General features: G+C 38.6%; 13 protein-coding genes and 3 long non-coding RNA genes across 20 annotated transcripts in view; 9 read left to right on the forward strand and 7 right to left on the reverse strand.

Moving 5' to 3' along the window:
• The first annotated feature begins 55,268 nt into the window (after positions 1–55,268).
• slc16a1a (solute carrier family 16 member 1a) lies at positions 55,269–68,683 on the forward strand. The gene is made up of 6 exons (XM_056270356.1): positions 55,269–55,532; positions 58,135–58,383; positions 63,247–63,390; positions 63,858–64,652; positions 66,718–66,936; positions 68,581–68,683. Exons 2-6 carry the CDS (start codon positions 58,167–58,169, stop codon positions 68,631–68,633), a joined length of 1,428 nt encoding a protein of 475 aa, XP_056126331.1. The 5' UTR covers positions 55,269–55,532; positions 58,135–58,166; the 3' UTR covers positions 68,634–68,683.
• Positions 68,684–68,865: 182 nt separating this feature from the next.
• sycp1 (synaptonemal complex protein 1) lies at positions 68,866–80,814 on the forward strand. 2 transcript variants are annotated; one of them, XM_056270348.1, is made up of 29 exons: positions 68,866–68,933; positions 69,069–69,112; positions 69,278–69,442; positions 69,532–69,599; positions 69,696–69,769; positions 69,877–69,935; positions 70,053–70,119; positions 70,238–70,311; positions 70,425–70,533; positions 70,613–70,707; positions 70,856–71,031; positions 71,650–71,717; positions 71,808–71,869; positions 71,948–72,064; positions 72,164–72,268; positions 72,423–72,526; positions 72,886–73,003; positions 73,100–73,170; positions 73,264–73,345; positions 73,442–73,504; positions 73,873–73,989; positions 74,105–74,215; positions 75,752–75,844; positions 79,278–79,403; positions 79,486–79,614; positions 79,709–79,780; positions 79,895–80,002; positions 80,161–80,244; positions 80,340–80,814. In XM_056270348.1, exons 1-29 carry the CDS (start codon positions 68,873–68,875, stop codon positions 80,478–80,480), a joined length of 2,763 nt encoding a protein of 920 aa, XP_056126323.1. In that variant the 5' UTR covers positions 68,866–68,872; the 3' UTR covers positions 80,481–80,814. The 2 variants fall into 2 exon arrangements, with proteins under 2 accessions (XP_056126323.1, XP_056126324.1); XM_056270349.1 differs by lacking the exon at positions 73,873–73,989 and having other exon boundaries at positions 70,847–71,031.
• On the reverse strand, positions 80,472–83,063 carry si:ch211-105j21.9 (sialomucin core protein 24-like). Of its 2 annotated transcripts, none has more exons than XM_056270361.1 (4): positions 82,955–83,063; positions 81,733–82,255; positions 81,478–81,639; positions 80,472–81,194 (listed from the first exon to the last, which is right to left on the reverse strand). In XM_056270361.1, exons 2-4 carry the CDS (start codon positions 82,232–82,234, stop codon positions 80,953–80,955), a joined length of 906 nt encoding a protein of 301 aa, XP_056126336.1. In that variant the 5' UTR covers positions 82,235–82,255; positions 82,955–83,063; the 3' UTR covers positions 80,472–80,952. The 2 variants fall into 2 exon arrangements, with proteins under 2 accessions (XP_056126336.1, XP_056126335.1); XM_056270360.1 differs by having other exon boundaries at positions 81,478–81,642.
• Positions 83,064–83,556: 493 nt separating this feature from the next.
• Positions 83,557–100,091, reverse strand: slc5a8l (solute carrier family 5 member 8, like). The gene is made up of 15 exons (XM_056270350.1): positions 99,393–100,091; positions 98,803–98,868; positions 98,539–98,590; positions 95,693–95,760; positions 91,506–91,660; positions 90,988–91,128; positions 90,746–90,875; positions 90,575–90,663; positions 89,781–89,893; positions 86,923–86,990; positions 86,685–86,771; positions 86,259–86,449; positions 84,523–84,632; positions 84,346–84,434; positions 83,557–83,769 (listed from the first exon to the last, which is right to left on the reverse strand). The coding sequence occupies exons 1-15, from the start codon at positions 99,741–99,743 to the stop codon at positions 83,650–83,652; spliced, it is 1,830 nt and encodes a 609-aa protein (XP_056126325.1). The 5' UTR covers positions 99,744–100,091; the 3' UTR covers positions 83,557–83,649.
• A 2,198-nt stretch (positions 100,092–102,289) lies between these two features.
• Positions 102,290–108,275, forward strand: tshba (thyroid stimulating hormone subunit beta a). Its single transcript, XM_056270366.1, has 3 exons — positions 102,290–102,473; positions 104,302–104,485; positions 107,815–108,275. The coding sequence occupies exons 1-3, from the start codon at positions 102,379–102,381 to the stop codon at positions 108,106–108,108; spliced, it is 573 nt and encodes a 190-aa protein (XP_056126341.1). The 5' UTR covers positions 102,290–102,378; the 3' UTR covers positions 108,109–108,275.
• Positions 108,276–111,323: 3,048 nt separating this feature from the next.
• slc25a55a (solute carrier family 25 member 55a) lies at positions 111,324–118,609 on the forward strand. The gene is made up of 10 exons (XM_056270358.1): positions 111,324–111,410; positions 112,581–112,690; positions 113,130–113,255; positions 113,661–113,716; positions 115,882–115,972; positions 116,078–116,196; positions 117,436–117,628; positions 117,731–117,885; positions 117,984–118,059; positions 118,177–118,609. The coding sequence occupies exons 2-10, from the start codon at positions 112,674–112,676 to the stop codon at positions 118,334–118,336; spliced, it is 993 nt and encodes a 330-aa protein (XP_056126333.1). The 5' UTR covers positions 111,324–111,410; positions 112,581–112,673; the 3' UTR covers positions 118,337–118,609.
• A 1,917-nt stretch (positions 118,610–120,526) lies between these two features.
• On the reverse strand, positions 120,527–143,451 carry tspan2a (tetraspanin 2a). Its single transcript, XM_056270365.1, has 8 exons — positions 143,252–143,451; positions 131,942–132,044; positions 125,434–125,531; positions 123,911–123,985; positions 123,733–123,816; positions 123,588–123,653; positions 120,986–121,069; positions 120,527–120,716 (listed from the first exon to the last, which is right to left on the reverse strand). Exons 1-8 carry the CDS (start codon positions 143,318–143,320, stop codon positions 120,651–120,653), a joined length of 645 nt encoding a protein of 214 aa, XP_056126340.1. The 5' UTR covers positions 143,321–143,451; the 3' UTR covers positions 120,527–120,650.
• A 4,941-nt stretch (positions 143,452–148,392) lies between these two features.
• ngfb (nerve growth factor b (beta polypeptide)) lies at positions 148,393–172,267 on the reverse strand. 2 transcript variants are annotated; one of them, XM_056270363.1, is made up of 3 exons: positions 172,191–172,267; positions 149,982–150,094; positions 148,393–149,081 (listed from the first exon to the last, which is right to left on the reverse strand). In XM_056270363.1, the coding sequence occupies exons 2-3, from the start codon at positions 150,055–150,057 to the stop codon at positions 148,471–148,473; spliced, it is 687 nt and encodes a 228-aa protein (XP_056126338.1). In that variant the 5' UTR covers positions 150,058–150,094; positions 172,191–172,267; the 3' UTR covers positions 148,393–148,470. The 2 variants fall into 2 exon arrangements, with proteins under 2 accessions (XP_056126338.1, XP_056126337.1); XM_056270362.1 differs by lacking the exon at positions 172,191–172,267 and adding an exon at positions 170,398–170,701.
• Positions 172,268–196,251: 23,984 nt separating this feature from the next.
• On the reverse strand, positions 196,252–204,961 carry LOC130104004 (uncharacterized). The gene is made up of 3 exons (XR_008809425.1): positions 204,901–204,961; positions 201,797–201,875; positions 196,252–196,488 (listed from the first exon to the last, which is right to left on the reverse strand). It is a non-coding gene; the product is annotated as an uncharacterized LOC130104004 (long non-coding RNA).
• A 3,624-nt stretch (positions 204,962–208,585) lies between these two features.
• Positions 208,586–210,644, forward strand: kcna3a (potassium voltage-gated channel, shaker-related subfamily, member 3a). Its single transcript, XM_056270354.1, has one exon. The coding sequence runs from the start codon at positions 208,768–208,770 to the stop codon at positions 210,313–210,315; it is 1,548 nt and encodes a 515-aa protein (XP_056126329.1). The 5' UTR covers positions 208,586–208,767; the 3' UTR covers positions 210,316–210,644.
• Positions 210,645–216,216: 5,572 nt separating this feature from the next.
• On the forward strand, positions 216,217–219,926 carry LOC130104003 (uncharacterized). Its single transcript, XR_008809424.1, has 2 exons — positions 216,217–216,333; positions 219,495–219,926. It is a non-coding gene; the product is annotated as an uncharacterized LOC130104003 (long non-coding RNA).
• Positions 219,927–235,252: 15,326 nt separating this feature from the next.
• On the reverse strand, positions 235,253–236,693 carry LOC130104005 (uncharacterized). The gene is made up of 3 exons (XR_008809426.1): positions 236,618–236,693; positions 236,357–236,396; positions 235,253–235,341 (listed from the first exon to the last, which is right to left on the reverse strand). It is a non-coding gene; the product is annotated as an uncharacterized LOC130104005 (long non-coding RNA).
• On the forward strand, positions 235,292–238,326 carry LOC130103992 (potassium voltage-gated channel subfamily A member 2). Its single transcript, XM_056270355.1, has 2 exons — positions 235,292–235,382; positions 236,645–238,326. The coding sequence occupies exon 2, from the start codon at positions 236,783–236,785 to the stop codon at positions 238,265–238,267; it is 1,485 nt and encodes a 494-aa protein (XP_056126330.1). The 5' UTR covers positions 235,292–235,382; positions 236,645–236,782; the 3' UTR covers positions 238,268–238,326.
• Positions 238,327–253,968: 15,642 nt separating this feature from the next.
• Positions 253,969–264,445, forward strand: LOC130103990 (potassium voltage-gated channel subfamily A member 10). Of its 2 annotated transcripts, none has more exons than XM_056270353.1 (2): positions 253,969–254,282; positions 261,654–264,445. In XM_056270353.1, the coding sequence occupies exon 2, from the start codon at positions 261,832–261,834 to the stop codon at positions 263,515–263,517; it is 1,686 nt and encodes a 561-aa protein (XP_056126328.1). In that variant the 5' UTR covers positions 253,969–254,282; positions 261,654–261,831; the 3' UTR covers positions 263,518–264,445. The 2 variants fall into 2 exon arrangements, with proteins under 2 accessions (XP_056126328.1, XP_056126326.1); XM_056270351.1 differs by lacking the exon at positions 253,969–254,282 and adding an exon at positions 254,293–254,533.
• An 18,040-nt stretch (positions 264,446–282,485) lies between these two features.
• LOC130103994 (uncharacterized) lies at positions 282,486–285,967 on the forward strand. Its single transcript, XM_056270357.1, has 5 exons — positions 282,486–282,545; positions 283,017–283,809; positions 283,924–284,061; positions 284,928–284,998; positions 285,188–285,967. The coding sequence occupies exons 2-5, from the start codon at positions 283,026–283,028 to the stop codon at positions 285,521–285,523; spliced, it is 1,329 nt and encodes a 442-aa protein (XP_056126332.1). The 5' UTR covers positions 282,486–282,545; positions 283,017–283,025; the 3' UTR covers positions 285,524–285,967.
• A 1,171-nt stretch (positions 285,968–287,138) lies between these two features.
• LOC130103996 (uncharacterized) overlaps positions 287,139–288,358 on the reverse strand; it is a 3,326-nt gene continuing 2,106 nt past the window's right edge. The window contains exons 3-5 of the mRNA XM_056270359.1: positions 287,982–288,114; positions 287,755–287,877; positions 287,139–287,662 (exon numbers count right to left, since the gene is read on the reverse strand). Coding sequence (XP_056126334.1) covers positions 287,173–287,662; positions 287,755–287,877; positions 287,982–288,114 — 746 coding nt within the window. The 3' untranslated portion in view covers positions 287,139–287,172. The remainder of the gene's footprint in view (positions 287,663–287,754; positions 287,878–287,981; positions 288,115–288,358) is intronic.

A 288,358-nucleotide genomic window follows, 5' to 3' on the forward strand; every position in this document is an offset into this window, starting at 1 on the left:
ATGTGAAGTCTCCGGGTCGGATTTACCGCGAAATCCAACGGATGTGACATGCATGCGCGCTCCCGAGCCTCTCTCCTTATATACAGTCTATTGTAGACGGTCAGGGAGTTACGTCCGGTTAAAGGCGCACGTTTCTCGGCTTATATCTCAGTCAATCTTTGATCAATATTCCCAAGACTCTAATCGTTCGTAGTGCTGGACGGGGCCTTTCGAACGAGCCCACCCCCGAGGTCCAACTCGCCCGGCTGCCCGAGTTATAGCCGTTCGAAATCGGGGGTCCCAGCGAACGGCGATCCGGTAGGGGGCATCCCCGAGGCCCGCCACTCTAGCGTTCGGGCAAGGGTTCCCCTGGGACCTCCTCCCCCGAATTTGAGCTCTCTGGGTCTTTGCGTTCCAGAGATACGAGCGATTTTCTTCTGAGATCGTGACGTCACCGGCGTCCGCAATTTTGCAGCGCGCCCGATGGTGTTCTGCTAATATCTCCGCGAAAACACCACCAAAAACTATGGGACTTATATGGTTCTTTTCAGCTCGACTAGATGGTCCTCGGTGCTCGCCGAATCCGTCAAGTATTCGCCGAGATATTCGCGTAATAGACGGTATTGTCTATGAGTTCGAGCACGAGCGCTCTTGTAAAATTTGGTTGCAATCTGAAACATCACCACTAGAGGCCGCTAAAAGTTACGTAGAGCACCTTTAAATAATATATCAAAACATGCAGGCCTTACGTTATTAAGACATGCTCAATTAGACACACTACATATTACATTACTTATTATCCAAATTACATCCAAACACAGCAAGATGATATTACTCAATATGTAAAATAGAACCCTTATTCACATTGTCACACTTATTATAGGCTCTGAGCTGTTAATGCCATTTAAAGATCAGTATAATTGCTAAACCACTGCCTGCCAAATCGGCTGCCTGTCAAAGATGTACGCGTTTCAAACTTATGACAATTCATATCCCCATACTGCTTTTTAAATTCTTTTGACCACTGTATCTAAAATTGTGCACTTAAAGTTGTTTTGCACCTCTTCTTCCTTGACCACTTCCTTCTCGTTCTCCTTTCTTCCGCAAGTGTTAATTGGCCAAGGAGGTGTGACAGTGATAGATTTTTGCTAGAGCAATTGCTCAGACAAATTGCCCTTTAGAGAAGATGTAGATCACCTAACACTCACATGGCTTCTTAGGTTTGAGCTCTAACACCATGGTCATTAGTAAAAGAGAAGGTAAGAGGCAATTTCACATGCCATTTAGACCTATGATTATTATAGCGTGGCGGCCATCAGGTGTGCGTGGATCAAACGTCACTGACACATGTATGTTTTAAGGATCTGTTGTGGAAAATATCAGGAAAACATGTCATGATCTTTAAGATTTTCATGATAATCATCGCAATGCATCCACTTTTTTTTTCTAATCATTCATAATAATGATCCTCGTTAGATTCTCAATTTTTAAGTCAGTCCAGCCAAAAAATTATAAATATATTTTTTATACAATTATATATATATATATATATATTTTTTTTTACACACACATACATAAATATATATATACACACACACCAACCACTTTGTACACCTTGCTAGTACCAGGTTGGTCCCCCTTTTGCCTTCAGAACTGCCTTAATTCTTCATGGCATAGATTCATGCTGGAAACATTCGATTTTGGTCCAAATTGACATGATCGCACCACTCAGTTGCTGCAGATTTGTCAGCTACCTGTCCATGATGTGAATCTCCTGTTCCACCACATCTCAAAGGTGCTCTATTTGGATTGAGATCTGGTGACTGTGCAGGCCATTTGAGTATAGTGAACTCATTGTCGTGTTCAAGAAACCAGTTTGAGATGATTTGAGCTTTGTGACATGTTATCCTGCTGGAAGTAGCCATCAGAAGATGGGGACACTGTGGTCATAAAGCGATGATCATGTTCAACAACAATACTCAGGTGGGCTGAGCATTAAATGATGCTCTGGTACTGAGTGGCTCAAAGTGTGCCAAGAAAAATCCATCATTACTGTACACCACCACCACCAGCCTGAAGTGTTGATAGCAGGCAGGATAGCTGACAGGAGTGGCACCGGTGTGTCTTCAGCTGCTGTAGCTCTTCTGCTTCGTGTTATACTTTCAGAGATGCTCTTCTGCAGACCTCTGTTGTAATGAGTGGATTTTTGAGTTACTGTTGCCTTTATATCTGCACAAACCAGTCTTGCCATTCTCCTCTGACCTCTGGCATCAACCAGGCCTTTTCACCCACAGAGCTGCCACTCACTTTATATTTTCTCTTTTCGGACCATTTTCTGTAAACCCTAGAGATGGTTGTGCATGAAAATCCCAGACCAGCCCGTCTGGCACCAACAACCACGCCACTTTCAAACTCACTTAAATTTCCTTTCTTCCCCATTCTGATGATCAGTTTGAACTTCAGCAGATCGTCTTGACCATTGCTGCGTCCCAATTCGCATACTATCCATCCTAAATAGTGTTCGAAAATAGAATTAGTACGTCCCAAATCGTAGTATGTTGAAATGAGTGTTCCAAAGAGACCCGGATGGTCTTCTATATCCGGTCAGAATCCGAAGTGCAGATCGATGCACACTCTAACGGCTGATATTGCCCACACAACCCATAGCGCGTTGGACGAGGATTCGGTTAGAACTACAAACACGAGTGAAAAGTGTTAAACAACTACAGACATGGAGGACGCGCGAGTCCACCGGTTGTGTAGAGAGGTTTAGATAAAGGGGTTTAAGCGATTAATTCAGTATCTGACCTGACGAAAATGTATTTATTCAATGTTGTCTACATTATTATATTGCATCTGCAGCAGCATTGTGAACTTTTGTAAAGATGCGTTTATAGCCATTAACTTTTAAATGCATCATTACATTCAAATTGCAAACACATGAGGAGAGTCTCCGCATGAAAGACCCACGACTGGCAGATGAACGTGTTACAACATTTCTCTCCGAAATGGTAAGAAATTATATTAGATTGAATGGAGGATTTTAACTGTGACGAGATGATTGACAGGACAGTTTATGGTGATAGGATGCACGCGACAGAGCTGTCCGTTAAAGATGACGAAGTAGTATGTCCCAAAGCTTGCCTACTCTTTTGCTACACACTCAAAAGTATGTACTTTTTCTTCACAAAAAGAGTACATAGGGCGTAGTATAAGTAGGCGAATTGGGACGCAGCACATGACTACATACCTTAAAGACCCACTCCGATGAAAATAATGTTTTTCTAGGTGTTAACATGTTCTTGTGGCATTTTTCTGATGTTAGAGGACATATCTAGAGAAAAATCAGCTCAAAGTTGTATTTCTGAGTATTTCTACATTCAAATGGCTGTGAATCAGTAGCAGACGCTAAAATGCCGGCTAAAATCGACTGGAGTTGTGACGTAGTAACTCCACTGGGCGTCTCCACACGCGACGTCTTGGAGTGAAATAATGATCGGTGATCGGTGATAACTTTGATTAACTTCGGATAATAATAATTAACGTGTATATAATACTGTTGCCCCACCGGCATTGGGGATATAAGCTAGCGGGAGAGACAGAGCTCTCAGCAACGGGCAGGGGGAGGGTCGTCTCCGTGCCAACGGCTCCGCCCACAACGCAGAGGCGAATTGCTAATGAGCTACTGCCGCTCTGCTGAAGCGAAGTCCCAGAAAACGGCACAGGTTTTGTGATTTTGGCTAAAAATGGCATAATCATAATTTAAAGACCACTGGGAATGTTTAAAAATAGCTCAAAATATGATCGGAGTGGGACTTTAAATGCATTGAGTTGCTGCCATGTGATTGGCTGATTAGATATTTGCTTTAATGAGCAGTCGAACAGGTGTACCTAATAAAGTCGCCTGTGAGTTCATATCTAAATAACTAAATTGATACTGGTAGGCTATATAATAAAACATGATTTTTCTTTCATTTGATTTCGGAATGAAATATATGACCCAGACATGTTCCTGACTTAATAATGGAATAACAAGTGATATATTATTGATCAATGGCTTTGCAGCATTCGGTCGAAACAAGGCTGTAAAATCTGATTGTGAAGAATAAAATGCAATGCCATTAGATACAACGGCAAAAACACTCAAGGGATGCTTTCATACACTCTGACTGTCAAAGCCTTGAATGGAGGCGATTATAAATGAGACTGTGCACCTCTCAGCATTATGCACACCTCTGGTGTCCAGCATGCTTCTCAGTCCATTCCTCATTTGCCCTTGGCACAATGTACGACTGGAACCCGTTCAGTGTAAAAGGACTGGAGCTGGAACAGTCAAATTGCACTGAAAGACAGTAGGGAATTGCGTCAGAGTGACGAGGAACAAATATCTCCTTGAATATGTCCTCATCGTGCAAAGAGGATGAAAAGGCCTGTTTTTATTGTGTCCGTTAATCCCCTCTCCTAAATGTATTATCTCCAGGATTGAATGCACTGATGACTTATTGACTCTTTTTGGCATCCTAAAGAACCAGAACCCATCTGCCAAGAACTGTTTGGCATCGAATCAGCCTTAATCCCCTTTTGCTTGCAGAAATCTTAAACCCCCGTCCCCCATCCCTTTCTTTCTTTTTCTTTTTTAAAAGCCTTTTTGTATATTGCTAAACCAAAGCACACAGATTTTGCACAGAAGTCAAATAATAACTTTGAAAAAGACTGTTAATATTCTTGGAAGTATTTTTAAAAACGGATTTATAGAGAAGATAAAACTCTCTCAAACAACCCTTGCAACCTTTCTATCTCATATGCAAAAAGATTTGGGCTGTTTCTATAACAATCACAAGGTATAATCCATCTGTTGTTGTCCTCTCCCTGGCTCCCTGTGCGATCATCTCAGCTTGAGTTTTTCCTTTCCTTCTTAAAGCCCCAACAAAGTAACAACCAACCCCGAATTATCCCTCGTAGCACATCACATCTGCAGATTAGTAACCACACACTCAGCAATCAGCCGCATGCTGTGTTTACCCACAGTTCTGTGCAGACACTCGGAGAAGCTCAAAGGTCGTTATTACGAGAAAAAGAGAGGGAAAAAAACGCATCCAGGTGTTACTGACCTCTCATTCTAAGGATCGAAGATCTGTCACAGATCTCAGTGATAAGGATCAAACTTAGCTTAGGCTACAAATCCTTGACTTTTAAGATGCCTTTGGAGACAATTCCTGTCAAAGATCGCACAGGATTAAATATTTCCCTGTTCATATAGACACTGGATAGAGAATAACTGACAACTTCAATATCTGTCAAATAGTCATTTATAACCCAGTAGCACTCCAAAACTACCATGCAGTGTAATAGGCCTACTATACCTTTCATTCTTGAGTCATTAGATAGATAGTGCATTTCTCCTGCCATTGTAAATTAAATGTACAAAAATGGTAAAATCACAAATTTGACTACTTGCTGAGGAAGAATTTTACTACAATTGTATTTTATTTTATTTTTCCACACAAAGCGTAGTACCCCAGAGTGCAGTCTGGACGATGGGGCGGGGTGACACTTTTAGGCGGGGCGACACGTGTCGCTCCGCCCACCCCCAATTTAATTGGTTTATAATACCGCAATCTTATTGGTGTAAACGATTCAGGTCTGAGCATGCGCATTCCTTTATGTACGATTTTGTGAATGATTTGGCCGTATCAAAGAAATATTAAATGCTAACTTTAATTGTATCTTATTATCAGTTTACCATGGTAATTTTTGTTAATCTATTGGCTAATACTTTATATACTTAAGAAGACACAGTATATAGATTAAGTTATTGTTTAAAAACGAACGCTTGGTGACGTTACTTGTACTTCAGGGAGATGTTTTACATTAGATTAGTGCGTCATTCACTTGGCTTCTTCATATTTCTATCAGGATCGGTGGATCAGCACAAACTCGGGATTTTACGCAAATGATGATAATTGACTGTAAGAATGTAAGCAGCTGATTTTAAATTCTAAAGCATGACCGTTTTTTGTTGTCATTTTTTTTAAAGAGATTGTCCAATGCTTGCATTATTTGGTACAAAGTGCAAATAAAATGTTTAATGGCAAACACGTTTCCTGGTTGATTACCTGTTCATACAATTTGAGGGCCTATTGGTTCTGTAAAGCCCTATATTTTTTTAAAGATTCATGTTTTCTAATATAAGTGTCAACCGGTTATGTAGCCTACGACTGTCTATCTGTGACTGTGACATCAGGTAGCTATATTAAAAATCCAATTGTTTATTCATCCACCATCGCATTGCGTGTTCATGTAGGCTACTGGATAAAAATGGTTACAAATATTAACACATATAGGCTAGCTGCATAACCATAAAAAAACACACTGCTATAAATCTGTGCAATTATAATAGGCTGTAATAAAATAAATAAAACACCCAGCAGAGAAGTGACATGTAGGCCAATTGCTTAAATACGCTCTTGAGCACATAGCCTACATTATAATATTTGCTATAGATCAACATAACATCTGTTTTAGTAATAAAAAAAATATTTTTTTTATTTTTATTTTTCACATTGCAGCGCTGCACGGATTTTATTCCCATTGTACGCACATAACCCAATGGCCAGGGCTTGCTATTTGGTAGCCTGTCTTATTTGTCACCGTGGTTTTGCTTAAAAAAAAATAAAACACACTTTCGGATTTATCCTTGTTTTACTGAAATACAGGGAATTATCATAATTTGTGTAAAATCCCGAGTTTATGTTTATTCACTGATCCCACTGGAAAAACGAAGAAGCATAAACGAATGATGTAAAATTAAGGAGCTCTGCATGACATGCGGAAAAATATTGTCTAAATCAGCCCACATAGAAATGATCTCTCCTTTGATCTGCCAGTAATTTCATGCAGTCATGCTCATTGCCCACCAAAAGTGGCACTGCCTTATCTGCAGGGTAAATTAATATAGTATAGCTAGGCTAAATCTCAAACAGTGTATTATTTATCAGCAACATATTTTGTGATATCGCCAAGCCATAAAACTGCTCAATATTAAAGCTTACAATATGACTTTTTGTAAAGCTGCTTTGAAACGATGTGAATTGTGAATACATTTTGACAGTAACTTCATCTAACTTCATTCGTAAGTTCATCAAAACATTATCCAATTGATCGTTACTGAAATCGCAATGGTTATCACTTAATATCTTAATATAGTACGGCCAAACAGCGTCATAGATAATTCATAAACTCGTACGGAAAGGAATGCGCATGTTCGTGCCTCAAGCGTCTATGCCAATAAGATTGCGGTATTATAAACCAATAAAATCGGGTGTGGGCGGAGCGTGTCGCCCCACCTTAAAGTGTCGCCCCGCCCCATCGTCCAGACTGCACTCTGGGGCTAACGTTACGACCGTTTCACACATACTCCGTTTGCAGTGCGTATGCGGTGTGTATTTTTTTCCGTACCCATGTTAACAGGTTAGAGCTTTCACACTGCACGCGGATGCAGTCCGTCGATCCGTTCCAGTTGCAGTGCGTATACAGCAGTGCAGAGATCGTTTCCGCACCGAGTCTATTTTTGCTGTGCTGCAAACGCTAAATTAAAGTGACAGCACACGGTTCGTGGTCAAAATGAACACAGACTGACCTGAATGTAGTAGGTTAATTTCACCATAAATGCATTTAATTCAATAAAATGTAGTAATCTCACCATAAATCTATTTAATTAAATAAAATGTAACCATAAATGCATTAAATTAAATACTACTATTTTTCATAGTCATCTTTTTACTTTAAGACCGGGGTAAAGCAAGAATTTACTTCAATGCCACATGATGAACGACACTCGTCTCATTCGTTGAGGTGGAAAAACAAGTTATTTGTGACATGCAAGATTTATTGTATAAAGATTTAAATTATGCAAAAGAAAAGGAATGAGTCTGCTGTTTTTGTCAATTTTAAGTTTTAATTTAAAATGTTTGCGATTTTAATATAAGTACATGGTTAAATATGTTACCACTTGCTTGAGCAACTTAATATATAATCTATATAAAAGTAATGCATTGTATAATACGTTGTTTAAAATGTGTTTAAACGTGAATACGTCTATTAAAGAGTGTATACGTGTAGTAGCTTATCAACGAGAATCGCACTGGAGGCAAAAACTTTTTTTAAATAAAAGTTGCTGATGACTTGATTTGATTGATGATTTTTTTAAATACAAATAGTGAGTAAATGTGTTTCGCACTGCAAACGCACGCAGCATATGTGAAAGCACTATATAGCGCGTGCTGCTCCTGTACCGCATACGCACCGCAACACGCACCGCATACGCACTGCACACGGAGTATGTGTGAAACGGGCGTTACTCCACAAAGTAGGCTATCGTTGGTTGATCTATGGTGGGGATGTTTGTAGTGACCTTTTTTACAGACACCAGTAGATGGCGACAAGGGACTGTGATTATAAGTTCAGATTCAGGAACAAAACATGCGAGCGAGGAAACGTTATTGAATTAAAGCACCACTGATTCAGTTGAAACTCAGGAACGATGCCTTTCTTTATTCTTTCAACTGATTCGATCAAACTATGATTCATTCAGGAACCAAACACCCGAGTGTTGATCGGAGACAGTCAACATTTGTTCCGTCTTTGACTTCATCTGGGGCTCTTTTCGTTTGAAGGAGTAAAAGCAACTGGCCAATTGTGTCTAAAATGTAAGTTTCTGATTTAATATTATTTGTGTTAGTTAAACTGTTATATAAAAAGCGATATCTGCTGGTGTCAACCATGCTGTGATCATCGCCTGCTGACTCGGCCGCACTCAGACTATTCGTGAATCATGGAAGAATGTAGGCCGATCTTTTTCTTGGAAATATATAAATATGCAGGCTGCTGTAAAACTGGCATATAATATAAAATTGTGCTTCATATGGTAACATCTAAATTGGAGTTGTTGAAGACTTGAAGTCGTATAGGAGTCATAATGTGCAATTTTCACTTTTCCATGAGAATCAATGTATGTTATGATTGACTAACGATTATACATTGGCCGGGATGCCGATATTCAAAAGTGAAGCGTTTGTTTACCCCAGGGTTCTTAAACTAGCCAACGTGCACGCGCACTCAAATACGAGATTTCAATTTCTCCCCCGACTTGACGTCAAGACGGGGCCGGATATACCATATATGGACACCGCAGAGGAGGCCCGCCCTGCCCCTCTCCCCATCATATTCAGTCAAGAAAGATGCAGAAACGTAGTGCACACGTGAGTTGCTCTGTGGTTGACTGTCATAATCCACATTCTAATGTTTTTTCTTTACCCAAAACTGACCAAACTACAAGGGACAAGTGGATGAAACTTATTTTTAATGACGCTGTTCCAACAACCATCTCAACTTGCTCAACGTTAGGTGTCTGCGCTAAACATTTCACAAAAGAATCTTTTACAAATTTGGGGCAATATCAGGCGAAGTTGACATCGAAGCTACGTTTGGAAAAAGGTGCCATTCCAACAATCATGGACCTGAATTTGAAACGGTAAGACTGTGTTTCCATTACTATAATTTGTGTAACAAACAGCAGCTAACTACTAATGCGGTTAATGTATGTGATAAGGATAGATACATTTAAAAAACAGTCAAGAATTAATAAACATAAAGAAAAACATAACGTTACATGTCTGCAGATGAAAATGATAAAATATCTAAAAAACCACAACGTCAAAAAAGGCAAAAACAACACATTATAGCAAACGTTAATCTCTACAACCACTGTAAGCTGAAAATAAAGTAGACTACATCTCCGTTAATGTAATCTACATTAAATTAAAAGTAAACTTATGTGGGAGAAAATAGCAAAAAAAGTTTTAGCTCGTTACTGATGTTAATGTATGTCTCAGTCAAAAAAATTGTCTTTACCATTCAGAGACATGTTGATGTAGACGTCCTTCAATTGACTGTTGTTCCTCTTCCGTTTCCAGCTCTGGTTCAGAGTCTGGCTCAAACATATACGGTTGAATCCCGTAGGTCGCGGCCAGGTCGGGTTCATTAACAACTTCCCAGATAGCAATGAGTCGGCGGACCACCGTCGGTTCTCCGGCGGCAGTAGAAGCGTCAGAATGGCGACATCGCAAACACGTTGGACGGCGCACCGCCGGCGGCAGCCGCTTTTTAAAAGCGGCAGCCGCCTTCCTACCGCCTTCGTTAAGCGGCCGGCCCGCGGGCCAACCGCCGTTCCGCCGCGCTTTATATTGAAGGCCGTCCTTCCGCGGCCCGCCGGAGGCAAACGCTATTTTCGAGCGCTCTGCCGCCGCTTATTCTGGCTATATATATATATTTTTTTTTTATAGCATGCAGTTTATCAAGAATAATGATTGCTCAAACCAGACAAATTTACAATTGGCATTTTTATTCCACATTTCAAAGTACAGTAACTGTCATTTAAACAAGATGTTTCAGATCACTGAAACATAACAGAAAAATAAATAAATCAATATACTAACATGCAGGTTTCCAATTCAATTTTGGTTAAACAGCCTTACAAGCAAATTACAACACTTACAATAAGTGTTCATATAAAAAGGACAGCTCTAGGGTAACAAATTACCAGTAAACATTATGACAAGTAAAGAGGATATTTGATACCAAATAATGTGCAAGATACCAAATAAATAAAAGTATAACTACATTTACAAGCCATTTCTAACAATATGATAAGTGGTAGTAATTTATAGTAAAGCTCTGGAGTAGAATAGGCCATTATAACGGCAATGCTGACCTGTGGCACAAGGATTTACAAGCTTTATTTGAAAAAGAAAAAAAGAAAGTAATTTCCACAGTGAGTGAGTGTAGTCTGACACTTCTGACTTCTTTAGGGGTCTTGATTCTACTGACTGCAAGATAAAGAAAGGATTCCAGTTGTCAGTGATGCTGGGGTGTCAGTAGTCAGTATAGTTTTAAGTGGTCGGCTGTGGGTCCCTCTCAGCTGTGCGGCGCCTTTTTCTGCCTTCACGGTCAGATGCTCCTTTCAGGTAACGCGTAACGTTAACCTGGACCGCCTCATCAGTGCATCCTGGGTTTCCGGGTCCTTCCGGATGGCTAATATAGAAAATACAGATCTGTCATTTAATTTGAATTGCATGAGGACAATAGGACATACACATCTACTTAAATCTAAAAAAAATATCCAACTTACTTTGAACAATGGTCTTCAGGAACATGTCTCTAAAACATGCTTTATCCCCTACACCAAGCTGAAAATCCCAAAAAAGTGTTACAAATTACATTTCTCTGAAGCTTCTCATAAATAAATAAAAAATGTGAAAGGCTAAGGATTCAGACTGTAATATATGCAGTATACAATCTTAAATTTTACTTTATATCTAGGTCTACTACATGTACAGGTAGCCCCAGTGGGAATTAAACCGACAACCACAGGTGCTGTTTGCAAGTTGTACCTAATTGCTCAGTGCAAGCAAACGTCTTCAACATTGTTTGTTGAACTTGCTTCACCTGCTCTTGAAGTAAGATTTTACAATTCGTATTTTTATATGTAATATTGTAGTGTTTATGTAAGCAATAAGGTACGAGAGGCTGTGCTGTATCGTGAATAAGTAACGGCTGGAGGGCGTTGTTAGGCACGACGCGAAGCGGAGTGCCTGCAACCCCTTCAGCCGTTACTTATTCACGATACAGCACTTGCCTCGAGTACCTTATTGCTTTTATAAAACGGTTGCCACACAATAAAAATATTAAAGCCGAAAAATATGTATCTATGCAACTTTCATGAAGTAAAATCACTAAAAGCCTGCCTTCCGCTGGAAAAAATAGTCCCGGAACGTGAACAGCAACAGAAGTTACATATATTATTTCGCCAATAGATGGCGGCAAAGACTGTCTTTATGAGTGAGTGAGTGAGTGAGTCTGTAGAGAAGGCTTTTGAAAGGACTCGAACTTGTGATCACGGAGAAGACAGACGCAACTGACAGATGACTAACGTTATGCACGGAAAACCCCATGACTGTTAAAAGGACAAAATATGCAGCGGACATTCAAACGCATTTTTTTATTATGAATATAGGACTGACCTGAAGGAAAATGCTACGTCTACTGTAAATGCAGGTACACTCGCTTACTCGATCTCTCACAATGCTCTGCTCTAGCTTTAAATGAACAATATCAATGAGATGAAACATCTGTTTAAGTTGCTAAGAGTGGTTGCTAGGGGTGTTGTGTAGTGATACATAGAACCGTTGGGTGAAGCGGTCATAGCCGTGTTTTATCGTGAATAAAGCACAGCTATTGACCAATCAGAATCAAGGATTGGAACTAACCGTTTTATAATATAAATGATTTATCTGTGCACTTCATTATTCTTTTAAAATTCATGTAGCCTTATAATCTTTAATCAAATACGTTACCCTTCCCTTCCCCCTCGAAACGACTTCTCTTCTCTTCCGGTCATGTGCTATGGCGCGAGGGCGTGGCAACTCCCCTCAAACCGTGCTATGAGCAGAGATGGAGAAGAGGAGCGCTAGAGTAAAACCCTGCCCTCCGTTCAATATACCGCTTCACTTTTAAATACGTCACAACACTGGAGAAAAGTCGTTTGTAACTTCCGGTTCATGCCGACTTCAAATAGAAGCAATAGTTTCCAAGACAAAAAAACTTCACAAATAACATCACTTACTTGTACTCAAACTCTTGGCTCTGTGAAGTGGAGTCTGAATTACTGGGGAGAAACCTGGTTCTGAGAAAGAGGAAACAGAAATTTTAAAATCTAACAAATGGTATAGTTTTGTGGCAGGATCACAAATCCAGCATAACAGCAATAGATTTTACATACCAGTTCAGTATTTTCCTGGTTTTTTTGGAATCGATGCATCTTTCTAGAGGTTTTTTTCTTGGGACTTCCAAGATTCTAGAGTAGGGAATAATGAATGAAAGAGTCAGTTATCCACAATAAACAGAAAATAAATTACACAGATGAAATACAGGAAAATCAAATACACAAGTCAGACCCATTTACCTGCTCCCTTCATGAACTTAAAATGATGTTTCTCCCAGGTGCTGTGTGGAGGTGTGCAGAGGATGGCTAAATTGTTGCCTTCGTCTTTTTGCTGAGGTTAAATGGGGGCCAATGGCACATGCTCTCGCTGAGCCACTCTTGCGGAACCACTGCAAATGGCAGATCCTCCTCGCTGATAAACTGAACAATGTGAACCATCTAAAATAGAAGAACATTTTGCATAAAGTATACTTTTTGATTAATTTCCAGGGAAAATCAATAACATTAAAATGCTCACCCCTTCAAAAAACGAGTCATTTTCACAAGTGGATCAACAGAAAACCATGTTCAGACAAACACAATCATATACACATATACATATATATATATATATATATACACATACATCGTTATTTTTGTAAGAAAACACCAAAAGTTAAACTTTCTAGATGTAAAGCTTTCTTTCTAGATGTAAAGCTTTGGCGATCTACTGTAGCTAGATACATTTCAACATGTCGAACATGCTTGAATTCAGTGAGTAAAAAAGGCGAAGCAGCATGTGTTAGCTAACACTGTAAGTTAAACTAGACTAGCAGCATGGTTGTCGAATCAAACAAAACATCATTATGTTTAGTTAGAAAACAACACAAGTTATACTGATCAGTCTTTCTTGTTGTAAAGATTTTGCTAACGTTACCATTCCCACGTGGGCGGGAGAATTGTCCTTCAGGATTTGGTTACGTAAGTTAGTTAATTATTCGACTGACCAATACTATCTTAAACCACATACTGTAGTACTCACACTTGCATAAACATACGTAAATATAGTTAAAAGAAGAAAAGAAAAAACTAACGCCAGGAAGAAACTAAGTAACGTTAGCCTAACTAACGTTAGCTATGTCAGAAACATGACGAAAACTTTGTAAACAAGGCTAACTTACTAGCTTGACTAGTAAGGCAAGAACATATTTGAAAAAGATGAACTAAAAATGAACATAATATTGCGTTACACAAAAAGGAAAAATGTACTTACTTCAAAGATCGTAGTCAATGACTATAGGATATCGTCTCCAAATACTGAAATCGTGTGACGAGTGGCCACTGTTGTGTTGGTAAATCTGCTTCCGTTTTTTAGGGACTGCCTCTCTCGGCCGGTGGAGGTACTTCTCTGTTTGTGCTTTAATACTTTCTTAAACATTTGTACAGATTGCAAAACTCGCAATTGCAAATTAATCCCTTACCTGTAAAAGGTAAAAAAAAAAAAAAAAATCGAGCTTGTAAAAAAAATGAAAGACATAAACGAAATTTCCTGGGGTGACAGAGAGACAAAATATTTCTAAATATTTCACTTTATCTTTCAGGTCAAAACAGGGATTTTCATGTTTATTATAAATATTACCATGGTTGCAAATTAATAAAAAAAATCTAAAGCATACCCAAGCTTTTGGCCAAGTTGCAGATGTCTTTCACTGTTCACTGATTTCAGGCATTGGTGAAAAGTCTAACTTCATCCATTTATTCTGCTAAATTGTTCATACCATGAATGAAATATTTATTTTAAAACCTAATCAGAATCAGAAAGATATTTATTGCCAAGTAAGTTTTACAAAAGGAATTCTTTTTGGACTATTTGTGCATCTCAATATTGTGCATAAATCAAAGAAATGTAAAGAATTGTCACCTTAAGTGAATAAAATAATTCTATATATTTTACATAGGCCTATCACTGAATCGCTTCAGAGTTTCAACGTAATTTAAATGTATTTTCCTAAACCTTATCATGGAATCAGACTGAGTCAAATCTGTTATAAACCCTAATGACTTTGGAGCAACAACAATAACAAAATTTGATATAATTCACATAATAATTATAATCGCTTTAAATGTGAAAGTTAAAATGCTGTCAGTTCCACTCATGCCAATGACATGGCTGGTCGATTTCAATTCGGCTTGCCGCCAGCCGGCCGCGGTTCATTTAGACGGCGGCAACCGCCAGAGAGAATGAAGTCGGCGGCCCGGCGGCTGTTCGCCGGCGGCATCTCGCAAGAAATGGGAGTGACGTATTCGGCGGCAAACGTTTCATCTCCGCCAGCGGGGCGCACCTATAGCCGACAGTTTGGGGCCGGCGGCAAAAAGAAGCCGTGCCGATATTTTTTGCTATCTGGGTTGCGCCATGATTTCTTTTTGGAATGATATACTGAAGTTACCTCAAGGGGGTAATCCATCGACCGGAAGTTGAAGCCGGCCGGGTGCCGCCATCTTGTAGCAGAACTTCACTTGCGTTAGCATTTCCATTGACTACCATTCATTTTGGCGTCACTTTGACAGCGAATAACTTTACATCTGAGGCGTTTAAAGACTCCATTTGTCCATTATTTATTTCTAAAGAAACACGACAATGTATAAATGGCTCCATTACCTTCTATGTTACATTATGGCCCCGTAGAAACAGTTTTAGTAAAAATAGGCTAACGATTGCGTCATAACCACTCGACTCTCTGTCGCGCTGTACAGAAATTACCGTACAGACAGGAGGAGAAGCTCGCAGCCAATCGGGGGGACGTCCCGTCAAGAGAGAAGCCCATAGATAATGAGTCCATAAAAGCAACGGAATACTTACTCCTGCTCACTCACGATAAAGGACTCTTTGCTCAAGTTCCCCGTCTCTGCAAGATTAACGTTGGCAATTTTCACGCACAGCTACTAGAAGATTCACGTCTGTCAGACAGGTTGCTCACGTCATCAAGCTTAGTTTGAGTCGGTCTGAGTCTGCGCGTCAGGAACGGAAGTTCTCAAAAATCGCTAAAAGTGGGCTTCAACTGTCTCAACTGAGTACCAATGAGATCGCTCTGTCCATTTCTTTTACTGTCTATGAGTTACCTGCGGTGTCAAGCCCCCTCCTTCCTGCCACCAATCAACGCGCCCCTCATTTGCATTATTAAAATGACCGTCCACGACAGCCAAAACCTCGCATCAGATCTCTCGAGACAATAATGCATTTAGAAATAAGGGTCAAACGAGCTCTGTGTTTATTTTTTTTCCAATTTTTCTTTTTTAGAAGGGCATGAAATGACTATAATAGAGCGTGGGTATCAAAGTTAATACTACATTATGACTCCTTTAATATTACGAATTAATCTAGACGCATTAGGCCATTCTTAGATGAGGTAACGTTAACGTTATTCGGCCTCTGTAGTGTTACATATAAATGAGTTGGCCAGACTAGTTCTTCATACACTATTCATAATGGTTATGTTAATGCAGCTGGCTTAAGATCTTAAGATAGTATTGGTTTAGCCAGTTAAGCATTTAGTTGAACACTTTAGAGTCTTATACCGATCACTTGTTATGATTTGACACATACTGCACCAGGAATGTCTAGACAACCACTAAGCTTACCACCACAAAAACGGGTGTCCTGTCCACTATTACTGAAAAGATTACATAATTGCAGCAATGCCTAGTTGAAGCGATCAATTGTTTTCGAAAAATGTCTTTCGGCTCTCTCCTACAATAGATGAAATAGTCCTCTTTCAAAACCACTCACTGTGGCTGTAATTCAGTAATAGGTCTGCAGTTATTGTAGTTAAACTTTGCTGCAGTTTGTCTGTTATCTCTTGTTGCTTTCACACACACAATAACTCTGCTTTTTTTTAACTGCTTTTTTTCCCTTCAGCAAATCCTTAGATTTTTCCAAGAATTTTCTGGCCTAAAATAAGGATGCAGTCCTTGTAAGTCACAAAACATATGGTCTCCAGATATAAATTATTCCTCCCAAATTGTCTTGCCATGTCTAAAAAGTCCATATCTGGCTAAACAACTTTGTCATTGAATTTTTTTTACCGCAATCCTATCGCACCACAATCAGTCTCCATGTAACCCGACCTTGCTTCTACTTTATCTACATTATGCTCGTAGCAGACAGAGGCTTTCTCTTGGTTCTCCCGGTGTGACAGGAGCAATATCCACTGCAGTAAAACCCTATTTTCCCAGCTTTATTCTCAAATGCATAGGAATGGGTTAGCCGAGCCCTGGAGGCAAACTGAAGTGCTCTGATTGCGATCTAATGAAGCCATCAATTAATGTGACAAAGTTTCTGGACACCCTTCACCCAAAGGCAAGTGCAAGCCTTTATTCCACCTTTATTTGAGTTACGCTGAAATCACAGGAAGGGATTACAGCAATGATGGTGATAACCATAGTGACTCAGGTGTCTTGTGGCTTATTGTTGACTCCAAGGAGTAAATCAGTGTTCTCAATGGATGAATCCAATGCTGAGTGTATATCATTAATTGATGAATCTTACTGGAGCTTGGAAACAGTGCTTAAAATGGGCCAGGACGATTTCTTTTGAATTAAGTGACTTTAAGGGGCAGGCAATAGATCTTGCATAAGAAGTGATCGTTTGGGAAACATCTTGTTTACTTGCAACTATCTCTCACAAACAAAATTCCTGAATTCTTGTTTTTGGAGTCATTACTCCAGTCTTCAGTGTCACATGATCCTTCAGAAATCATTCTAAAATGCTCATTTGCTTTTAAGAATTCTTTGATGGATAGAAAGTTCAAATGAACGGTATTAGTTTCAAATAGAAATCTTTTGTAATATTAGTAATGCCTCCACTGTCACTTTTGATCCATTTAAAGCATAGACAGTAAACGAAATGGACACAGCGACCCCGTTGATTTCAACGGAGAGAGTTGAAGCCCAACATGGGCACTCACTTCCTGATAGCCAAGCGTTCTGCGCAGGCTCAAACGTGAGCAACCGTTCTGACCTTCTAGTAGCTGTGCCGGGACAAATCTGAATTGAAATCTGAAACAAATCTGTTGTTGAAATATTTTGTCCCGTTGCTTTTATGAACTCTCTATCTATGGACTTATCCCTTGACTTTATGCCTCCATGTCCACCCGATTGCCTCATAGACAGTAAACGATTGCCTACGAGCTTCTACTTCTGTCTATACGGTAATTTCTCTACTGTGCGACAGAGCGTCCCGTGGTTATGACGCAATCGTTAGCCTATTTTACAAGAATGGCTTCTACGGGGCCATAACGGAAGATACAAAGTAATGGAGCCTTTTATACATTGTCGTGTTTCTTTAGAAATAAATAATGGACAAATGGAGTCTTTGGACGCCTCAGATGTAAAGTTATTCGCTGTCAAAGTGACGCCAAAATGAATGGGAGTCAATGGGATGCTAACAGCAGGTGATAGCCAGCTACAATGGCGGCCCCCGGAGGCAGCTTCAACTTCCGGCTGATGGATTACCCCCTTGATTTAAAGCGGCGCAATGCAGTTTTGGCAATTTCTTTGCTGTATTCTCGCTTTTTGCCCGCAGGTTTCTCTATAGAGCTCCCCCTACAGCTTCGGTATAGATATTTGACAACCCTGTCGTAAAAACTCATTGGCGACTCTCCCCCCTCCCATCTTCTCCCTCTGGTCATGTGCATTTGTTTTCAAAGAAGCCGGCGAACGTACGGAGCCATGTCCACTGAGAAAAACTCCATCCCTACGACCCTACCTTGTTCGGATCCTGGATGGGGGCGTCTATGGGTGCTTCTCAATTCTTATTTGTGCATCCTCGTTTCCTTTCCTCGCGTCTCAGCTCCGCCCCCTGTAGGATGCGAGGGAAGGCTGCAAGGAAAGAAAATGAGGATGGAGGAATTGAATGAAAGTTTTTTATATACATTGATTGAATACTTGATCACTCGAGATTCACTTCACAGCGTCATCAGCTGCGCTCAAAGGATCTGCTCTTATGTTGTATTTGTTTGGTTATTTAAGAAATTCATAATAAATAATAATAAAGCAAGATACTCTGTTGAAATATGTGAGATGTGTGGTTTATATAAACTGCAAGGGTAAAGTATAAATTAAAATGATTGTGATCGAAATGAAGAGGGAGGAGAATGTATACGTGCGTCACGTTTAGTCAATAAAGCTTTTCCGCAAAGGATACACCCGTGTATCCTCGCTCATAACTCCTCAGGAAGCCTCCTCACTCCTCGATCCTCGCCTCGCAATTAGAGAATTAAGATGGCTCGATCGGTTTCCGGGTCATAGGATGGAGGAGAGAGGAGACGAGGAGGGATATTGAGAAGCACCCTATGTGTACAGTGCCGTAAAGCAATTCATTACATCGCGAGACCTGATATCAGGCCCGCCGCCCCAAAGTTTCAAGGGTGGTTTTTCCGCTCACAGGCGCTAGGGGGAAGCGAGACACCCACCATTCATAATTCCCCTTCTAATGCATACTTGCTCAAAAGTATTAATAATAAAAAAATGAAAAAAAATTTACTGGCCCCAAACTTTTGAACGGTGGTCAACCTGGTAAACTTAGTTAAATCCAGTAGTTGACTTGAATATGGTAATAATTCAGTACCATGGTTTAAATCAAAGTACATTGTACCTGCACAGTACTTTTTGTTAGTCTCTTGTGGATATATTAAATACTGTGGTTTTCGAATGAGTTTCCCCCCGTGACCTTTCTAGCTGCAGGTACAGATTGAGTCTCAGTCCCTTGTCTCCCCGCACATCCACTACTGACCTCAGAACAGCTTTGAACATCTGTGGTAGACCGTACACCACCAGAGAGCCTCGGAGGACCCTGACATTTAAATAAAAGATGCTGTAATCTGGGAGAAATGTCGTGCCTTACACGGGTGGCCAAAATCTGATAACATGGAATAGCTTTTAAAGCAGAATGAAGAAAAGAAGGTGGCTTTACTTAAAGACTAACCTCTCTCTTCCTGTTCAGGCTGCAAGTAGGCACTGCACTAATCAAAGATGGACGCATTGCCGTACCCTGCAATTTACATGTTGTTTACCACCAGGAAAGCTTTCCTTTCTAGTCCTCTGAATGCATTCATTCACAGCGGGCCCATCCGCGCTGGCCCCCTTTTTAATTGTTAAGACCTGTTATGAAATATTACGTTGCCATGGCATAGATGTGTCGAACAGAAATAAGCAGAAATTATGTCAGGTAATGTCAGGTCTCTCTTGGCTCGGAGCACCTTAGCCCAGTTCGAAATTGAGACAATTCTCATGTCAGGTCATTGTTAGAATGGATTGTTTTAAAAATATTTTATATATTTTGCTTCTTTGCCAATTTCACCAGTATTCTGCCTGCATACTGATTATTTTGTAGGTGACCGGATTGGTTGATTAAGTAGAGCTACTGGAATACTTTTCTGTAGTAGTACTGGTATTGCCATCCATGTGCTTTGCCAACCCTTACAAAAAATAAGTATACTTAAAGTTAATTTTATAAAGTATACTTAAGTATGAGTATATTTATACTTTATACTTTGAGTATAAGTATAATTTTAGTATACTAATAATATCAATGTACTAGTAGTATACTTGTAAGTGTACTATTTCAATACTGCTTGGGACTAAATTGGCCCACTTTTTAGTGTATAAAAGTATACACTAAAGTAAAGTACACTAAAGTAGATCGAGTCCATCAGCACAGTTAAAGCTTCACAATTCTGCATCATTTCATTTCGTAATATTTGGCAGTTTAATGATTGCGATATTTTACATGTGCATAAGCAATGCTTCTATTGCTTGTTTCTACTTCTTCGCCTGTGTTTTGATCAGGAGATTCTGTAGTATTTCAGAAGATGTGTCATAGCGCCCCCTACTGTATAACAGTGAAAACATGGATTGCCGGAAAATGGGCTCTATGCACGGCGGTATTTCCGGTGAAGGTCTAAGGATGCTGGATTACTTCCGCCGATCGTAGAGTCCAATGCTATACCGAGAATTTATATTGGTTTTTATACTCTATTGCTATACTAAAGAAACGTTAGTCACAAAAACAGACACTCCTCATTTTGTTTATGCTTCTGTGTTTATTATATTAAATAAACATAACTATATATAAAATTACATCTAAACGTATTAAAGTTTCGTTTCAAAGACGAGACGACAGTAAATTTTAAAGACTCTGCCATAATACAGTTTTCCTCGGTTTTCCTCCGTTTTAAATCTCCCCAACCGGAAACGCACGAGCATCCTTGCGTCAAACGCGGAAGTTATGCGTGCATATAGCCCATTCCATCAATGGCGGGGAAAGAGTAAAGTAGAATTGTAGTAAATACCTATGTACCTACCTGTACACTACCAGTGAACTACACAAAAATCCAGATACTCAGAATTATGAACATATGTTTTCTTTATAAACCAATATTTTCAAACAATGTAAGTTTAAAAGACAGCATGTGAAAAAAGTGTTTTAATAGGCTACTCAATCAAAAGAGTAAACACATACAATCCAAGTATACTTGTATAATAGAATACTTAATCATACTTTTAAGTATCTCGATCAAAAGATTGAGTACAAGTATAGGCCAAATATACTTAGACTTTTCTGTCAGTTATAAGACTGAAAGTATACTTTCTTATTTTTTGCTTAAAGTATAGCACACTTAAATAAACTTCTTTTTAGTGAGGGAACCTGAAGATGTGCCAAATGTATATTTTTGTATATATTGTCACATTACAGTGACAGTGAAGAAAAATGACAAACTATTCTAAATTCTAATTTATAATGGAAATGTGCAAAATCCATCAATGTTCCACTATAATTTTTATAACTTTTAAACGGGAGAGTTTTGCCATATCAACTTCACACTGCAAAACAGCTGTTAGAAACTTAATTTAATGAGGAATATGCTCACAACAAAAGAAATAATCTAACAATAGCTCCAAAAATGATAAAAACCACCATAATGAACTACATTTATTATGTTTTGTTTTTTACTTTTAGGGCTTACCAGCCCATTTGGAGCTATTGTGTATATTCCAGGTCTTCTGAAGTCATACAATAACTTTGTGTAAGGAAAAGACTTTTAAGTCATTATTTAAAGCAAATCTTCTCTGCTTCAAGTCTAAAAATCTCCTTCACATACACTTTTATTCAAACGTGGCGCTTGAATATATGCCATGCTATGTTTGACATCAATAATGACAAATGTCATTGTTTTTGTGTCTCGTAACTAATTGATGGCTCCAAATTTGTATATATTCAGAAGACTTTGAATATAGTAGAATGGGCTTTTATGGTGCTTTTTGGTCGTTTTTTGAGCTTGACAGCATCAACATGTTGTTAACATCTCCTTTTGTGGTCTACAGAAAACAAGAAAACCATACAGGAACATGTTTGGAACAACATGAAGGTAAATGATATTGACATATTTGAAATATTGTGTGAAAATAAGTCTTAATGCAGTTTTGCTTCTCAGGAAAAAAATTATGTTTAAAGAATGTTTAAAGAAAAAAATATGCAAAATATTCATTAAGAATATGATTTGTTTGCAGTGCCGATGACACTGAGGAAAAAGAACAGATGATCTGCTGTTGATGCATCAAAATCTTGGTCATAGATCAGACTGTTCAGAGCTTTACGATCAACATGCCCTGCTGTAAGTAAAGCCTCTTCTTACCATTCAACACCTGCCTCCTTATGTCTGATACAGGCCTAGTCAAAAAATATTCAAAGTAAAGACTCTAGGACAAACCATTTTCCTTGACTGAATGGTGCACACTTCCATTATGTCCATTATGCACTATACCATGTCTATATTATGAAGTGGCTGGTCATACAGTCATGGAAGAATGGGAGAAGAGAAGATATGGAAGACAGTTGCAATGTACAGATCACCAAAATAGGTGTTTTGTGATTTGGGCAGTATTAGCCTATCTTTTTATGCATCCATGACATTTGCGTGTTTAACAAAGACTGTTACTCAGAATGTTTTGCTTCAGGATCCAGATTTTACATTGGGCATCAAGAGGTGACCCAATACACCTGAATTGTTTATTGTATAAAAGTACACATATATAGGAATCTAATATAATATTAATACATATACAAATAATATGTATTTATATTACTGTGAACTGCATAAGCCCAACAATATGCAAAATTATTAACACGGCATAGACTGAATTAAAAAAAAATCAACAATTTTATGCAATTATGCAAAATTCATTTTTTACATGGTGTTTGAACATAAATGTTTGTCGGCAGTGTGCGTACATCCACCTTATAATGGTACAATGCAACATTGCATTGCACAGGCCCCGCCCACGACTGCTGATAGACTCTCCCATATTAGCATAGACCCGTCCTGGGGTGCGTTTCCCGTACAACAACGTCATAGGCTCGTTCTTACATAGTAGAGCACGTTCGCACATGCGCAGTCTTCAAAAAAGGTGCTTTAAATATCTTGACAAACTAAAAAATGTAAATGACGTTTGTATTTATTCTAAATAAAAGACACAGGATTTACTGAATGTCAGCTTGCTTATTTTGCTCAAGATACGGATTTATTAAGTCCACATGTCATGCAATCTAGAAACTCTGCTTCTAACCACAGCTCGAGAGCTGTCGGTCCAACCACACAACTTTGCGATGCCGTTTGCGAATGTTTGTTGGAACGATGGTTTCAGGAAATGCTTTCGGGAAACGCACCCCTGAGTGATCTGTACACAGTCCGCCATGTTTATCTCCTCGCCAGAGCATTTAACAGCAGCATTCAACTAAGAAATGTATTCTTATTAAAGCTACTAAAGTTATTCAATCAAGAGCAGTGAGTGAATTTCTGTTTTTCTTTTGTTGTTTGATTCACATTAACAGCATATATAGCAGTAGGTACTGTATATTACGCTGCTTTCATTTTAATACTCAGATACACATGCGATTTCTTTACTTGCTGTTTACGTTCACAGACATAACCGACTGTTAATGAGAACTTTGTGTGTTTTTGACATAACCTTGTGTTTATTTGACAGCTTAAGTGCAATAAGAGTAAAAGAGATTACTCTTAAATTAGTTTAATACTCACAGGACGTGCCGTCTGATGCTCAGAAAAACATATATCAGAAGTTTAGACTGATATGGCTTTAAAGGGAGTGTGACCACGATAGAGATCATGATAATCAAAACCAAACAGATGTTTTAGTTTTTGGCAGAGTATCGGAGGCACGAGCTGTAAAGGCTCCGCCCTCATCTGGAAACCAGGATGGGCGGCAGCAGCTCATTTGCATTTAAAGATACATGCACGAAAACAGCATGTTTTTCCTTCCACTAAAAATGGGCATTTACAACATGGTATAATCAATTGTCTGTGGAGTATTTTGAGCTGAAACTTCACTTCTGGGGACACCTGAGACTTATGTTACACCTTAAAGGCCATGGTGCAGGTTAAACACCACTGTCGATTAATGGGTACATAAAGCAGTTAAGATATGTATATAAAGTTAGAAATGTCTCCAAAATTGTGTTAAAGTCCAGTTTTTGACGTTTTTGGTTAGTAACGGTTATTTTTTTACGCGACTCGGCGATGACGTCACATGAGGTAGACGCAGGCAGCGGCGCACTTGGTTTAGTTACAGTTCTGATGGTTCACAGCCGAGGAGATCGATGTTCTCGTCAGGGCCGTAAAATAAAGAGAAGTGACATTGGGCCGGGGATGGGACAAACCCACCCAAATTAGCTTCGGTTAAACATGCACATAATAATTTGGGTAAATGTGTACGCTTTATGCCTATTTTTCCTATCGTCATGAACACAACAATGATTTCACTCGTGTTTAAATAGTTTTCCTTATAATAATGTATCATTTGCAAAAAGTAAAATGCATCTGTGTAGATGAGAGAATCATCTACAGTGTATGCGCGTTGTTCATTCTGTATTATGGCCAAGCATGCGCGCTTAAAATAGCATCTGAATGTACGCGCTAGACCTAGACTTTAGACTAGGTTAGGGTGACCAACAGTCCTGTTTTCACGTCCTGTCCTGGCTGGGTTTTTTTTTTTTTATTATGAAAATGTCCTGGTTTTCAAAACTTCTGGGAAAGATCAGCTCTAAAGCAAAACATAGATGGGCAAACAAGGAGAATGAGGAAGAAAAACAGGATAAAGAGGAAGACTAAAGATACATTTTGTTAGTTTGTTTTTGTAAGCTTGTGAGAGCTATTTTTGTTAAATTTGGAGGTATTTCTTTTAGTTATTTCTTATTTATATATTTATTTTTCTAATACAGAAGAGACATTATTTCATTCATTCAAACCTGTAATAATTATATATTTCTTTTTCTAATACAAGAGACATTTCATTCATTCAAACCTTTAATAAAACAGGCTCTGAGAAGGCTATCTGAATTTGTGTCTTGTAATATAACCATTTTCTACAGAGGAGGCATAGGCTACTTTAAATATACTGAAATTAATAAGGCATCGAGTAAATTTCGAGTATAATTTGAGTATCTGTTTGCCAGGCCGAGTGTCCTGCTTTCACCTCTATCTCCAGTGAAAATGTTGTTTGCAAACGTAGCTGACGACGAGTAGGCTGGTCATGTCTTCAGTCAGTGTGATTATTGTTGATAGTGCTAACTAGTTTTCCTCATGACTGTCATTGACACCGTCAGGCTTACCAGGAGAGGGAGTGAGTTGTGGGCGGTGTCGTCCCATGGAAACTGTGGTGGAGAGCTTGTGTTGTAGGGAGGTGAGCGCGTTTTGGTTGCTGGTCGAGGACCTCACCCCGCGGCCAGCAGTTGTAACGTGCCTAACGCAGCATCCTGGATATGAGGCATAATGCCTGAATCCATTTGTGCTACACATAGCATACTCACACTTCATGCAGGATAATGGTCCCCTTCAAGCCAGCACGCACGAGTATGTTCATGGTTTATGTTTACTTTACCTTTTTATTTTTTACACTGAGTCCTTTGAACAACAGCTATAGGTGACAGGAGATGTGTTGCATACACAATAAACATGCATCAGAGACGTTTCCAACCTACTTACAGAGTTTAAAACTTAAGAATCTTTCCTACTTATCCCTAGGCAATACCGGTACACTGCGTACAGGCAGGCTATACGCTGGCCTGGGCTTGGAGTTTTAGGCAGGAGTATAAGAAGCCTCTCGTGTGGTTTCAACCATCAGACAACAATTCCAAAGTCGTGACCAGACCTATCAGGGCTTTCAATCGCCTCGTTTGGATGAAAATGTATAAAAATAATAATTACTTATTCTGTTGTGATCGCCCAATTTGCCCTCAAAATGTTATAAAGTACACAGAACACATGAATTTCTATAAGAAAAAAAAAAACAGTTTATTGGCATTGCTTGTAATAGTTACTAAACATTTACTGAACAAGGACAAAGATTACTGAACAAAGACACAGGTTGCAAGTAAACAAATCTATATAAAAAAAAGCCAACTGATGTAGGGCTAGACCTGAAACGTTTGCACATTGTTTCTTTTGCCTGCAATAGTGTGGTCCAGAGCCATAGAGAGAGAGAGTTGCGACACTCCCATAGACCGCCATAGGAACTTAAAAATGCGCAAGTAACGCGTGTCGTGGAGCAGCCAATAGTTCCAAACACTGATAGTTCCAGCATTGAACCCCATTCATTTTCAGTGCTTCCGAAGTACGCTCGCTGGTAAAATAATGAAATTACTGTATTTTTTTTACTTTTACACACATTAGCCGACCTCTCGTGAATCTAGTCAGTATATTTTATGTAGCCAGTTTTAGTTAATGCTTATTGGAAGATAATGGGTTACTTGCAGCTAGCTATAGCTCACATGACCAACTGCATATTCTCGAGTAGGCGGCGACAGAGCTAACTTAGCTGAAAAATCTGCTCGCCTAATCTTGACAAATTGCACCCAGCTTCGGAAGCTCCCTTTGTCCTTGGGGAAACAATGGACCCCATGTCCAGTTTTGATAAAGTTTTTGCACCCGCCACAAACACAGTAATAAACCATTTTGTCTACTTATTATCTAGCTTACTCTTCTCTATCTCTAAGCTGTTATGCTATGCTATCTCTCACTATCTATCTATGTTATGCTTATGATATCTATCTATCTATCTATCTATCTCGATATATTTACTTATCTGACACTGTCACTCTTTCACTAGCTACCGTTAGCTAAGTTACTACTCGCGGGCTTTCGTCTGTTGTCCAACAGCGAGTACCTCATGTGACGTCATGCAATGCATTGTGGGAGAAATTAGAATCCTCGCTAGGCTAGTGCAGAGCCATATTCCGTTGTCGCAACTCTCTCTCTATATGGCTCTGGGCTAGTGGTAAATGCTAACACATCACCGACTTTTCCGTATTATATTTCTTTTTTGTAATCCCCTACAACATAAAATACAAAGGATAACTGTTTAAATGTTTATTACCAACTAGAAAACTGGCAAAAAAAAAAAAAAAAAAAAAAAAACCTGCACCATGGCCTTTAAGGACCAAGCGGCAACCTCCCCGTCTCTCTCTTGAAACCAACACGGAAGTGAATTAAACTGCAATTCATCGAGTGGCCGCTTGAGGCTGACTGCAAAAGCGAGTCAAATCTGTATCTCCCCTATGTTAAAATGCCTCACTTCACAGCAGAAAAAAAACATGTTTACAGCCTGGTGGCAAATAGTTGTTTTGGTCTATATCGCTAATTTTGCCCTTCATAACGACTGTGAGGGGGGTGAATTTTTTTTACAACTCATCCGTTGAAATTATATTAAGCCTTAAAGTTCTGCATAATTAAGGGCGTGGCCACTTGAGTGACAGGTGGATTGCCGCTGCTTTCACTGCTAGTCGTTTGTCTGCTGTGTGTTAGCGTCACCCTCAGCTGTGTTTGTGCTTTTTTCAGGATTATTTCATACAATTTAATACACGTATTATACCTTCGCCCATGCACGCCGTTGGATTCCGTCATTGTCGAGGATGGAGAGAGAACAACCAGCGCTGTATTTCCAGTTGTTTCCCTCGCATGCACTAATCTGGATGTCTGACAATTTCATTGCTTTTTTGAGTTTAGATTTAAAAACGTCTGTAGATATAGAGACCACACTCGTTATGCGGTACTGTTGCTCTCACGGAACAGATATGCTTATTTAACTTTGTAGTGTAAAATAAAAAGTACCGTCAGATGAAATCCTGCAGGTGTCTTTCTCTTCGTCCATGCACACTTAAATGAGCGCGGATTTCTAGTGCATTTACTGAACTTCTGAGGTAAAATCTTTAATTGCTGGTTTAACCCATCTGAGAAATTGAGAGGCGGCCCAAATCAGATGATATCAGATGAAAATCAGACTGAATAAAGCTCTTTTACGAACTTGAACTTGACGTGCGATGCCATGCTGACTGACATGTATGTGCATGAATCACTGTCACACGCACAAGCTCAGAGCAATATTGTAAGTAACTGTCTGCATGATAATACATTTTTAACTAGCAGAATAATAATGCATCACGATACACATAGTTGACTGCTTGTATGTTGTGAGAAATGTGTGTGATCTGTGTTATGTACTGTTGTATAGCCTACATGCTCTTAACTAATTGCCCCTTTTGGGATTAATAAAGTTATGAAAAAAAGTAAAGTAAATAGTCTCACTTTTAGTTACGTCTTTTAACTATTATAATATTTCGAAAGGCAAAAAAATGAACTTTAACTATTGGCTTTAATCTTCAATCAGCTGTCACTTTAGCGCGAGGCCAGTAGCATATAGCATTAGCACCTCTGCTCCACCCACGTCCCGCCTCTTTGCCCATTTTATTTTATCCGGTAGTGACGAGAGGTGACGCGCTGCCAAGATGGCGACGGTTAGCCCCGCCCACTTTAGGCTTCAAAAACGCTCTTCAGAAACCTACGGGTGACGTCACGGATACTACGTCCATATTTTTTTACAGTCTATGTTAAGGACCAGCAAAATAGGACCCCTTTCAATTTCTCTTTAAAGCATACCTGTCAACATTTGGTTTTCAAAATCCGGGAGATTTCTCCGGGGGGGTATGTACAACTTGTAACGACTGGAAATAAGGTGTGGCCCCTTTAAGAGCTATGCGCTCCCTGTTGAACTGTCGGCAGTATTGTATTGTATGTGCCTTGGGCCTCGAACACCCCTTTTACTGTCAATGCGAACACCCCATGTATGGGGGTAATTTCTGTTTGATGCTAATTTTTATCTTATTTTGTTTACTAAGTAACGATGTGGACAGTAGAACGTGTGACAGACAGTTAGGCTACACGAGTTAGATTTGGGAATAAAGTGCGAGTTGTGAGATGCCAATCGCCTCCGTGTGTCTGTCTGGCCTCTGCATGCAATAACTTCAGTTGTGAGCTATCCCTAATCTTCCTGAAGCAACGCGTTACAAACTGTACTTCAGTTTCATTGCGGGGACACCACCTTCACCTGCCATCATGTCTATCGGCTCGCTTTCGGGTTAAACTTTCCGCGACTGCGCAACTGGGTTATAGGTTGCCAGGTTGAGGTGACAAACGGGTTGAAATTGTAAATGGTCTGTGGATTGTGTGAATATAATGCATTTAATACAATCTGGCAACTGGTCAACATTAGACAAACATATTGGTCCGATTATTCATAAAGGAGTTTGGGCCATGCAAATTACGGGAGTTTCCCGGGAGAAATAACAAACCGGGAGGGGTCCGGGAGATAGGGCTAAAAAACGGGAGAAACCCGGGAAAAACGGGAGTGTTGACAGGTATGCTTTAAAGGGGTCATATAATGGTACATGCACTTTTACAAGTTGATTGTACTGAAATGTGTGTTGGCAGTGCCTGTACACAACCATCATAAAATGATAAAAATCCATCCAGTGTTTTTGTTTTAATCTCCTTATATGTTTTCCCCTGCCTCAAATCAAGCCGTTCGACCGTGTGACGTCACACGGTCAGAAGCCCCTCCCACGATTGTTGATTGACAGGAGCGTTTCAACACAGACCCGCCCTCGCTCATGAGGGAGCTGTCAATCATAGTCTGCGCGGACCGGCGCGGTCATTGTTGATATGCTGGAGCTGTCTATGAGCAAAATGGCGTCTAAGCGATTGTGGTGTTCTGTTCTTGGGTGTAATAACGAACACAGCAGTCATTTTAATGTTCCTAAATCCGAACCGCTGAAGACGCAGTGGCTGAGTTTGTTTTCGAAGGGAATATTCCCCACGAGCAACGTCAATGCTCTCATGTTTGCGCGAATCATTTCTCACACCAGACTGCTTTATAAACGAGGGTCAGTATAAAGCTGGATTTGCTAAGAAGCTGCTCATGAAAAAAGGATCGGTACCAGCTATTCGTGTTCCTGCTGAATCTCCAGAAGAACGGAAGTGAGTGTAACGTTTTATTAAACTTTATATTAATATATTAATCTTTGCAAATCGCTAGCTGCACGCTTCACAATGAATGCGTCTAAGGTTTACACTTAGGGTACATTACGGCATGTTTTCTATGTATGACGTTCTCAATATAATTCCTAATCCCACGTTTATACTGAACAACGCGTTATGGTTATTGTGTTACAAACGGTGTATGCACAGAACAGAGAGGCGGGGTGAGCAAAGCTTATTATCATTTAAAGGCATATGCACTGAAACGGCGTGCTGAAAACAGAGCTGTTTTTGACCAGGTAAAATAAGTGTTTTCTTACAATACTAATGAGAATTTTTAATTAAAGTATATTACAAACTTTTAATTTAGACCCAAAAGAATCATATTAGCTTGTACAAAAATGGCATTATATGACCCCTTTAATTTTGATCTCAACCCATGTTTATTCTTGCTGTGCCTGCCTTGTAGTCTGGTTCATATATATTTTTTACACCAAAATATGCTAGAGTTTGATTTAATGTTCTGCCATTGATGAACAAACTAAATAGTTTTCTTCTCTCTCTCAAAAAAAATGTATTAGCCCATTTATTTTGCTTATTGTATTTGTTATATAAATACATATAATATATATTAATTAACATTGTTTTTTGCTGCTGCAATCAGATCAGACCTGAGATCAATTTTTGGGTCGCAACCCAACAGTTGAGAACCACTTCTCTAACATAACATCTTGTCTTTCTAAAAAACGGCACAGTATATTAGATCATTGCTTTCTTCCCAGGGGTTTAAACCACCTCCCTCCCTACGGGGAGATATATGGCAGCATTAGTAAAATGGAAAATGAAGTGAAGGAGCATGAAAGTGAGAACTTGCTCACTCTTCCTTCCACCAACCTGCAGTAGGCTTGTGCCCCTGCGACCCCACTCAAAGTGGCATTACTATTAGAGCTCTCGGGGCATTTGACCTTCCTGGAAAAAAAAGCCCTGTTACAAATCCGCCCCAGGGACTTAGTCCTGATGGCTCTTTACAACTAGGAAGGATCTGTTGTTGTTGTTGTTGCTGTAGCTAGAGCTTTTTTTTTTTTGTACTTTACAAATCCTGAGGCTAGAAAATCGCCCCATGTATCATGCACATTGAATTTTACATGGCTTTCAGTTTGACCGGCCAGCTAGAGCAGTGTCTAATGTAATCTGAAATGTGTAGGGTAAATTACCCAGCCAGCCCCTAACCACTAATAAAATAAATAAATAAATGTTCAAAGAAAGAAAGTAGATTAAATAAATCACCCAACAGGAGTTTTTTTCCGGTGTCATAAAAATGCACTCTTGTGACAAAACACCTCGATAGGGGACCTGAATATGAAGACGGTGCTCCAGGCAGCAAAATAACAAATTATTGGTCTCAGTCAAGAAAGCAGATGTTGGAAATGCAAATGATTATTGCTCTGCGCTCTTCATTTTGTTTGGTTGCAAGTGTAGCCCTTTGTCCCCAGGGTGAACTGCTTTATTTTCTTTTATGAGAAGGTGAAAAGAGACACAGGTAAATTGGGAATGGTGGAGATTAGGAGTCTTGAGAAGATTAATTCATTTCTTTAGGCGTTATCTGTTCAAATAATATCTATACTTCTGATTTATTATATGGTATACTGTCAAAAGATACCAGACACAAATAAATCATCTGTGGTTTTGAAACAAGCAAATGCAAAATATCTGCACTTAGAAATGTTGACAGTAAATTTATGAGAAAGTATATTGAGTGCAATATACGTCCACTTTTCAGCTGTGTTGGTCCTGGAAGTATTTTTTTTCCATTCATTTTTCCCATAGGGATTTCCAAAAAGTGTTATAAGCCATGAACCAAGCCAACCAGCTATGAAGTAAATCATAACATTACAAATTTACAAAGGTTCAAGACCTTTGTAAGACCTTAACGGCTTTAGTGTTGATTATACACTCACCTAAAGGATTATTAGGAACACCTGTTCAATTTCTCATTAATGCAATTATCTAATCAACCAATCATATGGCAGTTGCTTCAATGCATTTAGGGGTGTGGTCCTGGTCAAGACAATCTCCTGAACTCCAAACTGAATGTCAGAATGGGAAAGAAAGGTGATTTAAGCAATCTTGAGCGTAGCATGGTTGTTGGTGCCAGACGGGCCGGTCTGAGTATTTCACAATCTGCTCAGTTACTGGGATTTTCACGCACAACCATTTCTAGGGTTTACAAAGAATGGTGTGAAAAGGGAAAAAACATCCAGTATGCGGCAGTCCTGTGGGCGAAAATGCCTTGTTGATGCTAGAGGTCAGAGGAGAATGGGCCGACTGATTCAAGCTGATAGAAGAGCAACTTTGACTGAAATAACCACTCGTTACAACCGAGGTATGCAGCAAAGCATTTGTGAAGCCACAACACGCACAACCTTGAGGCGGATGGGCTACAACAGCAGAAGACCCCACCGGGTACCACTCATCTCCACTACAAATAGGAAAAAGAGGCTACAATTTGCAAGAGCTCACCAAAATTGGACAGTTGAAGACTGGAAAAATGTTGCCTGGTCTGATGAGTCTCGATTTCTGTTGAGACATTCAGATGGTAGAGTCAGAATTTGGCGTAAACAGAATGAGAACATGGATCCATCATGCCTTGTTACCACTGTGCAGGCTGGTGGTGGTGGTTTAATGGTGTGGGGGCACACTTTAGGCCCCTTAGTGCCAATTGGGCATCGTTTAAATGCCACGGCCTACCTGAGCATTGTTTCTGACCATGTCCATCCCTTTATGGCCACCATGTACCCATCCTCTGATGGCTACTTCCAGCAGGATAATGCACCATGTCACAAAGCTCGAATCATTTCAAATTGGTTTCTTGAACATGACAATGAGTTCACTGTACTAAAATGGCCCCCACAGTCACCAGATCTCAACCCAATAGAGCATCTTTGGGATGTGGTGGAACAGGAGTTTCGTGCCCTGGATGTGCATCCCACAAATCTCCATCAACTGCAAGATGCTATCCTATCAATATGGGCCAACATTTCTAAAGAATGCTTTCAGCACCTTGTTGAATCAATGCCACGTAGAATTAAGGCAGTTCTGAAGGCGAAAGGGGGTCAAACACAGTATTAGTATGGTGTTCCTAATAATCCTTTAGGTGAGTGTATATAAAAACAATATTTTTTAAGTTTATTGCAGATTCAAATATTTAAGTATGTTGAGAGCGAAAGGAGACCGACTCGATTACATAATTTGCGGTGCTTCGTGGTAGTGGCCGGAGCTAAAGAGATCTTTTGGTGTGTTTTGCTTATTTTTATGCTCTGATTGGTGGAATTCTCTGTACAGCATCATGGGTAATGTACTTTTTTTACCATGAATTCCGATGTTAAACATGTTAAACTTGTCCGATGTTTTAAAACTTAGTTGAAACTATGCAGGCTACCGGCTTCAACGGACGCAAATACAATCGATTAACAACCTCATAGCTCACAGTGAGGCTGTTTATAAATTATCGTTAAAAATCAATTTCCCGATGGAGAAAATGAATGGAGTTTTTATTTCCGGAACCCGAAAGTTGCACTCTATTGAGGTTTAAAAATATGTATCAGGTTCAGGTCTAAATAAATGGATTAGATTAATTTATGATGCATTCATTACTTATTATGCAAGTGCACATTATTTCCACCAAAATACTATAGTTACTAAATTTGCTAAAAGTGATTTTGCAATAATGATCAACTGACTATGTTATTTTACTCCAGGAATAATTGCAAAATAAATGCTTGGACATTGAATAATGATTTGAGTTTAAAAATATATTTATATATATATATTATCTATATTATTATTTATATATAAATATATATATATATATATATATATATATATATAGCTTGTAAGAAAATCACAACATACAAAACAATCGGTCAAGCAACAAGACTAATAGGCTACTGCAACAACGTCATGAGACTAGTGTGTGTGACACAATCAATCAATCAATTTTTATTTATAAAGCGCTTTACAACAACCAGAGTTGATCAAAGCGCTGGACAGAGACAAAAAGTACAGGACAAAAAATAAAAGAGTGAAATATAAAAAAATAAAAAATAAAAAAAATACAAACACATCAATAAAATCATTATGCTAATCAGTGGTCCATCAAGTATCGAAAGCTGATCTAAAGAGATGGTGCTTCAGCCCGGTTTTGAACAGGGGCAGGTCCATGATGGAGCGTAATTCCAGAGGCAGAGCGTTAACTTATTAACCTTTCCATTCAACTCAAGGCTTGTCATCTATTTCCAGGTATACACTGTAACTTACTTTACTAACTACTGTATTTTGGTGGAAACTCTTGCTTCCGTGATCATTTTGAGTGCCTCAGGGTCACGTTACATGTTTTGACAGTGGTTCCCAACAGTTTTGACACCATGATACATCACATGCTCAACAAACGCAGGCCGACTGCTGCACAATAAGCTCATATTAGCATAAACGTCGTCGCAAATCACACGGTGTGTTTGCATGCGTGTGACAGGGAAGCAAGCGGTGAGGTGAATGGCAGCGTGCCGTTCATTTGCATCTGAGATGCTTCTGTGTCTTTGCTGAGGGTTGACAATCGCTGCAATGTTAACAATGAGGCTACACCTGCGTCCCGCTTTGATGACCCGAGACATTCCTATTTATGTTAATGTAAAAGTAAACCCACTTTGCATGGAAACATCGCTGAGTCAATTTTCCAGGCCTCGTCATGCGGAAAATAGAAGGAATACATATTATGAGACACGTGAGCCTCGGATATTGCTTGGTGCACATATTCTGAGATAATGTGTGTAGGATGTGATTTAAGGGTTTTAGCTGTAAATCAAATCATGTAGCATTTGCCTCCTTACTAGTCATATGTATCAGGTCTAAATGGATGGATTCCATTAATTTAACCCTCTGATGCATGAATTATTACATTACGAAAGGGAAAAAACAAGTTTTTTTTTTCACTTGAAAACAAGAATATAATCATTCCCTATAGGGAAAGGGCATAAGGAACATTTTTTTGCATCAGTCTTTAAAAATGCAAAACACTGCCTTTTTGGGATTCAGGTGAACAGAAATGAGACTCCTAATGTTAAAAGCTTCAGCAGGGACCCTTGAGACAGACATGGCAATCAATCAGTAATCATATGGGAGGTTTGATTTGAGTACCTGCAAAAACCTGCACTTGTGTGGTACTTAATGAAAATCCACAGATGTATCCATTTCTTTTCTCTCTGAAACCTACAGAACATTTGCACACCTTAAAAGTCACATGACTCAAATGCCAGGGCAGTCTCATAAGGGAAACGTTGCTGTAGAAACTTTTATACACTACTGCACCATCTATGCGCCACTTTTGTGACATTCTCATCTCTTTGGAATATTCTGTCAAAGCCTCAACTAACTTCATATATAGTACCGATAACTGTTTTCTGTTTTAATGTAATTTAAAATTTAAGTTATTCCTGTCATGGCAAAGCTGAATTGTCAGCATCATTACTCCAGTCTTCAATGTTACATTATCTTTTAGAAATTATTCTAATATGCTGATTTAGTGTTTAAGATTTTTTTTCTTTTTTTTTTTCTTTTTTGTGGAAACCATGATACACTAACCCCGGTTTCACAGACAAGGCTTGAGCCTAGTCCCAGATTAAAATGCATGTTTGAGCTGAATCTTTAACTGAAAGTAACTTGCACTGACATATCTTAAAATATCTCAGTGCCATTGTTTTGTCTTAAGATGCACACTAGTAAGTCTTTTTCTAGGGCACGTTTATAAAAGCTACTTAAATATTCTAATTGAACTAAGGTCTAATCCTGGCTTAATCTTTTATGTATATATTTATATATATACATATATATATATATATATAGAGAGAGAGAGAGAGAGAGAGAGAGAGAGAGAGAGAGAATTTTATTCAGCAAGGATGCATTAAATTGATCAAAAGTGACAGTATGGACATTTATAATGTCACAAAAGATTTTGGTTTCAAATAAATGCTATTCTTTTGAAAATGTATCTAGGTTTCCACAAAATTATCAAGCCGCAAAAATGGTTTTCAACATTGCTAAAAATACGAATCATTATTAATAATTGAGCACAAAATCAGCATTTTATAATGATTTCTGAAGGATCATGTGACACTGAAGACTGGAGTAAATGATGCTGAAAATTCAGCTTTGCAATCATAGAAATAAATGACATAGAAATAGACATGCCCATTACGTGTACATCATACAATAAGATATGAAGAACATATTGAATAATTGTAAACCATGTAAATTAAGAGAACAATTTGAGATATGTAATCTTATTGGGTAATTGTTACAATGATGGCAGATTGTAAGTCATGGCATTCTGACATTTTAAAATCACTCAATACATTTACTTTCATTAATTCAGCTCATAAAAGCCATGCATATTATCGACTTAATTTTTTTAAATTCTACGAACACCATTTTTTTCAATGTGATGTTTTGTTTAAATGCTGATCGAGAGATGTTGCTTAATGAGAGTGCATTAAAAAAAGCTCTTTCCTTGTGATTAACATCAATACGCCGCTAAAATACCACCTAATAGAGTTCTCAATATGCTTGTCTTGGGTCACAGCAGCTCAGAATCGTGTCAAAACTGTGTGCGTCACCCTATTGAAACCTGATCCTTTAGACATTGGCTTAAACTTAAATGCCGGTCATGAAGAAATTCATTCAGGAATGACAAATTTCCAATATTTAGGAATTAGTCAGGGTTTGTGGCCACTGTACAGAATCGGTCCCAATAGAGAGGAGCAGTACAGTGGTTAAAAGAGTTCTCCGGAGTATTTTTAAATGCCCAGACCCTGGGGTGAATACTTATCCCCTAACTGAGGGACGATTTGAGGCTGGCAGTGGAGAGCGGGGTGGAAAAGATGGACTGGTAATTGCCGTGCCAAGGCAGGGGTATATTAGAATGCCTGAATACATGAATAAGTATGTTGCAGATGCAGAGGAAACTTGAGGTTAGGAATCAAGTTTGGTTATGCAGCCTGAATAGCATCTTTCCTCAACAGCAGCATCTATTAACTATATTTTTACATTTTTTAAGAAAATTTGCCTGTTGCTTGCCCATGCAAAATGTAATGCTACAATAGAGTGTTGTGGAAGGTTGCCAGGGTATTGCTAAGTGGTTTCTAATGTGTTTTGAGGGGGGTTTAATATGGTTGCAATGTCTCTATATTCTCTAGGTCAATCTTTCTATGGGAAATTTCACCTGTTTTATTTTCTACCAGGTATAAATTGTAATACTGTTGCACACTTCTTAATTAGCTGGACAATTGGTATCATGCATGTGTGAGTTTTTTTCTTAGACTTAAGTGGTGGTCACACTGCACTTTTCGTTCCATTGACTTCCATTCAAATGCTTGCGAATGCGTCAGACCGGAAACGCAAGCTCATGTGAAAGGTTTCTCATTTCGCTGCGTTCCAAAGTTAAGTTTGGTGAACTCTGAGCTGCGAATCCGCATCACGAATAGATCAATACGTCATGCCGCGACCTCTTGGCTGAATCAAAAGAACTATATATTTTTGCAGTAAAGTCGAGTAGATTGTATATTTTTTTACATTTTAAGTGTATTACTATTAGTTATATGTTGAATTCATATTTATTTAAAAAAGAAAAAGACGCTCCAGACCGTGACGTCATACCACGTCATACTCAAAGTCTAGTGTGACCGTGGCTTTACTTATGCCAGGGTCCCTCCCTGCAGGTCAAGAATTCAGATCAAATTTAAGATCCTAAAATCTGATATGGTATAACAAAAGTTATATTTATTATTTAACCCCTTAGCTGTCACCCCCCTTTTTGAGAATGGGGGTTAAAATGCACTATTCAAACTTAAATGGTTGTAATGTAATTCAAGAATGCTTTGGAATATATACCTAAATTTGGTCTTGTTTTAAAGGAAACACTCAGCAGATTATTGCTGAAGTGAAAACACTTCAAAAAATGAAAGTATGAAAAAGTTATGGAAGTTTAAATTTACAGTAAATCAAATATACTGTACTATATATTTTTTATTTTATATAAAATATATATTTTACAAAATATTTTGTACTATAAAATTACTATAAAATCAAAGCCATATATCTAACCAAGTTATGTTCCAAATTTGAAGTTGATATCACAAAAATTGAAGTTCTGTGAAAAATTGAAATAGCCACCGGGTGACATACATCCCATTGAATTTAGTTGTATACATTCTGCCTTAACAAATTAATAAATTTCTGTCCAAATATCAATTCTGTCACAAAATTTGGAACCTTGCGACTCAGACCTTTCTGACAATATGTGTTTTGTCAAGATTAGAAAAGGTTTTGATCATAAATTATGAAATATAATGATGCCCAAAAGGGGAGGAGCCTGATAAAATATTTTAGAGTACCGTTTCTATGGTAACGCAACGTTCAATTTCAAAACGGTTTTCACAGGATGAATTCTGAGTTTGTAAGCTTTCAAATGATACCTAATTTATGATAACTACTAAAATCTGTGATATAATAAGAAAAGGCGATAAAAAAGATAATATTATATTTTAGAGGATAATATACATATTATATTTTTTAGAGGATAATATTATATTATAATTTTTTATTGAAAAATACTAGATTATATGTTTTATTATGAACTTTTAGCATGAAAACCAAAGTTTCAATTATTAAAGGTGTGTGCGTCAAGTTTTTGTGACAAAGGTCAGAACTCTCAAATATCTATTTAGCAGTCTTAGACCTTTCCAACGATATATAGTTTGTCATAATTAGATTAGGATTTAATAGTAATATAGCGAAGTAAAGTTAGATCTCCCGTATACGGGATGTGGTCTTAATTTGATGCGTTTCATTTTTATTTTTTTTGTTTTTTTTATTCAAGAAAACTCCAGGGTACTTTCCATGGCAGTGCAGCCATTCAGCTGTCCATTGTTTAGGAAGTTTTATGGTTAAACGGTTTTCTCGTCACTCGTTTCTTGTTGGCTTTGTTAAAAATTTATGTCTGCTTGTTTACACCAGTTTTGATGTCTACATGGAAAGCCAACATCAGTTAAATTGTGGCATTCAGCATTAATCTTTAAATGACCTGCAAGGTTTGTAATGCAGTCCTGCTCTTTCAAGCAGACCCACAGGGTGTGATACAGTTTCATGTGGTTTAATAGACAAACACTGTGCAAGAGTGGGTTTAATCCATAGTCTCTCCAAGGCATATTTGATTAAATACAAACTGTGAAATCTATTGTCATCTCCCTATGTTTGGGGGAAGGATTTGATTACTCTATGTTAGGTTAATTGAAATGATATTTGATGAAATCAATAGCAGGCATCTATATCAAATTATGGAACCAGTACAGCCATTTCCATGAGGTGGCGCTCTAATGTCATTCTAAATAGTTTAGAACAATTATCAACAAACAACAAGAGAGTGTGATGGTGCCATGTAGGATGTGCTTTTAGATCAACATTCTTGTCAAAATAACCCTTAATCAACCCTAAACCCAACCTTACAAACAAATTGGATAATAAGAGTGTGGATCTAGGAACACATCCTACTTAGAAAAATCCCAGTCACCATTCTGGTATATTTGAATGGAATATACACTATCATTCAAAACTTTTTTGGAAAAAAGATTAAATAGTATTTTTTCAGCACATTGCTCATTGATTAAAAGTGGCATTAAAGACATTCATAATGTTACAAAAGACAAAAAATGTATAATATTACAGATTTTACTGTATTTTGATCAAATAAATGCAGCCTTGGTAAATGCAGCATAAGACTTCTTTTTTTAAACACATTAAAAATCTTACAACCTCAAACTTTTGAATAGTAATGCATATGAATCATTTTTCATATCATTGTGCATCTGTGATAATATTATCACTTTTCGGTGTTTGATTTTAAGCGCTCTTGTTTCATTTTGGAACAGTTTTGGATTGCCACTTGAAGCCTAGTGTTGCGTAGCCAGACCTTCAGACTGACGGCAGAAGGTCTGGAGTCCATAGCAGCTTTCATTAGCCAAGGACCGTCCAGAGGCTGTCTGACTGACATGTAAAGCAACCGATTACAGTTTGTTTTGTTCCGCGTCAAAATGTAACGTCGATGTCCCGGTGCGTAAAACTCTTGGATGTATTATAAAGAGTGAACTTTACATACTTAACATACTTTTGAAAATCCAGCATTTAGTTGATCCTGATAAGCGCTCACTGTCACAGTTGTAAACACGACTACGTTCTTTTTCCATCAGGGGTTTGCCGTCACGGCATCTTTGTTTCCAGACGGACAGTTAAAGAACACGATACACACGTCTCCCGGACATCCTGTAGAATTCAACCACTCAGATGACTAAAAACCGAAAAACCTGAAGTGTTTCCAGTTAAGTGTGCCATATGCATCAGACGTTCAGCCACCGGTTCATGGGCGTGATGTCTGAGGCTGATGTAAAATCTAAAGCAAGACCAGTTGAGAAGAATCTCTATTCTAGATGTATATCAGAAAAAATGTATGTATATATTGACAAAGCTGGTTTATAAAAATGTAAAGTTCGTCTACAGGACCACCACCAGAGGCCTCACTGTGGTGACGCATTACTTGTCTCACAGATTGTACCCACTCAGCAGGCTGGCCATCTGGCTTGTCTTTACAACAAGGACAGAAATACAAATCATACCTAGTCACAGATATTGCAGAGGTTACACATTACCAAAAAGAAGAGGAAAAAAACAGTTCTGACGTAAACTCACTGGAGCGCTGCAGCTCCCAGCCATATGGGGACTTAAATGGATCCTAGAATTGTTCAGACTATCTGCTGAGCGCAGGTTTTAGAACTACACAGAGACAAGCCTCATCCAGCATAACGCAGGGGAATGTACTCGCTGCTGTGTTGACACAATGAGGGCACTATATAGAAGTTTTAGAGCATCAATTTCAGTGTCTGTTCAAGGGGCCATGGTCCTTTTGTGTGTTAAATAATATTTAACATCAGACAATGCTGCTGCCAGTGACTGTGTTTCGTCAATATGAGTTATAAGTGTTGTCACGCGTGGATTTCCGCAAATGTGCAGAGCAAAATAAACAACAGTATTAAGCAGTGAATGTGGGGTTTTTGTCTTGATTTAAATAATCTCAAATTAATTTCTTTGATGGTGGACATGTCTACATCTTGAGAAATGAGGCTCAAAAAATGGAAACAATTAAGGTAACCACCCTGCTTCGTAAAGTTTATGCTATGTTGTTTTAAAGGTTCCTAATTTTGTTTTGAGGTCTCTCCAAAAACAATTTCATTTCTCATAATATACATTGCAGCTAAGGGTGGGTGATAAACCGGTAGACACTAGACACGATTAACCGGTAGAGATTTTGGACAATCGTCTCTATCGCGGTTACGTTCACGTGACGTTGCTGTGCTATGCAGTCACGAAACCCTATCGTTTGCATGCGTTTTTAAGTATTGCGATTTAAAAGCAAGTGATTTTAAAATGTTGAAGCGCATTAGGCAGTGAAAGACAACTCATTTTGCTATATGCGCATGTTGTCAGAGAGACTGTTTCTCAGCACTGTCTGAGAGACGCGCTCACATGTAGCCGCTGCTCATAAAGTGCGTGAGAACTGAACTGAGTGCTTTTTGCTGACTAATTGGGCTTGAGCGGTTAAATGCATACTTACTTTGCAAGTAAACACCATCATTTATGTCTTGTGAACGTAGACTGTTGAGAAAGAAAACGCACGAGTATATTGGATCTGTGCAGTCGGTCTTAAAGTGACAGCAGCCTAATTTACCTGCTGTCGTTATTAATGTTAATCAGACAACAACAGAGTTAATTCTGAATACATTTTGCAACTTTAAGAATAAATATTTAATTTATACAGTGAAGACTAGTGTTTTTTTATTTTATACATTTGATTACTTTATACAATTTATGTAGTATTTCTTATTCGTAGTGCTTGCAGTTTTTCAGGTAGGTCTATTTTTTTTTTTTTAGCTAGTATTAGTTTTTTTGTGAAATTGAAAATGGGGACAATAATTATGAAATTTCAATGGTATCAAAAATGTATATCATAGCTTTATTTAAAGCAAAAATAACTATATCGTTATTGTGAAATAAAATCACGCAAGTCTTGATATACACTCACCTAAAGGATTATTAGGAACACCATACTAATACTGTGTTTGACCCCCTTTCGCCTTCAGAACTGCCTTAATTCTACGTGGCATTGATTCAACAAGGTGCTGAAAGCATTCTTTAGAAATGTTGGCCCATATTGATAGGATAGCATCTTGCAGTTGATGGAGATTTGTGGGATGCACATCCAGGGCACGAAGCTCCCGTTCCACCACATCCCAAAGATGCTCTATTGGGTTGAGATCTGGTAACTGTGGGGGCCATTTTAGTACAGTGAACTCATTGTCATGTTCAAGAAACCAATTTGAAATGATTCGAGCTTTGTGACATGGTGCATTATCCTGCTGGAAGTAGCCATCAGAGGATGGGTACATGGTGGCCATAAAGGGATGGACATGGTCAGAAACAATGCTCAGGTACGCCGTGGCATTTAAACGATGCCCAATTGGCACTAAGGGGCCTAAAGTGTTCCAAGAAAACATCCCCCACACCATTACACCACCACCACCAGCCTGCACAGTGGTAACAAGGCATGATGGATCCATGTTCTCATTCTGTTTACGCCAAATTCTGACTCTACCATCTGAATGTCTCAACAGAAATCAAGACTCATCAGACCAGGCAACATTTTTCCAGTCTTCAACTGTCCAATTTTGGTGAGCTCTTGCAAATTGTAGCCTCTTTTTCCTATTTGTAGTGGAGATGAGTGGTACCCGGTGGGGTCTTCTGCTGTTGTAGCCCATCCGCCTCAAGGTTGTGCGTGTTGTGGCTTCACAAATGCTTTGCTGCATACCTCGGTTGTAACGAGTGGTTATTTCAGTCAAAGTTGCTCTTCTATCAGCTTGAATCAGTCGGCCCATTCTCCTCTGACCTCTAGCATCAACAAGGCATTTTCGCCCACAGGACTGCCGCATGCTGGATGTTTTTCCCTTTTCACACCATTCTTTGTAAACCCTAGAAATGGTTGTGCGTGAAAATCCAAGTAATTGAGCAGATTGTGAAATGCTCAGACCGGCCCGTCTGGCACCAACAATCATGCCACGCTCAAAATTGCTTAAATCACCTTTCTTTCCCATTCTGACATTCAGTTTGGAGTTCAGGAGATTGTCTTGACCAGGACCACACCCCTAAATGCATTGAAGCAACTGCCATGTGATTGGTTGATTAGATAATTGCATTAATGAGAAATTGAACAGGTGTTCCAAATAATCCTTTGGGTGAGTGTAAGATTTTAGTCATATCGCCCACTAATTGCAGCATCACCTCTTTTCTCACAGTGTCTGAAGTGGTTCGATCAAGGACTCGGTCTCTCTAAACCCTGCCTTTCTGAGAGTCTACTCTACTCTGAATGGTCATATGGCCCAGTCTGTTGTGATTGGATAAACGTTGATTACCATATCTGATTATCACCTCCGGATCTTCCTCAGCAGTCAATGCACAGTGATTCCAACATTAACAATGGTGCGGTTTTATCGGATCAATTCTAGCATGAGTCCTGATCCTTTGGAAGTTAATGCAAAGTGGATTTGCTTTCGCATCGCAGAAGCAGCATATTCTCGACGTGTCGACAACACAAACCAAACTCATTCCAGTATTTGAGGTTGGGAACTTGCATTATGCAAATTTGTTACAAACATAGGTTCTCGCAGGAAGTAAGACTGGATTTACTGATGACTCGTTTCAGGCAGTTCAGAGTCAGTTCTTTCTTTTGGGACACAATAACTCCATTTGTCATGCACTTTGATCTTTGAAACTTTTTAGACTTAAAACAACTATATTACACACTTCATGAAATGTAATAGCCGAAAAAGCATAATGGTGCACTTTAATATCTGAATTGTTTCTCTAAAGATTAAATGGAGAATAAATGGAAACTTTTGCTTAGTCATCATGAAACTGCTTTCACAGCCGATTTTACTACTGTAATGTTATGTATTTTTGAGTAAAACAATATATTTAATTAAATTTAAATAATGCCTTTATAAATAACACATTTCTATCCAACAGGAATTTATTGGATTGTAAAAAGTGGCCATTCCATACTAGGAATGCAGCCAGAGCTGAATGAGTTTGCTGTGGATTGTGGAGGACTTTAAAGAGGATTTTAACCGGTGTGTGGAGGTAAAGTTCACCTTTGAGAGAATCTTGATCCATCTCAACGCTGACTGTTTTTGCCATCCCATTTTGTTATTAAAGTCAACTGCCATGAAATTGCTGCTTTAACTATTGGCAATATTTTAGAAAGGCTGCATTACTTTAATGCCTCAATTGCTGTTTGGCTATTGGTTAACATTTTCTGATAGCCTGTATGGCCTAGGTCAAGACAGCCAAAAAGGAAAGTTGTTTCAGAGGCAGAACTAGTTAGTTTGATGAAATATAATAAAGAGATTTTTTGGTTACACTTTATTTTAATGTGTCCGTGTTACAGTGTAACTATACATTAAGTTCTGAGTAATAGTAATTAACGTCTCGGTTATGTATGTAACCCTCGTTCCCTGAAGGAGGGAACGGAGACGTAGTCGACGTGTCGACTGATTGGGATCACGCTTAGAGAGGCCGTCATCTTCGAGTACTATTAAAACGAGCCAAAGAAATTGGCGTCCGTGAAATGCATCACACACTCCGCCCCCGCGCCGCGGGTATAAATACGGAAGTGGATGCACGCACTAGTTGTTTTTTGCTGAGGAGCCGAGCGTAACTCGGAGTCAGCGGTGGTCCAGCAATAGTGGCTACGGGACTACGTATCCGTTCCCTCCTTCAGGGAACGAGGGTTACATACGTAACCGAGACGTTCCCTTTCAGTCGCTCATGTTCGACGTAGTCGACGTGTCGACTGATTGGGATCCCAATAAAAACGCAATCTAGTGCTGCCACCTTCCAGCGCCTAGACAAAAGCCTCCAGATCCCCCCGCAATTAGGCGGAGAAGGGACAGGGCTTAGGCCAGGGAAGTCACTGCTGTTCCTACAGGACCACTGGGAAAGCGTTCCCTGAACATGGAAGGAAAGGAACGCTGCGGAAGCCACATCCTGCCCGAAGGGAGGTAACATGTGGAGAATACACATATGAACTGGGCGGATGACCGGTCTGTACAACATATGGAATGTCACTGGGGTGGCTCCAGCCTATGACAGGGGGGAGACTCAACCAGACAGTGACGGCAGAGCAGGCTCTGCCAAGGGAAGACACGGGCTCGCCGCAGGGAGCCGTACCGTGAAAGAATACACATATGGGATCGCTGTAGGGATCACAGCATATGGACCCAGCCTAACACAGGTTCCACCAGTGCATGCGAGTGATAGGCCTGGCTTCGGACATTCAGCCATGTCCGTTGCCGAAGGGTATGGAGGAACTCGACAGGGTTCGGCTAAAAAAGGGGAACTCAACTGGAGCAAGAATTGCGCACGTATCCAGTCCATAGGAGGGGAATGGTGCAGCAAGCCAACACAACGAACCGGGCTTACAGTGAAACTGGCTTCATGTGAAGGGAGCCCACAGGAAGCAGCGGTTCGGCTAAGGTGTCGCCCAGCCCTCAACTCTAGAATATCTGTCAGCGAAGCACTCTGTGTCAACGCCTAAGCAGGAGCACACTCCCATTTAAGAGGAGCTCACCACCTAAGTGGACATGTGCATCTCGGGAATTCACCAAGATGAAGGCAACATCCTTGGGCCAACCTCGCTTGGAAACAGCCTTCCCTCTCTGCTGATTTCCTTAACAGATAAGAGCTGATCTGAGGTCCTATGGCTTGCGTTCTGTGCACGTAACCCCGCAATGAAGCGGACGGACAGAGAAAGCCAGGGCTGGGTCTGCCTCCTCCAGGCAGCGCTTGCAGGCTCACCACCTGGTCCTTTTAAGGGAGAGGTAGGAACCTTGGGCACATATCCAGGCCGGGGTCTCAGCTAGTGAGAGTTAGCCGGCCTAAATTTCCAGGCACAAGTCGTTGACCGAAAGCGAGCAAGTCCCTACCCTCTAGAAGAGACCATGCGAGCAGGAGAACTGTAAAAAACAGAATTTTTAACTCACTGCCTGCAGTGGCTCAGGGGCGGTCTCTGATTGCAATAGCACCAGAGACAGGCCCAAGAGGATAAAGTGGGGCGCAGGGATGACCCTTGCTCCCTCAGGAACCTGACGATCAGGACGTGCTTCCCATACTTCTGCATATGATGTTTGTATCATATTGAGGGTGAAGGAACAGCCTACTCCAACCCAACTTGCAGGAAAGAGAGCACTGAAATGACCGAACGCTCTCAGGATCTCCTCACGGAGAGAAGACTCATTCAACGAATAGGTTCCACTTCTAACTAGCGAAGCACAACTGCCTTATCTTAAGGGGGTGCTTGCAGAAGTGATGGTCACTACCACACATCCTTGTGATAGCGACCTGAACCTCCCCGTCCAGTTCTTTGAACGCGGGTGCCATTATGCCCCGTCCCTGAATGTATTCAGGGGAAGTCAGGAAGGCTGTCGAGGGAACTAGATCTGGTTGGGCCAAAAAAGGGGCAACTATCAAGACCTGTTCCACTCCTGACTTAGCACACTAGGTGCAAGCGACATGCACGCACAAGACAGGAGCACTGCTCAACACTAGATGTGATGATTCACTGAGCTTCAGGAGCATTTCTGCTCAACACCTGAGTGTGATGAACATCACTGAACTTGAGCAGAGCCAAGCGATAATGAATCGCATAGCCGCTTTCTTTGAAGGCTCACTGGGGAATGCATTTCTGCTGGGCCCCGGGGTCAGCTGAAAGTCAGTGTCTATCCAAGGGATGTCCGCTCAGACAGAAACACAACTGGCAGAGGGACGAGTCCGGAGGGGCAACAGATACAACTGTGCGGCCCCGAAGTGGTCCGTGCCCAGCTGGACCGCCAGGGGATTGGAGTCTCCACTCTCCCTAGCCATAGCTGTCGTGAGGCTCGTTGGCGGCACGATTGAGCAGGCTGGAAGAATTATATAGTGGAATGAAGCGACCTCAGAAGCTCCTGACTCCGAGGAGGTGACGGGCGAGTTGTGACATGCAAGGGAAGCTTAGCGCAACGGTCGCGATGTTGTCCTTTCAGACCAGTACCAGCTCGCTGAGCAGCGATGGCTCAAAGCGAGGTGAACTGCCAACTCGAGGTAACGAATACCAATGAAGTCGGAGGTCGCCCAGGCCTCCGTTAAAGCATGCCCTTTGTACATGGCCCCTCAGTCGGTGTTAGTGGACCTGAAGGTCTGAACGAGGGTTGAGAGTTTGGCGGCAGGCCGGGGTGATCTTTTATCACACAGGGCGTGCCGCTCTGCCACGGTCACCTCGGGACTTGATCATAAAACTAGTGCTGAAACGGTCTTCATATGGAGGAAGCCAAGCGGCTGTGTCTGCCATATGCCCCAGGAGCCTCTGAAATTTTCAGTGGGACCCTTTCTCACTTCTAGCACTAGCCTAACACACTCTTCTTGAAGAGACGTGTTGGACTGAGTCCTTCTCCTGAACTGAAACAGAGATACTCAGCCCGAGGGCGAGATTACTCTCTTCCAGTTGACTTGAAGACCCAACTGGTTATGGAGACACTCGAAGGGTAGGACTTGTACTGATACTTCGTACCCTCGACGCCAGAACACAGAATGGTCTGTGGAGCGGAAGGATAGAGATCTGAAGTACTGTCCTTCAGGTCGAATGCTGCAGGCCAACCTTGGGGACGGAGCATTTGAAAATGCATCTCTGTGTAGTAATTGAATGGAGGCTTTCGAAAAAGGGCCCGTTTCAATTGACACTGGTCCAAGATGGCCATAACCCACCACCTATCTAGGGTACAATGAAGTACGGGTCTATAGAAACCGGCCTTCATATCGGCTGGAGGAGAGGCAACATCGCGTCCTTCGCCAGTAGGACTGGAACATGCGCACACAGGACAGGAGCAGCGCTCAACACGTAGGTGTGATAAATATCACTAATCTTAGGAGCATCTCAGCTCAACACCTAGGTATGATGAATATCACTGAGCCAGGGCGAAGCCAAGCGAAATGAATCGCAAGCCGAGTCTGCTGGTAGTTTCGGGGCCAGCTGGAGCGGTAGGAAGCATCTTCAGGCTTACACACACCGTGCCAGGGGCCAGGGAACCACAGACGTACCCGAGGTGGGGCAGCGAGGTGGAGGACAGGGACCCGGCTCGGAAGGCCCGGATGCGGCCCGAAGCAGGGTCTGAGTGTGGTGTATAACACTTACCTGTCTCCACGAGACGGCCAGGGATGCGTGAGAAGGCGGATGACCGGGTCCTCGAACCGCACCCAGCTGCCGTGCTGGCGAACAAGAGGGGGCTGAGGGGTGCAAGGCTTACAGGGTCTTGGAACCCAGGAACAGAGGAATTCGCTCGTTCTTTGGAGTGTGGGTACCGCTTGCTCCGCTTCTTTTGGGAGCAGCGGAGGAACAGACACACACACAAAGAAAGACTCCACCTGGCCCTCACCCGGGGGGAGGGAGTGGATTGTTGACGAACTCCCAGAGCATCCTCCTCCATCCCTGAGCGGCCTGCTCCGAATGCTTTCACTGTGGCTTGCCACCTGGCTTGGCAGCGCCTGGAGCGGGCTGGGCGTCCCTGCTACGGCCGGCTCCATGCTGAGGCCTGGCTGGAGGCTGCTGCGGAGGCCCATTGAGAGCGGCGGCAGGGGAACGCCCTCGGCGATGAGCAGGCGGAGGAACTGCCACCGACGGCAGGGTGGAGGCAGCAGCGGGCCACCGGGGCAGGATGTGCCGGATTTCCCCCGTCTGCACTTGGGCAGCAGAGAACTGTTGGACATAGTTCTCTGCCGTGTCGCTGACCAGCCCAACCTGGGAAATTGGGGAGACCAGGAACCGAACCTTGTCCACATCCGCCATATCAACCAGGCTGAGCCAACGATGGCGCTCCTGGACCACTAAGGTGGATACCGCCAGACCGATCGCGCATTCCACAACACTCGTGCCCGGAGGGCGAGGTCAGATGCAGTGCGATGCTCACCTATGAGCACACGGTCTTGGCTACCCTCGTGCATGTCCATGGGTGCCCTGGCCTGACAGACCTGTAGCAGCGCCATGGCACGCAAGAGGAGGCGGCTTGCCCACAGGCTCTGTAAGTTCTGCCCGTCGGAACGAACGAGAACCCACAGGCCTTAGGGGGGAGACGAGGATCCCCCCAAAAGGTAGCGGCCGCCGGACACAGGTGCACCTATGTCGCGACAGACTGCTCCACTGGAGGGATAACCTCGCAACCCTTTACCGCTCCTCCATCAAGGGTAGTGAGGGGGAAAAGCTATTCAGGCAGTTTCTGGCAGAGAAAGGTGCCATCCACAACCTGGTAAGCTCTCCATGCACTTCGGGAAAGAAAGGCACTGGGGCGGCGAGCTGAGAACCAGCGCAGCCCGCCCCAAGATACCAATCCTCCAACCAAGACTGGACGGGACACGGTGGAGGGTTCCACTCGAGCCCGGCAGCCTCGGTGGCCCGTTTCAGCATAGCTGACCTTTCTGGATCTGGCTCGGGCAATGTTAAACTCCCAGAGGGAGAAAACACAGCCGAGTCGTCATCTCCAGAGGTCAGCTCACCCTCCGGTGCTGCTATCGACATCTTATCCTCTGGGGGAACCCCAATTGAAACGGCTGATCAGTCCATTACAGAGGGACCAGCACGTTCAACAGGAATTCCATCGGCTACAGTGTGATGGAGGAGTGAGGAGCCCACAGGGAATGGTTACCGGGCGAGATCTCCATCACTATCCTCCGTTCACCCATCCCACGTGGCACCCGGGGGGTGGGGCATGGTAATGGGGACTCGCGCTTCGCGGACGAAGGCGAGTCTCGATCTCAACACCGCGACAGTCATATTCCCGCAATGGGAACATGTACCGCCCACAAAAGCTGCTTCAGCGTGCTGTAAGCCCAAACACGTGAAGCAACAATTGTGACCGTCAGAGAGGAAAAGGGAACGACCGCATCCAGAAACGCACAGGTGGAATGACATCTTTTCCAAAAAAATATTATTATTTTTTTGTGAAAAAGACGCAAACGCACCCGTGTTGCTCTTTCAGGAAATAGGACCCGTCACCAGTGCCGGAGCACACAGGGGAATGACCGCGGCAACACTGAACAGTAAACTGAAACAGTGAAGCACTCACTTTTCTGCCCTCTAACCAGCCGTCAACACACACAAACCTTTAGAAATTTGTAGCTGTAAACAGCAGATGAGAGATCAAAGCTCGCGATCACCGCTGCACTCGCGCTGTAGAACCACCAGCACTGGGAGAGTTTTCCAGAAGAACACCGACACACTCGCTCGTTGTAAACAACAGCACTCTTCAGAGACATCAAAGACGATCGGCTCCGAAGTGAAAGACAACTAGTGCGTGCATCCACTTCCGTATTTATACCCGCGGCGCGGGGGCGGAGTGTGTGATGCATTTCACGCACGCCAATTTCTTTGGCTCGTTTTAATAGTACTCGAAGATGACGGTCTCTCTAAGCGTGATCCCAATCAGTCGACTACGTCGAACGTGAGCGACTGAATGGGAACTACATGTACTATATTTACTATAGGGTTAGGATTAGGTTTGGTTTAGGGTTAGTTGCATGTAATTCTAAATAATTTATAGTTGTTGCTATAGTAACTACATGTAATGTTACCGTTAAAGTTTTGAACAGAAGCAAATTACTGTCAAATTTAATTTGTGTTGGCTTCACATATATTTCTGGTTGGCTTCTCAGGTTTCACATGTCTCTCGAGTTTCAGAACTGCCAAAGTCTGTGATCAAAAGTTAGAAATCACAGTATGCACTCAATATTCACAAATTCTTCCAAACCAAAATAATCTGGACTGTATGGTCTACACTTTACAGCTCTATAATCCTACTGTCTATAATCCTGCCTCTAAAAATCCTATATGTCTGTCTATGTTTCCTAAGAAATTTGAGATATTTGTCAAGATTGATTGACAAGAAAAACATAAAAGGGAAAAAATACTTTCTTCTTGGTTAAACTAAGGTTTTACATGATTTTACCAGATTGTTAGCTGGACATTTCCAAGAAAGCACAAGTGACTTTATAAGGCATAAGATCAAGTGTGCAATGAGTAAACAGAGCTAATGCCACCTCTCCACTGTGAAAGCCATTAGCAATGACATTACTGCCTGCTAGAGCACTGGTGCAATTTAAGAGTATTGCAAAAATAAATTTCAGAAGATCTGTCCGGCCATTAATGTAACTGCCCTACTCCAAATAATAAAGTGTGATCTGAAATACAAATAAGACTTCATACATCAGAATCTACTAATGTAACATGTATTTCCTCAGCTCATTGGTGTTTAATTATTGCATATGTAGCTCATGTGTGGAAATACAGATTGGATCAGCGTGTATGCAATCTGTTTGTGGATGTATTTGCAATTATCCCAATGCATTGCATTCAGTTGTACAATAAGCAATGTTGACTCCCTAATCAAGCATTGATGTGCATGGTTCAGTGTGCTGTGTGGCTCATTTGCTTCTTATTTCTTATTCTGTGTACATACAATGCTCGGCTGGATGGAGACTTGAACAGACAAACATTAGCTGTGTAACATATGTCCTGAACCCCTGTGATCTATGTCCACCTGGCCAGAATTGACCCACAGTGGATTAAGAGATCCAAATTGGCTGTTTGATATATGGCCAGTCCTTGTTAACAGTGTTCCCTCCTGTCAATTCTCTCCATTGCTTTCAAGGTCAACCGCCCTCTTCTGCTGGACAAATCAGAGAGCTTATAATCAGTGATGCTCGCACATACACACACTTTCAAACTCGCTCATGAGTGTGAGCGTCAATGTTGAAAAATATGTGACACTATGTGTTTTAACATGACTGTCTCTAATTTATTTTACATGATATGCATGAAGAAAATATGAAATTCATCCCTGTTTTGTCCTAATCATGGCCTTATATCTGTGATTCTATTTTCTTCTTTTCTAGCTTGTAGAAAATACATTTTATTGCCAGCAATTACTGATTCATGATTGTTTGTTGTGGTTTTGACTGCAAGACCCTGAAACAGATCAATATCAGACTTCACATCCCAGACCAAGACTTGTTGATTTATGAACTACAGTAAGTAAAGACAATTATTGTATCCATTTCTAACAGTTTCATGTTGCACACTGAAAAACATGATCAAATCAGTAATCTGTTTACCAGTTATGCCTTTAAATATGATATCAACGTGGAGTGACGTGCATTTAGTTTAATACCAGTCAACTTAAATAACACTAAGCTTTCTGATTGAATTGTCATGTTTGTGATGAAATTGCAATAAGTAGGTACAGTATAAATGGATGCCTTATAATGATACTTTATCGAAATGCAATGACATATTAATTTATTAACACTTTCCCTGCCATTGAAGGAAATTTCCGTCATGTATGATGGAATCTGGCCCCAGGTGTAAATGCTAATCTGTCTCTCACATCTTTTAATTGAATTTCTCTAGATGTTACAGCAGGTGTAAATGAAGCGAAAGATATCAGGAGTTGTAGTAGACGGAGAACTATAAGCCAAGACTTAGATCAAGATGCCAAGACCACAAGATCAAGACACCAACTCTGAGATGGCACTGATCCAGGTGACTAGTGTTAAATCCTTACTGCTTCTTAACCAATTCTGTCACTTTTTTTGTCTAACATGTTTCACAAGAGTGATGACAATTAACCTCACTGCACACCAAAGCTAATTAGAATTTGTGAAGGTCAAAGTCTCCCCTACTACTTCTTAGCCTTTAGCTATGAAGTGACACACTTGACGGTCACAGCAGCAGAAATCTGTGACGTAAAAAAAATAGATTGAAAGAGACAACCAGACTGGCGGTCTTTTGAACCTCCTCTTTCCTATAAACTCCATATATGACCCCATTAGGAGTGTCACACAGCACTTCCTTTCACATTAAACCATGATGTGTTGAACAATAGAGACCTCGACGGGAGAGCACAGTCTAGTTTATTCTTTCCTGCCTTTTTCGTGGCATGTTTATTATCACAGCTGTTTACACACGTGCATGTGTGACCATCAGATCTTGTCGTTTGGGCGTAGGAGCACACGTCACAAACTGCTCCTCCCGTGCCTGGGCTAAGCACAAAGCTTCCTGAGATGAAGAAGAAATCTTTTTATGTCACTTTTGTGGAGATTTTACTACGCAAAACAGAGAAAGTAAATACAGTATTTTGGCTTGGTGTCACGTCCAGGACACAGTCACTCTGAAATGAAAGAGTAACTACGCCTTTGAAAGTCACAGAGAGGAATTGGGGGGAATGGTTTGTTTTACGGTTTGAGTCTGCTAATACGTGGAGCGGAACATTTTCTAGTTTTATGAGGGAAAAAACTGTAGTGAAATGATTGCTTCAGTTTATTCTCACTTGGAAAATATGGCTCAAAAGATTGTCACCTTTGCTCTTCGGTCCCTGGTCTTCTTGTTTAGAATGAGAGACAATGAAGGCTCTTAAACTTAATGTCAATTTATTCATTCTGTAGAATATTGGGTACAATTGAGATGCTTCTCTCTGAGATGCTAAGTATGAAAACGAAAAAAGAATGGGTTTTAGGGTTGTGCAACATTCTAAAATTAATTTAGCCTGGTTAAAACCAGACCATTCTCAGTTGTAACTGAGTTATGGTCTGGCAAAGCGTCATAGACAAATCATTTCCAGAGGAGCGTCACCAACGGACGTCGCGGATAGACCTAAAACCAATCAGAGCGATGAAGGAGATGACGTATGCAGAGCGGCGGAGGAACATCTCCGAGTGTTGTTCTTTGGTCGGTTTTTAACTAAAAGGAAACGTTCAAAACGCTTAAAACAGACGCGATAGCTGATTCGAACGAGTGATGTTCGACGGCGGCATCCATCTTTGTAATGTAGGCTACAAAATCTGCTTCAAAATCCCAGCGCTGTCGTCATCGTGTAAAGCCCGCCCCAACGTTTCTGATTGGTGCCTCGATTTCGACGGATTGGAAATGGGCTTGAATGAGCTCTTTGCCAGACTAACTTTCAGAGCAAATCTAAATTTGCCGGAAGTTGTCTGGGTTTTCCCAGGCTAAAATGAATTTATAATTCCCTTAAAATTCCAATTAGTTCTTGATTTAAACATTTGAATTGGGTGTAGAAATATAATTAGAATTAAGGAAGTAGAATTACAAAGAAATCGTGACTGCTGTAAGATAAGTTTTTTAAATATATATATATATATATATATATATGTATCATTTTTTTTTAATATGAATTACTCACAGTATTATCAAATTGTATCTGAAAACGGTGTGTTGAATAATTGAATTAAAAACTTTTTGATCTTTGTTTATAGAAATATTTAGTGACATATCAGGGAATAAGTTCTTCTAGATAGACACAGACAGACATGAGTATATAGACATACATTTATAGATGGATATCTTTTTGCTTCCATTTTTCATCTCATGTAGCTTATAGTATTGCAAATGATTCTAAGAAATTTCACTACCTTGAACCACATGACAACATGACTTAGCATTTTATGCAATCTTTCTCACAGATGTCAAGTGATTAACATTGTAAACAACTGTTGTGCTCAAAGGAAAGGATTTGACCCTTAGGAAACTGTGAGTGTGTGATGGTTTTTGTGCGTGTCACGTCTCATGTGCAGCTACAAACGCTCATCCTTATCCTTCAATCGGGTCATGGAACAAAACACAATGACTGACAATAAGTTACATGAATCAGACCTAATTATACATTAGCATGTAGAAAGTATAATAGCGTGGCCTATTATGGGTGTTTGTTGACATTGGGTACATTGACACGATCAACAAACAACATGCTATCTCAATGACTCCATATTGAAACCTGCATCCTCCAAAGGAGACCTCAACAGAGTTCTAAATGGGTGGCTTAAACAAAGAACAAGGAGGAGGAGAGCAGGGACACAAGTGGGCATGGTGGCAGACATCAAGGAGCCAATAGAAACCTATTTTGAGTTTTCTGTAGACATTGGGGGCCAATAAGAGCTGGTTTCAACTCAGTTAGACACAGTTTCACAAGGCTGACCATATCACAGGCCTATAGCACTTTCAGCAGTTCATTTTCAACCACTGTGTTTTTCCTCTGGATTATTCACATAACTAGAGACTTGCCTTGACCCAGTGTGGTCCCTTAAAATGCTGCTTGCCGTCACAGTGGAATAGAAGAGTACTTTGGACTATTTTATGCAGAGAATTTATAGACTGTGCCAGAAAGGTAGGAGCACTTTTGTGTGGAATGTGTGATTCTAAGCTTGAATGCGCTAAAATGTCTAGCCTGACGGCGTGTCAAGGACCCGTTTTACCTGTAAAGTGATTCATTTCATTCTCACTTCTTTTTAAACCATACAGCACTTCAGCTGAAAGGAGCGATATGCTCTGCCAACATGATCAAACTGTCAGATGGTCCAAATTCAAAGTGAACAGCCTAGTGATGTAATAATGGCTAAATCCAAATACATTTTGTAACAATTTAATAAAAAATTGTATCAATGACGAGATGTTAAGAGTGCTTGTATGAATTCAGATAATTCTGCCACATTTGAAACGGTTTACCTTAAAAATTACTATACGCCACTCTGGAATACTAGATTCTGATTGGTCTGTCATTCTGGAGGCAAATATATTTGTATATGTAATAAACTATATTTTGAAATGTATCACAATTCAAAACTTTAATTCGTAACAATATTTCACAGTATTACTGTTTTTACTGCATTTTTTTGTCAAATAAAACATGTTTACACCTGGTACTAAGATGCATTTTGGTCGATCTGATCACAAGTGGACGACACTAAATACAAGTGTAAACGGGGTCTAAAACATTTTGAGGTAGTCAAAAAGGCATTCGACCGGATTGCTTTCGTATAGTGTAAATGCTCATGTGGTCGAATGCGTTCGAACAGCAGCAAAAGATGCATAGTCTTTGCCTACTGACCTAATGTTAAACATTATGGGAAGCACGCTAGCCAGACAGGATTTAAACTTTGTCGGCTGTTGACTCAAGTTTGGTTTGAAGATGAGAAACGTACCAAGCAATGCCCTCTCACCATTCCTGAATAAAAATAAAAAAAAATAAAAAAAACATACATTTACCCAACCTCCCCTCAAAGAAATCAGGACAGAAGTGGTTAAAAGAGGACAAAAGTGACAGATTGACCAAACCACATCTTAATACCAGGTGTAAACAGGGCCTAGGAGACTTTAAAAAACATTACAAAAATCGTACCGATCCCATACTTGAAAGGTAGTATAATTTCATGTTCATTTGTTTGGTAAGTAGCCATGTAATATGGAGGAGAACGTACAGCCAGCCAGTCATTATCACAAAATAAACCTCTTCAGGGTGATGCAAGACCCTCTTTGCATTGGGGTCCCGATTGTCTTGTCTGGGTTTGTTTTGTGATAATGACTGCACATTGTTGTTTTAATGAGAAAGTTGTTATTAAAAAACTATCTAGCAGCTAATGGCAGGGTGCCCTGATGCCTCAAGATCATGTTGTCTGGGCTAGCAAAACAAATCCAAGAGCACATGTAGAGGCTTAAATGCCAATGGGGGAAACAACCTGATATTGGTATACGATGCCTCTCTCTGACATAAACCTCTGATCCTCCTTAAATAATGTAAGTCACATTTCCATTTTGGAGGGAATGTTCGCTTTAAAAGCATCCTGCTGTGGCTTTACAAATACTGGTTGCACTCAGGTCGGCTTTGAGGCTTTAATATGTAAAGTCACCACGAGTATGTACCATCTACGTTTCCTTTGAACGGTTTTCTCCCACATGTATGCACAATGATTTCTTGGAGCTTTTGGGTGTGATTCATGTTTATTGATGTGTGATGCTTTGAAGTTTTAGGTTTACCTTTAGAGGACTAGTTGTGCAGAAAATGTTGTATTTCCTGCCCATGAATTGAAGTATTAGAGGTGCTATAGCATGACTATTACTCATGCTCTGTGTTAGGGATTTGAAGAAACCCCCAACATAAGGTGTTTAACTTCAGCACGTAACTCATCCCACAGCGCTTGTGCCTCAAACACGAATGATACCTCAAATGATGCGGTTGAGGAGCTTTTCTGACTTTAGACTCACGTTTCTCACCTTTTAGATAAATGGATGAGAAAATCCTATAGAATTACATTGAATGAGCGACCTAAGCCATATAGAGACCAGAAAACCCATAGCAATACACTAAAAACACTATAAATATAAAAAAAAAAAAAATTATGTATGTAGTTGAATGTATATTGTTCAAAAGTTTGGAGTCAGTAGTTTATTTTCCCTCAGCATTTGTATTCAACATATATTCAGCAAATGTATCATTGTTTCCACCAAAATATTAAGCAGCACAACTGTTTTTAGTATTGATAGTAATAAGAAATGTTTCTTGAGCCTCAAATCAGCATATTAGAATGATATTTGAAGGATCATATGACACTGAAGACTGGAGTAATGATGCGGAAAATTCAGCTTTGCCATCACAGAAATATATTGCATTTGAAAAAGCATATTAAAATAGAAAACAATAGTTATTTTAGAAAAAAAAAAGAAAAAAGTTATTTTAAATTGTAATGATATTTCTCAATATTACTGTTTTTACTGTTTTTTTTATCAAATAAATGCTGCCTTAATGAGCATAAGACACTACTTTCAAAAATATTTTTAAAAATGACTGAGCCCGAACTTAGTTTTTTTTTTAGTTATTTAAATATGCAGTCAAAATCCATGTTTCTAAGGCTCATTATGAAAACATTTGTTTTAATGACCTAATTGTTTGACCTTGAACTCTTTTTCACTGACCCTTTTCTTTATTTCTTTAGAGAGAGAGAGAGCTTTGTAAACACCTGGAGCTATGGCACCTGCTGTTGGAGGTCCTGTGGGCTACACCCCTCCTGAGGGGGGCTGGGGTTGGGCCGTGGTGGTTGGCGCCTTTATTTCTATTGGTTTCTCCTACGCCTTCCCAAAGTCCATCACTGTGTTCTTCAAGGAAATTGAAGTGATCTTTGATGTCAATAGCAGTCAAGTGTCCTGGATCTCTTCCATCATGCTTGCTGTCATGTATGGAGGAGGTAAGCGGTGTCTTCCTGCTCTTTATCCTTTTGTCTTCCACTCAAAACTCTCAAAAACTCTAAATATCATAAAAAAGTTGTTTGTGAATTCATAATGGTTTAATTTCGTACAAGACGTTTGCACTTATTTAAATCCGAGTTGCTTAATACAGTAATAATGTCCATGAGTCACTGTAAATAATGCTGTTTTATTGTCCATTCAAACCAGTGGTGAGATCATGGCACAGGTAATGAAGGCACAGTTTATCAATGGATATTGCGTGAGTGAAAGACCCTTATTCATTTGAATGTAGAAATGAGAGTCATGCTAGACAAGGCTTAGACATCAGCCACCGGCTTCTTTGCTGAGAGATTGAGCTATGAATGGGCAACTCTATCTCCCTCTGGAGTCTTTCTTCTCAGTCAGCTCTTTATTCTGCAAGTGTCAGATGTTTTCCTTGGAGAGAGATGAGGAGATGAGACGCCTAACTCAGGAGTCACACAGACTTGTGATGACTAGCGTCAATAGCAAACTTGTCTCAGGAAGTGGAGCACCACCAAATGATGTCAGCACACTCACATAGGCAGACTAAATTGCACCTTCTCCTTCTCACGCTACTGAGCAGATCAAAAATGAGTTTAAAAAATATCAACCATTACAGATAATATGAAAAAAAGGTTTGAATGTTTCTGACAGTATGAAGCTAGTTTTTAGTTATAAGTCAAAGTTTTATTGCAAAAGCCAATTATACGATCAGTATGGCTTGTGTGCATGCTTTCACACAACCTTTAAAAGAGGCAAAAATAAATACTATTTTAAAAAATATTTCCTTATCCTCGTGTCGTTCCAAACCTGTGCAACTCTCTGTTCTCTGTGGAACACAAACCAGATGTCAAGATGTTTTGAAGAATGTTAAAACTCTTCTTTTCCATGCAGGGCAAGCATACAGTGAAGTAATGTAAAGCTCGTTGAGTCGTTGTCCATCATTTTGCGAGCAGTTGTTGATAAAGAAAAATGTCACGTCACAATATTGGAAATATTTCCGTTTTAAATAACGAAGGCGAACCAGTCAATATCACACAAGCAATGTGCAAACTTTGCGCTATAGTTATGCTGGTGAAGAAGTCTCAAACCTAAAAGTTGGTTTTGATTAGGAGAAAGCTAATCTAGCATCTTATCATTGCAGAGCAACAGTTATGCGGTGATGCACTATGAAATGATTGCGGGGCAAATAAATTGTAATATTAATTTAATATTAAAAGTAGCCTAATAATGATAATAATTCAGATCATCGCAGGCTGGACTTCAGATTATCATCATTTTTTATTATTATTATTGTTAGTTCTGATACATTGGGATTTTCCTTTCTTTGAAAAGATTTTTCCTTTTTTTTTTATTGTGGACACTCAATCTGTATTTCACTGTCCCACATACTTCCGTCAAACTTGAGCTTTTGCCCTCACATTTGTCTTGAGAAAGAATAAGGTGGTCGATCTGGATGTGTTTTTGAAACACAGACCTTTCGGTTTATGTCAGTGGGGTTGACATTATGGCCAGGAGAACTCGTGGCATGTGGAAGCACATGACTTTACATTTGACCTCATACTCCTACACTGCCCCTTCTGGCCCAGCTGACCTAATTCCCAACTGGGGGCAATACAGAGCACATGACCCAGATGATCAAAGAACCAAGCACTCGTGAAAAAATCCAAGCGTTTTGTTCTGAACACAATGATGTACTGAATCGTAGTGCTATGGTTTGTACTAACATATTTGCAGGCAAGACATAACTGTGTGAATATTTTATGCTGACTTATGCACATCAGAAGTCTGTGTAGCAATATTCCATATTCCCAATAGTTCACATGCTCGCAAATAAATCAGAATGGCATTGTTTTAGCATCTAGTTTTACGCTGTCCATGACTGACATGTGTTGTGGTCCCCTTTTTGCTGTCATTTCCCTTTCTATCTATCTTCTGATGCCCCCTCTGCCTCTTTATGAATTCATCCACTGTCTCACCCACCCTTTGCAAAGAAGTCTGAATGCCCTCTAAGCTAAATACTGTCAGAAGGTGTTTGTTTATTTTCCAGGGATGTGTTGTTTTGGCATTCTAGGCCAAGACATCTTCCTACATAGACCTCTAGTGCTTTTAAGCTTGTTGTCGTGACCCAGGCAGCCTAGAGGTAGTTCGCCTGGAGCAAGAGAGGTCCAGATATGAGAATATTTACATGAATGCAGACTGATCTGATATGTCAGGAGGACTAGGTTTTTATTTAATGTCACCCAAGGGCTTAGTCAGTGAATATTCTAATTTAAAATCACTCTGTCAGTACCACATTTAAAGTCATGTTAATATAAATTAATTTGATGTACTGTGGTTTTAATACCAAATCTGCACAAAAGAAAGAGCACAGAATGTAGTAATGCTACAAATTACCCTGAAATAGTTATGCTAAACTGTGCCGTTTCACAAAATAATGACTGTTTTCATACAGGTTTCCTGATGACTCCACTTGTCTGCCATTGGTTGGTCAAATAGCCGGTCTTTTGCAAGCATTCAAGCTCATTTGTGAGGAGTGTTCATTCACATTTATCTAGGACTGCACAATTAATGATTATCATGGTATGGCTAAGTGCAAATATCAAATCTCAAAAGGCTGCAATTTGGAAACAAATATATGCGATGCGTGTTTCAGAGTGAAGCGTAGCACTGTGTTCTTTTACACGCAAGCAGCTCATTATCTGCCTGTGTTTGCAGCATCTCAGAGTTGCTTGGTTTGCAGTAAATGCTGTTCCACACAAACTCAATCTCTGCTGTGAGATAGGGTTGCTTATAACGTGCCTTTTGGAAGCAATATGTGCAAGCCATCTTTCCATACTTGTAATAAGATGCGCTTATCAACTAAAGAGAAGCTTTAAGGGCTTACCTGTCAAAATACAGGTTTGATGGTATAACGTTTAAAAATGATTATTATTATAACCATATGATATTTAATCACAACTTTTTGGCCAAATTATACAGCCCTACGAACAAGCACAGCAAACAGAATGTTTTATTTAAATTGCAATCGATATTTTATCAGAAAAAAACAAGTCAGTCTATTGTACTGGGAGGCTGAAGACGTGCTCGCCATCCCTCCCCGGTTTTCACATGATTAGGTGGCTTCCTTCCTACATTCATGATAGGATTTGGCATCTGTACATGGAAGACTTAAAACACGCACGTAGCTACTAATACCTTTGGGATCACTGTGTTTGCAGTATCAGAACACATTAGTTTGGATTGGCGCTTGCCATCACTCCCTGGTTTTCACATTTTGGCCAAATTATACAGCCCTACGAACAAGCACAGCAAACAATGCATTTTTTATTCAAATTGCAATTTTTATCAGAAAATCGCAGTTACATTTTCCCCACAAATCGTGCAGCCCTACATGTATATAGCCTACTTCTCTCATATTTCTTATAGAGTGGGAATGTTCAAATTTGGTTAAACTACTGGTATTATAGTTGTTGTGGGGTAAACCAGGGATGTAACCTGACACTAATGAATTTCCGCATTTATAAATGTGTTCATGTTTTCTTTCGTACATGTTCGCACACAGTGACTCGCTCCCCCACTGTATGATGTGGATTAGAGAGGCAAACAAGGCAGTCTATTGTACTGGAAGGCTGAAGACGTGCAGGCGCTCGCCATCCCTCCCCGGTTTTCACATGATTAACAGGCTTCCTTCCTACATTCATGATAGGATTTGGACTCTGTACATGAAATGCTTAAAACACTCACGTAACTGCTAATATTTTTGTAATCACTGTGTTTGCTATTGCAGGGGAGTATATCAGAACACTTTAGTTTGGTTTGTTTGGGCTAAAGTTTGCCATAGGAGTGAAACATATCTGAATTATGATTTAGTAGAGCATGTCTTCCAGCCACTGCATTTCACAGGTAACATCTTTTCCTCAGTTAACTGGATGATGGTGAGAAACAGCAAAATCTGCAGTTTGATGATTACTGCAGTAATATGCAATGTCAAATTCTATTGTTCTTCCTCACAGAGCTGCAATGCCCTCTAGTGGTCTGAACAGAGACTATCAACTTTCACCATGAAATCAAAATATTTATTTATCCTTTTTCATTTTGAGTATACATTGCTGATGTTATTGTGAACAGTTAATCTATGCATAAAAGAAAATAGATGTACATCTTTGTAATCTTTCATCATAATGTAATAACTTGCTCCTATTCTAAAACATCGTTCCTTTGATAGGCCAAGCCATCTTTTTTTTTTTTTTTTTTTTTTAATCCCATCAAATCCCAATGGATAAAATCAAATCATGGGTTATATTTTCACTCTCTCTTGTTGAGTTTCCTGATAACTTGGAATTGGCTGTTTATTGAACCATTGTTCTTTTTTAGTTTGTAGCTTGATTTTTCTTTACCACATATCTTATACTTATTCTCAAGCATACGTTTCAACAGCCCCGTTATCTTCTTGGTAACCAAGTACACTAACTTTTGATAAAGCTTTACTTCAAAACAATCCTCATTTAATCTAAAAATCTCTTCTTTTTTTAAATTCACACAAATATTGCAGTGGCGTATTTTATCATTCTTTGTTTAGTTCATTGTATTTTAAAATGTTATACTGTCTTAGATTATATTTAAAGATTGTATTTAAAGTATAATCTTACTGACTTTGAAGATCATTTTCAGAAATAACATTTAAAATTGTCTTAAAATAGGAAATAAAATCTCTTTCTGCTTTCAAATTTAAAAAAAATATATATATTGAATGTGCAATAATGTTTTTGTTTTTATTTATTTTTGTGTGCGTGTGTGTGCAGAATCTGACAGCTTGTATTTCCACTTTTTGTTCCCAGGTCCTGTCAGCAGTATCCTGGTCAATAAGTATGGAAGTCGGTCCGTTATGATTTTAGGAGGCTGTCTCTCAGGAGCAGGGCTCGTCGCTGCCTCTTTCTGCAATACTCTTGAGGGCTTGTACTTCTGTGTTGGTGTTTTAGGAGGTATAAATAAAATCAAATATTTTATTGTATTTTTTAAAATGGTCAAACGTTATTTTAGGTTTCCTGAACTAGTTACATCAAAAAATTAGTAAAATGTACTTATTGTATTCATATCATATCGCAATACACTTTTGCTGCTATATTGAGGTAGGATACCGGAAAGGTTAGGGACAGGTTTGGTGGTGTGGTAAGGCAGCTGTAATTATATGCAGTTTATATATATATATATAAGTACAATGTAAAACCATGTATGTGCTCTATAAGTGTAATGTATCAAATTATTAATTTAAATGTAGGACTGACATATTAGTTAAAGACATATATAGTGGGACCTTTTAAACATAAATCGTTGCACTTATCCCATGACATTTGTAGTAATGGCACTCCTGTTGATGGCACACTCCTGTGACACATTTTAATATCACCCTGGGCAGTTTTCTTTTTTTAACTGTTATGATGTTTTCCAGGTCTGGGACTGGCATTCAATCTCAACCCAGCTCTCACAATGATCGGAAAATACTTCTACAAAAGACGCCCGATAGCTAATGGTATCGCTATGGCTGGTAGCCCAGTCTTCTTGTCTACTCTGGCTCCTTTAAACACTTGGTTCTTTGAATATTTCGGCTGGAGAGGGAGCTTCTTGATTCTGGGTGGACTTCTGCTCAATTGTTGTGTAGCTGGATCACTGATGAGGCCAATTGGGCCAAAACCCCAACCTGCTGTTAAAGCTGCTAATAGTAACAACAGAGCTAGAGAGCAAAAGACCATGATAGAGATCATCAATGGCTTTATCGATCTGACACTCTTCAAGCATCGTGGCTTCTTGCTTTACCTATTGGGTAATGTGGTCATGTTCTTCGGCCTCTTCACTCCTCTTGTGTACCTCAGTAATTACGCCAAGAGTAAAGAAATTCCCAAGGAGAACGCAGCTTTTCTGCTCTCTGTCCTGGCCTTTGTAGATATGGTTGCACGGCCTTCAATGGGAATGGTCGCCAACATGAAATGGGTGAGACCAAGAGTGCAGTACTTCTTCGCCGCAGCTATTTTCCTTAATGGTGTGTGCCACCTGCTTGCCCCTCTGTCCACAGACTACTTAGGGTTTGTGATTTACTCTATTTTCTTTGGGTTTGCCTATGGCTGGCTGAGCTCAGTGCTGTTTGAGACTCTCATGGATCTCGTAGGGGCTCAACGTTTCTCCAGTGCTGTGGGACTGGTGACGATTGTGGAATGTGGGCCAGTGTTACTGGGGCCTCCTCTACTAGGTGAGTATGGAGTGTGTTTACGTCTCATATTCAGGCAAATCAAATGGTTTACTTTATCATACATGCTTGTTTTATGACCTCATATTAATTGGGAGACTAATTTGTATAAGTACAAACATGATATGTAATTTGTCACACAGCAGAAGCATTTAAATTGCCCCATTATGCTTTTTTCGGATAATACCTTTCATGTAGTGTGTAATATACTGTAGGTGTTTGTGAATGTAAAATGTCTGCAAAGTTTTAAAACATCGCAGTGAATGACAAAAGGAGTTATTGTCTCCCACAAGAAAGTACCGATTCTGAACTGAATCTGATTCTGAAACAAATCTTCAGTAATTCCAGCCTTCATACTCGAATCTATGTAGGTTTGTAAAAGATTTGCACAATGCCTGCCTATGATCTTCATTGGATGCCCATGAACAAGGGCGCCATCATTTCATTTCATATGACTGTGTATCAAGTGCTGAGGAAATCTCTGGAGCTGAAATTCAGATATGGTAATGTGTGTTCCGTTTCCGACATCTGACCAATCAGAGCAGAGTAGGATCTCTAAAAGGCGGTTTTAGAGGGACCCAATCATTGATCGAACCATTTCAGACACTGTGAGGTGGTACTGCAATGTATATTATGAGAAAACTAAAGTGCTGCTTTCTTTTTTTTACTGTGAATTCATGTACAACCTTAAACAAAACAAAATTAGGAACTTTTAAAATTGCACAATAGGTACGCTTTAAAACGAACCAGTGAAGGCAAAGGGTAGTTAAAATGTTTTGTTTTTTACTAAGAAATTACCAGTCAAATGAAATGACCTAAGAAATTAATTTGGTAACGCTTTAGATTACAATGACCTAAGAAATTAATTTGGTAACGCTTTAGATTACAGCCCGGAAAGTACTGTGTAATTAAGAGGAATTTACAGAGTAACTTTCGGTAATTATAGTGTACCTATAAAGTACTTACATTTAAGTATAAGGGGACAATATGTAAAGTTTGGGGAATAAAGGGGTAACAACCAGGAGAATTAAAAAAATATTTATACTCTAAGTATTATAGAACTAAGGGGTACTTATTCTACTATTATGAACAATCTTACATTTGGGAGCAATTTAGCGAGAACATACACTGCGTACCTTTTTGTAATAATTGTGTACCAATACATACTGCATAGGCTTTTTTTAAATCACAGGGTACATATCTTTGTTTATTTTTTATCGCAAAAGTGCAGATGTTTAAGTTTGGCTTACATGTTTCAAGGCAAGAAAAGCTAAGACTAATGCAATTTTTTTTAAATACTGGGAAATATATCTTGTTTCATGTGGTTACAGGGTAAGTGGTGCTTGTATAATAAGTAAAGGTTTTCGAGTCAGTGATATAAGATTGTGTGTATGCATTTGTATTGTACTTACCCTGTAACTACATGAAACAAGAGGGTAACAAGCACCACTACATGAAACAAAAGTCTTTCCCCAAAATTTAAGCAAAAGTTGCATTAGTTTTCGTTTTCAGTGCACTTTTGTTAAAAAGATTACTTTATAAATGCATAGATATGTACCCTGTAATTTTTATAAAGCCTATACAGTATGTACTGGTTCACCATTATTTCAAAAAGGTATGTTCTTGCTAAATTGCTCCCAAATGTAAGATTGTTATATCATAATAGTAGAATAAGTACCCCTTAGTTCTATAATACTTATATATAAATAATTTTTTAATTCTCCTGGTTGTTACTCCTTTATTCCCCAAACTTAAAATATTGTTCCCTTATACTTATATTGTAAGTATGTTATAGGTACACTGTAATTACCAAAGGTTACGCTGTAAAATTGCTTTAATTACGCAGTACTTTCCGGGCTGTAATCTAAAGCGTTACCATTAAATTTCCCTAATACATTCAGGTTAATATTAACCTGAAATCCTGGTGTTCATTAAAAAAAAAAAAGAAAGAAAAAGTATTACCTAAATTTTAATCACTTATATCACATTTTGTTGATAATGGTGGGTTGATGGATCCCACTTGGATCACTGACCTTTTTTTTTATATGACAATTGTCTACACTCACAGGGAAGTTCAACGACATCTACCATGACTACAAGTATACTTACATGGCCTGTGGATTTGTCCTGCTGGTTGGCAGTTTGTTTCTCTTCATCGGAATGGGCATCAACTACAGACTGCTGCATAGAGAGGCAAAAGAGGAATCCAAAAGAGCCAATCTGCAGGAGGAACCTGGCAAAGTTGAAGATGCACTGAAAGCACCCAATAACAACACTGCAGAGTATGGTGTGTGACACTGGCTGATTTGTGTGATTCTGGGTGATCCTTTCATTTATACACTCTCCACATTGAAGATTTAGTTACAGACATCCATCTTTGGCCTATTCAGATTACTGAGACAGTGATGCAAACATTTCAGTGCCTTGCATGAGTGCACACTGCACAGTAATGCAAATTATATTTTTAATTTTATTTTTAGAATTTAACTTCAGTTTAAAAACGTTTGCTTAACATTTACTGTAGGACAAGAATTGTGGCACGTCTATTTTGGGGTGTTTTATGTACGCAGTGAGTGAAAGATTAAATCAGTGATGAAAGGAATTCATTTCAAGAAACAAACGTTGCCTTCTAACAAAAAAGTCACTGGAGTAATAAAAAAGCAGTAGATATACAAATAGTGTATGTTGTTAAATATATGCACAAATGAAACATAACTTGGTAAATATTTTCAGTTAATGCATTTTGTCAGTATCCATGCACACTTGCCAATGACTGTTATTTTGTGTATTCTTATGTGTATGTGCATAGCAATGTAGTGATGAAAGATTGTTTGCTTGTTTAAAACTATTTAAGTCCAACCACTATTTGTGTAGGCTATAGCCTAAAAGGTAAAATTGTTCTTGAAATGTAAAATAATTTACTATCAGAGACAATGTAAATAATTTGTATTGCAAAACTGTTATAATAAAAAAAAATTTAAATAAGAATATTGTTTCATATCACCTTTCAAGTGCTGGGTGTTAACTTCTGTGTTCTGTTGAGATTTACAATGATGTAAATCTTATTTTTTCTCGTTTACTTCTTTTGCAAAATGTTTATCTGACCTAAAGTCAAAGCCCATTTGATATTAGCCTACCCTTTGTTGGATGCACCTTTCATAAATGTGACAGGAGGTATCCACAATAAAATGTTCAGTTGTGCTTTTTGGAAATAATTGGATTTTCGAAAAAAAATACAATAAAAGAAGAAATAAACAACTGGCAGAAGTTTATCTCTAGACCAATCAGAAAACGTCAGCATGAGAATTCAATGCGTTATGTTACCTTGGGTCTCTGAGGCGCCGAAATGTTTGAAGTATTTGCAAGCTTCAAAAATACCTTTGAAGCATGCCATAAAGGCTAAAACTGTTAAAAAGGTTTTGTAATATTTTGGAAGTTATGACTAATATGGGGCAACCGTGTTCATTTCAGCTACTGCTGTTGCTTAAAGTGAATCTCATCGCGTGCCTGGAGCAGCGGCGCGCAAACCATTTCAAAATCGGCGTCACGCGAGTCAAACAACTGACGTCAGGTAAAAACCGTTGGTTAACGGAGTCGTATCAATCATAAAAACAGTTCAGAAAGAGTTCGTGTGAATTGTTTAAAGGTAAAATGTTTTTAAATTACGTTTAATTACGTAAACATAGTTTATAAGAGTGGAAGAGTAACGAAAAATTGATCACTTGGATCATTTGTAGGCTAAGGAATAACTTATAGCTTACCGTTTTTACGTCAACTGTCTAACGTTAAACATTTTCGACTTACTTTCTCAGCTAGCAAGTAACTTAACCGTTCATGTTATCTCAAAGGGGGAAAGCCCTGAACAATAAAACTATTCGGTATACAGTTCTGATGATTTTTTCAAGTGCTGTTATTTCGTTTGACTCCACAGCATGCAAAAACCATTCAACTTCAAACTGTTGGTGCCCCCAAGAGCTCATTTGAATCAAGTGTATGCAGTGAAGCCTCAGGAAACAGGCTTTGAAGAAAACGGGGTTTTTTCTCCTTCTGATCAGGTTGGCAAACTTGTAAATTCTCTGTTTGTGCTAACGTTACGTTACAATGTTGCTATTTGACCTATGGCCGGCTGCTAAAACTGCTGTGTGAACTTTTAATGAATTAGAATGACAGGCTAGCTGCTAACGTTACATGTATTTTGTTTGTAGAGTTACAAGTGTTCAGATATGGAGACAAGCCTTCCATTTCCATCCAAAATGGTGCTTCCTACGAAGGCATCCAGACCAGGTAACATTTATAAAGTCTAAAATGTAGAGGTGTAACTTTACGTTAATATTTATGAATAAAATGTATAGGTTTTAATGTGTCAATTCCAGTCTTAAAAGCAACATGTTCATTAAACCTAATACTTTGTGATTAAAGAGGGTATGAAGAAGGTTGCAGTCATGCCAATGGAAAAGGATGAGGTCAGATTGAATGCTCATTTCATTTTGTATTTTAGTTTATTGCTTTAAGATTAATCATTCATATATTTGTATACTATATAATGAGGTTCATGTTCTGAATTCCGTAAAATGCATAATGAAAATAAATCCAAGCAGTTTAATTACTATGGTGCTTTTGCATTATAGACATCATTAAGATCCAGCCAGCTGTACTCCAGATTGCTGGATGAAGCTGAGAAAATTAAAATGTGGAAGTTCAATGTAGATTCTGAGATTTCACAAAAAGACAGGAAGCTTCAGGAGAACAGAAAAACCATTGACACGCAGCGCAAAGCCATTCAAGAGCTTCAGGTAAATAATTTGTGGGAAGTACATTTGTTTTACTTTTTTATTTGTATTTTTTGTCTCCTTTACTAAAGACAGAATTATGTCTGTTGCAGTTTGCAAATGAAACTCTGAGCATGAAATTAGAGGATCAACTCAATGAGAATGAAGACCTTAGAAATAAGTATGTACATCATGGGTAATATTTAAATAAGCGCATACACTACTATATTATATTATATGATATTATATTATATTATATTATATTTTTATCATGCAGAAGTAATGCTACCAGAAATTTGTGTAACATACTAAAGGACACATTTGAGAGATCTGCTGAGAAAATGAATCTGTGTAAGTGTGAGAGCATGTTAAAAGATGTCATATAGCATAACATAATGTATTAATTCATTGCCAATTATTAGAGAACAATAATGTGTTTTTAATTTTGCCTGAAATAGTTGAGGCTGAACGGGAAGAAACTCAAGATCTGTTTATACAGAACAGTGAGAATATTCAGGTAACTATATAATGGGTGTATTTACTTCTTTATCTAGTACTGGTGAAGCGTGGGGAATAGGTCCAACCCTAGATTGGGACAATTCTTTTCACGACACTGTAATTTGTTCATTTGCAGAGGATGGTGGCAGCATTTGAAAGTCTTCGAAAGCAGGCAGAGGCTGATCAGCAGGAAATGTTGACATGTGCTCATTTTTAAATAATTTGTCTAATTATTTTAAAACTTACATTCATTTTAAGCATGTACTGTATTTGACGCAACAAAATAAAACATTTTAACATTGTATTGTTAACATCCTACAGTAAGAGAATGCCTTGCACAGTTTGAGGATCTTAAAGTGAAGTTCCAGAGTGAATGCCATGTGAAGGAGAAGGAGGTTAGTCTTTATTTTGAAACTTTTAATGCATACTGTAACACTCACCTGTCTTTGTGTTCATGTGTTGACTAAAACGCATATCTATTTTGTGTTCCTTGCTTTGACTTATTGAGGTTGCCATGCTTCAAGAAAAACTCCAAGATAAAGAAAACAATCTCAAAGATTTTTCAGTAAAACTCCAAGAGGCAAAGCAAAGCTGCAGTCTGCTAGAGGAGTCTGCAAGTAAGAATGCAAGACACATTGCATAAGTCTTTCCTTAATTTTTCCACAAGTCATGTATGTTCACTCATGTTGCTTTTAGGGAAACATCAGAAATTACTTCAGAATGTTACACAGGATCGGGCGGTGCTTGAGGAAAAACTCAAGGTGACGGAGCAACTCAAATGGGAGATTGAGGTTTGTCCTTAAACAAGGTCTTACTCTTAATGCAATTGTTTTGGACTTATTTGTAAAGGTAGTACATAAAGGTTAAAGAAATTCACGGTATTGTTTTGCAGTTTTTTTTTATTGTATTGTATTGTATCGCTTTCCCAAGGAAAACCAGAGAGCCTTAACTGATAAACTGGAGCAAAGCAAGGAGAACCATGAGAAAGTTCTACAAAAGAAAGACACTGAACTAGAGGAACTAAACAACATCAAAGAGCAACAGTCAAACCAACTTGCAGAGATGCAGCTGACAGTGAATTCTTTGCAGTCCTCACTAACTTCTGAGATACAGAGGTACTTCATAGTATATTATTTCAAGATCTAGCATAATTAGGGATGGATATCATTAAAAAAAATTCGATTTCGATACCGGTTCCTGAACGATACTTTTCTTCCATACCAATTTTATGAAATCTGTTTTAACAAGATTACATTAAAAAAACTTTGGTTTTATTTTTTCAGTTTGCTGACTTTTTTTTTTTTTTTTTTTACATACTCAGACTCATATAGGCCACTAAGGGGCCAAATATATGCCTCGCGCACAAGCTTGCCACAAAGCACTGGCAAAAGCAGCCTAATGTTTATGAATGTGTCGGGGGGGAAATAGCAAGGAGACATTTTAAATGTTTATTAATAAACTAGAGTTTTCTGAGACTGTGTTGACTGCAAAGATGAAGTTGACGTTGCTGACTCGTCATCTCCGCAGTATCGTGAACACGCACGCTCCTGTAGAGAGAAATGCACCTTTCATTTGGATTGAATAATCAGAGTATTTGTTTTCGATTCGAATTGGTTCGTTTAAAAGTAGACATTTCAAGCTGATAGCACAGGTGGAAATGAAGTACAATATTAAACCAAGAACTTTAATAATTAATTGTAATCCATATTGAAATGATTCCTTTGTTTTCACAGGGTACAAGACCTTGAGACAAAGATAACCTCAGTGGGGAATGAACTCAGTGTCAAAAGCGCAGAATTGGGTGTGTTAAGTTTGTAAATGTTAATAAATAATGGCACAGTTGCATGCTTTGTACCATTCTAAGATTATTGGTTGCATTATCTTCATGCAGAAGTTATCAAGGGGCAGAAAGAGGACCATAGCAAGCAAATACAGATACTTCAAGATGAGCTGGTATGTATTTCTGTTTAAGCATTTATATTCTATGATTTATGCATTTATGAAACTAATCTCACAGTATTTCTTTAACAGAATGAGAAGTCAAACTCACTCTGCTCTATAAAGGAAAAATTAAAGACAAGTGAGGTTCAGATGCTCCAGCTTATTGCTTCACTTGAAGAGAAACAAAGTGAGGCAAATCATTTGAAAGTGAGTAGAAGGTCATTAAGCATTCATCGGCATAGTAAAATGCATCCTCCATAATTTCAGTGCTACATGTGCTTCATATTTAACATTCACCCCTCTCAGGATGCAGCGGAGAGTGTCACCACAGAAAAGAAAAACATGATGGAGGCCCTGACAAAAGCTAGACATGATAATGAAGTGCTGCAAGAAGCTGTTGTTTTAAAAGAGGTCAAGACATTCTTCAGTTTTTGTGCATTTGTGACATATTGTTTCAGTTTTTCACTATATTACACATCATGTATATTTATTTGTTTGAGTTGAGTAATATGATGGAACATGGACAAATATTTTGGATACTCAAATATGTACATCTTTCATCCAGGCTAAATTGAAAGAGATGGAGGAACAATTGTCAGGAGCTTTGGAAAGCTGTTGTAAATCATCTAAAGAGGTAGAAAGATTGGAGAGGGACTTAAAGGAACAGAAGTAAGAGCAACCACAACCTGTCTGATTTTACACCATTAATCTTTAAATCTCAAACTAAACCTCTAATTTATTGCATACTGGTTCACATACTATACAGTTAATATTGATATGGGTAGTAATGTAAGGGAGGTAATCTATCTTTGAATTCTTTTAGCATCAAAAATGTTTTGCAAATGGATCTGTATTGCGAGTAATTAATATCGAAACAGAGATGTAGACTAAATTTCTTATGAAAAAATGAGTTAAAAATGTAATGTTCATTTAAATCTCATTAAATTAAATTTTGGCCATTTTCTATTGTATAATTGAGATCTGTACAGTATTTTATTGAACTGATTGAAGTTGTTTTTTGCTTGAAGGGATTATTACAAGGAGCTGATGTTGAAGTTTAATGATCTGCAGATGCAGAAAGACATCATTCAACAACAGGTTGATAGTGGTGCTTTAGAGAAGAAAGTCCTTCAGTCTCATCTAATGGTTTGTAAATTAAATCAAGCCTCTAAATGTTGTAAATTTACAGAATGACCTCAAATGCTGCATGTGATGGTTTGTTTGTTTATTTGTTTTTTACAGGAAAGCAATGTAAATGCCGAACGGGAGAAGACAGAAATAGAGAGACTTGAGAGAGAGAAGCAACAGCTTCAGTAAGACTGGAGGAGACTTTTGTCTTGCAACATTGCAAATTTGGTTTCATTCATAATTTTATTTTGTCTTGCATGTACAATTTCATATTCCAGGGAACAGGTGAATATTTTATCTGCAAAAATTGCTGGTCAGGATGAAGAGAGAAAGAATGCTCAGGAGCAGTTGAGAGAGAGTGTGCGTTCTTATTATTATACTGTTTTATTCCATTAGTTTGTTGAGGTGTGTAATCTCATGTGTTTAACAATAATTCATGTTTAATCACCCCAACAGGGCAAAAGTGCAAAGAAAGAACTTCTCATAAAAGAAAAAAAAATCAAAGCATTGGAGTCAAAGGTAAAAAAATCTGATTGTGTTGTACTTATACATTATTGTGCACTGTACTCAAACACTTGTTTTTAAACTGAAAATTGTCTTAAAACCAAAACAAAACCTCACAAGGAATGTGTTAAAGAGGTTTCACTATTATTTTGTAAAATTATAATGTTATAAGAAGATTGTTGAAGTCAACATGAAGTACATAAACATGAAATACATGAAACGGCATTCGCAACCCATTTTGCTAAAAGGGTATTCAGGATTTTATTCATTTAATTCGTGACAAGTTTTCTTTAGAGGACAGATTGAATACACTGCTTTTTCATACATTTGAATTATGAAGTAAAACAGTGGTCATGTTACAGTATTTGACATATTTCTCTTAGATAAGTAAACTTAAGGAAGATTCGGATAATTTAAAGAAACATCAGGAAGAGGAGCTTCAGAAAATACGCTCTGACTTTGAAGACAAATTAACAGCAGAGGCACAACTCAACCTTGAGGTTATTTATTTATTTATTTTCATTAAATGCAATAACTAAAACAAAACAATAACAAGACATGATGCAAATAATGTTTATGTTTTATTGTTGTTTTGTATTTTGTTTTTGTTTTTAGATGCAAAAACTGAAGCAAACAGCCATGGAGGCACTGAAGAGTAAAGATGACATGGAAATGAAATGCCAGCAAAAGATATCAGACATGGTTGCTTTAATGGAGAGGCACAAGGTCATTATCATTCTTAATATTTTCCAGTGGTCTCTAAAATTCTACAATATTTTCAATTGTTTTTAGTAAGGCTGCCCTAGACTAAAGATTTTTCTAATCGACTAGTAGTCGTTCTAAGTGATCAGTCGACTAATCACGCGTTTATTAATAAGCAATAAATCAAAATAAGGAGCCTTCTATATAAAATGCAAAGCCTAATCAGCACTCAAGCGCACACATAAAGCTTGCCACAGCGCACCAGCAAAAGTAATGATTATGAGTGTGTCGTGTAAAAACAGAAGGACACTGTTTAAACATTGTAATAATTTATTGGTAATGTTCTCTGTGGCTGCAGAGATTTTGTCAACGATGTTGACGCGAATATTCACGTTTCATACTGAATACATAATCTGAGAATATGTATTTTTTAGGGCTGGACAACGATTAATCGCATCCAAAATAAAAGTTTCTGATTACATAATATATGTGTGTGTAGTGTGTATAATTATTTTGTATATATAAATACACACACATGCATGTTTATATTTAAGAAAAATGTGTTGTTGTTAATATATCAAATATTTATATATAATATTAATTATGTATAAATATATATAAAGTATATACATGCAAATATTTCTTAAATATATACATGCATGTGTGTGTATTTATATAAAATAATTATACACACTACACACATATATTATGTAAACACAAACTTTTATTTTGGATGCGATTAATCTTTGCCCAGCCCTAGTATTTTCCATTTGAATTTGTTCATTCAAAAGTACACATTTTAAGCTTTCTATAGAAATATTTCTCATGTCTGTGAGGCAATTATACACTGACTCTGAGTTTCGGTTTATTTATGTGACGCGCTCTCCAGTTCTGACTGAGACGGCAGAAAGCGCATCCTGATTGTTTTCATTATTTTACAAAAGCAAAATGTGTTGTTGTTATTGTGAGTTTACAGAAATAAAAGTTGACCCTTTACAGTTTGCATTACTTATCTTTATGACCAAAAATGATGGAGTATTTTAAATTAAATGTAAGTGATCGCACCGGCACCTGTATGTCATGCAGTAAGCTCGCTCTTCACACAAAAACTTAATAATAGGCGCCTAATAATAGTGCACATTTCTCTAGGTTAATGCAAGCGGACTTGTAAAGTTGCTGCTACTTACATGTTTCGAGTGATAAGTCATATTTGTGGTCGATGAATGATAGGCGAATGTTTGGATTTCCTGCCGGTAACGATCTGTCCTTCACAGCCTGGGGTGCGCTTCCCGAAAGCATCGTTAGCCAACTATGGTCGCAAGTTCCGTCGTTACCAATAGAGTTCAATGGAAATTGCGATCATAGTTGGATAACGATGCTTTCGGGAAACGCACTCCTGCCTGATTTTTCCACTTCCTTTGGAGGGTTTTTTTTTTTTCTGCGACTAACCGACTAATACAATTTTTTGGTAGACCAAGCCTCTTCTAGTCGACTATTAGGGGGAAGCCCTAGTTTTTAGGCACTTTTCATTCATCTTAATGTATTTTCTTTTCTTTGCAGCATGAGTATGACAAAATGGTAGAAGAAAAAGATGCTGAGCTGAGTGAAAAACGAATGAAAGAAGCTGAAGTCAACGCAAGCAAAGCATCCCTGGTAAATATTGAATTCTGTTGTTTGCACTGAATATCATACTCAGCATAACTGAGTTGTCATTGGATGCCTGAGATGCTAATTAGGGATGGGCATTTTTTAAGTTTAATTTTTTTTACGTTTTTGTCACCATTTCTGAACAAGTTTACCATTAGGCAATATACACAACAAGCTTACAATATACTGTATGTTAGTTTCTTTTAGTTGAAAGTAGTGCTGCACGATTAATCATATTGCAATCGTAATCGCGATGTCAAGCCTATGCGATTATATGACGCAAAATACTGTGATTTTATGTAAAATAAACAAATTAGGGCTGTTAACGCAATTAACGCAGCATCTGTTATTTTTTGTCATCCTTTGGCTAGTGTTACATGATCCCGCTCTTATTCGTGCGAATGCTTTAAAGTTCAAACTAGGGCTGCACGATTTGAGGAAAATGTCATATTGCGATTAATAAGGTCAATATTGCGATTAGTGCTGCCACTAACGACTAATTTTGTAACGACTAATCTTTCGACTAATTTTTCGATTAGTCGACTAATCTAAACGACTAATTAAAAAAAAATCAAGTGTTTATTTCGTTGTGTCCATTTTATTTTGAACTCAACTGAAGGGCCAAAACATAAAATGTCACCTGTTCAAAAACATTATGTATTAACAATCTAAACATTAAGTATCTGCATTTCCATTAGGCTATACCATATTAGTCAGAGTCCTAATCTAATCCTCTAATAACAAACATGTATGTATTACTTAAATTAGCTCTTTGTTCTGCCTTAAAAAATGTACAGTACGCTAATAATGTATTAATTTATGTACATTTCTGAAAAGCATAACTGATAACATCACTCTGAATAGTAAAGTAGATGCAATGCATTTTCTGTAAAGCTGCTTTGAAAACGATATTGTGAAAAGCGCTATACAAATAAATTGGAATTGAATTGAAAGAGTCTGGACTAGCCCACTACTCTTAGCTCTGCCTAATAATGAGTCGCGCTGAAAGCAGGCAGGCACGCAGTTATGTAGCTCCCGTTTACACTTGCGTGCATGACGGGCCCGTGCCGCGGTTCGCGTGAATGTGAAAGCAACCCGGACTCGGGTACCCGCTTGTTCAGGAACATAAGTAACCTGCCCATGCGTTTTAGCAGATTATGATGCATTTAGTTAAATAAAACACATGTAATTAAGGGATGATAGTGTTGATGATTTACCTTGGATACGCGAGAGATGAGCCTGCAGTGTATTCCTGCATGAATTATAAATTATATATAGACTAATCCTTATTAAAGCTACAAAACTTCTTTAGTCAAGAGCAGTGAGTAATTTTCTGTTCCCTTTGTTCTTTGATTAACTTTACTGACGGAACGCTTTATTCGCTGCTGGCCCTTTAAGAGCAGCCGTTGCCGAGACGCGTATCTCACACGCGCCTCATTCTCTCACAAGCACAACTCTTTTCGTCCATCATAAGACTGCTCTTATGTTATGAAGATAATCGACAAAACGACATTTTGGCATAATTGTGTGTGTTATTGTTCGTTCAAGCTCGAAAGAGAACTGTATTCTGGCACCCGGTCTGTGCATGCGCATTATACTGGCGTGCGTTTTTCTGTGAGTCACATTCAGGACATTCACAGGCAGCGCGCTCTCTTTTGACTTTTTTGTCGTGCAAAATGGTTTTAAGGCATTTGCACGAAGAGCGGGATCATGTAACACTAGTCAAAGGATGACAAAAAAGAAGAGATGCTGCGTTAATAGCCCTAATTTGTTTATTTCATATAAAATCGCGGCATTTTGCCTAATATAATCGCATAGGTTTGACATCGCGATTACGATTGCGATACGATTATTCGTGCTGCACTAGTTCAAACCATTAATGCGCGACAAGTCAAAAGACAGTGCGCAGCCAAAGCTTTCTGTCAGTAAAGTTAATCAAAGAACAAAGAAAATTACTCACTGCTCTTGACTAAAGAACTTGTATAGCTTTAATAAGGATTAGTCTATATATAATTTATAATTTATGAAGTGCAGACTGTTTTATAACTTCAAATTCTGTATATGTCCTACCTGACAGGAAGGGCACAGATAAATAAGACTTTTTTAATGGGTTTATGTGAGTATTATTAAGTTCACTTAAATTAAAAGCTGTTATATTTTTTGAAGCCTAATAAATGTTTTTGAAAAAATTATAGCTTTCAATTGTGGAATCACTGTAATGGTGGATGGCTATAATTAATGTTTTAAATGGGGGTGGATTAATTTTTATCCAGACCTCAATGGCTTATTGATCATTATAGATGTTATCAATCATTTAGTTGTTGTTGCTAGTTTGAGTTGAGAAATACACATTTCAGAATTATCACTAATCTGTGTGCGCATTTTGCTTTAGAATCAAGCAAGTTGACTCATGAAATCATTTGTTTATTGTATAGCAATCGCAATATTGACCTCAATAATTGCAAAATGACATTTTCTCCAAATCGTGCAGCCCTAGTTGAAAGCATTAAACAGTAGGCCTATGTGTAAACAAAAAAATATAAAAAACAAAAGCATTATTAAAAGCATGCTCAAGCAGCGCAAATGGAAAAAAAGCCTAATAAAGCAGATTGCGCCAGATATCGTACAGAACGTACACACACACTCGAGTCAGCATATGATTATCGTGTTTATATTGTTAGATGTTTATGTTGAGAAAAACAATAATATCCACATGCAGGGGTGCCGCCAGCAATTTATGCTCGAGTGAGAAAAGGTAGACAGACGTTTCAGAGATACAAAGATATCGGTGTTCTAAGTTTCTAACAGCACTTTGCGTTTTCTGTTCTTAAACCGGTCTCCCTCAAAGATACTTAAAGGAAGTATATGTCTCAAAATCATTTTGCTATTAGACAAGTTATCATTTCGGATCACGCGGGGTCCAGCTGCGCTTACCTGCAGTCGTGAATGCAGTGTTGGTCAGCTGCCTTTCCTCATTCGACTGTTTGGATTTCCTGGGATTTCTCATTGTGGTGATGATATTATAACTCAGATTAATTAATTCATTTGATCAAAAGTAATTCCATTTTGTAAGATCATTTAGTAAAATAGTAAGTAATTCCAAACTTCGCGAGGCAGACAACAACATTATGTGATCAAATACTCACAACTTGTTAACACACTCCACAGCGCCACCCAGTGCATTTAATTATAACTGCGAGCTAGTGCTTGGGATTTATCGTGGATTCACTGCTTTTTCGAATAATAATTACAGATCGAATAGTCGTGCACACCCCTAATGCTAATCCAAAAGTCCTAGGTCCAAAAGATTAATAATTACATTTATTGTAGAGTTATCATTGTGTTTGAGACATTTAACCAAAGGTTGCTGAAGTGAGACTGTACCTTTAGTAGGTATAATATGTAATATCTCTAAAAACCAAATAACCAATAAATTTAGGACCTGGAGCTGTCCCACCTGCAAGTAGAAAATGATGAGCTGAGACAACAACTTGAAAAGCTCAAAGAAGAAAAGATGGGCTTGAGGACACCAGTTTCATCTCTTGAAAAAGACACACTTTACCAGGTATTGTACCTTGTCAACTGAGATACCATAGGTATACATGGCAATTTAACGTGAACAGTACAACATGAAAATCTTGTTTTAGCTAACTGAAATCAAACCAAAGAAGGGAGGAAACAAGATCTCTAAAACTCAAAAAGCTGGCACCACTAAGAAGACTCTGTATGAGGAAGAATATGAAACTCCATCAAGAAATGCATCTTACACTCCTACTGTAGGTTTTTTTTTTTTTCATTATCTTTGTGCATTTTGTACATATTCTTCACATCTATCATATAACAGTCTTTTTTTATTATTATTGGTGCAAGGGAGAAGTGAACAAAGTCCTTCATACCCCATTATGGAGCCTGAGCAGAAAAACTCGAACGCCTCAAATAAAGGTATGGAGGCAACGTAAATTGTTTACATTAGCTATTATTCATCTTAATACCATCTTATTATTCATCTTGTACCAGCCAGACAGTTTATTTATTTATTCATTAATTTTGCTTCAGTCATTCAGAATCTGCACACCACCCTCACCTGAGATTAAGGGGTCTTGGAAGAAAAACATTCTGAAGCTGGACCCAAAGTCAGACAACTCCGAGAGCAATGACATACTGGTAAATTGTATCTACTGTCACTCTATTCGCATACCATTAGTATTGTGCTATAAACAGACTCCTTAGTGCTCTGCTTATTTATTTGTGGTCAACTCAAGTAAATCGTTAGGCTTGTGGTTTCTTACTCTTTCTTAATTCCTTCTTAATCTGGTGTGCAGAGTTTCTCTCCAAGACCTGTTAAATCAAAGAAACCTATGCAGCCAAAAGACCCAAACACTGGGAGTTTGGACATGGTCAAGAAGGTAAAAAAAAAAATCACATTTGACCAGTTTTTTTTTTTTCAAAAATTGTCTTTATGTTCTTATTTTGACTGTCATCATGTGCAAATGATGTGCAGGTGCAGAGCTCTTTCATGTGTAAGTCTCCAGGAACAGCGCTGAAACTGGCTGCAATGAAGAGAATGCGAGATGCTGGATGGACCACCGTTAGCAGTTCAGATAAGAAGAAGAAAAAAGTTACAGACAAAATCTTTGCTTGAAACTGTATGCATACAAAATGTGATGATTCTTTTTTTTCTGTTTTTTAATTACATAGTGCACATGACACTCCTTAGACAATAGCTTTTGATTGTTTACAATTTATACTGGTGTTTGAATTGGCAGAAATATTTATATTATTTATTCTAAGCTCTCAAAACAATTTCACGTCATAGTATGTTCAGTTAATATACAGTACTTTACGATATTTATCAAAAGATGTTCCTGGTACAGTTGTTGGTTGCAGTTACAAATCTTTGTATTTATATTTGTGTATTTACATTTATATTTGTGTTTTTCTGTTATGTTCAGTAATTTCATTAGTTCAAAGTTTTTTTTTTTTTATTGCCGTTTAAAAACAGCCTTTTTCATAGAAGCTTTAAGTAAAAGCAACATTTTCATCTCAAAATGTGAACTGAAAAAACCTTTTTTTGTTTTTGTTTTTTGAATAAAAAGAGGTTTGTTGCTGAGATCTTAAGGCTCTTGGTCATGTGCATGAAATGTCTGAAAGGTGGAGGGCTCGTTGTCAAATGCTCTGTCTTGATTCTCTCTCAGAAACTCCAAGCGGAACCGAGTAGGTCTGGAAGCAGATCCAGGTATGTCTGTCTGGAATTCTTCCTCGTTCTGCACTGTCATGGTGGGGTTGTAAATCTGAGGGCCGTCATAGAGTCCTCCTGAAATAACCAGCGTGTCATCTGGCACTGCAAACGGCTCACCTGTGAAAGCAATTTACAGACAATACTGTAATACTATTCATAATTTTTATTATGAGTATATAATCTTTGTGATAACTATAAACTAGATTAAATGGGCTTGCCCATGCACAAATTGATGGCATGGAGTTGGAATTTGCCTGACAACTTTCCCAGACAATAACCCATTTCTATGGTGTCATCAGCTGTGAGTAATTGTTTGGATTTTTTTATTATGAAAAAAAAAGACTGTTACCTTGGTAAACACCACTGATAAGATCATAAACAGATAACAGATTCTTCTAACCTGTATCTTCATTCTGGAGACGGCGATGAGTATATTGGATACTTCTCTCTTTGCTTCTGCCGTACTTGTACACAAAGTTCATCAGAATTACCAGAACTATTACACCAAGCAGAATGCTGAATAAAATAGTCAGAGATTTCTCTGAATGATTCAGGCCACCACCTGCTTTAAAATAGAGGTATGAATAGTTAAGCAGGATACACATATTTCATTATTTGGCTTACATTATTAATGCTAGGATATGTTCAAACCTACCTTGAGATTCATTGGAAAAAGTTGTGCCATTTTGAGTTATAGTGGGAGAAGTAATCGCTGTTTGTTTGGTCACTGGTGTAGTGCTTGATGCAGCAGTTTCATTGTTGCCATGAGTGCTTTTGTCTGTAGAAGTGACAGCTGTTGAATTGATCTTGATTGTTGTGAATGTGGCTGATTGGGTTGTCTGACCGTTTTCTGTTGAGTTTGGCTGCACTGCTGATCCTGTGACTGTAGTATTGCTTTGGATTGGTCCCAAAGTACTATTGAAGCCAGTAGGGGTCGTCTGTGTGTTCAAGTTGTTTTGAGTTGTACTACTATCATTGTATGCTGAATTGCTGGATGAATTTGAAGCATTGTCCTCTGTGTGGTTTCTTGTTGCATTCAGAGGTGGAGCTTTTGATGGTGACTCACCGATCTTCTGTGCATTGGTTATATTATTCACAACCAATGAAAACAATATTAGTTGGCCACATACTAAAAGCCGAAGTGTTAACACACCCATAACTGTTGCAACTGCTTTCTCCTTAAAAAACAAAAAAAACATACACAGAGCATAAGTCAGTCTTGGTCAAAAGATAAAGGCATACACTTTCACACAGCGCATGACTTAGTTCAGTGTGTTTTATCTGTATGTGGTGTTGACATGTGGTTTCCTGTTAGGCGCACAAAGATTCCATTTACTAAGTAGGCCATTTATTTCTGGTAAAAAAATTAAATAAAGTCATCATGACTTCCTTAGTATTTTACTACTATAATCAGTCGATTATAGTCACTTCATTCAAACAATACATTTTTCTTTTATTGTCCTGGATTAAAACATAAAATCCATACTGTATATGTTTAGAACACATAATGATGACTTATCTTCTTCTAAATTTATGTATATCTAAAATGGCACTGACATGAAACTTAAGACAGGAAAGAGTCACATGAATTTTGCATAAGTTAAACAAACAATCATGAGCAACCGGTTTTATTAATGCCATCCATCACAGACTTTCCTCACATAATTTAACATTCTCGCTATTTTGTAGAATTTACATCATGTAAATTATTTTGAGAACAATTGTATGTTATGAATCTTAAGAAACTAATTTTACTTCTATCTCTTTCTCTCATCTCTCTTTCGTTCTCCTATACCCTCTTGTTTGCGTAATTGTTGTAGTTTATATATATATATATATAAACAATATTAATATATGACAACAAGAGCAGATCTTACCTTGTAAGCTGAAACGAACCCGGTTAGTGAAACCAGGAAGTGTCTCGCAGCAGTTATTACACTCCCCCACCTGCTGCAGCCTCAATGCTTTTTCCACTCCCTAAAGAAAATGGCTCGGCTCCACGTCAAACAAACAGGTAGAGTGGGCCGGCCTTGAATGACTGACTTCCTTATCCAGCATCAAGAAGGCAAGTGCTCAGCCATTTTTAACCCGTGTGTGTACTTCACTCTGAAGTGTTTTTCCCCCTTTTCCTTTGTGTGTGTGTGTGTGTGTGTGTGTGTGTGTGTGTGTGTGTGTGTGTGTGTGTGTGTGTGTGTGTGTGTGTGTGTGTGTGTGTGTGTGTGTGTGTGTGTGTGTGTGTGTGTGTGTGTGTGAATGATACTCAGTGAGTTTGACATGTAATCATTTGTCAAATTTTATTTAAAAACCATTCAGATTTAATACAAAACTTTTGACTAAATATAGCTGTGTAAATTATTCAAAACTTGATCATGAAAATCGCAGAATGTTTAGTTTATGAGAACAGCCCATACAATATAAAGTAGATAGATTAGATGCTTAAAAATAGATGCTTGCTATTAATTTCTTGCTTCTCTTGTGGGAAGGTTTAAAAGAAATGAATTTATCATCATCACTTAGCAATTTCAACATACAAAAGTACAGTCATAATTTACAATTTACAATGTATTCACATCTAAAACTTTGTGATCTTCTCCATGTGGTCTTTCTCTTTCAGTGTAATTTCATTGTCATAGAAAACTGGACTGTCCAGACCCTGGATGTGGTTTGGCTGTTTTTCAATTAAGTCTGACACCTATAAAGGAAAAAAATATGCAATGCCGTTAATAAATGTCTTTTGCAAAGCAGCTTTACTAAAACTTCAGCAATGAAACAATCAGAACAGCTAAGCATCTAGAAAAATGTATATTTACTGCAGACATTTCTAAAACTTTTTATGTAAATATATATGTTTGCATTGCTACAATATTTTAACAATTGTATATACAATTATATAAATATTTCACATACAGACGACAACGTTGTCAAAATGATCTATGTTCACACGGATCCGTGAAAACAACTGAAAACGCTTTATTATGCTGCCAGGCCAGTAGCTGGTGATGTCACTTTTTAAAGAAACGCTACGTATTTTGTAGTTTACACGGAGACGACTGTGGTATTGTTTTCAAAAACGTGCACTTTGAAACCCATTTTCAAAAGTTTGTGTTTTCAGACCCCCAAAACGCTGTTGTAGTGTAAATAAACACCAAATCTCATAAAAAGTTTTCAGTTTTAGTTGAAAACTGTTGTGTAAACGTCCCCTAAATTATGATCTTTAATCCCTATATTTTTGGACCGTGTTTGTCACACTGGTAATAAAAGGTCTTACCTCTGAGTCTGAGTTTCTGCAGCCAAAGCAAATGAGATCTGACATTCCGATAAAGAGCTCAGGCCGAGCTTTCTTCTGCTTACAGCCACCTAAAGTTAAAAAAAAAAAAATCAGAGTTTAGGTTCAGTCTTTGAGTGTTTGCCTCACCAAAAGGCATATGAGAAAGTGTCATCTTACCTGAGATTGCACTAACGATTAGTCCTGTGATCATGGTCACTAGTATGCCCACAGGGCAGAAGTACAGGTAGGACAGAGAATACCAGGTGTCTGCCAAAGCTGCTCTTGGCCTGAAGGACAGCATGAGATAGTTACAGTTAGCTTTAATGTCAGTGTATTTGTTAGTTTTTGAAATATGAGTGGTATAGATTTCATCAAAACAACAGCAGAAATAAATTAATACTTTTATTTAGCAAGAATACATGAAATGTTAGTGCAAATTAGGGATAGTAAAGATGTTTATAATGTTACAAAATATTTCTATTTCAAAGAAAAATAATGTTTTTTTAATTTATTCATCAAATAATCTTGAAAAAAAATGATGATGGTTTCCACAGAAACATTAGGCAGCACAACTGTTTTCAACATTGCATTGGTAATAATAATAATGGGGGGGGGGGGGTTTAGCATCAAATCAGCATATTAGAATAATTTCTGAAGGATCATGTGACACTAAAGACTGGAGTAATGATACTGAAAATTAAGCTCTGATCTAGCCTGGCTAACGAGACGTGAGACGAGAATGTTCATTTTCTCGTATTTGAGGCGTGGTTTGCGAATGCCCAGAGCCGTTTATTGGGTGCTGCTACGAATGTCTATCAAATGCGCCTGTACGTTGCTCATAGCCAATCGTTTCAATGGGCTATATGCACGCATAACTTCCGCGTTTGATGCAAGGATGCTCGTGCGTTTCCGGTTGGGGAGATTTAAAGCGGAGGAAAACCGAGGAAAACGGGATTATGGCAGTCTTCCAAATTTACTGTCCTCTCGTCTTTGAAACGAAACTTCAATACGTTTAGATGTAATTTTATATATAGTTATGTTTATTTAATATAATAAACAAAGAAGCATAAACAAAAATGAGGGGTGTCTGTTTTGTCTGTTTTTGTGACTAACGTTTCTTTAGTATAGCAATAGAGTATAAAAACCAATATAAATTCTCGGTATAGCATTGGACTCTACGATCGGCGGAAGTAATCCAGCATCCTTAGACCTTCACCGGAAATACCGCCGTGCATAGAGCCCATTATACCAGATGTAGAGCGAAAGAAATTAGACGAGGAAGAAGACGATGGGTCGGAGATTTATTTGCGTTCTAAACTACTTAGATATTAGGCTTGTTCGACTTTAACCGGCGCTGCACAGACTGATCGGTTTATGACATCAAAATACCGCGAGAGCGATTGAAAAGCACGTGAGCCGTCTGCTCTCTAATCGCTCTCGCGGTACTTTGATGTCTTTCACCGATCGTTCTGTGCAGCGCCGGTTAAAGTCGAACAAGCCTAATATCTAAGGCTGCATCAAAAGGTAACTTGGCGTCTGCTGCCATGTTTGATCGTCGTCGTCGTCGTCTTGCTGCTCCCTCCCCGTTCTGTGATTGGTTCCCTAGATGAGGCGAAAATTTGGTCCATGGTATCCAGACTGCCTAGCAGCGTGAATAAAATTGTGCTCCGCAAAGGCAGTATGGGGAAACCCAGGCTAGCTTTGATCACAAGAAAAAATTACATTCTAAAACATATTAAGAAAAGTTAGTTTAAATTGATATACAATTTCACAGTATTACGGTTTTACTGTATTTTTGATCAAATTAATGCAGCCTTGGTGAGCATAAGAGACTCCTTTCAGCAACATTCAAAAATCGTACTAACTCCAAACTTTTTATTTGTTGTGCGTGTGTGTGTATGTGCACTACTAACTGTGGAGTTGTGGTTTGTAGGACTGTGCTGAATGGTATCATAGTGGTGGTTACATTCACGTCCTGTGCAATGCATCCTTCCACACTCAAAGGAAGGCGGAGGATCTTCTCAGGTAAAGGAGGATACAACTGAGCTCCAATTCCCACCCATAACGTTATAACCAGCCCGGAAATCAAACCAGCTAAACCTCCCTGTTGAAAACAGTACATAGTTAATTTGTATGAATTTTGTTTAGTGTTAAAAGTGCAAAAAGTACTTTTTGTGTATATGACAGTGGTCTTGAAATTTATTTCAAAAGAGCTACTGGTGTGGATGTAGAATTACAAACATTTATGGTTACTGATGCTGTAGAAATACCCACTTGCTGTGGGAAAAAATACTTGAGCACCTTTAAGAAAGTGACACCTGAAATATATAAGTTCTTACAGTGGAGTTCGCAAAGCGGAAGAACATGCCGAGCAAAAAAAGGCCCAAGAGAGGTCCACTGATCATACCAAATATGGACAGAGCTGCCTGTGGAGGAAGGGATTCACAGCATGTCATTACAGTCTGTTATCAGCAGAGGGCGAGACAGTGAAAAACTCAATGGATTGAATGAAACCTCAAGCAGGGACATTATTGGAGTATTACATTAAAATGTGCTTTGTGCATGGAATAGATTTACCTGCAGTATATTGCCCATCATAGAGGCGACACCAGCCATTCCAATGCATACACCTCCATAGAATACACCTAGTGATGAGCAGTACACCATTACACATCAACATGCACGTCAATCCATCATCCTCCGCCTCACTCTGACGTGAAGCATGCAGTTGTCAGCAGTGGTGGAGGAAGTACTGAATCTCAGTACTTAAGTAAAAGTACAAATAACCAGAGACATATTTACTTTAGTAAAAGTAGAAGTACCACAATGACAACCCTACTTAAGTAAAAAAGTACCTGATTTTAAATGTACTTTAAGTATTAAAAGTAAAAGTACTTGAATAACAATTTATTCTCTTAATGTCTATATTCTAATGATTAATAAAACAGTTAATTCTAACTCATTCAACCTAATACTCATATAAAGATGTTCAATATGATGGAAAAGCAGTTATATTTTAAGTTTGTCACCATTTCTGAACAAGCTTGCAATTAGGCAATATACACATCAAGCTTACTATATGCCCTTACTATATATGGTATATATATAAATACAAATATTATGTTAAAACGCCGTATATAAAGGCGTTTGGCTGTAAACGCGATTCATTTATGGCGTAATTCTGAACCTCTTGGCTTGCCATACTAATCCTAACCAAACGTATAATACACACGCACCCCACATCACTACTAAACCTACCAATGCGTTTCCTATGCATGTAAAAACTAATTTTCGCATATAAATTGCACGATAAACACACTGCGTGCTATAGAGACGCATTTAGTGTGACCGGGTTGATATATCTATGGCAACCAAACTTCACTGGTGAGACAGAAACGTGCGACGAACGGACGGTCAGGATGACGTTTTGGCAGAGGGGAAAACTGATCAGAAAATGTAACAGAACGTTGTAGTGGAGTAGAAAGTATAATAATTGCTGCAAAATGTAACGAAGTAAAAGTAAAAAGTATGCACTATTGATTTTACTTAAAGAGCATATTGCAGGTTAAAAAAAAATCTAAATATCTAACCTTGTATGAAAATACCATATGAAAAGGTAATGCAGGATTTAAAATGTTTTAAAACGACATAAGGGCACACATTTAGTAGATAAAGTGAGCGTTTCTTTGACTGCTCGTAAAAACCGTTTTTTTTTTTTCAGCATCGCGTCATTTTACGTCACCAGAGGGAGGGAGCCTCAGTAGCGCAGATAGGTTTGTATTCAGTAGAGCGGGTAAATTTGCTTTTTTATACTCAGAATGACAATTTGGAATGTAAAGAACAACATATTATACAGTTTATTTGTTTTATTAGGAAAATACCATGTACATAAAAAGAATTGGGCTTTTTTTCACGTTTTATAAATGACTTCACATTATATGTAGCCTACATCTTTTGGAACAAACAAACTAAAAACAAAAAAGCAATGAAAACATGTAATGCTTTGAAAGCACAGGATTTTATGTAAAACTTTTTTTTGTATTTTTTATTTCCTGGCAGCGAATGTTAATGTGATATTGTGAATATGTAAAACCTCTTGTTCTTGTGGCATCGAATTAAAAAAAAAAAGTCAGTAAGAGCAGTCGTGAATCAGTGTTTTCGGTAGTTTTTATATTTTAATTTATCATCGTCATCATTGTAAATTATTGTGTTTGTGGAGGTTGCAAAAACTCCGGCCTGTCAGGACATCGAGTCAGGTTTCCTAACAAGAAAAGGGACGGTGCTGTCTATCTATCGTGCCTGTGTGCGGTTTGTGCAGCTGTAGAGACAGGATTACTCTTCCGCATCGGCTTCCAAAAACGCGATCGTGTGTAGCGTACACCAGATCTGAGGAACAAAAACGTGTATATCAGGAATAAAAATATCTATCTGTCTCTCGATGAGCTAAGTTATATTACGTAACGTTAGCATGACATACGCGCCTGATCAAAGCTTATATAGTTTATTCTGATATTGGTCAAATCCAATACTCCTAGATGACCAATAATAGCTTTGCTATTAACTGATACGATGGTAATAATCGATATACACCTCACATTTTACCAAACAGAATGAACGATGCACTGTTAACTCTATTACAATTAAAACTCACAGTGAACAGCATTAAATATAAAAACACATATGCCTTACCTTTTTGTTGCAGTGCAGTTTTTATTGCAGTGGTATAATGTTTTGCCGACAGCACTACAGTCCTCATTTTTTTTATTGCTTCTTCCATTCTCCTGATTGCTATTATTTAATTTCTTAAAAAAACATCCAGGGAAGATTGAATAGGCCTGTTCTTTTAATGTTTACTCAGTATCTGACAGCTAGGCTAATCAAAAATACGCGCGATTAAGTGATGCAATAAACTGCGGCTGCGCACACTCACTGCACACAAGTTTTTTTATAATAATACTTTTACAATAATGTGTGTCTCTCTGACCGTTGTTCTGTCTAACATTTAATCCTGGCCTGTCCCTGCTCTCTCGGCAGCATAGCAGGCTCATAATTGTAAGGCTGTCGTCCGTGGTCTGTCATACGAGTAAGTCCGAAATGTCATTGCGATCCATTGTTTTCCTGTTGTTTGAATCGACCGCTCTCCCGCCCGTTACGTCACGCCCGTCACGCCCATTTTCAGATGCGGAAGTAAAATTCTCTCACAAAAACGACTCCAGAAGCCAATGTAACGTATTTATAAGTATATTTTAAAGAAAATCTAATTACTACATTGTTTTTCTATACATTTACTCGTTGGGTCCTCTAACCTGCAATATGCCCTTTAAGTAAAGTACAGATACGTGAAAAATTTACTTAAGTAAAGTAACGAAGTATTTGTACTTCGTTACATTCCACCACTGGTTGTCAGTGTATACAGCTGTGTCACTGAAACTCACTCATGCCCATGTTGATCCAGGACTGCTGTTTCTCTGTCAGCCAGGGCATTGCTGGCTTCAAAAAGTCTGCCACTGTGACAGCCACCAGAGCGTTGATACTCGATGACACCGTACTGTTGAAACAACACAAAAGCTAACTAATGCTGTCTGATGTGTGACCTGATCTCAACAAAATTCACATTGTGTTCCATCAAGCCTTAAAAATCAGGATCCCATGCTTTTTCTCTGCTAAATCCTAATGGCCTTATTTATTATTTTAAGTACACCCTGATATTTCAAGTTGTGTTTTAAACTTTAAATAAATATAATAAAAAATGTTGAAATATTATTAATATGATAATATGTTTAGTATAGTATTATACTAAAATATACAAAAAATATACTAAAATACTATATATTATAGATAAAATTAATTGAAAAAACTCAATAATTAAAAAGTTATAAAATGCACTAGACTAGAACATTTGTAATGTATTTAAATGTTAATGTAAAATGTATTTAAAAAATCTAAATCATAATTTATTAAAATATATGTATATATTATATTTGTGTGTATACTGTGTGTGTGTGTGTGTGTGTGTGTGTGTGTGTATATATATATATATAGCATAGTTAAATAGAACACAATATAGTATGAACATTTATAGTATAGATATATTATATTTTATCATTTTCTAATTATTTTGGGTTTGGTTTTAGGTTGTTCTCCCTAACAATGACCTTGGTTCAGGTTAGAAAACTTTCCCAAAATGATCAGGATGGACTTATCTGACAGATATTTATTGGTTGTTCACCTTAATGTTCCACTGTAAGCTGCAGCCACAAACAAGCCAGGCAGTCCTGGGAAATCAGCTAGTATGTCCATCACCAGATAAGGCAGGAGCTGGAAAACATTTTATTTGGTCAGATTAATTGTAAGCATTGTGAGTAAAAAATTAAGAGGTCACTGCTAGGGCTTGTATTACCTGGTCTGAAGCTCCTACATCTTTATTGGTGAAAGGATCACAGTCTTTATATATGGAGTACATGGTGAGACCAGAGAGCATGGCCAAACTCACTGTGACCCATAAACCAACCATATTCACATATAGAGATCTGTGTGGGCAAATATTGACAGGACACCAGTGTTTGCATTGAACATATGCAGTATTAGCTGTAGGAGCCATGAGTAAAGTCTAATAATATCACGTCTTGAGTGAATACTCACAGCTTGGCATGAGTTACTGTCCGACAGGAAATGTATCGCTGCACCTGTGATTGGTTGATTGAGTACATGGACGCCCACATCAGACTGCCGCCAACAACGATTGTCCAAAAACTATGACGCCTCAAAGGATCAGGATCAAAACTGGAGAAACATTTGAGAGGTTAGTCTGTCTGTCTGTCTCTTTCTTTACACCTATACTTTCTAACTATACACTACCATTCAAAAGTATGGGGTTGTAAGATGTTTAATGTTTTTGAAAAAAAAGTATCTAGTAATTAATTTAATAATGAATGATCTTTACAACGGAACTGAATCAACACTGAACTGACTTCAGCTGAACAATGCATTATTTTCCTGTCATCACTATAAAGCTGCTTTGAAACGATCTGCATTGTGTAAAGCGCTATATAAGTAAAGGTGACTTGACTTTTGACTAATTGAATGCATTCTTGAACCTGAATAAAAGTATATAAAATGTGTATGTATGTGATCTAGTTTTCTAGTCCAGATATCTTTACCTGAATGTTTCCAAACGTCCTCCATAGTAGCTGTCATTCCAGATCTTCCCGAGTCCCCCCTGCAGCACAGCCCCACGAGCGATGACCGCCACAAACCCACCCAACATGATGATCATCTGGAACACATCTGTCCATATCACTGCCTTCAGCCCTCCCTGGTAACAAAAGCATATCCGCGTAAAATGCACCATAGTTTAGATGAGCACCCGAAGACCACACTGTAACAAATTGCTGTAGATTCTACAGCAAAATTCTACAGAAATTTATTGTTTTATCATTTTACAAGTTATTACTGTAATTCGCAATGCATTATGGGTCAAAAAGAGTATTACAGTTGTTAACAGTATATTTCCCTGTCAACTGTAAATTGATTTACAGGTAAGAGGTGTTTTCACTGTAGTTCATACGTTTTACAACAATTTACTGTGATGTGGCATTATGGGATTGCGCGGGCTGAATACAGGTTTGAAAACTGGTGGACTGGAGCAGGGCAAGAAGAGTTGAAGATAAAAGGCACTATTTACTCAATTCTTGGTAAGTTAACTTAAATTTACCTCCATAAATATTACAATATAATGTATTACTTAATGCTGTTTTAAGCGATTCATGTTTTGAACAGAATTCATAACATGCATGTCAGATGCAATATCGACTTGTTAACAACTGCGTGTTATCAGGACATTTAGTGTAATGTAAAAGTGTTTGATTCCAATATTCCCCCCCCCCCCCCCCCCCCCAGAGCGTTGGGGTTATGAATCCACACCCCAATTTTATGGCTGGATTTGCTGCTTTGTTTGCAACTTACTACAACTTTAATCTGGTGTACCAGCAAGAGGCATCCTGCACACTTGAATTTGTGGTAACACTTTACAAAGGTAACACTTTACTTAAATATAAATGAGTATATGTTAAAGGATCAGTTCACCCAAAAATTAAATTTCTGTCATTAATTAACTACTGACCTTCGTTCATTTTCGGAACACAAATTAAGATATTTTTGATGAAATCCGAGAGGTTTCTGAACCACACATAGGCAGCAAAATCATTGCAACTTTCAAGGTCCAGAAAGGCAGTTAAGACATTGTTAAAATAGACCATGTGACTACAGTGGATCAACCTTAATGTTATGAAGCCACGATAATACTTTTTGTGCGCTAAAACCCCCCAAAATAACCACTTTATTCAACAATCTCTTAAGTGTCAGTCTCTGAAGCTGTTAATGTAATAAACACAGTGCAGCGCTTCCAGGTTCTACGTTAGAACAAAACGTATTCTCATCACTTCATAACATTGAGGTTGATCAATGGTTACATGGGCTATTTTAATAATGTTTTTACTATCTTTCTGGGCCTTGGAAGTTGTAATGACGTTGTGGTCTATGTGTGGTTCAGAAACCTCTCTGATTTCATCATAAACATCTTAATGTGTGCTCCTGAAAATTAATGAAGGTCAGTAGTTAACTAATTACAGAAATGTCATGTTGGGGTGAACTAACCCTTTTTAGTAGTTAGGGGTGTAACGGTTCACAAAATTCACGGTTCGGTTCGATACAATACACTTGTGTCACGGTTCGGTACGTTTTCGATACAGCAAAAAGAAAGAAATGTCAGAGAAATTTCCTTGATTAAATTTTTTTAATTATATTTTTATTTAAACTAACATCATAAAGTATGATATTTTTTTACTTTGAGCAATGATGGAGCTATACTTGACTTTTCTTAGGAGCATATAAAACAAAACAGCTCCTTGGTCAAAATGAAATGTAATATTGTAGTAGTTATAAACAAAGGTTTATTTTAGTTCAGATTAACATTTGAGGGCAGCAATTGTATTCATAATGTCAAAATAAAACCGACTTAATGTTACTTGAAAGCATTATAGCCGACTATTCCTGCCACACTCCCATGGTTACAGTCAGTAGTGTTACTACAGTAAACCCATGGTGAATGCTGCTGATCTGTGGACACTGGATAGTTCATCCATGGCACAATGTTTCTTTCTGGTTTCCACGTCAGCGCTGTTTGATCCGTTAATAACAGAGAAATGCGAATGCTTCTCACTAGATCTCGCAGCGATGTTATTACTTCAGTGGCGAATTCAAATGCTTTCTTTACTGGATTTCGCTGTGTTGTGACAGTGCTGATGATGAAGATCGGCTCGCGCTGCATTGGTCCAAACTGATAAACGGTCCGTCAACCACACAATAACGAGTAGCTCAGTTTCGTTCCGCTTACATTACATTTGCCATTTGATGTTGTTGGGCAATGTTGTGGTCACGCCAGCGTCTCTTACATTATGAGCGCTTGCCACGCGCAACGCGCCTACATTTGAAATAACGAAATTTCGGTCGGCAGGAAAAATGGTCCAACGGTTCGGTTTAAAAATGCGTACCGAAAACCGAACCGAAAGCCTCGTACCGAACAGTTCAAGAATACGTGTATCGTTACACCCCTATTAGTAGTGCAGCGAATGCTTATTGTAAAGTGGTATATTAGTCTGCACTCTGCACATGATCCTAAAGCTTCTCCTTGTGTTTTTCTGATTGATTTTTGTGCAGATGTTTTGTTGGAATCAACCCATCCACTGGTACCAAGACAGTCAAAAAAAGTGAAAAGACCTCAGAGAAGAGGAACAACACAGTCAATCCTCATGTGTCTACTCTTCTCAGAAGGCTAATGGACTGTGAGTGGTTAAGCATGTAAGTTGTCAAATGTATATAATAATTATAAAAACTACAGGAGGAGATGTCTATACTTACACAAAATGTAAAAAAGTACTTTACATTAAAACAGTTTAAATGTTTTTAGAGGGAATGTTGTCAATCACCATTGTTGTTTATCACAAACATTTATATAAAAAATAAAAAAAAGCAGAAATGTGACTTTTAACAGGAGATGTGTTACCCATAATGCCATTCTGTTGATTGAGCTTAAAGGGTTAGTTCACCCAAAAATGGAAATTCCTTAATCATTTACTCACCCCCATGTTGTTCCAAACCTGTATGAGTTTCTTTCTTCTGCTGAACACAGAAGATATTTTGAAGAATGTTGGTAATCAAACAGTTGATGGTAGCCATTTACTATCAATTGTCTGGTTACCAAAATTCTTTAAAATATCATATTTTGTGTTCAACAGAAGAAAGAAACTCATACAGGTTTGGAACAAATTGAGGGTGAGCAAACAGAATGATGACAGAATTTTCATTTTTGGATGAACTAACCCTTTAACTTTTATTGAACCCGGAATCTTGCTTCTAAGTCTTACATGTTATTTGTAGTTATTTTGTGACTGATTTTGAAAAGATTTTCTGTACTTGAAAAAGTAAAGTCTTTGCAGTAATTTGCTTATTACTTTAATAAATATTTTTCTACAACAGCTTTGACTTTGTGTTTTTTTTTAATGTTTATTTTAATGCATTTACATCAAAATAATGGTAAATAATAGAGTACAGTTTACTGTTAAAATGATTCTTTTCAGCTTTTTAAATGTTAAACTATTACAGCATCTTCTTTAATTTTGTGGGTATTTACACGATTTTATTGGCAACTTTATTGCCAGGTTAATACTGTACTTTAGTGAAATTACAAAAAAATGCTGTAAAATATATTTACAGGATTTTATTGGCAACTTTATTGCCAGGTAAATACTGTACTTTAGTGAAATTACAAAATATTGCTATAAAATAAAAAACAAGTTTAATTCAATATTACTGTAAAAAAACCTACAAATTACTGTATTTCATATACAACAATTAACTGTAAGTTGCTTTACACTATTATACTGTAATCAATTTTACAGCAATTACCAACATTTTTACAGGACTTTATTGGCAACTTTTTTGCCAGTAAATTCCTGTAAATTCTACAGGAAATTTTAACAAATAAACATCAGTAATGTTGGTGATTTCGAGTTACACTCTTTAAAAAAGAGGTGGTTTTCATAGCAATGAACAATTCTCAAAATAACCTTTTTTTTTTCTTACTGCAAAGAACATTTAATAATCTAAAGAGGATTTCTTCACTATAAAGAATCTTTTCATGGATGTTCTTCATGGAACCATCGATGCCAGTGTAAATGCAAAACTAGTAAATGAGCCAGGGGTGTATGGGACATTATCTCCTCTTGCCCTTTTCTGCAATCGCAAACAGTATGTAAAAATTGTGATTAAACTGAATGATGTTACTGACCAGGGTGCAGTAGACGATGCAGACAGCCCCTGTTGCCACTAGCACTCCCCACAGATCCAGACCTGTGACTGCAACACAACAGCTTATTTATAGACATTAATGTGTTTGTGGCCCTGTTTACGCCTGCTATTAAAGAGATACTCCACTCTTATTGGAAATAGGTTTATTTTACAACTCCCCCAGAGTTAAACTGTTGAGTTTTACCGTTTTTGAATCCATTCAGCCGATCTCCGGTTCTGGCGGTACTACTTTTAGCATAGCTTAGCATACATCACTGAAGTGGACAAGACCATTAGCATTTCTCAAAAAAAATGACCAAAGAGTTCCGATATTTTTCCTATTTAAAACTTGACTCTTCTGTAGTTACATCGTGCACTGAGACCGACGGGAAATGTAAAGTTGCCATTTTCTAGGCTGATATGGTTAGGAACTATACTCTCATTCCTGCGTAGTAATCAAGAAACTTTACTGCCGTACCATGAGTGCAGCAGGCGTAATGATATGACGCAGCGCCTGAAAATAGTCCCCAGCTCGGTAACTTCCAACCAAGGGGGTAATCCACCAGCCAGAAACTGAAGTCTCCCCGGGCGCCGCCATTGGCTAACAAGCCTTCACCTGCTGTTAGCATTCCATTGACTCCCATTCATTTTTGCGTCACTTTGACAGCGAATAACTTTACATCTGAGACATTTAAAGACTCCATTTGTCCATTATTTATTTCTGAAGAAACACGACAATGTATAAAATGCTCCATTACCTTGTATCTTACGTTGTGGCCCCGTAGAAGCAGTTTTTGTAAAAATAGGCTAACGATTGCGTCATAACACGCGACTCTCTGTCGCATAGAAGAGAAATGACCGTAAAGACAGATGTAAAAGCTCACTCGCAATCGGGGGACGTGGAGGCATAAAGTCAATGGAGAAGCCCATAGAGAGTCATAAAGTTGCTCCTGCTGCGAGCTCATGAACAGCTAATACTTACGATCTCCGGCTCTGCAAGATTCAGAAGGGAATGATTCAGATTCCTCTTGGCACAGCTACTAGAAGACGTACAACTGTCAGTCAGGTTGCTCACGTCACAACTACGTCTTCAAGCTCAGTTTGAGCCTGCGCAGTGCGCTTGGCAATCAGGAAGTGAGTGCTTCTATTTGACTTCACTTTTCTCCGTTGAAGTCTATGGGGTCGCTGTGTCCATTTCTTTTACTGTCTATGCTTCCAACCTACTGTCTATGCTTCCAACGTGACCGGGACTAAGTGCCTGCGCCTGCTGCTCTCATGGTACGGCAGTAAAGTTTCTTGATTACTACGCAGGAATGAGAGTATAGTTAGCCATATGCGATTTTCTAGCCATATCAGCCTAGAAAATCGCAACTTTACATTTTCCGTCGGTCTTAGTGCACGATGTATGTAACTACAGAAGAGTCAAGTTTTAAATAGGAAAAATATCGAAACACTTTGGTCATTTTTTTTTTTTGAGAAATGCTAATGGTCTTGTCCACTTCAATGATGTGTGCTAAGCTATGCTAAAAGTGGTACCGCCAGAACCGGAGATCGGCTGAATGGATTCAAAAACGGTAAAACTCAACAGTTTACCTCTGGGGGAGTTGTAAAATGAGCCTATTTCCAAAAAAAGTGGAGTATCTCTTTAAGATGCGTTTAAATACAGGTGTAAACAGGGTCTAAAACGTTTTGAGCTTGTCCACTTTCGACCACTTCCTGTAGTCGACCAGATTGCTTGCATATGCCCTGTTTACACCTGTTATTAAGATGCGTTTTGGTCGATCGGATCTCCAGTAGACGAGGCAGACACATTCCCGTTTACACCTGGTATTTTAATCCGTCTCTTTTGTCCACTTTCAACCACTTCTGTCCCGATTTCTTCAAGTGAAGGGTCTATGGGTAGGTAAATGCATGGTCTTTTTTTCAGATCTTTTGACCTAATGGATGAAATAAGCTCACACTATTTACTTCTGAATGCAAATTGTGTGACTGAAAAACACAGAGAGCAGCAGTTTTAGTTTTTGCTCGGATAGCCACAAGACCAGCCGAACGCTGTGAGTGTGTGTTAGAAATCAGGAATGGTGAGAGAACATTGTGCTTGGTTTGTTTTCGACTTCAAACCAATCAGTAGGTGGAGAGTGGGCGTCTTTTGCGGTTGTTCGACCTGAATTCCGCTGAAGACCCAAGTTTGGTTTGAAGACAAAAAAACGGATATCAAGCACAATGTTCTCTCACTATTCCTGATTTCTAGCACACACTCACAGTGTTCAGCTGGTCTTGTGGCTATCACAGCAAAAACTAAAACTGCTGCTCTCCGTATGTTTTTCCGTCGTCTCCAGTCACATTCATATGTAAATAGTGTGAGCTTATTTTGTCCATTAGATCGAAAGATATGAAAAAAGCCATCCACTTTAAGAAATCAGGACAGAAGTGGTTGAAAGAGGACAAAAGAGACGGATTTAAACTCCAGGTGTAAACGGAATGTGTCTCCCTCATCTGAGATCCGATTGTTTTATCAATTAGGGGCACTTTTGACTGCTCAAAATGTCTTTAAACTATTTCATCAATGAATGATAGTTGGGAATGTGTTGCCGTATTGGGGATAATACTTTTTTTTTAATTGTACATAAAAGCTAAATAACAATTTTAGTAAGCATTTCTTTACCTAAAATCACCCTAGGTGACAGAAGTTTCTCCAATTGAAGAATCACCGTTATGCATTTACGTGCAAGCATTGTTTGGTTTAATATACATATGTGAAGTCATGGGGAGGCATTACTATTTCTTCTAGCATGCTTTGTTAAATGGTTTTTGACATTAATAAATGAAAGAGAGTTCTTTACTTACTCTGATTAAGTGCAAGTGCAGGGGCATAGATAACCATGCCTGTGTATAAAGCCTATGAGAGATAACACCACCCATTAGATGATTGAACAAATCTCTTTTGCCTAAAATTCGTCAATATATTCAACATTTATGACTCTATGACGTGGAAAAGGCACATACACAACAGACATTGTTTTTCCAAAGTGATTCACGATGGCACAATCACTCGTCAGATGCACGTTTGGTTATGTATAAAGTCATGCAAGAAGCTAAAATCCAACTTACGGTTTGAGCAATATACATGCTGGTTCCAATCACTCGGATGAGCTTGTTGAAACGCATTTCCAAGTACTGCAAAAACAAGTGACCAATTCAATTAATTATTAGCAAACGAAACAACAAATTTACATTATATCATTTACATCATTACACAAAACTCAAGATTGTACGATGAACTATTACATACTGTTTTTCTCAGTTTAACATCATTCTTGTTTTAAAGGTTAATCGTAAGAATCGTGTGCTGATACCTTATCGGTGAAGAGTCACATCACCCGAACTCTTTTAGTTTGGCTGTTTTCGAAATACACTCAATGAATATATTCCAACTCTAAATATATCTTCTTTTTTTTTTTTTTTTTTTTTTGATATATTTCACTTTTTTATTTCATTTTAATTAGTCTTTTTCATATACACAGTGACCATTGATCTGTTTGTCAATAATCTATCCTGACATTTCCTTTTTCCTCTCTCGTCCTCATTGCATTTCCATCTATTGATTCTTTATCAAACACAGGCACAAATGAGGGTGTTTCCAGCCTGTCTCTGTTCTCTGTCCTCATGCAAACCCCTTGTGGCCAGTGTCGCTCTCTTACCTCGTATGTGCTGGTGATGCCCAGGCGGTAAAACAGAGGCACGAAGATTTCAGCGCTGATGATGGACATGATGGCATAAGAGAAGACAAAGGTCCAGAACGGTGTGCCGTACATGTACGCCTCTGCAGGGGTGCCAATAACAGTGATCCCTGACATGAAACTAGCCGTTAGGGACAAAGCCACAGGCACTGCGGTCATCTGACGGCCACCCAGTAGAAACTCTTCATTGCTGGTGTCCTTGCGTCCACGGATGGCTTGGAACAAGCCGATGCCCGCAGCGAATAGGATCAAGCCGGCGAACACCACATAGTCCCAAACTGAGAACGTCGCAACTGGACCTCCGCCCGGCATGATTTGGAAAAAGTGCTCTTTGAGAGACCCTAAAAAGTTATATACCCGGTGTCACGCCGGTCAGAAGTGATGTTCTGCTGGAAATTCCTTCCGAAGCTTTTGCCAACAGGAGGACGAAACCAAGTAGCTCCGGTCAGTGCCAATGACTGATAAGAATTCAAGTCTTCTGCAATCTTGGACCAGCAACAAAAAAACTTGGGTTAATGATCCCTCAAGGCCATACGATATATCAAGTTACATTGTAAAAGGAAGTGAATGTTTTTTTTTTTTATCCCTAATCTTGAAGGAGCAGTTTAGTCAAATTAAAATGAATTCAGGAGGATGCCTTGTGCTGACTTTAACCTCGCTTAGTCAGTCAACTCGTAGGTGATGAGGTAACCAGGTAAACCAATAGAAGAACTACTCTTTTAAGATCATTTTGAACAAGATCAGAGGACTTTCAGAATATGACTAACATACCACTTCATTGTGAGCCCATAGCAGGTCATGTCAAACTCCTCAGTTCCTGGTACTGTTTTGAGGTTTACTTGAAATAAGACTTTTGTTTTTAGCTTAAAAAGTTTCCTGTAGGTCGTGTTGAATCATTATCTATCGACGGGTCCAGGTAAATCAGAAACCGTGAGCATGCTTTCCAATCAGCTACAGCTTGACAGAAATACACGCGATAAGATAAAGCAATTATTAACCGCATATGAAACCAGGGTTCTATAGAAGGTTGATATGAGCAAGCAAAAGAGCTGTAAAATCTCATATAGACATTCAATGGCACAGGTGTACTGTAAACAGGAAACCTTACAATTCACGCCAGTAAAACAACATAAGTAATGGTGCTGTGACGGTTGAGGAAGTTAATCTGTGACACTGTCAAAACATCTTCTTGTTGTGATGCTGTTATGGGTGCTCCAAGCTGCAAAACAATTTTTAATGGCATTCTTTCTCCTATTTGAGCGCTGAAGATACGCATCACTCAGGTGGAAAGAATTGCACACATTTACTTTTCCATTCTCAATATTGTGAACTTTGCACACAAGATAAGGCCTGCGAGATTTATACAATGAGAGCTTGGTAAATTGACTGAACTGGCAGTGTGTATCTTTATTAAAGATCAGGAGTGTGATGATCTGCCAAGTGAGATGACTTAATGAAGCCCATTTGTTGCCATGTTTTGTTATAATACAGCTTGATTTGTGTACATAACCGACATAGGATATATTTCAACACTGAGTATCTTAGGAACACCAAAAAAGTGTTAAATGAATCCTGTAATTATTGTGGAAAAGTGACCATTTATGTGTTTATGCCAAAGAAGCTATCATACATTGGCAACATTGATACTGGATCAGACCCAAAAAGCTACTGTGTAGGAAAGGAAAATCCCAAATGAGATCTCCCTTGTTTCTCCTGCGAAAGCAGATGTAGATTCTCAGTTAAGTCTCCAGCTTCTCAGATTTTTCTCCTGGAAAAAAGGCTCTTATAATCATATGTCTGTTCATGAGATTAAATGAGATCTACAAGGGTCTACAACGTTGCAAACAAAGGTCAGAGATCTTAATATTAGGGTGTATTCCCACCTGCCTTGTTTGGTTCAATTGAATCGAACTCTAGTTCGTTTCCCCCCTTGGTGCGGACCTTTTGGGCAGGTGTGAATACAGCAATCGAACTCGGGTGCGGACCAAACAACCGAACCGAGACCCAGCTGAAGAGGTGGTCTCGGTACGGTTCCAAACGAACTCTGGTACGGTTCGTTTACGGTGTGAACATGAACCGACCCAATTGCAAGAAAGCACTGCGCCTTTGAGTTAACAGGCTTCCGTAGTCGGAGTTGCGTTATGGGAAAGTGATCTGTTGTAGCCTACATTACATCTGTTGCGCGTCTTTCTGTGCGTCGTGTGTGCATCATTGGAATGGAATGAATGAATGAGTGTGTGCATCAGGACATTCACATACAGAGCGTTCTCTTTAGGCTAATCGCGCATAGATGCAAAAAAAACAAACATTTGCAGTTCATATAATGTAACGATAGTTACAATACAAGGATGATAATGCGTTAATTTACTTTAAGCCTTTTTTGCACTTCCTGATTTCCCTACTTGAGAATCCTTGTCCAATGAATGGACTACCTTAGCACAAGTGTGGTTTTGTTTACACATTTTGGTTCACTTGCAAAAAGAGCAGTGTGAAAGCGAACCGTACCAAAAAACAATAACAAAATTATTTGGTCCGGACCAAACCAAGTGAACTATCGGACTTTCCTGGTGTGAATACACCCTAAGTAATGGCTTCAAATAGCTTCCAAGACCAAAATTAATTTTAATGATTAAAAACATGTCAAATAAAAAAATAATTTGTAGACTTTGTCTATTTATGTTTTTTTTTTTTTTTTTTTTTTTACTTGCTTTTAATTATTTTTGGATTTTTATTTTATTTTTAATGTTTATTTTGCAAGTCATTTTAGAAGAAACGTTTGAGACTTACAGTAAGTTGATATTTAAATGTAGCAGCAACCTCTCCTCTAGAAAAACCTTACTAATTGAGATGTAGTGTGAATATTTAGTAGGCCCTTAATAGTGGCCATGCAGCATGAAAGTGATTTGATTAGAAAAGAGTCGTTTTTATGCATGCTGCACTGTAGCTGATGATGGAGATAAAAGAGACAGATAGAGATCAGGTTCTGTGTCTGTATAAGAGCAGAAGCCTTTCAACACAAGCAGGTTTAAGCAGATCCTCCAGGTAAGTGGTCCTTTTGATTTACTATAACACTGCTGTTTGGCAGACAAAAAGTAGGAAAGACACATGAAAAGATAGCAATGAGATTCTGTATGTATCTTTGAGTTATAGTCCAAAAAGTGTCTTTCTCTTGGCTGACTCTTTTTCATCATGGACATATTTTTGTTGTTGCAAAACCATGCTGTTCCAGGCAAGTATAGGCAATGGAATGCATTTTTTTATTTTTTTCTTAACATGCATTAGACCAGAGGGGTTCTCAACTCTGGCCATTAAGGTCAACTTTCATGCATTGCTCCAACCCTAAACACGCCTTAAACAAGATAATCAAGATCGTCAGGCTTACTAGCTACAGGCAGCAGGTCAGTTTGATCAATGTTGGAGCTAAACTCTGCAGGAAAGTTCAGGAAAGACCACGAGTGCCAGAGTTGAGAACCCCTGCAAATTAGGGTTAAGAGTAGATCAAGTTCAAAACGGCTCTCCAAACTCATGTTTTTTCCATTCATCAGTGCTCTTCCCTGCAGTCGTGCGGCACCTCACATTTTTATTGCATAAACGCTTTCTGTGTGAATGACCCTTTACAGTTTTTTTTTCACTGTCAGTGGAGCTTCAAAATCATAGAAGCCTATTTCCACCACATATGAAAAAAATTATGACATAAAAAGTCAAAATTATGACATGCTAAGTAATATTTATAATATGAAAAGTCGACTTTGTCAATTATGAGATGAAAAGTCGAAATTATGACTAAAAAAAGTCTTAAATATGATATAAAAAGCTGAAATTATGACATGTTATAGTTATGACATACTAAGACAATTTTTACCTTTATTTCAGAATTTTGAGATAAAAAGTCGAAAATTATGACATAAAAAAGTCATAATTATGACACACTAAGCCACTGACAGTCATTGAGATAAGAGGTCGAAATTATGACATTCTATATCATAACTATAACTTTTTGTTATAATTTCTACTTTTTATCTCATAATTATGACTTTTTAATGTCAAAGTTGACTTTTTGATTTCAAAATTTAAACTTAATGTCATAATTTCTACTTTTTTATAAAAATTTGACTTTTCATCCCATAATTGTGACTTATTTCATAATTTTGACTTTTCATCTAATATCATTTCTTCTTTTTATGTCATAATTATACAAAAGCGTGATTTTTTTTTTCTTATGTGGTGGAAATAGGCTTCCATGAAATCATGATTAGAGTTACCTACTGTGCCCTTCAAGTGGAGACAGAAATATTATAATTATGAGTTCTGAGCACATGAATGAACGAGCATAGGCGAAATTTACGGGTGGAAAACTTAAAATTCTAGATGATACATGAGTTGCAAAGTTGTGATGTTGGAAGGAGCGTGTTGATTTGAAAGATAGATAATATATATGGATAATCTAGAGATTAGTGGGCAAGAGTGTAGCGAATGATGTTAATCACTCCACTTTCACAGTTTGCATCACATTTAGTTGTGAAACCATGTAAAAATAAGTGATAAAAATTTTCATCATTTTGAATTCAGATGTGGTTATTTGGATTAATTGTTCACAAAATATTTTGACATGTCGTAATAACTAATGCCCGACTCCGAGATAAGAGTTTCCCAGGTGCACTTGGCAGCATAACACAACCCTGGAAACCACACACAACAACAAGCCACAGTGGCAACTTGTGCAATCATGTGCTATCACCACTCACATTTCACAATAAATGCCAATTGCCAAATCCAGTTTAAGATGACTTTTAAATCATGTTGCCAAGTTTACTATGTCTATATCAATTTTTAATTATATTCACTGTAGTTCTCCATATCCCACTAACAGACATCCTGATACCCTGCCAGCTATAATGTCTCCTCTGTACGTGGTTGGCATGCTGGGACTTTTAATGAAGATATCAGCGCCTATGTGTGCCCCCACTGAGTACACCATTTACTTCGAGAGACAGGAGTGCAATTACTGTGTGGCTGTCAACACCACCATCTGCATGGGCTTCTGCTTTTCCAGGGTAAGCAGACAGTGTGAGGACAGAAAGTGAGGAGGGTTTTGTGGAGACTCTCCAGCATGCAGTGTGACAAGCTGATTTTAACAAAAGATGATATCTGTCACAGCCATGCCAAACCTGTGACTTTCGCTCTTCTGTGGAACACAAACGGGATTTTTCCATTCCATTCCATTTCATTTTGTGTTCCACAGAATAACAAAGATCAGCCTACTCTCTTTAAAGTAAATGTTCATTTTTGACATCTATTGTTCCGCGAAGAACCTTTAGGGTCCTATCTTGCACCCGGCGCATATGACTTTGTACACTGACGCATGTATCATCATTCCTATTTTGCACCCGCGCAAAGCGGGCTTTTCCCTCCACAGACGCATGTCGGTAAACTAGGAAATGAATTTGCGCTCCCTGGGCGGGTCGGCGCACAAAGGAGGCGTGTTTCGGCGCAAACATTCCCTCGTGCTATTTTGCAGTTCCAGAAAACAATTCCGCCACTGACCAGAAAAAACCTAGTCTAAAGTCAGAACTACACGCTCCCGGTCAGAAACAACCAATCAGAGCCAGGAGGAATGTCTTAGCAGTGTCAGTCACGCTCGTGTCCGCACTGATCACACCCCTCTCTTGCACAGCGCGAGCCGTCGTTCAAACTCAAGATTGCCGGCGTGCTGCAGCTGCGCTAATGACGGAGAAACAACCTAAACTGCCAATTCTCGAGTGACACCTGCTAATAAAACAAAGAGGTAAAAGGAAAAAGACCGATGAAGATAAACAAGCGAAAAAGAAAGAATTACACAGAGCCCATTGACTCGGTGTCAAAACTCTAGCCGCATAACATGTAGATAAAATGTCACGCACTCTGCTAAGCAACAATTGAAACCTGCTAATACACTGGCTTGTCATGTTGCTGAAATAATGTACTAGCACACCTTATCTAGCATTATATATCGCTAGAATAATTACTTACATAGACTACAGTAACGTTAGTTACCGTTATATTAACGTTATCTTACTAGCTATTTATAACTTATAGAAAGAGTGCAACGTTATAAAGTTACATGTAGGCTATTGCAAAATACATAATGAAAGTTTGTAGTCAAAGTATTGGCAGGCCATAGTTAATGTAAAGCATATTGTTGACGTTTAGTCCCTATTAGTGAATGTGCCATATATAACTTTTTATCCGCTGTTATGGGTGGCCCTGTTTACTAGCCTGCGCGTTCACGACAGGCTCCGCTGTGGAGGACGAGCTGTGGAGGGAGGTTGATGTTAGTAAGTTTTATAGAAGACAGAGGGGAAAAACTGTACCGTTAGTGACGGCAGTGCATCAGAAAATAAGGCGAAAGGAAGAAGTTAAAGATCAAGGAGGATAAAAGCAGTGAGGGTGATAACCGAGATGAAGACTATAAATCATAGATTGTTGTGGAAGTCCGGCATTTGAGTAGGCTACATTGCCAGTTTGGAAGATGTGATCCATACTACAACCAGAGGCCAGGAAAGACGCCACTGCCTATTGGCCTCACTACACAAGTAGGGATGCTCCAAAAATGATGACTAAACAGGTCAAAATCCAGTTATACACTGAAACCGAAGAGTCTTGTTGATTTTCACTTGTGCTACAATTGGTTTGGAATTCCAAGAAAGAAACAATGTTAAAGTTTTGTTTGATGTTTTTCATGGTGTCACTACTTTCCAGGCAGTGAAGTTACATCTGAATTTGTGTCAAGTTTTTCACATTTTCACATGTGAGTTCCAAATGACATACACTCGCACAATGGAATGTTAATAAAGCCCTTTGATGTTTTTTGAAACACTAAGACCTTTCCACTACATTTTAGACAGTGAAACTGCATTTAAGTGTGTGTGACGTTTCAGAAAATTTGCCAAAATTATTTACCCTACTAGGACAAAGTCAGTTATATATGACGGCACTGTAAAAAAGGTCAAAGGTCAGATTTTGGGAAATGATTTTTAGCCTTAAATGTATGTAAAATATAAAGTAATTTGTTTTTTTCTAGCTGTGACTTCATAATTAGTCCCAAAAATGTTAAAAGGGTTTAAATGTTCTTTACACTAAGAAAAACAAGGAATCATTCACTAAAAGTAGGGCTGCACGATTAATCGAAATTAAACCGCACGCGATTTGTCAAAGGCTGCGATTATTTTATGCGCAGCTTGTCAGTGAAGTACGGCTCTGTGATCGGTAGTAAATGCTGCTTCATCTGAAAGCCAGAGGGCGCTCTCACGCAGACACTCCAAATATGCCCCGCCACAGAAGTACAATAACACACATCATTCCAGGAGATCCCTATGGGCATCATACTATCGCTGTTGCTGAATAGACAGAAGATTGAAATGCTTTGATTGATTTATTAAATGTTGTGTTTTGTTGGACGAGAGGATAAATGCTTCTCATGTTTGGAAAGATGTTTGACGCGTGTTGCTTTTTCAAATGCAGGTTATAAGCGACTCGCAGTGCTTTCAGATGGAGCAGCATTTACTACTGATCACAGAGCCGTACGTAACTGACAAGCTGCCCATGAAAAATAATCACAGCCTTTGCGATTTCATAATTGCAATTATAGCGTCGGTGTATGAATGAGTGAGTGAATGGGTGAATGTGAGGCAATATGTAAAGCACTTTGGTGGCCATTGGGTCTGTGAAAGCGCTATATAAATGCAGTCCATTTACCATTAGCCAATTCGGTTTAAGCGCAATTTCCATGTTAATTGCGATCAATCGTGCAGCCCTAACTAAAAGTTTCTTTGATGAACCAAAAGTATTCTTCTATAACATTGCAACAAAAAACACCTTTTTTACGAACCATTCAGAAATGTCCTGTTGCCTTCTAAAAGTTGTAACTTCTTCCCGAGTCTCTCCATCTGTGTCCGACTCCGGTTCAAACATGTAAGGCTGAACACCGCAATTGACCATTTCTGACATTTTGCCTGGTGAGATTCTCCTGTTTTGTTGTTGCTGTATTTGAAGCATGCGCTGTAAAGGCTCCGCCCTGCTCTGGAAGCAGCAGCTCATTTGCATTTAAAGGGACTCACACCCAAAATAGGGGCAAATTCGACAAGCTGTAATAAATTATCTGTGTGGTATTTTGAGCTGAAACATCGCATTCTGGGGACACCTGAGACTTATATTACATCTTGTGAAAAGGGCCATAATAGGTCCCCTTTAAGAGTTTATGGGTATTGGTGTAAGAGTGAGTCAATTAATTTAATAAACAATTTCTTTAAGAAATAAACTGGGATATTCTAGATCATAACAAATGTTTTCTGAAATGATTTAGTGGCAATTTGGCTAAATATGCATCTCTACATTCGTCCTATAGGACAGTAATGTGAAGGAGTTGGTGGGTCCTCGTTTCCTGGTTCAGAGAGGCTGCACCTATCAGGAAGTCGAGTACCGGACGGCCATCTTGCCTGGCTGTCCTTCGTATGCAGATCCTCACTTCACCTATCCAGTGGCACTTAGTTGCCACTGCAGCACCTGTAACACCCACAGTGATGAATGTGCCCACAAAACCAGCAGCGCTGCAAGGAAATGCTCCAAACCTGTCCGTCATCTGTACCCCGACCCCGAGGAGAACAGTTACATCCAGCCATATTGGGAACAGTACGAGTAATGTTTGATAAATCCTTGACTAAAACTTAAATCAAAACAAAGTGTGTGTGTTAGCAGTTGACTGGGTGCAATTGTTTGTTAGATAATCATTGAGTAAACCTTGTCACAAAGTTACCTAACTCATTATGTTTGCTGTATTTTATATCAAGCATCTGATGTCTTTAATGAGGCCAAAAGTGGTTTAAAAAAAAACGTTTTAATGGGGTTCAAATACGTATGCTTTTATGGATAATAGACCTTCTGCGAACTTTAATGATGCTTTGGTGTTTGATCGGCATTGTTTCTATAAAAAATTCAGAGGAAAAATCCTTCCATAAAAATGGGTTTTATCACTATTGCTAGTGTTTATGGTTTAACAATGGGTGTTTATGAAATTATGCATCCAGTTGTAAGGACAATGGCTTGTCGTGCAATGAATCAAAGAATAACAAGAGGCCAAGCTAGTAATTTCAGTCACAGAACCATTTTATGTTTTGGCAAATTATTGGCTATATGAATTTCTACAATCTCTGTTGTACGTTTTTGTATGATCTGCTTACTTTAAATAAAAAAAAAACTTACATTTCCATACAAAACACATAATACACATTCATACAAAGTTGCTGCCTCATAAAATAGTTACAAAAATGACTGCAAATGATGATAGACAGGTTCCCTAAACATTCCCCCTGTCTGCCATTAGTCATCAAACAGAGAGTCCCAGCTTAAAAGCATTGGCTGAACCAATGAATGAGAGAACTATTTGAATACTGATTCTGAGATTGTGCCACTTGGTAAAACATTGTTTTGCCTAAATGTTTTTCATTAAAAGACCTGCTTTGTATTGAACCACCAAACAGTGTCATTGACTTTTAATTGTCTCAGAAGTAGCCGGTGTGTTTGTGTGTAGTAAATGAGCAATCATTGCTAGATAATGCGTATTTAGAGAGGCAAATAGCTGTGGGTTATTTATATTACAAACTCAGAGGATGGTTAACCCAAGTTTGCATTCATTCTAGTCCTTTTGTTTCTGTCTTTATAGCCCATATTATATTTTATGGGTAATTGTAACCAGCCGTTACTATGTCTTTCTTTCATGGCTGTCACGCAATAATATATCTTTCTTTTTTCACGTGTCAGAACATAAGGGCTACAGGGGAGGGTTGGGTAAGAATTGCCTAGAGGTGAATCAAGGACTGACACCATGGTTACACGCTTGGGGTTCAAAGCAGGCAACAAATTAAATATGTCATGTTCCACCTCTCAGTCAGTGTCCTAACAACCAGTACAAACATAACCTACTCCTCTTTTGAAACAAATGAAAGGTATTACATGTCCTAAAATACAGTATGTCATTTTGTTCCCATCCAAATAGGTTTTATTGAAGTGTAAGGATTACACAATAGCATATGTTGTTTCATTATTTCTCCTTGTTCGTTTCCCTTTAATCTTCATTCACATGTATAGACGGCCTTTCCACTGTGATCCCCTTTATATTATTCAAGGATTCCTGTCGGCTTGGTCACAATCTGGCCAATCAAATTAGAATGGCGCAGATGCTTTCTTCACAATAGCGCATGAGTCTGTGTTGTGATAATCCAATGCCCTAATATAATAATACATCAAACAATAACGCTGGTGGAATCTGGCCGCTCAGCAGTCTTTTACAGGGTTGGTGGGACTAGAAAACCTTCCCCATGCGTTCAGTGTCCAGTGGAATTCTTTTCTGCCACATTCCTCCTGCTAAAACTGGCTAGACTTGAAACATAAACCAAAGGTTGAGAAGCCAATGGTTGAATTTCAGTGGGGTTGTTGTTGCTGAACTTTATCAGCGCTGCATTCATATCTGAGTCTTTAAGATACATTCCAGTCGTGTCTTTGATGTTTATCGTGACCTAAAAACTTTCAGATGTCATTCAGGTCTCAACAAGTCAGAAGCTCAACAAAAAAAAAGTGTTTGAAAAAGAAAGAAGAAAACACAGCCGTGCAATATAATAAAACAACGTTTGCTTTTTGTATCTAAATTAGATCAGGGCTGCATTTTTCAAAAGCACTGTGAACTAAGTTTATCGTATGACCATTGCTGGAAATGGTTCTTGATCTACTTAGGCGTACGATGCTTTTGGGAAACGCAGCCCTGATCAATAGCCGTGGATCACATGCTATGAGTCAATGAGCTAAATAAAGCTGGTACTGTGACTGATAACCACCAGCTGCATGCCTGGTCATTTTAATATAACACCTGCAAGTTCATTGTGTGTTATTTTAAGCATATTGGACAACTGTTTGCTTAATTTAGAACTGTATTTCAACCTCAACCAGAGAAACAAAGATTAACACGGATCTTTCTGGAGTTTCACTTAATCTCATTGTGAAGAAGTGTTGTTAGATTAGTAACTTCCAGGTATTTGCCTTCATCGTGATCTGTAGAAAGAGGGTGGCATCGTTCTACATCTCTTAATCACAGTTAGGCTACTTAGACCAAACAAGTATACACTATGCCTCATGACACAGTTTATAAAAACAGGGTTTCAGGTGAAAAATAGAAGGTTTTTTTGCAAGTTGGCCTTTATACAATGTTTACCATTTCTATACACACATTCTAATGTTAATCAGGGCAATCAAGAGAATTAGCTAACTAGTGTCTGTGAAAGTAGTTTCTGTAATTGCTGTAGAACACAGCTACTCTGGAAAACAAAATGTACAACAATTTGTTTATGTTTTTGTTATGATATGTTTTTATGTTTATTCATGCTGACGATAGATAGATAGATAGATAGATAGATAGATAGATAGATAGATAGATAGATAGATAGATAGATAGATAGATAGATAGATAGATAGATAGATAGATAGATAGATAGATAGATAGATAGATAGATAGATAGATAGATAGATAGATAGATAGATAGATAGATAGATAGATAGATAGATTTAGTTTGTAAGGTGTAAGCAATGTCTTTTTCCTATTGATGTTGATATTATTATACATGCATATTGTTTTTAGCACAAAGAACTATTAATCTGTAAACGTCACTGAACTAAAACACCCGTAACTTTCCATATGGCTGGTGTAATTTGACACCAATGCACCCCCTCGGCTTTGACTCATAGGAGGAGGTCCTTAGTACTGAGTGACGAATGAATGTGGGTATGCAAATACATTGAGGCATGATTGGAGAAGTAAATTTACACCCGGGAAAATGGCCCGCCTCCTTTATTAAAGCTGGAAGGAATTTTCCATAGAACCATTCATTCAAATTTCTTCGTTGTGGAAGGTTCTCTGGTACCGAAACTTATAAAAATATTTGAACGATTTCAGAGGTGAGTGTTTATTTAGGAAAAAGCCTAAACCAGCTTTATGTTCTAGTAGTAACATAGAAGTTAAAATATAACATAGTAGAGATATTTAATGTTCTGCACCGACCAAACGTTTATTAGTAGGCTAATATCAAGTCATTTGACTCGTAATATTTTCAGTGGTGGAGGTGTGTTCTTTTAAGTGTTTGACTTATTTAAACCGGCTTTTGTGTGTTTAGCAACTAGCTAACCTGCAGTTTAGACCGTTAGTTGAAACCGGGTAATTCATTCATTTCCGCTTTTCTAGAAATGTCCTTTACCGCCTCATAGTTTTGAATTTTCCGCTTTTTAAAAAAATATTTGCATTTGATACTTCATTGTCTTATTACTGTATTTGTCTATCTTTATTGCTACAGCCACAAAAATACATTATATTTTAAGAATAGGGAACTGCATGTGTTGTAAATTAACGGAGAAATAACATGCAGAGTCTGGAGTTTATTTACAAGCCTGAAGCAAAAGCCGTGTGTTAGAGGAATGTCACTGAAACATGTCAGCTCTTGAGTAATCTTGTTTTATTCCGTTTTATTCTTCTGAAGTGAATTTGAATCCTTTCTCTTTCTGACTCTTTCGAATCAGTTCACAAAACTAGTTTGAATGAGTTGCTCACTATATCTGAAGCAGTCCGAGCGTTTGAGTCGATAACAAATTCCATTATTTAAAAATTATTAAACGTAATAAACTGTAATTATATATGGCTTTATTAAAACGTTTTAGAACATTTAATCTGCGAGATGTTGGGGTCAACGTGATGGCGTCAGGACGTAAAAGAACTGCCCGCTCAGTTTCGTAAGAACCGATTCGCGGAAATGAGTCCAATAACCCGACACAAAGGCAAAGCCAAACCCTGACGGAACTGAACACATGCGCACAGGGCAAGCGTGCTAGTACATGCGCGCGCACCCACACACACTAGCCGGAAGTCAGTGAGTTCGTGTCATTTGACCTTTATCGGTCAGTGTTTTGGTCAGTGGATTAAAGCGTCATGAGATGCGTAGGAAGAGCTTAATGACAGTGAGGTGTAAGTTATTTTTTCCGGTTGTAGACTAAAGTACGTGCAGACAGGCTTATATACGTTAACGTTATATCAGTCAGTTACTGCTAACACTCAGTCATCTGTCTCTTTACTTCCAGGTCTCCTCACTCGTGGTCTGTAACTGTTACTTCCTTCACTGATCACTGCAAGAAGTTCTCATCAGACTCTCAATCTTTTTCTGAAATTTCATAATGTCTCAACAGATCAGGTACAGAAGAATATTAATCATTTATATACATTTTAACGTTTTGTTTATCGAATTAAATGGTAGTTTCTGGGTGATTTATTTTGTTGAATTTCAATTTGATGTTAATGAATTGACAAACACCACCTTGAATTTATTAAATTGCCTTTAGTTAAATATTTTATAAACATAGAAAGTGTGTATATATTCAGTAATGTATAAGTTCATTAATATCAAAAGGATATGTAAATGTGTGTGTAATTTTTAATGTCTTTTAAGTGAATTTGATAAAAGACCCCTTGAATTTTAGGAATTTTGTAAAGAACTTTAGTTGTATATTTTAATTTAATGGGTTTTTTTACGTGTGTGTGTGTATATATATATATATATATATATATATATATATATAAAATATCTTGGACATGCTTTCATTCTCACCTCTTTTTGTTTGTTTTTCCTCTAGCCTCCCTGCCAAGCTGATTAATGGTGGTATTGCTGGCATCGTTGGGGTCACTTGCGTGTTTCCCATTGATTTGGTCAAGACCAGACTTCAGAACCAGAGACCAGGCCAGCAAGTCTACAAGAGCATGTAAGGGCCTGTCACTTTTTTTCTTTAAAGCTCTCAATGCTTCAAAAATTCTGTTACTTTTCCATTTCAATTCACAAACACCATTTTAGTGGTGTTATAATATACTCCTGTTTGAGTCATGGCTGTGCGTCAGACCCCTTACTTTGATTTGATAAGCTGCCTTGCATTGGTAGCTAATCCTAGAGGAATGTGATAAATGGGCAGGCGTTAGTTGCCACCTGACATGATGATGTGGCCGCTATGGTCACTGCAAAGCCTTATAAGGATTAAAGCCAGACCGTGTCCCATGCATGATGCAAACACATACATAGTGAACCGAGAGCATATGGCTTTTGTTGTTAATAACGGTTAATTTGTGGAAACCGGTAGACTGGTCCATGTTAAAACATCTTGTTTGTCTTTCAGGATTGACTGCCTCATCAAAACAGTGCGATCTGAGGGATACTTTGGCATGTATAGAGGTAAGATTCACTCATTTATTTATAAGTGCCTGTAAATTATATAGTATGCCTTTTTTTAGATTAGTATAGTTTCTTAAATGGCATGATGGGTACACCTGAATAGACTTGAGGAATCCAGTCCATAATGGCTTTGGATAATGAACTAGAATTGGTTGGCTGGTTATAGTAAACTCAAACTCTGACATTTTTTTTTTTGTAATTTGTTGCACTTATAGCAATATTTAAGCATTTTCCCAACGTCTGAACAGTCTTAAAAAAATAAAATACTTTGTTGGTAAAATGGATGCACTATCAACCTATATTATTACATATCCCTTATTTTTAACCCCCTGATGCATGGTGTCCACTATAATGGCATTTTAACCATTCAGGGTGTGATGTTACATCCAAACCACAATGGGGTGATTTTATATTTACCCATAGCCATAATTCTACATGACTGTTCATATTCATGACCACGTGTATTAAACATAGCTCACGAAAGTGGTGATGCACCAAGTACATTTGCAATATTTACTATTATCTTTTCATTTTAAATCTTTCAAAATGCAGATTTTATTTTAAATTCAAGAAAGTTGTTTAAATAAATAAATAATTTGGGAATGATTAGATGCTGTTTTAAAGTCTTAAGATTTGATTTTAATATTTAATGCATCAGAGGGTTAATTTTAAATTAAGCAAATCAAACATGTTGTAATTATTACAATTGGTAGATCGGTTGTTTGGCTTCAGGTATTCAACTGACCAATATAAGTGTCCTTGAAGAGTGTTATCTGTAGAGTTTGGGGGAGATTGGAGTCGGTGTTTTGTGCCGGGTCTCCATTTCTGTGAGGAATGCTGTTGTTTGCATCTGTGTTTTTCATGTTACAGACATGGGTCCCCGCTGGCATAGTGAAGGCTAGCCGATAAGGCGCAGCCGCGCTGGAGGCAAATCATTTATCATGGTTCTTACCCACTCTGCTCTATTACAATTAGGCACCAATATTTTTGTTGTTGTTTTTTTTTTTTTTGTTAATTGTTGAATCATTTTGATATTTACTTTTTTGCTTCTTGTTTCTTTGTAGATTTTTTTTTTTTTTTTTTTTTTTTACTTCACTGTCCTTGCTCTTGTCTCGTTCAGTACTAACCCATCTTGCCATGTTCTGATAACATCTAGAATGTTTTGTTGGATATTAGCATCACTTATGCTCATTATCTGCCTTCTTCTTTTTAGTCTGATCATGTGAATAACTGCTGTTTCTTTTAAACACAGTTGTATCTTAAAACAACATGGTCCTAGTTAGGGCTGGGCAGTATGAACACATTCTTACATCACTGTACATTTATTTATCACAATTATTTTGGCCTGAATTCAAGTAAAAAAATGTATACATTACCGAGGCATTATTACATGATTATGTAATGTAGTGAATCGAATATGTTATAGATTAATGTTACTTGATCATATTTTCCTTTCTTTTGTATGAATTATTTTCTTTATTTAAACTTAATGCCAGACTTATGCATGTGTGAATTTATCAGTGTAAAATAGATTCTTTACTTCATTTAGGCTGTCACTTGAGTTTAAAAGGACTCAAAATGCAGTGCATTATGAATATAATTGTCTGCAACATTTTAAGCTGTTGTAAAATAGCTGTGACTGCACATCAGTTGATTTACTTTATTAATGCTACAGTTCGCACATGCAACACGTCGAAACTACACATCAGCAAAGCTGTCTTCATTGGAAGCGGTCTGTTTGCAGATTTAACGCCGCATAAACGGCATAGCAAAATCTCACATTTCTACCGTTGCACTGGATTTACCGTCATACTGCACAACCCTAATGTCAGTCTCTTTCTGGAATGTGCCTGCCTTTTCTCACTATATTGAAAAATCTATCCTTTATTTCTAATATCCTGTTTATTTTTATTTTTTTATTTTTTTCATTTTGTTCACATTATGTAAAATCCCCCTCCATCATCATCTCACGTTTTTTTCACAAGTTTTGCTTATATTCTTAGTCTGTTAGTGGCATTTTTATCTTCTAATCTGTTTGAATGGTACTTGATAAGGTCATGTTGTAGATTTATCTCTGGTTTGATGGTGGTGGGGAATGTGTGTTTGCTGATCTGTGATCAGTTGTGGTGTGGTTTTCATTAACCCTCTGTTTGTTTGTCTTTTAGGTGCTGCAGTTAATCTTACACTGGTCACTCCTGAGAAGGCCATCAAACTGGCAGCCAATGACTTCTTCCGGCACCACCTCTCCAAAGACGGGTATGTTTGCTACTGCTACACTTGGTAATATTCAATATCTGTTTTACCTAACAATTAAAATATAACATCTGTGCTGTTATATAATCATTGCCTTGTTTGTTACAGGAGAGGGCTGAATGTATTTAAAGAGATGTTGGCTGGATGTGCTGCTGGCATGTGCCAGGTTGTCGTCACTACTCCAATGGAGATGCTGAAAATTCAACTACAGGATGCTGGGAGACTAGGTAGGTTTTCCTTTTTGTGCTTATTGCAGAAGTGAAATCTAGTAGGGATGTTCGATTGTCAAAAATAATAATCATGATTATTTTGGTCAATATTGAAATCACGATTATTGGTGTGCAATATTGGGAAATAAGACTTTGATCATAAGTAATTTTAAATTGTGAAATGTCAAAATTATCGATACTTCAGCATAAACTAATAGTAGGTTAACTAATGTAAGAAAAAGGTCCTCATAATAATTACACAAGACAAGTAAACTGTCAGAAATACAATAAAAACAAAGAAACTAATTACAAACAAAACGGAAAAAAATACAACAGCGAAATTTCGAATGATCAAAATAAACGGTGTTAAGTTTTTCAGGAATATGTACAAACAGTGGTATTCAGATAAAAAGAAAAGAAAAAAAATATAATCATGTAAAACAACACTTCATATAGCATTGCATAGTCATACACTGTACACTACTTAAAAATATGGACTCACTGATCTTGACTGAATAACGTATTTATTTTTCCTTTGTCATTTGTTTGATTGTTTAATGACAGGCTGCAGCAGGTTTATCAGGCTGCAGTCACTTTAAGAGCTAATGCACGGATCCAATGTACTGTTACACACACGTTTTCACGCATTCACCGTGTTTACATGAATGCTCTCCAAAAAGGCATTTTGACTTTTGTCAAAATACCCATTTGCTTATCCGCATTCGGCTCCGCACACAGAAAGCCACCTGGGGAACAGTGTCTCTTTTGTGGCTTAATGCCCTTTTAATAACACCGTTTAATATCAAACATGTCCCGCAGTTTAGCAACAGTAGACTGCATTTTACAACACTCACTTATTTGGATGTCAAGCTTGGGCTTTTAGGGAGGAATGAAAGCGCACTGCTGTGAAGGAAAGGAAGGTACGCTGGACTGAATGTGGCAGTGGCGCAATAATCGGTTTACTCTTATCTTGTTTTCATAATCGTCAAAATCCGAAATCGAAAATCAATTACGATAAATTGTACAGCCCTAAATCTAGTATATGCAGTACTTTATTCTGATTGGTTAGTTGCATCGTTCTTCATCAATTTTTTGTCCATTTATTTTGGTGTGATAATGTAGTTGGAAATTATTGCGAAATAACCCCAACAAGGTGATCAGAACCCCATGCTGAAGTTTATTTAGCAATAATGATCAACATTATGCCTTATTGTAGTTATTACTCACTTGGAACAACTTTTCTGATCATCTTTACAGCCGCTCAGCAGAGAAAACCAGGCATCATCACTCCCAATAGACTGGCCACCACAAACGCGGTGCTGAGTCGCTCCTACAATGTGATACCCAGCACCTCACACAGGGCCATATCTGCCACCCAGATCGCAAGAGAGTTACTGCACACTCAAGGCATTCAGGGGCTCTACAAAGGCCTTGGAGCAACTCTATTGAGGTAATGCATTGTACAATCTTTACTGTGACTGTAAAAAGCAAACATTCACAATATTTGGGAACATAAATGCAACTTTTTGTGTTCTCTTTTTCTCCAATTTAGAGACGTACCTTTCTCGATCATTTACTTCCCACTCTTTGCAAATTTGAACAAGCTGGGTAAGCCCTCCTCTGAAGATGCGGCACCATTTTATTGGTCCTTCATCTCTGGATGTGTTGCGGGCTCCACAGCTGCTGTTGCTGTTAACCCATGTGATGGTAAGCTGCTTTTTTTTTTTTGTCATCTTAAGCCCCATCTTGTTGGTGCACTTTTAAAAGGAAATGTGCATGCTCACCTTGTCTTTTGTTTTTAACAGTGGTTAAGACCAGGCTGCAGTCTCTGAACAAAGGAGCCAATGAGGAAACCTACAGTGGCATAATTGACTGTTTCAGGTGATGCAACAGTCCCATTACTTGTTTTAAATGTTACAATTTAACTGATTTGTAATTCTGGAATGTGAGTATATCATCTACTGTGTGTGACCTTTGCTTGTTTCTTTGTTCCTACAGCAAGATCTTTAGGCAAGAAGGGCCGTCTGCGTTCCTGAAGGGTGCGTGTTGCAGGGCTCTAGTCATCGCACCGCTGTTCGGCATCGTGCAGGTCATGTACTTCATCGGTGTAGGAGAGTTTATCATGAGCCAGTCGCCCCTAAAGCTAATCTCTGACTGAACAGACACGCATACCTCGGAGTCGACCAAGACTGTGGCAGCTACACAACCAACTGTACATTTACAAGAAAAGATAAACATTAATCAAGATGGTGAAGTTGTCGAGAGAACGACAACTTCTACTCTGGTTAAGTTCCTGTGAGTTTATCCAGCCTTACCGCACTTCCTCTATGGTTTACAGGCTTCTTTGATGGGCTGTAGCCAACATTTTGCACTTGTTTGTAAGGATGTCTGGAGGAGAGTGCTTATGATGTGCTGAAGCATATGTGAAAGTTTCCCCTCAATGAGGAAGACTGACTGGTGTTGCTGTAAATTATGACACTAATGTTTTTGTTTACTTTTTTCCACCTCCCTATCTATTCACTTTGTACTGTTATTTTTGCATTACTTGCTTTGTCTCGTCTTTTTCCCAACTTAGAATTCATTTATTTCTGTTTCTGTCACTGTTTTCAGTGTCTAAACAATTGGGTTACTTCATGCTTTTGAAGACTTCAGACCTTGTAACTCTAAATTGTTAATAGTTTTAGGGAAACTATTGATGGTTTCCTAAAACAGACCAACATTTGATGCATATCGTATTTATGCAATATATTGGAGTTTTGTAGACATGCATTTTATTGCATTTCCTTCCGTTACATGGACCAGCACATGTTACAACTGTAGCTTCTTGAGATTTATAATCTCAAAGCGTAGGTCATTATTTTCAGGTCATGTGTTTGCTTTAAATACATACGATGGACAATCTTTTTGCAAAGTTTGAGGCACCCAGCCTTGAACAAAACGCTGTATATTTAAGTGCTATGATGTTTTGACTACAGTATTAACATCTACTGACAATGACACTTCAGTGCAACATGTATTAATTTCTGTTCAATGGAAATTAAATCAAATTCAACATTGCAAAAATAAAAAAGCAAATGTTTACTTGTGAGCTGTTTTAATGTTGTTCAGGGTTTATTGCCCTGTGACCATATTTTCTCATTTCAAAGCCATTTACATGCAACACAATGCTATAAAAGAGTAAAAAAAAAAAATTTACTTGGAGTTGAGGAACTACAAACTCAAATGTGCTGGAACTGCAAACACACGTGTACAATGTGGCTTTGTAAAGGCACATCGATCAATTAAATGATTGGGTCATATTCTTGAACAGAAGACAAAAAGAAGCAATGGTTGAAGAATTTAGATATGCTTTTGTGCAATTTTACAGTAATATTGCAAATTACATTTGTTGATCTCCTTTACAGCTGGTGTTTGAACTCTACAAATTCAAAATCAGCCAAGTGAGGAAGGTAATGTGCATTAACCACTTAAACAAGTGACACTTGAAAAAGACAAATGAATGAAAATATTTTTAAAGAGTGAAACATAGGAGTCTGAAGGTTGAGTTTCCTCTCCTCTCAGTGGTTATTCCATTTTTTACAAATAATTATATTTGCCATTACTGCTGTAATATTTCATTACTATTAATCAACAAAATAAATTACTACTGGCAAGATTTAAAAAAAAAAGTAACCTAATTAGGAATTTGTTTACTGGTTAACATCAACCAATAGCAGCAAACTCAAAAGGTTCCAGAGAAAGAGCAAGTCTACATTTTGATCAACTATTATGAAGCTAATTGTTTTTCTTTGGAATATCCTGCACTCATGAATCTTTTACAATAGAACCAGGAACGTTACTAAATCAAATAGGTTTAATTTTGAGGTCATGCTGACTTTAAGAGTGACAATCTGTGTCAGAGGTCTTAAATCACACTCTTCCACTCCTTGGCTTCATTCAGTATCTATATGAAGTGGCAAAATTACAATAACCAAATATTAATTAATCACCAGCAAAACACAAACATATGACCAATTATCTATTAGCACAGAAAACCTGGTCTACTTCACACAATAAATAACAGGATAATAAGTTGATCAATAAGAGGCATCAGAAAGCGTATTTACATCAGTAAGAAAATGGCCAGTTCACTGTGAAAGTCTGGACCAAAGAGGGACTCGAGATGTGAGAGCTCTCTATTAAGCGAGTATGTACACTATGCACCGCTTGTAATGGTTCAAAATAAATGTAAAGGTTAATTGGGTTACATTAGCAGTCCATGCAGTGGAGGTCATCTTCAAACAATGCAAGGACCAGAAAAGACAGAAACGATCAGATACAGAATGCTGTTCACGAAACAGTACCACAAGACCCACACTGCCTCATGGGAGTTCCTCCACCCTGCTCACAAGCCTGAATGTGATGGTCCGATGAGGTTAAAGAAGGTGGGCTTTGAAACAGTCCAACTGGGCGAGAGGGGAACTGTGAGGTGCCTAAATAACTTCTCTGCTGTTTCGAATGGCGCAGCAAAGAACCATGCTGAAGATCATGCCAATTATCTGTTAAAACAGTGAGGGGATGTTCAGATGTTCTACATGATAAATACATGCTACAGTGTTCCCAAAAAGCATTTGAACACCTAATATAAAAAAACCAAATGTCTTTTCTATACTATAAAGCAAATCTCAATTGGCTGATTTTTTTTTTCCGTCACAAAATTAAGCGACAGCTCTTTATATAAAGTTGCATATATGAGTATTTCCAACTTTGATTTGACTTTAAGTATAAAAATTTAGCAAAAAGAAGTTTGTTGGTTTCATATTCTTACCATTATTCCAGCAATGCCAAGCCCAACGTATCCAATTATGAAGAGTTTTTCATTGAAGAAGTCTTCGATAGCTTTAATGCAATCCTTGAAAGCATTTAAAAAGAACATTAGATGAGTTTGGCAAACTGATGAAGTGCGTTAATGTTCAAACAATATATACACAACATCTGTTCACTTCAACTGATTTAGCTCTTATAAAATTAATAGCTCTGGCTCTGACCACTGATTGGACGAGCCACCAAAGCTGTTGTAAAATAGCAGAGATGTGCACACCATTTATAACTAATCATTTTTATTATGATTAATTAGTCAATTGAATGTTAGTGTTTTATATCACATCTTTGTTGCCAAAAAGCTTTGCTGTGTCGTGCATAAAAACCCATAAACTATGTAAAAAACATCATTGTAATGCATAACCATATTTATGTGGATGGAAATGCCGAGATTGCGTTTCGTCTGCGCGCTCTGAGACGCAAGTCATTCATGATGTAGGAAAAAAAGCCACAGTGGCTTCCCTGATAATATCTTACCAACCTTTCGAACGGCAGTGTATATTCACACACACACACACACTCACACGAGCTGTACCTAAATAGTTGTCATTTTTTATAGGCTACAGCCATTGTAAACACTGTTAACACGCTGTTGCGGTATCTTCTTTCTAATGTGCTTTGCTGATTGGGATCAACTGACAGTATGAACTTCACAACTGAAGCACAATGTGACATCATGTTTCTCAGCCGATCAATGCGCTTTCGTGACAGCTATAAATAAAAAACTGGCGCCTTTGTGCCCCTGTGGGCTTATCGGATCAAGTGACTCATTGGACATCTTGCCGCTGTTTGCTTCATTTCTCTCTCTAAGCCCCTCTCTTACCTTCTCCCTCCACTGGTCTGCACTCCTCCCTCCCTTTCTTTACCCCGTACAGAGCAACATGGCTGCCACCTAAGGGTCTGTGTCAGAACTGCTCATCATTCGAGTATGAAAGGTGTCCTTCCTGTGAGTCTAAGGCTAGATTTACCAACAGCTTGCGCCAGCGCAAACCCTCTTTTGGCATTAAAAAACTACTGTCAGGATTAAAGACATGCTTGTCTGTCCTCATTAACACTCTCCCTGCCACTGACACGTTTTTCTGGCAATCCGTGTTATCACTGTTATATGGTAGGGGGCGCTGTAGGCATGGATACAAGATTGCTCAGCACAAGTAAGCTAACGTAATCAAACATTCAACAGCATATAAATCACAACTGCCTAATGTTACCAAACGAAATGTTAAGCCCAAAATGCGAAAACGCAAGCTTTTTGTTGTAAATGCCCACATTCAAGTGTTGAAAAGAATGAACGAAGCTAGAATAAAATGTGTTTTTGTTGTTGTTTAAAAGCAGAGGCTCTGGTCTTTCTTTGGATATGTTGACTTTTTATTCATACAACTAAATATTCTGGGGGCCATGAAAGTTTTGTGAATATGATAAAAAAAATGCTGCTACTTGCTGGTAACTTTTTTAGAAAATGCTGGCGGGGAAAGAGTTATAGCAACGCAGAGAGACACACCACATTGTCAGTGAATCAGACCACATCTGAAATTTAATAAACATGTGGAGTGGAATTTTGGACCAATGTAATTTAACTGTGGGCGGGGATAGCACTGAAATCGACAACATTTCCTGTTGCACAGTATATATAATATATATAATTTCTTTATAAAATAATGCAAACTAATAGAGCTTCGTGGCCTATACAGAAATAACGATGGATGGCAAATCCTCTCAAATCACCTTGCATTGAAACGCGTGTCAAAAAGTTATGTTTCTCTTCAACTAATTCAAGAGATTCCTTCAGAATAGTGACCTGAATTCAATTAAAGGGATAGTTCACTTTGAAATTAATTTTTGATATGTTTTAGCTTACCTCAAGGGCATCCGAGATGTAGGTGTCTTTGTTTCCGCAGTAGTTTCAATTTTAATATTTTTAGGTCAAACCGTTCTTGTCTGTCAGTCATATAATGCAGGTCTATGGTCACCACCTCAAAGAGCATGCACAGAGAAGTCCAAATTAAACATGATTTAATGACTCGTAAATGTAAGTACACATTGATGGCCTAAGACACGAAACGAGCGGTTTGTGTGAGAAAACGAACAGTATTTATATCGTTTTTACCTCTTGTAACGCACAGACCGAAGCGCCCGCGCCCTCAGATCACTTGGACGTGGCTGTGTTTACAAGAGGTAAAAACGATATAAATACTGCTCGTTTTCTCACACAAACCGCTCGTTTTGTGTCTTAGGCCATCAATGTGTACATTTACGAGTCATTAAATCATGTTTAATTTGGACTTCTCTGCATGCTCTTTGAGGTGGTGACCATAGACCTGCATTATATGACTGACAGACAAGAACGGTTTGACCTAAAAATATCAAAATTGAAACTACTGCGGAAACAAAGACACCTACATCTTGGATGCCCTTGAGGTAAGCTAAAACATATCAAAAATTAATTTCAAAGTGAACTATCCCTTTAAGCAGATGAAGTGGCAGAGGTGAAATGATATTGAGCCCTCTAACATAAGCAATAAAAGATGATCAGATGGTGCATTTTAACTTACCGTGTTAGGACCGGCTTCAGAGCACAGATCAGGAGGACGGGAAGATTCAGTCCCACAGCAGTCCAGCTGTGAAATAAGACCAGACATTACATCCACACAGACACTAAGGCCACAGATCATTTACTAAATCAAATGCTTGACTGACCACTTTGTGATACATGGAGGCAATAGCAGTCCTGTTGTCATTTCCCAGAGTGGACTCATAGTAGTTTCGTACATCATTAATGATCTAGAAACACATGTGCGAGTATCAGCTCATTATTACATGACAGTTCATTTCATATTTATGCTCAATAAAATGGTTGACACGGTGCATGCAATACCTTTTCCTTATTCAAAAAGCCAAAGACTCCGGCAGCGACCTCTGCGCCAAAGATCACCAGAAGGCAAGCAAAAAACTATAAAAGAGACTTCACTTTAGTTTTTCAACACTAATTGCAAATCAACAGGATCATATAACAGGAAATCAAGAAGGTTATTTTCAATTATGTAAAAAAAAAATGGTAAAAGTGTTAAAATTTTAACACTGTGCACTGATGGGTCGAGCATAATGAGACCAGGACCATGTATTAAGAATGTAAAAAAGGTCCATGTTGATTTAATGTTTAATTTAAAATCTTCAGTGTTGACAAAAAAGTGCTCAAGGCAGTGTTGGCTGCAACTCATTACTAAGTAATGAATTACTGTAATTTAATTACTTTTCCCAAGAAAAAGTAAAGTAAGGGATTACTCTTATTTTTTCTGTAATTTAATTATAGTTACTTATGATGTAATTGCATTAAATATTATATAGACAATTGAACAATTCTATATAAAACAATAGTGGATTTAACATCAAAATATTATGTCCAATTTCAAAATGTACGTTTTTAATGTACAGTAACCTTCTTTAAATACTTTGGTCAATTCAATAATTATTTATTCAATGTATTATTATATATTTGAAAGAATTAAAAGAGCAGTTTCATGTTTATCTTTGTATTGTTCAATGTGGGATTTGATTTGGAAAATAATTAGTAATAAGTAATGCAATACTTTTTAGAGAGTAATTAGTACAGTAATACATAAACAGTGTGTTTCAGGGTATTTCTTCATTTATTGTTGCGTAGTTTGTACTAGAGGTGTTCACGGGTCCACTTTGATCCGAAAACCCGAGTTGGTTCGAGTCCAAACTTTGACAAGTGCATCGGACACGGGTCGGGTGTGATATTAGTAGCCTCTGGTCTTTGGGTACTTTTAAATATATTTATGTGCTTTTAAAGATATAACCTGAGAATACCAGAATTCTTTCAAAATATGCCAACTTTTCATTATTCGTTTTGGCCGTTCAACAATATTTTATTATTTAAAACGAATGACTCTACTTTATTCCAGGCTTACTGTATATGTGTACATAACCAAACCCTCCTGGATACCGTGTTCTGCAACACCCGAGGCATTCGAGGGAATGATTAATGTTAACATTCATATCAATTTATGTCGTTTAAGGTGCAACATAAAGCTTGTGAGCGGTTGGACTCACTCGCCTCTGAAGAAAAATGATTTACTGTTGCCAGACACATTAATTACAGAAATCCATCTATATGCAGTACTAAATCAAATGAACAAAAATGAAACCATAACTGTATATTTTGGGGGTTTTCCTCAAACAAAACAATTTGTCATACCCGGTTGAAAAAGTCCCCACTCAACCACTATGCAGTGAAAAAGGTCTCGGGTCTCAAGTCTAATTTTATCGGGAAAGGTTTTTCTTTTTTATTAATTGATGCACATCAGGTTTGGCTAAGAAGTGATTTGAGTCAGGTACAGATCTTAGGACCCGAGAAGACCTCTAGTTCTTACTCACCGATCCCAGAAGACACTGTGACTCTCTCACGGCCCCAAAGCAACCGAAGAACCCCACCAACATCATGACACCTCCTGCTCCGATCAAGATGTACACCGCTGCGGGGAGAACAGAGTATAGTGTAATATTGAAAGTAAGTCCTAGAAAATCCCAGCGTGCAGTTCATTTATATGAACAGATGATGGCAGAACATGAATAGGTAATGAAATCATTTATTAATTTCAACTGTAAAAGTGCTCATATACTCTAACACAGATGGCAGATAAATGAAATTAATGTGGACCCAGGTGTACTTTTAGATGACTGAGAGTGAAAGCAACTGATTCTAATTTTATGAAGGATCTGTAGGCATTTCCTGACAGATGGTCAAAATCAAAATCACCCTTATGTGTTAGGTACTTACCCATTCAATGTAAACTACAATCCAACACAAAAACACAATTCTTGTGTTTTGCATGTCTATGCAGGGAAGTGAGAAGTTTGAGAAGGTGTGAATTGCACCTCTTCGCGTATCTCCAACAACCAGTGTCAAAGGCCTCGGCTCAACAGAAACAGTCTTTGTGTGAACAACAAATACAGACACCACAAGCTCGACCGTTGCCCTGAGGCCTTAATCGTATTTACAGGCATGATTTCATTTTTCCCAAAACAGTTAAGCGCAAATCTTACCCTGCAGCCGTTTTCATTGGTCATCTCGATCACACACACACATACACACATATACAGTATATATATATATGTGTGTGTGTGTGTGTGTGTGTGTGTGTGCAATCAACAAAAAAGTATATATGTATATATATATATATATATATATATATATATATGCAATCAAAATGGTCATATTTCATGCATAAAATGGCCATATTTTCATATATAAAGTATAAACTGATAAACCACCTCAAACACCCTAGCAATGCACAACAGTTGCACATTGTGACAGCAGGTTTTGCAGGAGCAAACAGCACTTTAATTTTCTTTAGAAAATGTGAAACTGTAGTTAAAGACATAACATTTCAGGTCTATTTTGGACATTCATGATTACGGGATGTTCATGATCTTGTTGTCATTCTCCTCTTCTTGCCAATTATCTCACCATAGCAACAATTCAGCCACCCCAGACGCAGGGCGCTGACACGTCTGCTGTGCCACACTCACTTGAGACCGCCGTTGCTAGGATGGCAGTCTCCCTCGCGAACGACTGCTTTCCCTTGCCACTTTAGACAAGCTAGAGCCATACTAATTAATGGAAAAAGAGAAACCAGAGCAAAATGGTGAAGCCTGGTGAAGCTAAACGCAGCTAAATATGCTACAATCCCTGTTAAACACCACACTATAAATTAAAAGCCATAGCTGTGTACATAGCCTTGCACACAGGTTTACATTTCAGATATGACTCCACTGACATATCCATCCTCGAAGGAGTCAAGAAGGCCAAAAGGCTTGCCAGACAGCACAGAGCTGAAGCTTTGCCGAGGTTTTATTAAGGCTAAAGGAAGACAAGCATCACAACCCACAATAATTGATCCCCAAGGGAGAAAATAATGTTGTTTTCCGAGGACAGAACAAAGGAGATTTGACATGAGTCCTCTGTGAGTTAAGCAAGCTAAAAACACCAAGCCTCCTCTACTCTTGACTTCCTAATTGCCAAATGGATGGAAAACAAGCTGACATTTCATATAAACAGCCCTCCTGCTTTCCTTATACTATAAACACTGAACATCTCTAAATGGGCAGAGGCTCTCTCTCTTCAACATGCCAGGACTCAGTCAATTCATTACTTGAGAGCCCGGAAAATGGGCAATTGTTGTTTACCAATGATGCAAGAACATCACCAGCATGAAGATGAGCAAATTGAAAGCCTTGAGTCTTCTGCAAAGATGTTCACTGAAAGATCACATGCTGTCAGTGTCGACTGGAATTATAAAAGCACGATATAGCAACAGCTATGATGCAAAGAAAAAAGCACCCACAGGATCCAACCTTAGCACTAGATAGAGTAACATACTGGTAACTATATTGTCTCGGAGAAGGATGGCACTTATTTGCTTGATATTACAATGTAAAAACTAATATATATGTGGATAAATTAACTTAAAAAATTTGTAGGGATGCACGATGATATCGGGACAACATCGGTATCGGCCGATAAAAGCTTAAAATGACCATCATCGGCATCGGCCGATATGAATATTTCTGCCGATGAGTCTTGCCGATAGGGTGGCGTGTTTCCTATGCGCACGTGACCAGTGTTGCCAACTTAGCGCCTTTGTCGCTATTTTTAGCGACTTTTCAGACCCCTTTAGCGACATTTTTTCAAAAAAGCGACTAGCGACAATTTTAGCGACTTTTTGGACAAACCTCAGTAACCTCCAAATGTTGCCAGTCCTGTCCTGCGAGCGCGAGGTCTTCTTTCTCCCTGTCGTCACTCTCTCTAGCTGCGTCTCCCCTGTTCAGTGAATGGCTGAGAGGAGCGCACGGCCGCTGACAGACGCGAATGAGCAGTGTTTTTCCACGGACTTATCACTTATCTGCTTTTCTTTTGTTTTATATTTAAAGAATTTAGTTTGACCATTTTCATTTTATTTCTTTTCTTGTGCTTATTACTTGTAACACTCACTATCACAGAGATTAGTTCATCCGGTTCCCTAACTCTCTCAATTCAGATAATGTTCCACATAGGCCTTTACAAAATGTAATCATATTATAGCTACTCGTTCTATTGTCTGACAACAACAACAAAAAAGGAAATGAAAACAGCTTTATTTGACATTCGGCTATATTATATTAAATAGACTAATAGAGCATTAATTTAAAGAGAAAATGCACTAGGCTGACAGAACGAAAGTACGACGCGATGACGTCATTAATATGCTAATTGACGTATGACGTCATCTAGCGACATTTAGCGACTTTTAGGGAAGGCCTTAGCTACTTTCCTTTGAAAATAGTTGGCAACACTGCCGTGACGACCGTGAACGAAGCATGAGCGCCAGCAACTTAAACTTCCAACTAGGGGTGTGCCGTGCGTCTCACGGTTTTTGATCGTGGACGTGGACGATTAAAATGTCTCCACTATCTGCTTTTGAAGAAAAATCATAGTATCGTGCATTCTATCAGTTCAATTCTGGCGCCTTCATCTCAACATACTGTACAACGCGACGTACATTCACATCACATCACATGTAAACGCAGAGGTAGAGTTACACTCACGGGACACCGCAATTCACAAAAGTTCATTGTTTGCATGTGCGTCAAAGTCTTGCTAGGTAAACATGTCATTCACGTGCTGATGCGCTGTTCTAACATCCGCTTTTCTGAGCGCGTTACACCCGACGCTCACAGGAACTAAAAGCCTGTCACAGCGCCTGCATACTGGACTAATCTTTCGAGTCTTATTGCGCTGATACTGTCAAATACACAAAAGGTTTACATAAACAAAGTTGGTTATGTCTAAAGTGAAAGCAAACAGAGAAAATCTGCTTGTCAAATGCGTGTATATTAGACGCGTCGCGTTACTCGCGTGCAGTTCTCAAAGAGACAGTAATAATATTCTGCCGCTTGTCTTTAAAGAGATACTGCACCCAGAAATAAAAATTCTGTCTATCTAATGTTGTTTCAAACCTGGATTCATTTCTTTCTTGTGCTTAAATATACTATGGAAGTCACTGAAGTACAGCAACTGTTTGGTTAGCCACATTCTTCCAAATAACTTTTATAATTTCAACAGAAGAAAGAAACTTGAGAGAGTAAATGATGACAATTTAAATTTTTGGGAGAACTATCCCGTTAATGTTAATAAAACAACAAAACACAGAGGAAATCACTCACTGCTCTTGACTGAGAACATTAATAGAAGCTTTAATAAGCTTTTTTTGCACTTAAAAAAAATACAAATATATCGGTATCGGCATCGGGCAAAATTAGTTTGAAAATATCGGCATATCGAATATCGGCCAAAATCCTATATCGTGCATCCCTAAAAATTTGGTATAATTTTCACCTAGAGCATGAAGTACATTTTTACAGAACAATTTCACCAGTAACTCTACTTAGTTTTTAATAGTCTAGTCTTTGAAAATATGGAAAATAAAAAGTCTAATGTTAGGATTTTAGCTCGCTCAAAAAGCCCAATCATCCGTTTACTGATGTATCACATATCTATTTAAACGTACTTGATTGAAACGCAATTAATTTTAAAACTTTTTCCCACCACTTCTGTGACTAAAATAAGTATAATTTGCATCTGGTAAATACTACATAAATCTGAAACATCTTTAGTTAAAAAGTCTGAATTAATAAATAAATTAAAATATCCGAGTTGTGTTTCATACGGAAATCAAATTTCCTAGTGTTATATATATATATAATAGGCAGCAGAGAATATAATATGTGTGCTTGCTTCCTGTTTTTGCATTAGCTTCATAGCACATAGTTGTTTGCCAAGTGATATTCTTCTGTTACTGGGTAGAAACTGTTTGTTCCAAGCATAAACATATTGCCAGGAAATGCTTGATATCTTATGGTGTGCTAGACATGAATCCACAGAGCATCTCTCACTTCTTCTTTTTTTATTATCGCTCTGTCGCCGAGACATCATTGAAACGTTTCAGCCTTAGGTTATACCAGTGTTGATCAGCTTCAGTGTCTGGGTATCTCAGCATGATGTCAAGACCCAGTATTTGCAATTTGTTTCATAATCATTGTGTTTAGCACTTGCAAAGTAGTTGTTTGTCCATTATGAGAGCTTAAATGTAGCTCAGGACAGCAGTTAGCAGTCCCATATCGATCGTCTCATTGCTGCCACCAGTGGAAAAACAGCAGGAAGCCGGGTTATTAATGTGCAAATAAATGTCCAGTTCTGCATCTAGTGACACCTATCAACACCCTAACCATTATAAATAAACCAATTACTGCACCACTCCTCTGCAAGACCAATGAGGTGTATGTTGAGACCAGCTTTCCGACCAACAGCAGCTCACCAAACGGCTACTCTGGGGACTAAAACGGAAATTACGTTGTTATTATAATTAACCGACACCAGTTACACACCTTCCCCTATGAGAAATCAGGTTTAGCTATTAGCAAGAACTATCAGTGTCTCTGCTTATTCATCACAGCTAAAACCAATATCAGATACGCCATTGCAGAGGCCATTAGGGCTCCATGATGCAGATGGGAAATTTCAGCTTGAAATTGCCATTGGAGCCCGGTGCTTTGTTAAAAGGCATTGGTGTTGTGCTTATTTATGAAAATGTGAGGTAAAGTATGGGTTTCTTTATGACAGTTTCTGTACTTTGTGATTAATAAACAGATAAAGTACCATGGTAGAATTAATGCTGGCTTCACAACACATTCAATCAGAATTATCGTAAATATGAGTTTCCTAGTTAAAAATAATCTTAATAAGGAATCTCTGGGATAATTTTGATACACGAGTTCCCGAGTTGAGCGTGCCATAAACTATAAACATGACGGAGAGGAGAACGATTGCTGCTGTGACAGGTATGCTTTATTAGTTATTTCACAACAACATCGCCTTGTCTTATCATTAGAGTAGTGCATATTTGCATATATGAATAATCATTTGAAGCGTATTGTATGTTTGTATACACAGCGAAAATAGCCTGTATTTGACCGAAATTCCAGAATCGTCAGCAAGCTGATTATCTAGACAGCGCTGTGAATGCTTATATAGTTGTCAATGAATGGGGTGCTACATATCATTTTGGCTTTCCAAAGATTTCCCCAATAAATAGGAAAGAATAAACCTAGTGTCCTCCATTATTCCTGTTCTTTCCAACAACGAAGCACTTAAATGCAATGAGCTAATAATCATGAAAGTGGGAAATGGGAAATTTGCGCTAGCACATGAAGGCAGCATAATAAATGCCACATTATCATAACAACACATACTATTTATCCCATGATGTAGTGCATGTTCACTAACAAGAAGGGAAACATTTAATGACTATTCACGGCCTGTCACAATATCTCTATATAGCACTAAAAGGTTTTTTTAATCTTGTGAGATCTAATCTGATTGGCTGGCTTTATGCAACAAAGGTCAGGGTGCAAAGGTTTATTTCAGTCTTTGTCGTGTTTACAAAATATTTTGCTCTGTTTTCTTAGTTTTTAAAGGGATAGAAATTTAGATAACAAAGTCTGCACAAATTTCGTAATTACTAAATTGACTAAAATAAAAGAAAAATAAATTAAAGCTAAATTAACACTGCTGTGCAAATATTTTTCTTGCATGTTTTTTTCTTTATTTTGCTCTATCATTGTAGTATCAACTATTTCAGATAAACGCACTCCTAAATGGTACAGAAAAAGAAAGGAAACTGTGGTTTCATTTTATACTCAAGTCACATGGCCCCTTTTTAACAGTTTCTCCTATTCATATATGAGTGTAGTTTCCTCTCCTAAAAACCCCCAAGTCTGATTTTATGAAACCTACAAAACTTATGTACACATTTGCTGTGGGCTTAAACATTTTTTTGCAACTCACCAATGAAGAAGTGTTCAGGGGCATCATTTTCGGCTAAGAGGTTGGCCGTGTCTGGGTCAAACCTCAACCATAATCCCACAGCCAATACCACTGAGCCCGACAGCTGGAAACAAGAGTGAAACAAATCAGGAACATGTGCGGAAAATATTCACTTCACGCTGTTTCTGTGACCTTTGCTGGTCCTTACTCCATGTCTTTGATTTCAAATTCTGCACTGTCTATTTAGTTACAAACACATGAATGCAGAGTTTGACTTTGAGAACAGGATACTTTGCATTTTTCCCATCACCGTCACTGGAAGGATAACCTTGACTAAAATAGAGCATTGATTGTAATTCTGTAAGATAAAGTGTATTATTGTGATACTGAAAACAACCTTTTGTCCATCTGTAAGGTCATCAGAGAAAGTTTGTTTGCCTTCTAGTTATCAAGTCAAAGGAAAACCTACTAGACATTTTAGATTTACAAATTTTAGTAGTGTTGTGGTCAAGATCACCTAAACCAAGGCCAAGTCGAGACCAAGACCAGACTAACCTTCCTCAAATTCATCTGAAAGATTCACATTTACTGCCTTATTATTAATCAACTAACTATTTAGAATAATAAGACACTATATAGAGCTGTTACTAATCAAATGAAATCACTAACAACAAAATTAGTCTTTTCACATCAGAGTAACATAATAACATTTTGTTTATTGAACATTTGTATAAAATCAATATCACTTTTCAATTGTGTTCATATTTGTGAAAACAGCCCTCTTGCTCGTGATATTGCTTAATTATATCATATGTTATAATATAAATATCAAGATATCAAGTACTTTCTACAATTTTTTGGGCATTTGTATTCATTTTGGTGACATTTTTGACACAATTCCTTGTTAATTTCAGACCCGGCACAACAGTAACAAAATAAATGAAATTAGAAATAATTTATTGATTGCATTTGAAGCAGGAAGTTTAGCATCCAATTCCATTATGATGTTAACAAATAAATCAGACAATGGAACGGCAATTAGCGATATCCCCGATGTTGTGGTCTTGAAATAAAATCCAGAACCCTCTTAGTCTGAGACCGAGAACAAATGCGGTCGAGACCAGATCAAGACCTTCAAAAAATGGTCTTAAAGGGGTCATATAATGCCATTTTCATACAAGTTAATTTGATTCTTTAGGGTCTAAATGAAAAGATTGTAATATACTGTAATTAAAAATTCTCATTAGTATTGTAAGAAAACACTTATTTTACCTGGTCAAAAACAGCTCTGTTTTCAGCAGAAGCTTCTTTTTCCTTTTTCAGGAGAAGCTTCTTAGCAAAAACAGCTTTATACTGATCCTCGTTTATAAAGCAGTCTGGTGAGAAATGATTTGCGAATCGCGCAAACATGAGAGCATAGACGTTGCTCGTGGGGAATATTCCCTTCGAAAACAAAACTCAGCCACTGTGTCTTCAGCGGTTCGGATTTAGGAACATTAAAATGACTGCTGTGTTCGTTATTACACCCAAGAACAGAACACCACAATCACTTAGACGCCATTCTGCTCCAGCGTATCAACAATGGCGGACTATGATGACAGCTCGCTCAGGGCGGGGATGTGTTGAAACACTGCTGTCAATCAACAATCGTGGGAGGGGCGTCCGACCGTGTGACGTCACACGGTCGAACGGCTTGATTTGAGGCAGGGGAAAACATATAAGGAGATTAAAACAAAAACACTGGATAGATTTTTATCATTATATGATGGTTGTGTAAAGGCACTGCCAACACACATTTCAGTACAATCAACTTGTAAAAGTGCATGTACCCCTTTAAGACCGGTCTCGAGAACTACATGAGAACTGGAAATTTACCAAATGTCACTGGAAATTTACCAAACTGGAAATTTACCATTTCCAGTGAGTCAACAGTTAATGTTTGCTCAGTTAAATCAGCCTCAATATGCAATTTTGAAATGGTGAAATATTAATAATAATTATGACAGAACTCAGTTGAAAAAAATTCCAACTGATAAAACATTTTTTCCGATAATGACCTTTATATCTGATCATTTTGATTGCTAATATCAAACTTTTTAAATTCATAGTTTCGAGTTTTTATGACTTTTTGTCTTATGTGGCGGAAACGGGTTTTCATTTAAATGACTGCATAATCTTTGTGGAACAGGAGATTATTGCAAAGGCGACCAAATCATGAATGTTATCTGTGTGCAATTACATTTTTAGGTGTAAATTGAGTATCTAAACAGTTTTAAGGCCACTGTGGTCTACTTTGGTGCCCATCTCTATGATCAACAGGCAGGCTTGTGCCAGTGTGACAGGCTTGTCCTGCTGTATCCACCATCCCCCAGTGCCATCCCCTGCCCCCTCATACCCACCCTATGCAACACCAGGACATAAAACTGCACAGGACAACGACCCACTTCTTTTTTTGCCTGCCCTCTCAAAGACAAAGGCCTTGCTGTCCAGCGCAGTGAAACCACTCTACAGATAACCAATGACTGAAGCCACTGTGCCCTAAATTACATCTTACACTAACCATTTAAGCCAATCTAATGACCATTAGCGCAGTGACAAAATCTCAGTGTGATGTGGTCTTTGAATGGTTCCTATGACATTTGTGTGGTTTTGAGCAACAAAGACTAAAGAACGAAGAGAGGCTTCAAAAGAACTGCATTTAAACCCTTCATTAAAATAAAGCTGAAATCAAAACGTACCTTAAAATTATTCAACTAAAGCTGAAATAAAACTTAACTAAAGCTAAACAGAAAAATAAAAAACTACTAATGCACATAACAAAATTACTAAAACTTAAACTACAATTCAAAATAAAAGCCAATTCAAAATATTAATAAATGCCACAATAGTATAAAAATAATACTTATATAACACTGATCTAATTATACAATCTATTGGCTTATGCATAAGTTTAAGTATTTATTTATTTAGTCAAAATGAACATTTTCTCATAAATTACTTGCATCCATGTAATTCCAACCCTGTATAACAAAACTAGCCACACCAAGGTCATAAACCTTCTAAGACGCTATGGATAAAAGCGTCTGAAAAATGTAAATCACATTTCTTTAGCACAAAAACAAAACAAAATTACAGAGTTTTTGAGGCTGAGCTTCATTTTTACATTCAACAAAACAGGATGGTGATTTATACTGAAGGATAAAAAAGCACCATAAAAGTTTAAAAATACTGGTAAAGTATTGTCTACTAATAATCTTTCTTTAGATTTTAATATGAGGCCATGTAACTTGCAGCATAACAACTGGTCACGTGATACATGAAAACCAATGGCATTTATATCAGCGACATGATACACCACTTATGGAAGGCACAATTTTTTATTTGAGCATAAGCACAAATAGGAGGTGAAGATTATGAGCCAATAACAGCTTTCAGTCGCGAATTTATGCACTTATAGCACTAAACTGGATTTAACTTTTATTAAAGGAATAATAAAACGAAGTGTATAAAGCAACTGAGACCATAAAATGATCAAATATTAACCTTATCCACCTCACGGGACATACTGTAAAATTATTATCTGAGGACACTTAGTCTAGAATTACTTTGCATGTACTCCGCTTTGCATGTGACAAAAACGTAATCACCAATGTCAATGCGGCCTTATCTTTGAAGAAATGACAACACCATTGTTATATCCAGAAAAAAATTCTTCAGTTTCAATGGACCCTTCAGAATTCAATGCAGCCCAGTGAATAAAGGGGTGTTGAATGCAGCACAAGAGGGTTTTCAATAACTTTCCTTAGTAACCTGATCTTTGAGAACTAGCTTTGAAGGTTTGCCCATTCAGCATGTGCAGCTTGCATCTTAAAAAAAGTTTGAGCAGCCACAGAGGAATTGCAAAGCCCCTTATGATGGATTATGTATGTTGTTTGCTTCTTACGTACTGCAAGTATCAAGGTAAAAACGATCCTGTTAGTAAACATTCACATTCTATGATTTAGGGTACATATCACATTAGCAAAAAAGTGTAAAAACAATATGCTTCCTTAATCAGGCATGTGATTGGCTAAGGACAAAAAAGCAGGAAAATATAAAGAGCCCCCCCCCCCCCCCCCCATATTTTGGCTGAATATCGATATATATCCCGATGTTTTTGCCGCAAAGTGAGAGCAAATGTTCAGTCAAAGTCAAAGCCAAATATAGTCTTCACTGTATCAATTATACATTGATTCTTATTAAAGCTACTATTAAAGTTCTCAGTCAAGAGCAGTGAGTGATTTCCTCTGTGTTTTGTTGTTTTATTAACATTAAATAGATAGTTCTCCCAAAAATGTTAATTGTCATCATTTACTCTCTAAAGTTGTTTTAAACCTGAATAAGTTTCTTTCTTCTGTTGAAGTTATTTGGAAGAATGAGGGTAACCAAACAGTTGATGTACCCCAGTGATTTCCATAGTATATTTTTCCCTATGGAAGTCAATGGGGACCAGCAACTGTCTGGTTACCCACATTCTTCAAAATATCTTCTTTTGTGTTCATCACAAGAAATAAATTAATACAGGTTTGGAACAACATTACAGTGAATAAATAATGACAGATTTTTTTATTTTTGAGTCAACTATCCCTTTAAGGACAAGCGGCTGCATGTTTATTATTAGGGCTACTGTCTCTTTAAGACCTGTACGCGACGCGTCTAATATACACGCGCATTTGACAAGCAGATTTCTCTCAATTTTCTCGGTTTACTTTCAGTTTAGACATAACCAACTTTCCTTATGTAAACCTTGTGTGTATTTGAGAGTATTAAGACTCGAAATAAGACTCGAAAGATAACTTAGTCCAGTAACCAGGCGCTGTTAGACAGGCTTTTAGTGCATGTGCGCGTCGGGTGTTCGCGCTCAGTAAAGCGCATGTTAGAACAGCGCATCAGCCAGTGAATGACATGTTTAACCGGCAAGGCTTTAAAGTCCCCGTGAACCGGAAGTTGCAAATGACTTTTCTCCAGTGTTGTGACGTATTTCCGAGAGAAACGGAATACTAAATGAGGCAAAATAGTGGGCGTGGCTTTTTTCCAACTAGCACCTGATTGGATCTAGAAAAGTAGGTGTTTTCATTCAGTCTGTCTACTGTCAGTTGGAGGGGCGTGGTTATGGATGTTAAGCAGACACCCAAATCGTAAAGCCTACGTCATCGGGCAAGGTCCTCCAATGCAGAGGGGAGGGACATTTTCCAAATTTGATTAAAGATTACGAAGCCAAAACATTTTTTTGTGTGGATTGACTTGCATGGATGAATTGTTCACCACAAAACGATCAATTTAGGCAAACAAAGTAAGTATGGTCAATTTTGATTTCATGGGGACTTTAAAGCACATGCAAATAATGAACTTTTGTGAACTCACTGAACTGATGTGGCCATTCCTCTGCATTAACATTTGATATGAGTATTTGTCGCGTTGTACACTAATGCTGTTGAGACGGAGGCGCCAGAACTGCAACTGATAGAATGCACGATATACAGGTCCTTCTAAAAAAATTAGCATATTGTGATAAAGTTCATTATTTTCCATAATGTAATGATAAAAATTAAACTTTCATATATTTTAGATTCATTGCACACCAACTGAAATATTTCAGGTCTTTTATTGTTTTAATACTGATGATTTTGGCATTCAGCTCATGAAAACCCAAAATTCCTGTCTCAAAAAATTAGCATATTTCATCCGACCAATAAAAGAAGTGTTTTTAATACAAAAAAAAAGTCAACCTTCAAATAATTATGTTCAGTTATGCACTCAATAGTCAATACTTGGTCGGGAATCCTTTTGCAGAAATGACTGCTTCAATGCGGCGTGGCATGGAGGCAATCAGCCTGTGGCACTGCTGAGGTGTTATGGAGGCCCGGGATGCTTCGATAGCGGCCTTAAGCTCATCCAGAGTGTTGGGTCTTGTGTCTCTCAACTTTCTCTTCACAATATCTCACAGATTCTCTATGGGGTTCAGGTCAGGAGAGTTGGCAGGCCAATTGAGCACAGTAATACCATGGTCAGTAAACCATTTACCAGTGGTTTTGGCACTGTGAGCAGGTGCCAGGTCGTGCTGAAAAATGAAATCTTCATCTCCATAAAGCTTTTCAGCAGATGGAAGCATGAAGTGCTCCAAAATCTCCTGATAGCTAGCTGCATTGACCCTGCCCTTGATAAAACACAGTGCACCAACACCAGCAGCTGACATGGCACCCCAGACCATCACTGACTGTGGGTACTTGACACTGGACTTCAGGCATTTTGGTATTTCCTTCTCCCCAGTCTTCCTCCAGACTCTGGCACCTTGATTTCCGAATGACATGCAAAACTGAGCAACATCCAGTGCTGCTTCTCTGTAGCCCAGGTCAGGCGCTTCTGCCGCTGTTTCTGGTTCAAAAGTGGCTTGACCTGGGGAATGCGGCACCTGTAGCCCATTTCCTGCACACGCCTGTGCATGGTGGCTCTAGATGTTTCTACTCCAGACTCAGTCCACTGCTTCCGCAGGTCCCCCAAGGTCTGGAATCGGTCCTTCTCCACAATCTTCGTCAGGGTCCGGTCACCTCTTCTCGTTGTGCAGCGTTTTTTGCCACACTTTTTCCTTCCCACAGACTTCCCACTGAGGTGCCTTGATACAGCACTCTGGGAACAGCCTATTTGTTCAGAAATTTCTTTCTGTCTTACCCTCTTGCTTGAGGGTGTCAATGATGGCCTTCTGGACAGCAGTCAGGTCGGCAGTCTTAACCATGATTGCGGTTTTGAGTAATGAAACAGGCTGGGAGTTTTTAAAAGGCTCAGGAATCTTTTGCAGGTGTTAAGAGTTATTAGTTGATTCAGATGACTAGGTTAATAGCTCGTTTAGAGACCCTTTTCATGATATGCTAATTTTTTGAGACAGGAATTTTGGGTTTTCATGAGCTGTATGCCAAAATCATCAGTATTAAAACAATAAAAGACCTGAAATATTTCAGTTGGTGTGCAATGAATCTAAAATATATGAAAGTTAAATTTTTATCATTACATTATGGAAAATAATGAACTTTATCACAATATGCAAATTTTTGGAGAAGGACCTGTACATATTTCTACAAAAGCAGTCAGCAGCTTGCTTGGAGCAAGGATTATAGCGCAAATTTGAACTATATCGATATATCGCCCAGCCAACATGACATCATGACTTTGCGTAAACATACACGCCACTTTCAATTCAAGTGGCGTGTTATCTATACGCATTTTGAGCTATCCGCGTGTATGTCCACGCCGAAATCTTTTGCGTGTATGTCTACGCCATTAAACGTCCGAGTGATTCCGCGTGTATGTGTACGCCGTTAAATGTCCGAGCGAAACGAAGCAAAATCTATATTCTACATCTGTGGAGCGATATTTCTTTTCCTAGGATGGTAGGAGAAGACTCATAAATGGTATTAACCCCAGTGACGGGTAGGTTTAGGGACGGGGTTGGGGTAGGTCATATATTTATATGTACATAATACAGTAATATAACGTTAAGTCAAAGGCGTTGATAAACACGCTGAAAAGCGATTATGCGTGTTGATAGCACGCCAAAAATGGAAATACGAATTGGCGTGTCATACATACGCCATTTCATGAGATCAGTCTGGCCCAGCCCTACTGGTGGCCTAACGGCGATGTTCTTGTCAACTGACAACGATACCACTGTAGCGCGAGAGCGACTGAGGTACGAAATTGAGCAGGTGAACAAGCTGAACGCAAATACGTCCTTGTTGACATAGACATAATAAATACATAGACCCCCTATTGGCCGCTTTGGAACGTTGCTGCGATACGTCAACGGGTCCGCCATTTTGCGGAGGGCAAGACTGCACTGTAATCAAATGTAAGTAAACGGGTGAGCTGCGTTTTTTCTGGATAAAAACAAACTGTTTTTACATTTATCAAACGATTTCAGTGGTTTGTATGTGGTGTACAAAAAGTTCCATCTCTAGTTATTTAAAATCTCGATAGTTAGACTTGTAAAATATTTTTTTTTAATAAAGAATGGTCAAAGCTCAGGCTTGTCATGTATTTGGCTTTTTATTCTTGGATAAGAATGGTGAAGACCCCCATACTGAGATATAAGTTTTCTTATTGTGGTAAAAGTGTGATTTTCTGTGATTGACCAGATTTTAGCAATAACAAAGATAACTGATGGATCCTTTATGATAATACATATGTTATGGTACAACTATAGTGCAATGCAAATAGTAAATATATACACAAGACGAATTATATCTCATGTTTAACCACTAGACTACAGACATCCGAGTCAGCGGCAAAACTTCAGAAGCACTGGCCGAGGTACGGCTGTTCCACAACTCCGAAAACGTCAGATCAAATTTTTAAATAGGCGCTATCTTTCTTTATAAACAAACCACATATTTGAGCTTTAAACAACTACATTGTCGACTGAAAAACTATTAAAACTACATTTCGTGACACAATAACAGTAGTATTTTTAAATGTAACCTCTGAACGTTACTATTACTAATTAAATCATGACCAAAAACAAACGTTCAGACTTGCTTGTGAAAGGCAATTCTTCGAAAGCTGTTTTCAATTGTGTGGCGATGTGTACAGCCCCAAGCAGCGCACAAAACAGGCATTTATCTCAATTCCCGGTATGAGAGGAATGGGAAAGTTGCCATCCCCAACATGGCGGCGCCGTTGACGTACGCTGCAGCGGCCAATAGGGCGTCTATGTATTTATTATGTCTATGCTTGTTGATACTTTGAAAGGAAGGAACAATCTGTACGCACGTCAGCCTGTTATATCCTCATATCCTCTCCTTTTCACTCCGGCAGCCGACACCCCCCGGAATTCCGGATTAATCCGGAAAAATCACATCCCTGCTTAATAAAACAACTATTGGTTTATTTTTTATATATTTTATCAGTGTAACTCGTCAGCTAGTTGCCAATATCACCATTTTGATATTACAAATAAAAATATGTTTTTTCTGGTAAGTTTGCAAACTCTGTTACCAGCAAACTGTATGCCACTAGGCCCACTACATACACTTATAAAGTGCTACACTATAAGTGACTGAAATATTCAACGTTTCTTTGGTCTATTCTGCTATAAGCACAGAGGTCATTTAAAGACCTTTTTATGTTTTGCAGCTGTAAAATTCTCAGCATGTTCACTAAGGACAAGAATATTTTCAAAAATCTTCCTTAAAGATCATTTTGATAGTTTCAATAGATGTTCTGCAAATCTCCAGTCCGTGTAGATGTAAACCCTGAAAGAATATCCGATGCAGCATTCTAGTTATTTAAAATGTAAAAAAATTAAATAAAAAAACATAGTTGTCAATGAGAGTAACATAGTTGACACAAGAAACATAGTTGACTGGACACATTGTTACAATGACACTCAAGTCATTTACATGTGAAGATCTCTTATGTTTTCACTTGCAAATAATTAATTTAGTAAAATGAGTTAAATATCCCTTAATCCTTCCTCATCCTGATTCACCCTCATGCACATAAACACTCAGTCTCCTCTGAGACATGTAGGGTTAAATTATGATTAAACTACTAATCCATGACAAATAATTCATTATCATCAGATGACACAGTAGGACCATAACAACTGTTTCATTCAAGAGTTGGCTCTACAGGGTAACTTATTTGACAGGTAACATTGTTGACAATTTCACTCTTTTCACTCAAAATTTCAAGGGCAAGCCTTGCCAATGCCAACCAAGCATTATGTTTTATTACTTGATCAGGTTAACCTCAAATTTTAATATTTACTTGAATTAAAAATCATAAAAAATATTGCAACCATAACAATGTACCCAACATAGTTGACGGGCAATTAGTATACTCCTTGACAAAAGAGATATTGGAGATAAAATAAAAAATGAAGAGGATATTTACCATAATGTCTTAAAATATCTGCCGCAGAAGAAAAAGACCACATGATGCCGGTCATACGGTTTTTGGATAAACCATTTTTTAGATTTTCGTGGTGTTCGGTTAGTAACATATAGTTGACAGAATTTTTGCTTACAGTAAAATTAAACATTTTCTTATTTGAAAGAAAATTACAATTTAAACTCAATGTATTTTTCTAAGGTTTTTAGATTTTAGAAATAAATTTTGTTTTCTAGACCCACTGACTTCAAAGAACGGACAAAGCAATTTCAAGCAAACTAAAAAACAGGGTGCACAAAATATTTGTGTGAGATTATAGTATGCATTCTCCATGGATACAATATGATATTTCTAAAGAAAATTGATAGAAAAAAATATAATCATCATCAATGTACATAAAATGTACCCTAAATTATAGAATGATCCACATTTAGCTTTAGCCATATATGCTTTCCATAATGCTTTTTTATGGATCCACACAGTACTTTCTATGGACTTGGCCTATTCTCTAGAAGTGTGGTTTTTGTATGTTGGTTTCAAACGCCTAGTTAAAACTAAAACTAAAATATTTTTGTAAAATATCTGCTCCTAATTAAAATGCAAAACAAGTAAACAATAAAACCACAGAAATGATTCAATCAAGAGTCAACTAATGAAGGTTTTACTATTTGCATTTAGCTTAAAAGCCAATAAATATATGAATTGTTTAATAAATATATTACATTAAATTAATAAATACAGATATATTGTGGTAAATGGCTTTTCAAAATAAGGTACTATTTTAAAATCAGTGTCAATAACAATAAGTTCCCATTGAGACATGCTGACACAAATCCACGCAAAAAATATTTACTGGAGAAAAAAAGAGTGCAACTTGCCCCGTTCTTCCTTATAGCCCATGGATACTTTTAATATAAAAATATATACCGCTTCCCTCTAAGATATAGGCACATTGTGGCTGTGTTTCAAAATCTACTGTCTATCTAGCAGACAGCATTTTTTGGAGGCATCAGAGGCGACTTTAATGCACAAATGATGCTCAAAATGTCTGCACACTGTGCCTATGAGGCTCAAAAGTGTTGTCCAGATAGTCGGCTCACTAGGTATTGAGACAGAGCCGACATCTGTCACCTGTTTGTAGTTTAAAAAACATCGGCATCCTAAATGTGTTTCTGTTGTTGTTGTTGTTGCTAGACTCCATAGAAACCTGCATCATGCGAAATAAAAAAATAATAATTGTGCCGAGACAGAAAAATCATCCTACAGAATGCAGATGTTGAGCAACTCCTAGAAAACAAGGCGACAGCAAATGCACGTACACTTGTGTCAGTGCATTTCATTATAGATCAAAGCATGTATGTGTGACATCATCGTCACGCAGATATCATCAGCACTGTTCGCACTTACCCAGAATATGAAGTTGAAGACGAACAGCAGGTATTTGACACATTTCATGCCGCCCTGTACTTTGCTCATCCTGCCTGCCGTTTCGTTTCGCGCGCTCGCCGTTTCGACCAAAATGTTTGCGCAAATGTGCAGGCCTGTCTCAGAGATTTAGGTCAGTAATATTCAAGCAGAATCCACTCACGGACCGTCAACACCAGCGCTGCTCGCGTGTGCACAGTGTGAGAGAGCGCGCGCGCGCGGATCTGCACCGCCCATTGGTCCAACAGGACACGGGGGCGAGGGCAATGATTCTTTCCCGCGTTTTCCTGAATGTGGATAGATAGATAGATAGATAGATAGATAGATAGATAGATAGATAGATAGATAGATAGATAGATAGATAGATAGATAGATAGATAGATAGATAGATAGATAGATAGATAGATAGATAGATAGATAGATAGATAGATAGATAGATAGATAGATAGCACACGCGCGCACACACACACACAAAATACAATGATTGTCAGTTTAGAATAATTGCTTTAGGCATTATGTTTGAAACTACGGTGTAAAGTAACACCTTCATTATGTGGTCAGACATTCAGGGTATTGTTTATTGAGTATCTTTCATAAGGTTTGTTTCACTACACAATGAATCTGTCACAATCATGACACCATTGTCTGTGGTCTGAGGTCAAACTCAGGACACACTGATAATCTTGAGATAATCTTTCTCACATTTTCATTAGAGACTCTCATATTTATCCAAACCTGTGGGAGTTTGAGTATTTATACATGGCAATGTAAAACACATCAGGCTTTATATTATATATATTATATCTACTCATATTTAGTTGTATAGGGTCTTTAACCTTCCCTGTTTGGGTATAAACCTTAAAATGCTTTAATACAATGATGCCAAAACACAAGTGGTGCCAACAAAGAAGAGATCAACAATGATGAGCTTGGGTTTATAAAACATTATTAAGCTTGAGCGAACTAGGATTTGACCATTATCTGAGTTCATCATACAGCCAGCTAAATATCAATAAAGTCTTCACATGATACAGTACTTAGGACACAAACGGACGTGAATCTAAAGAAGAAGAAGACATATCTTTAAAATTCACCCATACATGGTAATGTTATGAGTTATGGTCTGAGGACAAATGGTTTAATGGGTAATAATGAGTGATATTTATAAAATCATTATTTAAAAAAGTAATATGAAAAGTAGGCTAACAAAAAAATGATTGTTTTCAAAGTGGAAATGCTTCTATTTAAAAGATTCATAATTATCTCAGGAACATGGTTTCCCGTGAATCAAGCACAACCTTAAATGATTAAGCAAACAGCATATAGAGCTGCAATAAAAATCATGTCATGGGGTATATGAGCAATAAATAACGTTACATTCATTTAACACCAATTTCATAGAGATACAATTTGTTCTGTAAGAGCAGTGCTCCCTCTTGTGATAAAATATGTAGGCTGTAGTTCAAACAAGTTCAGTATTGTACAACAATAGAAAGTAAATTGAAGTAACTGAAAGTAAAATTGAGTGAAATAACATCTGGAATAGAATGTCTGCATAAACTTTGTTCTCACTCATATTACAGAGGAAAATGCAAACAGTCGTCATCATCCTGGAAAGCGTAAATGAGCGAATGAACCACTAGGGGGCGACAGTTGTTTGTTTTTGAATCGCTCCATCCCGCGCTGTTTACTGTTGTACACCTTATCACTTCACATACACAGTCATATCTCGATTTATGTGAATGTAATTAGGGAATCTTTAACATTTCTAAAGACAATAAATCCTACATTGTAGTAGGCTACCCATGCTGAGGGGTGGCCGTAGCCTTGTTTGAAATCTCCACAGTGTGTCAGTTCCATCCACAGTTCATTAATCTCATTCATATTCTGTGTGAATTAAACAAAAGGGCTTCTCTTGGATTTGTCACAGCAGACTCTCCATAGGGAGCTGTCCTACAAACAATCAGAGACAGGCATGTTCGTTCCATTTCGTGAGGAAAATTCTCTCTCATTCTTCATCCGAGAACTGTTTGAAATAGCCGATGACCACAAAACATTATCTAATGAGAGCAAATGAGTGTGTGAACGCGATTTTGTTTGAAATGACGACCCCTTTTGACCCGCACTATATCGCTAAACAAACACGTGCTGATGAAGGACTCACTTGTGGGTGATGTGATAAACCTAACAATCCTGTTGAATATTCCACCCGAACTTTGACGCCTGACCTCGCAGACTTAAGCCTGTGGCTTTCAGGCTTTCAGGCTTCCAGACATGACCTCATCATTTGGCCATTCACCTGACCTTTGCCATGTGGTCTCCCTCTGTTTACGCAATCAAACCTGAGGTGGGAATCACAGGCCGCGGCCCATCTGTTTTTTAAGACTTCCACATGCAGCCTAAACAAATGTATTCAGAGTCTGATTGGAGTGACACACCTGTTTGTGGTTGTTAGAATTGCTTTTTAACGATTTTCACTCTCAAGGCCAGTTGCATCATGTGGAAGCCTCTGGAAGGAGAACATCTAATGCATTCCAGCGTAGGTCCGTTTCCATGTGTGAGAAGCACATCTGTTGAGACGTGAGGTCGACCCCACCAACACATTCAACAAACTCTCCAGCTTACTCAAAGCTTCTGACCAAATTTGCCCTTACCGTTTAGTTTTTCTGCCACATGGTTGAAGGTCATGTCTGAGTCACAGGATTTTTTTTACACCAAAACCAGAAAAAAACCGAAAGCTTAAACTGAAGTTGTTACAGAGAGTTCAATGGCTTTTTTGGGCTTCAAGCACACTGGAAAATGTTTAAAGTAATATGCTAGATTAAATGCAATTTAGGCTCTGTCAACAGCTTGGCATGCGCTCGATGACCACAGAAAACAATCTGGACATTCCTTAATGTTCAAAAATAATATCAAATAATTATACATTTAAAATCAAAAAGATGAAGGTCATATGTTACAGTTACTTGCATGAAGTAAATGTATGAGGTGGGACTAATTTTCTAGTTAGATAAAGTTCTGGTTATACACTACCACCAACATAATCACTGGTTTCCTTCCATGTCCATTACTGGTATTCTTGCACAAATACCAAATGCAGGTTTAAAGGAGAACTCCGGCGCAAAATGAACCTTTGGTCTAATTACACATTGTTACCTAGTCAACCGTTATCTGAGATTTGTTTTCATGATTATCGAATGTAAATAGTTTTATCTCTAAAAACAGTTTAGCCTATAAAGCTAGTATAATGCTAGTATATTGGGCATAGATCAATGACAAATAAAAATCGCTTGTTAATACCACTAACAAGGCTCAAAATAGCCCCACACTAACACGGTAGCATAATGAGGGTCCCTACCTTCAAACCGAAGCATTGAGAACTTTGTCAGTGTCCAGACAGTTTAATAAGAAGATATTTAATACATACAGTCAACTTCGCGTATACAGGCAGGAGCCATCTTTGAAATACAGTCTCTACCAGTCAATCTACGAACGCCGATCCAAGTGCGCTGGTGAGATGTGAACGAGCTATAAGTTGTGATAAGGTGAGCGCGAACAGCAGGCTTGGATCAGCGTTCGTAGATCGACTGGTAAAGGCTGTATTTCAAAGATGGCTTCTGCCTGTATACGCGAAGTTGACTGTATGTATTAAATATCTTCTTATTAAACTGTCTGGACACTGACAAAGTTCTCAATGCTTCGGTTTGAAGGTAGGGACCCTCATTATGCTACCGTGTTAGTGTGGGGCTATTTTGAGCCTTGTTAGTGGTATTAACAAGCGATTTTTATTTGTCATTGATCTATGCCCAATATACTAGCGTTATACTAGCGTTATAGGCTAAACTGTTTTTAGAGATAAAACTATTTACATTCGATAATCATGAAAACAAATCTCAGATAACGGTTGACTAGGTAACAATGTGTAATTAGACCAAAGGTTCATTTTGCGCCGGAGTTCTCCTTTAACTGGGTTTAACTTTGGTAACACTTCATTTTAAGGTGACATAGTTATATGTTACTACATGTACTAACTATAGTAACAGTAAATTAACAACATGTAGGGTTAGGGTTGGATTAGGGTTTGGTTGAGGGTTAAATGTAATTATGCATAATTTACTGTTATTACTATGGTAATAAAGTGGTAAAATATGGTTAATGCTAAAAAAAAGTGTTACCAAATAAAGAGTAACCTCAACTTTTTTTTTACCTGGGTGATAAGCAAATGTATCAAACCAGTGTCATGCTAACCTGTAATGCTTGAGTGTTATGATTATACAACCAAAATAATTGTGCAGGATTTTCGCTAAGTAATAAATTAAATTTCGGTGTGTTTTTCACCAAACCCTATCATATGCCCTCAGAACACTTGGAAATATGGGGTCTTAAAAATAAAAGTCATATGGCATTTTAACACCAACAGGGTGAATAAATAATGACTGAATTTCCATTTTTTGCGTGAACTGTCCCTTTAAGCATGCTTATCTACTAGGCTTCAGTAAGTGTATCATAGAAGACACCTTTTGTTAACATGACACATGACTTTTTGAACTATTGGAAATTGACTGGCAAGTTGTCTGTGAAAATATGTTGACAAGTGGTTGGAGGGGCCAAAAAAATTTTGTTCACTTTTGTTAACAAGAGGTTCATCCAAGAATGAAAATTCTGTCATCATTTACTCGCTCTCATGTCGTTCCAAACCTGTATGGCTTTTTTCTTCCACAGAACAAAAACAGGACAAAATGTCAATGCAATTACAATGAATGTACTGAAGTTTTCAAGAAAGAGTAAATCATGACAATTTTAATTTTAAGTTGAATTTAACCCAGAATGTTGCTTTAAAAATGATCCATCCTAATATGCAGACTAAGGACCCACAATAAACTTGACAATAATGCTGCAGTTTAATAAATAACAATTACCACACACAACGATGTATGTACATGTTCAGGTAGGCCTACTGCTGCAAAAGAAAACAAGTATTTAAAAAAAGACAGAAATGCATAAAAAAAGAACTGAAAAAAACAAACTCTGAAGTCCAACTCATTCCATTGACAATCTCCTCCTTAGACGGTATATTTTATGTCACAAGTTATCATTAATGGTTTGCACAAATAAAATGTCCACCATCCCATGGAGGAATTTGGAATATCAAGTTTGATATCATAAGGCTTTTGCTGGAGTATTCAAAAGCAGCCAGTTTGTCATTGTCTCCAAGACTTTCGGCTCAGCACACACACACACGCTACATTGATCCTTATGAGTCTCCACGCCACCAGGTTCTTGAATGAAGTGAGCGCTCGCACGAATGTGTGTGAATTGGTACAGTATGAGTTCCAATGGCGCGCATCGATTCCCAAACACCCAGAACCTCCGGTCCGCCCGCTGCTGCAGGTCGTCTCAAAAAAGTACTGCTTTTTCTTGGAGTTGTTGATGATGACGTCAGGCAAGACGGTGACCTCGTTGCCTGACATGTCTGTAGCTTTGGTTTTGTTTCCCTCCCAAGTGCTGACACTCTCACAGACGGAGTAAACGCCGCGGTGTTGAGGCGGTCCTGCTTTCCTCTTCGTCCTGCTCCTCATCCGGTGCCCAGTGGGCTCCGAGTCGGGGGGGTGTTCGCTGAAAAGTACGCGGGGCGAGCGGTACCGTCTCTTGTTGAAGAGTTTGGGATCCACGGTTGGCACAGGGATGGCTGTGACGTCTTGTCCGTGGTGGTTGTTTTGTAAGCAGATGTCACCTGGGCGCTGGGCAAACATCTGGCTGCAGGACAAGAGCAGCAGGGCAAGCATGGACCACCGCATGGGTTTAACGTGACCTGAGTACAGCACAGATTCATGTTAGGTTTGATCACACACAATACCAGCATACAGACAAATATGATGCCAAATTTCTTCCGATTTTCTTCTGCATTGTGATGCACAGATGCTATCCAGTAATTATATTACGGCAGCTAAAGAATGGTAGATAAACTATATAATGGCTGATATCTGTAGATCTAAAGATTTTCCACAAACAGCTTCACAATAAAGCTCTAATCTAGTATTTTACATGCATGCTGAAATATTTGTGAGATGCACTTTTTTTTCAGGCACTTCTTATTTTCAAGTAGTGAAAAAGTTCAAGTAGATGGATAACTGTTTTTGTTTTATACTGTATAGACAAAAGTGTACTGTCTAAATCTGAAAAAATGATCTACTTTTAATACTGGCCAATTCATATAATGAAAACAATGCATATTTATTGAACTGATGGTCATATATTTAAATAATAAAATAACAGTGAAATATTCAAAAAAGATTTTTAGCTGCAGATGGTGTCATATATCTATATTTATGTCAAAATCGGTTTAGTTTAATCAGTTTTAAGAATCCATTATCCAATTTAATAAAAATAACTAAGAATATTTTATAGTCTCCTAACCTGGATATTGTGACAGAACTGATGATATCATATTGATAATATTACATAAACCACAGAATATTCATGATTCTTCAAAGAATAATTTAGTATTAACATGGTACATGTCCAAACTACTCCAAAAGACTTTTGGATATTTTCTTCATTGAATCTGGGAGCTGAGATACAATTGGCCTTATATTCAAGCAGCTGCAGTAGAAATCCTTTTGCTTTCTGGACATGGATTTTTTTTTTTTATTGAAAATATGAGACTTATATGCTTACAAGTAATCTTGTACTTGAAAAAAAGACTGTTTACCTGTGAAATGTATCCAGGTGAACTGTTTTCTCCTGTTTGTCTTTAGCGTAGATCTCCTGTGCTCCTCATGGTACATGTATCGACCAGCGTGGCATCTTCTGCTTCCAGCTCCTCTGCAAAGAGGTAGAAAAAAGTAGGAAGCAAGCTATAATTGTATATAATTACCATTTACTGAATACATAATACTCATGCAGCATCGGAAAGCCCGATTCATTCTAGTGAATCAGTTCATTTGAGCAGATTTACCAAAATGAATCACCAGTTCAACGGATTAGGCCTTTTTCCTGAAGACAAAAATCTCAACTTGCTCTCAATGACGTCTCACTGCTGTCAAGCAGGAACATTTCTCACATTAAAGAGATCTCCAATGACTTATTTCTTCCCTACAGGGAGAAACACCTCATCTGTCCAAATACATTCCTTCCACTGGTGAAATGCTGGGAGAAAAGGCACATTTCAGACATCATAGGCCAAGCTTCAGTCAATGAAAATATCTTCTGTGAGTGATGTAGTAATCACTGTCAAATTACTGTTCAAGCGTGACACACGCAGACAAACAAGACAGACCAAAACCCCAAATGTGACACACATCAACAAACGCCCCACACCCAAACCATCCGCCTGCCACAACATACACAAACCTCCAGTAAATTGCTTTGGATCGCACAGCCTTTCTGTGTGGCTTGTCTAAGAAATCCTCAGCCACTGACCTCAAACTCATTAGCTGTGATAGAGACAATTTAACACGTTCCGTCTGGCATAGCCGGTGTTATCACGCTGACACAAAGAGCCGAGCCAGGCGGTACTCTCCTTTCAAAACAGTCTGCTTTCATATGGTAACAGTTCCTGGGTGGCATGAGTTTCAGCGTGTAACGTGAGCCCTTCCCAAGCGCACATACACCTTATCTCCAGCCTCCACAGGGCTATGGATTCCAGCAAGCTTTCTCTAAGCACTCATGTGTGGCAGAGCTCAAGGATGAAGCATGGCTTTGTGCTGTGGACTAGTCCATGCACAGACAGCATCCGCTTTAGTGCACACTGAAGACTTGTGCTAGATAGGTTCACTAGAAGCTGTCACATAACATTAGATAAAATGAGAATCCTCATGGTTTAGGATGAGGTGAAAGGGCGGGCATGTTACGACCATCCTGCAAAAAAAAAGAAGCTAGTCAGATGAAACTTATATTCAATAAAGTATGAAAAATACCCAGATGAAAGACATAGGTTCAAAATGACAAACAAATTATAACAAAGTAATATATTATATATAATAACATATTACTTTGTTATAATTTGTTTGTCATTTGAACTGTTTTTCTGGGTATTTTTCATACTTTATTGAATTTAAGTTTCATCTGACTAGCTTCTTTTTTTGCAAGTTTTTTATTTTATTTTTACAAATCAAGTAAATATTTTACCATATTTTACAGTAACATTACAATAACTTTTTTAATATAATTTGACAATGTTATTACAAATTAATAAATAAATATGCCATATATATATGTTATTATATATATACACACATCTATATATATATATATATATATATATCACAATTTCAAAATGTAGAATTAATTTAGAATTAATATCATTTATTTCATATTACCTATTTTTCATTTTAAAATTTTATCACAAATTAATTCTTTTTTATAATAATATAACATTACATATAATTTTTTATATATAACATTACATATATATATAGCTAATAAATATAATATATATTTTATTATATTACAACTTTTGTTACAAAGAAAAATGTAAAATGTTGTTTACATATTCTGAAGAAAAGGGAAGTGAATGCTAGACTTTTGTGGGATGTTCCTCAAACAGAGCCCTGGTCTCTATTATTTTCTGATTTCTAGATATAGCTTGGGTCCTTGCTTCTATGTAATTCTATAATATTTCCCACTTGTTTTATCCCCTGCCAGAGGGAAATCATAAATATTATGGCAGTATTAGTACAATAAGTTGTATAGTTGCAGGGGGAAATATGTTAGGATATAAAGAACATTTATCTAAAGGCAGTTATTGCTTGCACAAAAGTCAGACAGTGAATAAAAATAATGATTTAAGAACAGTATTTCATTGCCACCATCATTTATCAATGTTTCACTGACAAATTTATGGTTGTTAATAAAACCAACCAAGGACATAATGAACAGAAACACACTCTCATACACACATCCAGATGCTCTGTTATGAGAGGGTGTAAAAGACTTATTGCTGGTGTTATTGACAACAGACGATGATGAATCCAGATGGGGGAATTATAATCAGCTCTGGATATCGAACTGGACAATATTGTACCTTCACACACACATGCTGTTAGCAATTATACAAAGATATCATTTCACAAACCATAAACTCATGATTTACATGTGAAAAACACGATCTAACCCTAGGTATTAAACTATGATGAGTAACACCAATTTGCTACAGACATAAATGATCTCATGCAGCTCATTGACGAGAGATGTGCTTTTATAAAGATCTTGGGGAAAGCCCTCTTTCTAAAGATGCAAAAAAACGAGTTATTGTTTTCAGAGTGATGAGGTAATATTTAGGTCATCACTGTAATTGAATGCAGCCATGACTACGGTATTCGTTTTGGACACAGTTGGCCATTGAGGCCCATGATGATGAAGTGTGACATCACTGAAACATTTATGGAGTACATTAGTTAACCACCAAATTATATTTTAGGATAAGTATACGCAAAAAGGATGAAAAGAATCTGTCATTTATTTCATTCAGTTAAACAGTCCTGAAGCACACCCAGTAGAACGACATGATCAAGATGAAGCACCTGCTCGTCCTGTGTGGACAGGCTCATCCGAGTGAGTAGCCAGAGGGTGTGTGTGTGTGTGTGTGTGTGTGGCACACAGTGTAAGGTTCAGGCTATTGTATCAGACAGTTGCTCGAGCCTCTCCCGGGAGCGCCTAAAACTCTTACATTTTGTCCTTTCCAGTGATGAACAGAAATGGCAAAAATCAAGTTTCTACAAGCTTCAGAGAATAACATTGAGAGAGACAAATCAAAAGAGAGATCACAGTTCCTGATGAAATGTTTCTTGAGCAGGAAATCATCCTATTAGAATGAGTTCTGAAGGATCATGTGACACTGAGTAATGATGCTGAAAATCCAGCTTGGCATCACAGAAATAAACTACATTTTTAAATTGGAATTCAATTTTATTATATAAATACAGCCTTGGTGAGCATTAGAAACTTCTTTAAAAAAAATGTAAAAAATCTTACAGATCCCCCCCCAAAAAATTACAGTAGCATAATATTAATGAATTCATTATTTAAAAAAAGAAGTATACTGTATATATATATATATATATATATACACACACACACACACACGCACACACACACACACACACACACACACACATTATAGTTCAAACAATAAATGTCTATTTTTCATTGAATAATAACAAACTATTTACAACAAACTATTTAAAATAAAATAAAATAAATTCTATTTATATTATATACTGGAATTTAAATGATATAATGAAAATTATATTGCAACACTGGCTGTAATGTAACTCCATTACAGCTGTAATTTATAAATGCAATTTTTCTGGAAAATGAGGACATACGTTCCAAAACATTACTCATTTGTTTATAACTTTCTACCAATGCTAGCATGCTTCCAAGACTATCACAAATCAGTTAGACAGAACCTAATCTATGTCAGCCAACTAGATAACGTTACTGTGGTGACATGTTCATTTGCAACAACACCGTGTAATACACCACAGTAAACTAAATGTGTGTGTTTGCATAAAACACAATGAATGCAGCACTATAAGAAAAATAAATGTAGAAAAACTGAAAAAGTGCAGGTAATTTTCTGCCATGACATTATCAGTTAAATTTACAGACATAATGCGTAATTCAAACTAGGGGTAAAAAAGCTGTGAATAAGCAAAATGGAAAATTAATTCATATTAACAGCATAATGTGCCTTATTTTTGACTGACTTTTTGTAGAGTATAGATATAGTGTGAACACAGCACTGGCCTGAAGTCCCTCATCAGACCCCAAACTCTCTCTGTTCGTCCCCAGTTCATCTTAATCCAGTTACTTTTAACCCTTTAACCCAGTTAAGGTTAAAATCAAGATAAGAGCAGTTCCACAGAAAATTGAAAAATGTATATAGGCCTACAGTAAAAGTATAAACAATTTTAAAACAACACGGAACAGATATTCAGTAGCAAATGACATCTATAAAAATGTTAGTCACTCATTAATGGCTGTTAAGCGAGCAGATATGTTTTCAGTGTGTGTAAAAGTAACATGTGGCTGAACAGTAAACATTTCAAACGCATCAGTGGTCACATAATGAGAATCTTTTGATGTTTTCTTGACAAAAACACTGCTGAGACTCAACTTTGTTTTCAGACTAAAGAAAACAGGTTGACTTTTCCCACAAGAGAAATATGTGAAGACATCAATGTAAAAGATATCTCGCATCTCCCAAGCATAAAGCCAGATCTCTTCTGCACTTCTCTGAACCAGCAGCTGTGTAATTTAACAATCTCAACAAATTCCCTCAATGAGAAACAGAAGTTACATCATTTACTTGGACAACAATAGAAGCACCGGCGTTTGGGACAGTCCCGTGCGGGGGCCCCTCGCTGAGTTATGAGTTATGGCTGCATTGCTGATTTTTACTCTGCATTGAAGCCACATCTAAGCAACAAATACTGAGTGACTTTTTAATGCAGTACAGAGCGGCAGACTAAATGTATTTACACAACCACCGAATGTTGAATTACAACCACATCGGACATACAACAAGTTTTACGAGAGTTCTTGTCAAGTTTGCCAGTATAAAGGCCCGTTCACACCAGGGACAATAACTATAACGATACATATTTCCAAAAATCGTAAATCGTAAATATAAAAGAACACCTGAGTCCACATCACAACTTTAACGTTAACGGCAGAAAGGAGAGGAATCACTCCAAAATATCGCTTCAGTGACGCTCCAAAAGCGTCAATGAAGCGGATTGACAACAGAACCGGAAGACAATACAATGCTGAATAAAGTCGTAGTTTTTGTTATTTTTGGACCAAAATGTATTTTCAATGCTTCAAAACATTCTAACTAACCCACTGATGTCACATGGACTACTTTGATGATGTCTTTATTTCCTTTCTGGACAAGGACAGTATATCGTACATACATTTTCAATGGAGGGACAGAAAGGTCTCCGACTAAATCTAAAATATCTTAAACTGTGTTCTGAAGATGAACGGTGAGGTCTCACGGGCTTGCGACGACATGAGGGTGAGTCTTTTTGGGTGAACTAACCCTTTAAAGCAGCAGAATAAACAGAACAACATCGTGCATTGGTGTGGACACTAGTTATCGTTATAGTACTCGGTTTTACTGTGAACACTGTGAACGATTTGCACTTTCTAAGTTAAAGATTATCCAAAATCGTTTCACTACATAAAATCATGAGAAGGTATTTATTTTATTTTTTTTAAAGGCTAAATTGCCAAAAATAAAATCACTGATTGTGTTTGGAATCACTGACTGTAAAAGTAATGACTACATAAAGAACTATGTGACTATTAAGTGGGACAATTATTTTAGTTTTTTGGATTTCGCCTACCAAAGTATTCAAACGTTTGTCTCCATCAGAAATAAATATATACCTAGGTTTTTAGAAAAAAAAATATTTTTATTATACTTAAAGGTGCATTGCGCAACTTTTCATGTTAAAAATACCTGTTTTTCTATCCTATACATGCTTAAAGAACTGCCTGATGGGCTGCATGAGCCCTTCTCTGCGCACTGAGATTGCCTCTATAATCCTGTACAGTAAAATATATAAGAGGGATTCGGGCTCGAATTTGAGACTGGGCGTGACGTCATGCGCGTTCACGCTCACCAGGCTATGTCTCGCAGGTTTGTGTATTCGCCGGCGCCGCCATTCTCCGCATCAGTGAAGACAACTTGTGCGTCAAAGGTAGAAGATGGATTCAAAGAGACCGGCTTGTAGTCCATTCCAAACCCCAACGCAAACTCCACGTAAAGTAAAGAAAAGAAAAATTTTGTCTAGTGCCACCAAAAGGTCTAAATTGGAGTCAGACAGGCGTCGGAGTAAGACGAGAGTCAACCTTGGGAAGGCATTCAACAAATGGAGAGATCTCCGGTCTGCTCTTGGTCTCAAACGGGATCCTCAGTTGGCTTTTTTCTTGATAAAACGGTAAGATATAGCCCAGTCTCTAATGTTTGATACGGCCAATCTATGTATGACAACAAATGACGATGCGTAAAATGTGTAATGCTTTAGCGTAAGCTAGATACATGTACAATCAGAATTGGTTTTACTACCATTGTTAGTGAACAGTTTCATAAACTAGGAATTGTGTTCGGAAGAATAGTACAACATGAAACAGAAAACATATCCAATAAAAGATGCGTGTGGTCCATGAGCGTGCACAACTCTGAATGCAGTTTCGCTTGTCGCCAGAGGGGGCGTAGTTCTGCAAAAACTCAGAGACTTGCGTTTTGCACCTTTAAAAAATACTTATTTGTGGTATATATATTTCTATATATTTTAATCAGATGGTTTGTAGGGAGCCACCAAGAATATGGAATAGAACAAAATTGACCTCATAAGCAATCATGTAGAAAACAACTAACAACATTAGAAATGCTTTGGTCTGGGAATCCATTCAAATACTTCACAAATGTCTTAAGGTTTCTAAATCATGTTGTTTTAGTTAATTTGTTTGCACAAACTGACATTCAGCTACTTAACCAACCACTATAATTGAGAAAAGGGAAAAAACAAACAAAAGCGGATCAAAAGAATAAATGCAGTGAATTGATGCTCCAGGCCAAGCAAATGCTTGAGTAGGATTGCGTGCTGCCGGCTAGCTCTGGCTTGCTTGGAATCCAGAGGCCGAGATTTTGTCTCGTTTGCCCTCTGGACGTTATTTTGCGGAAGCTGTCTTAAAAAGCATAATAGCAGGCAATTTAGACCAACTGTCAACTGTCCTTTTTTCTCGACACCCTTCCTGTTTCTCTGTGTGGAGGTGTAAGCTCGCCAATTACTGAATTATGGTATTGAGTAACTGTGGGGAAATCGCAGGCATGAAGACAAGGATTCCTAAATCTGACCGCTTCTGTCAGGCTATTTCAATCTAAAACAGATGTGCTGGATCTTTTGACCATGAACCAGGAGGTCTTAGGTTCAGGAATAAGCTGAAATATTTCCCTTAGAGTAGCGGATTTAACAACTATTTCAAGGCCTGTGTGTACATCTTTGAAAACAGCGCAGAAGACCTTTGCCAGTACAAAAGACATACAGTATTTACATTGTTTCAAAACTTTTGGCAGGTGAGGAGCGACTTCATAAGCAAGTCTGAATAAGGCTCTGGATGCCAGTAAAAGAGCGAAATGACATCAGAAATAGTTAGGAATGAATTGTTAATGGTCCTGAAATAAACACTTGGACATTCTAACCCTTGCAGTCACGAAAACAGCTCACTCTATGGCTGGAGAACACAGACACGAAAGGTATTTAAAGAAACTGCCGCAGCTCACGGGTTTCACCTGGACAGTCTCATCACTCGCTTTAAACCATGTTTGGTATCTACCGTGACAGAGTACAGACGGACTGCACTTGTGCATGATGTTTCTTTAGAGTAAGAGCAACTCTTTTGGCATGCAGACTTGATACCTTTGGTCTTAGGGATTTGTGAGATTTGGCCTCGGACTTGTTTACGGCTACACTAGTGATATACCATAGAAACAGACAAAGTTACTGGTCTCGGCAGCCACTGCATGTGAACTAAACAAGATCTCTGCATTATCTCTTAGCTGTCAAACTGTGTAAGACCACATCATTTTGGACTATGGTAATGGTTAACATTTACATTTATTCATTTAGCAGACGCTTTTATCCAAAGCGACTTACAAATGAGAACATTAGAAGCAGTTAAACTAACAGTAGGACAACAATACGTAAGTGCTATAACCCCTCTCAGTTTAATTTTAGTGCAGTTTTTTTTTTTTTTTATAGAATAGAAGAGAAGAGAAAGTGTTAATTCTACTGAATCAAGTGCTGCCGAAAAAGATACGTCTTCAGCAGTTTCTTGAAAGTGGCTACTGACTCAGAAGCTCTGGTTGAGTTAGGCAGATCATTCCACCAACAGGGAACAGTTGGTGGAATGATCTGCCTAACTCAACCAGAGCTTCTGAGTGGTTATGGTTAACAACAACTATTACACGGCTCTGCAGAATACTTGATTCTGATTGGTCAATAGCGCCATCCAGCGGTAAATTATTCTCAGATAACAACCGCTCAAAGCAGATAACGCAGGCTCATCCGGGTCACTGAAGTCAGCAGCGCTTTACGCTCGCTTGGAACGGTTTTTCTTCGTGAAAGTATTGCGTTTGGTGAGCTAATAAAATATCAAAACTCAGTAGGCTATGTGCACAAGCGTAATTTCGATCTTCCGCTATTGTCAGAAGTCGGCATGTCAGTTTCCGGTTTACGGCTGTTCATCCGCATCCGCTATAAACGAACAAGATGAGTGCTGCTGTTGTACGGAAAAAAAAGTTGTCAAACACATCTAAGTTTCTAAGAACTGTAGGTGGATCTATCATCTAACGCCCGTTTCACACATACCCCGTTTGCAGTGCATGTTGCGGTGCAGGAGCAACGCGCGCTATAGTGCTTTCACATATGATGCGTTTGCAGTGAATAACTGATCCGCGGCTGTACCACAAACACATACTTTCTATTTTTATTTAAAATCCAGAAGTTGTGCTGCAACTTAAAAAAAAAAAAAAAAAGTTGTCAGCATTGCTATTCTCTTTGTAATGCACGTTTAAACACAATTTAAACAACGCAAGTTAGGGCTATTATTCCATGCATTACTTATATTAAGTTGCTCAAGCAAGTGGTCAAATTTACTATATTAAAATGGCAAATATTTTAAATTAAAACTTAAAATTGGCAAAAACAGCCGACTCACGTGCCTTTTCTTTTGCATTTAAATTGTAATAGCCTACAATAGATCTTGCATGTCACAAAGAACTTGTTTTTCCACCTCCACGAATGTTGTTCATTATGTCGCCTTAAAGGGATACTCCACCAGTTTTTCATATTAAACTATGTTATTCCCTTAACTAAGACGAGTTGATACATACCTCTCTCGTCTCAGTGTGTGCACTATATCGCTCTGTATTGCCACAAAACTATGTTAGCACTTAGCTTAGCCCAGTGCATTAAATATGGGCCAAAAAGAGAAGCGACCAAACACTTCCTCGTTTTCCCTATTTAAACACAGTTACTCGAGTAGTGTAACTCGACCTAGGCTGGTGACACAAAATAAAACGTTGTGTTTTTCTGAGCGTTTAAAATTGATGACTATATTGTATGGCGGAATACCATTGCAAATGCTTTTGAGCACTTCGACTTTGCGCAATAATATCATCACTCGTGAAAAGTCCTCTTACTGGCTCCCGCTTCCTCTCCCCCTCCCTCTTATTTCCGTCAATACAACCAACGTGACTTTACTACCTGTGCTATTAGCAAACTGCAGATCATTTGCAATGGCGGACTTTGTAGATGATTATGACTTTTTTGTAGCAGACCCAGAGCCATATCTGTTTGAACCCGAGTACACGGAGGAGGAATTAGCTCTTATGGACCGTGAGAGGAAAGAAATTTTTTACGACTGCCGGGTGAATCATCGCTGCAAACGCGTCGCTTGCCGCGACACATGCGATTTGTCCAGGGTCTTCTGGATCTACACTGACCCCCACCTTCGATGGCAATACCTGGTCCCATTCTAAACAGCACAGGCTCTCAATTTCGGTCGGCATCTGTTCGCAACAGTCACACTTGCACCACCAATTGCTGTTTGCCCATGGTCTTTCGCCAGCTCCGGTCTGTTCTGTATCATATCTTTCTTCCCTCTCACGGTCCATAAGAGCTAATTCCTCCTCCGTGTACTCGGGTTCAAACAGATATGGCTCTGGGTCTGCTACAAAGAAGTCATAATCATCTACAAAGTCCGCCATTGCAAATGATCTGCAGTTTGCTAATAGCACAGGTAGTAAAGTCACGTTGGTTGTATTGACGGAAATAAGAGGGAGGGGGAGAGGAAGCGGGAGCCGGTAAGAGGACTTTTCACGAGTGAAGATATTATTGCGCCAAGTCGAAGTGCTCAAAAGCACTTGTTATGGTATTCCGCCATACAATATAGTCATCAATTTTAAACGCTTAGAAAAGCGCAACGTTTTATTTTGTGTCACCAGCCCAGGTCGAGTTACACTACTCGAGTAACTGTGTTTACATAGGGAAAACGTGGAAGTGTTTGGTCGCTTCTCTGCTTGGCCCATATTTAATGCACTGGGCTAAGCTAAGTGCTAACATAGTTTTGCGGCAATACAGAGCGATATAGTGCACGCACTGAGACGAGAGAGGTATGTATCAACTCGTCTTAGTTAAGGGAATTACATAGTTTAATATGAAAAACCGGTGGAGTATCCCTTTAATTGTAGTTTTCCTTGATTTACCCCGGTCTTCACAGTCTTCAGATGACTGTGAAAAATAGTAGTACCGGTATATTAAATGCATTTATGGTGAGATTAGGCTACTACATTTTATTTAATGAAACGCATTTATGGTGAAATTACTACATTTTCAGGTCAATCTTTGTGCATTTTGACCACGAAACATGCGGTGTCACTTTAATGCAGCACAGCAGAAATAGATTCGGTGCAGTAACGATCGCTGTACTGCTGTTATACGTGCCGCATCTGGAACGGTGTGAAAAGTGAAAGCCCTGGCCTAACCTGTTAACATGGTGCGTTAGGAGCACTGCTGTGTGCCACTTTGCTCTGCTTCAAGTCGCTAACAGCCATTTGAGCTTCCACCGCTTCCCGAAAAACACCAACCTTCGTGCGCAGTGGCTGCACATAATAGACATTTTGGGCGACGCGCAAAAAAAGAAAAGAAAAAAAAAGTAAGTATGTGTTTGTGGTAGGCTACAGCCGCGGATCAGTTATTCACTGCAAACGCATCATATGTGAAAGCACTATAGCGCGCGTTGCTCCTGCACCGCAACACGCACTGCAAACGGGGTATGTGTGAAACGGGCGTTAGATGATAGATCCACCTACAGTTCTTAGAAACTTAGATGTGTTTAACAACTCTTTTTTTCGTACAACAGCAGCACTCATCTTGTTCGTTTATAGCGGATGCGGATGAACAGCCGTAAACCGGAAACTGACATGCCGACTTCTGATAACAGCGGAAGTTCGAAACTACGCTTGTGCACTATAGCCTGTAGAATCGATATTTAATTATGCCACCTAGTATCGTGGACTCGCCGCTCTCTCTTGTTTCATACAAACGCTGCTGCCATTTTGTGACTATTGTTTTGTACACTGTTGGATTATGAGTCCCGCTTCGCATCGGGGTCCTCATCATCCTGTCGGGGGTTATTTTGAGAGAACCACCGGCTGGATGTATATTATCCCTTACTTATCCAATAGTTGAAAACATATCATTATGTTATAGATGTTTTTATTGAGGGCTCTTAAAAGTGAGAAAATGTTCAATACTACTACTCCTAATCATAAAAATAATACTTGACATCGACTAGTCGCTGATCATGGCCTATAGAGGGCGCAACAGGATAAGAAATCTTTTAAGTCCACTTTTATTTCCAACTGTTAAAATAACAAATAAATGCATTCTCCGAGAGCGCTCCACGAGATATGTTTGATTATACCATTTGGATGCTCAAAATTGGGTGAATGCACGTTTTAAACAGCTTATTGTACACGTAAGTTAATCGGCCCTCTAAACTAATGTGTGCTGCATTGTAACGCACACACAGACAGAAAGTAGCGCTGAAATGTATGGTCAACACTGTTCTGTGATTTATCAATAAAATAGATTTGAAACTGAAAAGTTCTAGGATATATTTCTTAGTAACTAAAACCCACAGATTCACTATGGGTTCACTAGGGCTTCACTAGAGAGACCCTGCCAGGTAGAATTAATTCACACACAATCTCTCTCTCACTAATGCATTCACATAAATGTAATCTTTACTGTGCTATTGTATCTGTATATGATTAAGAACAAGCAGAAATCTGTGAGAAATATAAGCCAAAGACAAAAGAACTGATAAAAATAAGCTGTAGCATTAGAAGATATTAGCATTCAAAACTTACAGTCTCTCACTTCCGCAAATATGGATAAATCACTCTGCAACTTCAGCTTCTCATCAGATTTTCTGCCCGATCAAATGCTCTCTAGAATCTAAAGTGTCCCGCCCCCAACATTATAAATAGACGCTGAAGCTGCGGATGAAATCAGTCACTTGTTCACACATTTACTATTTTCTACATGGTGAATGGCACAAAGTGCACTATAGGGAGGGATGGGGAACGATTGAGAGTGTGAATATGCTTTCCATTGGGGCAAATGAAGTCTGGTTTCACGTTAGTATCACGCGAAGCGCCGCAGCGCACACACAGGTCCAGAGACACGATAGCACAGTGCGGATCATATGTGTGAGTCGGCGCAGACCACAAAACTTATCGGGCCCATTTGAAGTCTGCACAGAATGCTAGGATGGAGGAGGTTAGGAGGAGAAACGGTTAGAGATTAGGAGGAAACTGCGGCTTTACTGAGCTCAACGGCCATGGCCGAGCTGGAATATAAACGAAATGCTATTGGCTATTTGAAAAAAGGGGAGGAGCTGTTCGATATGTCCCGCCCTGTCTTCCTGTTTCAGTGGAAATTACGTCAACACATTGATTAACGCTGCAAGTTTCAAGGCACTTCAGTGGGCCTTTAAAAAAAAAACTGAAGTCTTTCAACCCCTACTAGTATATAGTGTAATTTTTATTATATATATATATATATATATATATATATATATATATATATATATATATAATATTAATAAATGACATATTTTTCATATTTTATTTATATATAATATATAAAAATGTAATTATATATATATATATGTGTGTGTGTGTGTGTATGTATAAAATGTATAACATAGATTTATATGCTGCCTTCAACATCACAGCTCAAGATAGTTTCTTCACATTGGACAGACAGGAAAAAATGAATGATTATATAATTATTATCTTCGAAGAAATGAGGGGAGCAAATTTAGTCATTTCTATATAAGGGTTATGGCTGCTATGCCGCTGACAAAAGAGTGAATTATATCATCTATCAACAAGTCACAAGCAAAAACTCATTTGGAAACAAATGAAGGGGCAAGGATGTTGAGAATCTGTCACAATCAAACAGCCTGGCTTTGCTTTGCGGTCCACAAGCCCTGAGCCTGAGGCTGCGTGGTTAGTGGTCCTATGGCAAATGAATCCCTGCTCTTGATGTTTTTTTCACATCACATTTCCCACAGATGTTCTGATTTACACTGTGCTTCATGGTGGATGTATACAACTGTCCTCAGACGCTCTAAATATTGAAATTTGTTCCAATGTTAGGATGGCGAAAATAAATCCTTGTCACATTGGAAAAGATCATTCTTCCACAAGTAAAATAAACAGGGCTTAAAAGGTGCTGTAAGCGATTTCAGCTGTCTTGCTAACTTCCGTCATCTTGCTTCAACCACGTTCCCTCTGTCCACAGACATGTCAGCATAGCAAACTGGATGAAAGCCGGCTTATTTGTTAGCAATCCCATTCATCTCAATGGCTCAGCTGCAGCATGCACCCCTGGAAGTACGTGATTGAAAATCTGCCATCTTTGCTTATGGGCTAAATGCCATGTGGCTAATCACTCTGGAGGCACAGGAAATTATGTCATGCCAACATTGATTGGTCCATGGCACCACAAGAATGCACACAGACTCTTTTTCATCACAAAGACCAATGTGATTTCTCAGATAATAGGGCCATTTTATATAGCGTTCCAAGAAAATGGCTTACAACACCTTTGAAGCAGGAAATGAAAAAGAAAACCCCATGTGAAACACTTTATAATACAAGTGTGCAAGAGGGTGTGGACACTGTCTTGCTGTAATAAACAACATACTTATCTTGTTAAGAGCTGGGATAATCATTAAACCACATAAAAATACTGATTTACAACCATTAAACAGCTACCTGTGAAGAAGAGTCTGATCAAATGACTGTATATGCCACAAAATTGACCCTTAAAGTAGAAATGAGGGCTGGGCAGCATGACAGTATACACTTGTAACTGTAAAGATGTTTATACTCCAATACTGTAGGGTTCAAAAGCGCAAAACACTTTTAACAACTTGAGTGAAATCTTTATTTCATGCACTCGAGCTGCATGCAGTCTGAAGTTTATTTCAATATTATATTATTATAAATAAAAAACAACATTGGCCCCTACTGTGAAGCTATAAGTGTTCAGGACAGCTTTACATTGTTTGCAGGCGAAAGCCACCAAAAGAAGAAGAAGAAGAAGAAGAAGAAGAAGAAGAAGAAGAAGAAGAAGAAGAAGAAGAAGAAGAAGAAGAAGAAGAAGAAGAAGAAGAAGAAGAAGAAGAAGAAGAAGAAGAAGAAGAAGAAGAAGAAGAAGAAGAAGAAAAGAGTAAAATGTAATGTGTTTGTATAATGTGAGACTTCATACTTAATATTTTGGTTTGTGTCTATCAAGTTTAAAATAAACTAGATTTTAAAGCATTTGATTCATCAGATTATACAAAAAAATATCATTGTTATAGTACTGTCCAAAAATTTGGGTTGGTGAGATGTTTTTGAAAGAAGTCTCTTCTGCTCACCAAGGCTGCATTTATCTGATTAAAAATACAGTAAAAACAGTAATATTGTGAAATATTATAACAATATTATTATTGTGAATTATTATTATTTTAAAAAAACAGTTTTCTACTTTTAAATATATATATATATATAATTCCTGTGAGGCAAAGCTGAATTTTCAGCATCATTACTCCAGTCTTCAGTGTTACATGATCCTTCAAAAATCATTCTAATATAATGATTTGCTGCTTATTATCAATATTGAAAACAGGAATTTTGTGGAAACGGTGATAGATTTTTAGGATTCTCAGATGAATAGAAAGTACAAAAGAACAGCATTTATTTGAAATAGTGCTGAATCGATTAATCGCGTCTGACAAAAAAAAAGTGTAAATAGATAATATGTGTGTGTATATATATAGTACATACATACAAACATGAATATATATATATATATATATATATATATACATACATATGTGTGTCTGTATATACATACACACAGACACGAACACAAACACATATATATATTCAAACTTTTGTTAGATGTGATTAATCCACGATTAATCAATTTGACAGCACTTCATATGGGCTATATATATATATATATATACTGTATATTTTAGTCTTTGCTGCCACTTATGATGAATTTAATGTATTTTGCTGAATACAATAATTAATTTCATTAAAAATTTTTTTTTACAAATTTTGTATTCATTATTATTTTTTTTTTTTTTATTACTAATTTGTCCACCAGTACTAGGAGTGAGTAGTTTGTCTTCTTCGGATATAATGGTGCAGATATAATTCTTTCCCTGCAGGTGCATTCCACTCCAATTAAAGCAACTACAGTAAGAGCTTGTTATGTCAGGTTTGAAAGCTAAACTGCAGAGGAATTAGAAGTTCAAGTCCTTAAACACACAGCTCCCTGAAGCCAGGTTGAAAAGAGCGAATGAGGCTGGCGGTGATCCAGGCCTGAGAAAAAGGCCTTCGACATGTTCCAATAGTTTACAGAGCACGGCATAAAAGGATGTGTCAGTGAATATTTCACGGGCGAACACCTGTATCTCTGGAAACTATTTGGAGGAGAAATGGTAAATATGCTGGATAGTTTACATCAAAAATCCGATTTAGAACTGTATGGGGACTGAGGGCATACATTTAGAGTGCTATTTATTGGAGTGCCTTAGAATTGAAACCACGTGTTAGGACACTTTAAAGCTCAGTCGCTGTTCTTCAAAGGGAAGAAAGACAGAAATTACCCTTGCCTGTTCCACTCCACCATGCTGATAACTCATAAGAACACACATGAGTCCCATTTAGCACATGCTTGAAATCTATTATACGGTAAACAAAGTTTTTTTCCCTTTCTGTGCCCCTTCAGTCCTTGTTTCAAACACCTCTTGAAACCATTTTGACTGCAAATCCAGCTGTTAATTTCTATTTAGTCTGAGCTCTGATTATCACCTCTCAGTTCCCCTTCACCTCTCGATCTCGGGGTATTTGCTTTCATAGTGCTGCAGATTTTTTGCCCCATTTCTCTTGTTATTCTTCAGGTAATCCCTGGCTCAAAGGAGGAAGCCCCAGGGTCATCACCAATAACCACCTCAAGGCTGACACCATAAACCCCTCTGAAAAGCCCCAGACGCTTGTGGGAAAGAGGGCAGGTGGACTTAAATCCCAAAGAGAATGGTGTCTTGTGAGGGTCTATGGCAAGTCAAGTTTTTCCTTTTGTTCAGTTCTTGAATTTCAGGCCAAATGGACATTTTTTCCTGTTGCAAGAACGTGTTGGCAGATGTTGAAATCTGAAAGTTACAGCCAATTTTAAAAGTACCTGACGGTTCCCGATAAACATTTCAAAGCATACGGACAGAAGTTGGGAAGCAGCTTTTGATTTTACAATGTCCACATAGACACTGCAGCTCATTACGGTTGTCACTCCTCTCTGGAGTATTCAATCTCTTTCTGTACTACACAGAGTTCGGCTATTTACAAAACTGAAAAACTAATTTTACAACCTATCAACCTATAACCTCGGTTCTGAAAAGTAACAGTTTGTAACTGTCTTTGTGACAGCTTGTCTGTGGTGCAATGCTATGAAAAAATAATCACATGTATATCTTGGCTTATTCAAATTTATGTTAAAAACCAGTTTGATAAAAACTGAAGAACCATTCAAAAGTTTGTGATCGTTAAGATTTTATGTTTTTAAAAGAATTTCTTATGCTCACCCAGGTTGGATTTACAGTAAAAACAGTAATATTGTAAAATATTATTACAACTTAAAATATAACTGTTTACTGTGATGGCAAAGCTGAATTTTTATGTCTTCAGTGTCACACGTTCCTTCAGAAATCCTTCTAATATGCTAATTTGGTGCTTAAGAAACATTTCTTATCAATGTTGAAAAAGGTTGTGCTGCCTAATTTCTTTGTGGAGACTGATACATTTTTTCAGGATTCTTTGGCCCTGTTTGCACCTGGTATTAAGATGTGTTTTGGTCGATCGGATCACAAGTGGACGACGCTAAATACAGGTGCAAATGGGGTCTAAAACGTTTGAGCTCGTCCACTTTCGACCACTTCCAGAGGTAGTCGAAAACACATTAGACCGGATCGCGTTCATAGTGTAAACACTCATGTGGTCGAATGTGTCCAAGACTCCCTACTCTCCGCCTACTGACTTAATCCGTAAAAATTACGGGTAGCGTGCTGGCCTGACAGGATTTAAACTTTGTTGCCTAAAGACCTAAGTTTGGTTTGAAGACAAAAAATAGACCCTGAATAAATCAGGACAGAAGTGGATGAAAGTGGACAAAAGAGACAGATTAAAACACCAGGTGTAAACAGAAATGTGTCGATTTTGGAGATCCGATCGACCACAACACATCTTAATACAAGGTGTAAACAGAGCCTTTGATGAATAGAAAGTTCAGAAGAACATCATCAATTCGACAAAGTCTTTGCTGTCACTTTTGATCAATTTAATGCTTTCTCGTTAAATAAAAGTATTCATTTCTTTTAACGGTAGTATCTGTTATTCAGCTAATGTTGCTTATAGCTCACGCCAAACATTTTAAATGACATCCATGTTCTTGTTTACAACCTTGAGATGCCAAACTGTTTCTATGGTTATCACTACTTCAGCCATCTCAAATACAAGATGTAACACCTGTATTTTGTACACACACAGAACAATTTACTTTTCAATTATTCTCACTCCCAAAACGTATGTGTACGTGGCCTAGTAGCCTTAAAAAGCCTTGCGTATAAGCCAATAGTACAGATCACTTGGCTTTGAGAGGACCAGCTTCTCCTACCCAAACACTGTCCTTTCTAAAAGAGAAATGGCACAAGAAATTGGATCTTCATTAAAGGGCATAAGACAACCTGTTATGTTCAAAGTATGAAGCTAAAAGTGTGTCAGGTGTCTGGAGAACATCAGAGTCCATGAACCTGGCTTGCTATGTGCCAATTGACCTGAATAAACATCTGGTTAAACAGCATGAAATGCAAGTTAGTTTAGAGAGGGATAGTTTACACAAAAATTAGAATTACTCTAATGCCATTTCCAAACCTGTGGAACAAATGCAGAACACAAAAGGCCACTATTTTCTATTGTCTATTTTTAATGAAAGTGAGGACAGGGGCAGTCAAGCTCCTAAATTACCAAAAATAAAAATTAAGTACTATAAAGTGGTCCATACTGCATGACTCGTGCGCCACTAAAAAAGTCTTCTGAAGTCATATGATCGCTTTCTGTGAGAATGACAAAAATTTCTAATCCTTCAAGTCAATAATGGCTGAAAATTCAGTCTGTTTGTGATTCTTTTAGGGTGCTTTTCCTTCTTGAAGCTGAAAACTCCAGTACGGTGGCCAAGATAGCCCAACACGCTGCAACTGTACAAAACACATGCAAACAGAAAGAAAATACACCAGCAAATTAAGAAAACATCTTTGTGATTGTTTTCTGGGCGTTGAGCTCTCTCGGCCACCGTACTTCAGTTCCCATTCATTACAAACACATTACAAAGTTACTTTTGCATTCCACGGAAGATAGAAAAGTTATTAAGAGTTTGTAATGATGTAAGGGTTAATAAATAAAGACAGATTTTGGATTTCTCATCTGTTTTTATTAATAATGTCCAAACTCATCTTCTTTTAAAGCACCTTTATGATTTAGGGATTAGCTGAATGATTTCATGGATTAAGGATTTTTTTAAAGATCGACCTCAGCTTTATCAATAATATCATGTCTGACGGCTTGGTTTCAAATACTGGTGTACCGCAGGGATGTGTACTGTCTCCAATACTGTTCTCATTAATGAACTACAGTATGATGATGATAATCTTTCCCTCATAAAGTATGCTGATAGTATTTCATTGGTTTCCTATCAGAAGGAAATGAACAGCGCACTCATTCTTTGAGTATATCGATAGTCTTATCTGTTGGATTGATAGTTTTTTACATCCTAGGGTTATTTGATAGTTTTTATGGGGAAAAAACGGCAATTGCGATTTTTAAAGACCATACACACTCTTCACTTAGCTCTTGAAATACTCCCATCTAGGCACAGGCTCAAAATTCCTTTGGCCAGAAGAAATACGTATAAAAAAGCGTTTGTCCCAATGGCAGTGATTATTTCTGAGCACATCATTATCTGAAGTAATGGAAGAGAACGGCATTATACTCATTTTTAAAGTCAGTTTAATGTAATTTAAGTTGAATTGACTTAAAGATCCATGTTGAATGTACTTACAAATTTAAGGCAGCAACTTTATTTTTTGTGTACACCATTCCTTTAAAAACATCTTCAAAATAGAAGTATTAAACACTAAGTTGCACGGTCCTTGCAAAAAGTTAAAGTTTGCTTCACAAGAATGCTGATGTCAAAGGCTGTCTTTCATGGCTTCCATGTGTATACTGTACTGCACATATTATGTCTTGTAATGACTGGTTCTCATGAATCAGTAATGAGTGATGTAGGTAACTGAGATGGCTGCCTTACAACACAGAGGAAAAAATTATTTAAAAAAAAAAGAAGAAAAAAACAGTCAAGCGCTGACAGTTTGTGCAGACTTCCATGATATGAAAAATATGGAAGGTATGTCTGACCTGATGCTACAACCTCACCAGTGTATGACTGAGGTAATATGAGTCATGTGTGAGTAGAGGTTTTGTGCATGTGTGCTGCAGCTGAAAGCGCTGCCATGGCCCGTATCGCAATGGTAACCTGATGATCCTGAAGTTTAAAAGGAGGGAGACCCGTTAAGCCCCCCAAAGAAAGGACAAATGGGATTGTTGGTTACCCCTGAAGACTGTGAACTAAGCTAATCCTATAGGTATTGTCATAAACTCTCCAACATAAAATTACATGCATACACTTTGGCTTTTAAAATTGTGGACTTTTTCTGTATAAAGTACAGAGAAGAATAGTTTAGATAAAAACAAGATAAGATTATGCACAAGAATGTTAAATTAATCAGTCCAGGTCAGAGTTTAAATCTAGCTTAAAAGTGGACTAAGGTTAAACTAAAAATCAATAATTGTTTTGTTATTTTTATGGGCACAATTTATGGACACAACTTCACTTCTAAAGTATTATATGCATGCATGTGTCAAACTGTCCTACCTCTCTCCTCCTCTTCTTTACTCTCTATCGCTTCAGAAAGTTAATCAGATGATGCCTTGATTATATATTTATGTTTAAATATTCCAATATTAAAGCTCCAATGCTTAATCCTAAATTGTGGAAACAGAATGCTCTTGTCATCCAGTCCGAAGCAGCTCCAGTTGTTGAGAAATTGATTGCTGTGGTAGTTAGAGCCAGAAGTCCTCTGTCTTAGTTCCTCCTCTGTGGAAGGGGAATCCACAGGTCCTAAAACCTGACAGGTTTCAGCTTATAGTTTACTATGGAAAGAAAGTAATTTTCAATTCTTAAAGGGACGGTTCACCAAAAAAAATTTTATATTCTCTCATTATTTACTCACCCAGGTTGGTCAAAACCTGCATGATTGTCTTCTGAGGAAATGTTCTGTGTAAAGTCAAATCTGCTCTTTTCCATATAAGAAATTTGGTAATTTACACTGCAACACAAAAAAGAACAACAACAGAAGTAGTTAAACCAAATCTATTACAAGTCATCTAAATATGATATACCATGCAGTAGAGGAAAGGATTGAAATTCTGAATGTTATGAAAAAAAAAAGTTTTTAATGAATGATCCCTTGAAAAGCCATCTCTACTAGCCATTAAATGTGCAATGATCCTAATATTAGAGTAATATGAATGTTGAGTGCAACACAATATTCAAGGAGAAAAAAATAAAGGGGGTTTATCCATTTGCATTTGATTGGATTGTGAAAAGTGTTCATTAGATACTAGAAATTGAACAATAAAAAAATATTCAAGGTCTTGGTGATGGACAAGCAATGCATCATTATAGAATGGTGCAAACAAGTATCAATAATAAACATATGTTGATGATACTCAGACGATACTCAAGTTCGTTCGTTTCGTTGGCCAGAGGAGAACCACTGATACTGGTTTCTCTCAAGGTTTTTTTCTCCATTCTGTCACCTGATGGAGTTTGGGTTCCTTGCCACTGTCGCCTCTGGTTTTCTTAGTTGGGGAGACTTAATATTCAACAATATTATTGATCTGACTCTACTGACGCTGTTGTATGCTAAAATTTTTTGCAGAGCTGCTTTATATATGAAACAAACTAATTTAATAACAACGGAACTGAATCAACACTGAACTGACTTCAGCTGAACAACAGACGAAATGCATAATTTTCCAATTATCACTGTAAATCACTGATTTGAAACAACCGATATTGTATAAATCGCTATATAAATAAAGGTGACTTGGCTCATTCGCCGCTGGTTCCCTTGAGATTTTCATGAGTTTTTATAATGGGGTTTTTAAATTTATGAGTAAAATAAGGTCTGTGGTAAACATAACTTGGCAATAGTTTGATGTTTTGTTCTACAACATAAAGTACACATACACTCACACCCCCAAACGTTCTTATCTAGTTCCTTATTAGAAACATATATTTTTTTAAACCATAACAGCCCCTCATGTTTTCGATATTGGTGCGTGTCATTTATTTTGTAGAACAATTGGCAAGTATTGTCAACATATGTTTACCACAGACCTTATTTTACTCATCAATTGAAAAATCCATTATAAAACCCCATTGGAATTTCATAGCACAGAGCAGACAAATTAGCTAATAGCTAGTGACTAAGGTTTAAAACATCTATACTTAACCTGTCTCACTGTTTGAAGCGTAGAAATAAAAAATTTCCCAGCTGGACCTTTGAGTCTGCATATGGTTGAGTTAAATGTGACTCAACTAGTTGAAACCCTGTGATTTGTGTTTGTTGATGAAGGATCGTGAAGAGCGCATATGCTAACCTCTTAAAATAGCAAGCTGAAGAACAAAACAACACGAAGAGACAACAGCAATCACTGGAATTTCACACGTGACACCATCAGTCACAAATCTAGCGCCGTTGCCGTAGATAGACCGCATGGCAGACATCACCTGAACATCACTATTAGCAGTATAAAACAAAGAGAAACAGAACTGTTGTATAAATGCAACTCATACAACATTGCGTGACATGACACACAGATTCACAGATTCAGAGGTACTCGTACAGGATTTCCAAAGTCTTTGTTACATCCTGTAATTCCAAAAATGAAACATATTTATGTGAGGTTTCTTTAACAAATGCACATTAACCGAAACATTCCAATGCAAGTCAGTCCTTGTTAAGCTCTATGACATTTTCCAATGTCCAGATTCGTCAAGGCTCATTTGCACAGTGATGAAGCTGCCCAGCAACACATGTTTGTTTACATTTCGGGGCCAATCAAAGACTCATAAACATGTGTTTTTCCATCTGAAGACTGAATTGCAACACTCTCTAAAACACTGCATTTCAAGACAAAAGGAATGGAGATAGAAAATATTTTGTCAATTAAAATAAATCCATAAAATGCAACAACATATTTAACTATTATTCATCAGAAATAATAATGATGCTCGTCTTGGCACGCACCACTAATAAAAATAACTTCTGGATTGTACTGCAGATATCCAACTCAGTAACTCAATGTTCGAGCCGCACAGTCCATTTTTTTATAAGCCAAGCTCGGTTCGCGAATATCATGACATTGGAAGATGGAGGTCACTGTCAGCATACGGTTTGTGTTTGTCAAACAAATACATGACACATTCTCTCTGTTTTTCCTTCAGGGTGTTATACAAAGGTTTTGCCTTTCACTGGTGGAGACGGAGTGATAGATTCTCACAACCGTACAAAGTCGTATGAGGTGACGCATAATGATGTCAAAATCAAAGCCCATCACAATCTATAAAACTCCCTCAAAGGTTGATGATGTTGCTTGCTGCATGAAAAGGATTTAAGGGAGTATGTGATAAGAATTTGTCATGTTTGCAGACAGACAATCAAGTGAAAGTCTTCGGACCATGTGTAACTGTGTAAATGTAATTTTGAGGTTTGCAGCCCGTGACATTCCAAACTGTATTGTTTCTAGCTGATGTTGGCATGGGGGCAGGACACTTGTTTCTCTGCTGTTTTCAACAAAAAACAGCAGGGAAAAAGAAGCTATTGAGTGATCTGCATAGTTTTAATAAGCATGAAAACAGACAGTGGAACAAAAACTTGTGCTGACTAATATGACAAAACTGAAGTGAGTTTTATTTTTATTTTATCTAACGATATTACTCCTGAGCTGGTCTTTTAGATGAAATCGAATGCCGGGTACACACTGCACGATTTTCAAAGTCGCCAGATCGCTGTTCTTCTCATATGTAGTTGCTGTTGTGTGCACATTACACGACGGATCGGCGACAGGGGGTTACACATTACACAACATTTCAATAGGAAGAATCGCAGACAATGTTTCACAACCAAACACACGTGAGAATTGATACAGGAAATAACATAAGATCACGCATTAGACAAGAGTTTTCACGCAAGACTGGATTTCTTCTTGTTAAAATGATGCACGCAAAAAGCTTGTGATCCAAATTGCCTGCAGCAAAAATGAACGAAAAAGAAGAAGAAGAATATGAAGGAGAAAATGGTTGCTTGCTGATGTTCTGTTGCAGGTCTATGACTCCTCTCCTTGAACTTCATAAATATAAATATCTCACAGGCATTGGTGATGCATCAGCGCTTTTCTCAGATCTCATCTTTGATCAAACACACTACACGATTGACACTGAACAAGCACCGATTTGCCTCTGATTTCAGGCATTTGTTGGCGATTTCCACAAAATGAGTGAAAATCTGGGCTAAAATCGTGCAGTGTGCACCTGGCAATAACAGCTAATTCTGGACAAGAACCATCCATATAGGAATGACATGTAAAACAACAAACCAAAGTAGTACTAGAGCCCCAAAGCCAATGGACCAGCCCAAAAGCAAACCAAAACACACTCATGTAATTCATACCTGTAGCTTGTGACTTTAATTTTTTTCTGCAAAACATTTGAAAAAAGTGTTTTGGTATTTTTTTTGTCCACACAATGAAAGCCAATCCTACGGAGCGCCTAAAGGGACCTTTGCAAAAATAAAAAAATATACAGACTTTCGCGTGCTCATGAGAAACTTTCGCGTGCGCACGAAAAAACTATCGCGTGCTCACGCGTTACAATTTCCGGTTTGCGTTATAGTTTCATTACAACAAATGTGGGAATAGGGATGAGATGAGAGTGTGCTTGGAGCATGCCTCCAGAGATGTATCGTATTATAGGGAGATGAGAGGGTCTGTGTCTCTTATCATCGGAGAAAGCGTAACTGCTTACTTGGATCACACGAGGCACCTCAGCCTATTTGTAATGGCAGTGATGTCAGTGCACGCAGTTCAAAGTTTTATGACAGTCAGTTTCTTGTGGAATATTAGCGCGTTGGTCTTGTGAATAAATGTTCTATATTTGGTGTTATATCGCTAATAAAGGAACAGTAGGACTGCAATTGTTTGTCGACTGTGCTTTACTGTGGGGGAAAAAGCATGAACATTAGCTGCAAAGTATAGTCAGACCGCAAAAAAATAGATTTAAGATTACACTAAAAACTTAATTGTAATTTAATACATATTTAGTTCATCAAAAATGTTTTTATACCATCATTCATGACAAAGCGTTATATCATCATCACACAGCAGTTGACAACACTTCATGTTTTATTTTAATTAAACAACATACAAATAGTTATAATTAAATTCATGTTGTCTTTATTCATTAAAATGAATCATATTAGCATCATATGCATACATGCAGTTACAATTCAAGTCTTATCATAACTGGTAAAATCTGAAAGTCAAAGAAAGAAAACATCTGTAGGCCTATTTTATAGGCTACTTTCTTTAGACCACATCACTCAATATTACTAATACTATTGGTAATGTCGCAAATGGATCCTACCTGACATTCCCTTTTTTGCATTCTCTCATAAAATAACCTTTTTATTTTATCATAGTAAAATCTACATAGCCTATCATTCCCAACAAAAGTATTGTTCAGCGCAAAACATGTTGAAGATTAGTGGACAGGCAGTCGGTTCATTAAATAAGCTATTTCCTCACAAAAACGGTTCAGCGAAGCCTCTTCTCCATCTCCATTGATATCCATTAAAAAACAGGTTTTTCAAAAAGGTTGCAGGCTTGTCTTCTAGTGGCTTTTATGCATCCGATCCAACTGTATCCATACTCTCATCTCATCCATTTTCCCACATTTGTAGTAATGACACTATAACGCAAACCGGAAATTGTAACGCGTGAGCACTCGATAGTTTTCTCGTCTTTATATTTTTGCAAAGGTTCCTTTAGGGGCTCCTTACAATAAACTTTTAAAAATAAAGGTCCTTTATTGGCATTGATGGTTCCACAAATAGCCTATTAAAATCCATAGAACCTTTGCATTGTACAAATGGTTCTTTATAGTGTAAAAAAAAGTTCACTGAAAGGTTCATTGGGGAACCCAGAATTTACATTTACATTTATTCATTTACCAGACGCTTTTATCCAAAGCGACTTACAAATGTGAACGATAGAAGCAGTTAAACTAACATAGGACAACAATATGCAAGTGCTATGACCCTTCTCAGCTTAATCTAACGCAGTACATGTAATTTTTTAATATATTTTTTATAAATAGAATAGAAGAGAAGAGAAAGTGTTAGTATTACTGGATCAAGTGCTGCCGAAAAAGATGCGTCTTCAGCCGTTTCTTGAAAATGGCTACAGACTCAGCAGCTCTGGTTGAGTTAGGCAGATCATTCCACCAGCAGGGAACAGTCATGGTAAAGGTCCGAGAAATATATTTTGTGCCTCTTTGAGATGTCACCACAAGACGACGTTCACTTGCAGAGCGCAAGTTTCTGGATGGCACATAAGTCTGAAGTAATTAGTTTAGGTAAAAGGGAGCAGAGCCAGTGGTTGTTCTGAAGGCAAACGTCAGTGACTTGAATTTGATGCGAACAGCAACTGGGTACCAGTGCAATTTTGTGAGGAGAGGAGTGACGTGTGCCCTCTTCGGCTCGTTAAAGACCACTCTAGCTGCAGCATTTTGGATCAGTTGCAGAGATTTGACAGAGCAAGCTGGAAGACCAGCCAGGAGAGCATTACAATAGTCCAGTCTGGATAGAACAAGAGCTTGGACAAGGAGTTGTGTAGCATGCTCTGTAAGGAAGGGCCTGATCCTCCTAATGTTGTACAAGGCAAATCTGCAGGACCGGGCAGTTCTAGCAATGTGCTCTGTGAAGTTCAATTGATCATCAATTACAACTCCAAGGTTCCTGGCTGACCTTGATGGAGTTATGGATGACGAGCCTAGCTGAATGGAGAAGTTGTGATGAAGTGTTGGGTTGGCCGGGACCACAAGCAGCTCTGTCTTCGTAAGGTTTAGTTGAAGGTGGTGGTCCTTCATCCAGCCAGAAATGTCTGTCAGGCAGGCTGAGATGCGAGCAGCTACCGTCGGATCATCAGGCTGGAATGAGAGGTAGAGTTGTGTGTCATCAGCGTAGCAGTGATAGGAAAAGCCATGTTTTTGGCTGAATATGGTAGCCAAAATCAAAGACCCTAGTGATGTCATATAGATGGAGAAGAGAAGTGGTCCAAGTACTGAGCCCTGAGGCACCCCAGTAGCTAGATGTTGGGTTTTAGACACCTCACCCCTCCACGACACCCTAAAGGACCTACCTGAGAGGTAAGACTTGAACCATTGGAGTGCGGTTCCCGAGATGCCCTTCATCTTTAGGATTGACAGGAGGATCTGGTGGTTAACTGTGTCAAAGGCAGCAGACACATCCAGCAGGATGAGAACTGAGGATTTGCAAGCTGCTCTTGCCAGTCTCAGAGCTTCAATTACTGAGAGCAGGCCAGTCTCAGTTGAGTGTCCGCTTTTGAAACCAGACTGATTGTTGTCCAGGAGGTTGTTCTGTGTAAGAAAGGAAGAGATCTGGTTGAAAACAACTCGTTCAAGTGTTTTCGCGGCGAATGGAAGAAGGGATACCGGTCAGTAATTTTCCAGATGTGCTGGATTTAGAGTGGGTTTCTTAAGCAGTGGGGTTACCCAAGCCTGCTTAAATGCTGTTGGAAAACTACCCGTGTGCAGAGAGGCGTTTATGATGACGTGAGTGCGGGTACAACTGAGGAAGAAATGGCTTGAAGTAGATTAGTGGGAATAGGATCAAGCGGACAGGTAGTAGGGCGATTGGAAAGGAGGAGTTTGGAGACTTCTGCCTCTGAAAGCAGAGAGAAGGAGGGTAGAATGTGTGTGTGTTAGCTGGTAAAATGCGTGTGTAAGTTTGTGGATTGGTAAATTGGCCGCTGATGGTGGTTGTTTTATTTATGAAGAATGTGGCAAAATCGTCAGCAATAAGAATAGTTATTATTCCGTGGCATTGTTGGAACCTTTATTTAAAAGTTTTGGATCCCATTGACTTTTACTGTATGGACAAAAGATTCTTCCAAATTTTTTATTTTGTGTTCTGCAGAAGAAGAAGAAAAGAAACCTCTTTGGAACAGCATTAATGTGAGCAAACAATGGCAGAATTTTCATTTTTAGGTGAACTATCCCGTTAAGACGTTTATTTTCCAGCAGGGATGTTCAAACATGGCAAACCTGAATCTAATTCCTGACAGGTTTTCTCAACCATTGTAAAAGGTGCATTCATCTTTTATAATACCATATTCAGCCAAAAACAGACAATTATTTTCTTCATAATTAAATGGAACTATAAAAAACAACAACAATTAGTTGCAGATTCCTCTTCATTCTAATCAAGAATCAACACTAATCCTGAACTTGTATGCTCTTTTATGTACAACAAATTTTGCAGGTTTTGTATCAGACCAATCTATTAGCTCCAGTCATTTGTCATCAGATGTCTTTGGAGGTGTGTGAAAAAAGTAACTGGATAGGAACATACTGAACATACTGTATCTCTAACATAGGCAAATTGCTTTGCGTCACGTATACGGATCTCAATAGCCACATCTTTTTTTTCTGCATATATTATGTGATATGTAGGAAGCAGCTCAACTTTCACAGTTTTCAAGAATAAGTGCAAACAGACTTTTTGGATGGACGAAATCTGTTCGCATTTACCGTCCACCTCTGACTCGCAGTCAGATGAAAAGAATTACAAGATCATTTCCTATTAATTTCCCCCTCAAAAAAACACCCAGAATGGATGAAAAATAAATGCGTTGGTTGTTTGAAATTCTTTCATGAAACTAATCAGTGAGGATTTTGAATCAAGCATGAAAGAAGGATTAATATCTTCAAAAGACTTCAAAGGCAGTACAGTAGCGCGTGAGGCAAATAAAAAGGGAGAAGGAGTAAAAAATAATGTAAAACCGCAGGCCAGAACACAATGGAAACGGCAACGTAGATGAGAGAACTACTAAAGACTTTAATTATAGTCTTAACAAATATAGCAGACAGTTCGGTTTCAGAAAATTCAGGTAAAGCTAGGATTGATTATAATTCACACACTTACTGAAATCATAAACCCTATGGGGAAACATGCCACTGTGTGATTTCCTCAATCCTGCTCCAGGAAAAATCAGGGACTTTCAGACCTGCAAATGGTGTTTTTTCAGCTACAAATACTTTAATTACTTAATCATTTTCTATATCATTATTATTTATTAATAATACATAAATACTGTTATTCTTATTAAGAATATAGTATACAATATTGTACAACTAACCTAACTAACTAACCCTGTCCATAAACCTGATCAGCATGCCTAGGTTTTCACATTACCCTGATCTTGCTTTGCATGTAAACACACTTTCTGTCAGCTTATTCAAAGTCTAAGTTTTGACGTCAAAACTGGAGATAAAAATACAATGATTTCCAAGACTCATGTAAATGCCTTTCTTATGGCTATCAGCTTTCTTTTATACATGGCAAATGCACTCAGTGTGACAACACAGAAACAGGATCCATAGTTGGGAAATGACACAGACGTACTGCAGCAGCATATTGATCTCAACAATACTATTTATGTAACTCAAACACAGCAGTGTGAACAATAATGAACTTATGCACCCCCCCCAACTTGAGATGAAGAGTGGCTAGAAAAAGTCATTTCCTCTTGACGCGAGTATGAGCCAACTGTTATTCATAAGATGAGAAGAAAGTCTCATCAGCTCTGCAGCTTCTCAAGACTCCGCCATTCAGTCAGAGTGAAGGAATTCAGACTCCGAAGACCAAGAATCTGCTGCCAAATAACCCTTTGACCTTTTCCTTGAGCCATCAGGACGAATATCATTTCGCTTCTGACACATGGAAAGACAGTATCTGTGTTGTGTCAGATGTAAAGGTCGATTTCCATGCTGGATTTCATTTCCCTGAAAACAACATGGATGAGGAATTCGCAAAATCCCGCCATTTTATGTTCTTTGGAACAGACAACAGCCTCTTTGAAAATATTGACTTTGAATGTGTTCGGTTGATTACATCAGTGAGAAACTGCCAAAAACCAGGCTTTAGTGCCGTGATTGCGATAATGACTGGAAATCTATGTGAACTACTTGATAGAAAGTAAACTCTTCACATTGAGATTTATAATTAACAGACCACAAAACAGAGCACACTTATTTCGTCCATGTTCTATATATGATTTTTTTTTTTTGTCCGAATGCTCTTGACCTTTTTACCTTAAACACTTTTTATAGCCTGCACACAACCATAATGTTGAAGAATTAGTGTTTAGCCATTAAGCCAAAAGAGTTTTTCAATTCATCTCAGCATATAACAATTAAAGCTGAAGTCTGTAAAAAAAAAAAAAAAAAAATTGTATGAGCCCAATGAACCTATTTTGGGCTGTTTGTTGAAAAATGGAAGACAGAGGGATGTTTGTAGTGTTTACACACTTCAAATTTAAATGGATAGTTCACTCAAAAAACCTGTCATTTACTCACCTTCATGTTGCTCGAAATCTGTATGACTGTTTTTCATCTGTGGAACACAGAAGAAAATATTTTGAAGACTGTGGACATATTACACTATTTCATATACTGCATACTAGATGCAATTGATTATATCTTCCAAAGCTTTTAGAGATGTTCTCTGCATTCTCTGTTCTCTGGATGAAAAACACATCATCACATTTTCATCACATTAAGTGCTCAATGACCTTTAATATGAATAGTGCCTTTAATATGAACAAAACCGGCAGCTATACTGTTGCTCTATATGAATATGTAGCATAGTTTGAACAGAATTTGCATTTTTATCCTGAGGGGGAATAGTTTTTTTATGCCGCAATAATAGAATTGAAAGTCTGAACATGGCATCCTTTGTTCGTTTTCTTCAATGTAGGCATTATTTCCTGTCGAGTTCAGTGCTTCTCAGACAGAAATGTCTTTCTCTTTCATATGAACGGCTTACAAATCCTTGAGAGGTTTTAAAAGAATAAAATATAACTGTTTCAGTTTCTGGCGTTACACTAGTTATATGGGTCTGTATCCTTTATTATACGATAATCTGAAAGACATTTTAACAACTGCTACAGTGTTGATGATTGTTTTATCTGTCTTTTGTCCCATTTTTTAACTAGACTAAAATGAGAATGAGGGTTATCATCACTCAACAAACTGTTTTCTGAAGCTGTTGTTCCTGTTTATTTAAAGGGAAGGTCATTCTATATAAAGTGTTGACATATGAGCATATATTAAAGCAATTACACAGAACATTGTTTTGAGTTTTGCATGAGACACAGGGCAATAAATAAAAAATAATGTTTTGAGAAGTTGCAAAAGACGCAAGACACGTGCAAAGGTCAAACACATCCATCTAGCCCACATTTACATAGAAAAACAATGGAAAAACACCACAGTGGAATACAAAAAGGACATTCTGTGTGAATGGTTTTGGTCGTAGGCACGAATACAACACTTTGTGGTGTTTCATTCCTGAATGATTTAGTGTTTTTGAATTAATCAGCAGAATGAACGATTCAATGACTCATTCATAAAAAACAGCCACTTGATTCCTACCTGAATGAATCAGTGCTTTTGTTTTGAAGGATTTGACCGAATGATTTATTGACTCATCGTTCCCAAATGAATCAGCACTTTTGAACGAACCGATTGAATGACCGATTCATGGCTATGGAAGTCAACTGTTTGGTTACCGACATTCTTCAGAATATCTTCTTTTTTGTTCAGCAGAAGATTTCTTTCTTCTGCTGAACAAAAAAGAAGATATTCTGAAGATGGTTCTGAACAACTTGATGTTAAGTAAATTTTATTTTTTGGGTGAACTATTCCTTTAACTCCACTTTAAAGGGATACTCCACCGTTTTTTCATATTAAACTATGTTATTCACTTACCTAAGACGAGTTGAAACATACCTCTCTCGTCTCAGTGCGTGCACTCAATCGCTCTGGCGCGCGAGACACTTTGATAGCACTTAACTAGCCCAGTTCATTCAATATGGGCCAAGCAGAGAAGCGACCAAACACCTCCACGTTTTCCCTATTTAAATACAGTTACTCGAGCAGTGTAACTCGACCTAGGACGGTGACACAAAATAAAACGTTGCGCTTTTCTAAGCGTGTAAAATGGATAACTATATTGTATGGCGGAATACCACAGCAAGTGTTTGGGAGCACTTCGACTCGGCGCAGTAATTTCATCACTCGTGAAAAGTCCTCTCCCCCTCTCCCTCTCCGGAGTGATGATATTACTGCGCCGAGCCGAGTCGAAGTGCTCCCAAGCACTTGCTATGGTATTCCGCCATACAATATAGTTATCCACTTTACACGCTTAGAAAAGCGCAACGTTTTATTTTGTGTCACCGTCCTAGGTCGAGTTACACTACTCGTGTAACTGTATTTAAATAGGGAAAACGTGGAGGTGTTTGCTCGCTCCTCTGCTTGGCACGTATTGAATGAACTGGGCTAAGTTAAGTGCTATCAAAGTGTCTCGCGCGCCAGAGCGATTGAGTGCACGCACTGAGACGAGAGAGGTATGTATCAACTCGTCTTAAGGGAATAACATAGTTTAATATGAAACAACGGTGGAGTATGCCTTTAAGACATATACTCGCAATCTTCCCTCAGGGGAATGAAATGCATTTAACTTTGTCAAGTGGGCGAGGGAAGTTAATTTGGACAGACCCCCGACCCCTGGAAAGTATGTGGAAAGTACTGTATAGGGAAAGTATGTGATTTCAGATGAAGTCATTGAGTACTCAAGTGACTACTCAATGACTTCATCTGAAATCACATACTTTCCCTATACTGTAGTAGGCGAAAAACAATATGTGACAAAAGTAGAATGTCCGAATTCACGGTATACTCATAAAAGAGTAGGTAAAAAGGACCTACCTCTTCCGATGAGATTCTGAAGTGTGAATACATTGGACACTTTACTATCCCATGAGGACACAGGAGAGGATTTGTGAATTTGAGGCAGTGAAACGACGCAAATGACGCTGGTAGGAAACATGACAATGACAACATGGCGAATGTAGTACGTCCGAAATACATTCACACTACTACACACATTCATACTACTTAGAACGTACTTTTTAAATGGTCGTTAAGTAATTACTTGTTCAAAATAAGTACCTACTCAAGAGAGATTGCGATTTCGCACAAAGCCAATATGTACAAATCCATAGACCACAAGGCAAAATGATTTTGACATCACAGCAGATTGCGCTTAATTTACCCCCACCTCACGCAACTCTGTGATATTGGAGTTCTTTTGACATCTAACTGCATAATACTTGTATAGTTTATTGTATTGTTATCATTTTCAGGGTTCCGCCAGTACTGGGCACTCGTGCAACGTAAGACGGAGAGAAGTTAGCGAGGGAAGGGCATAAAAAATTGGACTTAAACGCAGCCCAAGTTGAACTCACATAGCGACTTGATTCTTTCTCTTGATTTCGCGAGTCAGCTGAAAGATTCAATGAATCACTCAAACAGTGCATCCATACCTCCTGTATACCAACAAAGATGGACATTTTTCACCAATATAAATTAAAGGAATGGTAACACAGTTCCCTTCTGGATGCTTTTATAAAGGAATATCTTCTCTCAAAAAATTGGAGAAAGAAAACTAAAGTGGTCGGTAAAAAAACTATTAAATGGGAGATGTTTCTAGAGAATAGAAAGACAATACCCCCACCTGTTTCATCAGTTCATATAATTGTTTTTTTCCAGATGTTCCGGTAACACATAACACGTTACAAACATCTGCCCACACACATCATCGGCATGTACAGGAAACACTTTGAAGAGGCCTGTCTGCCCGCATCACGGCTTATATCGCTCAGTACTTAAGAGTTGTCAACACAATGTGATAAGTGAAACATGATGGAAGAGCAGAAAACAAATTTGATTTGAACAGCGGTGAACAATCGTCTCTGCCGGCCTGTTGCAATAAAGTAAGTTTTGAGCAGTAAAAGAAAAGGAACAGAAAACATTTGATTTCCCCAATAGGCAAAAAAAAATTAAAATAAAATAAAATAATGCTAAATGTACATAATTGGCGATGAACTTTGACAAAAAACATTATCTAACATACAGGCCTGGTTTCACAGACAGGGCTTAGATTGAGCCAGGATTAGGCCGTAGTTCAATTAGGACATTTGAGTAGATTTATAAACATGCTTTAGAAAAAAAACATTACCTGGTGTACATCTTGAGACAAAACAATGGCACTGACATATTTTAAGATATGTCTGTGAAGTTGCTTTAAGTTAAACCAGCTCAAACTTGCATTTTAGTCTGGGACTAGGCTTAAGCCTTGTCTATGAAACCGGAGGTTAAAGTCTGGTTTCTTTAGGATTTAATCTAGAGATCTAGAAACTAAACAAGACTCCAGGGCCCGTATTCCTAAAGAATCTAAGAATCCTTTTAGAAAACTCTTAATTTAGTTTAAAAACTTTTACGTAGGAGTCTTAGCTTAAGAGTGATTCGGGACCGATCTGAGAGCAACTCTGAGTAAGGAAAAGACAAAAACTCTCATCTTAGTGAGGAGGCGGGGCTGACCCCGTTGCTATGTATGACACAATCTTTTGAAGACTGTGATTGGTTGGTTGTCCAAGAAGGAAAAAAAAGAGCCATTTTAAGTATAGAGTTTACTCACACACACACACACACACACACGCACATTATTTTTATGTATATGAATCCTTTTTTTTACCTTGCTGTTAATTTGATTGGCTTAGAATGATAAAAATTGTTCCACTCTTTCCAATTACACTGATTGCTGTCTATTTAAGTGGTGGTTTGAATGTTTGTTTTGAAAACATGGATTAAAAAACAAGAAAGACGAGAAAGCCTGACTGGTCAGAAGAACCGTGTTTACTGTTAGCCGAGTTAGTGGATGAACACTAGGCTGTCCTTAAAGGAAAATTCGGGCAGGGTGTCACAGCATGGAGCGAGAAGCGGACGTGGGAGCTTATAGCGCACATTATTAACGGTTCATTCCCCTGCTTGTGCGCACCAGGGAAGCCTGCTATATTCATAAATACAGTTTTTTGAGCCTGCAAGGTGGGAATGTCCAGTGGAAACTAAATGAACTGCGACACAATAAGAGGTTCTGAAAGTGCTGTAATGTTTGTGTGATCACTGCTTACAGAAGGTTGTCACAGACCCAAATCACTATTGCTTTATTGCATTTTCCCATTTGCCAAATATCTTAATGTAGTGATCATTTCTGGCGTTATGGCATTCCTGCGCTGTGTCGGAGATATTAGCGTGTCTCTAATAAGATCAGTCACAAACATGATCACTGCACAATCTCATCTATAGCGTCTTATTAACTCACTGTCGTCATCTATTGTCTGCATCACATTTCTTCTCCCTCTTCATCGTTCTGTCATTTTCTCCTCTGCTAAAGAAACTCTTAAGCCTCTTAAAAGTCCTCATCCATACTCCTAACAATTTTGACCTTAAGACCTCTTTTAAGGGTTAAGATGCTTTCTGAATTACTTTTTTCTTTACTAGGATTTTTTCTTTAATTTTAAGAGTAAACACCCACATTTCTAAGAATTTTCTTAGAATTTTGTCACTAGGAGCTACTTTTTACATTAAGATTCTTTAGGAATACGGGCCCTGGTATTCGTTCATGATATGAACTATAACTGATTTGACCTCAATCCTGAGATCAAGTAAAAAACTCCTTTGATTTAATGGATAAACACTAATTCTTCAACATTCTCCTGAAGATTATATGGTTTTTAAAATGTTTCTGTGTACAGGCTATAAATAGTGTTTAAGGTAAAAAGGTCAGGAGCATTCGGACAAAAAAAAAATTGCGTAAACATTTGAATCCAAAATATATTCTCAGATATGTCAGTCCCTCAGGGAAGATTAATAGGAACGTTCAAGGAATAAATAAGCCTCACACCTAACAGTGCTCATAATGATCTCTTCAATCAGACTGACTAATAAGCAATGTCAACTAGTGTTCTAGAATTCTCTGGCAAATTAAAAACACACCAATTTGTCTGCAGCTTATCACTTGGAAACCAACTGGAAGTCCAGCTAGGAAGATGAATTACCAGTTAGGGGATTAGGTTTGCCAAGCTACTATTCCCACCCACACTATATGTGCGCACACACAAACACTATACTGACATTATTATAGAAAAAGCTCCTAAGCTATTGCATGTCATAAAGCCCCTCCTAACAAGCACCAGCAGATCAAGTGACCCCTCTCACCTTTGACATCTAAGAAGAGATCCAAAAAGCTACCATCTCTCAAAGAATTAGCACAAAGACCCTCTCCATATGAATGTGCATGTGTCCTGAAGAGTTAAATGACCCTCAGGCACTGCCTCAATTTGTTCAGCTAATAATATACTGACTAAAAATATGATGCAGTCTAGATTCTATAACAGTTTTATGACAATTATAGAGCACAAATAATAATACAAAATAAACAAATAATTGTTATTTAGGTCACAAATACACAGTCAGGTTATTGTTTGTCAATTTACTTTGAGAACTAGACAATAGGAAATCGATAAGGTTTCTTTCGCACATGTGGTGACCCATGTCATCTCTTGGGTTTACCTCCCACTGTCATTTACACTCCTCTCCAATCTGTCCATCCAACCTTCATTCAACTGTTCATTGTTCTCCTCTGTCACTGGGGGAAAAGGAGGGGGAAATTCCATTGTAATTAATCTTACAACACAAGCCAGGGATTTTGGAGTAAACTAAGATTGCTTGGCTGGATAAATGAGGCAATAGGTTTTGTCTTTTGCTCTAATACTCTCTCTAAATCATATGATAAAAATAATTTCTAGATTATAAGACTTAAGCATTGTTAGTCTTGGCATTTGAATTGATTTTTTACCTACAAGTCTGATGTTGGAATACGTTTATTGACGGAGTAGATTAAAAATGTGCAAATATATGCTTTTAGTGTCATGGTTATTATAGTTAGGCTAAAATTAAAACCTTGAATTTTTTGTTTTGTTTTTGAGAAATAAAATAAACGTTAACTGAAATAAAATAAACGTACACATTTGGTTTAACTTGATGTGCTAAAATAACTGAAATAAAAATGTATTTAAAAAAAATACATGGACTGATAAAAATGACAAAAACAACTAAATTAAAACTAACTAAAATTAAAATAAAACCAGAAAATATAAAAAAGAAAACTATTTCAAAATATTAATAAGAATTATAATAATATCTCAAAATAACACCGTCTAGTGTAAAAGTAAAAAACTTAACGAGATCAAACCACAAAACAAATTTCTAGATTTTCTAAGAAAAATATAAGTGGCATTTTCTTATTAAAAAAACTCGGCACCACTGTGATCGGATATTGTGCACATTTGTATAATAAAAAGGAAGAGTTCCAGTTAAAAGTCTCTTATTGGTATGATTAACCGAGCTCTACAACAAACTAAACAAGCCCTACAATTTAATAAAATAATCCATAAAGACTCTTCATATTTTATGGTAATTGGATGATTTTTTCTTGCATCTAATAGATTAAACCTTCAAAACATTTACAATTGTTTTGTAAAAGGTGTTTTTACAGGTACGCATGTTTGAGCTAAGTTTTTGTTGCATTTACAATGTTCTGACCAGCAGGAGTCACCAGCGTGTGGAGTTTCGAGCGCTTCTAAACACTGAATCGCATTGTGAAGCAATTGGTTCAATTGATTCAAAGTTTCGAAAAGCTTTGTTTCTACCATCACTAGTCAAAGTAGCCCGAGCAACTTTTCTTTATTTATGGATATGACGAGAAACGCACGGGCGAGTGACATAGGCCTATGTACACAATTTCCCGCTGAAACCATCCCGCTCGGTCTAAATTATAAACACTAATAGTCTTATCATAGTGAATCAAGCTAAAACGAAAACATGTTTTCGAAGAATGATTGATAATGTGTTGTCTCATTATTTAAAATTTTGTTAATTTTGAACAAAAAAAGTTACATAGCGTATACCTTTATGTTAATAAACTCTGATATTATTAAGTTATTAGAACTTTAGATTTTGATTTTCTTAAACATGAGCATGTTAATTGCACTTAACTAATTAAATTTGATTGTATGTGGTTGCCAAGGTGTTGGAATGCTATTGCTAAGGTGCTCTGAGTGGTTGTTCACATGTTGCTATGGCATTGCTAGGTGGTTGCTGGATGGTTTGTTCAAATCCCAAACATAAAGCTTGAGTAAAAAAAAAGAAGAAGAAAAAAAGAAAGAGATAAGTGATTCTCGCTTTAGCAAACAATACTAAAATATAACTATATAAACCACACAACTAAAACAGAGAACACTGATGGATGGCAAACTCAATGGTTATATATATATGTGCTGCCTCCTTGTGGTGTCCATCAAACATATTCATTGTTGTTTCTTAAAGTCTGCAACAAATGTACTTGTAGAAATACATTACTGTCTGGGTGGTGTGAAGAGGTTTATACAAGAACAACTGCTATCTCTAAACTGCCCAGCTGGAGTGTTTCACAATAAATAAAAGTCAAAAACATTTTTTCCCCAATCTAATAGTTGTGTTGCAGCCAATCCTCCCCAAACATTTATTTTCATCGCAGGCTCCATGTTTAACCACAAGAGGGCATTGATAACTTTTTGGACACTGAGTGGACTGCCCCCATTTCAGTGTTTACCAGGGCAGAAACACATACATAAATTAGATAAAGCTGTTAACACAACCAGCCTGATGAACATTTCATTTTAACAGATGACTGTATTTCCAAACATATTTTGCAAATTGCAAATATGCATTTATTATGTTTTTGAAGTCCTCTAAAGGGAGCGGATTTGACCCAAAGGCTTGTTAGCAGAGAGAGTACATTCATTCTCACCGGAGACTGCAACAGATGCTGCAAACCAGCAGCTGGAAGTTTCACTTAATTAGTTAATTAAGCTTGACTTCCACTTGCAGCCCATCTACTGTCACGTTTGTGTCTGTTTTGATCTTCTGTTTTCTTTCTTAGTCGCATGTCTTTTGTTTTCCCGCCACTCATTTTGTTTCCATGCCAACCATCATTAGTTCACCTTCATCACCTGTGTCCTGTTAATCACCTTCATCTGTATCACCTGGTTATGTTCATCAGTGTCTGTATTTAGTTTGTTCTGTTCAGTCAGTCCTTGCCGGTTGTTAGTCTTGTAGTCGTGTTATGCTGGGTACACACCAAAAGATAATCGGGCTGATTTTGGGCCGATTTCCCCCCTTCCGACAATCCTAGCTATGTCCCGATTATCTTGATGGTTCTACAGATTATCTTATCAGATTCTCCCTTGGTGTGAGATGTGTTAAGAGTGTCCGAACCTGCTCGGAAGAACGTCGGAGGCGCCCCGATCGCGAATCGTAAATATTCAACATGTTGAATATTTACGATCGGAAATCCTGATGTGTGGGGGGAACCCCGAGGACAAACGCACGCTCGCTCTGGAGATTATCACGTGAAACGAAACAATATCCATTTAGAAAGCAAGATGACGGAAGACGGAAGCATAACAAACGCAGTCATGGCGCAGCACAAAGTGAAATTGATGTGGACAGCAGAGATGGAGGATCAGCTTGTTGATTTGTGGCAACAGCACAAATGTTTGTACAACGTGTGGTGTAAAACCTACCCTAATAGATTGGACAAGGAGAAGAGTTGGTCAGAAATAGCTTCTGCAATATTAGAGAGAGAGAGACGGAAAATTAACCATGTTTTTATTATAGGCGTATTGAACATTTGTATAACCAAATAAATACTATAGTTAGAATTTTTTTGTGTGCAAAACTATGGTTAATTTGTGGTTATGGTCTGCCTTGATTATTCTGATGTCTCACGAGATTTTGCGAGATTTCCTGTGTTCACAGTCGAGAATCTGGTTGAAAATCTGTTCGTGTGTGGTGTGCTGTCTTTGTCACATCATGGCACACCACACACTATAGGAGCAAAACGGTTAAATTTAGGATTTTTTCTCCTCATGTGTGTAGTCTTTCACATTTTGAAAATCTTATAAGATGTAAAAAATCTTTTGGTGTGTACCCAGCATTAGTGTGTGTTATCTGCCTGCCTGAATCTGCCTGTTAGTACCTGCCTGTGATTATCTTAGTAAATTGTTGCAATTGGAGCCTTTTTGACTTTGTGTCCTTCAACTGCACAACACCGTGACAGAACAACCAGCCTAGAAAAAGTATGGAAGTTGGCCGCTTCCTATCAACCCCAGCCGATCGTTTGGTCCATTGTTTTCAGGACGGTCTCCCTATTGAGGATTATGTCTCTGAATTTCTGACAATTTCCAACTGGGTAAGCTGGACAGACGACGTCCTGAAGTCTGTGTTTTGGGGCGGTCTAGATGAGAGCCTGTACCAGCAAGCTCCAGCAGCAGTAATCCCAGGCACTTTTGTCCAGTACCTGGATCAGGTGCTGTGGTTGAGTGGCTCCCCTTTCACCGTGGGGCCAGAGTCTCATCCCGCCGAGACCTCCAGTCCAGAGCCTTCACCGCTGGTCCCGTTCAGCCCAGAGCCCTCGTCACCGCTGGTTCCGTCCAGCCCAGAGCCCTCGTCACCGCTGGTTCCGTCCAGCACCAAGCCCTCTTCTCCGCTGGTTCCGTCCAGCACCAAGCCCTCTTCGCCGCTGGTTCCGTCCAGCACCAAGCCCTCTTCGCCGCTGGTTCCGTCCAGCACCAAGCCCTCTTCTCCGCTGGTTCCGTCCAGCACCAAGCCCTCTTCGCCGCTGGTTCCGTCCAGCCAATCCGAGCCAGAGCCCGCTGATCCTGCGCCAGAGCCCGCTGATCCTGCGCCAGAGCCCGCTGATCCTGCGCCAGAGCCCGCTGATCCTGCGCTAGAGACTATGAACATCACACCTGCCCAACCAGAGACTCAGTATGTACCGGAGCCCATCGTTGTTTCTGTGTTTGTGTCAGTCTTTGTGGCTGTTACTACACTAGTAGCCACTGAGAGTGCGTCTCTGTCAAAGAAACCTTTGGATTTTGGAGATGAGAATGGTCCAGTCCCAGTTCGGTTACCCAAGCCTGTCAAGCTAGATCCTGTCATTCATTTGCCTGTCGTGTTAGCCCCGCCCAACCTCCCTCTCCCACCACCTCTTCAAGACATCTCGAACTCTATGTTCTTTTTGGGTATCTGCATAGGACTTCAGCCTCTTCTCCAGTCTCCAGCCATCTGTACCACCCAGTCATCTCTGTCACCCTCCAGTCCATCGGTACCACCTTGGACCTGTCGGGAGCCATCTTCTCCTGCGCAAGATGAGCCCTTAGCTCCGTCTAAAGCCTCGGTGCGCTCCGATCTGCTTCGACCTGTTGCCCTGGCTCCCGAACCTACGCTCCTTCCACCCTCGACCTCGGCGTGGACCATCGGCCATTCGGTCTTGCCGGACTCCCTCGGCACGTCGATTCCACCGAGGTCAGACGTCGCTTCACCTCCGCTGCGGACTTGCGAACCGTCCGCTGCGCTCTGGTTCTCCACCCCTTCTGCTGCGGTTTGCTCCGCCCTTCCTCAGGCTCCATCTCCGCCCTCGGTCGTTCCAGCTCGCCCTCAGACCTCCGGATCCCCACCTCGCTCTCAGGAGGTCGTCGCTGCGGCTCCATCGCGGTCACCTGGGTCTTCATCATCTCTTCACTACCTTGGCTCATCGACTACGCGGTGGGCTTCAGCCTCGTCTTTGTCGCCTCCGGTCATCTCCATGGCGGCCTTCACTGCTTCTCCATGGCTCCTCCCTCCGTCGACGCCGCCGTGGGGTACTTTTTTGGCTGTTGCCTCACTGTAAACCCTAATGCTCAAAATAATTAATTGGTTTGAGTAGGACAAACTTAAATTAAACAAATTAGTTCAGTCAAATTAACTTTTATGAGTATTTAGCACTTTCTTTTTCTTTCAAGTTCACTGAACTGATATATTTTAAGTAAACTGAACTGTTTCATTGTTTTGAGTTTTATGAAATTATTTATTTTAATTTAGACGAACTTAAGTTTAACTGAAACAGCTGGGATGTCTATTTCCCAGCATGCTTTGCCGATGGCACTCGAAAGGGAGAGTAAATGCTAAAATTAAGTGTAATATAATGTTTTTTTGTGTGTAAGATTAATGTTATGTGTGAGATTTAGTAGTGATTCATGTTTTGTTATGCTAATTTAGAAGAATTTCTGTTAATGTTGGCTTTAGGATAGTTACCAGCATGGTGACAAGTGGTGCATGCAGCTTGATTTGAGAGCAAATACGTCATTTATATTGATGTGCTCATACAGCAAGTGTTTCTGTATAACATACTATTGCTAATATGTTAGCATTTACTATGTTAGCAGATTAGCTTTTTAAAGCTAAATAAGTTCATACTAATAAAAGTATTTTGAGTTCTGCCAACTTATTTGGGTTTACAGTGTACTTCATAGATTTAAGTTATATTAACTGAATGGAATTAGTACTATTAACTTTGTTTACCCAAGTTATTGAGTTACTTGAACACAAATCAAATCTTTTTTTAAGCTTAAATTGTTTGAGTTAATAAACTTAAATGATTTAAGGCAATCGGTTTCCTCAAACGGTTTGAGTTGAACTAACTCATCAGGTTTTACAGTGCTGGGCACCTTCCATCACCCATCTGCCCAAGGCCCTTCGCTGGCTCTCACCACGTCCTGCTCCGCCCTGGCCACGCCCACAGCCTGTTCCGCCCTGGACGCCCGAGGGTCCAACAGCTCCGCCATGGACGCCTGAGGGTTCGTCTGCTCCACCGTGGCCACGCCCACGTCCTGCTCCGCCCTGGCCGCCTGATCATCCTGCTTCGCCTTGGTCCCTCTTCGGCGCGAGGTCGCGCCTTCCGGAGGGGGGGAGTAATGTTACGTTTGTGTCTGTTTTAATCTTCTGTTTTCTTTCTTAGTCACATGTCTTTTGTTTTCCCGCCACTCATTTTGTTTCCATGCCAACCATCATTAGTTCACCTTCATCACCTTCATCACCTGTGTCCTGTTAATCACCTTCATCTGTATCACCTGGTTATGTTCATCAGTGTCTGTATTTAGTTTGTTCTGTTCAGTCAGTCCTTGCCGGTTATTAGTCTTGTATAGTCGTGTTAGTGTGTGTTATCTGCCTGCCTGAATCTGCCTGTTAGTACCTGCCTGTGATTATCTTAGTAAATTGTTGCAATTGGAGCCTTTTTGACTTTGTCCTTCAACTGCACAACACCGTGACATCTACAGGTCAGTGTATAATTTAATATGGTAAACCCATGTCCACTTATACATGCCAAGACAGTCAGTTATATGAGAGAAAGCAAGATTTCATTAAGATGTTGCTGCATATTTCTAATATCTAAAGCAAAGAGATATAATTTGAGTGAAATTACTGTGAAAGCTGCAAAGTCAGTTCAGAAATATTTTAATTAATCGTTCCAAAACCTAGGAAGCTATCAAGCTTGAAAGCATTGTAGTCAAGTCGAGTCAAAGTTTGTTTATAGAGCACATTTAACTGCATTTGACCCAAAGGGTTTTACACTAAAATATATACAGTAGCAAATTGGAACAAAAATAATAAATTATATATATACACACACACAGTACCGTTTTTGAAAGAAGTCTCTTATACTCATCAAGCCTGCATTTATTTGATCAAAAATACAGAAAAAAAACTGTAATATTATGAAATTACAATTTAAAATAACGATTTTCTATTTCAATATACTTTAAAATATAATTTATTTCTGTGAGTCAAAGCTAAATTTTCAACATTACTCCAGTCTTCAGTGTCACATGATCCTTCAGAAAGCATTCTAATATACTGTATATATAATTGTAATTGGCTGGAAGGTGTGCAATAAAACCGTTTAATGTACAGCTATGTGCTGATCGGAGATCTTAAAGGCAGGGTAGGCAGGTTTTTAAAAAAAAAAAACTTTTTCCCAAATTTGTTTAAACTGTCTTTATATACCAATACATAATTAAAATGTAAGTACTCTAAAAAGGAGAGTATAAAAATCGAGTGTCTGTAGTCATCTCAGGGCTGCAATAAACACAGCTACATATTTCAATTCACTCCCACCCCCTCCCGTCTGGGCTCCTTCCAAAGCCACGCCCACAAAACACATGAACGCGCGATGCCGACCGCTCAGCTGGAGGACGCGTTTACCAGCGCCGAGCGGAGAGGAGCGCAGTGCATGGAGTAACATCATGTCAGAATCACATGTAATAAAATACCTAACTGTATCATTATGAATATAAACAACTAACATGGCTGTTAGTACTCACTATCAAGCTAGCATATCGAGACGGGTAAAGTTTCAAATATATTGAGTTTGATTCAGTAACGAGCTAGTAACATAAGGCAAAGGCAAAAAAGGGGTTGCATTGATACACGTTTTCCAGTTACCATCAGTTACACTATGATGAAGGTGGATTTCGTGTAAGATTCATAACATATACGGTGTATGAATATACGACATTCGATTTTTATACTGTCCTTTTCAGAGTACTTACATTTTAATTATGTATTGGTATATAAAGAGAGTTTAAACAAATTCGGGAAAAAGTTTTTTAGAAAAAACCTGCCTACCCTGCCTTTAACTTCGCTTTTGAATCGCTACATTATATTACACAGAAAAAAAGTTTGTAACGTCGTTGTTTTTGAAGTAATTAAACTCACAGCTTCATTGCTAGTAGAAAGACACAGCACAGACAGGTAATTCACACACATCTCTCTCTCTCTCTCTCTCTCTCTCTCTCTCTCTCTCTCTCTCGATAGACTGATTCATTCAAATAAATGTTATAATTTAGTCAAATAAATGTAACATTACTGCATTTCATCTCTGTTTTTGATTTAAAGTGGGCAGAATGCTAGATCCAACGAATGGTAGCTGACAAAAATAACCATAATTTTAACCCTTCCAGTCAAATTTAGCATTGCAAACATCAGTGACAGCTTTAACTTGTCAATGCTGGTAAATGACCGCGGGATAATCGTGTGCATTAAACAATTTGGCTGCAATCTGCCGTGTAGGGCGGTTCTTTACCTCCATGTCGCGCATTAAAATCGTTTAATGCACAGCTAGCCGTGGATTATCCCTTACATGTATTTATAAATAAGGCTTGATCTTGTCGATTGGGGATTGATTGGATTGTTTGCTATAATTGCTGCAATCTCATGTGAGTGACAGGTTGCTAGAAGGAAGGGATTATTGTCCCACCTTGTGGACAATCAGATGTCATTGCGAAGGGAAATGTTTTTGATTAAAGATTATGAGGGATCATGAATTTAAAAAATGATGTGCATGGATAAATCATTCATAAAACACTGCAATATTTCGTAAAGGAATAAGAATTGTCAATTGTGATTTCATGGTGACTTTAAACTCATTTAGAAGGGGCTATGAAGAGTGTTCCACTTATGTTACCATCTGCCCTATTTTTTTTAATTGATGGTCTATGTAAACATGCAGTAGAAGTGTCTTGTTAAAAATAGTTCAACTTTTGACATGGATCAGTATTTAATAACGCTAAAATGCCTATAAATGCAGATGTTATAGACAGTAGACAGCAAACCAGCTCACTAGGTTTTAAAATACAAAGATGATTTAGATTTAAATCGGTAATTAATTGCAAGCAAAGGATTTCAAAGGACGTGCATGTTGCTTTTATTGATTTTTATAGCATGAACTTTTCATACACAATGAAAAAACACTGTGATATGTTCTTTTCAATTAGAAATCATCAAACAGAATCACTAACAAAGACTGAATTCGCACTACAAAGGGCCAGCTGTGCTTTCAACTAGCACTAGAAAACAATCCCAGTGTCAATATTCTAACAGTGAAGGTGACAATAACGACACCCGGGTTATGCTAGAGAATAGTACACAGGTGTGATCGCGAGCGGTTCCAGGTCATTTGCTTTCCTTGTCCCTGTAACATGCAGCCACGTCTGTTCTTATGAGTTAATGGCACTAGAAGACATAGCGTCTATTACGGAGGGACCTCGGGGGCAGCTAAATACGTCCCTGCTCGTGATCAGGAATATTTATACCTCTTTCTAACCTCTCAGTCCCATCTGCACAGAGATTTTTCCTCCTTTTCATAAATCACTGGGTTGAGGAAATTGCAAACAGGCACACTGGAATAGGATTTTACTGCTGGGAGGGGGATCGTATGGGGGGATGGAGCGGAAATGGGGACACTCATTTGTTTCTCAAATCTTAACATGCTGGGAATTTTAGGCTTTGACACATTTAGCCATGTGCATTTAAAAACAACCCAGATTTGCAGCGCTCGGATGTTTCGTCTCAACGCTACCAGAATGTTCTGCAGATTTGGTTTACTGAGCAGACTGAACAGACTACATTTTTAAAGACAGTAATTTATGTCTGCATTGTTAATGTCTCTTTCAGTAATTTGGATAACTGCATCTTATAGCACGCTGTGAGCTCCTGTATTCTCGTATGTAAAGAATCATTTGTCAGAGTCGTTTAGATGAGATTTGTGGGCAATTTGTTCCTCTCTGTTTTGGAGATGAACTGTGATGGCGTACTGTGATGTCGGGCTCTTATACATGTCTGTGTCACAATCAATAATGTCATTAGGATTCCCTGACTGGGCTTTCCTACCTTCCTCTCCTCCATTCATCACTCTCTACCCCTTTGAGATTAGCAATGCAATTCCAGACCCTAAAATCTAGCAGATCAACATTACAGTTCCTCAAAACCAATCAGCACCTGAAAAACAGAAAAAGAAGCAAGTATCAGAAGCAAATATCTTATTGGGCCATTGAGGAAATGCTGATCAGCTTTTGAAAGCCTTACCTTAAAATGTTTTGATGCCATAAATGTAAAGCTAGGTAACCACTGAGTACAAATGAATTGCATTAATCATTATTTTATAAACGTTTTATAAATGTACTTTCTAAAGCAAAAATGTTTAGTTATTTACTCGTTCATTAATTTAAATATAAAGTATATGAATTTTTTTTTTTGGAGTACCATTTGACTACTTTGTATTCACAAGAAATAATTCAATATTTTACCAAATAACTTAATAATTTTTATTTCAACCTTTTAATGAGATGTTTTTCTTCATTACATTAAAATGTATAAAAAGAAATAATATCATAATGAATTTTAATATCGAAATTTAAGATATGTTCATTTATAGAAGACGTGCATTCGTTTTATTTTATTTTTGTCATGTTTTTTATAAATCAGAAGATTCATTCATACACAAAAAACTAAGATCACTTTATTGACTGCCAGCTACATTTATTTACCTTTAAGAATTAAAAACTGTGCATTGGATGTCAAAGAGAGAATGCTGTAGACAAGAGGAAGAGGGAGTTATATTTCCATCCAAAGAACAGACTTTTAAAATGATTTTATGTTTCCTTTCTTGAGGGTTCTGAACTGTCCATTCTGACAGGCATTCTAGATCCTGTTCATTTACTTCCTGTCCATTTTTATGTTAATGACATTTCCGTGGCATTTAACAGACGGAGGGAACTGACCTTTCTGTGCCTGATGACTCCAGGGGTCAGATGATGGCTCTACTCTAACATTTAACAAATCCTCCTATGCTGCCTAATGGGTGCAGAAACAGAATAGTATATGGAACACAGCCCAAAAATGAAGCGTCCTCATCCAACCCAAAGCCCACTGGCCTCTATAGTTACTTTGTTCACCCTTTAGCTGTAACTCAAGCATGGGCGGAAAGTGAGACGACTGCAATAATTACCAAGCGGCCTTTGGCTTCTGTGAATCGAATGGAGAATCTGATGGAAAAATCCAACTTTTTCCCAAACAAAACCATGTTCACTTCAATGTTTTGGGTTTACGGTAACATGCACTGACCTCAAAAGCACCAAACCAAGCATTTGTGTCACTGTGCCCTAGCTGTCAGTTACTGTTATTAAATTTTTCAGTTCCTTTCTGCTTTGAATTTCTTAATCTTCAGATGCAATTGCTGTATTTGTTTGGTGTTTTAAGGACACTGAATCTGACTGTTCCACAGTAATTAATGTAGACACTGTTAAGAAATTAAGCATGTCTTCTGCTACTACTTTCTATTTAAGTTATATTTTGATGACATAACGCATGCATTTGTTATGTGCTTCAAAGTCCACATAATAATGTGACATATGGGTTTATAAAACCCATTGTTGCAAACTATTTATAATGGCTTACATTGGAGGGAATGCTTCATTCTGTATAGATTTTCTGCTGCTATGTCTCGAGTCTGGGTCTCAGTGTGCATGACAACATTTCTTGATGCATTATACAGATGCATTTCCATTGTAAATAAAATAACAAAGCTGGAATTATTTAAATTCCGTGCAGCTCCAAATGCTTCTTGTCGGTTTCATTATTTTTAGTGTAGAACTTCATTAAATCACGGTTTTATTTTCACCGGAAGATAAACATCTCGCACGACACACGTTAGAGAAAAAGATCCATGTTGCTTCTAGAACACGGAGTCGACTCTTGAGATCTAACCCACTTTCCCCTACACTTGAGAGAGATCCCGGTGTGAACCAAATTAAAATCATTTAGATGGAATCAAAATCATTTGTGGTGCTTGTATTCATTAATTGTGCCTTTCTTACAAGGATTTGCATTTTTTGTGGAGGATTATACATTTCACTATAGTCCATTCAAATAATTATCTAAGGGCTATTATGGGTTGGACAATGACACAACATAATCTCTCATATCATTCTAATTGTCTCATTCTTCATGCCCTTAAACCACCAAATCCAAAAGGCCTCCTTTATAGTTGATGTTAAATCAAGTAGTTTCTGTAGTACCCTATCCTGTGGTGTGACATGCGAGAATTCACTAAAGCTGTTCTTAAAAAAATATTTCTTCTATAATTAATATACATGGAGCTTTTATGACCTTATACTAATTGAGGTTACTGGAAATAGTTGGTCACATGGTCACACCACAGAACCACTTAAAATTAACTAGAGAAGGAAGAAAGGCGAATATTCACACACATACCGTAGCTTACCATACAAAAGTTGGTTACATTTTGCAATGTTTTTGAAAGAAGTTTCTTATGCTCACCAAGTCTATGGGTACGTTTAACCCACAACGATGTACTAAAACGGCATTTTTCGCGTCCAGACGACACCTGTCAAAATGATCCCCGTTTCACACGGATCCGTGAAAACGACTAAAAAATGTTGTATTATGCTGCCAGGCCAGTAGTTGGCGATGTCACTTTGTAAAGAAACACTATACTGAACACATAATGCGCATGACGCGTTTTTTTTTTTTTTTTTTTACACGGGACAATAATATATTGTTTTCAAAATCTTTTGAAACTCGTTTCTACTCCAAACTTTTGAATGGTAGTGTATTTATATTAGAGAAAAACATAATTGGAGAGAATATAATTTTTTTTTTTTTTTTTTCTAATAATTCGAGAGAAAAAAAGAAAGGTTTGACAGTTTCACAGCATCTAGATTACAGGTCTCCCACAATGGGCTTTCAAGCATTTAATCAGGGGCCGGTTGCATAAACTGCTCAGAATATTCTTACAAGTTAGTCATAATTTTTTTTTTAATCCTATTTTTCATAACTTTTTGAAGTCAGTTACATAAAAATGTAGATTGGTCTAATTTGATACCAAAAAGTAAGACTGATTACCCCCAACTAAGGCCACATTTACACTGCAGGAGATGCCCAATTCCAATATTTTTTCTTTTGACGAACAGCTAACTTTGTTTTTGTTAAAGTGACCCATATCCCATATCTGCATTTACATTTGGCAAAACAACCCAAAGTAGACGCACTGACCCGGAAAAGCTTAGGCCGAAAACGAAGTAAAAACGGCGGCATTTGTAATGGACGCAGACAAAATGATAATACAAGCTTTTGCTTTCTGCACAATCTTTAACGGTCAGCAAGACATTGGTCTCTTAAGGCAGAGAAGAAGAAAAAAAAGGAGAGCCCTTGTTGAAGCCTGAGTGAATGTAGCAGTGTTCGCTGCTGTCCACTTCCGGACCGTCCACTAAAATGGCATACGCAAATGCACGTTTCACGTTCCTGGGTCAAATCCGATCTGTGCCACGTGGGAGAAAAAAATCGGAATTGGGTCGAGTAATGTAAATGCGGCCTGACTGCTAGTTGGTCATTCTAGTTCTTTAGACACAGTCTTAACATAATGGCTTTTTGCAACTGGCTCCAGAAAACACCACAGCATCGATACATGTCACCCACAGACACAAACAGAAGTGGTGAACATTTGATGTCATCTGCCTGACCTAGTTAGGATATGAAAGCTTGGATCATTTAAATGGCAATCCTTACCTGCCTTTCAGAGGCAATTTGGTTCCTCCCACTGCTATTAATATCACACACTGATTGACTTCAGTGTAATCTGAAACACTTCAAATAAAATCAGGTGAGTCTACTTTAACCTGAGCCAGTGATAACAGCATGCTAGTTTAAAGCTCTCTCTTAAACATCACATTGAAATTAATATACACACAGACGGAGATGCAAAAAGACATTTGATCAATATAATACACAGTACACACCGCTGTTATGAACATGCAGTTGCACAACACAACATATTGCACAACATATCTCAAGTGCGTCATTATATTAGAAACCTGAAAAGTGATTTGAGATTGTTTTTTAAGTGTGTTAGTTCAGGAACTGGAGCCAGTGGGAGTCCTGATGTCTTCCTTGCAATCAGTTCTTTATGGAGAAAGTCCATTCTGGTAACATTTCAAACAGCTCACCTCAATTACCAATATTAACACATTACCTGATGCCAGCTGTGAGCACTCTGGTTTCATTAGTGCAGGGTGCTATAGACCCACGCAAACACACTTTTAGCTTACAGTTTGGTGTGATCACGCCATGTCGTATATATCATAAGGATTCTGAACTGTAAAAAGCCTAAAATAAATTAAAAAAAATTAAATAAAAGCCCTGGCAATCACCCACAGCAGCCTAGCATCCTGGTGCTGACTTTTGTACGTGCAAACCTGCACATTTCCTTCAGAAATGTAAAAAAAAGTGCTTTGTATAAGGAAATATTTCATGCCTTTTTCACTCTCTTTCTTATCGGGTCTCCTCAGCTTGCCACTTAGCTTCCTTTATGATAAACCAGCCCTAAACTCGTTTTGCATAATTCACTGTGCTATACCATAATTGTTGTGTAGGGCATGTGTTTTTTATGGTATTCCCTACGTTATGTAACCCAGTATTGATGTTGAGCTGCAAATGGAGGATTTTTCCGGAAATTGTTTATTGGCAATAACCTCACCCATCCGCATATAAACACAGGGCATGTATTTGTTATGTTATGGAAGCCTGTAGAGCGTGTCCAGGGTAATCTCGCTCTACATAATGAATACGCTCTGTGAGGTGCTCAGCTGCCAGTGTTTCCCAGCTCCGAGGTGCAGGAAGGGAGAGGTAAGAGGAAGAGGGGGCTGGGAACGCGTGAGCTCTTTAATTCTGCACCAGGGGAAAACCCTTCTCAATTTCTGTGTGGGTGGATTATGGGTTATAAGTGTGAGAGCGTGCGCGCATGTATTATGCAGGAGCGTGTGTGTGTGTGCATGTTTTTTTTTGTTTTTTTTGCACATAAATAGATGTTGTAGTATGTATGTATGTATGTCAACTGCAAACCACCCTGAGTGTTTGTTTTTCCATTGGTTTGCAGTGTGGAGTGCAAGTTGTCTACCTGTGTGTCTATGTGTGTGTGTGTTTATTGGACAGCTGGTGTGATAAATGAGACACAGGGGTAGGGGAACCTTTTTCCCCCTGTAGAGCAGATTGCATGTGTGTCTAGGCTTGTCTGACAGCTCCTATAGGAAGCATCAGGAGTATTGGGGGAGGGGAGGGGCGCAGCGATCCAGTTGTTTTGAAGCACTTTGCACATGTTTAGGTGTTTTACACCAGTGAACAGGTTTGCTTGTTGGCTTTATATACAATTTATATGGCTGTTTATAGCATAAAATACCATTTTAAAGGGATAACTTATTAAAAAATGGAAATTCTGTCATCATTTACTCACCCTTGTGTCGTTCCAAACATGCATGATTTGCTTTCTTCGGTGGAACATAGAAGATATTTTACAAAATGTCCAGAATGCTCTGTATGGATACAAAATAATACGTCGTAAATGCAACGTGTGCACTGTGTTGCAAGCATTCTGAAGCCATTGGATAGCTTTTTCTCTAAAAATGCTACTTTCCGTATTAGGTTTGATGTCAATGACAATACACACAAGTACACTGACTTTTAAGGTATCTTTACATGTCTTTTACACACTTTCATAATGGACATTTTTAAAGACAAATTTTAAAGACACACATCACCCCCATTCTCTACCAACTCCACTGGCTACCAGTTCCGTCGCGGATCAAATACAAAGTAGTACTACTGACCTTCAAAGCGCTCCATAACCTTGCTCCCCCCCTACATCCGTGGCCTCCTGATCCCGTACACTCCATCCCGCTCACTCAGATCTTCTGACCAAAATCTCTTGGCTATCCCCCGCTCCAGACTTTCCACCCTGGGTGGCAGATCCTTCAGTGCCTTGGCCCCCAAACTCTGGAACAGCCTCCCACAACCTCTTCGTGACTGTCCTTCACTTCCCCTCTTTAAAGCTCATCTCAAGACCTTTTTGTTTAATGATCATTTCTCCACACCAAACTCATAGCTTCATACTGATAACTTGTCTTTGTTGTATTGTTTTGGTTGTTGCTGTTGTGTATTCTTTCCTTCCCACTATGTAAAGCGACCCTGGGTTTGAGAAAGGCGCTATATAAAATAAACGTATTATTATTGTTATTATTATTATTATTATTATTAAAGGTTGATGGCCTCAGTGCCCATTACACTGTCCTTCAAAAGTTTGGGATTAATACGATTTTTTTGTTGAAAGAAATTACAATTTTATTCAGCAAAGACATTAAATTGTTCAAAAGTTATTTATATTGTTATAAAATATTTCGATTTTAGTTTATTTTGTAGTTCCTAAAACGCATAGAGGTTTCCACATAAATATTAAGCAGCACAACTGTAACAGCGCAACATTGATAATAATTAATTAATTAATATTTCTTGATTTCAGCAAATCTACATATTGGAATGATTTCTGAAGACTGAGTAAGAGTAATAATGCTGAGAATTCTGTTTTTCCATCACAAGAATGAATGAATGAATTATTTAATTAATTAAAGAATACATTTTAAACATATTTTACTGTTTTTACTGTATTTTTTTAATCAAATAAATACAGCTTTGTTAAGCATATAAAATAAATCATACCAACCCCAAACGTTTGAATAGTGTATGAGTGAACAAATCTGAAATGAACTGTAAGTTACAATGAATAAAAGCATCTGTAAAATCTTATATAAAAAACACTGTACACTGAAAATATGTAAAAAGACATCGATACTTTCGATATTTCATTGGCTGAACGAACAACACCCAGGTACACAACACTATAACAATACACTAACCTCCAAATACAGCATCTACTCGGAAAGCGTTTATTTGGTTCTGCTGTAGGAAATATATATATAAAAAGAACTGTATATTAGCACTTAATTGGCATGTTTATCACACAGCAGTCAAAATATTACTCAACTGAATCTTTGGTTTATTGTTGGAAGTGAAAATAACTGTCAGTCGTGATGAGTCATGCACCACAAAACATTTCTCTGGAAAATAGCAGCGGAATTAATATTTATTTGAGCCACAGAATAAAGGAAATGTCATCCTTCTGTTTGTTTTCATACTACTAACCGCAGGATGATTTTCATTGACATGCCTAATGCCAGACGTTCAAATGAATCTCATCCTCTGCCCCGCTTGTTCAGTATATGCTGACTGATGTGAACTCCACAGCAAGCTTTCTTCAGACATCTGCAGCTGATGGAATGAAACAGTCGATGTCCTCTGGCCACAGAAGTCTCGCTGATGTTGTGGAAGAATGGATGAAAGACATGCAGACAATCTGTGGATCAGGAGGTGCATTCACACATGGCCCCCCTAAGGGCATGTTGAGATATAACCTAATAGCCAGGAGGGAGATTAACCAGTCTATTCTCAGTCCATTTATTACACTGACAGAGCCCTAAAGAGGAGAGGTGTGGAGAGAAATAAAGAGAGACGAGTTACGGCCACTAATCTCCACGGCTTCTCCTTCCCTTTGACCTTCGCATCTCTCTTATATTCACGTTTTTTGAAAGAAGTCTCTTATGCTCACCAAGGCTGCATTCATTTGATCAAAAATACAGGAAAAATACAGTAATATTGTGAAGTATTAAAATAAATGTTTTCTATTTTAATATATTTTAAAATGTTATTCCTTAGATTGCAAAGCTGAATTTTTATAAGTAATTACTCTAGTCTAAAGTATCACATGAAGAAATGTATTCTTATTATCAATGTTTAAAACAGTTGTGCTGCTTAATATGTGAAAACTGATGATTTTTGAGTTTTGAACTGACAACATTTATTTGAAACTGAAATCGTTGGTAACATTATAAATGTCTTTACTGTCACGTTTGATTTATTTAATGCATCCTTTTTTAATAAAAGTATAAACTTCTTTCAAAAAGAAAATTCCTACTGACCACAGTGTAGTGTATATTATATTAATACAATATAAAATAAAGCCCCCCTCTGAAGACCACTTGTAATGAGAAAAAAAACGGACCAGTTTTTTATGACCATTTTCCATCCTCTCTCTCTAAGCCTGTTAATGTTTTGTACATTTTGTACAATACATACGTGAGGCAAGTTGTCACATATCGTTTAAATGTTTACGATTATAGTTGCTGTGGGCCAAAATTTGACACTTTATCAAACTTTTCATGATCCTATTGTGACAACTTACCCCAAATATTACAACAAGCCCCACAATTGTCCATGCACACTCAAGTGCAAGTGGATTAGAAGTGCTTATGCAAATCAATGCCAGACTGGTGATGTGTAAAATTATTTGTTTTGCTTTTCTCATTTAACAAGAATAACACATACAAATGAATGCCATAATTACACAGAACATCATTTCACTCTTCTAATTGCAATTTTTCTACGTGAGATGTTACATTTCAAAGCAACTGTAAGTTAGTGTGTGCATGTACTTATATGGGAGCATACCTGTGTGTATGTTATATTTCCCCATGGTTAAAATGGTTGGCAGGGTTGAGGAGGTGTCAGCGATTACGCATGGAAATAGATGTGTGTTTGTTTTTCTAATTACCATGGCAGCAGATGTTCTGATTGGTAGCACTGCCTAATTAGCAGGGGTGAGAAAAGAAGATGCATTCAATAATATTGCCAAAACATGAGGCTTTATATAAAAAGAGAAGATGAGTTTGAAATGAGTTTGGTTTGACTCACAAAATCATGACCAAATAATTTTCTGCCAAAATCAGGGAAAAATAATTATATCTGCTAAAAGAAAATGAAATACTTAAGATAATTAAGACTTTTCATTTGGCATTGTGACATATTTTCATTAAATCTAACTCCCAATCTTAACACATAAAACATAATATATTATTTAAAGCGTTCAAATATCATGTTGTTCTGCCATTAAATGAATTGATTTCAATTTAAGAAATCATTGTATTGCAGAAAAAATATTTTTTTTCATTAGAATCTCCACTGAGAATAATTACAGTAATGAGAATATGGGGGGAAATGTGCTTAATTGGCATTAAAATATGGTCCCTATGCAAAAATAATATTAAAATAGGCTTCATTTTCTTTCTTCTGCGAAATATAATTTCTTTATAATTGATTTTGGGGTAAAAATGTGACCTTGTGTTTTGTGAGACTCGTCAATATAAATGCAGTATTTTTGGTGGTCTACAAACATTACTTAACCAAAAGGCAAGTCTTTGACCAAAATATAATACCTAAAAAACAATCATTCAAGACAATATGCCATTCTTTTTTTAATTTCCATACCGCACACAGTATCCTACACTCTTAAAAATAAAGGTCCCTTATTGGCACCAATGGTTCCATGAAGATCCTTAAACATCCATGGAACCTTTCCATTACACAAAAAAGTTCTTTATAGTGAAAAAAAAAACGGTTCTTTAGATCATTAAAAGGTTCTTCATGGAAAAAAAAAAATGTCTTTTTTAAGAACTGCTCACTGAAAGGTTAAATTGGGGAACCCAACATGTTTCTTACATGGGATTGCTGCGAAACCCCACTTTTGGATCTTTTATTTTTAATAGTGTAGATGATAACTGACCAGCCTTTAAGGGTCACAGCCACACACAAAAAAACACATTCAACAGACATCCACACAGATCTTTTGCCAGTCTTTTGTTATTAGGCCTGTCTCCGACTGCTGACAGTCCAGAAAATATTTCTATATCCTGCACTGACCTTGACCAATGTGAACATGTAATGATCTCCACCTTAGCTTCCTGATCAGTGACCCCAAACCCCCCATCGATTTCTGCTTTTGCTCACCAGCGAGTTGCCAATTAGTGTCACAGAGGCCTTATTTCACCAAGCTAATATTTGGATAGTCTAGACACAATGTCTCATAGTACTTCATCTGTATTTCATTTCCCTCCCCCTGTTGTATTTTCTGCTGCACTTGCTGTGCAAGAATTCATCTCTAAAGCCATCCGACCAGTCATTTAAAGAATAGTTTCACTTTAAATTCCGATTAATAATGCATACTATTGGCAGGCTCATACAAAGGGCAAAACCAAAAATGCTCATGAATATTTAATTACTCTGAGCTCTTTTTTTACAAAGATGAATCGCCCCTGTGCTCTCTAGATGGCTCATGCTGTGCAAATACCCTGTTTAATCAATGGCTACCCAATCCCTGCTTGTGCAATCATGACAGACACCAGCTACCGATCACAGTGGAGAACGGATTCCATTATCAGAAATGGGGATTGCTTAACATGAGCTCAGGAACGAGGACACACAGACAGAAATATAATCACGGAAACAAGTTCCCTCTTGAGTTGAGGACCACATGCTTGAATGAGATGAAGAGAGAGGGTGAGATGTAGGAGAGAGCTGCCATCTTAACAGCTCTGTGATGACGAGGGTGAAGGCTGAATATGAAGAGAGTCTCTGTCCTACTCACCCTCTCCTCAAACCACTCATTGAAGATAAGATTGAGTGCAAGGGACACATCAAGGCTCACAACATCACTCTTCTCAAATCTGAAGAAAAAGCTAATTCAATGCTGTTTGGAGGATGTATCTGTCCTTGCAAAAAAGATGTTTCTGTATAAATGTGTTTTTATTGACTTTGCAGTGGTGAAGGTTGTTCTACTGAACACTACAAGAAGCATATAAGCAGAAATAAAGAGCCTTAGAAAGTTTTTTTTCTCTCTCTCATTTTCTTGTCCCCATAAGGAAAACAGCTTATAAATCAGACTTAATTATGTTTTTTGGAAATGTAAAAATGTAGAAAGTTTTCTGTGATGGGTATGTTTTAGGGTTAGGGGATAGAATAAACAGTATTTACAGTATAACATGTCTATGGAATGTCCCCATAAAACATGAAAACACAACGTGTGTGTGTGTGTGTGTGTGTGTGTGTGTGTGTGTGTGTGTGTGTGTGTGTGTGTGGTTATAAACTTTATTTTGAGGTGTCTTTGTTACAGTGTAATTATACAATTAAGTACTAAGTAATAGTAATTAACATGTACTCCCTATATAATTACTGGGTTAGGGTTAAGGTTTGGTTTAGTTGCATGTAACTATGCATAATTGACTGTTATTACTATAGTAACTACATGTAAAATGTGTAAGGGTCACGGTAAAAAAAAAAAATGTTACCAACTGCTCCATTTAAAAAAACACTCTTTTCGCCTTGATAATTTGGCAAAACATCGTGATATAAACGTCTAATTGCGAAGATGTGATTGTCTTCAGCAGATACAGGTCAGTCTCTACATGTTTTCCTCCCTCGCGTGCTCGCTGAAGCGCGCGCACATCTTCAGCACCATGGAGAGCTCCGTCGTCTTCATCGAAACGTTCAGCCACGACAATAATTCATGCGTTAAGTCATAACCATCATAATGTATGAAAACGGAAGTAATTGTTTTACGCTAAACTGTTTTTGCGAAAATTATAAAACAATAACACTTGCTTCGTAAAGCAAACAGCCTATGACATCATTTGACATAATTTCGACACTCTTCCTTGTGTAAACAATACATCAAATGGCATTTTATCGTGACAACGTAGGCTACATGGCGTTAGTTAATCTGTTTTTAAACCAATTTGAGATTCTGAGATACAATCAGTTTCTAGACTTTTTACATTTATTTATTTATTGTATTTGTCATTTGCAAGTGATAATGGCAGTTTTGTCGGTCTGCACTCTTACAAGAAGATAAAAACTATCATATCATACTAAATAAACTCGGAAAGTCGCGCGCTCGCCTGAGGAAGTAACCATTGCAACAGTTATGTTTAGTAGCGAATGGGAGAACGAGATGTAACTAATATATAGACTAATCACCCAAAAAAACGTTATAGGCTAGTTTTGTAAAGCGATTTTAAGATAGTTACGTGGCTGTTACGTGTCCTAAATGCTTAAAAGATTGTGGTTGCACGAAAAGAACCTTAGAACAAAAAAAGAACATACATCGCTTTTAAAAAGGTCTCTGTATAATTCACACACTGTCTGGGAAAGCACGTCTTTGGTATTATGTCAATTATTTAAACTTGAGTAATAGGCTATACTTTATGTGAATGATTTGCGTAATGCGCGCAAGGCAAAACACAGTGGCGCGCGCGCGCCGAGAATCGACTATCTTTTCTTGTTGCGCTCCGATTGGGCGAGTGTTGGAAATGTGTCAGACATATGTTTGTCGTGGGCGGGAGTAGACATGTGTTTATAAAGCTCCGTGGGGCGGCGACAGTGTGTTAAGAAGGAAAAGAGAGCGCGCGACAGAGAAACCCTCAATTCACCCGATGTTAGGTAGGGGAGGCGGGTCGCCCTCTGCCGCTCCGTCTCCTCACCTGTATGGATGACCACTACAACCTCATTGACTCACCCTCAGCCAGCCACAGAGGGAACAACGCCGACAACCACGGGTACGCGGAGACGGAGAAGGACATCATGACAGTGGTCGCGTGCGATAACATGCTGGAGGAGAGCGCGGCGCTGCCCAGTCACCTGTCGCTGGATCGATACGAGCCCGACCACGAGTGCTGCGAGCGAGTGGTCATCAACATCTCGGGACTGCGCTTCGAGACCCAGCTGAAAACTTTCAATCAGTTCCCGGACACGTTGCTCGGGGACCCGAAAAAGAGGATGCGCTACTTTGACCCGCTCAGAAACGAGTATTTCTTTGACAGGAACCGACCGAGCTTCGATGCCATCCTGTACTACTATCAATCAGGGGGGCGTATTCGGAGACCCGTGAATGTTCCCATTGACATCTTCTCGGAGGAAATTCGCTTTTATCAACTTGGCGAGGAAGCCATGGAGAAATTTCGTGAGGACGAGGGATTTATCAAAGAAGAAGAGCGACCTTTGCCAAACCACGAATTCCAGAGACAGGTTTGGCTTTTGTTTGAGTACCCAGAGAGCTCTGGTCCTGCGAGGGGCATTGCTATTGTGTCTGTTTTGGTCATTTTGATTTCCATTGTTATTTTCTGTTTGGAGACCCTGCCCGAGTTTAGGGATGACAAGGACCCACCTCCTGTCTCGCCTATTGTAAATGGCACTGGTCCTTTCGTGTCCAGCACTTTTACAGACCCTTTCTTTGTGATCGAGACCCTTTGCATCATCTGGTTCTCTTTCGAACTGCTCGTGCGATTCTTTGCGTGTCCCAGCAAGGCTACTTTTTCCAAAAACATCATGAATATTATTGATATTGTGGCTATTATTCCTTACTTCATCACTTTGGGGACGGAGTTAGCCGAGAGCCAGGCCAACGGTCAGCAAGCCATGTCTCTCGCCATCCTCCGCGTGATCCGTCTGGTGAGGGTCTTTCGCATCTTCAAGCTCTCGCGCCACTCCAAAGGCCTCCAAATTCTCGGCCAGACACTAAAAGCCAGCATGAGGGAGCTGGGACTCCTCATCTTCTTTCTCTTCATCGGGGTCATCTTGTTTTCCAGCGCCGTCTACTTCGCGGAGGCTGACGACCCTTCCTCGAGTTTCAGCAGCATCCCAGATGCTTTTTGGTGGGCTGTGGTTACCATGACCACTGTCGGCTACGGAGACATGCATCCAGTAACCATAGGAGGCAAAATTGTGGGTTCTTTGTGCGCCATCGCTGGCGTATTGACCATTGCGCTGCCCGTCCCTGTCATTGTGTCCAATTTCAATTACTTTTATCACCGGGAAACCGATGGGGAAGAGCACGCACAATACCTCCACGTCGGCAGCTGTCAGCATCTCAACTCCACAGAAGATCTGAAACAGACACAGAGCACATCCTCACTCAGTAAATCGGAATATATGGTCGTAGAGGAAGGAATAAATAGTGCTTTCAAACAGACGAACTACTCCAACCAGAACAATCAAAACTGTGTGAATATTAAAAAGATTTTCACAGACGTGTAAATCATGTGCAGTGCCAGACAGTCTTACAACAATCATCATGAGGCACCACTGAAAATGTCAGGTGCCGCGTTATTAGGGTACGACGGGGCTAAAAGCCGCCCCTTTTTTTTGGTTTTGGTCCCAAAGTATATGACAGGTGAAAAGATTATTATTATTATTTACTGAATATTGGAGAAACTTAATTTGTATAAAGTAAATGCAACAAGTAGTATGTTTTGATTTAAAAGGCAACTAGAGGGAAGAATTTGTCACCATATGCAAATACTTTTGATATAGCAAGATATTTTTTTAGAGTAGTGCTGTTAAATCGATTAATCGTGGTTAATCGTGATTAATCGCATCTAACATAAAAGCATCTAACTTTTATGTTAGATGCAATTAATCAAGATGAATTGATTTGACAGCACTATTTTAGAGTAACATTTAAGTACACACTTGTTCAAAATGATCACTTCAGCAAACCATGTAGCTATTTTTAGTTTATTTACTCACTTTTGGCATTTCATGGAGCTACAATGTAAGCACAGTCATATTTCACATAGTGACTAAAGCAGTTACAGTAATATTAGCCCTCTTCTCACAAAATTAAAACTATCACCTCCCAATTACCGAACACAGCTAGTTTTTGGTTAAGTTACACTTATTCAACAGGTACTGAAAAACTATAGATTAAATCAGCTTCAGCAAAACTTAAGATCAACAGGTGTTTAGGAAAGTACTGTGGTAGTTTTTGTTGCTTTTCAGAGTTTTGTGAGTAAGTAAATCAAAGGGCCTTTCACCCCCGATGGCCTTTAGATCCGTTGTACCCTACATGTTTTAGACAAGCCAGCATATTAGACTGAAGTAAATCAGGGCGCTTTTTTGGTAGCAAGGTGCCAAACTCCGATTCACGTGTTGCATTTGTCTACAGCACAAAGGATAAGGTTCAGGTCAGGGAGTAAAAAGAAGCACCACTCACACTGCATATATTGTGCTCGTAAGTCTGCGTTTGTTGTCAGTGTTAACATATAATCATCATAATACATTAGTATTCGCAATATCTTACATTTTGTGGCAAAGTGAAACAACCGAATACGTGTCGCTATTAATGTGAACAAACTGAAGATAATGCTGTGTTGATCATATGTATTTTGTGGAATATATGGGTGATTCAATTAGGGGAAGTTTTCTGTCATTTAGGATGATTTTAAAGATAAACTCTTTTATAAAAAATAATAATAAAAAAAATCAACAAACCAAAAATCCTATCCTTTTTTTAAAGAATATATTAAAATAGATTTTAAAGGGTTAGTTCACCCCAAAATGAAAATTCTGTCAGTAATTACTCACCCTCATGTTGTTCCAACCCCGTAAGACTTTCGTTCATCTTCGGAACACAAATTAAGATATTTTTGATTAAATCTGAGAGCTGGATCACTCCTCCATAGGCTTCTTAAGGGATTGAAACTGGCCGGCCCAGAAAAGTTAAAGACATCGTTAAAAAAAATAGTCCCAGTGGCTCAATCTTAAGTTTATCAAGCGACGAGAATACTTTTTGTGCGCAAAAAACAAACAAAAATAACGACTTTATTCAACTATTCATTTCCTTCTCTGTGGGTCTCGAGATTTCACGTAGTGGAACTGCGCAACGGTTCTGTGTTGCACGTCACACGTAGGCTCACTATTGGCCGACGCTGGACATGTGTGTGATGTGTGTGACCTACAACCTAGAAGCTTTGCGCAGTTCCACTACGTGAAATCTCGAGGCCCACAGAGAAGGAAATGAATAGTTGAATAAAGTCGTTATTTTTGTTTGTTTTTTGCGCACAAAAAGTATTCTCGTCACTTGATAAACTTAAGATTGAGCCACTGGGACTATTTTTTTTAACGATGTCTTTAACTTTTCTGGGCCGGCCAGTTTCAATCCCTTAAGAAGCCTATGGAGGAGTGATTCAGCTCTCAGAATTAATCAAAAATATCTTAATTTGTGTTCCGAAAAGGAACGAAAGTCTTACGGGGTTGGAACAACATGAGGGTGAGTAATTACTGACAGAATTTTAATTTTGGGATAACCCTTTAATGTGTCTCTTTAATAGGGTGAAACAGTCGGGTTCCAGAGGTAAAAGCCCCATTCATTTTCTCCACAGGGAAATTTATTTTGAACAAGACACTGACTGACCTACTGTGGGCTACGAGGTTGTTAATCCACAGCATTTGCTTCTGCTGAAACTGCCAGCCCACATTATTTCATCTTATTTTTAAAATAATCGTGTTTAACGGTGGAATTCCTGGTGAAAAACTACATTACCCATAATGCTGTACAGAAAATTACACCAATCAGTGAGTCGAAAAAAGTAACATGAACCAAAATAGCTCTTTAGCTCCGCCCACTTCCATGAACACTGCGAATGACGTAATCGAGTCAGTCTCTCTAAGCTCTCAAAATACTTAAATGTTTGTATGTATAAGTATACAATAAACTCAACAAAAAAAATAAATATATATAGGCTATTAGCATTTGTAAATATGTAGTTTTATATTTTTCCATTGTTTTTAATTCGATTATCCTGTTCTTCTGTATTTTTGTCAGATTTTCAAAAACTTTTTTGCTTCAAATTAAAGTTTGTAGCGTTGTGATTCACCTCGTAGCTAATTGGCTCGTTTCATGGCTTATAATGCTTTAACAAAGACTTTAAAAAAATTCCTATGGGAAAAATTAATGGAAAAAATACTTCCGGAACCAGCGCTGCTGAAAAAGGGGACAGGCACTGTTGATCTCCTCATTTAATTTGCCAGAATTGTCTCCTACCATGACTTTTTAATTTGTCTTCTACCATAAATCTATATTAAATGTAACTTAAAATAAACCATATTTTTTATTCATTTGCTATTTGTGTAAAATTAGAATTTTTTTATAACAAAGAATTGCTGTCCCCAATACTGCTGTCTTTCCAAAAACATGTTTCTACTTGGTTATGATAATATGTGACAGAATATCATTAATTTTTAGAGTTAAGAAGAAATCATGACCTTAGAGTGGATTTCTATTAGGTGTAGATATTGTTTTAATTCTGAAACAATCCATTTATTATGTATTTTTAAATGAGGTTAATTGGCTCATAACTGACTAACTTTTTCTCAAGGTTATTAAGGCCATCTGATCTTTATTCCATGATAAATAGCATATTAACATAGATTAAAAAGTAGTCAAAAAGTTCCCGTAATTGAAGAATCACCCAGTGCAGACTCAATTAATGTGAAAAAAACTATACGTTTTATTAATAATGTAATCAAAGCTATGTGTGTCTATTGAATTTGACTTTACTGTACCAAATGAAATTGGTTTGTACTGAATGAAAGGAAATAGATCTCTATTTTGTGATCAAGTTATTCGGTGTGCGAAGATATCTCCAGATTATGTCAAACTCAAATCACATCTAGCCTAAAAATAGTGTTCACACTTTCCCCTCAAAGTGAGACGTCACAGTGGTTTTGAATTATGAAAAAAAGAAGCAGCTGAAAAGATGGCTTGGATGGTTGGTGAAAAAAAAAGCTGTTGGACTCAATGGAATGGCAGACTACGAGAACGGATACTGAAAGACTGAGAGAGATCACGCCTTGAGTCCGCCTTGTGATGCAGTCTCCATGGCGACTACGGTTTCCTGGGTAACCCCCGTTAATGTTACCATGACATCCTCCCCCGTTGTCAGAGCAACGCTCCAGATGGTTCACAAAGCCTGACTGGCAAAACAGAGCGTGAGAATTGTGATCAGAAAAGGATCTATCTGAATCCTTTATACAATAATATAAAACAGATTCTGCAAATAATTCGCACAACCTTGGGTTTGCAAACCATCGAGAGCTGATGCACTCCCACATTTTTCCATTTTTTAATCTTTAACAAATGACTGAATGTGTTGCATGTGGAAAACGATTGATATTGGCGAAACGGACCGAAAGACAGACAGATGAAAAGCACGAAACGTTGTGCATGCAAATTGCCTGCATGACTCCAGAGTGTGAAGTAGGTTGTGGTGGATTGTTGTAATCGCCCGTGGCTCGGGTGCTTTTCCTTTGTAGCTGTCAAAGCGTGATTCTGTTCAGGTTATGGGTTCACTCAGGCGTTCCCTATTTCGTTCTCCTGTGGAGAAAACAGGACGCAAGGTGCAGCGTGAGCTGATTAGCGGAGGTTTCACGCTGACACTCCCGTTGACGGGTGTAAGAGGACGCACGGCGGTCCGCCAGACACGTTCCAAACGCTCAGTCACAGAGAATCACTCTCAGCCTGTAGACCTGTGCTCTGCGCTGTCCGTCACAGTTGTCTTTTCACACTACCTAGAATTAGAGCAGAAAAAGAAGACAAGCATGACTGTTATTAAACTCATTCATAAAGAAAACATTATTTTTAATGAGTCTCTTTTAATCTAATAATTTTTACAGATTCTTAAAGGGTTAGTTCACCCAAAAAGTCAATTATTCCATAATTTAAGCCATCCTAGGTGTATATGACTTTCTTCTTTCATCCAAACACAGTCAGAGTTATATTAAAAAATGTCTTTATAATGGGAGTGAATGGTACCTTAGATTTTGAAGCCCAAAAAAGTGCGTCCATCCATCATAAAAGTAATCCATACGACTAGGGGGTTAATGGATTAATGGCCTTCTGAAGTGAAGCGATGCGTTTTTGTTAGAAAAATATCAATATTTATAACTTTAAATACTAATCACTGGCTTCCGGTAACGGCCGTACACAAGTCGAGTTCCGGCAGAAGAGTGACCTCCGACCCGACGTATGGCGTATTGACGAACGCAAGCAAAACAAAACACCCGTCACGAATTAGAAGTCTAAAACGAGAATTTTTAATGAGAAATGTGGGAGTTTGTTGCCGAGTCCTATTTGTTTGAACCGTGAGAGGCGTCTGCTCTCATCTAAGCTTACGCTACGCCAGTGATTATAGTTTATAAAATTATAAATATAGATATTTTTCTTACAAAACCGCATCGCTTCACTTCAGAAGGCCTTTATTAACCCCCTGGAGCCGTATGTATTACTTTTATGATGGATGGATGGATGCACTTTTTTGGGCTTCAAAATCTAAGGTACCATTCACTCCTATTATAAATTTGGAAGAGCCAGGATATTTTTTAATATAACTCCAATTGTGTTTGGCTGAAAGAAGAAAGTCACATACACCTAGGATGGCTTGAGGGTGAGTAAATTATGGGATCGTTTTAATTTTGGGGGGAACTAACCCTTTAACACCAGATATGTTTTTTTTTTACTGGTATGAATCAAATAGGTCCTTGCTGACTTGTTGCTCAGTGCTGCCATCAAGTGACGTGTCCATGCAACAGAACAACCACTGCTCAGTTGACAAAGTAATTCTATGCAAACCTTCAAAAACATCTAGACCATGGACATAAATTAAAAACATACATGAATGTAACATAAAATTAAATATCTGGCAACAATGCTATTTGGAATGCAACTTTTTTTGGTTTGTTTTCCTCACCACAAGCTTTTATCTGTCAATGTGGACAAAATGACAAAAGTAAATCCTGCCCGATTTAATGTTCTCTCCATACTCGTTCCTCTGTCTCTCTGAAACCTTCAAGCATCCCTGTGTCTAGGAATGGCTTGTCTATGATGATTTCTTATTATAGAGTATGTGTGTGTTAGTTTGGTGCCTGCACTGACTCTCACATTTGCGAGCTGTTATACTCGAGGCGTTAACATGGAAGCTTGCGTCTGAGGTGTTGAGGCTTGCATTACACCTCTCAAAACTCACGCTGACATCCTAAGACTCAGAAGTCCATTAACTCTTTCCAAAAAGGTGCTGATAACAATGTTTAATCCTTCTTCGATAAAGTTAACTTCTATCTTGTGTGTGTGTGGGGTTTTTTTTCACAAGGAATCAACATGGAAGTATGTCCACTGGAATTCTAGTGTTTGCCGATGACGGATATTAGGCTAATAAGCAAAGCGTGAAACACTCTTGTGACGTACTCCAAAACAAGGAAGGCAACAGGATTCAGAAGGTAAAGCAATTGCATTTTTTTTCTGGTATTTTTTGCCGTCCAATATTATTGTGGTGTTAAAGGGATAGTTCACTTTGAAATTAATTTTTGATATGTTTTAGCTTACCTCAAGGGCATCCAAGATGTAGGTGTCTTTGTTTCCGCAGTAGTTTCAATTTTAATATTTTTAGGTCAAACCGTTCTTGTCTGTCAGTCATATAATGCAGGTCTATGGTCACCACCTCAAAGAGCATGCACAGAGAAGTCCAAATTAAACATGATTTAATGACTCGTAAATGTAAGTACACATTGATGGCCTAAGACACGAAACGAGCGGTTTGTGTGAGAAAACGAACAGTATTTATATCGTTTTTACCTGTTGTAACCACAGCCCCGTCCAAGTGATCTGAGGGCGCGGGCGCTTCGGTCTGTGCGTTACAAGAGGTAAAAACGATATAAATACTGTTCGTTTTCTCACACAAACCGCTCGTTTCGTGTCTTAGGCCATCAATGTGTACTTACATTTACGAGTAAGGTTTAGCCCTTGAGGTAAGCTAAAACATATCAAAAATTAATTTCAAAGTGAACTATCCCTTTAAGTGTTTTATTAACAAAGTTCAGGAGGAGCACGTTCAGATAATATAGCCAATCAGCATGAGAGGAGGCCTCTATATATATAGTCGACTTACATCTATCCTACGACAGTTTTTCAGCATCACTCCACCACCCCAACTCTTTCCTCTCGATTGTTCCTATCCCACTCAGGGATATGGCTGGAGTAGCCTACTCTGGGTTCGGGCCAAATTCCGAGCTAGGAGCCCTTTCTCTCGGACAGCATGCCAAATATGCATGTTGATTCTTAGTATAATTGTGTAACCCTAATTGTTCACATATGCGAAAAAAAGAAAAAAAAGAAACTGCAGAATTGAATGCATGCACTACTGTTCAAAAGTCTGGGTCAGATTTTTTCAGGTTTTTGAAACTCTCTTTATTATTTATCAGAAATAGCTACAGTTTAAAAACTGTAATCTTGTGTAAGTATTATCACAATTTAAACATTTTTAACTTCTTTTTTAATATATTTTAAAATGTATTTATTCCTGTGATGTCAAAGCTGAATATTCAGCATCATTACTCCAGTCTTCAGGGTCACATGATCCTTCAGAAATCATTCTAATATGCTGATTTGCTGCTCAAAAAAACATTTCTGATTATTAACAATGTTAAAAAATGTTTTTGTTGTTTGTTGAATAGAAAGATCAAACGAACAGCATTTAGCTTATTTGAAATATAAATCTTTTATAAGATTTTAAATGTCTTTACTGTCACTTTTGATCAATTTAATGCATCCTTACTGAATAAAAGTATTAGTTTCCCTATGATCACTGAACTAATACAGCACATGCCAACTGATTTTAAATATATGGCATATGATTTTTGTTCTGGAAGACAACAAATGGATTATATTTTGCATGAGATTGTTTTGTGGTGAATGGAATGTACTATGTGTGGTATTGATTTGCAGATGAAATGCTTTTTTCCCTGCAGAGCTAAATAAATTAGATTAATATAAAATTAGGTTAATATACTTTCATTGAAATTAAGAATAAAACAAAGCAAAACAAACAAAAACCCAGAAGCAATTTTATCATGACTGGCATTATAAATAACTATTGTGTATATGTCAAAACAATGGAGGATCTTAGTCTCATATCTTCTTTATTCAAGCATAACATACAAAGTACTTATATGATATACACTACCGTTCAAAAGTATGGGTTAAGTACGATTTTTTAAACAAATTAATACATTTATTCAGAAAGGATGCATTAAATTATTCAAAAGTGACAGTAAAGACATGAATAATATTATAAAAGATTTCTATTTTAATTATTTTCTATTGATCACAAATGCCCAACTTTTTTCAACATTGAAAGCGTATTAGAATGATTTCTGAAGGATCGTGTGACACTGAAAACTGGAGTAATGATGCTGAAAATTCAGCTTTGCCGTCTCCAAAAATAAATTATATTTTAATATTCATACAGAAAAGTAATTTTAAATGTAATAGTATTTTACAATACTACTGTTTTTACTGTATTTTGATAGAATAAAGGCAGCCTTGGTGAGCATAAGAGACTTCTTTTCAAAAACATTTTAACATTTTTAAAAATATTACCGACCCTATATTTTTGAATGGCAGTGTACTACATAAATTAGTTTTATTGCTCTGATGTAGTTACTGTGTTGCGATGCACATAGTCATTTTTAATTTAGGTTGAGCAAGGCAGGTGCATTGAAATAACATTACTACATTGATGGCTTCAATATCTTGCATTAGAGTAAATTAATGTGTTAATAAGTTCATTTTGCTAGCAATTAAAAGTAAACACACTCCAGTGGAGAGTCGTGGTGCATCAAACTCAGCCTGCAAGCGTGTGTGCTTGTGTTATACATAATTAACAAATTATACATAATTATTGCAAGTTATTGACAGCAAACATTATTATTTAAAGCTTTCATGAATCATGAGTCATAGCATAAATGCCTTTGTGACGAATTCACCTGATTAAGTGGAGGATCAAATTGCGGAGATGCTTGATCCATATCCGACCTGTTCCGGCACAGATTTTGCGCCCTTCGGGTGTATGACATTCTTCCTGTTATAATATGAAAACAAATATAAATTGATACCCTTTTACAGATAATTATGAGTACACAAAAGTTTTTGTTTACTTAACCCTGAAGGTTCTATTAAATAGAGCAGATTCTTTTCACTAATGCTTGTAATTCTGCCTTGATTCTGAAAGCTTTTGGCGTTGTTGGGTTACTGGAGCAATTTGTCGCTGTATTCATTTTAGGTGCATGTGTTCGCGCTCACAATGTGTAAATAATCTCCTCTAGTCATCTCGCATTTGCTCTTGAGTGATATAACTGTTCTATCATTGTCACGTCTGCTTCAGTTCATTAATTAGCCAGAGACAGAGGTTGACTAAAAGAGAGAGTGAGAGAATCCTGACAGAGAGACATTACTCAAGTAGGCGGTATAATAAAAGTCTCTCAGCCTGAAAGATGTGTTTCCCTCTCACTTGAGCGTGTGAATAAACTGCCTCATTTCATCTGTCACATTCCAGCAGCGTTATACGTTTGTGTGTGTAATACGTTGCGTGTTGTTTCTGCAGGCTTCAGGGGAGATCCACGCAGTGCCTAGGACCAATGACCAATAGAAACGGAGGCCGTTAACCTTTCTGCTACCAAAACAGAAGTGAACTCAACTTTAGACAACACAGAAGATGCTCGCATATCTCTAATGCCACTTTCCATTTCCATCTGGCTGGATCACAGTGAGACGCAACTCTAGAAGTGGCCTTTTTGGGGGGTAAATTCAGCAGGTTCCCATTTAATAAGGAGAAAGCAATATGAAGAGAACTGAACTGTTGGACATGAGCTGAGATTCGATGAAACTACTGCCCTCTGCTATCTGGCAGATATTAATCAAGCTGTTTTATGGTGTCCATAATGTATTTACAGTTTAGCTGTTGTTGTGCCAGATGTGAGAACTGTGTGAAAACTAAATCTTTCTTGCTCTTTGATCATATAAATATTTAGACTGATTTTTTGTCTTCTTCATATATTGCCTAAATGATATGATGAATTCATCATTCTGAAGTACTTCCATATACAGTGCTTTAGAAAAGTCACACTTAAAAATGTGTGAAGGTCACTGCATTAGATGACAAAATATCAAACCGTGCACACTTCATGCAAAACATTTAACAAAAAAAGATGTTTAGTAGGTTTTAAATGATAAATACTTGATGAATTGTTCAAAAAGACAAAGGGCCAGATTTACTAACAGCTCTTTTGGCATTAAAAATTAAATATGCATTTGTAGGAGTTTCCTTTTCAGACGCAAAATTTATAGGAGAGGATTTAAATGAATCATGCAAGGTGGTTTACTAAGGTTTGCGCTAGTCAATTTACAGTTTTTTTGCAACATTTACCACACAAAAAAAAGCATGTCTTAATCCAGATTCTAATTTGCCCTGCTCTTGACAAAGTCTTAGACACTTTCTGGTAATCAAAGTTAGCATGTCACCATGGTCACCGTGATTTTGCCAAGTAAGACATGTTCATATTTTTTTGATCCTGGAACAACATTTCTGTCCAAAAAAATTAGTCCTATCCCTAACCCTACCCATAAGTTATCCATAAAATTAGAGGGAAATGACAAGTGAATGACACTGATGTAGAATCATCTAACCCTAAGCCTAAACTTGACATACAGTAATCTGTAAACTTGTCCCTTAAATATGATTGGTTGATAGGAATGTTGTTCCAGGATCAACGAAGACTTTGATCCAGGAACATGTTGTACTTGGTGGAATCATAACGCCTAACACCTGTGGTTACTCTGCCAGGACACCCGTGTGAACTTTAGGAGAACTGATTTCATACATCCACAAAAAATGACCAAAACAACAGTTGATTAAAAGACACTGACCAAAAATGGTTCAGAAAAGTGAAGATAATTCTACATTTGAGTGCAGACGACTCTAGGTTTGTGTATTATTATCTAATGCAATGACATTCAGTCTTTTTAAGTGTGATTTAAGTCTCCAAATACTTTTTGGGACTTAACCTAAAACACTCCTTTCTGTCTGGGAAATAAGAAAATAAATAAATTTCACACAGGCTCTGCCTCAAAGATGAAGTAGATGAAAACAAGTTATGTTTGAACTTGAAACATAAAATATGAATAATATATTTTTATTAATCTAAAAACCTGAAGGTATAATGATCCAGGTCCTGTAGGGCGTTGGGGCAGCAAATCCTTACAACAAAGCTGAACTTTAAAAGTCACAAAAGCCTCTTCCATTACAGACAGCAAACCAAACAATCTTTACACATCCCTCTTAAACAATATTTGAAATACTAGAGTGCAACAGAGTAGTGTTTGGCCACTGAAGAGTCACTGAGTTAGTCTGCTAGTTTCAGACCTACAGCGGTCCCATATGGTTGGGATTTGGCCAGAACAACCCGCAGAGCCTGAGAAGCTGCATGATCTCTCTGGATTTTACATGAAAGCACATATTTTTGTACGACATTACTATTTCACATCACTTTATGCAGCATCATGTTGTAAATTAATTTTAAACTAAACTGAACTTCCTAGTTGTACTTGATAAGGTAAAAAAAAAAAAAACCTAGCAACCACCCAGAGCATGCTAGCACCCACATACCATAGCAAACACCTAACACCCAAAACGCCCTGGCAATCACATACCAAAAAACCACCCTAAAGGCCCTGCAAAATCAAAAAGCAAACTGGTATGATATCATTTTGAAAAAAATCAGGCCAAAACTCCGCCTTCTTTGACGTGGAAATCTTCTCCAGTTCATTTCTTTTGTTCAGTTCGTCGAGGTCGGATGTCTGCGAGTAAAAACAAGGACACACTTGAGAGCTGCTTTATAGTAGAAAATGAAGCTGGAATTCACTGACATTTTTTATGTTTACTACTGTAAAGCTGCTGCTTTAAAGCAATTCACTGTATTGCCATATAAATAAACGTGATATGACTTTAGTGGAGTGCCGAATTGCAGAGTTCGCACAAATATCCATATGGCTTTGATCAGATGCTTTCTTAACTACGGTTTTCTCACCGCTGTAATTTTTGTTGTGCGTTTACTTGGATATTGAGAGGAAAGCGCGAAACACATATTCACATATTCATCTTAACGCCTCTCAGCAGCTTCAGGATGTCCGCTAACAGTATAGAGCAACAGTGCCCGCCCCCTTTTTCAGATCTCCGTTTTTTTTTCCATTCATTTTTCCCATAGGGATTTTTAAAAAGGCTTTGTTAAAGAGTTATAAGCCATGAATAAATCCAATCAGCTATGAGGTGCATAACAACATTATAAACTTTGATTTGAAGCAAAAAAAGTTTTTGAAAATCTGACAAAATGACAAAGGTGTGAGTACTTAGGTGACTGAGTACTTAACGGCTTTAGTGATGGAAAAAAGATGGAGAAATATAAACCTTCTCATCTAAAAATATTGATAAAAACGATACATATTTTAAGTTTATTGCAAAATATGCATATATACCATTTAAGTATTTTGAGAGCTTAGAGAGACTGACTCGATTACTCGATCACAAAGTGATGTGCGGGTTGATCCAAAATGAGCGGGTGCCTGCGGATACCCGTGGTATCCCGTGGTATCCCGCAGTTACGAGTCATCCAAAAATATTTTTAATGATATTCGGGTCGTGGTCGGTCGGGTCGTTTGAAATAAAGATGCCAATTAAACCTTTGTAATTTATATAGTACTAGACACAATTTTCTATGAAATACTGCACTTTATTGGCTGAATAACTGACTTTATTAACATATTCTATGCCTGCATTTTGTGCTTGTGAGAGCTTCAATTGGGCATTCACGTGACGAAATAGCCTAAGCCTACTAATACAAGTAGGAAATCCTTATTTACCTTTTGAATGTTGAGCATTATTAACTTTTGAATAAATGCTGACGCGGGACAAAATGCACGATTTCCCAACACGTTGAACTGAGCAATGCCATTGTATCATTTTAATAGGCTACTTTTAAACGCATATAGCTCAGTAATGTCAGTTTTATGTATTTTCTGAGAGGGGGCAGGATTTTTGTTGGGAAAGTCGGGGATAGAGGCACACTTCGATTAGACTGGATAAACACATGCAGCAAATGAAACGAAATAAATGAATAAATAAATCAAGCCTTCATTACATAACACTAGGCTATATCATACAGCATTCAGAAAAAGAACAGTTTGCGCTCATAAGGGCTTTCACACTTTTCCAAAAGTGGGCCTTCTCTCAGTTGTCCTGCTGATGAATTTTTCAAGCAGGGTCGAAACATAAACACCGCATTCATCAATAATATCTAGACAGCATCTAGACAGCTGAAATGGAAAATGATGGGCCGCCTCAAGAACAGCCTGCTCTCGCCGCTGCACCTCTGAGTGCACCACGTCAGGGCCTGAAACATTTCTCTCCTCCACAGGCTGGATTAATGGATATTATAGGCCAGGGAGGCTGATGGGGGGTGTATGGGAGGGGGAGCGGGCGGGTTAGTTGAAAACGTCGGTCGGGTGCGGGTTGTTTATACATTGACCTGCGCATCACTGGTGACCACCCAGAAACTAGCAACCACTTAGCATTAGCAATACCCTATAGTAAAAATAGCTTTAGGGAAGCAGAAAGTATTTCTGTGCATCTATTAAACCTTTTCTTAATGTACAGAAATAGGTATCCTCTAACATTAAAGGACATGATGATCTTGATGAGTGTACAGAGGCCTCAGCCTGTGTATGTGTGATAATAAGATACTCATTCACTGCTGGAACGAAACAGCTGAGCCACTGCACATCTCACCGGGGGAGCCAGCTGAGGCATGTTATGTGTGTGCTTGTTCACACAAGCATACGTGTCCTCCTAAAGCTCTCCTGCAAAGGCTGGGGTCTTCCCCCTCTCTCTCTGCCCCGCTCTGCCATGCACAATCCCAGAAGTGTGTCATTCTAGCTCTGCAGTAACTCCCTCTGACAGGCTATTAAACCAGTGGAGATTGGACTGTACGATAACCACTTTAAGTGTAAAAGCTTGGAGATGTTAAACCCCCTCAACTTTATAAAAAAGTTGTGTGCTTATGCTTATCACATTTGGTCTAAAGAGCAATCTGATCTGTTATCAGATTTCATGCCACTTTGTTATCTTTATGCTATGGTTCATAAGTGTAGCAGCATACAGTGGTGGTTCATCTCCCTTCAATGTTAGTGAGTCCCTTCACATTTCACCACATAATTAAAGACATTTTCCACCCAATTTCTCATGTTTATTTTTTTTTGTATGTATTCACAAAAGATTCACACAATGATTTTATCATCATAAATTTAAGGCAGTGCAACAAATTCTCTTGAATTTTAAATGCAATTTAATGATGAATTTTTTAATACATAAATTCTTCTTTTTTTTGCATTGCATTGCATTGCAGTAATGAGAATTTGGGTGAAAAATGTGCCTAATCATAATCCCAAAAAAATGTCATAATGCAACCACAAAAAAAACTTAATTTTCTTTATTGTCCTATTAATTCTATTGATTTTTGGGTGAAATATGACCCGGTTTGAAATTATTCACTCTACCAAACTTGGTCTGGAGATTGGACTTTCAGTTGCAAGTTAATATTAACTTTAAGGGCAGTTCCTTATTATGGCTCTACATAAAAAAAAATTAAAAAAAATTGTTAACATGGAATTGGATTTTCCATGGTGTCACAGACAGTGGTATTTATGGCTGTGGGTTGAACAGGAAATGGAGTGTGAAATTAAAGGGAGACTCTGGGAGCACATTAGAGGTCTGCCCTTGATGATACTGTACACTTAGAGAACAGAGCAAAGACTTTATAATCCATGAGGTCCGAAGTTAAAAGAAGAAAAAAACTTGACTTGAAATAAAGGTTTGTGGTTAAGGTCATGGGTCGCTCGTGATGACATTATGGACCCTTCACTGCTGCACGACTTCCATAATGCTCATCCCAACCGTCCAGCCCAGAGAGGCAGAGGCCGTCCCCGTCGCCGTCCACTTCGGCCATCAGGAGCTGGCCGAGGAGGACGGGGTACTGTCACAGAGTCAACAGCGACAGCACCAGACCTCTACACTACACCCACTCGTTCCCAGTCACCAGAGTACTAATCACCATCACCTGTCACCAATCTTCACTGATCATCACCCAGCACTATATAACTCTTCTCACTGCAGTTCACCATTGTCTGGTCTCGTCGTTCCCTCAGAGAACACGACCTGATCTTCAGTCATCTGCTACGTTCATCTGTCTTTAGTCATCGGCCTCGATCCCCATTTCAGAACCTGCATCAGATAAGATCAGTTATCATCCGGATATCCATCCAGTACTCAGTATTCTTCAGTTACTCACCTGCTTCCATCGTTGTGATCTCATACTTCTGCAAATAAACCTGTTGTTTACTTTACCTGTGTGAATCTTTCTGTTTCATGACAGAAGACCAGACCAACATGCCAAGTACTACCGATCCCAGTGATGCAAGCGCTCCTCCCCGGATCCCTATTCTGATCTCGTTCAAGCCCTTCGACAGGCCCTTCACCCACCAGTCACCAGTCCTTCACCATCTGCCTCTGTCAGTCCCATGGCCCGACCAGAGACATACTCAGGTGAGGTGGAGGAATGCAGCGGGTTCATGTTACAATGCTCTCTCCTCTTTGAAATGCAGCCACAGCAGTTTGTCAATGATCGAGCGAAGATCGCCTACATTTCATTGCTGACAGGACGTGCACTTCAGTGGGCGCGTGCCATGTGGGATGCTAATGGACCGTTCACTCACTCGCTGACAGCATTCATCTCGGCATTCATCTCATTTTAAAGAGGTATTTGGCCAAACCGCCAGTTGAATTTCTGTTCATGACCAACTGTTCCGTCTTCGCCAAGGGAGGTCTTCTTCGGTGGGCGATTATGCTCTTCAATTCCACACTTTGGCTGCCGTCAGAGGGTGGATGAGACCGCGTTGGTCACGGCATTTCGCCAGAGACTCAACATTAACATTTGTCAACAAATGGCTATCTATGATGACGTCATTGGCATAGAGAGCTTCATTCAATATGCCATCAGGATATCCCAACGACTCACAGCCTGTGCCTTGGATCAACCCGTACTGCATCCTCAGCCCACTTCAACATCTGTCGCCCCTCCAGCACCAGAGCCTATGCAACTCGACTCCACTCACGTGTCTAATGCTGAGCGTCAACGTCGCATAGTAAATCGTCTCTGCTTATACTGCGGAGCGGAAGGACATCTTCTGCCCACCTGTCCGGTGCGACCTCCACGTCCAGCGGTGAGTGTCCTTCAATTACCACCTCCCATATCTACGCTACAAAGCACAGATGTTATCTTAATCTCCCGTCAATGATCTTTTTCCCGCGAAAGCCCTCATAGACTCAAGTGCTGCTGGTAACTTCATGTCACTCAACTTCCTCCGAAAACTTCATCGTCGTCAGAAACCCTTTTCTCAAGTTCTTCACGTGCATTCGATCCTGGGAAAACCGCTGGGCCGTGGGCACATTCCGCACTGTAACCTATCACTGACTCGCATTGGGTGTCTCCATCAGGAGAAGTTATCGTTCTTGGTGCTGGAGGGCTCAACGGCTGACATCATCCTGGGACGCCCGTGGTCACAACAACATTCGCCCCTCGTCTGCTGGAGCACTGGTGAGATCCAACAATGGGGGGGAAAACTGTTTTAACCACTGTCTGCAATCCGTTAAGAATCGCTCTACCTGTCATCAACCTTCACCCAAAGTGAATCTTTGTTCCACTTCTATCGAGAGTCCGACCACCACAGCACAGCATAAATTCCCCCTTGCATACCGGACATGTCTTCAGCAAGCAGTTGGCGACCACGCTACCACGTCCTGCTGCCTGGGGCCACCCTACCACGTGGTAAAATCTATCCACTGTCCATCCCGGAACAGAAGGCCACGTAGGAGTACATTGAGGAGGCTCATCAGCAGGAGTTCATCCGTCCATCTATCTCCCCTGCCGCTTCGAGTTTCTTCTTTGTGGGTAAAAAGGACGGAGGCTTGCGCCCCTGCATCGATTATCGTACTCTCAAACCGTCAAATTTCGCTACCCTCTTCCTCTGGTTCCAGTCGCCTTAGAGCAGTTACGTGGTGCTCGTATTTTTACGAAGTTGGACCTGCGGAGCGCATATAACCTTGTTCGAATTCGCAAAGGTGACGAGTGGAAGACGGCGTTCGTCACTCCATCAGGGCACTACGAGTACCGGCTTATGCCGTACGGGCTTTCCAAAGCTCCTTCCGTCATCCAAGGGTTCATGAACGAGGTGTTCCGGGAATTCCTTCATCGATTTGTCATATAGACGATATTCTCATCTATTCCCGGAACCTGGCCGACCATCACCACCATGTCACGCAGGTCCTACAGAAGCTTCGTAAGTTCCATCTCTTCTTGAAACTCGAAAAATGTGAGTTCCACCGTGACAGTCCACTTCCTCAGGTACGTCATCGATCAACACGGCATAAAGATGGACCAGAGGAAGGTAGAGATGGCGGAGAACTGGCCACAACCCACTCCCGTCAAGGAACTCCAACGCTTCCTGGGATTTGCCAACTTCTACCGTCGATTCATCATGGCTTCAGAAAACTCAGCTCATCACTCACCTCCTTACTGCGCAGTGGGGCCAAGTCTCTGTCCTGGAACTCTGAAGCTAACACCGCATTCTACCAACTTAAAAAAAGCCTTCAGTACAGCTCCTACCCTTGTTCATCCCAATCCGGATCTCCCCTTCGTCGTCGAGGTGGATGCCTCCACCAATGGGGTAGGTGCTGTGCTATCTCAGCGGCAGGGCGAGCCTCCCAAACTCCATCCATGTGCCTTCTATTAAAAAAAAAACTGTCCCTGGCGGAACAAAACTATGATATTGGTAACCGGGAGCTACTGGCAATCAAACTGGCTCTTGAAGAGTGGCGACATTGGCTGGAGGGAGCTCAACACCCCTTCAAAGTCATCACTGACCACCGCAATCTTGAATACCTTTGCGACGTCAAGAGATTGAACACCCGCCAGGCACGCCGGTCCCTCTTCTTCACCAGATTTAACTTCACTGTGACATACCGACCTGGCAACAAGAACCAGAAAGCGGATGCACTATCCCGGTTATGCCATCCTGAATCCATTACCGCACCTCCTGAACCCATTCTCCCTCCAGCCATCATCGTTAGCCCGATCCAGTGGTCACTCGATGATCAGATCGCCGAAGCCACACAGTCAGAGCCTGCTCCGTCGGGAGGACCTGAGGGAAGGACCTATGTGCCCACTCGTCTCCGTCTATCACTCATGGACTCAGTCCACACATCACCGGGCTCTGGACACCCAGGCAGCCAGCAAACCCTCTCGCTCATCAGCAATCGCTACTGGTGGCCCAATATAACCCAGGAAGTCTCCCGATATGTTGAGGGATGCTCAGTCTGCGCCATATCCAAAGTTCCCCGTCGTCTTCCGAAAGGCAAACTAGTCCCTCTCCCTGTTCCTAACCGACCCTGGTCACATATTGGAGTGGACTTCATCACCGACCTCTAGTTCTCACACCTGCATCCTCATCATAGTGGATCGCTTCTCCAAAGCCTGTAAATTAATCCCGCTGAAGGGACTGCCCACTGCCTTCGAGATGGTCAAAACCCTCTTCCAGCAACTCTTTCGTCACTTTGGAATTCCTGAAGACATCGTCTCAGACTGCGGCCCTCAGTTTATCTCCCGAGTTTGGCGAGCAAGAAGATCAGCGACGCCCCGATACCATCCAGGGTAAAAGGTCTGGCTTTCAACCATGGATATCCATCTTCGACTGCCCTGCCGTAAGCTGAGTCCCCGCTATATCGGCCCTTTGCAATACAGAGGCAGATCAATGATGTCACGTACCGTTAACCCTTCCTTCTCACTACAGAATTTCTCCTTTTACTTACTCCTCATACTTCTGCAAATAAACCTGTTATTTACTTTACCTGTGTGAATCCTTCTGTTTCATGACAATAATGTACCACAGGAACAGAAGGTCAATACTGACCAATACAATAACAGATAAATGGCTTATAAGTTGAGAAAAGTGAAGGTCAATTAAAGGAAGCTCTTCAAAATGGTTTAATAGGGAGCCATTACTCACTCCTGTCTTTTAGAAGTGAACAGTTTTGTGCTCTGGTTCAGTCTTCTGGTTGGGCAGTTGCTTACTGGCCCAAGATGAAAGAACCCACCTCCAGGTCTCTGATGTCATGGTCCGTAGATGCGGCTCGGGTCTACCCTTCAATTGTTTTATTATCTGGCAAGCAAAAATAAGGTAAAGTCAATCTGAATGCTTGGACAAGGTATTATTATTGGATGATTTGAGGTATTATTCATGTCCATAGCAAAAAAAGATTGCATGCCAATGCTTATCACTTAGATTTAGAAGTTTGTTCAAATCATTAACCATAAGAATGAGAAAAAAGGGTAAATAATTGGTTATTAAAGGGATAGTTCACCCAAAAATTCTCTCATTAATTACTCGACCTCATGTCGTTCCAAACCCGTAAGCCTTTCGTTCATCTTCAGAACACAAATGAAGATCTTTTTGATGAAATCTGAGAGCTTCCTGTCCCTCCATTGACAGTTAAGCAACTACCACTGTGACGCTTCAAAAGTTCATAAAGAGATCGTAAAACTAATCCATATGACTCGATCGCTTTATATGATGAACAGATTGAATTTAGGCTTTTATTCACATATAAACATTCATCAACTCACACATCAGTTGTGGTAACTGGAAGCTCAAGCATTTTCATTTGACGAGCGAGAACCAATGAGGTTCATTCTCGTGTTATGCAGCACGTTTGAGCTTCAGCAAGAACCAATGAGGTTATTCTCGTGTTACGCAGTACGTTTGAGCGTTTGTTCTCGTGTGTCAAGCAGGTACGGTTGAGCTTCTATTTATGTTCGCGGATCAATTTTTAAATGTGAATAAAAGTCTAAATTAAATCTGTTCATCATATAAAGCTATCGAGTCTCTTCAGAACATTTTGACTAAACCACTCAATTCATATGGATTAGTTCTACGATCTCTTAATGAACTTTTTAAAGCGTCAAAGTGGTAGTTGCGTAGCTGTCAATGGAGGGACAGAAAGCTCTCAGATTTCATCAAAAAGATTTGATTTACAAAAGTCTTACGGGTTTGGAACAACATGCGGGTGAGTAATTAATAACAGAATTTTCATTTCTGGGTGAACTATCCCTTTAAATACAAACATCTTACTTCATGAGGATGTCCATTAAATACTGAGTCATGGCTCTTTCTTTCCGCCTCAGTTGTGGATCACTTAGAAAACCCTGCAAGTATGATATCTCATCTGTGGCCCAAAGCCAGTGATTCCTCAGTCTGTGTGATATCATCACAGCTCTCATCCCCTCCAATCTGTCTGTGGAGGGGCTCTAGGTGCCTGTCGCCATAGTAACAAGAGGACCACCATCCAATGATGGCAGAATGTAACAGTGGAGACTGTATCTGTATACATTGGCTTTCATAATCTAGTTTTATTCACAAAATTGTGTCTTGATAATATGAATGTGATTTTAAGGTGACTGCAAATAGTATTATATTATCGTGTTTGTAATATGGGATCAAGACAAATAACTATTCATTATGCAAGAGTTGTTTCTTTTCTCCATTACACGCAGTTAAACAAGTTGTAATGTCATTGTCCATATCTGTATGGGGGTGTGTCGCTGCAGGTTGGGATGGATCTGCTGCAGTGAGAAAGTGACCTTGAGCTGATTCTGGGTCCTGGATTCCTGCCACTATCTGCAACCTCCTGGCTCAAACTCAAGCAGTGCTGAAAAACAATGAAGAATCACTCAGACTCTTAAGATTTATGAAATGATTCATTATAAAACTCAAGTAAAATATGCATGCTGAAATATTTTTTTTGTTTTGGCAACAAACACAAAGAAACCTGCTGTGTCACCCAAGTAACTCGAGTCTTTTGAATCCATTAAGATTGTTCAGATTTGTGCACTGATTCAGCGACCATTTCTACAGATTAAAGATCTTTACGTTAGCAGTCTTTCATTTGTTGTCCGAGTTTACATAATACGTGTCATTGAATTGATTCATTAAAAAAACACTGAACAAATCCACTTAAAGTGATAGTTCACCCAAAAATGAAAATTCTGTGATAATTTACTTACCCTCAAGTTGTTTCAAACCTGTATGAATTTCTTTTCTTCTACTGAACACAAAAGAAGATATTTTGAAGAAGGTTGGTTAGAAAAAAAATACTATGGAAGTCATTGGGGTCCATCAACTGTTTGGTTACCAACCTTCTTCAAAATATCTTCTTTTGTGTTCAGCAGAAGACATAAACTCGTACAGGTTTTGAACAACTTGAGGGTGAGTAAATTATGACAGAATTTTCATTTTTTGGGTGAACTATCCCTTTAAGCAGAGACTTACGTAAAGTGTTTAAGCATCATAAGCATCTTCCAAAAAAATTACAACAAAGCAGATCTTTTTCCTCCATTGTGTGAACTGACAAGTCACATGACTTAGTTCGCTCAGATGATTGGCTGCTATTACTGTTATCACATTCAAATCAGAGTATATTTGATTTTACATAATCTAATCTTTTAAAGTCACCCTGTGGTGAAAATCCAGTTTTTATTGTTGTTTATATGTCTAATTGGTGTTTTTAATATGCTTTTAAGACAAACCATGTGCAAATGCATAAGTCAACACAATTGCAGAGTATTTTCTCCTTAAAACTGCAGTGAATAGACAGTCTCAAAAACGGTTTGAAATCGTTGGTGTTTCTGACGTCACAAACTTGTAACCAATCACGTCAACGTGTGATCGTCAATGAGTGGATCTCTTAGCTGGTGCGGAGGAGGGGCTAATATGCATATTCATAGACCGCGTATACTAAATGAGGCAAGGGTGTAGAGTTACATTCAAGCTATTTTAAGGCATGAATATTTTTTTTTCAAGGAAAAAACATTTAAATATGTCATTTTGGTGATCAAAGATGAGTTTTAAGGAATACAATTATTGACCACACGTGGACTTTAAGCAAATTAAACTGAATAGTATTTTCTTGTAAACATACTCCAGTATTTATTTACAACTTTTCCCAAAGTGTACCTTAAAATATTTGTTTAATTGCAAGCTGAAAAGCTTTTTTGTTGTTGTTGTTGTTGTTGTTGTTGTTGTTGTTGTTGTTAGAAAGCCTTTCTAGGCCCAAATAACATCTGGACTGGCAAAATCTGTTTTTCTCTGCATCACTCCATTAAAGATAAAGATAAAGTGAATATAAGATAAAGGGAAATTTGATTAACGCAGCAAATCTGTCTTCACTCCTGGTCCTGTTCGTCAGCTCAAAGCACCACATGCAGACAGGATGGAGCAATTTTTTTAATAGCCTTAAAAGCTTTTCCTTACCACCACTCTTAACTCAACTACTATAGATCGACTGCATTGTTCCTTGTGACTGAGCATGTATATTTGTGTGACTGTGAGAGGGCTTCTATATTAACCCAGGATCAATGGGGCTTCGCTCACGCTTGCGTCTCCTCTCTTTGGCCAGTCCTGAACACATCTCACCCAAGCACAGAATTACACGAACCTCTCAGTTTTAATTAAAACATGTGAGCTAATGCTAGGCGAAGTGCAAGAACACTCCTTTGTATTTGCTCTCTCATGAATAATGGCTCAGCCGTCAGAGAGATTTCCTGAACATGTGTGCATGATTGACATGCAGGCTCTGGCTATAAAACAAACAGCGATGAGCCTGTCACAAACCCCTCAGCACAATTTGTATGCAAAATCATCCCTTGAAAGCACAGAGAATTCAACCAATGCGGTAAAGGAAATTAAACTGATATCAAATAACAAATCATTCGTTTGCAATGATATCTATAGGTTGATCATTTGTAAATCAAGTGTGGAAATGAATGCAACAAATTTAAATTAATTAATCAAATTTCACAGTGAAATGAATCCGGTATTGCATGAGCTGTAACTTACTCTAGGGAAGAAAAAGGTCCCTTACTGATTTACCATGCAGCAAATGGCCAAATCTGTTACTTTTGTTAGCAGTAAGACAATTTGTATGTATTGTTTTCTGTCAGTGGTTTCCATGCCTCAACCTTCATATCCGATCAGTGTAAAAATGCCTCTGCTTCATGGATAGACAGAAAGGTCAAAATTTTACTCTACAGCTGTTCGGAATACAATTTCTGCAGTATAAAGTATGCATATTGTGCATATAGCCTATAAAGATTTACAACATTCATGGAATACACAGATATCTACAGTATCACATCTGTGCATAATTGCATACTGTAAACAATTCCACAGTTGGGCAGGTATAGTGTGCAGTATGCAGTAAACACTATTTAATTATTTCACTGACATCAAAAAATGGTACATAGAAGGTAGGCTACATACACTATATATATATATATATATATATATATATATATATATATATATATATATATATATATATATATATACATACATACATACAATTGGACGTCCTACTTATCTGATGCACTGCATATAATTGCACTGCATAATTTTTTTAAAGCATCATATTTGGCCACTAGCAACTGTAAGAGACAATAACAAAACAAAAAGCACGTATTGTCTTATAGAATATCAATATACATTTTACGTTCGTTTTCCGTAAAAAATGAACAGCATTTTGACAGTGCGGGTCGTGGAAACACCAGGCGTGACGCGTCCCCTTTAAACTGCCCACTCTGCGGATAAAGTGAGGAGTGGTAGCGCGGACGGTATATCCAAGAGTCTCTTGGTATGCACAGCAACGATTGACTGCAGATTCCATGTACGCTTTAACTAGCTGACTAATGGCTTGTTGCGTGAACATAATGACACAACTACTGAGACGTTGGCAAGCGAGGTAGACGGACAGGTAGGAAGAGATTAGAGATGTCTGTCGCTGCAGACTTCTTATGTTTAATGTTTTGCATCTGTTCCCATGTCAACATGACAGCGTGATAGAATTTGCGTTTTTCCTGTATTACAATCATTTTTAAAAGTGGTAAGGTGCAGCTGGTTCATTTAGGGTAATTTTTCTACTATATCTTAACCCTTGATTCAACCTAATGATAGTTGGCTTGATTAAAACTATTAATATACAAATTAAGGATACCAGACAACACATTTTACAGTGATTGTGTCATCACTTGTCATTAAGAGATGATGCTACAATATTAATAATTTATTTTAGATAAAAAAGATAATTCATACAGACAATTACTTAAACACACTCTTTTATTAACATTCAGTTTCTGGTCATTAAGAGATTATCATGCGGCTGAAAGAAAAAAATATATGAAAAAAAAAAAAACTATCCAGAGATTGTTTTAAAAAAGTGTTGGGGTGGGGGGGGGGGGGGGGGTGGGGGGCTCATTAAGCCTGAAAATATTGTCATATTTTTTCATAATTATTTGTAATTTGGGGGAAAGCTGTAAAAGGGAAATCTAATATTCTAATATTACTTGGAAAAACTTTTGTCTCCCAACTCAAAGTCAGTGGGGTCAAACCAACTTTGTCATTTGACAAAAATAAATAAATAACATTTTGTTCAGATCAAATAGAATACCACTAAGAAAACTTCTTGACTATTCATATAAATATAAATGTATGTATATATGGTTACACTTTATTTTAAGGTGACATAGTTGCATTGTACTTACTTAATAAGTACTGATTAATATTAATTAACTACATGTACTTATTATATATTGTGTTAAGGTTATCTGTCTATCTATATATTTGTACTGAAATAGGTTTGAAACCTTTTTTTAAAATCACGTATTCAAGAAAAAAAATATATTATCTTGCTTTGTCATTGACCCTCATAAGTTGCGCAATTATCAGTAGTTTATCAGTCACTCACAAAGAGCATTCCCATTAATGTACCGCATTGCCTGCCCAATTAATGGATGTGATCACTGAAAGACCATTACTTACTTACAGGACAAGCCTGACCTGTGCCTTCTGCAAATGTTTCACATTCACCTCTACTGTCGTTTGTTGCAACTTGTCTAGCAAAGACTGTGGCGACCTTCTTAATTCCTCCTTAAATGTGGAATGAAGAGACCGCCCTTCCTTTGCATCATATGCTTTTTTCCTGTTCTTTCCTCTGTGTCCTTCTCAAAAAACCTGCGGTGAGGAAGCTTTGGGGTAGATGAGGACACACCCGCATACTGTACCTCTCTGCCCCTCCTCCCTGCCTGCCCCGTTATGCACAATACGCCGGTGTGCCGAGAGCTACAGCGGACAGTAGCAGTCAGGATTTAAGGAATCTGATGAGTTTGTCGTTTTCATCGGTCACAAAGACGCCGGATTGCTACCCTCACTTCGAGAAGGCTGTCGTGACTTCTGGGAACCTGAGGAACCACAGGGGTGATTTAGAAGTTTATCCAAGCAGGTAAAATGTCTCAGTTCTGATTATGTACTCTGGACTATTGAATATATGGAAGCTTTATTATTCATTTATTTGCTATGTGTATGCAGCTATACATCATATATATATATATATATATATATATATATATATATATATATATGTATGTATTATATAATGTGGAGGGATCTGAAGAGTAAAAAGAAAGAGGGACCACCAAGTCTTGTTTAGCCTAAAATGTATTTTCTTGCAGTTTAATATTTCATAGGCTGCTTCTGCTGAATATTTTAGAGCATGCTGGCACCGTTTGGGACAAGCAACATTCCAGCAAATACGTACGAACAGCATGCCATATGCGGTTCTTTGAATGTTCAGGTATTTCATTGAAAAGGAGGAGAAAGGGATGGGGGACACACGCTTGCACGCTGCATGGATGCAGCATAGTTATGTAGGATGTGCATGTCTAATAGAGAAGGGCCTCTTTTACATGACAGCACTGTGAGAGATGCAGTTTTATGTCAATTGATATGACGCAGAGTTTCATTATATGGTGGTTGTTTAAGACGACCCAGGAACTACTTGGCATGTGAATGTATAACTAAACATGCTGTTCTATATAAATTGTGCGCTATATTTTTAGATCTTCTTTTGCCTACGCTTTGCCATTTTTTATGGCATGTGTGGTATCTCTCATGATTACGATACTAGGGACATACTTGTATTATTATAAACATAATTCATAAAAAAAGGCAGAAGATTTACCCGTTTCAGTCCAAGAAACTTCATCATAAATATTTTATCCCTTACTTCTCTTAGTTCTTTTTTCCTTTAGAGTGAAAGTAGGCAAAGTCCAATGCAGTATATAGAGAAAAAATTGACCAAATATTAAAATGTAAAAAAACACTTATTCTAAAATTAAAATGATTTAGAATTGTAATGTTTTGCATCCTATTTTTAAACACTGGCGCATGACACATTATCAGAAAGTGTATCAGTACCTGTATTCACTCTTCTTTTGTTGCAGAAAGCCTTTATACACTGTAAAAGAAAAGAAAAAAGTTACAGATTTGTACTAAATTTGTACTTGGATGTTTAAGTCATTTCAACTTAAATTACATTAAACTGACTTAAAAAATGAGTTGAATCTTGTATGACTTAATGCTCAACTTATTTTAATTAGTTAAAGCACTGTAAAAACATATGTTGTCATTACTCATTTATCCTATCATTTTTTACAGGGACACAATATTAAAAGATACCCGCATGTTGTCTTTGTTGTCTTTCAGTCGACCCATCCAGTAGCACGCTGTGGCCCTTAGTGCTCTACGGTGTCAAGCCCCCTTCTGTGTGGATTCCCACCCTGCATTTTCCCACCCTGTGGTGCCCTGCCTCGGTGAAAAGTGCAGGCCTCACCCTCCTGCATTATGACTGTGGCCACGGGCGACCCCTCAGATGAGGCGGCAGCACACCCTGGTCTTCCTCAGGACTATGACCCCGGAACGGAGCAGGACTGCTGTGAGCGAGTGGTCATCAACATCTCGGGTCTGCGTTTTGAGACGCAGCTCAAGACCCTTTCGCAATTCCCCGAAACATTACTGGGGGACCCCAAGAAGCGCATGAGGTACTTTGACCCGCTGAGGAACGAGTATTTTTTTGATAGAAGCCGACCCAGCTTTGACGCCATCCTCTATTATTATCAATCGGGCGGAAGGTTGCGGAGACCCGTCAATGTGACTTTGGACGTGTTCTCGGAGGAGATCCGTTTTTATGAGCTCGGAGATGAAGCGATTGAGTTATTCAGGGAGGACGAGGGTTTTATCAAGGAGGAGGAGAGGCCGTTGCCTGAAAATGAGTTTCAGAAGCAGGTCTGGTTGCTGTTCGAGTATCCAGAAAGTTCTGGGCCAGCCAGGATTATAGCGATCATATCAGTCATGGTCATCCTTATCTCCATTGTCAGCTTCTGCCTGGAAACCTTGCCCATCTTCCACAGCGATGAGGAGGAGATCAACAAAGCCCCCATTCCCGGCAGTAACATCACAACCATTTACACATCCAACTACTTCACAGACCCTTTCTTCATTCTAGAGACGCTATGCATCATCTGGTTCTCCTTTGAGTTCTTGGTGCGCTTTTTTGCCTGCCCTAGTAAAGCCAGCTTCTTTGTGAACATAATGAACATGATTGATGTGGTGGCCATCATTCCTTACTTCATTACACTGGGAACGGAGCTGGCGGAGACGGAAGCGGAAGAAGAGCCGCAAGGGCAACAAGCCATGTCTCTTGCCATCCTGAGGGTTATAAGACTCGTACGAGTCTTCAGAATCTTCAAACTTTCCCGTCACTCAAAGGGACTTCAGATTCTTGGCCAAACACTCAAAGCCAGCATGAGAGAATTAGGTTTACTCATCTTCTTCCTCTTCATCGGAGTTATCCTCTTTTCTAGCGCGGTCTACTTCGCAGAAGCTGACGAACCCGAGTCGCAGTTCTACAGCATCCCGGATGCCTTCTGGTGGGCTGTGGTTACAATGACAACCGTCGGTTATGGAGATATGGTGCCCACAACCATTGGAGGAAAAATTGTCGGATCTCTCTGTGCCATCGCTGGCGTCTTGACCATTGCCCTTCCAGTGCCCGTCATCGTCTCAAACTTCAACTACTTCTACCATCGAGAAACAGAAGGTGAAGAGCAAGCACAGTATCTCCAGGTTAGCGCCCTCAAAGCCGATTCCCAAGAAGAGCTGAAGGGAAGTCGAAGTGGATCCACCATCAGCAAGTCCGACTACCTTGAGATCCAAGAAGGTGTCAACAACAGCAACGAGGACATTCAGGACGAGAACCTCAAGACAGCCAATTGCACTTTAGCCAATACAAATTATGTTAATATCAAAAAAATGCTGACAGATGTCTAGTCATTTGGGGAGCAGATCCAACTTGAATTTAAAAAGGACTAGTAAACTGTGTTCGAAGGAGGATTGTTATTAACATGAGATTTACGATCTCCAATACCTCATTGAAACCGTACATCCAGATCCGTCCACAATCCACAAAGTACTCATCAGTGTTCGCATGGAGTCATCTACATCATTCAACACCTTATCCCGGAGCAGGAGCCAAGTATTTATATGGAACTGTGGAACACAAATAAACAGCACATGAGTGTCAATATATTTCAGTCAACATCTTACTCTCAAAGCCAAGCTTCGCCAAAGAAACGTCTTTTGTGTGCTTCATCTGCTGTTAAAAAGGTTTGCCGTCACATGCCGTTCACGTATATGATACAAAGAATACTCACAGAAGTCTCATCCACTCTGATGCTGCTTGTTAAGAACACCAATATTCACATAGAGTCAAGACGGTTGTCTATCATTTTAGTGTTATTATAGTGATCAGCTGGGAATGTCATTGAAGCGGTCTGCTTCTGTGTCGACAGTTGTGTGTGGATCCAAAATACATATGTATGGACAACACTTGTATCTACTCCTTGATTATCCTTCTGCAAAGCTTTTGAAGACAAGATGAATGTCTCTACATGTCCTATTTTATGTTATTTTTAGTCTACAGTGTCTGTGTCTGTTGTTCAACGGCTTTTCTTTTCTCATCTCATATCACCTTTTAACCATTACTAATTGCAGTTCTTCAGGATAGAGAGAATACAGAACATGCTAAATGAAAAATAAGCAAAATAACACCCTAGTGCCACAGAGAAAGAAAAATGCTTGATGTATTGCGTGTAAGAGGATACTGTTCAGTGTATATATTATGCGAGCTGCAGAGAGAGTCCAAAATGTAGTTGATATTCAAATAACTTTCCCACTTAATGAGCCATATTGTAGTTCACACTTTAATGTCCCCTAGCACATTTGTAGCAATGATGTAAGATTATTTTTAATCACTGGCTTGTCTATCATCTTGAAATAATTTTCAGGTGTTGATAGAGCATGGTAGATGTTTTGTCTTTTCTTTTACTGGCTTGGATCGAGAAAAAACACTGGTATTATAGTGTTGCATGGCCTCAATCCTCAATCCTAATGGCATGGATTTTCAGCTCAAGAGAAAGTGATATACAGAAACTTAGCTAGATATTACGACAATATGTATCTTGCTCTGTAAATATACATATATATATATACAGGTTCATCTATTTTTATCTGTTTTATTGTGATCCAAAGGTGCTTTTTTCAGGTTTTGTTTTGCAAGTGGATCTATAAAAAGACACTCAGCATTGCATTTGGACAGACAGTGCAGCATTAGGGCATTGATTGCTGGGACATTGATTGTCTTAGTTTCAGGTGACCTTGAAATCTAGATCTACAGGCTTACACAGGTCTCTTGCATTAAAGACTGTTTTATCGCTAACAATGAATCAGCAGAGAGCTTTGGAAACTATGTAAGTCAATATCGTCTTCTTTTGATTGACCTTCTACAAAAGTTCTGGCTCCAGCCACAGTTGCTGCATCCTCTCCTCAAACTTATATTATCAAGTATAGCCTATATCGAGGCATTATAGCCACTATATTGTATCAAGTATAGCCATTATCTCGAGCATCTTATTGTTTTCATGCTTCTTTTTAGACACAAAATTTGACTGCTTATGGGTGGATTGAAGATTTGACTCCATTATCTGATGTGGCACATGACTGTGCACTCTTAGAAGGTTTCTCACCCACATCTATTTCAGTATCTCACCTGGGCTGCAGGTGCCTTTGTCTTCGTCTCTCTAATATTTTTTTTTAGCAAACTGTATGTGCTGATGCTGCTTATTTAGATGCAGATACTGCATTCACAGCTGCTGCTAATCATGTTATCTTGTTTTAATTCAGAGTATAGATATCACTGCAATGCGCACAGTTGGGGTAGGTTTAACAAAGTCAATGAAACTGAATGTCGCCATACGGTGCATAGCCAGTGCCTAAGATATGTACTAAACTTGTTTGGATGCTTTAAAGCTGAAGTGTGTATTTTTATGTTTAAATTACTTATTTGATCCAAGCTGTAATTAATCCCTTCATGGTATGATTTCCCCAAAACACCGTAGTGCTTTCAAATTTTTGCTCCGTTTAAGCAACCCAACACCACAAAATTGACTCAACCAATGGTGTGATATTAGTGTGAAACGATCTGTCTGTCTGAGCAATGGCAGATTGGAAGGTCTGTTTTGAAAATATCATTTTGGTAATTCCATTAGGAGAGCAGAAATTACACACTTCAGCTTTAATGCAGGCAAACAGCAGGTTTTCTATGCATGACATTGGACAGTATGCTGTTGGTGAATCAGATGTATCATCCTAATACACATCGTCAATGTAACTTCATATTTAATGTGTGGCAATAACATATATTGTGATTTTGGTGCTAGACCTGGCTGTGTCAAATGTCAGGGCTATAACAGTACCTATTTGAAGCCTTCTTTTTTTCACATCTGTGAAACACTGGAAATCCGCAGTCATTGCTTAGCTTGCAGGTGCACTAGCTTCTCGCATTACATTTGCATTGTGTGTTGATTTTCTAAATGTCATTTGAAAGGCTAAATGACAGCATTGAATGTCACAAAATCATATTTGTAAGCATCTTATAATCACTCCATGCATTGCCACGGTTTAGAAGGATGTACATCAACTTATGCAATCAATTTTTTTGTCTTCACAGTGTTCTTTTTTTTTTTAAATGGCAGGGGGAGAGAAAAAGCGATAGTTCACCCAAAAATGAAAATTAGCCCATGATTTACTCACCCTGAAGCCATCCTAGGTCTATATGACATTCTTCTTTCAGACAAATAGCCTACAATCAGAGTTATATTAAAAAATGTCCTGGCTCTTCCAAGCGTTATAATGGGAGTCAATGGGTAGATTTTTTTGGAAGTCTATCAAAGCGCATCCATCCGTGACAAAAGTGCTCGAAACGGCTCTGGGGGAGGGTTAATAAAGGCCTTCTGAAGTTAAGTGATGCGTTCGTGTAAGAAAAATACCCATATTTAAAACTTTATCGACTAAAATAGCTAGCTTCTGGCAGACGCAAGTTGACTTACGCCAAAAGAGTAACACTTGAACTTGACGCACAACGTAATGACGAACGCGGCTGCCCAGCCCTGTTTGTTTGAACTGCGCGAGGCGTCAAATCTTACGCTACTCCAATGTCTGCCGTCTCCGGAAGTGTTATTTTCGTCAATAAAGTTTTAAATATGGATATTATTCTTACACCACCGCATCGCTTAACTTCAGAAGGCCTTTATTAACCCTCCCCCAGAGCCGTTTCGAGCACTTTTATCACGGATGGATGCGCTTTGATAGACTTCCAAAAAAATATACCCATTGACTCCCATTATAACGCTTGGAAGAGCCAGGACATTTTTTAATATAACTCTGATTGTATTTGTCTGAAAGAAGAATGTCATATAGACCTAGGATGGCTTCAGGGTGAGTAAATCATGGGCTAATTGTAATTTTTGGGTGAACTATCCCTTTAAAGGCCAAATTCAATCAAAACTACCGGTATAACCATAAAACCACCTTTCAATAAAGCTGTATTACTATTATTAATTATATTACATTTAACACAGATTTACACCAATTGAAGAACATGTTGTACCATGCTTTGATTGCCTTTGGCCTTGAGTATATGAGTAGGCTGCTGTGATTGAGACAAGCCCTGCATCTGTCCATCCCATGTTATTGAGACTGCAAAGAAAGAAAGAAAGTCTCTCCTATTGCTTAGTTATGCAATACAGTGTGTGTGTGTGTGCGAGTGTGTGTGTGTGTGTGCGTGTGCGTGTGTGTGTGAGGTTTGGGCATGTGTGTGTGTTTGTGCATGTGTGTATATCTGTAAAGCTCTTCAGACCCTATAGCCTGTGCTCAACAGCCAGACAGAGGGAGTCTAGACTTACACAAACACCTCAATTGGCAGAGAGCTGAATGTAACCTATTTCAACCCATTCTGGCTGTAAAGGACAACCCCCAACACACTGAATGTTTTACATTCCTGTTAGTGTGATCCGGTCAATAATATTCACTATAACGCAGCCATGTTTTTTAGGAGGTAAAAAGCACTGAAAAAACAAAATGTCTTCAGTGTTACTGGAAGTAAAAGATGCACTTTACAAGCACAACCAGTGGACAATCTATGGGCGGAGACATGCATATAACCCTTCCAAATGATCAATACTGTCTTAAAGCAAATACAACAATGAAGATGATATATGAAACCCGAAAGCTGTGTTGCTTGTTCCTTTCAATGGATCTCCATGTTGTCATGCATTGTCTAAATGTCATAGAGTTGCTCCGAGCTACTATTTTGCAGATAATTTTAGAAAAGGAAATAATGACAGCAATGCACTGTTTCAGAACACTAGGAGCTTTTTGATGTCGATATTATTAGCTCATCCAGAGGAAAAGATTGGTAGCTTGAAACCATTCAGGGAAAGGTGCCTGGTGGCATCTTTGATTTCATTCCGCTTTAAGTGCTCAGCGTATATAGTCCTCTGCACTTTCCACAGTGATGAGGGTGTGCTAAAAATAGCCATTTCTTTGGGAGCAAAATACATGGGGAACTGTATGCGTGTATAAGAGGACGATATAGACAAGGCTGGTGTATAAAGACTGTCAATGTATATTGGCATATGCTCTAGAGAGTTGGACGCGGAAGGTGAGAAAGAGAGAATTTGTGTGTCTAAGTGACAATAGGAGGAGGACAGAATGTTCAGAAGAAACGGGAATAGATGACAGGGGAGCGGGAGGTGTGGGATCAAATATGACACCTATGGTTAGGTTATGCAAAAGATTTTGTTCGCCAGCAAATCATTCCTAATTCGCCCTATTCATAGAATATTGATTATGTTTGTGTCGCTCTTATATGAATGTGGACTGACACTCAATGGGGTTTAGGAATCTATTTTCATAGGCTATAAAAAAGATATTCTAGCTCATTTTACTTAAGCATTGCTATAAGGCTACAAATACAGAATTTAAATTGTGGAAATCTCAATCCCTCTGTGTGCTGATGCTGCCCGAGGTAATGTTTCATTGAAAAGGAGAGCATAGATGCCCTCTAAAGGCAGTGCCCTGAAATATAATGAGGTAATGTTTCATTGAGGAGGAGAGAATAGATGCCCTCTAAAAGGCAGTGCCCTGAAATATAATGCACATATATTTTCACTGTCTAACAAGATTATATTTTTGGTTGTATGGGTGAATCTCACAAATAAATGCCTGGGTCATATAGAAAACAGACTATTTTAAGAACGGTTTTTTATTTATTTTTTTTATGACAAATTGTCATTACAACAATTAAAATCATCTGGTTCGGTCGTAATGTTTGTTTGTTTCTTTGTTTTTAATAAAATTTCATTTTAAATTAAATTAAATTTAGTACAACGAATATTACTATGATGTATACTTACAATCGTACTTGAACGATTTATAAACTAGTTAAATATTAATCTGCTACTGTCCTTAATTGCTATGACAATGTCACAATGCAAAAAAAAATATATATACAGTATATATGAATAATATATATAATGATATGATAAAATACAAAATAATGAACATAATAAAAAATAATAGTAATTTTTATTCTTTGGATTTGGGGGCGAAATTTGACCCAGATTTTAGAATGCTTCAAAGCATTGCTTTGCAATTCTGAAACCACAAGCTACATCATATTGTATGATTATTATTATTATCATCTGCAAAACATATACTCTGACAGTTTCTACAATGTATACTGTATAATTAACCTGGATACCAGCCCTAACCTGGAAATAACATACTGGTATAGCTGCTTGTAATCTTGTTTAAAAAAAGAAAAACTATTTTATTTTATAATGCAACACTTCACTAATGACAGTATTCAAATCTCCTTTCAGCTCCCAAGTGTTCAGTTGCCATATGGCCTGGACTCAGATCCAAGAACACGGGCTCCTGAGCCACACCCTCCACCCTGAGAGATGGAAAACTGGTGAACCAGAGGGAGGTCGAGTCATACTTCACTCACACCGCCCTAACCGGCTGTGTTTGTTTACCACAGATATGCCACATACTGTTGGATTAAGTTGCGTATGTCAGTTTTTTTCTGTAAAAAAAAAAAAAATCTGGATTTTATCAACTAAATCACTGAGATGTTAAGAATAAATCCATGGGGGAAGTTATATTAACAAATACAAAAACAAATAAGGGGGCCGCTATGGGAAAGAATATGGTAAAGAGGGAAAGGATTTCCCAGAGACCGACTGAGTTGGAACTTCAACCTTTTATTCTAAACTCATCAGTTTTTCTGTAATCATAAACCTCCTCAGATTTATAACCTCCATCATAAACCTATATGACCGTGTCTCCTGCTGAGTCTAGTGATGTAAGCTGTATTGATGTTAGGTACAGCATGATTCTTGTAACCTACCAGAGATATGAGAAGTCTTAAAATATCCCTCATGAGTTAATATTTCATCACCAACTGCAAGCTCAGCATAGTCTCTCTCCAACAGGGAATCTTTCCTATGGAAAGCAACAGAAATGTCATAGATGATAATTCAATTTGGTTAAGGTAACATGAATTTAAATAATGCAACAAAAAAAGACTTATCAGACCCAAAGACTATAGATAGTTTAAGATCAAGGGTAAGAGGTTTAATTCTCTCTTGACTCCCTAAAGGGATTTTTTAATTTTTTTTACTTAAATGCATAAATGAGGACAGTTTTATTTTTATGTTTTTTTGTTTCAAACGTGAATGTGATCTAAAATCATCCAATAAAAGTGCATCAGTGGCTTATTGTAAATACTTTTCCTTTAAGCAGATGATTTTTTGCTCTTGTCCACTAGGGGCAGTGTGCAACAACACAAGGTCTGCCTAGATCAAGTTTCCGCACCACACAGTATCTGTACAAGCAGCATGTGTCTACTACAGAGGGAATGTCACTAGAGAGAGAAAATGACAGAAATACTAAACAATCTGTCAAAGGACAAACTGAAATAACACTTTTGTTCTCACTAATTTTTAAACATGGAAAATGCTTCCATAAGTAAATAATTATACACTAAATTCGTTACATAGGGGTGTAAGACTCCTCCTGCAATGACTCTCCTGGCCGCTAGGGAGCGCTGTCTGCTCCCTCCTGCAATGACTCTCCAGACCGCTAGGGAGCGCTGTCTGCTCCCTCCTGCAATGACTCTCCCAGCCACTAGGTTACACCACCTGCTGTAGACTCTTTAGTTAAGACTGCTCATCAAGCCTCTCCAGTCCCTGCAACCCAGTCCATATCTCAAGCTGCTCCAGTCCTACCAGCCTAGTCTCAGTTTCATAACCAGCACTTCTCCTACTCGAGCCTAGACTTCCAGCCCCTGAGAGGAATCATTGGAACCCAGAGAGGTGTCGATGATTTATTACATGGTGTGCACTTGCTTTCCAATTCCAGCCTAACAGTTTCCCTACAGAGGGCAGCAGGTGGTGCCACCTAGTGGCTGGGAGAGTCATTGCAGGAGAGGGCAGACAGCGCTCTCTAGCAGCCTGGAGTCATTGCAGGAGGAGTCTTAGGAGTTTTGAATCAAAGTCTAACTTCATAAAAGCTCTAGCAATGGTTTTGTATTCAGGTTTCAGAAAACATTGATCAAAACTGTTATATTTTGGCCAATTTTGTGAATTCTATCCTACAAAAAAAATGACATTGTATTTTTGGGCAAACAAGTGTCAAACAGAAAATGAAAGTACTACATTCATCTTGGTGGCTGAAAGCATAATCAAATCAACCAAACTATTTATTTATAAGTCTGCGGAATGTTTGGAACTTTGTGAATGACAGACAGTTCTGTGGGCGAAGATTCTATTTGAGCCTGACCATGCTTGAAATTATAGCCAGAGGTTGTCTTTATTTACTTCTGAGAGTATTAGATGATTACTTTTCTTAATAATCATCAAAAGAAGAAATCACCTAGAAAGGTAGTCATTGGCTTCGGTCAACTGTTTGATTACCAACATTCTTTAAAATATCTTCCTTTGTGTTCAACATAGAAGAAAGAAACTCATATAGGGTTGGAACAACATGAGGGTGAATAAATGATGACCATTTTCATTTTTGGGTGAACTATCCCCCTCAGGTGGTTGCCCTCTAGTTACGAGATGTACAGTAAGTCTCTGCAAAACACAAAATAATGACAATAATTATTTTGATGACAATATAACAATGACAATACAATGAATTCCCCCCTAACATGCAGCAGTTTCAATGTTAAAATTACCGCCTGACCCATTTTCATAACCAGGCCATAAACAAACTAGTATTTAAAGAATCAATACGGGTAAAACTAAAGACCCAAGAGGTGTGAACGTTAAAACCCATTTGTTTATAGAAAGCATAATTTCGTTGTAAGTGAATTGGACTGCATAAAATCAATGGAGTCATTCCATTACTCTCAGACCTATTGATCGCATACAGCAGAAAAGCACAGCCTGGTCTGTGTCAAAAGCAGAGTCCCTTCGACTGTGAGAGTCCGTGAGAGTGTTGCTAAGGTGATAGACAGTCTGCTTCGGTATGGGCAGGTGTGTGAAATACTATAGACAAACTGTTGACCTTAATAGCCCAAGTCTCATTTCACATGTAAGACTACACAGGCGAGAGACATTTAACTCTTGACACGCCACAAAATAGCCATATTACAGTGTCCAAAAAGTATTTGGACACTGTAAGCCACACTTAAAAATGTATGAATGTCAAGAAATATCCAGGGTGGTGAATTTTATTTTAAAGAGAGATAGCAGAAGCAAAAATTCCAAGTATAACATTTCACAAATGATAAAGATGATACAAATTCTTATTATTTTTTATTATTATTATTATTTTTTTGCAGTGCTCAAATGTTTGGGCTTAGTAAGATTATTAAATGTTCTTGAAAGAAGTCTCTTATAAGGCTGGATTTATTTGATCAACTACAGTAAAAAAAGTTATATTTTGAAATATTACTGCAATTTAAATAACTTTTTGTGTAAATGTAAAAAATGTATTTTTTTGTATTTTTAATGTTGTATCCAAGCAAAGCTGGATTTTCAGCATCATTACTCCAGTCTTCAGTGTCACATGATCCTTCAGAAATCATTATAATATGCTGATTTAGAGCGCAAGAAAATTTCTTATCATTATCAATGAGGAAAATAGTTGTGCTGCGTCATATTTGTGGAAAAGTGATATTTTATTTTCAGAATTCTTTGATGAATAGAAAGTTCAAAAGAACAGTATTTACTTTTAAAATGAAAATCTTTGGTAGCATTATAAATGTCACTTTTGATTAGCGTAATTTAAACAAAAATAATAAAAAAAAAGTCTTATTGACCCCAGACTTTGAAATGGTAATGTAGGCTATAACTTGTATACACTTTCTGGTTGTCCAGTTAGAAGGTCAACAATCACTTGGCATTGTAACACTTAGTTTATTTGTATATTTGTAATCATTCTTTCTGCGCACATTGTCTCCAAGGACATAATGAGTACACAAACATGAATGTTAGAAGTTTATAGATGGAAAAAAGTCAAAAGGAATATTGCAATATATATGCAAGTTAGTATGAAACAGCTTGTTCTGGGAAATTTGCCCAAAAGTAACCATGCTTTCCAGCTATGAATAATCTTCTACCTTCAGGCACCATTAGTTTCAGATGTAACTCAGTTTAAACCTTGATTCTCTAATATGCTGTTTTTGCATTCCAGATTGCTTTTGCTTAACCAACGCAAACAACACCGGTGTTGTGGGACTCCTCTGCTGCTGTACAATAGGCTGGCCAGATGGCTCCACAGAGAGAGACTGATACAAGAGTAAAGGACTCTGGAGAGCTGGCGCGCACCTGTGAGAGCCGCTGCAGAACTAATTAACAGGGTTGGCTGCGCTAACAGGCTGCTTCCAAAACAGGCAGGTACAGATAGATCGCTCCCAAAATAGGTGGGAACCTTAAGTGCATCTTGGTCTGTTTTATCGAGAAATCTTTAGCCGATGGAATGACGCTTCAAGTAACAAGCGAGTGGTCTCTCAAAAAATGATAAATTCTCTACACTACAGCCTCTATCTCTATTTATAGGGTCTTTTGCTGATTTATACCATCTGAGTGATGCTGGACTACATCCAGAACCCTTTATAGGCACGATCCCTCTGGTCGAGTGGATCATTTCTGGCCTCATCGGGAAGCTGCAGCTCAATCCGTTAATGGGTGTGATGCAGCAATGCAAACGAAGCAAATGTAGCCGGCTTCACTTAACTTAAGACAATTAAAAAGAAAAAGGGTGTTTGCTCATCAGAACACTAAAACAAAACTGTTAAAAAATGATAAAAAGAAATATAACAGAATAATGTGGTGAAAAATTTACAAATTTCCTATTACTGTATTACTTCTGCAGTAGTATATTCAAAACATCTTCTGAAAGTATAAAAGTTGGTTGGTAACAGGAACGTTACTACATGTACTTGAAATAGTAATAACAGTACATTATGCATAATTACAAACTAACCCTAACTCTATAGTAATGTAGTTAATTAATATTACGAGATACTTATTTGAGAAAGTACAATAACTTAAGTTAACTACATCACCTTAAAATAAGTGTAAACAGTTGAGGTACATAATGTAAAACTTCCTACAGGAACTGAAATTTTAGTTTTTTCTTTTCTGTGCAATCCTCTAATCCTATGATTATGTATATAAATTAGGGATGCACGATATATCGGCCACCATATCGGTATCAGCAGATATCGTTTCATTTTTAATGTTATCGTTATCGGCCCCATAAGAAAATTTGTCTAATATATTAAAGCCGATAAATAATGGATTATTATCTTCAGCTGATACGCTTCAGATGTGCACTGTTTAACATGATGGTTTTGAATTGCTTGAAATATGATTGGAATCACTTCAAAAAGGAGAATACAGTAAAGTGAAACAAGTCTGTCATATCGGCTACATAAAATTATAATGAGAACATTATAATTGTGTGTTTGGGACATGGCTTTTACAGGTGAGACTTTTGTTTTTGTAATCAGGCTCTCATAAATTTTATGAAACTTTGAATTTAGATTTATCGGCCAATATATCGGTTATCAGCTTTCAAATATAAAGAAATGTTCATATCGTTCAGCATCCCAAATATATATATATAAACCCATTACTTAGATTAAATTTAATTCATAATAATTTACTTATTTCAAGACAGGAAAATATCAAAATACTAACCCTTGCAAAACATCAGTCAAAAGAATTCACCTATGACTGGAGGAGTTTTCCCTCTTTCCCGTTTTCGTCTGGCAAGATTGCAGTAGATTACATTCTTTCTCATTTTTATCTCTTTCTGTCTCCCGTTTCAAATTCATGACTGGGCGTTCATTCTGTTAATCTTGCGAACCCTCGCCTCCTGGCACCAGTTCTGCTTAAGCTGGCAAGGACGTCAAGAATGAATTACAGTCAGCCTTCTGGCGCACAGGAACCTTGGGATGTAGAATGAGGGATTTTGCTCTTATATGGAATATGACACTGCACTAATTGCCCCTCACAGTCCTCTATATGCCATTATCATATGCATAGACAAGCTCAAATGAATTCTCAGTAGCTACTTTAGTTGACACAAAAACTGCAACTGTGTTTGTATCAGCTTAGATGAAATTTGACTCGTGACTGTTTTTCCCAGGTGGGGTTATTGTGCGTCAAACAAAAGTCACGTGTTGTTTGAAAGCACGTGTGGTTGAAAACGACAACAAGAGGTAGAAACCTCAGCTTTAAAATGAATGATGTACATAGTGAATGAGAACAAGACTAATCAATTCAGGTTTTATGTAACAAAATGAGTGGAAGGCAGAAGGATCAGTTCTCTAGCGCTTTGAGAAGCACATTTGAAGCGCTTCTGCATCAAATGCAGGGGGCAACACATAGGAAATTTTCTTTTAAAATAATGATTGTAATTTTGACACTATTATTCTTTTCCAAAGTTTGAGGGATGTAGTTTCGCATAGCGAGACTTTTGACTATCAACATGGTAAATTGTGCAGCTTATTCTGGCACAAAGACATCCAAATAGAAAGGAATAGCCCATCTGATTAACAGTTTTGACAAACGCAAAGGTTATAAGCGGAACAGAATGTTTTGTAAAAAATGTTAAATTGTAAACTACTCATGCCTTCATAAAAATACAAAACTTATACCGCAAATTTTGAACGACTCAACCAATGCAATGTTCAACGCAGCATTTAAAAGATACAATGCGAGAAGAAGGAGAGTGTTGCGGTATGAAACTACAACGATTAACTTTAAAAACAAAGCGGAACTGTGCTTAAAGGAACACTCCGACTTTTTGGGACTTTAGCCTATTCACCTTATCCCCCACAGTTAGATAAGTCCATCCTTACCTTTTTCATCTCCGTGCGTGCTGTAACTCTATCTGACGCACCCACCGCTAGCCTAGCTTAGCACAAAGACTGGATGTAAATGGTTGCAGCTAGCATACTAATCCAAATAAGTGACAAAATAGCGCAAACATTTTCCTATTTACATGTTGTGATTCGTATAGTCACAGAGTGTACAAAAAACGAAGTCACATGAGACACAGACATATTTTAACCGTATAAATACTGGGAACTATATTCTCTGAAGGCAAAGCACTGCTACTTGGGCGGAGTGATAACCGCAGCACCTGAGACGCGCTCTCTGCTCCTCACCACGGCGCGTCTCAGGTGCTGCGGTTATCACTCCGCCCAAATAGCAGTCTTTCGCCTTCAGAAATATATAGTCGCCTTCAGAGAATATAGTTCCCAGTATTTATACGGTTAAAATATGTCTGTGTTTCATGTGACTTTGTTTTTTGTACACTCTGTGACTATACAAATCACAACATGTAAATAGAAACATGTTTGCGTTATTTTGTCACTTATTTGGATTAGTATGCTAGCTGCAACCATTTACATCCAGTCTTTGTGCTAAGCTAGGCTAGCGGTGGGTGCGTCAAACAGACTTATAGCACGCACGGGGATGAAAAAGGTATGTATGGACTTTTCTAACTCTGGGGGATAAGGTGAATAGGCTAAAGTCCCAAAAAGTCGGAGTGTTCCTTTAAGTTTGCCAATTATTTCAAGTGCCCCAAAGAAAACTCTTTTAAATATGCCACTTGCAATCTTCCCGAAGTGCTTGTTGTATCAGCTAGAAATATAACAACGATCTATTGTTCATAATTTTTCACACGGCATCTTAAAGTGTCAAAACTCATGCGCAAAACACGAGTTGAATGACTAATTGACCATCACAGTAGTAGCCTGTTACGTACCTTTGTAAACAAGACAAGATAAAGTGGTCAAAAACCTGTGCACCCAAACTCTGGGAAACTGCGAAACGCCAGCCACTGTTGTGTTCAGCATGCATGACGCATGAGGCAGTCCATGAACGATCCATGGTTGTGTCGTCCCTGAAACTAAAGCATGACATGAATTCATGTTGTTCAAAGTATGATGGGTTAGCACATATCCAATCAACTGATACAGTGAACACTTAAGCCACCAATGTCTCATGGCCCTCCGTCAATCAATACTTGGGTGACATTCAACTTCTCCTCACCTTTTTCACAGTAGATCGTTCAGCACTTTTGCGACCTACTCAAAACCCTTACTCAGGCTCTGCTGAACATTTGTAGAGACATGCAGATTGTCTGGAACCAAATCGGTGTCCTGCAGCACTTAGATGCATTGTTACCTTTTGTATGTCTCATTCGCAGTTGCCAGACATCAGCAAGAAGCTAAAAGAAGACTTGATGAATGGCCCCTTTCACTTCTGCCTCTGGACCCTAAACAGAATTGCACTGGATCTCCTGTATAAGCAGTTTAAAGTTGGACTGCGTAGTGTGGCTGAATCGCTGCCGAGCACTGCTGCAGATGTTTGTGTGAGAGCGTACACACTTGTGTGTGTTTGACAGCGATACTGGGTGCCGAGTCAGGTCCCCTGAGCTGATGGGGGAGGACGGAGCCCGAGATGTATGTGATGTGAATTGTGTGTGTTTCTATGCAAGTTAAAGTGTGTGCAAATGTGTGTGCTTATGTGTTTGACAGCGATGCCAATTCAGGCCCCCTGAGCTGATATGATGGAAAGAGGCTGAAACATATGATATGTGATGTGTGCATTATACAAACTTGTCTATGTGTGTGTGTGTGGTGGGGTTCTGCACATTAAAAGATGTGGCAATGTTCAGAATAGAATACTAGAATAGAATACTAGTTGTAGACAGACAGTCAATAAAAAACAAAAACAAACAGCAGCCACCTTTTACAGTTCCTCCTGAACCAAAACACCGAGCTTATGCAGCATTTACGCCATGTTGTAACCGTAATTACGAGATGACATCCCGTGACATTCTACTTACTTCAGACTCGGATTTATGCTCTTCTGTCAACACTATCAACGGCAAAATGAATCTGCAGCAGTCAGGTGGTACAAGAGCTCTGTACGTTGTTTACGTTCATTATTATTGTAACGTTATGTGCTTTGAGACATGAGGTGACACTTTGCAGACTCTGATGTGTGTGTTCATGTGTTTTGAAGGAGGTGTGGCTTTGTAGACGCTCTGAAGGGAGGGTGGGATCTCATGCTTTCAAAGCTAGCTCGCTTTTACTAGCCTCTCTGGAATTGCCTACCCTACCTTTATCCAGCTATCATAATTTTTTAATTTGGGGTAAGATATTTTTAAAGAAATAAATACTTTTATTTAGCAAGAATGCATAAAAATGATCAAAAGTTATATAAGATGTAACATCTATGTTTTAAAAATAAAATGCTTTCAATTTTTTTTAAATTCATACCTTTTTTTTTTTTCTATTCATCAAACAATGCAGAAAAAACGTATCAGTGTATCAGGGTTCCCATTAAAAAAATTAAGCTGTTTTCAACAGTGATAAGAAATGTTTCTTGAGCAGAAAATCAGCATATTAGATTTCTGAATTTCTGATTTCTGAAGGATCATGTGACACTGAAGATTGGAGGAATAATGCTAAAAATTCAGCTTTTCCATCACTGAAAAAAAAAAAACCTTTTATTATATATTAAAATAGAACACCGTCATTTTAAATTGTAATAATATTTCATAAATGTATTGTCATTTTTATCAAGCCTCTGTGAGCATTTTGTTCACAAACATTTTTAAAAAATCTTACTGACCCCAAACATTTGAACAGTAGTGTGTAAAAATGGCTTTTGGCAATCAAACGAGTCAAGATAGAGAAAGAAATGGATATTAACTCCTTTTTTATCCATCACACTGGAAATTAAAAGTAAAGTCAAAGCATTGTGAAATACATTCAATGATTGATGTTCCATTCAAAGCTTGATGGGATAATCGTACTTAATGTTACCTCAACAAGTATCATGTAATGGAGGAATTTTAACTCATTAACATAATTGATTTGCTTTAAAGTCAATGTTTACCATTAACAGTTTCAGAGTTGTAATTTCAATGTTGAGTGCTGTTCCTTTCCACTTTTTTTAAGAATAAACTTGAAAATTTCAAAATTCCAAGTTGTCTTTCCAAGTATCCTATGCACAACGGCATTCATGCATATGTCCATATGCAGTACAATAATAGTATTAGTACTGTACTTTGCTGGTGTCTGTGTAACTGCGTGCTATACGTCTATGTAACTTACGAGTGCGAGTGAGTAATTGTGAGTCTGCGAGTGCGTGTATGTGTGTGCGTGCTCTCGCGCCCTGGAGATGTTGCTCTGTTTGCTTACTCTGCAGCAGCACAAGACCCGGCGTCCTTTACTCAGCGCTGTTTGCCCCGCAGAGCTCTTGCCGGCTCCAGCACTGTGGGGTCCTCCTCTGACACCCCAACACTTCGGCACCCCGCCCGAGTACAGCAAACAGAATGCTAGAGAGACGCACACAGAAAGGAGAACCTGGTCTAAGGTTTAAAGCCAAGCCAGATGCGAAAGGTAAGGTGTGTGCGTGTGTGAGTGCGTGCGTCTCCCTGATGGCTACCGTGGGTCTCAAGTTACTCAGGAGGCATAAGATTACTAAAAGAGAGAGAGCTTAAACAGAACACAAGGGTGTGCAGAAATCTGGTTGCAATGCAGGCTGAGAAGAGGAGCCAGGCTAGAGAGGGACAGAGGCAAAAAGAGGAGCCCCACTCATCCTGGATCAGAGTGCGCACAGAAGGACCGTCCTACCCCAGAGGTTCTCCCTGGTGGGTATTTCCGTGTTTGTTTTTATAGATTGGCTTAAGCATGTGATTTATGTCCTTTGGATGCTGTTATAGAAAGGATATGGACTTTCAATCAAATTTTGATCGAAAAGAATTCAACGGATGTGAATAGAGCCGTTACAGAAGTTTAGAGAGATGAAATAAGATGCTGATCTTGTGTTCTCTCCGTCAAGCCACATTCATTTATACAGTATGTGCTGTGATCGAGTTTTGTGAATTGAGGAGTGAGATAATGATTAGAATTAGAAATAGTTTGTTGTTTGGTTGGATGTTGGATTTGAGCAAGAAGATGAGGGAGGTTTGGAATGATAATTTTAATAGGAAGTTTACGACTCAAATGTTTATATGTAAATTGAAATATCTGTGTTAGTAAATCTTTGAATTATGTGGTTCATTATAACCACTATATACTCAATCTCAGTTGAAATCAAATACTTTAAAGGGATAATGTCCCTTTATCAGATAGATAATACCTGATCAATATCAGTACAGGTCTAATATATATATATATATATATATATAAATTCTCAACCTATCGGGAGAGTTCATCCAAAAAAACAAAAACAATGATGTCATCATTTACTCATCCTCATGTCTTTCCAAGCTGTATGACTTGCTTTCTTCTGTGGAACAGAAAATACGATATTTTGAGAAATGTCGGTTTTGTTTTTGTCCATACCATGGAAGGCAATGGTCACCAAAACATTCTTTAAAATAATTTCGGTAACACTTTACAATAAGGTTGACAATAAGGTTAACATTAGTTAACTACATTAGTTAACATGAACTAACAATGAACATCACTTTTACAGCATTTATTAATCTGTTAATTTCCACATTTACTAATACATAATTAAAATCAAAAGTTGTATTTGTTAAAATTAGTTAATGCACTGTGAAGTATCATGAACAAACAATGAACAGCTGTATTTTTATTAAGTAACAAAGATTAACAAATACTGTAACAAATGTATTGCTCATGGTTAGTTCATGTTAATTAATACATTAACAAATGAAGCCTTATTGTAAAGTGTTACCATAAAGGAAGAAAATTCGACAGCTTGGAACGGCATGAGGGTGAGTAAACGATGACAGGTTAACTATCCTTTTAAGTTGAAAATGTATGTTAGAGCTTCTGTGCTGCTACGAATTAGGTAATATCTGTCCAACTTGAGAACGAAGACAGCTATAGAATATTGTCTAATTATATTTCTGTGACTCGAGCCAGGGATTTGTGATGATTCAGATATATGACGCCGTATTTTCACAGAATTATGCATAAAATATAGCACATACAGTACAATACTTGTATAATGCACATGGTAGTGACCAGCCCCAGAGGTGCTTAGAAACAAAACAATGGGTTTGTACCTGTGATGCATGCGGGGAAACTTTCCCACACGTTGGTGATCAATCTTCTAGACACACACGAGCACACACACATGCACAGTTGAAGGATATAGATGTCATCTCTGTCCGTGGTGCATTTTCACATCTTCAGCATTTTCCCCGGACTAGGCACTGCAGGATAAGGACGGAAGCTTCTGTCAGTTGTAACCTTTGTCCAACCTGCTCTCGCTATACAACTATACCGTTATATATGTGAATCTCTAAAATGAACTGTAAACCCTGCAGTTGTGCTGATATCATAGTGTGTGTGTGTGTGTGTATATTTATCAGTCAAGTCTCACTGAATTCCTTATTGCCATTGAACAGGTAATGAGATTAGTTTCCTTTGCTTTCACAAGATCATTGCAGTTACAGTTGAATAATGTAGGAAATAAATAAATATAAAGTAGTACAATAAATAATAAATAAACAAAAGGTGCAGAGTGCATGGGATATGGTTAACAGTGACAGCGCAAAATATTACGATTGTGTAACGTAAATCTGTTTGAGAAGAATACTAAGAAAATAACAGTACAGACCATTCAAGATGCAAAATGAGCAAAAAGCAAAGTTTCTTGAATAGAATGTGTGTAAAGGGATAGTTTAAAAATAGAAATTCTGTGATCATTTAATCACCCTCAAGTTGGTCCAAACTCTTTTTTTTTATTTCTTCTATGGAACACAGAAGAATATACGGTAACACTTTACAATAAGGTTCATAAGTTAACATTAGTTAACATGAACTAAGAATGAACAATACTTCTTCAGCAGTTAATATTAATTTCAACATTTTAGTAATACGTTATTAAAATCAAAGGATGTATTTGTTAGCATTAGTTAATGCACTGTGAACTAACATGAACAAACAATGAACAGCTGTATTTGTATTAACTTACAATAACAAAGATTAATGAACACTGTAACAATTATATTGCTCATTGTTAGTTCATGTTAGTTAATATACTAATGTTAACTAATGAACCTTATTGTAAAGTGTTACCTAATATATTTTGAAAAATGTTGGAATAGTATGTAAACAATATTGAACCCCAATGACTTTCATTGTATAGACAAAAAATCTTCCATTGTGTTCTTCTGCATAAGGATGAAATGTATAAAGGTTTGAGGGAAAAAATGAGAATGAGTAAATAATTTTTGCATGAACTATCCCTTTAAGGTAGATACAGATACTCTACAGAGTCATATGTATTTGGCCACTATAGCTGAGAATATAACTATAACGATTTAAGCAGTATGATGCGGTTATTCATCCTTAGGAAACGTTTGAAACTTTTCATGCAAAACTAAACACTGCAACACATGAGAACTGCAGTTCCCATATAAACTAAATGCCAATGCCAATGCACTAAAAAATGTGGCCACATGAAACAGAATGCCCAAGTAACCCACCCATCCAACAATACTCCTCTGACAATGGAAAAGATAGGCCCTGCTGTATACTAATAGGGTCAATGGAATATAACGCGGAGCGAAGGTGAGAGGTGTGCGTTACCTTCCAGTGTAGCCACACAAGCTGTCATGGAGCCAGAAGCTTTTCTCTTTGGCGGCTGTGGGTTCTATGGTGTCAAGTGGTACTAGGGGTAGCTGTTTAAATCCTCTGTTCAGGTTATGGTTACCTGTCTCTATTAAACTCTCTGGAAAATAGAACGCTGTAGATAAGAGGCCTGAACTAGACCCTTGACCTGCACCTTTGTTCCTGGCAGGTGACAGACCCTGAGAGGAACAGCACTGGAATCCAAACGCTTTAGTCAGAACACACTGTAAAAAAATTCTACCCTCCCTCTAATTTGATCAATTTGCAGAATTTCACTTGGGCCAATTGAAAAATTTAGATGTGACCAGTCACTAGAAAATTTTGAGTTGGGAGGTTAGAAATGTTTAAAGTGCATGTATATTACTGGAATGTTCTGTGTTAAACAAAATAAAATGTCATAGATGCTGTCGAATACCACAGAAAATTATTTCAACACACAGTTATCAGAGTGTACATTAACAACAATAATAATTACTTTAACTAATATTGTAATGTATGGCACTGGTGCATAGAAGATCACTCTTGATGTTGTACTTAATATAAATAAAAACTTAAACATAGTAAGTTAACATAAATTAAAATGTAACACGTTAATTATAAACAAGTTAACAATTCCAAAAAGCACCCATTTTTTGCCCAGATGCACCTAATTAGCTATTTTGGCCGTTTATGGGAACTGATGGCACAGAAGCTATCAAAAATACTAACATGAATATTTATATTAAACATGAAACATTAAAGGGCTTGTTCACCCAAAAATGATTTAAATCAATTTAATTCAAATTCAAATTCATTTAATTCAAATCATTTACTCACCCTCATGTTGTTCCAAACCCGTAAGACTTTCATTAATCTTCAAAACACAAATGAACATTTTGGTAACACTTTAGAATACGGTTCCTTCATTAATGAATAACTACACAGGAACAAATGAGTAACACACTATTATCATTCTAACTACTATTAACTAACAAGAAACTCTGATTAACAAATTAGTAAGTTATAGCACTCAGTTGAATGTGGTAGTTCACTATTAGCTAATCAGTAACTACTATTTTTCATAACTCCCAGTGAACTACTATATACAGGTTCATAATTAACATGAATAATGCATATTTAGATCGATATTCTAAAGTGAAAAACATGATAACGACCTAATATTGACTGAAATCATAGTAAGCTTTTAAGATTTTGAATAGTAATTCCTTCCGATGTGTTCCCATGATCTTCACATTAAAATACTGATCCAAATAATCAGTAGTTCCTTTAAAAAGATGTTGTAACATTTGAGTCATTACTATCCAAAACCTTACAAAAACCTATTAGTAGTTCCTTTAGAAGGATGTAGTAACATTTGATTAATTACTAATGGGTTACCATTACCTTATATCATACATTATGCATTATTAATATTAATTATAACCTGTTAATAGTAGTTCTTAGTAGTCTTCAGTGAGTTATGAAAAATAGTAGTTACTGATTAGCTAATAGTGAACTACCACATTCGACTGAGCACTATTACTTACTAATTCGTAAATCAGAGTTTCTTGTTAGTTAATAGTTACTAGAATGTTAATGGTGCGTTACTCATTTGTTTCTGTGTAGTTATTCATTAATGAAGGAACAGTATTCTAAAATGTTACCCATATTTTTAATGAAATCTGAGAGCTTTCCGTCCCTCCATTGACAGCTACGCAACTCGGTGACGCTTAAGAAAGTTCATGAAGACATTGTAAAACTAATCCATATGAATTGAGCGGTTTAGTCCAAATTTACTGAAGAGACTTGATCGCTTTATACGATGAACAGATTTAGGCTTTTATTCACATAAACATTTATCAACTTTGTGTAAACGGAAGCTCAAGCATGTTCGCTTGATGTGCAAGAACCAATGAGGTTCATTCTCGTGTTACGCAGCACGTTTGAGCTTCAGCAAGAACCAATGAGGTTCATTCTCATGTTACGCAGCACGTTTGAGCTTCAGCTAGAACCAATGAGGTTCATTCTCGTGTTACGCAGCACGTTTGAGCTTCAGCTAGAACCAATGAGGTTCATTCTCGTGTTACGCAGCACGTTTGAGCTTCAGCTAGAACCAATGAGGTTCATTCTCGTGTTACGCAGCACGTTTGAGCTTCAGCAAGAACCAATGAGGTTCATTCTCGTGTTACGCAGCACGTTTGAGCTTCAGCAAGAACCAATTAGGTTCATTCTCGTGTTACGCAGCACGTTTGAGCTTCAGCTAGAACCAATGAGGTTCATTCTCGTGTTACGCAGCACGTTTGAGCTTCAGCAAGAACCAATGAGGTTCATTCTCGTGTTACGCAGCACGATAGAGCTTCAGCAAGAACCAATTAGGTTCATTCTCGTGTTACGCAGCACGTTTGAGCTTCAGCTAGAACCAATGAGGTTCATTCTCGTGTTACGCAGCACGTTTGAGCTTCAGCTAGAACCAATGAGGTTCATTCTCGTGTTACGCAGCACGTTTGAGCTTCAGCTAGAACCAATGAGGTTCATTCTCGTGTTACGCAGCACGTTTGAGCTTCAGCAAGAACCAATGAGGTTCATTCTCGTGTTACGCAGCACGTTTGAGCTTCAGCTAGAACCAATGAGGTTCATTCTCGTGTTACGCAGCACGTTTGAGCTTCAGCAAGAACCAATGAGGTTCATTCTCGTGTTACGCAGCACGTTTGAGCTTCAGCAAGAACCAATTAGGTTCATTCTCGTGTTACGCAGCACGATAGAGCTTCAGCAAGAACCAATGAGGTTCATTCTCGTGTTACGCAGCACGATAGAGCTTCAGCAAGAACCAATGAGGTTCATTCTCGTGTTACGCAGCACGTTTGAGCTTCAGCAAGAACCAATGAGGTTCATTCTCGTGTTACGCAGCACGATAGAGCTTCAGCAAGAACCAATGAGGTTCATTCTCGTGTTACGCAGCACGTTTGAGCTTCAGCAAGAACCAATGAGGTTCATTCTCGTGTTACGCAGCACGATAGAGCTTCAGCAAGAACCAATGAGGTTTGTTCTCACGCGTCAAGCATGACTGAGCTTCTGTTTATGTTCGCTGATCAATAAGTGGTAGTTGTGTGGACTGTCAATGGAGGGCCAGAAATCTCTCAGATGTAAGGATATGTGATGTCTGTAACCACATATTTGTTTCTGCTTACAATTTATTAATCTGACAAAGGTTCTTTTTGTTCAGCAATAATAATTCCATATGCAACGCAGCAGTGTATCTACAGGTCTACTGCTGTTTTAAACGCCTGTACTACAATACAGAAGATGTGAATTAAAGTGTGTGTGTGTGTGTTACCACAGGAGGCCATAAGGGAGAAATTACGAAAAAGTGCAGTTCTCAGCTCTAAAGCACACTTGGCAGTAGAAAATATGGACAGTTTGGATGCATTATTTATGTTTGTTGAGGCACATTCAAGGAGTTTAAGGAGAGACTAAAATGCTATCTGTTAGTTGTATATCTTTACAGGATTAGTACATCCAAAAATATATAACTTAAAAAGTGCCATAAAAGTATCACATAAATAGTTGTTCAATTAAGTCAATAAAATCATGACATGTTTTTTGGTGCAAACTTGAATTTGTGAGAAAAGTAGAGCTGATTAATTTGGTAGAAGTGTTGGAATCGTTCACATCTCTGTGGAATTGTTCCTTTGGGTTAAATCTTTTCAATTAACTGGTTGATTTTTTAGCTTCCAAGACAAGTTTGAATGATTTGTTAACACATCAGTCTGATCCGATGACTGTTAAAGTCACTATTAAATTTCAGTCTGTTCCTCATACAAAGCTTCAGAAGATTTGGAATATCGTACTCAAGACTTTCATTATACTTTCATGGTAGTTTTGAAAGCCTCGAAAAGAAGGTCAATTAAAGATTTGATTTAACAAGATGGTGAAAAAAATATGAATCTTAAAAATCTTAATTTTTGAGAATTAATCCTTTAACCTATAATGTGCACGCTTAATTTTGAATGGACTGCAGTTGTGTGTATCATGTTAGCTACGATTTTATACTTTGCTTAAAATAATTGTGCGAAAAACCAAAATCTCTATTTGTTCCTTTTTCATTATCTTGTTGTAGTTTGCAACCTTACCTTCCTTGCAATAACACAACTGATTTGTTCCCTTTGTCTTTATCTGCAGATCAGGTGACAGTATCTTGGGATTCGGCTCTCTACTGCAGAATCCGCTTGACTCTTCCCTGATCTCTTCACACTTTGAGGTGCACAGTGGGCTGGCTGGCCTGTGCTTTTGGCTGCTTGTCTGTCATCTCATCCTGGGTTAGGACCCTGAGCTCAGCCCCAGGGAGGGGAGGGAGGCCATGGAGGTTCCTCTGGTCAACTTTGAGAATCTGGACGACATCGGAATCAACCTGGGAGACCCGAGCGACTCAGGATATCCGACCTCACCCACCTCGGATGTCCCGGAACCAAACCAGGGGACCTGTGGCATAAATTCACCCACACACTCACCTCTAAGAGGAAGACGTCCAAGGCGCTCTCTAGCCTCTCCACCAACACTCAGCAAGAAAGGAACTTCAAGCTGCAACAGTCTGATCTCCAACTGGAAGGTTCTGATGAGCATCGAGGGCAGTCCCAATGAGGCTCTCTTAGGAAAAGTAGCCAAGGATTGTTGCGAGGACTATTTTACAGAAAAGGAGAAACTCGAAGATGGCGAACAAAAAATTGTTATCAACGTCTCAGGGATGATGTACGAGACAACACTTAAAACTTTGAATCAGTTCCCAGATACCTTGTTGGGAGACCCAATAAGAAGAATTGACTACTTTGACCCCATGAAGAACGAATATTTCTTTGATCGCAACCGGCCCAGCTTCGATGGAATCTTGTATTTCTATCAGTCCGGAGGTAAGATTCGGAGGCCAGTGAACGTGCCATTGGATGTGTTTGCGGATGAGATAGTGTTCTATCGACTAGGGCATGAGGTCATGGAACAGTTCAGGGAAGATGAAGGTTTCACCAAAGACCCTGAGCCTCAACTTCCAACCAGTGAGATTCACCGTCAGTTTTGGCTGCTCTTTGAGTACCCAGAGAGCTCCAGCGCTGCCAGGTCAGTAGCCTTAGTGTCTGTTTTTGTCATCACTATATCTATTTGTATCTTCTGCCTGGAGACGCTCCCGGAATTCCGTGATGAACGTGAATTTATACCTGCGTTCGTCAACTTAACCCGTGACGCCAACGGCACGCTCCTGTCCCCTACTCCTAATCCTAAGGCCATGGCCTCTGTCTTTACTGACCCCTTCTTTGTGGTGGAGAGCATCTGTATCGTTTGGTTCTGTTTTGAGCTTGGAGTACGTTTTGTGGTGTGCCCCAGCAAAAAGGAATTTTTCAGTAATATCATGAACTTCATTGACATTGTGTCCATTTTACCCTACTTCATTACCGTCATAACAGAACTGATGGCCACCCATGATGGAGAAGACCCCACCGCCGGCCAGAACATGTCTCTGGCCACGCTACGTGTCATCCGATTAGTGCGCGTCTTCAGGATCTTCAAGCTGTCCCGCCATTCCAAGGGCCTGCAGATTCTAGGCCAAACCCTAAAGGCCAGCTTGAGGGAGCTGGGCTTGCTTATTTTCTTCCTCTTCATTGGCGTCATCCTCTTCTCCAGTGCCATTTACTTTGCTGAGGTTGACGAACCCGATACTCAGTTTGTGAGCATCCCGGAAGGATTCTGGTGGGCTGTAGTCACCATGACGACGGTCGGCTACGGTGACATGTGCCCTATCACATTGGGGGGGAAGATGGTTGGGATCCTCTGTGCCATTGCTGGTGTGCTGACCATTGCACTTCCCGTTCCCGTCATCGTCTCCAACTTCAACTACTTCTACCATCGTGAAACGGAGCAGGCGGACAAAATCGTGATTGACGCTGCTGCTGAGGCTGCTGCAAATCAGAAAACCAGCGCTGAGGAGAAGTATGAAAGCAATTACTCGCTGGACAAGAGCAATGGGAATTGGCAGACGGGAAAAAATGGCATTCCATAAGGATTGGTATATTTCACATGACTAGCAATAATGACTACAACAATGCACTTAGAAACTCTCCGTTTTATGGTTTGACAACTGCTTATTTAAGAGCTCTACATATATACCTAATGCTATGCATATACCAACAGTACCTTTGCAGAATGTGCTGTTTCAATGGGAGAACTCGAACAGGATGCTGTTTTAGCCAAAGGCTGCTAAAACACAGCTGGATGACTATAAAACCTCAGTAGCACTATCTACAAAAAGGAAGCAAAAAATATTGTAAGGAACATCCCTTTAAGGCTTTACAGTAATACAAACTGAAATGCACTGAACTGGAAAAGGAATATGAATCACAGAAGACAAAAAAGTACTCGTCATCATTTGTGAGGCAAACGGCTGCATTTGACTGGGGTCAAAACAAGCATTTAATTAATCGCGATTAAGTGCCTGTGTTGCCGAGTCCCTCAAATTAAAGCCGAGGAATCATGAATCTGCACTCTGAGCATCCACCCAGCACCACCTTTTGCTGATGTTGTCGTTCCTTTGGAGTTTTGCACTGACATCACCTTTTGTCCCTGCTGCTTGTGAGAGAAAAGCGTATGCCAAACTGTTATCCATCTTTCAATGTCATCAAATGTCTCCTCTAACAGCCCTGGTAGTTGTCAAAACATAATCAGGCCTGTTTTAAATTTAAATACAGTATCTTACGCATGCAAGTATGTTATATTTGGATGACCCACCGTACTGTGGCAGCATCTGCTTGCTGCTCGTCCCACATTTCTTCTGGTGTTTCTATTTTTGTCAGCATACACATAGAACGAGACACTAGTACTCTATCTTTAGGGTGAGATGGTTTTTTTATTCTTTCTATGCTGACTTAGTTAAAGTTTTTGTACACACCTTTACTTGGTAATTTCAGACAATTTCACATCATATCTTGTCTCATGTTTGACCGAATGTATATGACAACAGTGATGATAACCAGTAGGATAAACAGCACTTATTTCTTTAACTAAAGGCTTCATTAGCCTACTATCAGCCTTACTTGTTATGCACATCGATATGTATGGCTGAAAAACGCACAAGAATTTAAGCATGAATTTATATGGGTTAGCCACTCAAAACAATACTTGTCGGTCAAACAGAGTACACATAAAAGAAGCTTTAATTTAGGGTGGTTCTGATGATGGAGGCAACAAGTGTTATTTAAGAATGGATTTCCATGCATCACACTAATTTAAGCTGACTTGACAAGCCATTAAGGCAGAGAGCATGATCGCACACTGCATGTACTGTATAGTAAAACGAAACCAATGAACGACCAGCCACTACTGAAAGATGGAAAAGATTGACGTGAATATATCATCCAGCCTAAAGACTTACTTGTAAATGTGTGCAACATCAGGACTTACACAACGTAACAGGTTTATCTAATGAACAGAACAAGAATCATTATTTTACAAGCATATTAGTAACATTCATAGCAAAGTGAAAACAATTACACAAAGTTTTTGTCATGCAATCAAGCATATGTCTGTCTTTACTCATGATTGCAATAGATTTTCACTTATGAGATATTATTGTCTTTCATAATAGTTCAATTTCTGTCTTTGGAGTAGGAGTAAGATCTGTTACGCTCATCACGACAACAGTTTTAATTTTTTTAGTGATTAAACTATGCCCATAGAAATCTGTGCTCCATAACTTGAAGTTTCTTTATTGCAGGAGAGAGAATATTTCCTGCTTTATTCACATAAAACATATTGCACATTTGCATGTTTTTGTAAAAAGCAAAAATACAGAGGACAAATATTTGTTTCCAAAGCATATTTTGATTGTAGCATTTCAGCACTGACTAAAGCAAAGCAATACAGCACTTTTCAGGGAAGCTTGAAAATTAAACTTATGCCAGCAGTTAACATTGCATTTTTGAGGCACTTAACGTATAATTGCAATATAGAAGTTGAAATGCTTTTTATCATGCTGTTGTAGATTGTAAAAGATGCATGGAAACACTGAGATCTATGAATTTGATAACATGATCATGCTTTGACTAGAGGTAGAAATATGACATTTAAGTCAACCCTCCATTGTGTCAATGGAAAAATCGTAAGTATATTCCCTTAGGCATGCATTTTATGTCATAGTATGGCAAAATATTAATAGCAATATTGAAAGTCATTGTTCAATAAATCCTGAGAGTTCTATTTTGATTTTATACAATTATCCCACCGACGAAGGTGATAATGCCAGTGTTATGTGATCATTATGGCATTTAGCATCTCTTGAATGTATGCTATGGCTGTATGATATATTTTGACTGTTTAAGCACTATATTTTATTCATGATATTCTGAGTGCCTTTTATTAAATATATATTAAATTTAATGGCTCCATCTTTGTGTGATTTAACAAGGATTCTCATTCTATGAATATGTGTCGTCCCAACACAAAATCAAATATTTTTATCATACAAAACTAAACAAAAAGTAACATTAAAGAGTGAAACATTGGTGCCCTCATCTACACATGCACCACTTTAGTAAAGCAAAACAAAAATTATTGATAAAATCTGGATTACCGTCGGCACACTGAATAAAGTTTCATACTAAAAAGCTGACAACATTCTCCCGTTTTTTTATTCATCAGCACTTTTTTCACTTTTAAGAACAACAAAATGTGAACATTGAAACTAAAAATGTTCTTATCTGTGTTTTTGAAGTATTATTCATAGACCAGAAGATCAACTCCAAGCATTTGAGAGTTCATAAGGTTTTTATTGGAGAGGTTAAAAAGGTTTGTCCAGTTCACTCACACAGAGTGACCATGATTTGTTGGCATGACCTGTGGAGTTTTTTGGGGACGGAGACTAAACAGTGCAAGATCCCACAATGAGAGCACATTAATCTTTAAGGGCATTTTGTTTGTGTATGTGCCCATTAATGTTTCAAAGCTCACCGTCTATGCAGACGTAATGGGCATTTCCATTTATTTGGCTGCTCTAAATTACCAACTTCCAATCATTATAAAATCAAAATGTTGATTTAGTTTAATGTTCACTAGATGCATATTTGCCCATCAAGCTACAGTATTTCCCCTAACAGGTATTTTTTCTTATGATTTCTCCTGCGTATATGGACAAAGCATTTTCTTGTTTTATAAGAAAACAAAGTTGAAAGAATACAAAGCATGTTTGCATGCATGATCTTACATGATTATTGCCATGTAAACACCCTAAATGGCATTATTTTATTGCAGAAAAGTCATAATTTAAGCCAAATCCAAACGACACCCCTAGATTTTTAACCTGATACCAATTTTGCTTTGCATGTAAATGCCTTATATTTATCCATTTATTCAGTTGAGCTGTGAATCAACTGAAGTTGAAGTGAGGTCAAAATGTTTACACATTTATAAAAAAAAAAAAAAAAAACGTTTTAATATTTTAAAGCAACCTCTAAATGATTATAAATTCACTATTTTAATTATTGAATCAGATTTATTTTTTCTGTTTGCTTCATAGTGGTTATTTCAAGACATGATTGATTTCAGTAATTTGACAGGGAGTCATAGAAGCACTCTTGTCTGGAGGTAAGAGTCCAGTTGAGACACTAAAATATTGAGCAGTGAGACAGCAAAGTAACCAAATACCAAACTATGTATATAGTATGTAAGAGAATGCTGGTAATGTTTTGTGGTTATGTAAGACGAATCCTAGGTATTATATAACCGTCATCTGAGCGGTGTCATTTTTGAAGTATGATATTGCAATATTTGTTTAAAATTATAGTTCCCTCTGTGTTTTTAGAGATAAGCAAACAGATAGTCTCCAAGCAAAGCAATTAAAACGTTTGTAAGTATCGTTTAATACTTGTTAAAGTTCACCCACGATTGAAAATTCTGTCATCATTTACTCGCACTCATGTTGTTCTGAACCTGTATGAGTTTGTTTCTTCTGTTGAACACAAAAATAAGATATTTTGAAGAGTATTTTAACCACTAACCAGACAGTTGACGGTAACCATTGACTTCCAAATTAGGAAAATAATACTATGGAAGTCAGTGGCTCAACTGTCTGGTTACCAACATTCTTTAAACTATCTTTTGTGTTCAACATAAGAAAGAAACATACAGGTTCAGAACAACATGAGGGTGAGTAAATGATGACAGAATTTTCATTTTTGGGGCGAACTATCCATTTAATTTCAGCAAACAGTATATGCAAATTGTCAAAATACAAAAACAAAATGAAATACTTAAGAAACGCATCCTCATTGGCTTGCTCACTAGGGGTTGTACTTTTTTTTTTTCTTTGGAATGATATGCATTTCCATTTATATAAATAATAATATATTTTAAATATTCAATAACAACACTTAAAATATATGAAAATCTCCTCAGCAGTCACACCGGTCACACCACAGGCCAGACTAGGTGCCTTAAACGATGTGTCCTTAATTTTATCTGCTTTTATCTCAAAAACCCGACACTAGACTGATAACCCCTGATAGGACCAATTAGGAGATTGAGGAAAGAAAAATCACACAAAGGCTGCAATCGCCTTAATACCCTGGAGATACCCTCAGTCTCATATATACTTAACTGGTCAGGTGCAAGGTAGGGTCAAGCAGTGTATGGAGAGAGACGTGGTTATAAACAATTAATGGCCAGCCATTTTGTTCTAGTCTTGCACTGTTAAGACCGTTCAGGTCTCTCTAGCTCTGTGGCTGGAGCAAGTTACTATAGCAAGTTAAGGCTGGGTAAGACTGATTACATCTACAACAGGCAGAAAGTGAAAGAAACTGACCCCTATAACCCGAGCGTGGTTCAATTTGTACTTTCACGCAATCCTGATTACTGCGGTAACTTTAGTATGCAGTCCAGACGATATTTGTGGTTGTGCCCTGCAATGCCAAAAGTCATGGGTTCAATTTTCCAGGGATAATATGTCTATTTTGAACGCACTTTATGGATAAAACTGCATTGCAAGTGCCAAAAATATAAAAGTCTGCAGTAACATTAACTTAATCTGATTCATGAATTTGGCATTTCTATCCAAATGCCAACTTAAATTCCTCTAAATGAATACATTTTAATAATGCATTTATTTAGAATTAACAAGAATTGATTGAGTCGTTGGAAGTTGGGCATTGCTAACTACATGAAGGCAGATCTGAATGGCAGTTTTCAGCCAGTTTGGCCCCACTTTCAATGAGAGCGAAACATGCAGATCTCAACTTCATGCAAATGAGCAGTAAAATAATGTGGCCAACTAACAACGAGACTCCAAACAGTTACCCGCCGGACACCACATTCAGCACACCACTGAATGTGTTGTGCACATTAGTGTAACCACTAATTCTTCTAAAGTAACCCTATCCAACGATGACAAAAGGGGAAAAAAATGTTGATATCAGTAAGGAGGACAACAGTTTCAGCTCAATGGTAATATACAGGCAGAGGAGGAGGCATTGCCAGCACATTACTGATCAGTGATCACCCAGTCATTTGCATAATGACTTTCATGTTCAATGAGTAACCACACTAAACAACTCACTCACTCAGATATCAATACTTTCACGTCTGATTCATAATCAAGCTCATAATCCAAATTGCTCGACAAAAAGAGTCATCATGAAACCTACAACGTTTACAGAAGATCATGATAGCCTATCAATTAGTATATAAACTAAAAAAGGTTACACAAAACGTTTGATATTATTGTTACTTTAATATTATTATATTATATTATAAAAGAAAAGAAAAGAAACAAAAAGAGACTTTGTATTCTGATATCAGCTCTTAGTGAGGGGAAAAAAACGCAAAATGATTAACAAGAAAGCATGTCTTTCTATTGAGCTATCCTTCCAGACTGCACACAAAAACTACTCGGTTACTAACGTAACCTCGGTTCCCTGAGAGGAGGTAGCTTACGCTGTGGGAACACCATGTAAAACGCTGTGCGTGCTGACTTCGCTCTATTAAGCCGGAGGCAGATGCCTGAGCCTTTAAGCAAAGTAATTATCTAACGAGCCGGCCGAAGGCGGGCTTTATAAGGGACAATGTGGAACGGCCCAATGGGCGTCCAGAGAAACACACAAGCACATTTTTATGTACTGATATGCATGAAAAATCCTCTAAGTCAGTCAGAGACGGACCCTATAAGGGAGGAGATAATGCTCAGCATGTACACACTCCAGCCTATGCATAGCTAGACCGACAGTATGTTGGAGTGCAATGAGGGGACCTGTAGGTTATAAAACCTGATAAATGTTGACGGTGAGGCCCAGCCTGCTGCCGCACAAATATCTTGAATGGGTATCCCACTCGACCACGCCCACGAGGAGGCCATGCCTCTCGTAGAGTGAGCTCTGATGCCCAAGGGGCACTGAAGGCCCTTGGCTTCATAAGCCAGCGCTATAACATCAACTATCCAGCGCGATATTCTCTGCTTTGAAACAGCGAGACCCTTGGGTGCAGCCGCCAAAGCATACGAACAATTGCTCTGTCTGTCTGAACAGGGCAGAACGTTCCACATATACTCTGAGCGCCCTGACCGGGCAGAGTAAATTAGCGTCGCTTTCGTCCGCAGGAGACGATAGCGCGGCCAAAGATATCACCTGTGCTCTGGAGGGTGTAGAGAGCACCTTAGGAATATACCCGTGTTTTGGCCTGAGGACAACTCTGCTGTCGTTAGGTCCAAACTCCAGGCAGGCAGCGCTTGATGACAGCGCGTGCAGGTCGCCCACTCTTTTGACCGAGGCGAGAGCCAGCAAGAGAGCAGTTTTGAGTGAGAGCTGTTTAAGGTGCACAGTTCGGAGGGGTTCGAACGGGGCACTTTTGAGTGCGTCCAGGACCGTGGCCAGGTCCCAGATCGGCACTGAGGGGGGGCGTGGGGAATTTATCCTCCTGGCGCCCCTCAGGAAACGAACAACTAGGTAGTTTTTCCCTAGTGTGCGTCCTTCTACGGGGTCGTGTGATGCCGCTATGGCAGCCACATATACTTTGAGCGTGGAGGGGGTGCGGCCTGCCTCCAACAGCTCTTGTAAGAAAACGAGCACACTCTGTACTTCGCATGTCTCAGGGTTCAGGTTCCTGGATTTACACCAGTCACTGAACACCTTCCATTTCTGGGCATATAAGCGCCTCGTAGAGGGCGCTCGCGCTTCAGTGATGGTTCTCAACACTCCACTGGGGAGGTTCCCGGGAACCCGTTGAGGGGCCATGCATGGAGGGCCCACAGATCGGGGCGGGGATGGAGGATCATCCCGTTGGCCTGCCTGAGGAGGTCCAGCCTCAGCGGAATTGGCCATGGAGCAGATTGCATCATCTGCATCAGTTCTGGAAACCACGTCTGGTTCTTCCAGAGTGGGGCTACCAGGAGCACTGCACATTTCTCCTCCCTGATCCGACTGATGACCTGGGGTAGCATCGCGACCGGAGGGAAGGCATACAGCGGGCGGCTCAGGTTTGCCAAAGGTTTGCCATAACCACTGAATCGTCAGGGGGTGGAGAGACCATTCTCCTGGGAGAACTTTGTCTCTGGACTGCATGTCCGCTCCCTGGTTCAGAACACCTGGCACATGCGCTGCTCTCAGCGAGCGCAGGTTGCGCTGGGACCATAGGAGGAGCTCCCTGGCCATCGAGTGCAGGGAGCTCGATCTGAGTCCACCCTGACTATTTATATACGAGACTACCGTCATGTTGTCCGTTCGGACTAGGACGTGCTCGTCCTTCAGGTACGGAAGCAGGGCTCTGAGAGCCAAAGCGACCGCTTTCAATTCCAGACAGTTTATATGTAGGCGCTTCTCCGGGTTTGACCACAAGCCGGAGACAGGCCTGCCCTCGTAAAGGGCCCCCCAACCTATTTTGGAGGCATCTGTCGTGATCATTTTTCTCCTTGTGTTCACGCCCAAACTCACACCGGACTGATACCAGTCGACAGCTTTCCAGGGCGTCAGGGCTTTTACGCAGCCGTGATTTGCTCTGATTAAAAAGTGGCCCGAGCGCCACGTGTGAGTGAGTGGGGACACGGCTTTTGAGCCAGCGTTGGAGAGGACGCATGTGCAACAAACCTAGCTGGAGTACAGCTGATGCCGAGGCCATGAGACCGAGCATCCTTTGAAATCGCTTGACGGGGGCCCGTGCGCGCCCGCTCTGAACGATGTTGTAAGGCGCCGGATAGTGAGCCTAGCACTATTCCCAGAAAATAAATATTCTGGCTGGGGGATAGCATGCTCTTTGCAAAATTGATTCTTAGACCCAGGCATTTTAGATGACTGATAATCCAAGACCTGTATGCCACTAACTGGCTCTCTGATTGTGCTAGGACTAGCCAATCGTCGAGATAATTTAGTATTCGCACTCCCCGCTGCCTCAGGGGGGAAAGTGCTGCATCCATACATTTTGTGAATGTACGGGGTGCCAGTGACAGGCCGAATGGTAGTACTGTGTACTGGTATGAAAGCGAATCTCAGAAAAGGCCTGTGATGAGGCGCTATCGGAATGTGAAAGTAAGCGTCTTTCAGATCCACTGATAGAAACCAATCCCCCAGGCGAACTTGCGCGAGGATATGCTTGGTTGTTAACAGTCTGAATGAGCGAATCATTAAAGCTTTGTTCAGATGTCTGAGATCTAGAATGGGGCGGAGACCACCATCCTTCTTCGGGACGAGAAAATATCGACGGTAAAAACCTGCCTCGCTCATAGAGGGAGGGACTGTTTCTATAGCGCCTTTCTCTATCAGTTTGAGCACCTCGGTGCGTAGAACATGTGAAACATCTTTTCTCACTTTCGTCTCGACCACTGCTGTGAAGCGGAGCGAGTAACCGTGTTTTATTATGTTCAAAACCCATTTCGGCATGCCGGGGATATTTTCCCAAGCTTTCGCTCGCACAGATATGGGCTGAATGCTGGCTGGGGGCGTGTCGCAGTGACGTATGGCTCCCGCCGACCAATCGCCTTGTGCTAATACCGAGCTTACCGCTTGCGCGCGCTGAACAGCTTTGTTGAATGCCGATTGCAGGGGTGCATGTGAGATTACAGGCACGCTCGCCATAAAACTCACAGTGTGAGATGGGGAAATGTTTAAGACTGTATGGACAGTGCTTATGAGTGGGGGTGCATAGACTGTGGTAGGCACGTGCGCCACTTTCATAAAACTTCCCGCTCGTGGCGGAAGGTTTTTGGCCATATAAACAGTGTTTGTGAGTTGGGGTGCGTGCATAACAGCGGGCACACGCGCTACTCTTATAGAATTTCCCGCTTTTACTGGGGAAGTGTTTATAACTGTGGGAACAGTGCTTAAGTGTAGTGGTGCATATGTGACAGTTGGCACACAATCTACATTTATGGGGCGTCCAGCCTGAGCTGGGAAAGCATTTGGCACTGCTTTGACAGTTTTGATATGTGGGAATGCGCACTTTGGTGTGGACACGTGACCCTTTAATGACACAGGCAGAAAATGGCTCTTTATGTTTGATATGATTTCTGTGTGTCGCCGTAAAAACGGCGTTGGTTTGCAGGTGAGCGAGCTGTGTGGCTGGCACATTGGCTGCTGTACAGACATTTCCAGCCGCCTGTAAGGGGACTGGGTAATGTTTTAAACGTTTTGGAGAGAACGGTCCGGCTTTTGCGAGACACGCGCTCTCCCTTTTTCTCCCTGTAGCTAGGAGGACTTACGAGGCTCTGGGTTCAGCACAATCTTGGGCCGAGGTCCCCGTCGCTCAGAGCGCGAGCGGCGACGAAAGTCAGTGTCAGGTCTGGGCTGAGAGACGGGAGGCGCCGTCATAGCTCGCTGCTGCTGAGGCGGCCTTTGGCGGCTCTGCGATGAGCTAGATCGCTTGGGCAGGAAGTGACGCATAGCCTGCGAATCCTTACGGGCTTCGGTGAAGCGCTCAGCGAACTCCTTCACCGCTGGTCCGAACAGGCCGCTTTGGGAGATAGGCACGTCGAGGAATGACGCCTTATCTGCATCCTTCATCTCTGTTAGCGTCCGCCACAGATGGCGCTCAAGGACAGTTAGGTTAGCCATAGCACGGCCGATGGATTGGGCGGTGGCTTTTGTGGCTCGCAGTGCTATGTCGGTGGCGCTGCGCAGGTCCTTGAATGCCTCAGGATCAGGTCCAGACTCGTCCATACTGCGGAGAAGTTTAGCTTGAAACACCTGGAGGACAGCCATAGAGTGAAGCGCTGAGGCAGCTTGGCCGGCGGCGGCGTATGCGCGACCGGCGAGAGCTGAAGTAGACCGGCAAGGCTTCGAGGGATGAGAAGCTTTGGCTTTCCATCCAGCGTTGGAGGGTGGACACAGTTGATTGGCCACAGCCTCCTCGAGGGGCGGAGTCCCCTCATAGCCTCTTTCTTTCGCGCCGTCCACAGAGGAGAGGGACAAAGAAAAAGAAGGCTTCAGGCGAGCGGAGTGCGGGGCTTTCCGCGACTTCGTGAGTTCGTCGTGAACTTCCAGGAAGAAAGGGGAGGGCCTTTGCCGAGGGGCCTGTTGGTGCCCCTGCAGGAACCACTCGTCCAGTCGGCTGCGGGCGGGTTCTTCCGGGGAAGACCAATCGAGCCCGAGGTCTTCCACGGCCTTAGATAGGATGCGGACGATCTCCGAGTCCATGCTGGAGCCCACGCTCGTGCCCGCTAATGTCGATGGCGCGGGGTCGAAGGACGAGCCCGGCCAGTCGTCGGATGCAGCATCACAGGAAAGGCTGTCATCCTTGTCGTCGTCATCCCCTGACGCGCCAAACGAGACGAGACCCATTGCTCCGCTGGAGGGGTGCTGGTCCGCCTGTGTGAACTGGACTGGCGGCGGGGAGTCTTCGGGTGGTGGTGAAGCATGCGGGGATTGGCCCGGCGTGACATCACTGCAAACCGCACGCTCTGGCGGCCTCTGTGAGCGGCGCTTCTTCTTGCGCAGCTCGACCAGAGGGGATGGTAGCACGGTAGAAGTGGGCTCTTTCGCGGTGAAAACGGCGAAGCGAGCGCGCAGCTCGGTGAGGCCCAGGGCGTCACACTCGGGACATCCGCCTCGAGTAAGGGCAGCCTCTGTGTGGTCCGGTCCCAAGCAGCGGGTGCAAAGGATGTGACGATCCCCGTCCTGAAGAGGGCCCCGACACGAGGCGCAGGAAGGCATTTGAAACAACGCCTTGAATTTGCTCTTTTAGAAAAGTGTCGCGGGGGCGAACACTGTAAGCTAGAGGGCTGCATTGGGATTGAGTCCCGCCGGGTCCCGCGGGACCCAACGCAAATCTCGCGGGAGCGGGCGGTTTGAACTTTGCTGCGGGCGGGAATGGGCGGACAAATAAAACCCCTGCGGGATTGGGAGGTAGCCTAACGACATGATGGAGATGTCAATGATGTGGAAAAGAACCTTAAACGAGGTATTTACGGCACAAAACCTGAGCAAGGCAAGTCTGACATTTACTATTCATCTTCCTGATCAGTGCGTCAGAATACATGCAGGCCAGGGAAACGAAACCAACAACCCCATGAATCTCTTTAACAATAGCAATACAAATACGGCAGAAGACACAAAGTCAGTGCATCTCTATTATTGTGCGGGAATAAATTATCCGAGTTTTGCGGGTGCGGGCGGGAGTGGACATACATATTGCGGGAGCGGGCGGGAGTGTTACACATACGTTGCGGGAGCGGGCGGTAATGGTCAAAAATTCGGCGGGCGCGGGCGGGAGCGGGATGAAGAAAACAGTCCCGCGCAGGACTCTACTGTAAGCTTTGAAAAGGATATAAAGGTGATGCGCGCCGGATGGCTTAGCAGAAGGAGACAGAAGGCGATCGAAGGCGGCGTCCTCGAAGCAGTCCTGCTGTAGGCTTGTCGACGGCGGCGGCGAAAAGACTCCAAGAAATCCGGAGGATCCAGCGAAGAGAAGGTCTTTGCTGAAGGAGATAAAATCTAAAGAAATCAGACGACGGGGCGCCCAATATATAGCCCTTGGCCACGCCCATCTTGGCGGGCTCTGACGCGTGCGGGCGCGAAGCACGCTCATTGGAAGCGGGTTCAGAGTCGCCCCGTCATAGGTTCGTGCAGTTGCCGCAGCACAGCCAATGACCGAGCTGCCTCGCTCATTGCTGTATGCTGTGCAGCTGCAATGCGTTTTACATAAAGACTTCAATATTTCTCGAGAAAAGGAGTTTTCCCATAGCGTAAGCTACTTACGCAACAGGAGGAACCTCTCGAAAGGGAACACAACAGCAGTACGTGTTCAGAATGTGTCCAATTCATGAACAAATGATGAACCAGGGCTGTGTTTTTCAAAAGCATCGTGATCTAAGATTGTTGAGGCCATTTAAGAATTGATCAAAAAGAGTCATGGGCGTCTGGAATCGGTACTCATTTTGAATAAGTCATTACTTAACTGCTAAAAAAGTATGTTTTATATATAGTATGAATGTGCGTAGTATGTAATCTGGACATACATTCGCCATGTTATTGTCATGTGATCTACCGGCGTCAGTTGCATTGCTTTACTGCAATTCACAAATTCTCTCCTGTGGCCTCATGGGATAGTAAAGTGTCCTTCCATTATGCACACTTCACTTCGATCGTGGCCACTTGAGAGCGTGTGCACTGCACGCAACAGGAAGTAAGTGCGCAAGACTGTCCCATGTCCTAAAAATGCCAGAGCGCTGTACCCTGATGCACACTAAACCCACACTAAGCGTATCCCATCATGCATTAGATTCAGGAACTCGTGTGCCCCGAAATCGTGAGATGTCGAGGAAAACATTCCACTGCCAGTTAAATTATATAGATATTACATATAATATGGTAGTAAAACATAAAGTGTTGCACATTTTATTGATGCAAAGATGAGTAGGCTTTATATTTTGTACAACATTTTTACAACAATTTTAATTAGAAGCACCACAATTTTTTAATAGTGTCTCCTGTTACATAGGGACTACTGAACAGACATTTAGAAGTTATTTTTAAAATGCAAAGTATTGAAAATCAAAATAAAGTTCTGTAAACACTTTCACTTTTTGCAACACTACAATCAAATGTTCTTTACACAATTACAGCCTCCATGCCCACTTGAACACTTGGGCCAAATACAGGAAATACCACGTCATGTAGCCTAAGTCAAGTCAAGCGCATAGACTGCAAGTTTGGGTATTTGGACAGACCCAGAATCTCCAGGTAATTTTGCCTACTTTTTGGAGTAGTGAATTCGGACATACTTCTTGTCACATAGGCTACTGTTTTCTCCCTACTATAGGGAAGTATGCTATTTTGGATGCAGCCATGTACTCCGTTAGCTCCGTTATACTCTGTTTGAATCGGTCTGGTGAATCATTCACTGAATGAACTCACTGAATCAGTTAAGACTGGTTACTGAATCAACATTCGATTCTCTTTTGGAACTGCAATGCATCATTATTTCCAGTGATGTCAGTCTTAAAATTAGTGAGTTTTGTGTACAAAGGTTCATAACATCATTTTTTAAAACACGCAATAGGCTACCTATTGTCTGACATAAATTACATTATACAGTTTACATCAACACTGTTTATTTGTTTAGTCAAAAACTCAAGTCGGATAGTTGAGTGTATGCCTACTTGATTAGCCTAAATGTGATGTCCAATAGAAGAGTAGCCTATAAAATGTCTCTTAACAACCCACAAATACGTCACTAACAGAACAGATTCTGCAAAAACTAACTTACCTCTTGCACCATTGAGAGTAAAAGTCTTGCTCGCGTACATCTCTTGTGCCAACGCATTCTCATCCCAAAGCGTAATACCCGTAATTCCTCAAATAAAGACCGGTATTCAAATAAACGCCGGGCCTCTGATAGTGGCCGGGGGCGTGGTCAACGCGGACAAATAAAGGCCGGTCTCAAATTAAGGCCGGGGAAAAATTAGTGTACACTCAAAGACGGACTCGCTCAGCGGTTGTCATATCACAACTATTCAGTGTTTTTAACCACATGTTTATTTTAGGTTTCAGATATTTAAATAGATATGATTTATAGCAAAACAATACATTTATAGTTTGTAAAATACACAATGGTGTCTATGGAAGCAGCAATAACAATCCATTCAAATATATTTGGCGACGTGTTTTATTCATATCAGATACACAGTGTAAGTAACTATAAAGTTTACTCTATTCTTCTCCCAGTTCACTGGCCACTTACTTTCATGTATTTCGGGAGAAACTGAAGAATTCACGCGCTGTAACGTAACAAATCCAACAGACAGGAATCTCTGAACTGCGGTGCCCATCTCACGTTACAGATCAAGATCATTTATAAAGGGTTTTAAACGACAAAACAAACTCACTTACACGGATTTGAGAGTCAGAATAGAAGATAGTTGATGACATGGTAAGCAAGTTTGTTAATATTTAGAAATAAAAGCGCTACATCTGTCATACAGCGCTATTTTGGCTGTGGTGAACACGTGCCAAGCATGACGCGTCACCATGGAAACTTGGCTGGCGGGCGGGCGGGGATCGCGAATTAGAAATAAAGGCCTGCCTCTAATAAAAGCCTGCTTCAAATAAAAGCCGGCTACCATCTGCAGTTCAGGTAAATAAAGGCCCCGGTCTTTATTTGAGGAATTACGGTATATTGACTCTTTTGCCAAAGCGTCTATATCCAACGCATATGGCACCCTTTAGCGTCAATATAACACGCTTTGGTTTTGGGTAGGTTTAGGTCTGGGGTAGTGTTAGGGTTAGACCACTAGGAGGCGCCATATATCTGCGTCTCATATGACGCTAAAGGGTGCCATGTGCGTTGGATATAGACGCTTTGGCAAAAGAGTCAGTATAGTACGCCTTGGGATGAGAACGGGCTCCTTGTGCTCATGCGCAACGCTTACACACTTGCCTAATTGAGAACCTCATTACCGCAAAGTAGCCTAAATAAAGTTGACACAGACACACACCTATTCTACTTTTATTAGCCTACAAAATTATACATTTACAATAACTCATACACACTAACAATTATCACAAATATAATGAATAATAAAAAAAAATAATAAAAAAAAATTATTACATTCATTAGGCCAAGGCGCACGGGGTAAAAGGCGCATTTGACTTTATTCTCTTTTATACCACTAGATGGCACAAAAAAAAATCAGCTCAGCACTTTTCTTAACAAACGCTTTTCATGAAGCACTTGGAAACAGCAGCTCAGTAGATTATACGCTAATTTGATATAATAATTAATGTTTTTTAATGTTGTAGATTTATGAAGCAAATGAGAATCGATAAAATTATTGTTTATATTTTGAGACAAGGGTCTTGTTAATATTTTACAGTTTTGTTCAAGGTAATTAAAGCAACAGTTTTCCCTGCTGTTGGGGTGAAAGGCACAATAATGACATAATAAACAGCTTGCTGATTTTCCTTTTGTTGACATGACATGGTTAGATTCAGATGGAAGATATAATATATCAAATTGGGCATCGACCTTAGAGATAATCACCATATTTATAATGAAAATCATATTAAAAAATAGAATATTAATCATATTAAAATATAGGCTATTTATTTGATACAACTGTAAAGCTTTATTCAATTATTATGGGATCACTTTCAATGCTTTCAGAATCTTTACTTTTTAAAAATATTTTTGTTTCTGTATTTTTAAAATGAACATATTTTAATGACAGTATATTCATTGAACAAAAATTAATTCTTTTATTTATCAAAATTAACTGAAAATAGTACAAATGTTGCTAAAGTGGTTGTTTTGAGCAAGTATTAACTTAGACATTATTAAAAACATGTTATTTTATTTACACACATACACTAATTTTAATTTAAAAAAATGTATTAACATTTCATGTTGTCATGTGTTACAAAGTAATAAGAAAGTTAATTTTCTCAGACAATACGGGTATCAAGCAGTTATGATCTGTAATGTTGTAAAAAACAAAAACAATTATGTAACATTACTACCAGGAATATCTGTTCACATCTGAACGTGCTGGTTCTCCCTTCCTCTCATCTCAAATAGCTGTAAAATCAACTGATGAATGTTACTCATCCCATGAGGGATTTCCCCTGTTGCTTCACGTCTGTCCCTCTGACTCTATTACCCAGCTTTGTTACACCCAGTTCATTCATTATTTACGTGATGTTTTGGTCTCACTCAATAATTCAAAATAGTCACATGATGGTCTAATAACTGGAGTAAAGTTCAGAGTTAAAAAAATAAATAAAATTGTATATAATATTATGAACACACTCTCATGGGTAGTTAAACTACACACATAAAAGAAATTGGAATCAGTCACAACATCTAAAATACATGTTCCCTTATACATTCATAACAATTTTAACCTACCCACATAATTTGCAAGCTACCCACATGCTACACAAATTAAGTATGTGTTCTGAGTTTGTCACACCACAGAAAAATGTGTTATTAGTCACCCAGCCAAATTTGAATGATAAAAAAAGCCAGCAAGTACATAAAATACGCTATCAAAATCTTGAAAAAATGAGCAGTATTCTCTGCTCTCAAACGCTGGGGGCGTGTCCGCTGGCTGTGCTGAAGCCACGCCCACTCGCGGGAAAGCTGCCGTCGCCACACTCAACTCTACAGCCGAAATGGATGCTCGCACGGTGGGCACGCACTGCCGATGATGGCACCAGTTGTCGGCGCGACTGGAGGATGAAGGCCAGGCGGGAGTCGGTTCGGCCCCATTCACCAGTAACAGCGGATTATCAGTGAATCCCAGTTGTCTCTGATGAAAGTTTATAAAACTATCCCGTGTAAAATGATCACTTACAGAGGTGGGTTTTGGCGGTGATCCTCAGCTCTCCATCAAGGTGGCTCTTCACAAAATTAATCCACTTCTTCTTGATGTAATCGTTTTTCAGAAATGTAAATAAGTACACCGATCTGTTTTGTACTGATCCGGTGATCGCATCCAGGTAGTAACGTAACGCATTTCCGTGACAAAGGCATAGCTAGCTAGCAATATGTAGGCAGTTACTAATAATAGTACTGACAGTAACTCGCGAATGAGCGGCAAACTGATGTGAATGTGCTCTATAATATTGTTAGGAGCGGCCAGCCTCAGCGGCTTTAGTGCGTCAAGTAGGGGCGTGTCCAGGAGCTCAAGGGCTCCAGTGCGTCATCGAGCCCCGTTTTAGCCCCGCCCAGAAAATCCGGAAAATAGCAATGGTGAAAAACTGTTTAACGGTCTAACTCCACAATTCAGTACTTCACAGTTCACAGTCTTTGTAATATGTTTAATCAATACATTTGTAACATTTATAATGTGTTTAGAATTTTTTTTTTAAATTGCCTTTACAGGGACTTTAAAGTTGTCTGCATGCTGCATTTCCCACAAACCATTGACAGACAGGTCTGGCTTGCTGATTACTGTGTCGCTCGCAATTACTCTAATAAAACTGAATTATGTGTATGAGTAAGCATCATTTCCCAGACTGATAGGCTTTGCATGTGCGTGCAGTAATACAAAAGGTATGTATTGAGTGAAAACAAGGTGACATGTCAAATGCCTTCCAGGAAACCGTCATGATTTCAGTAAATCAGCCACGGTCTGCCCACACATTCTTCAGACGACCTCTAGTGGCCATCGTATTGAACTGTTTAGTGTAAGTCGACCACAAAGAAAATACACAAGAGATGCCTTCAGTTAACTCATCTTACACATATGGAAATAGATGTGATATGCAGAATTATAAATCAAGACAGAATGGAACTGTATCTTTACAGGATATGGCATATGTGAACCATACAGGAAGTAGTGTATATAATCTGCTATAAAAAAGTCCATCTGTCATCATTTACTGGATACCACTGTAATGTACACCTACACTATTGGTACTGTATACAAAGTAAAAGAAATCACCTTGGTACACTTGTATTCTTGTTATCATCACTAACTAAATATAGACCTATGTTTTGAAAGTAAGGACATAAATGTAATATGCAAACAGATGTTATTGCAGTTTTGTATCCATGCATTTATGTATTTTCCAATTTAGTAAACTGCTGAATACCAAAAAATATGAACAATTAGTACCATATATTAGGCTACATCTGTTTTAATTAAAGGATGAATTGTGAAAGTATGAAAAAGATCTAATGTCCTTTTTGATGAAAAGAAGCCTAAGCACACAGAAGACAAACTGGTTTGACTGAGTCTGGATGGATTTTCCTTCTCTTTCATATTTTATGCAACAACACGTGACATAATGTAGTGAGTTATTTCCAAGTGAAGACCAAATTGTTACTGGTGCGTATATCTTGTTTTTATCTTCTATAATGTATGACGTTTACATGTTTTCTGATTTGTGTCTGGTAACATTAGTGCATTATTTGATATGTGTACTTTTCACAATATCAGAAATGCCATTCCCAGACAAATGTATTTATATTGCAAGTGCAACTCCTGGATTTTCTCATACCCACTTGTCTTTTCTTGGTTTCATTTTTATTATGAAACCAATTATTTTCCATGTCTTATCTTATGTCTCTACATTTACATTTAGATTAAATAATTTAGCAGACGCTTTTATCCGAAGCGACTAGTGGTTTAGGAATATCTTTACCTCATAAACAGTTTAGTGTATAGCTATAGGCTACATATGACATCTATGATCTAACAAGCCTACAGTAAATGGCCTACTGACTACAGAATGATGCAATCTTTTTCTTTTGTCACGGTTTAGGCATCCATGTAAGCCAAACTTGTGAGGAATGAATAGTTGTTTTATTGTATTAATTAGCTATTATTGCACAACTATAGCTCCTCTTCAAATCCACTTGGAATCATATCGGTTAGGTTTCATTTGAAACAATTTCCCTGTTGTGCGTCGGAAAAAATTGACTGCGTCGAAACTGTAAACATCACCTGACAACTCAGTCTACCTGTGTGATGTCACCCTGTAGAAGCGCCTGCTGATTGGTGGATCTTTAAAAGTCCTTAAACGGTGCCTATACATGCCGAAGGTTCCAACTTAATCCTTAAAGACACAAACAGTTTGTCACCACTGGAGATAGGGCAAACATCAAAGAGTGCGAGAAATTGTAAGTCAAATGATCAATGGTTTATTCTAACATTTCAATGCATTCCAGTAGGCTACTGTTCGCATTGTAATATCGTATTTTGTTGTGTTTACGTTGCTAGCTGAATATAGGCTACGCGTGCCTTTACCATGCTATTTAAAATTATTTTTAATAGCGACAGTTCTTAAACGGGTAGTTCACTCCAAAAAAAATTATGTCTTCATTTACTCAACCGCATGTTGATAAAATCATATAAACCTTTACAATTGGTGAAAGCGGCAATTCTGATATCCGAGGAACGCTTAAAGGGGATTTAAAAAAGTGAACGTGATTAATCGCACGATATTTGGCCAATTATTAGAATTGAACGATTAACTTCTCAGTGTATAATGCACTTTTTCTGTTTTAAGATCTTTTTTTTTTTTTTTTTTTAAATTGATTAAATATTTGATAAAAAAATAAATGTTAATTTGCATTGTTGTTTTTTTACAGTATGACAGCATGGCATCCATTTCAACTGATTCCCATCACACCCCTCAGCTGCTGTCAGTTGGAGAAAAGGATAAGAAACGGTTGCTTGAGGTGTATGTTAAGCGAAGTCTCAGCCTTAACGATGGATCTCAGTGTCCTCGGAGACAGGAGGACAGAGCACCCAAATGGGTCGCCACCACAGAGCAGAAGATAAGAGATCACAAACATACATCTCTTAACTTGACTTCACAAGCCTCCATCTCAGATGAGAACATTAGATATGAGTCTGTCATTGAACCACAACTGGAAAAAAAAGAGATGTCTTCTGAGAAGAAATCCAAAAAGTGGAAAGTTAAAGGCAGTCTGCGTCGCAACGATGGCTCTAGTGGGTCTCAGAAGTCCAATGGCAAACCCAAGAAGTGGTTTCAAAATTTGGATAAGGCCAAGGAGACAGGAGGGCAAAGCAATGATGCTCCCCCCCAAACAAGTACAGTGAGTGATGGAGATATTCATTCAAAGACGCCAAAGTCTTCCACCGTGGAAAGGAAGGAAAAAGAAGGCAAGAAGACAAAGAAACCCACTGTATGGAAGACTTTCTTGAACTGGTTTTCCAAAGGAAGCATTGAAAAGGAACAAGATCATCAGAGAACTGAAGAACAGCTCCCACTTTCCCAACCCTCAACACCCCAGATGTCTTGTTTGCCTATAGCTGATGGTGACATCAACCTGCGGCGCTCAAAGTCTTTGAAAAAGAAACCGTTGCACAGGAGATCGTCAAAATGGAGGCGAAGTGGAGATCTGTCCGCTGCAAAATGTATGTATCTCAGATTTTCTCAATGTATGTTCAGCTGTATTATGTATGTTCTTTGCATTAGTTTGAAGCTTGAATATTTATGGGGAGAAAATTCTAAATAAGTTTTTTTCACAGCTGTTAAGATGGTGGAACCCACCAGCTCGTACTATGAGAAAATGTCAGAAGAACTGGAGAAAATTGTGCATGAAGTGAAAGACAATCCAGCCGATGACAATGCCACTTTTCAGCCAACAGACCAGAGTGGTGTAAAGGGTGAGTGTTATTATAATAGACTCTATTTGAATGATGCAAATGAGATGGGTTAAATATTAGGTAGAAAGGACGCCACAAACCATTATAGGGTTCAGCTAGTTTCCCCAATTACTCAAGACAACTGAAGAAGGATGAGATTGAACGGGTAGTTCACCATCATGTTGTTTCAAAACACTTTCTTTCTTTTGTGGAACACAAAAGAAGATATTTTGAGAAATGTCTCCATTGCAGCACGATTTGGTTACCAACATTCTTCAAAATTGTTCTTTTGAGTTCCACCAGAGTAAGAAAATCATACAGGTTTGGACAACTGAATTTAACAGAATTTTAATTTGTTAAATAAATGGCAAGTTATCACTTAAGCAATTCGAAGGTGTTTCACTAATCATTTAAATAATTATTTGCTCATTCTTCTGTTGTTCCAAAACCACGTGCTGTTATTTTTTTAGTGGAATGCAAAAAATAATTTTACATTTTCAACAATTCATAGTGACTATGAAGGACAAAAACTCTATAAAGTGCAATAAAAGGAGTCCATGACTTCTGAAGTAATACTAATTATCATTTAATTAAGAACTTCTGCTCCGCATTATCAAATCGGATTCTCCATTCTGCAAATTCTCACACAAAGGCTCCAGAAGTCTATGAACTATTTCTATGGTGTTTTTGTCCTTTGGAGTTTGACAGTCGCGCCACCGTAACCTGTTAATGTATGGAAAAGCTGGGTGAAAATTATTTAAAAAATCTTTTGTGTTCAGCGAAAAAGAAACCAGAATACAGGTTTTGAAAGACACATGAAGAGTGAATAATGATATTCAAAGTGCACAGTATCTTTACATTTTTCCATCATATTTCTGCAACTATAGTCTCACAAGAAGAGGTTGTCAGGAGAATCACAGAACTGATAAAACATCAAGGGGACATAATAGATAACAGGGTAAGTGTATCGCATTCCTTCTGAAATCACTAAACATTACTGAGACATTTTGTTTTAGTTTTGCAGATGTTTATTTCAGTTTCAAAACATGTATGCAAATGTTAACCTGTTCCATGTAATGTGGTATTTAAAGGAGGTCCACCCATTTCCTTTTTCCCACTAACGTTTTCTCATCTCCTGTCCCTCCAGCTGAAAGAGAACGGCACCGTGAGCACTTTTCTGGACGGGATCAACTATAGATCCTTCCAGCAAATGGCTGATCAATATGTTCAGTCAGAAGTTCCAAATAAGAAAACCTCCATGCCCGTCGTGGCACCAGAGCTGGTGAAGTTCGCCTTCACTCTGGACTTCACAGCCCAAGTCGCTAATCTACACCGCCAGGCCACAGGCCACATCATGGGCTTTGGGAACCAGTATCTCCAAGATCGCTTCACTCACATGAGCGAGAGCCATCAGCATCTCCCTGACATTAAAGCAGAGGATCGGAACACACAGAACTCTGAGCAAGAATTCATAAGCTTGTAGAAGCTTATGGTATTAATATTTGATTTGGTCGATCGGATCACAAGTGGACGACGCAAAATGCAGGTGTAAACGGGGTGGAAAACGCTTTGAGCTTGTCCACTTTCGACCATTCAACCAGATTGCTTTCGTAGTGTAGGTGCTCGTGGTCAAGCGCGTTCGGACTGTAGACTGTAAAAACAGAAGAGCTACAAAAGACCGCCATTATGGTAAACACACTAGCCAGGCGGCATTTTGGTTCAGAGGCAAATTTGGTTTGAAGACGTAAACGTAAAAGAAGTGGTTGAAAGTGGACAAAAGAGACGGATTTAAACACCAGGTGTAAATGGGAATGTGTCTCCCTCGTCTACTGGAGAGCCGATCGACCAAAACGCATCTTAATACCAGGTAAACAGGGCCTAGTTGTCAGAGTTTTACTGGATATACCTTTGAACAGCAGCAACACAAAAAAAAAGATGTTAAAATAGGCATTTTACACACAATAACCCAAATAGTTTGGGTTTGGTTAAGCTAGAGAAATCTTAATGTGGATTTTTATGTATTCTGCAAATGTTTGCACAACTGCATTCATTATTTTTTATTTATATAATGTATTTTTAATCTGTATATTATATGTCAAATTTGTAAACTATACTCTCTAAGCATGTATATATTTTAAATATGTTGTAAATGTGTATGCGGGCATATGCAGAAGGTTTACACCATAAAGATTAAATATATTGAATAAATATGTTTTGTAAAGTGTTGTTCATGATTTCACTTATTTTCTTTTTTTAAAAATGTGTTAAAACCAAATTTAAATTATTCAAGATAAAAAACAGTTAATGAGCATAGTAAATTTAGTTAATGAATGACAAAAAATGTCAGTAATATGATTACAGCCAACTACTGACTGCTATAGTTTTATGCTGATGTGTGCAATTTAATTTTTATTTTTATTTGATCCATCCTTAATTTGTGTATTTTTATTTTTTTTATAAATGCAATAAGCAATTTCAATAAATCAGGCTGTCCAATTCCAACTTGATAATGCATTTATTAGATTTGAACAATCTTGCATACATAAAACAGAATATGACTTTGGCATGTTTTCTATTACATGTTTACTTTATTCTTACTACTTAATTGAAATAAATTATTTAGTAATATTATGTACTTTTGCCATTTGTATTAGTCTTTGTTTTTTGGGTTTTTTTAAGAAAAATCCTATATAGTTTTAATTTAATTTATTTCAGTTAGTTCAATTTTGTTTAAGTTTTTTTAAGCTTAAGTTTTTCATTATATTTTATTTCAGCTTCATATCAATTCCCCGGAAACAATATTTAACAGTTTTAGCTCTAGTTAACAATAACAACACGGATATGCATATCTTTCCATATTCAGCGTATCAACCAAATATTCTACACATGCACTGAAAAAAAAAATGTTTCAACTTAAAAAAAGTAAGTGTTCGTGCTGCCTTACAATTTTAAGTTTAGACCACTTGAAATGTGAAGTTGTACTAAGTTGGATATTTGAGTTGACTAAACTTAAAATTTTAAAGCAGCATGAACACTGTTTTAAGCTGAAACAACAAACACATGCAGCCAGTGTTGTTGTTTTTAATCAGCCATTAGAGAGACTTTTGTCTGCAATAAATAACGCACTGTCCTTCAGTCTTCCTCTTGCACATCCATGTAGGAGATACAAGGAGAAGAGAGATTTACTTCTGCGTTCCTGTGCTTGTCCAAGTCTAGTAATGCTCTTCTGTCATAATCTAGCGTGTCCTTCTGAAGCTGTGGTGTTTCAGAATGGCTGTCCATTTCTAACTTTAAGTTGAGCTGCAGGAGGAAGGTTGAAGATAGTGGCTTTGCATCTGTAATGATGTTATCAGTCTTTTTGCAGAAACCGCCGGATCCAGCGAGCTGGAAACAGAGGAAAGATCGTTGTCTAAAACACAGAGGCTGGGTCTGGCTCCTGCGCTCCGGATGCTTCTTCCAGGTTGAAGTAGGAAAACGGCAGGACAGAAAACGCAAAGCAATAGAAAGTAAAGGAAGAGAGGAACATGGAAGGAAAGTCAAAGAAAGAGGGGGGAGACAGGACCAGGGTGCAAGAAATGGAGCAGGCGTGGGGACCAAAGGTGGAATTTGCAAAAGCAGGAATCTGGAAAAATTCAGGAACATCTAATTATGTAAAATGTGTCATTTCATGTTGATTACTAGTTCAATCATGTATGAAATCTTTGCTAGTTTTACCTGTTCGGCAACAGTCTTCTCAAGTGTGCGAGGGCGCACCGCAGGTGTTTGATCACTTCCTGTTTGAATTCCCTGACTGCATTCAGAGCCTGGTGGGGAAGTTTCTTCGCCCAGCGCAAAAATCTATTCACACACATATGCAAAACAACACTAGGAATGACAGTAGGCACTTAAATAGTTTTCTACTGATAAGATACTCAAACAAGAATATGAGCAACTGATCTCACCTACAGATGAACGAGAAGACAGTTGTAGTGGGCAGAGTGTACGGCAGTAAGGCATAGGATATGAGACGACACAGCAAGATGTTGTTGTGAAAGGTCCAGATGCCAAACTGTTCTGCTAGGTTACAAAGCAAAGCTGAAGAGAGAGATTTCATTTTAGCATGTGCATATTTACATGTATAGTAGGCCTATACATTAGACTGGATATAGTGCATAGTTGCCTCAAAAAGGTTGCGGACACTTAAGTCACTTTAAGATCTTGCATTAAACAATATCAAACCAAGTGGAATCTGCAAACAATTGCTGCTAGAGCTTTTCTCAGAAATAACTTTTCAGCTGGCACATCAAGAAGTGTAGTTCATGACATTAACTATGACTGT

This window comes from Rhinichthys klamathensis, unplaced genomic scaffold, assembly GCF_029890125.1.
Source record: "Rhinichthys klamathensis goyatoka isolate OS25496 unplaced genomic scaffold, OSU_Roscu_1.1 h1tg000303l_1, whole genome shotgun sequence".
NCBI classification, from domain to species: Eukaryota; Metazoa; Chordata; class Actinopteri; order Cypriniformes; family Leuciscidae; genus Rhinichthys; species Rhinichthys klamathensis.

Bases quoted from the DNA above. Each gene is read 5' to 3' on its own strand.
- slc16a1a (XM_056270356.1), top strand. From the start codon at position 58,167: ATGGCACCTGCTGTTGGAGGTCCTGTGGGCTACACCCCTCCTGAGGGG. The intron at 63,391-63,857 runs GTATAAATAAAA...GATGTTTTCCAG, and splicing joins CTGTGTTGGTGTTTTAGGAG to GTCTGGGACTGGCATTCAAT. The intron at 64,653-66,717 runs GTGAGTATGGAG...CTACACTCACAG, and splicing joins ACTGGGGCCTCCTCTACTAG to GGAAGTTCAACGACATCTAC.
- sycp1 (XM_056270348.1), top strand. From the start codon at position 68,873: ATGGAGACAAGCCTTCCATTTCCATCCAAAATGGTGCTTCCTACGAAG. The intron at 70,534-70,612 runs GTAAGAATGCAA...TGTTGCTTTTAG, and splicing joins TCTGCTAGAGGAGTCTGCAA to GGAAACATCAGAAATTACTT. The intron at 71,870-71,947 runs GTATGTATTTCT...TTTCTTTAACAG, and splicing joins AGATACTTCAAGATGAGCTG to AATGAGAAGTCAAACTCACT.
- si:ch211-105j21.9 (XM_056270360.1), bottom strand. From the start codon at position 82,234: ATGGGTGTGTTAACACTTCGGCTTTTAGTATGTGGCCAACTAATATTG. The intron at 81,643-81,732 runs GTAGGTTTGAAC...TCTATTTTAAAG, and splicing joins TTTTTCCAATGAATCTCAAG to CAGGTGGTGGCCTGAATCAT. The intron at 81,195-81,477 runs GTTAGAAGAATC...TTGCTTTCACAG, and splicing joins TCTCCAGAATGAAGATACAG to GTGAGCCGTTTGCAGTGCCA.
- slc5a8l (XM_056270350.1), bottom strand. From the start codon at position 99,743: ATGCCGGGCGGAGGTCCAGTTGCGACGTTCTCAGTTTGGGACTATGTG. The intron at 86,772-86,922 runs GTAAATCTATTC...CTTCCTCCACAG, and splicing joins TGATGGGCAATATACTGCAG to GCAGCTCTGTCCATATTTGG. The intron at 83,770-84,345 runs GTAAGACCTTTT...TTTCCTTTATAG, and splicing joins GCAGAAACTCAGACTCAGAG to GTGTCAGACTTAATTGAAAA.
- tshba (XM_056270366.1), top strand. From the start codon at position 102,379: ATGATGGAGATAAAAGAGACAGATAGAGATCAGGTTCTGTGTCTGTAT. The intron at 102,474-104,301 runs GTAAGTGGTCCT...TCCCACTAACAG, and splicing joins GGTTTAAGCAGATCCTCCAG to ACATCCTGATACCCTGCCAG. The intron at 104,486-107,814 runs GTAAGCAGACAG...TTCGTCCTATAG, and splicing joins TGGGCTTCTGCTTTTCCAGG to GACAGTAATGTGAAGGAGTT.
- slc25a55a (XM_056270358.1), top strand. The intron at 116,197-117,435 runs GTAGGTTTTCCT...TCATCTTTACAG, and splicing joins ACAGGATGCTGGGAGACTAG to CCGCTCAGCAGAGAAAACCA. The intron at 117,886-117,983 runs GTAAGCTGCTTT...TGTTTTTAACAG, and splicing joins TGCTGTTAACCCATGTGATG to TGGTTAAGACCAGGCTGCAG.
- tspan2a (XM_056270365.1), bottom strand. From the start codon at position 143,320: ATGAGCAAAGTACAGGGCGGCATGAAATGTGTCAAATACCTGCTGTTC. The intron at 123,986-125,433 runs GTGAGTAAGAAC...TCTCTTTTATAG, and splicing joins CACAGTGTCTTCTGGGATCG to TTTTTTGCTTGCCTTCTGGT. The intron at 123,817-123,910 runs GTATTGCATGCA...ATGTGTTTCTAG, and splicing joins GCTTTTTGAATAAGGAAAAG to ATCATTAATGATGTACGAAA.
- ngfb (XM_056270363.1), bottom strand. From the start codon at position 150,057: ATGTACCATGAGGAGCACAGGAGATCTACGCTAAAGACAAACAGGAGA. The intron at 149,082-149,981 runs GTAAACAGTCTT...TGCTGTACTCAG, and splicing joins CACCTGGATACATTTCACAG to GTCACGTTAAACCCATGCGG.
- kcna3a (XM_056270354.1), top strand. From the start codon at position 208,768: ATGGATGACCACTACAACCTCATTGACTCACCCTCAGCCAGCCACAGA.
- LOC130103992 (XM_056270355.1), top strand. From the start codon at position 236,783: ATGACTGTGGCCACGGGCGACCCCTCAGATGAGGCGGCAGCACACCCT.
- LOC130103990 (XM_056270353.1), top strand. From the start codon at position 261,832: ATGGAGGTTCCTCTGGTCAACTTTGAGAATCTGGACGACATCGGAATC.
- LOC130103994 (XM_056270357.1), top strand. From the start codon at position 283,026: ATGGCATCCATTTCAACTGATTCCCATCACACCCCTCAGCTGCTGTCA. The intron at 284,062-284,927 runs GTGAGTGTTATT...CTGCAACTATAG, and splicing joins AGACCAGAGTGGTGTAAAGG to TCTCACAAGAAGAGGTTGTC. The intron at 284,999-285,187 runs GTAAGTGTATCG...CTGTCCCTCCAG, and splicing joins GGGACATAATAGATAACAGG to CTGAAAGAGAACGGCACCGT.